At 49.5% G+C, this 257,762-nt stretch overlaps 9 protein-coding genes across 16 annotated transcripts; 4 read left to right on the top strand and 5 right to left on the bottom strand.

Annotated features, from left to right (window-relative positions):
• Positions 1 to 861: 861 nt before the first annotated feature.
• HCK (HCK proto-oncogene, Src family tyrosine kinase) lies at positions 862 to 40,280 on the bottom strand. Of its 6 annotated transcripts, none has more exons than XM_032605089.1 (14): positions 40,042 to 40,280; positions 32,159 to 32,274; positions 24,754 to 24,871; positions 22,122 to 22,164; positions 21,659 to 21,758; positions 20,743 to 20,841; positions 18,661 to 18,764; positions 15,905 to 16,054; positions 15,286 to 15,438; positions 13,450 to 13,629; positions 12,535 to 12,611; positions 7,735 to 7,888; positions 5,485 to 5,616; positions 862 to 1,384 (listed from the first exon to the last, which is right to left on the bottom strand). In XM_032605089.1, exons 2-14 carry the CDS (start codon positions 32,248 to 32,250, stop codon positions 1,182 to 1,184), a joined length of 1,605 nt encoding a protein of 534 aa, XP_032460980.1. In that variant the 5' UTR covers positions 32,251 to 32,274; positions 40,042 to 40,280; the 3' UTR covers positions 862 to 1,181. The 6 variants fall into 6 exon arrangements, 5 of the variants coding, with proteins under 5 accessions (XP_032460980.1, XP_032460979.1, XP_032460983.1 ...); XM_032605088.1 differs by having other exon boundaries at positions 21,659 to 21,761; XR_004345762.1 differs by lacking the exon at positions 862 to 1,384 and adding an exon at positions 5,847 to 5,998 and having other exon boundaries at positions 5,484 to 5,616; positions 21,659 to 21,761.
• Positions 40,281 to 57,140: 16,860 nt separating this feature from the next.
• CCM2L (CCM2 like scaffold protein) lies at positions 57,141 to 74,398 on the bottom strand. 2 transcript variants are annotated; one of them, XM_032607035.1, is made up of 10 exons: positions 74,350 to 74,398; positions 71,885 to 72,052; positions 69,654 to 69,737; positions 69,378 to 69,561; positions 68,041 to 68,510; positions 64,799 to 64,934; positions 63,079 to 63,142; positions 60,583 to 60,712; positions 59,908 to 60,046; positions 57,141 to 59,041 (listed from the first exon to the last, which is right to left on the bottom strand). In XM_032607035.1, the coding sequence occupies exons 1-10, from the start codon at positions 74,377 to 74,379 to the stop codon at positions 58,725 to 58,727; spliced, it is 1,722 nt and encodes a 573-aa protein (XP_032462926.1). In that variant the 5' UTR covers positions 74,380 to 74,398; the 3' UTR covers positions 57,141 to 58,724. The 2 variants fall into 2 exon arrangements, with proteins under 2 accessions (XP_032462926.1, XP_032462927.1); XM_032607036.1 differs by lacking the exons at positions 59,908 to 60,046; positions 60,583 to 60,712.
• Positions 74,399 to 85,884: 11,486 nt separating this feature from the next.
• On the bottom strand, positions 85,885 to 108,758 carry XKR7 (XK related 7). The gene is made up of 3 exons (XM_032606839.1): positions 108,175 to 108,758; positions 88,169 to 88,371; positions 85,885 to 86,840 (listed from the first exon to the last, which is right to left on the bottom strand). The coding sequence occupies exons 1-3, from the start codon at positions 108,756 to 108,758 to the stop codon at positions 85,885 to 85,887; spliced, it is 1,743 nt and encodes a 580-aa protein (XP_032462730.1).
• A 14,648-nt stretch (positions 108,759 to 123,406) lies between these two features.
• Positions 123,407 to 130,831, top strand: PDRG1 (p53 and DNA damage regulated 1). 2 transcript variants are annotated; one of them, XM_032607100.1, is made up of 5 exons: positions 123,411 to 123,596; positions 125,416 to 125,491; positions 126,572 to 126,646; positions 128,603 to 128,683; positions 129,309 to 129,888. In XM_032607100.1, the coding sequence occupies exons 1-5, from the start codon at positions 123,510 to 123,512 to the stop codon at positions 129,389 to 129,391; spliced, it is 402 nt and encodes a 133-aa protein (XP_032462991.1). In that variant the 5' UTR covers positions 123,411 to 123,509; the 3' UTR covers positions 129,392 to 129,888. The 2 variants fall into 2 exon arrangements, with proteins under 2 accessions (XP_032462990.1, XP_032462991.1); XM_032607099.1 differs by having other exon boundaries at positions 123,407 to 123,596; positions 128,603 to 130,831.
• Positions 130,832 to 132,292: 1,461 nt separating this feature from the next.
• Positions 132,293 to 176,980, bottom strand: TTLL9 (tubulin tyrosine ligase like 9). Its single transcript, XM_032606268.1, has 10 exons — positions 176,925 to 176,980; positions 172,789 to 172,900; positions 171,678 to 171,863; positions 154,040 to 154,130; positions 152,445 to 152,485; positions 151,452 to 151,539; positions 140,664 to 140,719; positions 139,677 to 139,873; positions 137,495 to 137,608; positions 132,293 to 132,305 (listed from the first exon to the last, which is right to left on the bottom strand). The coding sequence occupies exons 1-10, from the start codon at positions 176,978 to 176,980 to the stop codon at positions 132,293 to 132,295; spliced, it is 954 nt and encodes a 317-aa protein (XP_032462159.1).
• Positions 176,981 to 198,651: 21,671 nt separating this feature from the next.
• Positions 198,652 to 208,365, top strand: DUSP15 (dual specificity phosphatase 15). The gene is made up of 7 exons (XM_032606153.1): positions 198,652 to 198,949; positions 199,644 to 199,677; positions 201,613 to 201,695; positions 203,776 to 203,825; positions 204,808 to 204,882; positions 206,035 to 206,206; positions 207,043 to 208,365. The coding sequence occupies exons 1-7, from the start codon at positions 198,929 to 198,931 to the stop codon at positions 207,313 to 207,315; spliced, it is 708 nt and encodes a 235-aa protein (XP_032462044.1). The 5' UTR covers positions 198,652 to 198,928; the 3' UTR covers positions 207,316 to 208,365.
• A 2,689-nt stretch (positions 208,366 to 211,054) lies between these two features.
• Positions 211,055 to 221,566, top strand: LOC116740513 (interferon regulatory factor 4-like). Its single transcript, XM_032606155.1, has 8 exons — positions 211,055 to 211,359; positions 216,237 to 216,426; positions 216,737 to 216,837; positions 217,623 to 217,710; positions 217,830 to 217,895; positions 219,009 to 219,380; positions 220,000 to 220,118; positions 220,345 to 221,566. The coding sequence occupies exons 1-8, from the start codon at positions 211,186 to 211,188 to the stop codon at positions 220,453 to 220,455; spliced, it is 1,221 nt and encodes a 406-aa protein (XP_032462046.1). The 5' UTR covers positions 211,055 to 211,185; the 3' UTR covers positions 220,456 to 221,566.
• A 1,254-nt stretch (positions 221,567 to 222,820) lies between these two features.
• FOXS1 (forkhead box S1) lies at positions 222,821 to 224,507 on the top strand. Its single transcript, XM_032606152.1, has one exon. The coding sequence runs from the start codon at positions 223,252 to 223,254 to the stop codon at positions 224,242 to 224,244; it is 993 nt and encodes a 330-aa protein (XP_032462043.1). The 5' UTR covers positions 222,821 to 223,251; the 3' UTR covers positions 224,245 to 224,507.
• Positions 224,508 to 234,111: 9,604 nt separating this feature from the next.
• Positions 234,112 to 246,422, bottom strand: MYLK2 (myosin light chain kinase 2). The gene is given in 19 exon segments (XM_032606072.1): positions 234,112 to 234,218; positions 235,163 to 235,295; positions 235,491 to 235,643; positions 236,129 to 236,257; positions 236,379 to 236,449; positions 239,241 to 239,382; positions 239,464 to 239,573; positions 241,766 to 241,859; positions 242,423 to 242,528; positions 244,098 to 244,116; positions 244,118 to 244,309; positions 244,311 to 244,355; positions 244,357 to 244,403; positions 245,231 to 245,268; positions 245,416 to 245,591; positions 245,594 to 245,772; positions 245,808 to 245,891; positions 246,370 to 246,403; positions 246,405 to 246,422. Coding segments are annotated over 19 exon segments (1,851 nt in total). The 3' UTR covers positions 234,112 to 234,137.
• Positions 246,423 to 257,762: the final 11,340 nt, after the last annotated feature.

Consider the following 257,762-nt stretch of genomic DNA (forward strand, 5'->3'; position numbering starts at 1 on the left):
CAGATACCTCTCAGCAGCCATAGCTCCAGCTGCCAGGGCTCCTGCAACGGTGGATACCATCTTAACAACCATGATGGCTGCTTGGCCATGAGAAATGCAGGGGCTACAGGCAGCCCCCAACCCTGTGGGAGATCCAGACCAACCAACGTGCATAGAAAAGTGGCTTGACAGGAGAGTCAGTGTCCCAGATCGTGAAAAATCATTCCTGTCATCCTGGCCGACCCAGCTTCTGGGAGACAAAAAACCATCCACTGTGATAGGTGAATAATGCTCCCCCTCAAAAAAAAAAAAAAAAAAAAAAAAAAAAGATGTCCACGTCCTAATTCCTGGAACTTGTGAAGATGTTACCTTATGTGGCAAACGGGACTTTACAAATGTGATTAAGGAACTGAAGATGGAAAAATTAGTCTGGATTATCCAGGTGGGTCCAATGTAATTACAGGGGTTCTTACAAGTAACAGAGGGAGGCAGGAGCCTCAGAGTCAGAGAAGGAGATGTGGTAACGGAAGCAGAATTTGGAGTGATGAACAGAAGGGAACCAGGAATGTGGACAGCTTCTAGAAGCTGGAAAAGGCAAGTACACAATTGTCCCCCAGAGCCCTGCCAACCCATCTCAGACTCTGACCTATGGAACTGCAAGACAATAAATTTGTTTTGTTTTAAGCCATCAAGTTTGTGCTAATTTGTTACAGAAGCCATAGGAAACTAATACAGCCAGCAAGTATTTGGGGGCAGTTAGAAAACTGTGAGCACTGAACCCCACTTCTCTTTGCCAGTCCTTCCCCCTTTGACTTGACATCCAGCAAAAGGCAAATGTTCAGAAATTGGCAGGACAAGACAAGCCAACTTGTTAGTAAAACCTTTAGCATTCAGATCTTTTATTTAAATATTTATTTCATTATTTTTAAAGTTCTCCATCCAAACCACAGCTGTAACTGGAATCCAGCTGTCCCAGGCAATAGAAATATCAGCCAGGGGTGTCCTGAGATTGGCAAATTGTGGGTTGCTAGAGTCAAAAAGAGATTGTCCGGTCCAACCCACCCACTTGACAGATGAGGAACTGTGGCTGGAGAGAGGGTGGGTGTCTGGGAGTGGGAAAGGTGAGCGGGTGCTGGGCAGATGGTGCTGGAGCCCCTGCGCAGGCATGGCCTCAGTGCCTGGCCCTGCCTGGCCGCCCCTCGTCATGGCTGCTGTTGGTACTGGCCCTCGGTGGCTGTGTAGAAGTCATCCAGCACACTCTGGATGTATTCGAAGGTGGGCCGTTCCTCGGGGTGGTTCTTCCAGCAGCGGGTCATGATGTTGTAGAGCTCCTTGGGGCAGTGCTCTGGTCGAGGCATCCGGTACCCCCGCTCCAGTGCCCGGATCACCTCGGGGTTTGACATCCCTGAGAAGGAGCCATGGAATTGAAAAGGGAGGGATTGGGGTTGGGGTGGCAGACACCGTTGCCTCCCCAACAACCATCACTCCCCACCTCCCCACGGGAGCTGAGCTCCTCCCACTGTGAAAGCCAGGTATCCCTTCCCCAGCCACCCCTGCAGCGAGGGCAGGGGCCTGGTGCCCAGTTTGGGCCAATGGAGCTGATGGGGAGACTCCCAGGAAACTTTCAGGCAAGGTTTTTCTCCCTTATGAGAAAAGAGGCTTTGGAGGACGCACCCTTCCTCCTTCCTTTGGACGCTGACACAATGTGATCTTTGGAGCAGCAGCAGCCATCTGACCACATGGGGAAGACAGTCACAGAGGAACCAACCCAGAGTCCCGAGAGCCTTTGAGCAACTGAACTGACCAGTCACCAGTGCCAGACTCCTTGCTCTGGGGAATAATAACTTACCTATTGTTTCCACCACTCTTAGCCTGATAATTTGTTACTTGCAGCCTAATGCATCCTAATGGATACAGCATTCCATAACCCATTGCCTGGTTTTTATTGGTGTACCCTCAAGATAAAACAGTCAGATAGCTAGACTCAGTGTCACCCTATGAGTGGGAACATTTTTTTTTTTTTTAGAAGATGTTGGGGGTAGGAGTTTATTAATTAATTAATTTATTTTTGCTGTGTTGGGTCTTCGTTTCTGTGCAAGGGCTTTCTCTAGTTGTGGCAAGTGGGGGCCACTCTTTATCGCAGTGCGCGGGCCTCTCACTATCGCGGCCTCCCTTGTTGCGGAGCACAGGCTCCAGACGCGCAGGCTCAGTAGTTGTGGCTCACGGGCCTAGTTGCTCCGCGGCATGTGGGATCCTCCCAGACCAGGGCTCGAACCCGTGTCCCCTGCATTAGCAGGCAGATTCACAACCACTGCGCCACCAGGGAAGCCCCGGGAACATTTCTTTGTTCAATTAAAGTTTATGTTAGTTATCCTCAAGAACAACCCTTTAAACATCTATGATCCCCAATTTTATATTACCAGTCCTGAACACCAAACATATTCATAGATCCAAGTGCTTCCTTGAACATCTGTACTTGGGTGTCTACAAGTCACCTCAGATTTAACAGGGCTGAAACAGAATTCTTGAATGTCTATTCCCAGACCATCATGCACCCAGTTGCTCAATCAAAACAAGGAGACTCATCCTTGATTCTTCTCTCTCCCTCACCTTCCACATCAGTAAGTCACATCCTTTCTTCTTATAAAACACAGCACCAACTCAACTTATATCTGTTACGACTGTCACCATCGCCTGTGCCACTGCTGCAGCTCCCACCATCGCCCCAGCCCTGATGCACTCTCCACACTAACCAGAGCATCACTTAAATGCGGAAATCAGATGATGCCACTCCCCTGCCTAGAACCCTCCAATGGCTTCTGTACACTTAGACTAACACCTATAGGCTTCGCCATGACTATGGATCCCGCCTGACTGGGCCCCTGCCAACCCCCTCACGTACCGTCTGCTCTCATTCCTTGTCTCCAGCTACCTGGCTTCCTTGCTATTCTTCAGGCACACCGCAGGCCCTAAGAGCTGGCAGTACCTCCTACCTGGAGTCCTTTCCCCAGATCTTCACTCAGCTGGCTTTCCGCTCAAATATGACCTGCTCTGACAGTGCTCCCTGTCCGCAGGAGGCCCATGTCACCCCCTCTCCCGAGCCCCTGCTTCATTTTCTTCTCTGCAGTGATCTCCACTGAGAGTGTGTGTGTGTTTAGTGTGTGTTCCTCCAGGCTAGAACGTGAGCTCCTGCTGAGCAGGGACCTTGTCTCTTACTGTATCCTTCATGCCTAACACACAGTAGGAATTTGATAAATACTGATGAGTGAACCAAGTGTCTACACCTTTTATTTCTAATCTTCAAAACCGCTTCTGCAAGGTAGTTGACATCATTACCTATAATCTTTACAGATGAAGAACTAGGGTAGAAGTCAAGTGGATTTCCCAAAGTGTAATAGTTGATGGGGACAGGATTAAAACTCAGGACTTCCCTGGTGGCGCAGTGGTTGAGAGTCCGCCTGCCGATGCAGGGGACACGGGTTCGTGCCCCGGTCCGGGAAGATCCCACATGCCGCGGAGCGGCTGGGCCTGTGAGCCATGGCCGCCGAGCCTGCGCGTCCGGAGCCCGTGCTCCGCAACGGGAGAGGCCACAGCAGTGAGAGGCCCGCGTACCGCGAAAAAAAAAAAAAAAAAAAAGTCAGGGACTCTTTATATCCACCTTGCCTCCTCTCCCCAGTGTTCTGGCTACAGATACCCTAGGATACGTCCCAACTGAAAAGGAACAGAGAACAACTTTATTTACTGAGTCCCAGGCAATCTACATGTCGGGTATATCTTTGTATACCCTATGGTCTACGCAGTGTAGGGTGCTGCCCATAGGCATGGGGATAAGTTCACCCATTTGACGAATAGTTACTAGACACCCATTATGAGCCAAGCACAAATGTAGGCAGTGCGGATGCACCAGTGAGGAATACAGAAAAGATTTCTGGCCTCACAGAGCTCAGAGTCTGATGGAGAAAATACCAAATGAATATATAGTTATCAGCGGTGATGAATGCTGTGAATGAAACAGTATAGGGTACTGTGAATGAGAATCACAGGGACATGTATGGTACTTTAGATCAGAGGTCCCCAACCACCGGGGCGTGGACCAGTACACGAACGGTGGGTGAGCCAGCGGAGCTTCATCTGCTGCCCCCCATTGCTCCCCATCCCTCGCGTTACCACCTGAAACACCCTCCCACCTCCATCCGTGGGAGAACTGTCTTCCGTGAAGCCAGTCCCTGGTGCCAAAAAGGTTGCTGCTTCAGATGACTGGGCTGTGGGGTACAGCATGAAATGAAATGGGAGAAGTAGGCAGGGGCTGGATCATGAAGGACCTGCAGGCCACAATTAGGAGTTGGGATTCTGTCCTAATTATGCTGGGAGGCCATTAAAAAGTTAGAGGTGGAGAAGGGAAAAGATCTGGTTCACAGTTTTAGAAAAATCCCTCTGGTCTCAGGTGGAGAAAGGCCTGTTAGAGAGATGGGAGACTGATTAGGAGGCCACTGCACCAGCGAGGTGAGGGAGGACGTTGGCCTGGTGTTGGTGGAGGCTGTGGAGTTAGAAGTGGGCCGACTTGGGATGTTTTGGAGTCAAATGGCCAGAACCCTGTGACTTCTTGGATGTGGAAACGGATGAGAGAAGAGGAAGGGCCAAGCAGGCTCCCAGATTTCAGGCTTAAGAAACTGGATGGATAATGGAGGCTTTAACTGAGATGGGGCAGGCGAGGGGAAGTTGGGGGTGAGGGCCAGGAACTCAGTCTGACATAGAGAACAGACTGGTGGTTGCCAAGGGGGAAGGGGTTGGGGGAGGGATGGGGTTGGGGGAGAGATGGAGTGGGAGGTTGGGGTTAGCAGATGGACGCTTTTATATATAGAATGGATAAACAACAAGGTCCTACTGTACAGCACAGAGAACTATATTCAGTATCCTATGATAAAACATAATGGAAAAGAATATTAAAAAAGAATGTATATAACTGAATCACTTTGCTGTACAGCAGAAATTAACACATTGTAAATCAACTATACTTCAATAAAAATATTGATAAAAATCGGGACTTCCCTGGTGGTCCAGTGGTAAAGAATCTACCTTACAATGCAGGGGACGTGGGTTTGATACCTGGTCAGGGAACTAAGATCTCACATGCAGTGGGGCAACTAAGCCTGTGTGCCACAACTACTGAGCTCGTGTGCCTCAACTAGAGAGCCCCCGTGCCGCAAACTACAGAGCCCACGCGCTCTGGAGCCCGCGTGCCACAACTAGAGAGGGAAAACCCGCAAACCACAATTAGAGAGAAGCCCACGCACCACAACGAAGAGCTCGCACGCTGCAATGAATGATCCCGCGTGCCTCAAAGAAGACCCGATGCAGTCAAAAAAAAAAAAAGAAATTGATAACAATAAATAAACAAAATAACAAACAAACAAACAAAAACTCGGTCCGAATGGCCGCATTGACAAGAGAAGAGAGCCAGGCTGGGCCCTGGAAGCAGCCCCAAGCTGATGTTCCCTCTCCTACCTGGGTAAGGGATCCGGCCGTAGGTGACGATCTCCATCAGCAGGATACCAAAGGACCAGACGTCTGACTTGATGGTGAAGGAGCCAAAGTTGATGGCTTCAGGAGCTGTCCACTTGATGGGGAACTTGGCCCCTGTGGTTTGGACAGAGCAGAGTCAGGCTGAGTCTGGGGAGCAGTCAGGGCTGGGTCTCTGCTAGTGCAAGGGAACAGGACAGCGGTACAGCTGCCAACGTCTGCCCCCTGCAGAACTGTGACTTCCCTCAATCTGGCCTCCATGGAAGCAAGGAACATCCATCCTGAGGACAGATGGCTAAAGTGGGGAGGAGTGGGCCGAGGTGCCTGGGGTGTGTCTGGGAACTCACTCTCTGGGGCCACCTCATTGATTCAGCTGATGTCCTGGTGAACTGCAACTCCTGAAGAGTGGAGTCCTAGAGGTCACAGGATCTTTGGGGACAGCAGAACTTCAAGGGACTTTGAGACCAGGTCACATCTGATGCCTCCGCCCCCTAACCCCCTGCAATGGGGAAAGGGAAGATTTTGGCTCTTGGCCTCTGAGGTTTCCCCCGTCACTGGGTGTCTCCCCTTCTAGTCCTCCCCTCCTTGCCTCTGGTCTGGGATGGGTTTAGTTAACCTTTGGTGAGTGATTTCTATCATAATTCCACTGTGGTCGGGGAATGTGGTGTAAAGGATACATGTTCTTTGGAGTTTGTTGAGACCTGCTTTATGATTTAGTACATAGTCAAGTTCTGAAAATGCTCTATGTTTTTTCTTTTTTTCCCCAATCCCTTCCTTCCTTGGGATTGAGAGAGTTTTTTTTATTCCTGCTTATCCTCTCTTGGTTTAGAAATTATACACTCTATTCTTTTTTTTTTTTGCCGTATGCGGGCCTCTCACTGTTGTGGCCTCTCCCGTTGCGGAGCACAGGCTCCGGACGCGCAGGATCAGCGGCCATGGCTCACGGGCCCAGCCGCTCCGCGGCATGTGGGATCTTCCCAGACTGGGAAACGAACCCGTGTCCCCTGCATCAGCAGGCGGACTCTCAACCACTGCGCCGCCAGGGAAGCCCTACACTCTATTCTTTTAGTGGTTGCCCTAAGTTTAGATTTTTTAAATTGTGTCATAATAAACATGAAATAAAATGTACAAATCTTTCATACACAGCTTGATGCATTTTATATATGTATATCCCTTTGTAATCACCACTCAGATCAAGATATAGAACACTTTCTCAGAAGTGTTCCCTCCGGCCCCCTCTCTGTCAATAACCCCCCCAATCCAGGTAGCTATTATTCTGATCTCTAACATCGTAAATGAGTTTTGCCTGTTTTTTTTGTTTGAGATACATTCACAGACCATATAATTCACCCACCTAAAGTATACAGTACAATGGTTCTTAGTATATTCACAAAGTTGTGTTTTAAAATATTTTCATCATACCCCCCAAAACCATAGCAGTCACTACTCATTTCTTGCCAGGTCCCCACTCCAGCCCTAGGCTGGAGTTAATCTACTTTCTGTCTGTAGATTTGCTTGTTCTGGTCATTTCATGTAAATGGAATCACATAATATAGGTCTTCGTGTCTGGCTTCTTTCACTTAACATGTTTCAACGTTTATCCATGTTTAGGGTATATTAGTACTTCATGCCTTTTTTTATGGCCAAATGATATTCCATTGTATGTCTATATCCCATTTTGTGTATCAGTTGATGGACATTTGGGCTGCTTCCACTTTGGGGCTCTTAAGAATATTGCTGCTGTCAACCTTCACATATGTGTTTGCCTGTTTCTGAATTTTATATAGATGCAACTATCCAGCATCTACTTTTTTGTCTGATTTCTTTTATTTCGATATTATGCCGTGAGAGTCATCTACTTTTTTGCATGTGTCACTGGTTCGTAAGTTCTCATCGTTACATAATATTATATTCTGTGACTATACCCCAATTTAAATATCATTCTACTCTTTGTGGACATTTAGATGCTTCCCAGTTTTTGTCGACTACACATAACGATGCTCTTACCCTTAATTTCAACATGACTTGACTAACCCAATCTACAACTGATCACAGTCACTGGGGGAGACTCTGCAGACTAAGACACTATGTCCAGGAGTCCGTCCAGCTTAATAACTCACAGCTGATACTGGGACAGACCTTTGCATTTTTACCAATCACTTTCACGGGTCTTAACTCTCAACAGTCACGACCCACCCGAGTGGGCTCCACGGGGCCCTCGGCAGCATCCCCTACCTTCCCGAGCTGTGTACTCATTGTCCTCTATGATCCGTGCCAGGCCGAAGTCAGCAATCTTGCACACCAGGGACGCAGACACCAAGATGTTGGCGGCTCGGAGGTCTCGGTGGATATAGTTCCTCTGCTCGATGAAGGCCATGCCTTCTGCAATCTCCACCCAAAACAGAGACACCCTTACCCTCGGATCTGGCCCAGCCCAAGGTGGGTCTCATCCAAAAGCAGAAGAGAAATGTCCAAGTGTGAGAAGGCTGGAAAATACGTGCGCCAGCTCCCTCTTTTTATGTGGGAGGGTCCTGGGCTCAGGTTGGCATTTCTCTGTCTCCCCAGCCAGACTGGGGGGATCCTCAGGGCCTGGGCCAGTTTGGGGCTTCTCTAGAGCTGCAAGACCTCCCAAGAACGCTTTGAGGAAAAAGTGTTATTTCTCCAAGGACCTGCACACACACAAACCAGTATACTTCGACGGGCTTTCATCCCCAACTCCACTTCTGGGAACAACCTAGGCTCACATAACGTTCTGCTGTATCTCTTATGCCTCCTTCACCCCCAAGCCTGGGTAGGGAAAATTCCTTTATTCATTCAACAAATATCTACTGAGTGTCTCATGGGTGCCAGACATATTGCTTGAACAGGTGGGGAGCCAGGCAAGGTCCCTGCAGGTGGTAATAAGTACCATAAAGAAAGGACGAAGCAGGTAATAGGACACAAAGTGTAGAGGGCTGTTTTGGATTGGATGGTCAGGGAAGGCTGCTCTGATGAAGTGAAACTTTAGGAAAGATCTGAGTGATGATAAAAGTGTGTCAGATAAGAGCATCACCATGAGCAAAGGTCCGGAAGTAGGAGTGAGCTTGGGTATTCATAGAACAGGTGGCTGAGCCGAAGTTGCCAGAGGGGAAGTTGGGGGAGTTGAGGTTGTTAGGGAGGCTGCTGATTGGGAAGAACCTTGTAGGTTAGGAGAGGCAGTTGGGTTGTATTCTAAGCATGAAGGGAAGAGAGAAGTCTTAGAGCAGGAGAGTGACATGGTCTGGTATATATTTTAATGTCATCATGGCTGCTGAGTGCATAATGGACTGTGTGGAGGATTCTTTTTTTTGTTTTGAATTTTATTTATTTTTTTATACAGCAGGTTCTTATTAGTTATCCATTTTATACATATTAATGTATACATGTCAATCCCAACCTTGTGTGGAGAATTCTTATTCACAATGGGACCTTGGAAGCCTGACAGAAAGATGTGGGATTTTTCCTTAGAGACGTTTTCCACTTACAAGGGTTTGTGCATTAACCCTCAGAAACTCAGAAAATAGCATTTATAGTTCATAAACTGGCCTTCAATGTCCTTGAGGCAGGCGTTATCACCATTTCTGTTGTACAGGGGAGGGACACATTTTCTAGATCACACCACCAGGGAGATTCTGACTCAAACCTGTCTGTGGATTTCCACTCCCCATACCCCAAGCTGCCTCTAGTTACCCAGAACTCCAGTGCTCTGGAGAACTGCAGCTGGTGCAATCTGGTGAGATTATTTGGGGAGGCGGGACTTCTGGCCAGACCAAACCGAGACACAAGCCTGTTCAAAGTCTGAGGCAAGTGGATGGTGCACTTGTGGAAAGTGGCCAGCAGGGAGCACCTGTGGCCATTGGAACTGAGGTCTGAGGCTCCAGGCTTTCCAACAAAGACGTGAGACTTTCTGATTTTGTTTGTGGTAAGGCAGAGTCTTGACCTGGGGGTGTGGAAAATTTATAAGGAGTTCCTCGACCAAAGAGTTAACAACAGCTGTAACATTAACGGCGGACGTTGTAGCTTATTCATTAATCATAAGATAATACTTAACAAACTTAAATAGCATTTACTCTCTGCTTTGGGGGAGGTACTATTGATATCAGCACTATTCTACAGGTGAGAAAACTGAATCCTAGAGAAATAATTAACTGGCCCAAGCGGAGACCAGGACTGGAAATCTGACAGCCCTGCTCAGGGTCTGTGTCCATTACTCTACCTGAATGTTTGGCACAGAGCAGGCACTAATGCTGGTCGTCACCGGTTTTCAGTACCCAGGGACAGACTCTCATGTTATGAATTTGCACATCAGCTCATGAGCTCAGTGGGGCAGGTGGGACTAACCCCACTCAGGAGACAGCAGACGAGAAGGCTCAGGTGACTCCGGGGTTGGACCAGCTCAATTTGAGCCCCATATCTCTGTGATCTCCAAGCAAACTACTTTAACCCTCTGTGCCTCACTCTTCTTCTCTGTAAAATGGGGACAATAGAACCTTCTTCCAAGGGGTCGTGTGAGGATTAATACTCTAAGTCTACATCAGGGCTCAGAACAGAGTCTGGCATATAATTATTCACTTCAACAGTGGCTATAATGGTCCCTGTTGAGGAAAGTGGCCCTGAGAAAGGTTAAGCAATTTGCTCAAAGCTACACAGGCAGAGCTGGGGTCAATAGCAAAACTCTACGTGATTCCTAAGCCCATGTGTAGATAGTGGTTCTTCTCAAGGATTTGTCAACTGAACAAATAGTGGATAGGTTGACTGGGTTCAGGGTTGGTCTACAAATTGGGGGTTGATGAGGTGGTGAGATTTCATGCCCACCGAGTGGGCTGCCATGATGTCAGGCATTATTACTGGGTTTGCTTCTCAGAGTATCAGGGAATCACAGAACCAGCTGGAAGGGCCTGTAGGGATATCCCAGCTCAGGGCTCTTCAAACTGAATCCAATCGATACCTCAAGGTCATCTTGGGGTTGGAGGGACAAAATGAAGGCCACCTGCTTCAATCAGAGCAGCTCTGTTTTGATCTATTTTAAAGTATTCAGCTGCTCTACAAGATTCATTTGACTAACCGAGTTATGGCTTAAAAAAAAAAAAAGAAAAAGCTTTCAAACTTCAAAACCACAGAGATGGTCCAATTCCCTCATTTGACAAATAGAGAGACCAAGACCCAGAGTGGATCTGAGGCTCCACAGTCAGTTGGTGACAGGGCTGGGAAGCCTCCACTGACTGCACCCACCTGCCTCTCTAGACTAGAAGTGAAGATCAGGCCACCAGGTTGACTCCTTCCTGTCCCTGGGCTCTAAGTGTACCTCTGCTCCTTGATGCACAAGGGCCTAGAACCTGTTTCCCTCCTGTGGTTTCTATTTTCCTGTCTGTGCCACGAGGAGAGTGGTTCTTGCCCCAGTCCGTGAACCTCCACCCAGCAAGGTTTCTGCCAGTTTGATGGTTATAATTTAGCAACAGGCCAGACTATTGTTTCCCCGGGGCAGCGCCCACTGAAGGGAAAATGCCAGGTCTTGATTTCCATAGGCCTCTGGCATTCCAGACTCTGAAAGGTAAAGTCTTTTATTATACCTCTGCCCACGCCCCCCCATGATTTACGTACTCAAATGAACTCTGCCTCAGGCATCTCCAGAAGGCCCAGCCCTAGGCCCAGGCGCCCCGTCTCCCTTAACACCTTCCAGGCTGCGAGCCACACCCCCTTCATTTTCGCCAGGCCCAGGCTCCAACTGACCAGGCTGAGCTCTTGTTTTGCCCTTTGGGCTTTGGCACAGGCTGCTTCTTCTGCCTAGAATACCCTTCCCCCTCCTCTTCATCGGCCTAACTTGTACTCATCCTTCAGGGCTCAGCCTAGAGACCGCTTCCTCTGAGAAGCCTTCTCAGATTGCTCCTGGACTGGGCTAAGTGCTCCAGCCGTGTACTCCCATAGCAGACTTTTCCTCCCCTGTTTTCCCACAGATAGAGAGAGAATGAGAGGCTAGAAGTAAAAAGCACTCAGGCTGAGGGTGAGAAGAGCTGTAGAAAGTGAAGGGAAGATGAGATAGAAAATGGGGTTTTAAGAAGCGTTTGTGTGATTTATGGACATTTTAAATTTTGCTGGATACTGCATTCTTTTGGCACTGAGCCAGGACCCAAGTGGTCCTGGCTCTCTAAGAGATTCAGTTGTTTAGTAAGTGTAACCCCTGGGAGGACAGCAATACTTTCCATTTTGTTCACTGCTGTATCCCCTAAAAGTAACATAGTAATTTAGGCAAGCTACTCCACCTCACTGGGCCTTAGTTTCCTCATCTGTACTTCACTTCATCTCTGTGCCTCAATTTCCTGTTCTGTAAAATGGAGTGACAATTACCTATCTGTGGCCAGACTATTACATCAGTGGCTTCCAGTGAACCATGCCTCCTGGGACTCATGGTGTAAGTCCCTCCCACACTGACTGAGGGCTGGGCATGGGACTTGCTTTGGCCAAGGGGACATTAGTAAGCATGGTGCAAGCGGAGCTTGCTCATTTACGGCTTGGTCCCTTAGAAGGTTCCCTCTTGGAACCTCGCTGCCAGGATGTAAAGGAGCTCTGGTTGGCCTATTGAGTGATGTGGGGCCACTGGAGAGAGACTTGGAGGATGAGCCACCATCTCGGACATTCTAGCCCCAGGCAAGCTCTCAGCAGAATGCATCCACAAGAGGAACCTCAGTTTCACCACGTGGAGCAGAAAAACCACCCAGCCAACCCCAGTCAACCCCACAGAATCATGGGAAATAATACGTTGCTGTTTCAGACTACTAAGCTTTGGAGTGGTTGGTTACAAAGGAATAGATAACAAAAATCTCACCCTAGAAGGTTGATGTGAGGACTACATGAGTTAGTACATAGAAGGCACATAGAAAAAGCATACTTTAATCCTGAGCACTCAATAAATGTTAGCTATTATTACTGTTATTACTATAGTATGTGATCAATAAACATTTGTTGAAGAGATAATTGCCTTCCTGTCCCCCTCCCCAGACTTCCCCATTAGACTCTCACCTGGGCTGAGAAGTCGATGAGTCTTGGCAATGGCTGCTTGCTGCCTTCTTCACTTTTGAGGAAGTCCAGCAGGCTGCCTGTGTCGGGGAGGGTGGAGCAACATTTACTACTCTCAGGACTTTAGCGTGTGGTTAAGATCGTTCATAGTAATGGATTTAAATAAAAGTATTTACCGCTCCTAGCGTTTGAGAAACAGAATTTGGGCGTTTGGAAAACGACTTTGTGATTGCCAGACTGGTCCCTTGACTGAGACAGCTTTCTGAGGCTGGATGACTGGGGGCATGGTTTTATAAGGTTGGCATAATTGTGTGTTTAGAAAATGATAAAAGCTTTGAGATTTTGAATCACTCTAAATGGAGGTCATGTGAGATGTTTCTGTATATAGAGAAATGGGCAGGGATTGAAAATGATTGGGAAATGGTGGTCTAAAAGAAAAATCCCTGAGACGTCCTGGATTGTGTGTAGGCAGGGTGGGGGCAGCCTGGAACGGAGGCTTTGTCAACTCTTAAGGTTGACAAAGGTCTTAGTGCTTTGAGTCTTTTTTCTGGAGCATTGGTCCAGCTAGGGAAGGTGGCTGATGGTGGGGGGTGGTTTAGGGAGTCACCCCGGGCTCTAGGGCTCACAGTGAACCCCTAGAAGCCTCTTCTCCTATCACCCAGAGGGATTCTGGCCCCATCCGCTCTCCCAGGGGCCCATGTGCTCCCCTTCTCCTGGCATCCCCCTAACAGGATTTCACCCCCTCAAACAGGAGGGTGGGGTGGACGGATATGAAGATGATCAGTGAGCTCATGTCAGAAGAGCTCCTGGCCAGACTGGGGAAATCTTGAAGGCAAGAACCTCGACAGAGTCACCTTTGACTCTGCAATTGACCCGGAGGAGCCACAGCCTGCATCCCCAGCTCCCAGCATGTGGCACCTTTGGCCATGAACTCTGTGATGATGTAGATGGGCTCCTCCGTGACCACAGCATGCAGCTTCACCAGCTTGTCGTGCTGCAGAGTTTTCATCAGGTTGGCTTCTGCCAGGAACGCGTCCACAGACATGCTCCCGGGCTTCATGGTCTTCACGGCCACCTTGGTGTGCTTGTTGTAGGTGGCTGGAGTGGAACAGGGAGCAGGAAAGGTGGTCAGGACCCACTGCTCTTTCCCCACAGTTCTGGAAGACCTGGGTGCAGACCTGCCTCCTCCAGGACGCCTTCCCTGCCCATCTCAGCCCTTAGAGAGAGAAGGGGAAACATGGGCTTTGGCCTTAGACAGATGTGGGTTGGAGGGCCGGTTTACCACTTCCTAGCTGTGTGCCCTTGGGCAAGTCACTCAACCTCCCTGAACTGTGGTTTCCTCATCTGCAAAGGCTCTTTCAGGGATTAAAGAATAACCTTAAAACATCACTCAGATTATGTCACTCACTCACACACCTACCTTTGTTTTGTCAGACATTCATACACATACTATCTTTGCTTAAAATGGTTTATTTAATCTTAACACTGCTCTCAAAATAAATACCAGTTTCATCATGGTCCATAAGGCCCTGCATGATCTGGCCTTGCCCACCTTGCCTCATCATCCACCAACACCCCCCTTACCTTTTGTGCACCAATCAGCCTGCGTATCATTCAGCCCCCAAGCAGCCAACTCCCTTTCCCACCACGGGGACTTTGCACATGCTGTTCCCTCACCTCACCCTACTCCTTCCCTGCTTCATCTTGTTGATCTTGTAAATCTCGTTGTTGCTTGTGTTTCCATGTTTGCCTTGGCTGCCAGGAAGCTCTAATCCAGAGTTGAGGTCTTCCTATAGTAAGAGTCTAAGGCCTCATATAATATATTTTGTTTTCCAACCTCATCAGCCCAATCTGTCTTACCTTCCTCTCCATACTTTCTCTGCCACATTCTCTTATTCAGTGCCTGGCATATAGTAGGCTCTCAATAAATATAGTTAAAATACGTGGATTTTAACCTTATTTTTTTCTGGCTGAATTGTTTGCATATCTGTAAGTTGTCTTCACTCCCATTTGGAATGTGGTGGAGTATAAACACAATGGGGGGCACCAGGCACTGGGCCAGGCATCGTGTCTAACCCACAGTCCTGCAAAGCAGGCTTTGCTATTTTTAGGTTATTAGAGGCAGGACAGCAGGGGTGGAATATGACTTTTTGGTGCTCCACAATGCCCCAGCATGGCGCTGGGCACACGGCAGGTGCTCAGAACAGCTTGTTCATCAGCTGCCAACACTGAACTCACCTGGAAATCTCCAGTTATACTTACCCATTCTTTTTTTTTTTTTTTTTTTTGCCACGCTGCATGGCATGTGGGATCTTAGTTCCCCAACCGGGGATCGAAACCCGTACCCCCTGCATTGGAAGCACAGAGTCTTAACCACTGGATCACCAGGGAAGTCCTATATTCTCTCCCATTCTTAATTTTCATCATCCTAAGAGATGTTCAGGTTATCTCAACACCCAACTAATACACTGTCCCAGCTCCATGTGAGGGAGCAGATTCCTCATCTAGGACTCCTGCTTCCCAGAAGAAAGTGTTTGACCCCAACAGGACTGGCCTCAAAGGCAAATCAGTGTTTGCATGGCAGGACAATTTGGTTTGCTATCAGAGAGGAACTGAAGAATTGCTCCTTTATGGTTATTATTCAAATCTCCCCTCTGCCCTGGGTGGCATTCCCACTTTGCCTCAGGCTGTTCCTGAAAGCAAGGACCTCCCTCTCCCCTCCTTCCCCTCCCCACTCTGGCCCTGGGTCCTTACCCATCCAGACTTCCCCAAACTGCCCAGCTCCAAGTTTCTTCTCCAGCCTGAGGGACTCCCGGGGGATCTCCCAGGCATCTTTCTCCCAAGGCTTCTGGGGTTTGGAGGACATGCAGGGCACTGTCAGCTTCTGGCAGAGTCCGTCGCTCACCTCTGGAATAGAGTCCCTGATCAGCTGAGGGCAGCCAGCTCCAGGCCAGCCACAGGCTTCCCCTTGGGGGCTGCCCCACCTGGTCCACTGTATCTGGCCCATGTTCCAAAGGGTTGCGCCTATCAGGGACATCCCCAAGAGAACAGAGCATGATGAGATGCCACCTCTGCCCTTCTGCTCAAAAGGCCTTCAGGAGAATCCGAAGCAACTATTTGTCTGGGGAGGAAGCATCAGCAGGCCTCAGAGGCTGCAGTGCACACTTGACCCGGATTCCTGGGAGGCAGGCCCACCCACCTGCGCCCCCGGTTGGAAGGCAGCCCCAGTAGAACTCACTCTTTTTTTGTTTGTTTGGCTGTGTCCCACGGCATGTGGGATCTTAGTTTCCTGATCAGGGATTGAACCTGCACCCCCTGTATTAAAAGCGCGGAGTCTTAACCACTGGATCGCCAGGGAACTCCCAGGACTCACTCTTGTAGTGGGCCACCAGCTCCTGCAGGCTGCTGAAGGTGCTCCGGGGGGAGATGTAGAAGCCCCCATTGTCCAGGGTCCGGATCTTATAATGTTTCACTGTGTCCCCGTGCTGGGGGTCGTAGTCTCGCACGGACAAAGAGTAGCTCCCTGCGTGGGCCAGAGAGAAACCCCTCAGGAGTGGACTCTCGGAGGCCTGCCACCTTGTGTCAGCAACCTGACACTCTGTAAGGCCACTACTGGCACCGTCCTGGAACCTGCTCAGTGGAGTACAGGGTAGGAGTGGGCTGTGCAGTCAGGCTTCCTGGGTGCTTGTCAGGCTGCTCCATGTCCAGCTGTGAGACCTTGGACAAGTGACCGTGTCACTTCTCTGGGCCTCAGTTTCCTCATCTGTAAAATGGGATTGGTCATACCTCCTCACCCCATCACATTGCCTGATGGTTAAAAGAAGTAATGCTTGTACTCAGGATGTAAACACTCATTAAATGTTGGCTGTCATCATCTTCATTATTATCTCTTTTTCTTCCTATCATCTATCATCTATCTATCTATCTATCTATCAATCACAAAAGCCAAGATACCACACAAGTTTGGTAGAAACGCTATTTAGAAACAAACAAGCAAAAAGATAAAACAAACACAAAAATATCCAGTTCAATTATTACAGTATAAACATTGAAATGTAAGTGTAAACATTAAATGCTGTGGCAGGCTGAGTAACAGCTCCCAAGATGTCCGTGTTCTAATCCCTGACACCTGTGCATATATTACCTTACATGGTAAAAGGGGTTTTGCAGATGTGATTCAGTTAAGGATCTGGAGATAGGGAAATCATCCTGGGTTATCCGGGTAGGCCCAGTGTAATCACAAGGGTCCTTATAAGAGGAAGTAAGAAGGTCAAAGTAGGATATATGAAGATGGAAAGTTGAGGTTGGAGAGATGTGAGAAAGGGGCTATGAGGCGAGGAATGCTGGTGGCCTCTAGAAGCTGAAAAAGGCAAAGAAACAGATTCTTTTGTGAAGCCTCCAGAAGGGACCAGTCCTGCGGACACTTTAACTTGAGCCCAGTGAGACTGATTTCAGAATTCTGACCCCCAGAACTGTAACATCATAAATTTATCTCGCTTTAAGCCACTAAGCTTGTGGTAATTTGTTACAACAGCAATAGGAACCTAATACACATGGCATCACAAAGACCAGAAACACACACGTCTTTCAGTCCACGGCCACGGTTCTGCCATTAGTGAGCTGAGTGTCCTTGGGCAAGTTATTAGCCTCTCTGTCTCTCAGTTTTCTCTACCACAGTAGCACCATGTCATAGGATTTGGGGGAGGTTTAAACTGTTGCATGAATAACAGTTGATCATACATGCTAGCCACTAAGAACCTTGTCTGAATAAAAAATGAATGAAAGAAAAAATGAATGAATAGGAATAATATTCATCATAATGAATTATAGTTATATGTATTATGATAAATGATATTATTCACTATAGTGAATGAATAACCCCACAAGGTAGAGGTTCTTTATCACCACAATTTTATAGATGAGGAGACTGAGGTCCAGGGAGGTGAAGTAACTCACCCACAGTCACACAGCTTGTAAGTAGCAGAGCTGGGAGTCAAACCCAGGCAGCAGGCTCTGGGACCCCCACTCTTAGCCACTCTGCCCAGTCAAGGTGAGGCTGATTTGGCCGATGCTGGGTGGGGAGAAGCAGAATCCAAGAAGAAGCAGGATAGGATTTGGGGCACTTGTGCTGCAAGTTTTATTAACTCGGCGAACCCGCCTATGCCCCCACCTCTGAGGGCTGTGACAGTGGCCCAAGCTCACCTTCCTGCCCCGTAGGTCTGCCCCTGTGTGCAGGATGGCCCAGCGGGAGAAGAGAAGCCGAGGGCTGTGTATGGCTTTACCTTTTTGCCCATTTCTTTTCCTCTGGGGGCTGAAAAGGGGCTTGTTGGGTGGGAGGAAATAAAGCCTAAATATTCACTGACCCAAAACACTGATTTTGAGTGGTGTTCTAGCCACATTCAGGCTTCCCCAGTTCAGATACCTAGGGAGTGAGTAGAAGGTCACACAGATGCCTTCGATCGTTGGCCCCAAAACTGTTTGCCCAGGGTACTGTGAGGTCACACTTTACGTAATTTACTGATTTCTTTGAACCAAGCAGTCTTTAGACTAAACACCGTAGTAAAGGTCCACTCTGCGTGTGAAATCCGAAATCACGAGACTCCTACTTACATTCATTCCTTTCGGAAAACTGGCCTCGGTTGATGTCAGTTTGAGTTACGCACTGTTTGGGGGCACTGCTCTTGCCTCCTGTGCGATGACCCGGCACAAAGCCACCCTCACAGCACAGAAATTTCAGGAAGCAGGCCTCCAACATCAAAACTTCCAAATACCTCAAAGGAGCTATTTTAAGCAGGGTCCCAGCGAAGGGCCTCCTTTGGGAGGAGGCCACCCATTTTCGTATGGAGAGAGGGAAGAGTCAGGTCTAGGGACAAGATATATTTTGATGGATATTTAAAAGAATACAAGCAGGATTTTGTTTTTAGGGGCGGTCACTGCCTCCTACTTCCATTGGCCTAAGCCGGCAGCTCTGGGGGCTGAGAAGGCCCAAACTAGGCTTGAGCAAAGGGCAGGAGGAAGCTTGGAAGCCGCAGTGGGCTGGTGAGTTGTTCAGGCCCCCATCCCCCGGGGCATTCCCCGTGGGGTAGGGGTGGGTGGGCAGGGACACAGGGCTGGGAGGGCCTGCATCACCTTTGGTGGTCTCGCTGTCCCGCATCATGAAGGAGCCCAGCACATTGCCAGGGGCCAGGAGTTGGCGCTCTGCATCCTTCCGGCTGATGCCCTTGAAGAACCACCTGGAGGGGAGGGGGGTGCAGCGTGTGAACCCGTGGCGGACAATCCCGGCCGGCTCTCAGCGCTCTTGCCCGGCACCAGGATTCTGAGGGCCAGGCTTCCTGCGGGATCAATTTTACTCAGATTCTTTTGGGGAAAACAACCATTCTTTTAATATTTTAACATTAAAACAGACATTTTACCAAACTGGTGAATCCAGTTTGCTGAGGCTGAAACTTATGCAATTTGGGGAGCTTTCTTCAAGAAAAGTAACACAGCGTTACAAATACAAAATGCTCGTGGTCATTCCAGCACCGCCCAATGGGAGGGATAAGGTGATGAACAGAAAGATTGGGTGGAAAAATACAGCAGTCTTAACCAACTGTGGTCAAAAATCTTACTTTTTCAAATTTCACAAGAACATTTGACCATCTTTTCAGGGTCTTGGAGGCCCCTGTGAGTGAGGGCTGAGCTTTGTTACTGCCGCAGTTCATCCTCCTCTGTGGCTACAGACTGAATATAAAGTCGGCATGCATTTCTAAGATAAAAGGTGAGATTGCAAATGAGTTTATACTTGGGACCATATCCTTGGACCTTTTCTTCATACTCCCTAGATGTTTGGGATCTTGGGTGGAAAAACTCAAGCGGCAGCAAACAAACCCGTTCCCTGAGGAGTAGTTCATGTGCTGTGATGGAAAAACCTCAGACCAGAGGTCAGCTGGCCTTGACCCTGCCACAAATCTGCTGTGTGATTTTGAGCACGTCGCTTTCCCTCTCTGGACTTCTGTTTCCTCTGCTATCAACTGGGGAGACAGACAGCTGACATTCCTCGAGTTCTTGTTACCCACCCAACAACTCTGTGGAATCATTGCCTTTATTATCCCCACTTTATAGATGAGGAAACTGAGGAACAGAGAAAGCAAGTAACTTGCCTGGCGTCATATAGCTAGGAAGTGGTGGGGGCAGGATTCAAAGCCAGGCGGTCTAACTCCAGAGCCCAAGGTCTTAGTCACCATTCTACACCTCCCACTCGCCTTCTTTGCTCTCATTTGGTAAAGTAATTCATGCCATGGTAAAATGTTCAAGCAATGTTAAAGGGTACAGAGTAAGAGCTATCTCCCTGGCAATTCCATCCCTAGGAAGTTATCCCACCGCTCTTGCACAGGAGGAAGTGACATATACGCAAGGAGATTCACCGCAGCACAAGACTGGAAGCAGCTTAAGTGGCCGCTGGCAGGGGATAGTGGGGCATCTACGTGACAGACACTGCAGCTGTGAAAAGGAGGATACTGTAGGTGCTGCACGGAAGAGCTGAACAAAAGGAGTAGAACAGTGTGCGTTCAATCTGCCACTTGTGTAAAACGGAGGGAGATATATGTATTTTCTTAAACAAGTATAAAGCATTTGGGAGGACGTACAAGAAACTGGTTGCTTCTGGAAGGGAAGTAGCTGGGTGGGGATAGGGTGGGAGGAACGCTTTTCACTCTTTATCCTAGGTCCTTCTGCACCATTTGCATTTTAAAACATTTGAAAATATTGCCTATTTCAAGGCAGATGAGGAAATAAGATCTCATCCCACACTGATTCCAGTGTCCCAGCTGCCCTCCCCAGAGGCAGCCTCTGTGAGCAGTTTCTTGATGCAGACACAAGAACCCAGGAGTGTAAGACTCACATAGGTATTTAGGTCAGTGGTTCTCAAGGTGCGGGAGGCAGATGGCAAACCCGTGAACAACCAAGGAAACAAGATCATTTTTGCTAGTGAGAAGTATCTAGAAGGGAGTAAAATGGGTTTCCACGAGAGAGAGAGAATCTCAGAGGGGACCTGCTTGAGACCGGGAAGGCCTCTCTGAGACTGGAAAGATGAGAAGGAGCCAGCCAGGCAAAGAGCCCTAGGAAGAGTGTGCCAGGCAGGGGAGACAGTGAGTGCAAAGGCCCTGAGGCAGGAGCAAGGCTGGCTCTGTTCATGCTTCCTTCTGGAGGGCGGGGAAATAGAATACTCACTCTTCTGTCTCCAGAGAGTTGACTCGGGCAACGTAGTTGCTTGGGATGTAGCCCTCTTTCCAGGTAGCCAGGGATCGTGCTCTCCACCACTCCCCAGATCTGAGGGACAGGAAGAAGCAAAGGGGTCAGAGGGCAGGAGGACCACTCCTGGTCCTCTTGGGCCCCCCAGCCTTGGCCTGGAATACCCCCAACACCAGGAAGCCGGTAGGGTGAAGGGCAGGGCCACTACTGTCTCCACGCCCAGCCTTCACCCCGTTAAGGTAAATAACTTTACAACAATCCCCACTGTGCCTCTGAAGGTCCGCCCAGGGCTAGAATCAAGCCCTGTACCTGCATTCAGAGTCCTAGGTTTGTGGCCTCACTCTTATTCCCTGGATTTGTGGCCTTGGCCTTATTAGCCATATGTAAGGTGGGGCCCTATGCCCATGGCAGACTCACAGTGGCTCGTTGGGGCTGAGAGCCAGAAGGAGTGGGCTCAGGAGTCTGACCAAGCATAACCACTCCCATCCTTGGGCCCCAGGACATACTAGACACTACATCCACTGATGGTGAAGATGGTAGGAGATTGGAGGTAGCAAGCTCAGAGATCCATGGATTTCTGAATGCAAAGTCACCTCAGCAGGGTCTGGTCCATAGGTAAGGCTGCAGCTTAATCATAGGAGTCCAAGGAAGGCTTCCCTGAGAAAGCACTTTCTACTGTCCATCCTTGCCCAGATGTACCATTAGCAAGTATGCAAGCCCCTTTCCTGTGGCTGTAAGCCAGGTTAACAGCAAACTCTTCTTCCTTTATTACGATCAGGTTCTCATCAGTCATTTACATCCTAGTGTAATATCAGGTCCTTTACTGAAGCACAAGAGAGCAAAACTGAGTATTGGAGATAGGTATGTCTTAGAGGGGAGTGGAATGGGGACTCACTCTTCCAGGACCACCATCTGGTCCCCCTTCTGGAAACTGAGGTCTTCATGGTGAATGGCCTCGTAATCATACAAGGCAACCACAATGATCTCCTCAGAACCTGCTGGGAAGAGAGACATGTGGGATGGTGAGGCTTTATCTGAGCACACCCACAGTCCTGGGTGTTTCCCACCCCAACACCTGGCACCCAGCCCTGGACCCCTTGATGTGTCTGTCTCGTGATATAAGTAAGCATCTTGCCATGCCAGCTGCGATTCTTGAGTTTAAAGCTAACAGTTTTGTTCATGTTATGAAACAACATTATAGAAAAACAATAGCTTGTACTAAGTACTTTGGGGGAAATTTATGGGATTTTCAAGAGTGGTTTTGACTGTTTGGGATTTTTGCCTCAAGCTCTGACTGAGAACCTAACCTAATCCGCTACATAACATGACTCCACTACACGTGCTTGCCAGCTACTTACCCTCTGTGGACCCTGGTGGGTTGCCGTTGCTACTGTCAGGCCACTGTGGGGAAGAAATGGGAGAAGGGGATGAATCCAATAGTGTGTGTGTAGCCATGGAAGGTCTGTGTCAAAAAGGATATCCCAGCCCCGTGAGTCATGGGAGGAGGCCCAGAGAGGGCTGGGAAGTGCCCAAGGTAACACAGCACATTAGGGGCACAGCCAGCACAAGGATGCAGGTCTCTTGGGTTGTAGGCTCTGCCTTCAGCCTTGGACATACTGGGGGACGTACTTGTGCCTTCCCCTCGACATACAGTGAGGGGCTTGGTCCAGATCAGTGTTTTCCAAGCTATGTTTGAAGAAACCCTAGGTCTACCAACGTGGCCCATGAATAAAGGCTCCACTATGGATGTGAAACAACATAAGTGTCTGTCCAAAGGTGAATTGGTTCCTACGCTGTGGTGCTCTAAGCAGCCCTTATAAAAGGGAGGCCGCTTCATTCCTGACACAATGAGACCTCAAAGATATATTGTTGAGTAAACAAAGCTAGTTCTTCAGAATGGTAAATATGATACATTGGTATAAAACACATACTCAAACATCCTAAACACTTTCTGTGGACACATACTGTACACATGTGAGTGTAAATTCATGGAAAAAGGTTTGCAAGGTTCCATGCCAAACTGACAACAGCTGATACCTCTGAGGTAGGGTGTGGTATTTCTAGGGAGGGGGGCATTGGTCAGCAGAGACTGTAGCTTTCACTGAAATCTGTGATTTTTATTTTCAAGGAGAATGAATTTGTGTGTTACACACATAAGTAAATATTAATTTAAAGAAATAGGTTTGGGAAACACTAAGAAGTGTATCCTTTTTGGGGAGAGTCACAAAGCCCATTACAAAGATTTATAAAGGCTCTGAGTCCCACAGGGAAGGAGTGTTTGGCCCAGTGTTTTGCAAACTGATATGACCTGGGAACCCTTTCTCAGTTACTAACTTACTGCTGAACCAGTGCTCTGAACGAGGGGAACAGTGAATGGCTGATAATAGCGTCCCTCAAACCTGATGCCCAGAGAGAACAGCCAGAAACTGGTGGGAGAAAATCCTCTGCTTCCCACTGCTGACAAGCCAGAAGGCCTCAGAGAACCTGAGAACCTGGAGCCCTGGCCACAGAAAGGGCCCCGGGACATGCAGGCCAGGTGAGAAGCAGACCTGGGAGTGACTTAGGGTTTAGGATGTCAGCTCAGGATCTCGTGTAACCTCAGGCTGTATTAATAGATGTCAAGTGTCAGAAGGAGGGAGGTGAATATTCCAGTCTTCTCCCATTTCCATGTGTTTGGGGCAGGACTAAGGGGCAGGTATGTGATCCGGGAGTAAGGGTTATGGGGTAATATGCCTCCCTTCAATACAAAGAAGAACCTTCTAAGGGGCACCAGGAAAGAGTGTACCCCTGCCTCTGCAGGCAGCGAGCAGAGGCTGTCCTTCCTGGACAGCCTCAGGTAAGGGGATGGACGAAAGGATCCTGTAGGAGAGAGAACCTAGCCTTGAGTTTAGGAAGACCCAGCCTTGCTGCTTCCCAGCGGTATGAGCCCAGGGGAGCCATTTAACCTCTTTGAGCCTCAGTCAGCCTGGCTGTAAAGTAAAGTAACTCCAGCCTCAGTTTTTGGATTAATGAACAGAAATACCTCACTCCAGTGCCCGGAACATAGTAGGTTTTCAAAGAACAGTAATGATTATTACAACTGTTATTGCTGCTCTTAGTACCGTTGTCCCTTTACTAGTACGATTATTGTAATCTCTACTCTTGCTACTGCTACAGCTCTTCTGACTATCACAACTACCATTACTAGTGGGGCTACTTCTATGGCAACTACTGCTCCCAGGACCCCCACTATTGCCACCATGACTACTGTTCCTGTCACCAGCATTTGGCTCTGTCACTCTTGTTCCTACCCCTGCACTGCCCAAGTTTCAATCCTTACAACCAGGTGGTCTTCAGCAAGTTATTTAATCTCTCCGTGTCTCATCTGTAAAATGGGTATGATACAAATCGTGGCCTACAAGAGCACTGTTGTGAGGACTAAAGGTGTTAATAACAGTAGTGCACTTAAGGTAGGGCTTGGTTCATCGTAAGCTCTGTAGAAGTGTAAGAGAAGTAAGCAAATAACCTCTGCTAGCATTACCACTTCTCCCACTTACTCCTTCGGCTTTTCTCCCTACTGCTATCGCTGTTATATTCCCACTAGTTTGTTGTTACTGTTATTGCTACCATCGTTATTACAGTTACTGCCACGACGCTGATACTGTCATCATTCCTGTCATCACTTCAACTGCTGTTGTCACTAACCTGCTCACTCATTACTCTCAGTACTGCTTATGGTACTTCCTAGGTGTGAGGCCGGCCATGCCCCCTGGGACCTGGTCACCCAGGCTGATGGGCCAAGGCCTGGGCAGTGGGACGAGGGGCGGTGACATCCCTGCCCTGGGTGCTCGGTGCAGGTGTATCCTGGGGAGTCAGGGAGCTGCTGGCGACCGGTAAGCTCCATTTCACCCCAGACTCACCCTGCTCGCCCTTGGGAAAACAGGAAGCGGTGAGGGCAGGTTGGGGCAGCCCCCAGGCTGCCGCCGGTCTCCCCTTTCTTCCCCAACTCACCCGCTTGCCCGAGGATGTGGGATCCGGCACATACAAAGCGCTGTGTGGGCTGGTGTTGGGCTCCGTTTTTGAGACCTTGCCTCCATCCCGGAGGAACTTGGACTTCACACACCCCATCCTGTGGTAGAGAGAAGGGAGATGAGCCCAGCTTGCTCTGAGCCCCACACGGGGGAGTCTTTGATGCTGGGCTCTAGACCCCGTGTTCCCAGGCTGGCACCCTGTCACCTTCCCTGTCTCCCCTCCCCCTCTCTGCCCCCCTCACCCCACCCTGGCCACGTGGAGCTCACTCTGCCCTTGTCATCTCTGGGCTTCCCCACACCACGTCTGGCCCGCACCCACACAGAGCTGACAAGCTGTCGTAGTCATGCTAACAAGGACCCCTGCGATGGGGAGTTTATTCAGAGAATAAATCGTGATGATCATTGAAATTCAACAGGCGGAGCCTCGGAGCAGAGTTGGGGGTGGTGGTGGTGTGGGAGCTGCCAGCTCTTGGGTCAGAAAGCCTGAGCTGACGCTTGACCCCTCCCTCCCCAACTAGCAGCTCACTTACCATGCCCCCTGCTCCCCAGTCTCAGTCCCTCATCAGCAAAGTGGGCACAATAATACGACCTCCTCGCCGGGCGTTGGGAGGACGAGAAAGCACGTGGGTGGGGAAATACTCAACACAGAGTCAGGCTCAGAGCAAATGGTGAAGTAAAACTATACTCTCATTATATAACGTCAACATTTTATATAAACTGATAAGGCTCAGGTCACATAATGTGGCTCAAACAATCAAGGTCATCATATTCCTCATATCATTTTCTAGTTGCCTTCTAACAGCTTCCTTCCTTCTTCCCTCCCTCCCTCGACCCCTTTTCCTTTTTTCTTCCTTCCCTTCTTTCTCTCATGGATTTATTTGGTCATTCAACCATGCATTTACTCAGCAAACGTTTACTGAGCACTCTTCTAAACCGTGATTAAGACAAGCAAGTTCATGCCCTTACGGAGCTCGCTCTGGAGGTGGACGGGAGACACAGACGATAAACAGGTAACAAATAAATAACAAGACAAATTCAGTTAGTGAAAAGCGTGAGGATGATAAAAGAGGATGTGATCAGGAGCAACTATGCGGGGCCTCTTTACACAGGGCAGTTGGGGAAGACCTCTCTCAGGAGGTGATATTGGACCTGGGGCCTGACTGACACAAAGGAGCCAGTTACGTAACACTCTGAGGGAACAGTGTTCCAGGCAGGGGGAACAGCAAGTGCAAAGGAATGTGATTGAAGAGAATCAGGCACTGAAAGGAGGCCAGTGTGACTGGAGATCACAGGCAGCAGAGAGAGGATAGCATGTGACAAGGATGCCCCATGCTGTGAGGACTTTGGATTTGATTCTAAGGGTGATGGGAAACCATGGAAAGTTTCAAGCAGAAGGATGACGGGGTTCAGTGTGTACTTTAAATAATCCCACTGGCTGCTCGGTGGAGTATGGACTTTAGTGAGCAGGGCAGGGAGCCCTGTCCACTGCAGGAGTCCAGGCTTGAGATGATGGTGGCCTGGCCCGGGGTGGTGGCTATTGAGGAGGGGGTAAGAAGTGGACAGATTCGGGGGACATTTTGGAGGTAGAGCTGACAGACTTTGCTGGTGGATTAATCAAATTTAAAGACACTTAAAGAAAACACTTTTACCTGATCAGAGTCAAAACTTAATTGTTAAAGTGGCAGAAACTTTTTCTTTCTTTTCTCAAAATGTGCACATGTATTTGCTGAGAAGATAGGCTGTGAGCAGCCACATAAGGAAGTAACTGTCTTCCTCATCTCTACACAATCACAATTTTCTTCTAAAGCAGTTAGAACTCAGTTATACTTATCTTGTTAAAATAAACATGTGTTCGTGGCTTAAGAAATAACCCCAAATTCCTAGGTTAACGAGAGTTTTTTTTTTTTTTTTTAAGATTCTTTTTATTTACAAGGATGTTTTCTGTCTGTCCTGGTGGGAACTGGGAACAGTTTACCACATCAAGACTTGAGCGGTTTTTGCTTCATTCGCCTTTTGCGAATAAAGTAAGGAACTAATCCAGACTCCTGGAGTGCTAGATCATTATTTTGAAAAATTATTGCAATGAATCAGTGCTTTATAATGTACTTGTATGCATTGAAAACAAAAACCAATACCTCTCTGACTTGTGATAAATATGGTTTACAATTGTGGGAAATAAAACAGCATATTGTGTGGTTTTGTATGACATAAAATTATATTACGTTCCATATATTTTGATTAACTTAAGGGTGTTCTGGGAAGAGCATAGCTGTGTGAGGTACAGCCGCTCCCTCCACCTCTCTGAGTACCTATTTGGTATGCCTTACATCATCAAGTTACATATTCAGCATGGCCACAGGGTCTTGAGGGATGGGTCTCCCCAGGCATGAACATGCATGATCCATGGATGGTGGGGTTCTACCTCCCGGGGTGGCTGCAATCACAGATGAGTTGAGAAGTGTAAAGGTGTCTGCCACACAATAAGCGTGACAGAAGTGTTAACCATAACCATTTCCGTTCCCTAGCAGATGTGGCACTGCCCTGGAGCATAAAGCAAGCACTGTTTGCAAGTCCTTTGGCCTACAAGTGTAGAGATACCACAATACTCTAGAAGTTAACTTTTTAAAATAGGGAATTCCCGTTAGTTCAATTTTTGCACAATAAAGTTTTTTTTTTTTTAAAGTGATGAACTGGCAGGAGTCAAATTTGCATAAAATGTGATTTCCCCCTAAGCCAAGAGAACCATTCTACTGCCTGGTCTGGAGTGGCCTCAGAAATGCTTATTTTCATGACCACTAGACCTAGCAATGTAACGTGAGCCACGTATATAATTAAAAATTTTCTACAGCCACATTTTTTCAAGGTAAAAAGAAACAAGGGAATTAATTTTAAGATGTATTTATTTTTCCCAATATGTCAAAATTATTAACATGTAATCAATATAAAATTATCACTGAGATACTTTATATATATATATTTTTTCAAGCAGACTCTTCACAGCCCAGGGTGTGTTTTACACGTACAGCACATCTCAGCTAGGACTCGCCGTGTTTCACGTGCTCAAGACCTGTCTGTGGCTCAAGCTACTTTACTCAGCAGTGCAGATACAGAAAGTTCCCATCTCTGCAGCACAGCAGAGGCTGGTCTTGTTCACGTCTGTGTCCCTCAGCGCTTAGCTCAGTGGCTCCCTGGCACACGGTAGGAGCATAATGCACTGTTAGTGAGTAAATACATGCCCAGAGCCCACACTTTATGTGGTCAGGCCAAAGTAAAAGCATCAGGACCTGGTTCCTGCTCCAGTTGGGATGGGAAGACTGGACATACAGAACTGCCTTCCCAAGAAGCTGTTAGGGATTGGCAAGGACAGTCAGAGCCACGCAAAGACTGCTAAAATACTTACTGAGTGAGAAAAGCAAACTGCAAAACATATACAATATCAAGCCATTTTGTAAAACGAATATATATCTGGGTTCTGCCACTAACGTGTGTATGTTAGTTTGTTCATAGGAAAAACAACCTGTTTATAATAATTGAGCAGCAGGATAATGAGTTGGGTTTTGAAGAATGGGAAGGATTTCAATAAAGATTGGGGGAAACTCAAGAATGTTCCAAAGAAGCACTGACTTTCAAAAAGGATTTGAGGGCTTCCCTGGTGGCGCAGTGGTTGGGAGTCCGCCTGCCAATGCAGGGGACACGGGTTCAAGCCCTGGTCCGGGAAGATCCCACATGCCGCGGAGCAACGAAGCCCGTGCGCCACAACTACTGAAGCCTGCGTGCCTACAGCCCACGAGCCGCAGCTGGAGAAAGCCCGCACGCAGCAACGGGAATGCAATGCAGCCAAAAATAAATAAATAAAATAAATAATAAATTTAAAAAAAAAAAAAAAAAAAGGATTTGAGGGAGCTTATAATATTAAACCATATACAGAGCACTTCAAGACTCAAAAAGGGTTATGCTACACCATTTAGAAAGGAAAGATTATTGAACCAGAAGCCTAGGGTGCTACTGCTACTGCCATTGAGTACTAGATTTATCTCTGAGTTTCCTAGCAGCCAAGATAAAAATGGCAATTTGGGGCTTCCCTGGTGGCGCAGTGGTTGAGCGTCCGCCTGCCGATGCAGGGGACGCGGGTTCGTGCCCCGGTCTGGGAGGATCCCGCATGCCGCGGAGCGGCTGGGCCCGTGAGCCATGGCCGCTGAGCCTGTGCGTCCGGAGCCTGTGCTCCGCAACGGGAGAGGCCACAGCAGTGAGAGGCCCACGTACCGCAAAAAAAAAAAAAACAAAAAAACAAAAAAAAAAGGCAATTTGTACATTGTTAACATAAAATCCCAGGAAGCATGGCGATTTACTGAGAGAAACAAATATTTTTTGAGCACTAAATTCAAAAGAGAATTTATTATGTGGATCATCCTATAAAGGTCACTGGAGAACACAATGAACAGTGACTGGCAGCAAAGTCTGCTGTATGTTGACAAGCAGTCCCCAAATACATGGTGCTGATGTTTGGGTGGGTTTGGAAACCATGGGATGGGGGTGGGGAGAAGGCGAGGGAAGAGGTTTATATATCCCAGGGCTTCTCTGCAGAGTGGGGGCTGCACAGTTGCTTGAACTAAGTTAGAAATGTAAGAGTGCCTGGCTACTCTGAGTGTGACCAGCATGAAGACCAGCAGCATCTTCCTACGGGAGGCGTTAGAAATGCAATCTCAGGCCCCACCTCCCAAATCGGAATGTGTGTTTTAACAAGACTCAGGTGATTCACGTGATCATTCTAATTGAGAACCGGGCAGAGTGAACATTTTTTGCTCCTGCTTCCTCAGCACCCATCCCTTTTCTGATAACAGTGCCTGGATATTCCTCGGGCACCCAGCTTCTCCCACTCAATGGGGTTTCAGGGGGCTGCCCCACCCTTGCCTTCAGGGATTGACAACTTGATACAGGCCCAGCCCATTAGAGAATTCCATGTCCCCCGGCAACCAATGGTGCTTGGTTCAGTTATAGGTATGTATGTGATCCTAGACGAGGCAGAGTCTGCCCTGGGGTTTTGCTGGAAAAATTAGGGAAAAGGCACTCTCTTTCCATAAGCATTGATGTGGATGTGAATGTAGATGTAGGTATAGATGTGGATGTCGATGTAGATATGGATGTGGATGTCGATGTAGATATGGATGTGGATGTCGATGTAGATATGAATGTGGATGTGGATGTAGGTATAGATGTAGATATAGATATGAATGTGGATGTGGATGTAGGTATAGATGTAGATGTAGATATGAATGTGGATGTGGATGTAGGTATAGATGTGGACGTTGATGTAGATATGAATGTGGATGTGGATGTAGGTATAGATGTGGACGTCGATGTAGATATGAATGTGGATGTGGATGTAGGTGTAGATGTAGATGTAGATATGAATGTGGATGTGGATGTAGGTATAGATGTGGGTGTAGATGTAGATGTGGATGTGAATGTGGATGTAGGTATAGATGGAGATGTAGGTATAGATGGAGATGTGGATGTGGATGTAGATGTAGGTATAGATGTGGGTGTAGCTATAGATGTAGATGTAGATGTGGATGCAGGTATAGATGTGTGTATAGATGTAGATAGGGGATGTAGAAAACTGGAGCTCTTGGGAGCCGTTCTGACATCATGAAGGGAGGGACTGCCTTTGAGTGAAGCCATCACAAAGGACAGCAGAGCTGAACAATGGAGACAACGTGATTCCTGAAGACACGTTTGAACACCTGGATCCAGCTATGCCTAAAACTTTCCAACCTCAGAATTTTTCTGATTCACGAGCAAGTAAATTCTCAATTTTGCCTAAGCCAGTTTGAGTTGGATTTCTGCCACTTGTACCCAAAGAGTCCTCACTGATTCTTGCATATCCCTGGGCCACACTCTGGATTGAATGAACTAGAGTTTCTGGGGATGTAGGCCTGGAATCTGCATTTCTAACAATTCTTTAGGAGATTCTTATCACACTAAAATTTGAGACCAACCAATGTAGTGGAATGAAGGCCAAACTTGGGGTCTGAATACTTGGGTTTGGATCCCAGTTCTGCCACTGATTGGCTGTGTAACCTTGAGTAAGTCACTTCCCCTCTCTGAGCCTCATTTTCTTCCCTGTATAATAGAAGGCACTTGCTTCTCAAGCTTGTGGGACAGAGATGTGAAAGGCTTTAAAAATTTTCTGAAAACACATGTTTCTTGTCTAATCTGACTCGAAACCAGGCTCTGAGGGCAGAAGTGGCCTGCCTGGCCCCAGACTAACTTAGAACAGCTGATCCCTGACAAAGACACTTGCTCAGGTCACTGCTGAACTCCTGGGACCTGAAACCGGCTCCTCGTCCCCTCAGCTTCTGCAGGTGCTGCATGGAAGGGAAATGAGAAAGTCCAGCTTGCTTGGCCTGGCTGCTTCCCATGGTCACCGTGCTGGCTATGGAGGCCTCAGAGACGCCTCCTGAACTCTCAGAGCCAAGCCCAGGTCCTGCCTGTGCATCCTGTGCATCGGGCGGGAGATGGTTTTCCAGGAGCTTTTAGGCTCAAGCAGAAGCTTGTGAGGGCTGGGGGAGAGGAGCCCTGGAGTTTGGTCCCACCTCTGCCACAGACTCACTGTGTGACCTCAGGCAAGTCCCAGCCTCTCTCTGGGCCTCAGTTTCTCCAAATATGAAGTGAGATGTTGGATGATAAGCTCTCTGAAGGGAACAGCTATAGTTCTTTCCTGAGTAGCATCTACTCCTTCTTTTGACAACAGCTCCCCAGTTTTCTTTGGGAACCACCCTTCCCCCATTCTCAACCCATGGATTGTGGTAAAGCTGACTTCAACCTCTGGCTGTAGGGGTGGGTCTGTGACCAAGTCTGGCCAATCAGTAATAGAAGTAGAGATGGGCATGTGACTCAATCCTGGCCCGTGAGAATCATCCGTTTGGCTGGAAAAGAGGCTTGCAGTTGCAAAGCAGAGGCAAGAAATGAAGAAATACAGATTCTCCAGCCCTACCTGAAGTTGACGTGCTCGTGGACTTTCCAATAGCCCCCTTCTTCTGTTTGAGCCAGTTTGAGTTAAATTTCTGCTCCCTTAAACCTCAAAGGGTCCTGCCCAGTGCAAAGGAAATTCTTACAAGGGATTGCAATTCATACTCAAGTGTTAATGGCTTACGGGAAAGACTGCCTTGATAGGAAGTTTGATGGAAGAAAGTAAAGAGAGTACTAGACCCATTAGAGTAGGTGAGGGTGTGTGAAGTATGGACCCCATGAAGATGACGGCACTGAAGCCATGCTTAGAAAGGGCTTCCATATATATTTGTGGAATGAATATATTGTGTTCAACCTTCTCTAGGCCTGACCATACTTGGCTGAAGTCAGCAGGACCAGAATTATGAACCCACCTGTCAGATGGGGAAATGGAGGCCCACGGCAGAGAGCATCCCCAGGTGATCAGTGGCAAGTAGAACAAGAACTCAGCTCTCCTGCCTCTCATACTTCACTGGGTCAGCCTCAGAAGCTGCAGTGGGGAAAGGGGAGGGGGGATGAGTTAACACAAACAGGAAGCTTAGGAAGGCAGACCGCCAGAGGCCCAGGGCTCAAGACTGTCCAGTTAGAGGAAACTTCCCTTCTCTGAATAGCTCAGCCATGGGGGTGGGGGAGAAAGCATTTCACTATGAGGGACCAAGTCCCTGAAGAGTTTTCAGGAGTGCAGAGCCCTACAGCTCCCTCTTCTCGAGTTCCCTGACTGTCTTCTGAATGAACCAGCCAAACCTTCAAGTGATTGTTATCCATAATGGACATTTAGGGGTCACCCCTGTCTCCCCATCTCTTCCCTTTTCTGACCCTCAGCTTCTTTCTGATCAAGAGCTCAAAACTTTGACTTTGCAAACAGGAAGGGACTGGAGAGACCTTTGTTTTACAGATGGGAGCAGCAGCCCCAGAGAGGGCGGGTGTCATGCCCTGGTTTACACAAAAGCAAGTGACAGAGCAACACACTGAAGAGGAACTCGGGCCTTTGGTCATTTGCCTCACTTGGCCAGAGGGTTGGCTCTGAGATGCATGTGTTCCAACCACTTGTTCCAAACGTGTAGTAAGTTTTTAGCATGTTCAATGTTACCTCTGGGTCACCTGGTCAACTCCAGAACTCAAGGGCACTTGCGAACCTCCTTAGAATAATAATGTTATCTTCTTTAAGGTAGGCAGGGGGCAGGGAAGTTTGGAAAACATAGGATGGGATTTGAAGCCAGAAAGAGCTGGGCTTGAATCCCCATTCTGCCTCTTACAGAAGTGAGCCTTTTAAAAATATAATTCAAGTCATGTCGCTCCTCTGCTCAGAACCTCCTGGGGCTGCCGTCTCACTTGGAGTAAAAGCCCAACTCCCCTCTATGGCTGGCAAGGCTCCATGACCTGGAATCCCCTCAACCTCACAGTCCTGTCTCCTCCAGCCCTCCCTTGATTTTTCCATTTCAGCCACACTAGCTTCTTGCTACTCTTCAACTCACCAACCATGTGTCCACCTCAGGACCATTGCACATGCTGCTTTCTGGAATGTTCGTCACCCAGAAAGCCTCTTTCTCTTCATGCAGATCTCTTTGCAGATCTCACTTTCTCAGAGGGGTCTTCCCTCATCACCCTGGCTAAGATAGGAACTCCGCCCCCAACTCCCATCACTTTCTGGCCCCTTCCCAGCTCTATTCTTCATGGCTTTAACCACCACCTAACGTGGCAATTCTACTGAGAGCAGAATTGACAAATGGCCCCAGCTGCTGTGCTTTGAAGACCATCACTGTTGCCATGGGCTGCTCCCAGCCAGGGACTGAGTGTGGCGGGGATACTGAGGCAGGCCCGTGCCAGGGGGACCTCTGATAGGAGACTTTGGCTAAGGGCTCTTTGACAGCCTTGCCAACCTTCCTTAGAACTGCCCTGCAGTCTAAGACACTTCCACCTTCCCTTCCTTGCTTGTTCTCTTCCTTCCTCCCTCCTTCCTTCATTTGGAGTCAGACGTGCCTGCTATCTGATGGCTCTCCTAGCCTCTCCTAGCTTCCCCCACAGGCATTCCCTCTAATCAATTTCTTGCACATTTAATCTCTCTGAGAGTCTGCTTCTCAAAGGACCTGAACTAACACACCTATTGTTACCTGTGGATGTATCATCTGTCCTCCCATAGAAAGTAAGATACATGAGGGTAATGATTGTTTGGTACATGGCTATATACTAGTGTGCAAAACTAGGACACAGTAGGTGCTCAATAAATTCTTGACTAATTGAACAAAGTGCCCTTTAGCTACCAGGGTGCCCTAGATTTCCCCATTTAAACAATAGTTACAAATGTGTGTTTAAACTGAGAAGGACTCCTCCATGTTTGTTTATCTCTGCTTGGAGAGGAACAAAGTCTTTCCTCGATTGAAGCTGAGTGGAGGTGGCCCCCTTCAGAAAGGACATGGTGGCCAGTTCACCCCAGGGACAACTTTTCACTTCAACCTCCCAACGTGCTCCGAGGTCAGCTGCCCCCAAATCTGTCCTCAGTAAATGGAAACTTCAAAGCCAAAAAAACACATTCTCTGACCCTTTTACACTTATTCTTTTATAGTTGACAGAGCCTATTCTTTTCTGTTTTGGTGGGTATGTGTTTTTGTTTTTAAAATTACCTTGCATCACCTAGTAAAACAATACACCGTCCTTGTTAAAAATGAAAACAAGGACTTCCCTGGTGGTTCAGTGGTTAAGACTTCACACCTTCACTGCAGGAGACCCGGGTTTGATCCCTGGTCAGGGAACTGAGATCCTGCATGCCTTCGCGGGGTGGCCAAAAAATTTTTAAAAAGAAAAATCGAAAACAATACAGCAAAATCGAAGTCACCTTTGGAGTAAGGCTTGTAATGTACCCTTTACAGGCTCTCCACGGCCACCCCTCCCCCCTCCAGGTAGCCTCTGCATGTGCGTTTGCATACATGTACTATATCAGAGAAGATGCTGTCGGCGCTCTGCCCCATAGCTCAGCGCTTCACCATTTCCGAACACTCGCTGGACGTCCAACTGCTAGCACTTGCATCTCTTTGCCTAAGAGATTTCTCTGTGGCCCTTGGTGCCTGCTCTGCCCTTGAGCTTGGCAAGTGGAAGTGCTAGAGAATCACCATCCCTCAGGAGCAGCCCTCGACCAGTGGCTGACAGGAGCAGGCAGATAAATACCCCCGTTCCTTTGTTTCTCAAGCCCGGTCACCCAGTTCCTTTGCTTCTCAAGCTCCCAGTGGAAATGAGCTCCAGGTGCCCACAGCGGCACTGGCTTGATAACACACCTTGACTGGCTTCCTTCTCTCCTTGTTTTGCTTCCCCACTCTCCTACCAGGGTTTTCTGGGATCTGCTCCCAAATAAGCTAAATAGTAAATGCATTTGAAATCTTTTCTATGGTCTGCTTCTGGGGCAACTCAATCTGAGACATATATACCTATAGAAAATATGGAGTATCATTTTTTGTGCGTGTTAACATCAAAGGAATACTGTTCTGCACACATCATGAGGCAGTATTCTTATTCCCACTTTTTAGATGAGGAAATTGAGACTCAGAGAGTGAAGGAGTTTGCCTGAGGCATCACGACTTGTATGAGGCAATGTCAGCACTCAAACTCAGGTCTCCTGTGCTCTGTCTACTGTGCTTATTGCTCTGGCGGGCAACCTATTCTCTTGGTTGCACCTAAGTCTCCTGGACCAAAGGATTTCATGGTGATGGTGGGAGCTCTGGCAGGTGTCATAGGGCAGGATTAGGAATGCAAGCCCCAGTGCAGTGCCATCCAGAGGGTGCAGCATGTGTGGCCACAGCCACTGCCAAGAACAGGGCACGTTTTACATTCAAGCAAGGGTTTCTTCTGTATCATTACCCATGCCTCTGAAAGTACACTAAAACTCCCAGTCATGGGGTGGAGGAAACCGGAGAAATGGGATGGGGATCAAAATGCTGTGAGGGGGGACTTCCCTGGCGGTCCAGTGGTTAAGACTTTGCCTTCCAATGCAGGGGATGCGGGTTCGATCCCTGGTTGGGGAGCTAAGATCCCACGTGCCTTGTGGCAAAAAAACGGAAACATGAAAACAGAAGCAAAGATTCTAACAAATTCAATGAAGACTTAAACAAAAATGTGCTGTGAGGGTTTGCTTAGAAAGACAGAGGCTAAGAGAGATTGTACTACTAACTTTGTGTGTAACTTTGGGAAAGTTACTTACCCTTTCTGGGCCTGACATTTCTTTTCTATTTAAAGGGAGACCTTGTCATGATTGGAGGGCTGGGCTTGAAAACTCAAGTGGCTATAGGGGCCCACAGGGCCATCCACATGAGGAAGGTGGTCCGGGCAAGGGTGCTGCAAACCGGACAGCTCAGGGGCAGTCTACAGGGCAGCCCCATTCAGCATCACCAATGCTACCATGAGTCAATAGCAGAGGAGTACAGGAGATTGGTCTAGAACCTTGGGGTTCTAGTCCCAGGACTGTCAGCTCCTCCAGTTTTTCAAGAGAAGACAGAAATCCAGATTTATGTGATCTCTCTTGACTTTAAATGTTAGCAACTAATTTAAAAAGAATCACTTTGTGGGGTCAATTGAAATACACCTACTTGCTGAAATACCTCCTAGGCAAGGGAGGGAGGGACTGTTCAACGTCCCTCAATTCCGTATTTTTGAGACGCCCTACTATGTGCCAGGTGCCAGGTGTTAGAGATACAGTAGTTTAGGAGACAGACATGTCTGTGCCCTCATGGGACTTAACTTCTAAAATAGTTTAAAGTCCAAGCCCTGACCAGTCCTCTGAATGCAGACAACTTTCTCCTCACCCTTTGGGGTAAGGGGTCCCACAGAGCATGGGGTGAGATTAAGATTCATGCTTCCCACGCCCATTAGGATGGCTCTAATAATAATTTTTTTTTTTTTTTTTTTGCGGTACTCGGGCCTCTCACTGTTGTCGCCTCTCCCGTTGCGGAGCAACAGGCTCCGGACGCGCAGGCTCAGCGGCCATGGCTCACGGGCCCAGCCGCTCCGCGGCATGTGGGATCTTCCCGGATTGGGGCACGAACCCGTGTCCCCTGCATCGGCAGGCGGACTCCCAACCACTGCTCCACCAGGGGAGCCCTCTAATAATAATTTTTTAAAAAGGAAAATAGCAAGTGTTGGCCACAATGTGGAGAAATTGGAACTCTTGTACATTGCTGATGGGAATATAAAGTAGTGGAATACAGTCTGGTGATTCCTCAAAAGTTAAACATGGAATTACCATATGACCCAGAAATTCAACTCCTAAGTATATACCCAAGGCAATTGAAAACAGGTGCTCAAATATATGTACATGCATGCTCATAGCAGCACCATTCCCAATAGTCAAAACGTGGAAACAACCTGGATTCCCATCTACAGATGAATGGATAAACAAATTGTAACATATACATACAATGAAATACTATTCAGCCATAAAAGGAATTAAATGTGTCAGTATTTAACTGGATGAACCTTGAAAACGTTACGTTAAGTGAAAGAAGCCAGTCACAAAAGGTGTGGCTTTGTGTGATTCCGTTTACATGACATACCCAGAATAAATTAATCCAGCGATACAAAAAAGCAGGTTGGTGGCTGCCAAGGGCTGAGAGGAAGGAGGAACAGAGTAACTGCTTAACGTATGGCGTTTCCTTCTGGGATGACGAAAATGTTTTGGAACTACACAGAGGTGCTGATTGCACAACACTGTGAAGGTGCTAAATGCCACTGCATTGTTCACTTTAAAATGGTTCATTTTATAATGTTCTGTGAAGTTCATCTAAAAATAGCTTTAAAAATTACAAACTACACAAAAGTGCTTTGTTAGGATGGTTAAACAAATTATGGTGCCTCCAAACAGTGGAATGTTATTCAGCCATTCAGAATTCGAGGATGTCTCAATGACATGGAAAAATGCTTACAATGTAATACTGAGTAAACGAGTGGGATAAAAATTGCATTTGCAGCGTTTTACTAATTACGTTAAATAAAATGTGCACAAAAAAGACGATAAAAATAAGCCAAAATGTTTGTTATCCAAAATTTTTTTAAAAAGATTCATGCTTCCAGGAATTCCCTGATGGTCCAGTGGACCGTCCCTGACTCCCCGAATTCCCTGACTCAGTGCTTTCACTGCTGTGGCCGAGGTTCAATCCCTGGTCGGAGAACTGAGATACCACAAGCTGCGAAGTGCGGTCAAAAAAACAAACAAAAAACAAACAACAACAAAAGATTCATGCTTCCACTGCTTCAGCATCTACTAAGTGTCAGTCATAGTGAACGAGACAAATGAAGATTTTTGCCCTCCTGCAGCAGAGAACAGGCGACAGTGGCCCTGGGTCTAGAAAGAGCTGGAAGGTCAGCAGAGCCAGATTCTTTCTTCTCTCTTCTCTGCCCCAGACTCCCTGGGTGACCTTTTCACGCCTCAGTCCTCCTCATACGCAAAAGCTGCCCCTCGGGAGAGCCATCCAGCCTCTTGGTGTTTTCCCCTAGAAACACCTGTACATGCGCCCAAGACCACACATCCAGGCTGGCCCCAGCAGCATTGCGTGTTGTCGTGAACCCATGGAATAACCTGTATGTTCATCACCAGGGGAATGAGAAGTAAGGTAGGATGGTCCCCTGCTGGGATCCTCCACTTAGAAGGAATAAACTAGAGCTCTGTTTCTTATCCTGGCTAGACCCTGACAACTTAATGATAAGAAGGCAAGGGAAAATGAAACTGCGGAAGAATCGCACAGTTTAGATAGCATATACGTAGATCCTTAAAAGACGAAAAACAATTTTATGTATTGTTTATGTACCCACATACATGTAATACATTTTTTAAAGGCACAGACAGGAAGCACGGTAATTCATGACAGAGGTTGCCTCTGGGGAGGAAGAGAAACAGAACTGAGAGGGATACAAGGTGGGGAGGCTTCAATTTTAACTGCTACTTTTAGTAATTTTATGTTTTAAAAAACTGAAGCAAACAGGACAAAATGTGAACATTTGTTAATTCTGGGTGGTGGGTTCCTGGGATATTTAGTATATTATTCTCTTCATTTTTCTGTATTTTAACCTCACCCCCCTCAAAAAAAAGGATAGTGAAAATAAAGCAGTGAAGAGAAGCAGTATCTATTGAGGGCTTTCTCTGTGATGGCCAAAGTGGTCCTCAAAGTGTGTCCCCGGGACAGGCAGCATCAGTATCACCTGGGAATGCAAATTCTTGGGGTCCGGTGCCAGATTTACGGAGTCATGAACTCTGGGGTCAAGACCCAGAAATCTGTGTTTTAACAAGCCTTCTAGATGATTCTGTTGTTCCGCTAAAATATGAGAACCACCGGGCTAGGCTGTAATAGCTATGACAATAGTTAACCCGTATTAAGCAATTAGACCTGTCAGTTCTCTAAGAGCGTTCCTTCAGCAACTCAATCTAATCTTCAAAACAACCCTATGAAGGAGCCATATTTTAATTATCCACATTCTACAGTTGTGGAAATGGAGGCACAGAAAGGCTAAATCCGCTGCCCAAGGTCCAACAGGCAGGTTGCTCCCAGAAACCCTTTACCCAACCACTACACTAAACTGTCACTTACATGACCTCTAACATATTCTAGCTCACTGCAGCCTTGGAAGAAAGACTTAGTAGCCCTCTTTGGCAGATGAGGAAATTGGAATTTAGGGAGGGAGAGTGACTTGTCCAAGGTCTCACAAGGAAGAAAGTCAGGGGCCACACATCCTGTTGTCTGTCCAGGAGGTTTTGGGGTTTGACCTAGACCCCCTGGGGATCAGGGCCTAGCTGGGAGGAGGAGGGAGCTCAGCGAGCTGACCCAGCTGCAACCCTGCCTGGGCTCGCACCGTCACGCCTACGGCCAGATGTCCCCTTCCCCACTATGGCTGCCAACCCGCCGTGACCGTGACGGTCACCCACCCCCACCAGGAACCGTAAGGGCCTTCCCCTCCCGGGCTCCGTGAAGCCTTTTTTTTTTTTTTTTTTTTCCTTTTGCAAAAGGGGAACCTGGACTGCCCAGAGAAGTGGCGGCTCAGGCACAAAGTCACCCTACAGCTTTCTCAGGCTCGCCGCCAGGCAATTCCGCTGTTCATCTGGGCACCCTCCCCCGCGGGTCGGCCGCCGCATCCCACCTCCTGTCCGCCGCTCCCACGAAGGTCCCTTTCCCGGGCAACCCAACCTACGCGGCTCACCACCCCGGGTTCCCTCCGCAGCCCGAAGACCCTCAGGCCGAGGGTCACGGGCCGCTGTCCCCGAACCCGTGTGCGCTGCACTCACCTGGGCGCCCGCTCCTCGTCCCGTGGGCAGCCCGGATCCTCGCAGCTCGAGCGCCCCCCCAGCTCGGCAGCCCCCGGCGTCCCGGGCGCTCGTGCCCTAGGGAAAATGGACTGACTTTCGAGAAGAGGCTGGGGCTGCGCTCCGAGGGGCTTCGGGGCCGCGCGTCTTATGGGGCCCCACTCGTGTTGGACTGTCCGTGTCCCTCCCACTTGCTTCTAGTTCCCGGCGGTGCGCCCGGGTTGGAACCAGGGACGCGGTGTCGCCCACAGGCCATCTGGGCTCCTTAGCCGCGCCCGGAGTGATGCTAACCCCGCCCTCAAGTGTCTTAAACCCGCCCCCGAAGATTCTAACCCCACCCCAGGGACTCTAATCTCTGTCCCCACCTCCTAAAATCCTAATCCCGCCGCCTAAGGATTTTTTTAAACACCGCCCATCCAAGGTTTCTAACCCTGCCCCCAAGAATCCTAACCTTGTCCCTGAGGGATAATAACCCCGCCCCCAAGAATTTTAACCGGTCCTTCAAAGGTCCTAACCCCCAAATAACCTAACACCTCCCCCAATGTATTCTAACGTTGCCTCCCATCGCCCTAATCCTGCCCTAAAGGATTCTAAACCCCACCCTTCCGAGAACCCCAACACCTCATCTCCTCCTCCTGAGATCTTAATTCTGCCCCAAAGGATTTTGAATTTCACATCTGAAGGAATTTTAACCTCGCCTACCGGAGATTTCTAATTCTGCCCCCAGGATTTTAATCCTGCCAACGGAAGGATACTAACCCTTTTCATTTTTCTTTTTTTTTTCTCCCGGTACGCGGGCCTCTCACTGCTGTGGCCTCTCCCGTTGCGGAGCACAGGCTCCGGACGCGCAGGCTCAGCAGCCATGGCTCACGGGCCCAGCCGCTCCGCGGCATGTGGGATCTTCCCGGACCGGCTCATGAACCCGTGTCCCCTGCATCGGCAGGCGGACTCTCAACCACTGCGCCACCAGGGAAGCCCCTAACCCTTTTATTGAAAAGATTCTAACCCAGCCCTCAGGATTTATTACCCTAATCCTAGGGATTCTAATCTCTCTCCTGAGCGATCCCAACCTGTTCCCATAGGATTTTAATCCGCCCCCAGGATTCTAATCCGGCCCATCCAAATATTCCATCCCTGCCTTCCAGGGTTTCTGATGGCACCTATCAAAGGATTCTAAACCTTTTCAGGAGGATCCTAATCCCACCCTCATCATTCTCACAGGATTCTAAATCCACTCCTCCTCCCCCAAGCATTCCCCACCCTTCCAATCGCCACCTCCTAGCCCGGGCCCCTCCCCACACCGCGTCCCAAGCCTTCCCGGCCCTTCTGTGGTCTGCGGTTTCCGCTCCGCAGGCCCCTGGCGATTCAAACGCCAAGCAAAGTTCCTTGCCTGCAGGAACCAGACTGCCTTACTCCTTGCAGGCTTCCTGGCAGCTCAGAGGAGTTCGAAAATTGAGGGGGCGGCAAGTGGGGCTGGAGGGCACAGCTGGAGGCCGCAGATGAGTGAGATGTGCCCAGGGCCAGGCAAGGGCAGAGCACATCTCCTCCTGGAAAGAGAGGGACTGTCGCCTTAACTTCTGCTGGACACACCTGCAAAATGTACGGGAATCCTACTGTGTCTCTGTAGTCCCACTGCTACCAGCCAGTTCAGGCCACCATCATCTCTCCATTCATTCATTCATTCAGCAAGATTGTGCTGGGCGCTGGGCTACACAGGGCTGGCTTCTTGGCCTCAGCACTACTGACATCTAGGTCCTGAAGTTCTTTGTTGTGGGGTCTGTTTTGTGCATAGTAGAATGTTGAACAGCATTTCTGGATTTAATCCACTAGATGCCAGTAACAACCCCCTTCCCCATTTGTGACAGCCCAGATGTTTCCAGACATGACCAAACGTCCTGGGGGGGAGGGGGACAGACCATGGATGAGAAAGATAATGACTCTGCTCTTATGTGTTTTGTTTATGTACTTAAATACATGTATGCACTTTTAAAAAGTAGAAAACGGGGGACTTCCCTGGTGGTGCAGTGATTAAGAATCCGCCTGCCAATGCAGGGGACACAGGTTCAATCCCTGGTCTGGGAAGGTCCAACATGCCGCGGATAAGCCCCGGCACCACAACTACTAAAAGCCCGTGCGCCACAGTGAGAAGCCAGCGCACCGCAAACAAGTGTGGCCCCTGCTCACTGCAACTAGAGAAAGCCGGCGCGCAGCAATGAAGACCCAACGCAGCCAAAAAAAAAAAAAAAAGTGGATAATGGGTTTATTTATATATATATATATATATATATATATATTTATTTATTTATTTTATTTTTGGCTGTGTTGGGTCTTCTTTGCTGCGTATGGGCTGTCTCTAGTTGCAGCGAGCAGGGGCTACTTTTCACTGGGTGCACGGGCTTCTCATCTCAGTGGCTTCTCTTGTTGCGGTGCCCAGGCTCTAGGTGCACGGGCTTCAGTAGTTGTGGCTCACCGGCTGGAGAGCGCAGGCTCAGTAGTTGTGGCGCCCGGGCTTAGTTGCTCCGTGGCATGTGGGGTCTTCCCAGACCAGGGATCAAACCATTGCCCCCTGCATTGGCAGGTGGATTCTTAACCACTGTGCCACCAGGGAAGCCCCTAGATAATGTTTTAATTGTGTGTTTAAGTTACTTGGATGGTACTTATACAGTTTTGTCCTTTTTTTCCCACTCCATCACTAGATACTGTTAATATCTAGCCATGTTGCTGAAGGTCATTGTCTACATCCTCCATAGTCTATTTATCCATTCCCCTAGTCATGGACACCCAGATTGCACACAACTTCACGCTACCATAAACAATGCCACTGTGGACATCCTGATATATGTCCCCTTATGAACCCATGTGAGAATTTTATAAAGACTTGCTTTGCCAAGAATGACAGATTCTTGCAGAGTGGCTGCTGCCTGGATTCCTCTCCTGCCATTTCCCCGTATCTTGTCCCTTGGTATCCTCTGCTGGTCTTAATTTGAGTTCCCCAGAAGCAGACCCTAGACATGGATTCAAGTGAAAGTCAGTTATTTAGAAGATGCAGAAAACACTGGTAAGGGAGTGGGTGAATGAGACAGGCAAAGGAAGAAAGCCAATGAAGAGAGCATTATCGGGCTTCCCTGGTGGCGCAGTGGTTGAGAGTCCGCCTGCCGATGCAGGGGGACATGGGTTCGTGCCCCGGTCCGGGAGGATCCCACATGCCGCGGAGCGGCTGGGCTCGCGAGCCATGGCCGCTGAGCCTGCGCGTCCGGAGCCTGTGCTCCGCAACGGGAGAGACCACAACAGTGAGAGGTCCGCGTACCGCAAAAAAAAAAAAAAAGAAAGAAAAAGAGCATTATCAAGCAAGCTCCAATTGTGGGCTCCTGGAGCTCAATCCTGCTGGGAAGCGAACCCACTTCAGAGTTATCCCACCTGAGGCTTGAGGGAGCTGGGGTATTTATACACCAACATCTGCCAGACATTGGATGAGGGCTGCTCCCAGGGGGATATTAATCCTTCAGCATTTCTGGTCTGCCCCATGCATGCTCCAGTCACCAGAGAGAGCCTCTAGGAAGAGAGATGCAGGTTCCCGGGACATTTAGAGGGTCATTGTCAGCATCAGCTACATCTTCTTCCAAAAGTCTGCCATTCTGATGGCGAAGGACCACTGATAGCTGAAACATTCTCCTGCTAACAGCCAATTTCCCCAATTTTTTTGGTATTCAAGTGATGCTGTGATAAAAATGCTTGTATGTGTTCCCAAAGCCCCTATCAACTTTCTTGCGGCCTAATCTTATAAATAAAATGCACCATTTAAAATACTCAGCTTGCTGAGTTTGGGCAACTGTATACATCTGTGTAACCACCACACTAATCAAGATATAGAACATTTCTATCCCTCCCAGAAGTTCCCTTATACCCTGTTGCACTCAACTTCTCCCACTCATTTCCTAAGGTAACAACTGATTGGATTTTTGTCATTATAGATTAGCTTTGTCTTTTCTGGGATTTTACATAAATGCAGTCATACAGTATGCTTCTTTTTCATCTGTCTTTTTACTCACATATTGCTTTTAGGAGTTTCCATGTTGTTTCATATTCTAGTATTTTGTTCCTTTTCACTGCTGAGAAGTATTCCATAGTACCGATGTATCACTATTTGTTTATCCATTTACTTTTTGGTGAATATTTGGGTTCCTTTTGTTACAAGAATAAAGCTGTTACGAACATTCATGTACAAGTCTTTGTGTGGACATGTTTTCATTTCTATTGGTTAAGTACTTTGGAATTGCTGGGTCATATAGTAAGTGTATGTTTAACTTTACAATACAATGCTAAATTGGTTTTCAAAGTAACTGTACCATTTTGCATTCCTACCAGTGGTGTATGGTTTCCAGTTTTGTCACATCCTTGTTAATTTTGTATTGCCATTCTTTGTAATTAAAAAAATATTTTCCATCTAACTCATATTAGCATCAAAGAACATTGATACAATTACAAATTTTATGCTAAAGCACTGGCTTACTAGTATTTGGGGTGGCAAACATTTTGTCTACTCATGCATTCGTTCATTCATCGTCATGGGGAGTATAACTGGCCACAAGCAGTGGTGCTAAATACTGCATCTTTGGAGTCAGACTAGAGTTCAAACCCTGGCACTGCCATTTATCAACTGAGTGATCTTGCACATATCAAGTCACCTCTCTGAGCCTCAGTTTCCTTATCTCTCAAGTGGGAATAATAACAGTACTTACCTCTGAGTCATTGTGAGAGTCAACTAACATCTTATGTCTGAGGGTGATAAGGATTAAAAGGAAAATAAAGCAAAGCAAGGGGAGAGGTAGCAGCGGTGGGGGAGGGGTGATGGTGTGACTTGAGACAGAGAGGCGGGGAAGGCCTCTCTGAAGAGGGAGCATGTGAGCAGAGACCTGCTGAATTGGGGGAGTGAGTCATGGGCCAGTCTGGGGGAAGTGTGTTCCAAGCAGAAGGGATAGTAATGGCTAAGGTCCTGAGGTGCGACTGCACTTGATGTGTTGAAGGAACACAAGGAGGCCAGCGTACCTGGAACAGAGTGGGCACAGGAGAGAATGATGGAGATGATGTTGGAGAAGTTGTGGGGTCAGACTGTGAGGCCATGAACCTCCTGGTACTGATATTAAACTTTAATTGATACCAGATGGGAGCCATTGGAGGGTTCTGAGCAGAGGAGTAGGCCACAACTGGCTTGTGTTTTAAGGGGATCTCTCTGGCTGCTGGGTGGAGAATGCATTAGACGGGCCAGGGGAAGCAGGGAACCCAGTGAGCAGGCTGAGGCAGTTCCCCAAAGGCAAGATGATGGTGGCATGCGCCGGGGGGGTGGCAAATGACAATTGTAGGAGCTCAAAGAAAGGATCAGAATGCTTGAAACTTTACGGGTATTCACAAGGAGAGTCATTGCAGCACCACTTTTACTAGGGAAGAACTGGAAATAACCTAGATGCCCATCATTTGGGGACTGGAGAAAAATGATAGTACAGTAATGGAGTACCAAGCAGTTGTCAAAAGGATAATGATGTTTAAAAACGAATCATATTTCTATGCACTAGCAAAGAACAATCTGAAAATAAAGCTAAGAAAACAATTTCATTTACAATGTCAACGAAAAGAATAAAATTCTGGGAATCAATTTAACAAAAGAAATGCAAGATACTTGGAAAACTAAGAAACATTTTTAAAAATATTTATTTATTTATTTGGCTACACCCGGTCTTAGCTACAGCACGCGGGACCTTCATTGCGCATGTGGGATATTTTTTCAGTTGTGGCATGCGGGATTTAGTTCCCTGACCAGGGATCGAACCTAGGTCCCCTGCGTTGGGAGCATGGAGTCTTAATCACTGGACCACCAGGGAAGTCCCCTAAGAAACATTCTTGAAAGAAGCTTAAGAAGACCTAAGTAAAGTCATCTCAGGGATGGAAAAGACATCTCGTGGAAAAGACATCCCTCTGTGGACTGGAAGACTTGATATTGTTAAGGTGATGGTACTCCCCAAAGTGACCAACCAAATCCCTATCAAAACCCCAGATGTCTCAAAATGAGGGACTTCCCTAGTGGTCCAGTGGTTAAGACTCCGCACTTCCAATGCAGGGGGCCCGCATTAGATCCCTGGTCAGGGAACTAAGAATCCGCATGCCGCATGGCGTGGCCTGAAAAAAAAAGAAAAAGAAAAGACAACCCCCAGAGTGGGAGAAAATATTTGCAAATCATACATCTGATAAGGTACTGGTACCCTAAATATTTAACTAACACTTACAACTCAATAATAAAAAGACAACATAATTGAAAGGTGGGCAAAAGATCTGAATAGGTATTTCTCCGAAGAAGCTATACAAATAGCTAATAAGCACATAAAAAGATGCTTACTATCATTAGTCATCAGGGAAATACAAATTAAGCCCAATGAGATGCCACTTCACATCCGTTAGAATGGCTAATAACAAAAAAGATAATAGCAACTGTTGATGAGACTGTGAAGAAATTAGAACCTTCATATATTGTGGTGGGAACGTAAAATGGTGCAGCCCCTTTGGAAAACGGTGTGGCAGTTCCTCAAAACGTTAAACATGGAGTTACCATATGACCCAGCAATCCCACTCCTAGGTGTCTGCCCAAGAGAATTGAAAATATGTCTACACAAACATTTGCATGTGAAATTTTCATAGCAACACTATTCATAATAGCCAACAAGTGGAACAACTCTGATGTCCATCAATGGATAAGTAAAACGTGCTATATCCATTCAATGGAATATTATTTGGCAATAAAACAGTATGAAGTACTGATACATGCTACAACATGGGTGAACTTTGAAAATTTGTTAAATGAAAGAAGCCGATCACAAAAGTTCATATATTGTGTAATTCCATTTACATGAAGTGTCCAGAATAGGCAAATCTACAGAAACAGAAAGTAGATTAGTGGTTGTCTAGGGCTGGGGGTTGGGGAGAAATAAGGGGTGACTGCCAGTGGGTTCGGGGTTTTTGTGGGGGGTGGGTAATGAAAATGCCCTAAAATTGATTGTAGTAATGGCTGCACAATTCTTTGAACATACTAAAAATTACTAGAGTGCACATTTAAACGGATGAATAAGTGAATTATAATTCAATAAAAAATATTTTTAAATGAAGAAAGTCGTTATGTACTAATAGGGAACATGTGGGTAAGGGGAGGGGGGAGCAAGGTGCACAACAGTTTCTATTGTATTTTACTATTTGTGTAGAACAGGAGAACAAGGATACGGGAATTTACCAGCACATGCCTCGGCAGAGTCAGGAAGGGCGCACAGAGGAAACAGCCCCAGTGGTTTCTTCCAGGGAAGGGAACTGTGTAGCTGGGTGACAGAGGAGGGAGGGAGACTTATTGGTCCTAGTATACCCTTTGTACTCTTGAATTTTGAACGACCTGAATATATTAACTATTCAAAAATAAAGTCATTTAAGAAATCAGAGACTTCATGGACAAGATAGAATTGGGGCTGGGTAGGACTTTTAGAGGGTGAAGAGTCCAAAAAGGTTCTGGGTATGCACTTGACACTGGGGCCAGTGGTGTAGGAATGATGGAAGCAAAGGCATTGAGACTGGACTGACTGCCTCTCACTAGCTGTGAGTTTGGTCAAGTTACTCAACTCCTCTCTGTCCCTGCTTCCTCATCTGCAAAGTGGAATGATAAGAGTGCTTACCTCACCAGGTCATTGAATCATTGCATATCAAGCTCATTACTGTGCCCTCACTTATATCATCTCATTTAATCTCTTTGAAATGGGGATGATTATAAGTGGATGGCTCAGAGAGGTAAAGACAGTTGCCCAAGGTCACACAGCCAGCAACAAATTGGAATCCAGGTCTGTGAGCCTCCAGTGTGCCTCCAAAGGCTGTGCTTGTAACGACTACACAAACCTAGTAAGTGTGCCCCGGAGATTAAGGAGTAGAGAGAGAGAGATGCTGATGGGAGGACATGATGCAGGGCTCAGTCCTGGAGGGAGGGCAGGAGCTAGGGAACAATGCAGTCTTCACTTTACAGGGGGTCAGAGGTTAGCTCCTTCAAAAGTATATTTTCCTATTTCCAGGAGCATTTGCATTTTATTTCAAATTCTTTGGGAACTGCTGATTGTTTTACATTCAAAACAGGATGGGGGATGGAGAAGAGAGCCACAAATGATTATTTCAAAGCCCAGATATTTCCCCTTTTACTTGCAAAGTAGCCAGTGTACGCCCTCTCAGGCAGGAGGTCATTGCTGCCCTCTTTTTCCAAGAGAGGCAAACAAAAACCTGAGAAGACTAGCCCTTGAGAACCTCACAACAGCCCCCAGCAGGTCCTTGGCCACTCTTCTTAAAAAACTCCTCCAGGGGCTTCCCTGGTGGCGCAGTGGTTGAGAGTCCGCCTGCCGATGCAGGGGACACGGGTTCGTGCCCCGGTGCGGGAAGATCCCACATGCCGCGGAAAGGCTGGGCCCGTGAGCCATGGCCGCTGAGCCTGCGCGTCCGGAGCCTGCGCTCCGCAACGGGAGAGGCCACAATAGTGAGAGGCCCGCGTACCGCAAAAACAAACAAACATACAAAAAACCACACAAAACTCCTCCATCATCTCTAGCCCCCCATGCCCACCTCCACCCCTGCCCTGGCTTATTTTTCTCCGGAGAACTTGTCACCACCAGGCACTTTAATACATATTTATATGTTAAACTGTTTGTTGTCTATCTCTTCTACTTTTTTTTTTTTTTTTTGCAGGTTCACGCAGATACTATTCATGTGTATGTTTTTACAAATGGAGAAACTGAATGAATGAAGGAAACTGAATGAATGAAAGAAACTGAAGGAAGGAACCAAATGAATGAAGGTTTAGTGAATAACAGTGCCGGGATCAAAACCCTTCCTTTGATTAATTCTATTAATATTTATTAAGGGTTTACTATGTGTAGTTTCCAGACTTTTCTCTACACGTTTACATACATATATAGGTAAATACAAAACCATGTTATTTAAAAAAAATGAATGTACTCTCTGTACTACTGTACAAGCATGTCTTGGGGCTCTCTCCATGTTAATTCACCACTGAGTGTGAGTGAGGCTGGGGCCCAGGGACCTTAATCTCTCAGAATGCTGCCACGAGCTGGGAGGACAAAAATGGACAAGATAGTCTTGGCCCTCAAGCAACGTCCAATTCAATTAGGTAGACAAAAACTTACACCAATAACTTAGATACAGAAGTGGAAAATTCTGTGGTAGACAGGCACATGATATCGTAGAACCAAGTAGGAGGGACATTGGCCCAGCCTGGGGTGCATCAAGGAGGACTTCTTGAAGGAGGTGATCCATTGAGGCTTAAAGGATGATAGTGGAAGGTCATGGCAAAGGATTTTCCACACAGAAGGTACAGCCTGACAAAGACTTGAGGGAGGAAAGCCTGGCCTGTTTGAGGAACCACAAACTTCTGTTTTGTTGGTGCCTGAAGCCCGAGGCAAGAGAAGGCAGACCATGAGGCTGGAGATGACAGCAGCAGCAGCGGATAAGGAGCTGGGGCTTTCTCATGAGGGTGACCAGGGAGACTGGGCTATGCGAGTCTTGGAAGCTTACCTACCCCGGGTACCATCCTAGAGGCAGCCGACCTCTTGCTCAGGGGTGTGGCAGGGCTGAACCGGGATGGGGATGGTGCGGGGTGTCAATGAAGTTGTTTTTCTGCCCCCAGCTGCGTGGCCACCTCCAGCTGATGGGTCCCCCTGGGGCGGGGGGGTACGGGACTGTTCGGTTTCACAACCCCCCTCCCTTCCCCCAGTGTCTCCGGAGGCCAAGAAAAGAGGAAGCGCTACGCGGACTTCCTCCTGGTTCCGGGTGCTTGCGAGCCCAGGCGGGTCTTTCGGAAGGGCGGGGGGAGGGGCGGGGCACAGAAGGACCTCTCCGCCCACATGCTTTCAGCAGAATAAAAAGCCCTGGCCTAGTCCCGCCCCCTTTCCTCGGTGGCCGAGGTCCTGCAGGGTGGGCGCAGGCCTGGAGCTGGGAGAGCGAGTTCGCATCCCAGCAGTCCTAACACACTGTCTCTTTCTGTACAGGACCTTCTCTCTGAGACTCACATCTTGAATGAGAGGGCACGTCCTATCCAGCAATTTAAAACTGAGGCGATGTGTATGAATGAATATGGAGAGAGTCCCAAGATAGCTTTCAGAATAGTATAGAGTACATTCATTAAAAAACAAACAAAAACCCCAACAAACCAACCATGGTTTTGTATTTACCTATATACGTGTGTAAATGTGCAGAGAAAGGTCTGGAAACTACACAGCCGACAAGAACAGAGATTGTCATTGAAAGAAGAAAGGAACATTGGGATCAGGGAGAAAGAGATGAACTTTCTTCTATTTTTTTAAAACTAGAGTGTATTTGTTTTTATTTGTGTAATTAAAATGATAATAATAAATGAGAAGATTGGAATATATGGTTATGGAGGGTCTTTTTCCCCAAACGTTTTATTATGAAACTTCCCAAACATACAGCAAAATTGAAAGACTTTTACAACAAAGCCCCTATATTCACCACCTTCATTCTACCATTAACATTCTACTTGCTTCATCACGTCTGTCCATCTAGCTGTACATCAATTAATCTTTGAAATGTATTTCAAAGTAATTTACTTTGGCATACATATTAGTTCAATGTTTGCTTACAAAATTTAATGTAAAATTTACATACAACAAAGTGAATAAGGTTAAGTGCTCATTTGCTGAATTTTTGCAAATGGATATACATCCATGTAACTTCAACCCTGTTAAAATAGATTGCCATCAATCCTGAAAGTTTCCCTTTGTCCTACAGTATATTTTAATTGCCAACATTCTATGAGTCAGCATTCCACACAGGGCCAGGTATATAGTAAGTGCTCAATAAATGTTTGTTGAAGGATGAATGTGTACATGGCCTGCTCCCCTGAGGGCAGGACGATGTCTTTTTCTCTTGCATTTCCCACAGAATTGATACACAGTAAATGCTTAATAGAGACTTATTGATTGTATTAGTTATTCATTGCTGTGTAACAAATTATCCCTAAATTTAGCAGTTTAAAGAATTATAAGCAGTTATTATCTCACCCAGTTTCTGTGGGTCAGGAATCTGGGAGCAGCTTAGCTTAGTGGCTCTGGCTTGGGGTCTCTCATGAAGCGGGCATGGTCAGCCTGATCTGCAGTCTTCTGAAGGATAGACTGGAGCTGAGGATCCATTTCCAGGATGACTCACTCATATGACAGTTGGCAGGAGGCCCACGTCCTCATTACATGAACTTCTCCATAAGCCTGCCTGAGTGTGCTTATGTGGCTGGCTTCCCCCAGAGCGAGTGATCTGGGAGAGCAAGGTGACACATCACACTGGGTACACAGGTCATCTCTAGTCAGTGTGGGAGTGGTCCACACAAGAGCAAGAATGCCAGGAGGTGAGACTACTTGAGGACTTCTTGGGGAAGAAAGCCGTTATGAATATGGATTCAGATTTTCTGAGCACTTGCTTTGTGCTGGATGCTGTGTTGGGCTCCTGGAGGGAATGTAAGGATGAGTCACAACCAGTTCTCCCCCTTCCGCTCACAAGATCGAGATCTCTTTGTGTGTGTGTGTGTTGGGGGTGGAGATGGGGAGGTCAGACAGACGTGGAAATAGATGACAGTGTTGTAGAGTATGATAAATCTCACAATAGTGGTTTTTAAAATTGCTTTTCTGTAATTCACGTTCATGACACAACATTTGAGATAACATCATGAAAAGAGTTTCCTTTCCTCCATATTTTACATCTGTACATTCCTCTAGCTCAGAGGCAACAACTATAACCTGTTTTGTATATGCTTCCAGAACTATGTGTTCCGTGCATAGACACAAAGACATTTCCTGCCCTCTTTAAACAAAAAGACAGCACCATCCATAGTTCATTATTCTGCACCTTGTTTTTCTTTTTTCCACTTACTCTATCTTGGAAACAATTCCATATCAGTACACAGAGAGCTACTTCATTCTTACTTATGGCTGCATGGTATTCTATTGTCTGCCTGAGTCCCGGTTTATTTAACCAGTCCTCTTTATCACCGAACGTCTGGTTTCTCCCTTTCTTTCTTTCTGGCCATGACACACAGCATGCAGGATGCAGGGATCTCAGTTCCCCGACCAGGGATGGAAACTGTGTCCCCTGCATTGGGAGCGCAGAGTCTTAACCATTGAGCCACTGGGGAAGTCCCAACATTTGGTTTATTTCTAACCTCTTGTTCTTAGAAGCAAAGCTGCAACCATTTTCCTTGCATGGCCATCGTTTCCATTTTGCGCCTATGAATGCAGGAGAAATTCCTGGCAGTGAAATTGTTGCATCAAAGGGTGTGTGCATTTAAAATATTGGTAGATATTGATAAATAGGTTTTTAAAAAAAAATTTGGTTGCCCCAGGTCTTAGTTGCGGCTCACCAGCTCCTTAGTTGCAACATGTGAACTCTTAGTTGCAGCATGCATGTAGGATCTGGTTCCCTGACCAGGGGTCGAAGCTGGGCCTCCTGCATTGGGAGCGTGGAGTCTTAACCACTGCACCACCAGTGAAGTCCCCCGCTAAGTAGGCTTTATGCCAACTTGCCCTCCCACTTAAAACATGTGAGTGCTGGGCTTCCCTGGTGGCGCGGTGGTTGAGAGTCCGCCTGCCAATGCGGGGGACACGGGTTCGTGCCCTGGTCCGGGAGGATCCCACTTGCCGTGGAGCGGCTGGGCCCGTGAGCCATGGCCGCTGAGCCTGCACGTCCAGAGCCTGTGCTCCGCGATGGGAGAGGCCACAGCGGTGAGAGGCCCGCGTACCGCAAAACAAACAAAAAAAACCATGTGAGTGCCTGTTTCTTCACATTACACACACAGTAAGTAATCAAACTTTCCAAACTTTGCCAATCTAGTAACTGAAAAATGGTTTCTCAGTGTAGTTTTAACTTCTCTTATTAGAGTGAGGTTGAACATCTTGTCACATGTTTCAGAACCAATTGTATTTTCTTTTCTGTGAACTGAATAAATAATTTGCCTATTTTTCTATTGGGCTGTGGGTCCTTATTATTTATTTGAATGTTCTCTTTACACATCAAAGGCACTGTCTGCATGATAAGCTTCAAAAATAATTTTTTGAAAAAAGTTGCTTTTAGACAGAGATGAGAAGTTTCTACAGGTCACATCATTTTCTGTGCACCACTGCAGGGCTGCCTAAGGGCTAAGGGGGCAGCCGTGCCATGTAGAGTTCTAAAAGGTGATGCTAGGATCTGGTGCTGGGGTTGGGGGAGGAGGGGTGGGCAAGGAGGCGGTTGTTAGCTCTCACACTAGATGGAAGGGGCCGCCTCAGAAGACAGCAAGCTCCCCAGTGCAGGAGGTGGGCAAGACAGGCTGGCCTGGCTCTAAGACCTTTTGCCCTTCATCTGGAATGTCTGCGGATAGACAAGTCAGAAAGGGGAAGACACACAAATAGGGCTGTCAGTTTCTCATCATTTGGGCCTTGAGTGGGTGGTTACTGCATCTGGAACATTATTTGTTTATTTATTTATTTATTTTTTTAATTAAAAAATTTTTTTTGGCCTCGCGGCTTGTGGGATCTCAGTTCCCCAATCAGGGATCGAACCCAGGCTCTTGGCAGTGAAAGTGCAGTCCTAACCAATGGACCACCAGGGAATTCCCATGTAACATTATTTAATAGTAATATAAACTCCTTAGAATGTAAGCTCCATGAGGCCATTTCAAGTGCTAAATAAATAGTTGTGAGATGAAGAATGAATGAATGAATCTAATCAAAGGATGTGAGAGGTTGCTGTTTCTGAGCCCGGAGGGAGCCCTCTTCCCCTCCCTCCCTCTTTGAAACTGTCCTGTCCTCTTCCTTCCTCTTACCACACCTGAGTCAGGTCTTAGCATCTCTCCTCTGGTCCTTGTCTCCGCACCCCCCAAAGTCCCCCAGTGCCCAGGCTTCTCTTGACTCCCCTCCAAGCAGCTAGATTCACTTCAAGAAAATGCAAGCCCTTTAGTTTGCTCCCCACTGCCTATACTTCCCAGCCTGCCCCTTCAGGGCCTTCTCAGTCTGCCCACTTCTCTGGTTTCCTCTCCTACGAGTCCTGCCCCTCACCTCACACACCCCATGCTCCTCCAGAAAAAATAATGGTCACATTGACTGAGCACCTCCTAGATGTACACCCAACGAGCAGATGACAGAGTTGGGACTGAAAACCACTCAGTCTTGACCCTGGAGCCAGAGTGCTTAAGTGTCTCGGACTGTGCCATGCTCCTTCCGGCTCCCCTGCCTGTGCTCATGCTGGGCCCCCCAAAGGGCTCTCCCTGCTATTGTCAACCTGCCAAAACTCTTGCTCGTCCTTCAAGGTCTCACTCATACGTCACCTCCTCCGAGAAGCTTTTTCCAGCTTCCCCAGAAAGAGCCGGTTTCACACTCTTTGATTTTACAGTTGAGAATTTTGTGCTGTGATAATTTGGGGACCATCAGGCTAGGAACCCCCCCAGTGGGCAGGGATTATTCTGTATCTCCTTCTACTGTCTAGCACAACCCCTGGCACACAGTGGGTGATCTCTAAACTACAGTGACTGAATGGCAGTGGCCCCAGGACTCCTCCCCAACACGTGGTTGTGAAGGATTGCTAGGAGTCTCCAGGGCCCCCAAATGGGAGGGGCTTCAGTGTAAGGGGCAGCTGGAGACATTTTCACTACCCACCACTTGTCAATGGGTCGAGACTCTTCCCATGCGATCCTGCTGGTGGGGGAGTTCCATCATTATGCCACCCCTACAGGTTTTTGGGAATCAACTATTCACCCCCAGGGACATTTCCCATCTTGCAGTGCCAGGAACGGAACCACAATGGGAAGTGATCCTGGCAGGGTTTCTGAGTGCTACAGGAGGAAGTGTGGCCAGAGTCCGCAAGCTCAGAGCCCGGGTCACCCCAGTCAGGGCCCTTTGGACCTCAGAAACCAAGGGGTTGCATGGCTTTGGCAAGAGAAGGTAGTTCCGGGGTGTGTGCGGACTTCCTCAGGGTGTGCGGGAAATTGCTCCATCCTTGGAGCTGTGGGGTAAGAGCTTTCCCAGTGCCTCTCAGCAGCCCTGTCACTGTGCCCAGGCTAGGACTGTGGGCAATTTCCAAGCTTGATCCTCTTGCAAAGCCCTCAGCCCTTTGAGAGGGACCCCATCTCTTTGGCCTCTGCCCCTCATCAACAGATTTCTCCCTCATGGCTGCCTCACTCAGGAACTTACTAGGGCACCCCACAGCCTTGGGTTCAAATGCCTCAGCCTGCAGTCATTATATCCCAAAGACTGGTAGAGAGGATAGCAGAGCAGGTAGGAGCCTGGGTTCTGGGGTTAGCCAGATATGGGTCCAATTCCCAGTTCACTGTGTGACCTTGGGTCATTCACTTCACCTCCTTGAGGTCCAGTTCCTTCATCCATAAAATGAGAATAAATAAATTTGAAAACATCATAATTAAGGATTTGTCCAGTGGAAAATTTGTTCAGAGGAAGGCACCACAGACCAATGGTTCTCAACGTGTGGTCCCTGAACCATCAGCATCACCAGCGTACTTGTTAAAAACACAAGTGCTGGGACTTCCCTGGTGGCGCAGTGGTTAAGGATCCACCTGCCAATGCAGGAGACACGGGTTCGAGCCCTGGTCCGAGAAGATCCCACATGCCATGGAGCAACTAAGCCTGTGCACCACGACTACTGAGCCTGCGCTCTAGAGCCCGTGAGCCACAACTACTGAAGCCAGCGCGCCTAGAGGCCGTGCTCTGCAACAAAGACAAGCCAGCCCAATGAGAAGCCCGCGCACCACAATGAAGAGTAGCCGCTCCTCGACCCAACTAGAGAAAGCCTGTGTTCAGCAACGAGGACCCAGTGCAGCCAAAAATAAATAAATACACAAATTTATTTTAAAAAAAACCACAAGTGCTAAAAACAAACAAAACCAAAAACGCAAGCTCTTAGGTCCCACCTCTGTTCTGTTGAGTCAGAAACTCTGGAGTGGGGATCAGGAGATTCTGATAAATGCTGAAGTTGGAGAACCACTGCCATAAATAACAGATGGGCAATGCACTAGGAGAAGATCCTTGTAACAACAATATTCAAAAAGAGATTGACATCTAAAATTTATAAGCTACTCCTACAAATCAACAAGAGAAAACAGGAAATCCAGGAGATAATGGAGAAAAGATATGGACAGACAATTCACTGAAGGGGAAGCCTAAATCCCAATCCCTGACAAGTATAGGAGGTTCTGAATCTCAGGATTGACAGAGAAACGCAAGTTAAAACAACGAGATGTCATCTTACACCCAAAGTAGGCAAAAGTTACAAAGTCAGATAATGTAAAAGTTGCTGAAAATGTGGGGAGAAAACATCCCTCACACGCTACTAGTGGAGCCATCCTAGCAGATTTTAGTGACAATTAAAACAGAGATGCTCTATGATCTAGTAATTCTACTCTTGGGTATACAGCTCAAAGAAATTTTCACACAGCCCCATAAGGGTCATGCACAAAGATGTTCATCACGGTGTGGTTTATGGTAAGAGGGAACTGGAAGCAACCTGAGTGTCCATCACTGGGGGAATGGATAGATAAAACAGTGGATGCTCAGCTTGGAATATTTTGCAGTGGTTAGATGTAATAATTTAGGTTTTTACACAGCAACATGAGTAGATCTTTTTTAAAAAATAATAAATTTATTTATTTTTGGCTGCGTTGGGTCTTTGTTGCTGCGCGAGGGCTTTCTCTAGTTGCGGCGAGTGGGGGCTACTCTTCATCGTGGTGCTCGGGCCCCTCATTGCAGTGGCTTCTCTTGTTGCGGAGCACAGGCTTTAGGCACGCGGGCTTCAGTAGTTGTGGCTCGTGGGCTCTAGAGTGCAGGCTCAGTAGTTGTGGCACCCGGGCTTAGTTGCTCCATGGCTTGTGGAGTCTTCCCAGACCAAGGCTCAAACCCGTGTCCCCTGCATTGGCAGGCAGATTCTTAACCGTTGCACCACCAGGGAAGTCCCAACATAAGTAGATCTTAAAAACATATTAGGGAGTGAAAAAGGAAACAACAGAATGATAACCTTATACAATACCATTTACGTAATACAAACACACACACAGAAGACATTGTACATTTTATGTCCAGGGATATATATCAACACATAGGGGTGGGTGCCTATTGTAGGGAGGGGAAGGATTGTGGGGATGTGTGGATGGAGTTCGGGGAATATAAAACAAACTAAGACATCAGAAGGGCCTTTCATGGCTCAGTTATGATGGGACGGTCATTTGCCACGAACTGAGTATAACTCATGAAACTCTCTGGATCTGAAGCCCTAATAATAATAATGATATAATTTTAACAATGGTGATAATAGTATCTACCTCACGGTAAGTGCCCTGTGTCTGGCCATGGAAGGCCATGTAAAGTTCTACAAATAAATTTTAGCTCTTCTATGCAATTCTCTTGCCTCTTCTCAGGGCTTCTTTCTTTCAGCCTCTGAGCCTTTACTGAGGCTGTGCTGAGTCCTGTCCTTATGCTGACTTCTCCTCCCCTCCAACCCTGTCTTCAGACTTCTTTGACTACCCTAGATGTGGCGGCTTGTCTGCGGAATCTTGGGTACTTTGCATTTGGGCCTCGAGCACAGAGCCAGGCTGTAATAGAGCTGTGAGGGGCAATTCCTATTTCCTCCTCCCAAACTGTGAGCTCCCTGAGGGTCTTCTCACCTCCACCTCAGTTCCTGTCCCATTGCACACAGGTAAAGACAGGTAAACTGAGTCAGAAAGTGTTCGATGTGAAAGGGAACATTTATCATGTGCTATCATGTGCTAGACCCAGCACTGAGGTCTTGACCTTCAGTCATCCCTATGACCCCCCTGTGAGGTGGGTGGGGCCGACCTCATGGTCAGAAGAGGAAATGGAGATGCAGAGAAGCTAGAACTGCTACCAGACAGGAGACCTAGCCTGTCTGGCTCCAAATGCAAGATCTGAACAAGCAACCTGTTCAGAGCCTTAGGGCCAGGATTGGGACCCAAATCGTCCACCTCCGGGTTGACTCTCAGTAGAAAGAAACCTCTATTCCACACTAACGATCTAATTCCACCTGCGAAGGGGAGACCCTGCCTCTTAGAGCTTTAAAAATACCCTCTACACCATTTAGTATGGTCAGTTTGAGGTAATATCTAAGGGGAATCAGGAGACTCCCTCAAGTCCCTTCTCTCGAACATGTTTCTCAAACTGTAAAATAAGAGGAACCAGAGGTCTTTGGGCTCTGAGAATTATTTTCTCAACCGGCCAGCAGGTGGAGCCCACTCTTCATCCCTCCCTTGGTCTCCAGAAAGCTGCGGAGTCTCGAGGAGGAGGGAGAGTCCAGAAGCCGAACCCGCGGGGCTAGTGGGACAAAGAAGTTCGCAGTCCACCCCAGCCGGCCTAGGGGCTGCCAAGTCCCGGTTAGGATCCCGCCGCCTGCAGGACATTCTCGGTACTGCAGGGACCGGAGCCCCGGGAGTAGGGACAGAGACCCCGGGAGGGTGGAGCCCCGGTTGGGGGTTTGAGGAGGAGGTCTGGGGATGGGGTCCCACAGGCAACGGTGAGTGAGACTCAGGAGCGGGGTCTTGGGGCCACCCCCTTCACCGCCCTCCCCATGGGCGGCGGCACAGGCTACAGGTAGTTGTCCTCGGCCGCGTCGACCCCGCTCGGGGAGCCCTGGGCCTCCTCGTCAGTGCTTTCGTCGTCGTCGTCTGGGGCCAGCGCCTCGATGTCGTGCGTGATGTCGGCCAGCAGCCGGTGGAAGGCCTGCGCCTCGGGCCGCTGGGCCGCGCCGTCGTAGCTGCGCACGGCTGACGCCGACGTGGAGCTCATGCTGCGTTTGATGCGGCCGAAGCTGTCGGTGAGGATGCCGCCCTCGCGGATGCCCACGCCCTCCAGGAAGCCCTCGAAGTAGCCGATGTCCTGGTCCGGAATGAAGGGCCGCATCCCTGCAGGCCGAGGGGCACGGTGATTCCTTGGGGTCAAGCCTTCCCCTCCCACGGAGGAATCACCTTCTCTGGGGAGCGGAGTGCAAATCCCCACCCTGCCGCTCGCCGGCTGTGTGACCTTGCACAATTCCTGACTCTCTGAGCCAGAGAGTAACGGCATAATGCTCCGCACGCAATAAATGCTCACTACATGTTAGCTTATTGTTAACTATTACATTCCCATTTATGAGTTGTGTAACACTCCTCCAATAATTACTCTGAGCCTTACTTTCCTCCCCTGTAAAAGGGAGATAATTACACCTGTTCTCTCGGTAGGGCTGTGAGGATTAAATAAGGTACTTAACACACACTGAGTGCCCCATTTGGCTTCCGTTTTACTTCTGTCACTACTTATTAGCTTTGTGACTTATTTATGTACTTTGCTTCTCTAAGCCTCAGTTTTCTCATCTGCAAAATGAGGGCAAATCATAGTTTCAACTTCCCGGAACTGAGGGCGTTCAATGAGATGATCCTTGCCACTACACACGGTAACTGCCCAATACATGTTAGCTTATTAAGATTATCGTTCCTGTTGCTGTTATCTCTAGCCCTCCTTACTAGCTCTGTGACCTTGGAAGAGTTCCTTAGCCTCTCTGAGCCTCAGATTCCTCATGGAGTAAAATGGGAAGAATCATACCCTCTCCCAGCTTTGCTGTGAAGGTGAAATGGTTACACCTGTGCTCTCTCTCCCGGCTCTGACTGCAGACAAGTCTCTTCCCCTCTCTGCACTTTGGTTTCCCTGTTTGCCTCATGGATCTCATGATGTCGGCTTTATGGGAGGCCGAGGGATAAAGAGTAAACACTCCCAGCCTGGGCAGGGGGCTCACCAAGCAGGAGGAACTTGCGCCGGTCTCCGTAGAGCTTCAGCAGGCCTGCGCAATAGTCCTGGATGGGCAGCCCCAGCCGGTAGTCCCGCAGCAGCAGCGCAAACTGCTGGATCTCAGGGGGCCCCAGCTTACTCCGCAACTGTCAGGGACACCATTCGAGATTAATCCCAAGAGCAACCCCCACCCAACCCCTGCCTAAAAGACCCAGAGCCCTCGCTAAGGGTGTATCCAGCCCAGCCCTCCTGTGAAAACCCGGCCTTGGGCTGCATCTAAGAATGGGATGTGGACTCAAGCTGCCCGATTTCAAATCCTGGCCCCTTCACTGACCAGCTCTGTGATCGTGGGTAGGTGACAACCTCCTTAACCCTCGCTTTCTTCATCTGCAATGTGAGGATAATGAAGGCATTTCCTTCTTGGGTTGTTGAAAGGATGAAAAGAAATGATGCATTAAAGGTGCTCAGAACAGTGCCTGGTATAAAGTCAACACTCAATGCTAGTTGACATTACTTAAGGCCTTTCACAGCTGACTCCGTTTGCTCTCCTAACCTCATGCCCTGCCCTGACCTCTGAGGTCTTATGCTTCAGTTATGTCCAGTATTTTTCATGATGCCTGAAATACCCCATGTGTTCTCCAGGCCCTTGCTTATGCTGTTCGCACTGCCTGCCCCAGCTCACCGTGACCATGTAATCCTGCAACTGCTCGAGGCCCAGGCTGCTGTGGTCGCTGCCGCTGCAGTGGGAGCCATGGAAAGAGGGTGTGGACGTGCCGCTGTAACAGGCTTCAAATGTGTCCTGGGAGCCATTGCTGCAGAGACAGGGGGGGAAGGGGCCCTCACTCGCCTCCCTCCAGCTCTTCTCCACGTGGTAGGCTGAAGGTGGGAGGGCGCAGCCACCAGTGCTCTGGGCCTGGGGCCTCATCCTATATCCCATTTTGGCCTTCGAAGCCCCATAGGATCTGGCCACGCACCACCTCTCAAGCCTCGTCTCCCCCTTGCTGTTTGTGCTCAGGTCACCCTGCCTTCTGTCTTTTCTTCTAATACTCCAAGTACCTCCTCACCTCTGGGCCTTTGCACATGCTGTCACCTCTGCCTGGAATGCCTCTCTTTCCCTGTCTTTTGCTCAGCTAACTCTTCCTCACCATTGGATCTTAAATGTCACCTCCTCAGGAAAGTTTTCCCTGATCCCTCTAGAATGGGTTAGACCCTCTGTTAAACGTGGTCACAAAGTCTGTAAGTCTACCCATGACACGAAGGCCTTTCCGATGCCCCCACCAGATCTCCTCTCTAACCACTCTGTCCTTCACACCCTCTGCTGCAGCCGTAGTGGCCTCCTGGCTGCTCCTCAAACATGCCAAGTGGATCCCGCTTCAGCATCCTTGCACTTGCTGTTCCCTGTACCTGGAGCGCTCTTCCCCCTTTTATTTGTCATGTCTCAGTTCAAAGGTCATCACCTCGGAGAGGCCCTCCTGACTGCCCAGACGAGGTAGGGATTCCACAGCCTCTCTCTCAGCACTCTGAGCTTCTCTTGAGTGTTTATTACTGTTGATGCTTATTATTACTAAATAATGATTTCCTTGTCTCCTGCGCTACCTTGTAAACCATGCAAGAGCAGGGACCTGGTTTTCTCTGTTTGCTGAGTACCTACTATGTGCCAAGCACAGGCCTCATCCTTGTCTGGCTCCCCACTGTATCCCTAGCACAGAGCACAGTGCCTGGCACATGGTAGGTACTCAATAAATATTGCTTAAGTAAAAGTCAACCTTGGGCTCCTGCCTCCTGGTCTCTACATTGTTCCAGAACCATCTTCAATTATGACCTCCAGAGAAGCAGTGTAAGCTTAGTGTGGACTCTGGAGCCAGCCTGTCTGGGTTCAAATCGCAGGCCTACAACTTACTAGCTGCTTGACCTTGGGTCAAGTTACTTAACTTCTCTATTCTTCAGTTTCTCTATCTGTAAAATGGTGTGATAAAAATTGGTGTCATCGTAAGAAACAGGAGTTAATCTTTGTAGAGTACTTAGAGTCATGGACTAGGCAGTAAATAAACAGTAGCTACTGTAATGTTGCTATGTTGATTTTAAAAACGAAGTGCATTATAGAATAGCACTTGGCAGACAGCAAGGTCTAAAGTTAGTCATTGTCATGACCGTCATCTCTCTAGCAGATAGCAGGTGGTTTAAGGACTGGCCTAAGAGTGCACAGTCTTAAGCAAGTATATTGCCGCTGAAAAGGGGGGCGGGGGGAAGTAAGGCCTATATCATTGGCAGAGGCTGTCCCTTGTCAGCCTTAATAACAGAAAGCCAAAGGCCTTAGTAACAGAACTAAGGTGACCAACTTGTCCCAGTTTTCCTGGGACTTATTTCAGTACTGGTTACAGTACTGAAACTTCCATGTTTTGGGGAACCCCTACATCCTGGACAAACTGGGGTGGTCAGTCACCCTAAATAGAACCCTGGACAACATTCCCAAATGAGATTTTTAAAAAAAAAAAAAAACCTACATCTTCCAGACTTGCTTATAGCTAGTTATGGCCATGAGACCAAGTTCTGGCCAATGAGATGTAAGCAGAAGTCAGGTAGGAATTCTAGCACAGATCTTTCTTTAAAGAGATTCCTCGTATGCTACTGTGATGGCTGGAGCTATAGCCACTATCTGGGCCCATGAGGTGACCTTGAGGATGGAAGCAAGTGTTAGAGAGGGAGGAAAAGATAAGCCCGAGCCCTTAATGACCATAAGGCCATAGACTCCTTGTCTATTTTATGTAAGAGATGGCGGGGGGTGGGGGGGAGTTTTATCCTTTTTAAAGCTACTCTTTTTTAGGATTCTCTGTTCCATAGAGCCAAAATGACTTTTTGGCATTAGCTGTGATTTTGGCCTCTGCAGGCCACTGTGTCTGGATGACTGGGAAAGAGCCGCAGGCCCATGTGGACCTAGTTCTGAGTTCTGGCTGCCCTGTCTGTCTCTCAGGGGTTCAGATCCTATAAGCTCACCAGAGCCTGGGAAGTTCAGGTTACCCGCACCCTCAGGGCCTAGCATCTCAGCGCAAATCAAGATGGAGTCACTTTCTCCCACCCTCTCTTGCCCATAGGGGCTCAAGAATGCCTAGATGAGCAACCCTGTTTGTGCAGGGACAGAGGGGACCAGAGTGGGGTCCCTGAGAAGGACGGTACCCACAAGGAGCTGCAGCAGCTGAAGTCGGCGTCATAGGCGTAAGTCCCATCCGTGCGGCAGCTGTCACCTGGGGGCAGCAGACAGAGGGCGGTCAGAGGCGGCAAAGCAGGGACCAACATCTCTGGCTCCCTGAGGCCCCAAGCTCAGCCCCACCCTGGAGTAAGGATGGCGGCTGGAGCACGCATGGCCTTGTTAGTAACTGTACGGGTGTTAACTTTCACTCTGAGTGAAATGGGCAGCCACTGGAAGTTTCTGACCATGATTCCTGCCCCCACCGGCAACACACAGCCAACCTTGGGCAACGCACTTCTCCTCTCCCGGCACTCAACTTCCCCAAGGTTGGGACAATACCACCTTCCTGCCTACCTCAGGGGGGCCTTGGGGAGAGCAAGCCAGGGAACAGGCGAGGTAGCGCTTTGTAAACTGTATATGTTTGAGAGAGAGAAAAAAGAACTTTGAGGGCAAGGAGCTCAAAATCATGAGGAGAAAGGAGCACCAGGTACAGAGAACTTGCTCTGTACCTGCCCCTGTCATCTCAGTGAATCCAGCTACTGGCCTCCCCCTGCCCATCGTGGCTCACTTAGTGTCACTTACTCAGGACACTCCCCTGACTTTCCAGGCCCTGCTGGTTCCTCATTATACATTCTTATAACACAGTGTGTGGTTACATTTTATCTGTGCAACTATTTAATTACTGTCGGCCTACTTCAGCACTGCATGCCTCAGAGGGAGGGCCACATCTGGCTTTACTCTCCAGTACATCCTGGTGATTAGCAGGATCCCACAGACAGGTGTTCAAGAAATACTTGTTGAATGCATGAATTTGTTGAAATATCTGTTGAGTTATCTCATTTATTTGTCCATCATCCCTGGGAGAGTCAACGAACGTTCCCAAATTCTCAATAACCACAGTTCCCACAGATGTGAGCGCCTCCAGAAGGAAAGAGCTGGCTCCCCGTTGCCTGAGCTACGCAAACAGGGACCACGCTCAGGGGGCTGTGGCTGAGGAAGTTCACTTAATGGCCCTGAAGGCAGCATGGGGAGTGAGGCTGTTGCAGATGGAAGCGTTAGAATCAGATGCACCTGGGTTTGAATCCTGCCTCTGCCATTTACCAGCTGTGTGACCCTGAGATATTTATTGACTACTCCGAGCCTTAATGTCCTCATCTGTAAAAATTGTATTCATAAGGCCTCAGAGCATTCTTTCATCCATTCAGAAAATACGCCTTGAGCATCCGTCCCTGGTCCTGTGTTAGGCACAGGGGATGCAGCGGCAAACAGGACAGACAAGGTTGTTATGAGGATTAAATAAGATTCGGTACATCGGCCCTGTGCACATAGGTGGTGATCAACGAATACCTCTCTTGGTCTCATTCTCATTCCAGCCCTTGATGGCATTCAAGGACCAGTCTGGAAATCTTCGTTTTGACCTAGAGTCCTGGTGGGACTAGATGGCTCAGTAAACTGACGTTTTGGCAAAGTGGGGACACCAAAAAACAAAAGGGAGAGAGAGTTCAGCTCTGAGGGTCTCGTTCTGAAACTACGTTTGAGGTCATTATGAAATCTGACATTTTATTTTAGCGACATATCGGGGGTATGCTGTAATTGCTGTAGAGGTCAGGACCCCTAAGGGCTTTCATTGGCCCCAGTCCTGGGACATCCCCCCTCCTCTGGCCTTTCAGGACGTTTCACAGGAGGGGCCACCAGGAGTTGGAGTACTCACTGCGGCTGCAGAGCCACGGCCGTTCGGGCGTGGACGTGTAGTGGTAGCCGGCCCGGTCCACGCACTCGATGCTTTGGTCCCCGTAGATGATCTGGAAGACCTGACAGATGAGGGCGCAGGACTCCTCTGCAGCATCCTGGCCCAGAGAGGAGAACCGAGCTCAGGCCTTCTCCAGGGACCAGGATGCCCCTGCTTCCTAAAAACGCAGTGTGAGGAGGCGCACGAGGGCACACACACAACTATGGGAGCCTTTAAATTGACTTTGAGGACATTTTTCATCAAAATTATATGGCCATGCTCTGGGTGGCCTTTATAGAAATAGCCACTCACCGGCCTTTACAGAATCCAGTGACAAATGTAACTCTTCTGCCCTGAAAAATGCACACATGCACCCCAAATTTCTGGGAGAATTATGGGGCCTCCTGAAGCTTATCTAAAATAAGCCCTAATTTAGTTTAATTTACACGTAGGAAGCTGAAGCCTAGAGATATAAAGTGATTAGCCAGGACTAGAGCCCAGGTCTCCTAATGCCTCGTAAGAGGAAAGGAAGAATTAACTGTATGAAAATGTTAGGCCCAGCAGAGTTACTACTGCTCTACATAGTTACTATGCCATATTTAGATATGAGCTTCCTGGCACCCAAGGCAAAAATGGAAGCAGGATGAACACATAAACTTCAGTCCCTGATAGAAGGAAGGCATTTAAGTTCTCGGGTGCAACTTTTTTGAGATCGCAAATATGAAGAGGAATTTGCCTCTTTGATTTACCTCTTTAAGTCTTTAAGCAAGAGACACGGAAAGACAACAACTAATGAAGAGACCAACTTCATGAAGCCACTTCTTATATTGTACTTCTAAAAAAGCCAGTCCAGGGAGTAAATTAAAATGTAACCCAGGACAGGCATTTTGGGATGAGGGAGTGAAATTATCATTAAACCAGGATTGACCCTTATAATAGCTCTACCAAATGGACAGGGAAGAAGGCATCCTTATTTTATAATGAAAGACATGGAGACTTAGAGTGGTTAAGTGACTTGCCCAGGCTCACACAGCAGGCTCATGGCTTTGGTTAATATTGGCACCCAGGTTTTTTGACTCTAACTCCTGTACCCTCCTTGGGACCATGATGCCTCAGATTGGAGGCCAGAGGCTCAGTTACTCCTAGAAAACAACCCTTATTTATTTACTCATTCCACAAATTATTATTTAGTCCCACTGTGTGGCAAGCACTGGGCCAGTCTGTGGAGTCTCAGAGGTGAATTCGATGAGGCCTAAAGCCCTCACAGCCCAGTGGGATAAACAGGGTACACTGTTCCCTCTGCCTGGAATTTGCTTTCTTGACTCTTTGCCCTGCTGCTTCCTTCTCTCTTACACGTTTCAGTTTAAAAGGCACAAACTCACTTTCCCTCTGGAAAATGGATCTCGTCCCTCATTATCACTGCAACCTGCTTTTCTACTTGGTCCCCATCACAAGGTATAGTAACATAGTACCCACTAAACCATCTATTCAGTATATTTATGGAGCACCTATCATGTGCCAGACACTGTCCTGGGGGCCGGGGATACCACAGTGCACCATCCGGAATGCACAGATGTCTTGAGATGAGGCTAGAGAGGAAATGAGGATGGTGGCTAGGCCACCATTGTAAGGTAGATGGCCTTATAAACAGTTGTAAGGACATTAGATTTTACTCTGAGTGAACTGGGGAGCCACTGAAAGGTTTTGAGCAGGGACACGATGTGACTTTCGTGTTAACAGGACTGCTCTGACCGTGTGGGGGAACAGATTCTGAGCAATGGCCAAACCAGTGAGGGGTAAGTGAATGACCCAGATGAGGGAAGATGGAGCATGGACCTGGGAGGGGGGGACAATGGAGCGTGGGGAGAAGTAGATGCACTTTGGTTATATTTTAGAAATAGGGCCAACAGGATTTGTTGACAGAGTGGATATGGGTTGTGTGAGAGACAGGAGCCAAGGAGTGCTGCAGGGTTTTGGTCTCAGCAATGGAAGGACAGAGCTGCCATTCATCAAGCCAGGGAGAGCAAGGGAGGAGCAGGTCTGGGGAGAAGACTGGGTGCTCAGCTCTGGTCGTTAGACCTTTGAACGGACAGGCTGAGTGGAGACACAGCCGTGGAGATTTGGTGGGAGGTAACATTTGGGGGAGTTCTCACTAGAGAAGGCCACGTAGAAATGAGTGTAGATAAAGGAGAAAGAGAATCAAGGACTAAGCCTGGGACAGTCCAACCTCAAGAGACTGGTGAGAAGAGGAGGCGCCAGCTCTTGCGAAGGAGCAGCCAGGGAGGTAGGAAAACCAGGAGCATGTGCAGAGCTGCACACCAAGTGAGAAAACGTTTCAAGTCAGCACCAGAGCCTGAGTTTACTGGTTACTATCCACCTCTCTTAGAGAGGCACCGTGTCTGTTTTGTTCACCATGTGGGGTTTATATATAGAGGGAGTTCAGGGCCCTGGGCCAGAGAAACAGCTTACAAGGCTCAGGGTTTGGAGGTGTCTGCTAGATGGTGAGCTCCCTAAGGGAGGGCACTAAATATGTCTTTGTTCATGTCTGTATCCATGGCACCTAGCCCAATGCCTAGCACAAGCTGGCGCTCAATGAACATGGTCAAATGAATAAAAGCAAGGGTGAATGTGGAGGATGGGGGGGGGCAAAAATGGCCAGAAGTCTTCTGCCTTGGGTGCTGGCCATTGTTACCAAGAGTACAGGCTCTGAACTTCTGGGTCCCGATGCTGAAATCACCACCTGCTTCCTGTGTGATCTTGCACAAGTTGCTTAGCCTCTGGGTCTGTTTCCTTCTCTACAGAATGGGAATGGTGGTAATATTTGCCTCTAGGGGTTACTGTGAGAATGAAATGACAATGCTGGTTTCCTGTCTGGCACAGGTCAGCACTGAATTCGTGCTGGTGATTACTGTCCTCATTGTTACTGTGGTAGTGTGGACATTGACGACTTCGGAGAAGGAGCAGGGCTGGATGAGGGGTTGGATCAAGTCTGGGCCATTTTGAGCTTTCATCCCGTTGGGACAGCAAGGCGGAGGTGTCCTGGGGCTGGAGTAAAAGCCTTTTGGCGTCAATGGGCACACAGTTCTGAAGTTCTGGGCAGTAGGGCCGAAGGAGGGAAAAGAAAAGGGGCTGGGGTAGACTCCAGGAACTTGGTGTGTGTGTGGGGAGGGTGAAGACGCGCCGGGGAGGCAGGGCGCAGGGGCGCGGGATGCCCTCGGGCTCACCCTGTTGGCCACAGCCAGGATGACCAGGTTGCAGTAGGCGTCGGGGCTGGGGTCCTGCGGGTCGAGCGGGTTGGGGCCCGGGTGGCGCCGCTCCCAGCTGCCGCCGCCTCCCGCCTGCCTCCGCTCCCAGCTGCCGCCCGGCTTGCCCGCGGCGCCGCCGCCGCCGCCGCCGCCGCCGCCTTGTCGCCGCTCCCAGCTGCCACTGAACGTCTGCCGCCGCTCCCAGCTGCCCGACGCCCGCGCCCCGGCGCGCTGGCGCTCCAGGCTGCCGCCGCCGCCGCCCCCGGCCCGGGCCTCGGCGCCCGCGCTCCCGCCCCACGCCATCCGCCAGTCAAGGCTGCAGATGGTGTGGCGCCGCTCCGTGGCGCCCACCCGCCGCTTCTCGGGCACCGCCCCGGGCGGGCCCGGGTCGCGCCCCGCGCCGCCGGGGCTGGCGTCTACTCCGGCTGGCACCGGGTCCACGCCCAGACCTAGGAAAGGCCGGGTGGCCGTCAGGAGCAGGAGATCCGGGCTGAGAGCCCTCTCCCGAAGCCATCCGGGTGTCCTGACCCCGCCGCTGCGGTGGTGGTTGGGGGGAGAAGGGGTCCAGCCGTGTCTGGCCCCGCCCCCACCCTCAGGCTCCACCCCTGGCTTCAAAGTCGGGAGGCCGGACCCCGCCCCACTACGGGTCCTTACTTTTGGGTCCCGCCCCCACCCTCAGGCTCCACCCCTGGGTTTGGCAGTTCCCACCCGCCCTACCCCATTCCGACGCCCCTTGCCTCCCAGACGCTGCCGTCTGGTCTGAGAGTAGTGGTCAGGCTGTCCCCTCCTTCTTTACCCTTAACTCGGACCCTGTCCCGGGTTTCAGGAACACCTCCTTGGCTTCCGGCTTCCCTTCAACCCCTCCCCTAGCCTCAGGCCCCGCCCCTAGTATGGCAGGGTCTGACATCTCCCACCAAGATACCCCAGCCGCAAGCTCCGCCTCCCCAGTGTATGGCCCCTCCACTAGTTGAGACTCCGCCTCTGCCGCAGGTTCCCTCCTAGCCTCAGAGCCTTGCTACCCTTCATCACGCCCTTTAACTTCAGGCCTCAGGATTCTGGCTTCTCCACCGTTTCGAAGATGGTGGGTCAGGCCGCCCCTCCTTCAAGCCTCAACCTTGGGCTTCCTCTTCTCGCAAACAGCCATGTCCTGTCCCTAGTCTCAGGGTAGTTTGGTCAGGTCTTTCCATCACCCAATTATCCAGCCTTAGGCCCCGCCCCTGCCCCAGGTCACGCCCATGCCCAAGACTAGGTGTTGGGCCCTTTCTCCACTCCTTCACCTCCCCCGCCCCGCCCCTGCCAGGCCCCGCCTGCCGTACCGGTCTTAAGCACCAGCAGGTGCAGCGCGTCGTCCTGCAGGTAGGAGGCAGCGGCGATCTCGTGCGTGGGGATACGCAAGATGAGCTCCTCGTTGTCGCGCCAGGTGAGCAGCAGGCAGCGGGCCGACAGGCTCAGGATGCTGTCCTGCTCCGCCGTGGTCTTCAGCGGCAGCTCCTTCAGCTGCTGCGGGGTGGGTCGGATCTCCTGAGTCCCGGGGGCCTCGGGTGGGAGAGGTAGGGGACCAGACCCTGCCCTCCCCTCTCCTGGAGCCTCACCCTGGCCGTGTCCAGCAGCTGCAGGAGCTCGTCGCGGCTGGAGGGGTTCAGTGAGGAGGTGACCCAGGTGAGGTGGCCCAGGAACTGGATGGAAATGGGGCGGGGGCGGGGGTGGTGGGAAAAGGGCAGAGAGAGTTCTTCCTGAAGCCTTGGAGGACCCTGACCTCCTCACTGACACAGTGCGGGTAGACTGAGATAAAAATATCTGAATTAATAATAATAGCCTGATAATAACTTATTAAAGCCATCGTAGGAGCCAGGCATAGTCCTGAGAGTTTTATGCACTCATTCGTCATCGCTTTAAGGATGAGAAAACTAAGGCACAGCAAAGCCAAACAACCTGCCCAATATTATAGAGCTAAAAAGGGCAGAACTGGACTCCACACACCAGAGTCCATACTCTCACTGCTAGCTTATTTTTGCTAAAATAAGCTTATTTTATGAGCACATAGTTATTTAGCTATGGCAGAAACAAAAGTCATTAGAATAGCTTGAATTTCCTGCTTGGCCTGAGTGGCTCTGTGCACCCCAAGCACCAGTGTCAACTGACTGTGCAGGTCACTGGCCCTCTTCATGATCTTGTTGCAGAAGTCAAATGGAAAGGGAAGAATGTTGTATCCAATTAGTATATAATTTTGTCAGAAAAATGATGCCCTAAATTAAATTAATAGTAAATTAATTCTTCATTCATTCTTAGTTATAACTTAATGTTATCACACTTAAATGTTATTTAATATAAGAATTAACTTTTTAAAATATTTTTAGTTTTATTCTTCTAGGTGATTCTACCAATCATACCATTTCTTTTCTTTTTATTCTCTATGAAATTTCAGTTCCCAGTTTTTTAAGTGGATTTGTTTGCTAGCTTTTCCCTTCATATAGGGCTGCCAGGTAAAATACAAGATGCCAGTTAAACTTGGTTTTCACATAAACAACTAATATCAAAACTAAAAAAGTACTCATCGCCTATCGAAATTCAAATTAAAAAAATTTTTTTTGTTGAAATATAATTGATTTACAGTGTTAGTTTCAGGTATATAGCAAAGTGATTCAAATACATATTCTTTTTCAGATTCTTTTCCATTATAGGTTATTATAAGATATTGAATATAGTTCCCTGTGTTATACAATAGGTCCTTGTTGTTTATCTATTTTGTATATAGTAGTGTGTATCTGTTAATCCCAAACTCTAATTTATCCCTGCCCCCACCAAAATTCAAACTTAACTGGGTGCCTGTTTTTACTAAATCTGACACTCCTACCCCCATATCAGTCTTTATTGGGTAGTGAGGATTCTCCACTGCTCCTTCATGGTGTTCATAAAATAGAAGTAAAGCCCCTGAGTTGGCCTAAGTCCATGTGGCCTGCAGAACTGGCTTCCTTTAAGCTGGACACTGTCCAAGTAGCAGCAACATCACTGCAGTAAAATCTCACAGGACGGTCCGGCTTTTTGGTGCACAGAGCACCTTCCCATCTGCTCTCCCCTTGGGGTAGGCTTTGAACCCCATGTTGAGATGGCAACACTGAGGCTGAACAGGTGGAGGTCACTTGTTGAGGGTCCCCAGCATAATTCAGGGGCAAGGCTGCCTTGAACCCAGGCCTCTTTCCCCTGAGCCTCCCCTGTGTGGTCAGGGGTTGGTGTGGGGGAGAGGTAAGGTCTTTCCTGATGGGATCCAGAACATGCCTCCCTAAAATATGGCATCTTGGCACGTTGAATATCTTAAACTGAAGGAGTATGAGAAAACGGCAGAAGCAGGAAGGTCACTCTAACTTCCCCCACCTCACCCATCTTCCCTGAAAGCAGGCGATAAATCTCCCTGGTGAAGGGTACCCTCCTTTCAGGGTACCAGTAGGAAGGGAGACATCCTTATCACCAGGGACAGGGAATTGAGGGCCGAGAAGTCTGTATAAACAAACCTTGTTCCTCTTTCACCATTTACCAACCCCCTCCAAACCCCTCTGCCTTGTCCATTCTTCACAGATTTATTGTTTCTTTGTCAAAAAGTATAAAAGCTTCCTGCTCTGGTCACTTCTCAGGGTCTTCCATTCTCTTCTGAAGGCTCTCATGTCCATGTGAAAATTTAATAAAATGTGTGTGCTTTTCTCCTGTTAATCTTTGTTCAGTTTAATTTTCAGATCCAGCCAGGTAACCTAAGAGGGCTGAGGAAAACTTTCCCCCCAGCCCCTTATCTCAAGATTCTTCCCACCCCTCCTGCTCATCCCGAAAGTACCTTGACCTCTTTCTCCAGATAGTCACACAGCAGAATCTGGGGGTCGATGAGGTAGTCGGGGGGATAAAGGGGCATCGAATGCAGGGGCCGGCGGCTCACACTACTTCGAAAGGCTGCCCGGCGCCCAGCCTTCGGGAACACCAGCCTCCGGATGGGGGACACGAAGCCCTGGGGGAGGCGGGGGCGTGGGGGGAAGAACAGTAATAACAGCCATTGACTTGATCATATTCAGCACTTACATGTTCAGCCTTTTACTTACATTACCTAATTTAATTCTTACAAAAACTCTGCAGAGGGGGTAGCTCTATGATTCCCATTTTATAGGTGGAGAAACAGCCTCAGAGAGGGAGCTAGCTAATAAGGTCACCAGCTAGTAGCGGTAGAACCAATAGTTCACCTTGGGCAGTCTGGCTCCAAACCTTCCATTCTAAACACGCAGGTGAGGGTAGAAGCCCTGTGCAGGCCCAGGCTGAGGCTTAAGGAACCCCCACCCAGGCTGGGGCAAGTACAGAAAAATATTAACATTCAGTGTGGCTGAGTGGTGGGTGCATAGGTATTTAAGCTATTTTCTGTGCTTTCCTAAATATTAGAAATGGTTAACAGGTACCTTGAAGTTTAATCCAGTGGGCACCTGCATAAAAACGGCCTGGATCAAGGTTAAAGGAGCAAATTTCAGGGCCCCAGCCCATCCCAACAGAATTTAAACTCCCAGGAAAGTGTGAGCACTGCTCTAGAGCAGTGGTTCTCAGTGCATGGTTCTTGGGTCTCCACCAGCAGTAGCAGCAGCATCGCCTGTGAACTGAAGAGAAATCTACACTCTTGCGCTCCATCCCAAACCTATTGGATCAGAACCTGGGATGAGACCCAACGATCTGTGTATTAACAAGCGCTCCAGGTGATTCTGCTGCAGGCCCAGCTCAAGTTTTAAAATCAGTATCATGGAGCCTGGATGAAGTACGTGGAAGCTCTGAGAAATGAGAACAAGCGGTGTGGGAACGAGCATCCCAAGCAGAGGGCACAGCATGTGCAAAACACTGGGGGCTGCAAGGGCGAGCACGAGCCTGGAGAAGGTGTGTTGTAGCTGTGGCTGAATGACGGGATGAACAAGTCATAGAGGGCTCGAATGCCGGCTACGGAGCCAGGACTTTATCCTGTATATGGGAGTATGTGTGTATATGTGAGTGGAGTGGGGAGGTAAATGCTTTGTCTGTGGTCCTCAGTGGTCCACCCCTGCCCACTTCTCCAGCCTCATCTCACCCCACACTGCCCCTAATTCCTGCCCTCCAGCTATAGGGCCATCTTTCAGTTCTTCCTACTTGCTACATTCCTTCCTACCATGGGGCTTTGCACATGCTGTTCCTCTGCTGGAAACACTCTTCCCTGTCCTCTTTCCTTCCACCCATCAGATCTCAGCTCAAACTGACCAGTCTAGGGCTGGGTCCCTTAATATTCTGTCCCCCAGCACTGTGTACGGAGACTTCTGTACAGTTTTACATTAATTGTTTTTTTTTTTAATTAATAGTTGTCTCCCTCACTAGACTGTGAGCTTCAGGGAGGGAGCAGGGTCCTTGTCTGACGTTGCTCACCAAGTGCATCATCACCAGCACCAGGCACAGTGCCTGGCACATAATAGGTGCTGAATAAATAAATATCTATAGAAGGAATGAACCAAGAGAGGACAAGCACCTATGTCTTGTCTCCCTTCGGAGCCCTCACAGTTCATGTGGGAGTCTTTCCAAACAGCTGGATCTAGGTTTCCTGGGGGAAGAGGGCTCAGTGGGGATGGAGGTAGGAGTTGGAATCCCAGAGGCTCCCTGGACCACAAAGACAAACAGGTGTGATGCCCAGAGAACCAGACTAGAAAATATCTGAGAGTCAGGAAGGGGTAAAGGTCTAGGGGTGGGGGGAATGACCCCCAGGCTGAGGCCTTTGGGGCAGAACTGGGCCCTGTATAAAGATAGGGAGGGGGCAGGCTCAGTTGGAACCCAGCGGGGGGGAGCAGGCAGGTGTCTCGAGCCTGGATAGGCAGCCTCATAGCACAGAATTGCCCTGGCTGAGGTCCTTCTGTCTGGGGAGGCAGGGAGCAGGGGAATGGGTTTGTTGGGTGGCTGTCTATCTGTCCCTCGGTCTGAGAAGCTGCAGGAGGGAACCCCCAGGAACACCAGGGAAGCAGGTTGAGAATATCTCCCAAACTCATCTGACTGGCTGGATTTTCCTGAAAGGTGCCTGTCCGTCTGTCCATTCCTGGGATGGCACAGGCCACTGAGAGCAGGGAGACGGGTTAGGGAATTTTGAGTCCAAATGTCCGGCTGCCCAAGGGTGGGGAGGAAGGTCTTTCCCAATAAGAAGAAAGGCTCTCCTGATGCCACTCACTGCCTATCACCCCCCTCCTCCCCCCAGGCTTCCCACTTCTCTGACTCTGGGGACATCGCTCTACCCCGCACCCCTTCCAACCTCCCACCTACCTTTTTCCCTTTCTTGACTTCATATTCCATGGTGAAGTGTCCCCTCCACTCCTGCCACCCTCCTGGCCACCCCCCTCCACCTTCTCCCCCCATGCAGTTCCTTTGTTCTTTTTCCTGCCTGGTCGGAAACTCCACCAGTCCCAGAGTTCCTGCCCCTCCCATCTGATAGTGAGCGGTGGGGTGTGGGGTGGGTGGAGGATGCGGCCTTTGGACCCTCCAGCTGAACAGTGGAAGCCCAGCCAGAGCAACTGGCCTGGGGAGAAAGCCCCCAAGGCCTCCAGCCAGCAGGCTTGCTATTTAGGGGGCTTGGGAGTTGAGTAAGGCTGGGAATGGTCCCCTGAATTTGGAGTCAGAAAGTCCCAAATACCACCCCCTCTTCTGCCACCGACCTTGCTGTGTGACCTTGGTAAGACAGGTTAGTTCCCCCTTTCACAGCCTCAGTTTCCCCCTCCCCTTTATAAATTAGGAGTAAACATTGCCTTCCTCTCTGGGCTGGTGTGGTGAGAAATAAATGGAAGTGGGTAGGAAAATACATCATAAACTATGGAATATTGTGTCTGAGCAAGTAATGATTTTAAAAATTAATCATTACTATTAAGGGAGGTGGTATGCATGGGCTTTAGAGACAGGCTGTTTGAGTTTGAATCCTGGCTTTGTCACTTACTAGGGTTATGACCTTGGGTCTGTAACCTCTTGTGCCTCCATTTCCCCATCTGTAAAATGGGCATAATACCAGCCTTGTGACCTTGTAAGAATTAAATGCACTTAGAAAGGCTCTTGGCACATGTGAGGTACTCAATAAATATTAACTATTTACCTGTGTGTCTGTGTGTCCTGGGCTGTTTTACTGTCTCTTGAGAGAATAATATTAGAGAGGCAAGGTTCCCTTTGTGGTTCTGGACTGAGCACTTTACATATTTCGTCTCACTTATTCTTCACAATATTGGGGTACCATTGTTATACAGATTTTTAAAACAGGCTCAGTTGCAGAGGCTGACCCAAGGAGGGGACACAGTGAATGAGAGGAGGACCTGGGATATCTGCTGGGTCTGGCTCTGATCTGAAGCCTGGTTCCTTTCCTCTAGGGCCTATGCCGTCTGTGTGGCCCACCCAGGACAGCTGGAAAGGTTCTGACTGACCCCTTCTTACCTTGCCATGACCCCTGGGTTCTGGAGACCTAAGTCCCGGAACTGACTTGCTGTATGATCCAGGGAGGTTGCTTATTGTAAGCTGCCTGGGCCTCAGTTTCCTCATCTTTCCAACGGGAACAATAATCCCCCAAACCCTGTCCTGCAGTCAGAGACGTGGCAGGAAAGACATCAGGCCGTGCATAAGAAGGCAGTTGGAAATTATGAAGTGCAGGGGCCAATGCATAGGATTGTTTTGAGTTTTTTCTAAAAGCCTGGGTGTTCCAGGTTAGTGCCGGTGGGAGCGAGGGTCAGAGCTCCCCACTGCCTCTGGGTGTGAGAGCTGACAGAGACTCCCAGACACCAGCCTTCCCTCTTCCCCTCCCTCCCTCTTTTGGGGGTGGGGAAATGGCCCAGGCTGCTTAGTGCTAGCTCATACAGCCACCCCCACCTGCTCCCCTACATCTTGCCAGTCACCTCCCAACAGCAGGAAGTGAGATCTCCCTCAGCCCTCTGGGCCAACAGGAAGAGGCCAGGATGTGCTACCCAATCCCTGACTGTCCCAGACATCAAACTCCCAGTTAACCCCTGAGCAGGTCCTGAATTCCCACCCTCAGAGTGGCAGCAGGGAATGAAAGGTGGTCTCTTGCTTTGGCACCTCCAAGACTGACTTTTTTTTTTTTTTTTTAAAGATTTTCCTGACATGGACCATTTTAAAAGTCTTTTTGAATTTGTTACAATATCGCTTCTGTTTTATGTTTTTTTGATTTTTTGGCCACGAGGCATGTGGGATTTTAGCTCTGTGACCAAGGATTGAACCTGCACCCACTGCATTGGAAGGTGAAGTCTTAACCACTGGACCTCCAAGGGAAGTCCCCCATGACTGACTTTTGCAAGCCTTTTCTTCTCTCTGAGCCTCAGTTTCCCTATCTGTAAAATGGGGATGTCCATTATTCCTGGAATAACTCCAAACATCACCGAACTGCTGGGAATCTCAAACAGGACAAGAAGTGTTCTGAATGCCACTAGGAAGAGCAAACTATCCCTGTGTTCCCTGCAGTGCACACCCCAGGGCCATGAACAGATCAAGTGGTTAGTATGCGTCAGTGGAAATGGGCGGAGACAGGTGGACCTAGGTTCAAATGTGTATGACCTTGAACCAGTAGTTTCTCTTGGAGTCCCAGAGTCTCGTGTGTCAAAAGCAGGATAATGATGGTGCTTGCCTCTGAAGGCTGCTGCAGGGATTAAATGGGATCAGAAGCATACAGTGGTAACGCTTATTAATAAAGTTGCTTGTGAATCAAAAAAGAGGTGAGTAAAACAAAGTCCATGCCCTCAAGACTTCACAGTTGTGGCAAACAGGATTCACCTCTTCTGAGCCACCTTCCAGTTGATTGGCAGGGGCTGCCCTGGAGTGCTGATTAGAAAAACCAGATCTACTCCCGATGAAAAAGGGATTGCCATGGGATGGTGGCTGGGTGGGGAATGTGACGGCTGCTGTACAGTGCATACGCTGACCCCTAAACTGGTGAGAGAGAAAGACACACAGGCAAAGAACTCTGATACAAGGCAAGCGACTTGTTTGGGGAAGGTAGAATCAGGAGCCATTCACCAAGTCTGTGGCATTCAAGCCAGGCTTTGAAGGGCGTATGGACAGGAAGGTCGCTCCAGGCAGAGGGAACAGCGTGAATGCTCATTGCACGAGATGCGACACTTTTGGCTACCAAGAATAGACTATCCGATCAAAAGTGACTTAGACATAAGGGAAATTTATTATCTCTCAAGACAAAGCCCAAAGGTAAGTGATTTTAGGGCTGGTTAATTGAGCAGCTCAAAAATGGCATCAAGTTCCTTACATCTTCTGCTTTGCTGGTGTTATAGGCTGAATTGTGTCCCCCCCCACCCCCCAAAATTTATATGTTGAAGCCCGCACACCCAGTACCTCAGAATGTGGCTGTTGGGGAGAGAAGAAGACCTTTAAAGAGGTGATTAAGTTAAAATGAGGCCATAGTGTGGGTTCTAATCTAACTTGATCGGTGTCCTTATAAGAAGAGGAAATTTGAATACACAGACTCCAGGGGCGCACACACACAGAGGAAAGACCATGTAAGGACACAGTGAGAATGCTGCCATCGGCAAGCCAAGGAGAGAGCCTCAGAAGAAACCAGTCCTGCTGACACCTTGGTCTTGGACTTCTAGCCTCCGGAACTGTGAAAAAATAGATTTCTGTTAAGTCACCCAGTCTGTGGTATTTTGTTATGGGAGCCCTAGCAAACTAACACAGCTGGCAAGAGGGCTGTAGCAGTTGTAGGACCAATACAGACCTGATACTACTCATCATTATTCTGGTTTTGATGCTATCAACCCTTGATAAGGCCAAGGGTTTCCCCTTCTTGTGTATCTTTTTATGGAGAAGGAAAACCTTTCCCAGAGATTCTTCAAAAGACTTCCCTTAGGGATCTAGGGGTCAGAGGTATTAGCCAGGATATATTTCAGCTCTAACAAAGATCCAAATAACAGTGGCTTAAACGTGATAGAAGTTGATCACTTCGTTCACATAAGCAAGTCCAGGGCAGGTACAGCAGCTCCATGTGTCCAGGACCTAGGGGCTTCCTGTCTCACTGCTCCACCAGGCTAGGGTTTTGCTTTCAACTTCAAGTTGGCTCTCGACACAGCTGCAGTCAAGCCAGCAGGAAGGGTAAACTGAGCCAGAGGAGAGCACAGCTCCTCCCTCTAAAGGGATGGCCTGGAAGCAGCACAAAGTTCTACTGCTCATATCCCATTGGCCGGAACTTGTTTCCATGGAAACGCCTAATTTCAAAGAAGGCTGGGAAATAGTCTTCTATTCTAAGTGGCCATGTGCCCAGCTAATAATTCCTTTATAGAAAAAGGGGGGGCATAGATACTGGGGGACATATAGCAGTCTCTGCCTCACAGAATTGGGTCACATGGCCCTGCCCCCACCAATCCTCAGTCAGGGGAATTATCTTGGACCAATGGTTCTCAAACTTGGGTGTGCCTCCAAATCCGCGTGAAGGCTTATAAAAACATGGTGCTCCCCACCCACACAATGGCTGATTCAGTAGGTCTGGGGTGGGCTCTGAGAATCAGCATTTCTAACAAATTTCCTGGTGATGCTGCTCTGGGGACCACACTTTGAGAACTATTGTCTTGTCTCCTAAGGCCAGGTAGGGGCTACATTCCCTGAGCACTTGGGCTGGGGGCTCCTAGGAAATGGGGCTCTACCTGCATGAGAGAATGGAGAGAAAGGGCATTGGGTGGCAACCAGGAAGATGGTGGTTTGGAGAAGCTATGAGGTCTAGGTGGGGTGATGTTGGAGGTGAGAATTAAGAGGTATTTTGGGTCCAGGTTGTGAAAAGTCAGCATCTTGCCTACTAAAGAATGTCACCAGCCATCTGGCTCTACAAGAATTGAGTCATTAGCCACTGCAGTCACTGACCTTTAACACACCCTGAAGGGAGATCAGGAATGAGGCACTCTGTGCTCTGGGAAAACTGGCAGAACAGACCTTCAGATAGTTATATATTTTCAGGAGAAATGTTTTATGCACCTGGATTCTTGCATCTTCCCATACTTCGAAAAGCACTAAAACCATGAACTAAGATATCTGTTCCTTGAGACTAGCAGCAAAGTTGACAATCTTTATTCTGAAGGCCCTGGGAAGCCATGGGAGATTGTAAAGCCAGGAAATGTCATGGTCGCATTTGGGGGAGGAGGCATTAAAGCAATGGTCCTCAAAGTGAGGTTCTTAAACCCCCTTGTACTAGATCCTCTGGAGAGCCTTTAAAATTCATATTCCCAGGCATGCTCTATTACCCCCCCTCCAGTTATGGAGACAGAAATCTGCATTTTAAATAACCCCCCTCCACCCCAGGTAATTCTGATGCATTTTGAAGTTTGAGAACCACTGGCTTAGAGGGTGGAAACCCTGGAGGTAGGGAGATCTCTTAGGGGCAATGCCCTCTAGCATGTAAGCTCCAGGAGGGCAGCGATCATGACTTTTATATCTTTCTTATTCACTGTGTCTTAGAAGAGTGCCTGGCACGTAGTAGTTATTCAATAAACATTTGTTTTAGCGGCATCAGGAACTTCGGTCTAGGTCCTGACTTTGCCACTGACTCATTCTTTGACCTCTAGAAAGTCTGTCCCCAGTCCCTTTTTTCCCTTACCTGTAAAACGAGGAGTTTGGAGAAAATCCCTAAATTTTTGGCCCCACCCATCATTCTGGTTGAGTGACTGAGGTTCTGTCCAATCAACAGGGAGCTTTGTAGGCTGCTGTCCTCTTCCAGCCAAATGCCTGTGTCTCTTAAGGGAGCCACAGGAGCCGCAGGGGTTGTGGCAGAGGGTATCCTTTCTCCCCGCACCCTCCTTCCTCATCTTCTGTCTCTGGCGCAGAATAGCCAAAACAATAAGACGCAAACAGCACGTACTGAAATGACTTTTAATATCTCATGTTGCAGCAAAATTAAAAATATACAAAAAGTTTGTGGCGTACAAAAGAGTCTCAGTACAGAAGTCCCAGCTTGGGGTCCCCTCCCCGTCCTGGGGGAAGGACAGAGGGGTGAGTGGGGTCTCGGGACTGAGGATGGCACAGATGCAGTAAATACCAGGAGGTGGGATCGGGATTGGAGACACAATTGGGCAGGGGTGGGGGTCGACTAGGGAGGGAAGAAAGAATCTGGATGGGAGAATCACCCGGAATTGTGCTGAGGGAGGGAAATTAGCCCCTCGGGCATGGCTAGTGGTTCCTGGAGTTGGAGAAAAAGTGGAAGAGGGGGCATCAGGGCTGGGGGTGTTCTGGTGGGACCCCGAAGAGCCTGGGCTCTGATCCCACCCTCCCAACTCACTGTGTGACTTTCTGCTGGCCACCCCTTCTGGGCCTTCCCCTTCAGAAGGGGAAGGATGATTCAACAGACGCCAGATGGTTAAACCACTGATCCCTAACTTGGGGTCCCAGAGGCAAGAATGGGGCCCACAGGTGCTCTTGAGAACTATGTATTAAATGCCAACAGAATACAGATATTCCCCCCACCTTTAAGCCCTAGAAGCTAACTCAAGGCCTTGGAAGCATTTCTCTGCGATCAGAAGCTCAGTTTGAGTTAATTTAATGTGGGAAAATTAACTATCCTTCAAGAAGTGAGGCTAGTTTGGGAGAAAAATCTCCCAAACTGTAGGATCCTCAGGGGTGAAAATAATAAGGGGGAATCTGGGAATCATTCAGGTCCCTTCCAGCTAGTTTATGACTGGTTCACAAAAGACAGTGGGTTTGGGGGGCTGTTCAGATGGGGTCCCTCCAAGTGGGGTTGTTTAGCCAAACAAATGGAGACAGGCCTGGTTTGGAGTCTGGGATTTGGGTGAGAGGGAGATGGAAGAATATCATTTTTCTACCTAGTGCCTTTCTCACCCCCTTTGCCTCAAGCTACCCTCCACTCTGGGATTACTGCAGGTGCCCCAGGGCCCACCCCCCTTCAGCCTGGCCTGGGGGTGCCCTTAACGATGACTGTGCATAGAATAAAGGCCAGGATTGCTAGGGAGAAGGCAGCCCCCTTCTTGCTGGGAGAAGGGGAGGGTAGAGGAGGCCTGGCACACCAGGTCCACACCCCACACAGACACATACCGGGGAGTTTTCTGCTTCCAGGAACCAGGGCATCCCTAGATCAGGCCTTCCTCTCCCACTTCCACAATTTCCTGCTGTTCCTCCCCTCGCCAAGAACCCGGGAATGTCCTAGCCCCTCCCCAACCAGAACGGCACTTGAGAGTCTTTTTCCCCAGCCCCAGGGTCTCAGAAGACCCTCTGGTTGGGAAGGGGGACCGCAGACCACATCCCCACTGCTGCCCATGTGGCTTGGCACTCACTCCATCTCTTTCACTGAGACGTTACAAAGAACGGAAGTACAGAAATTGATAGCTTCTCCCCCTGTGGGCCATAACTGGGAGGGAGCCATCCTCAGGGTGCCAAAGGGTGGCATGGCCCAGCACAGGATGGGGCAGTTGGGTTCTGGCTTTCAGTCCTCTGCCTGTACCCGAACTCTCCCCCGACCCAGTGCAGGTTCCCCCTACCTGGGGGCCCCCAAACTGGAGAAGACCCCAGTCCTTACGCTGACCCTGTCAGTCACTGGAGGGGCCTGCAGCCCTTATCGGATGATGGTTCCCAAGCCAGGGACCACGTGGATGCCCAGACCTCCCTGGCCTTTTCAGTCGAGAGGGCGTGGGGCCAGTTCTCAGGTGGCCAGGCCATGGGGGTTTAGGGTTGGACTAGAAAAGTCTCAAAGGAGTTTCCAGACTCTTCAAGGTTTTCCAGAACCTTATTAACATTTTGAACCAGAGGTTTCAAACTGGTGGCCCACGGTCAAATATGAGTGTTTAGTTTGGCCCGCACTGGATTTTTCAAAAATTTGAACTTTAGTGGCTATAGGCAGGGCACATACTCTCCAGTTTGTCAGAGTCCCCACCACTTTATTTTCTAGCACCTCTACCGCTCTTATTTTCATTAACTGGAGGCATTTGAATTTGCAACCCATGCACTCAGATACCTTCTCCCCACTGCCTGAGGTTTCAGTGAATTCCCAGCCCAGGTGATCTCCAAGGGACCTGTGGGACTTTAGCCCTTAGGAGGGCACTGGGTCTGCCAGGCAAGACCTTCCCTCCCTGGATACTCCTAGCCCTGTTGGCCCTGACCCTGAGACCTGGACCAGGCCTTGCCCTCCCTGCCCTCTGCTTTCTTCAACTCTGCAGGACACAGGTGTAGCAGGGAACTGGCTTGGGGTAAGGCAGATTTGGGGGAGATACGAGGATAAGGCAGATGAAAGGAGAGGACCAAGAAAGGCTTCCTTGTTGGGGAGCCCCCTGCTGGGGAGGGGTAGAGGTCTGTGCTGTCCAACCAGGTGATAGTTACAAGGCACGTGGAACATCAGTGCATGGGGGTATGATGAGGGGTGTGTGCTGCCTGGAGAGGTTTGGGGAGCGCAGTCAGCAGCCTGGGGCATCAGCTCCAAAAAACTGGGAGACAGAAGTCTGCCCTGGGAATGGGGACATGGTCTCCTAGGAGTTGAGATACTGACAGCATGGCAGGGCCTGACATATTTGGTACCTAGCGCATCCTGTTCTCTTCTCTCCCTGGCAAAATGAAGATGGACCCAGCTACCTCTCATCCCCAGGAAAAGCCTAACTCTGCCACGACTTCCTGTGTGATCTTGGGCAAGTCCCTGGCCCTCTCTGTGCCTCCATTTCTTCTTTATAGTGGATGTGGAGGGTAGGTGGCTTAAGAGACACTAAGGGCCCCTCTGGGCTGTGAACCTTCTCTCACTGCAAGGACGCTGTAAGGATTCTGGGAAGGGCTGAGCAGCCAGGCTAGGGGGGAAGACAGGGAATGCGCAGTAGGAGGCAGGGACCCAGGGTGTCCAGTTCTGGCAGGGAAGAGAGACTGGCTGAGGTAGATTGTGTCACAGAAAGGAAAACAAAACCGCTTGAATGAGATGGTGCCCCTTCCCTACTCTGACGCCTCCATCCCAGTGAAACAAGGGGACCAGCAGGGACAAGATGAAGTAAGGGACAGGCCAGCAGAGAGAGGGACCTCAGGCCTGGGAGGGATGGGGTCCTGAGCTCCTAGGTGTGGAGGGAGGGGGCAGTCCTTAAGGGGCTGAGCTCTTTCCAGAGGGTGAGACGCAGAAGGTGCCTGTAGCCCTCTCCTCGGGCCCTTTGACTATGACCGTTTCTGGTGTTCAGGTGTCCTTGCAGGCAGAGGCCTTTAGGGAAGGTTTTGTGGGATTGAGAAGATGTGGCGTGGAGGTGGAGTAAAGTCCAAAACTGAGCCTCAAGCCACGCCTCAGCACTTGCCTGCTCGTCCCTACTCTCTGGTTCTCTGGGCAGCTCCTGGAGCTGTCAGGACTCCCAACTCCCAGGGAGGAGATTTTTAACTTTTCTTTCAAGGATGCTGGGGAATGGAGCAGCCATTCTAGGGCACTGGGAGTAAAATAACTCGCCAAGGCTGACCCTCATGTCCCCTCTCTGAGCCTGTTTCCTCCTCTGTAAGACGGATTGATAACACCTCTGTTGTAGGTAGGGGAGAGTTTAAGTGAAACAGTCCAGAGTGAAAACTGCTGGCAGTCAACCCAGGAGAAACAGTCGGTTGGATCTGGGTCCACATCCTCAATGCTCCCATCTCACAAAGGGCCATGGAATTTGGTCTCTGAAAACAGATGGACAGAGGATAAAGAGGATGGGGGAACGCACCAGAGGGAATCTGGGTCAGCCTTGGGCTTCTCCTACCCCCACCACCTTGAGGCCTGGTTCCTGAGACATCTTAGGGATCAGGGAAGTGGAAGAAAGAAAGAAGGAAAAACACTCTCTGTGAGTTGACAGGAGGGATGCACACACCATTTCGGCCTGGGTGGGTGTCTGTGCAGTGACCTGTGGTGCTGGGGGGTGTGTGTGAGGTGACTTGTGTCACGGGGGTGATGTGTGCTTTTGTGTGTGTGTATGTGCAGTCCTGCCTTCTCTGCCTTTGGAGCCACCCTGCACCCTGAGTGTGGCCCTCTCCCAGCATCCTTAGCAAAGCCACTATCACCTTTCACATTCTGATGGAAAAGCCAGGAATCTAGGACCTTGTGAGACTCGCTGCCACTCTGGGCCTCAGTTCCTATCTGTAACCCAAGGGAGGCTGAACCAGAAAGGGCTAAGTGCCCCTCTAATTTGCATAGTTTGCCCCTCTAATTCTCATGTCCACTTCACCCCAGCCCAGGTCTGCATCTGTCCTTAATATCGCCCGCTGAGCTCTTGCAGTGAACGAACCTTAGTAGGCATGCGGGAGGGAGGAATTTGTGGGGAGGGGTTCCAAGCTGCGCTCTGTCCCCTCACCCCACAGAACTGCCTACTTCTCAGCTCCCATACCCCTCATGCTATCCAGGACTTGTTGTCCCAGGTGGAGAGAAAGGGCACTGGGTGAGTGGTCCCAAGGATGCCCTGGGATGTTTGGACCATGAGAATGAACCACGGGTCCTGGAGGGTTGTCAGATCTGAGGCCAAACAAGTCAGTTTTACAGCTGCAGCCCCAGGGAGCTGCATCTGCAAGGTGGCTAAGAGCCAAGATTCATGTCATGTCCCCAGAGCTAATTTTCTCCAGCTGGAAACCAGTTGGCAGTTGAAATGTCTCAGGAGTTCTGAGGACAGTTTCTCCTCGGGAAGGTGGCTGTGGACTGAAGTGGACAGGGGCACAGAACTCTTGTAAACCCTAGAAGTCTAGAAGTGGAGTACCCTTTCCTAGAATATTGCACTCACTCAGGGTTCTGATGCCTTCTTCCGCACCACCATGGCAGGAGCTAGAATCCCCCACAGCAGAGCAGCAGGGTGCCAGCATCTGCACCTCGTTATAACAGAATCCAGGTCACAGTGACTCCCGAGAATGTTTTATCAGCTGTGTGTCCTGGAACTCAATCCAGAACAAAGAATGTCTCTCTAGAACAGTCTCCCTGCTAAACGTGCCGGAACCTCATCCACAGTCAAACCCAGACAGAGTATCTTCCTAGGCAGTTCATCTATTGTGGTCAAGACCTTCATCTAGAAGAAATGTTCTAGATGCTCACCTAGAACAAAGAATGGCTCCTTGAAACATTTCACCTGAGGTGTTTGGAGCCTCATCCATAAAAGAGCCCACAACAAAGGTTGTCTCCTGAGGAACATTCTCTATGCTCCGGACCGAGGTTGCCCTCCCCCAGATCTGCCACCCCTTCATGCTTCTGCCAGCCTGTACCTCTCCAATGTCTCAGCGTCCTCCCTCCTGTCCACCTCCAGCACTGTCAGCCCCCCACCCCAACTTCCCACCCCACCCCAACTCCCTCCTTTAACTCCCCTCTTGCCCAGGCTCCAGACCTCAACCCACAGGAGCTGTACCAACCTCGTTCACCAGATGCTCCCGCCTCACCCCACATCTCCCGCGGCCTCCTCCATCCTTCCCAGAGGCAGCCCACCCCCACGCCCCCTGAGGAGCACAGGGCCTAGGTCATGGACCCCCTTCTCTGGCGGGCCCACCAGAGTTGACAGGTGGGCAACTCCAGGCAGGGGAGAGGGTGTGGGGTCCTCAGCACCAGCCCTGATATGGAGGCCTCCATGAAAGTGGGGCAGCTCACGAGGAGCGTAGCACCAGTTGGTTCCCTGGGCCCCGGTTCAGGGGAGTTTAGGAAGTGGGCCACAGGGCTGAAAACAGGGCCAAGGCCTGGGGCCTCCACAAGGCTGTCCGCTCCCATGAAATAACCCAATGGTGGGCACCACTCTACCCTTGGACCAACAGATCCACTCCCCCTCAGCCTGGTGGCCCTGAAATTTTGGGGTCAACACTGTGCTCGATGTGGGATCGGCCAAAGTTCATCCCTTTTTGCAGGGAGACTGTGACCTACACCGAGGTCTCATACTCCAGCAGCTCCTGGGGGATCCCGATGCTCCGGTACTGCAAGCGGGGTGTCGTAGGCGAGGAGTATTCCAGCGCCAGAATGGTCTTCCGGAGCCGGCGGTCGATAAAATGAGCGTCCCAGGCAGGGTACTTCTTACGAGGCAGGTCAATCCGAATGACAGGCCCCTCTGTCCGCAAGGTGCGGGGCACAGGCGTGGGAGGCAAGCCAGGTCGCACCTGGAAGACAGGAGGTGTGGGGGTCCCCGCACGCTCACCTCCCACGGAGGCCCCATCCCGCTCAGCGCCTGTAGTCCTGGGCAGGGACCTCGGGGGACTTGTGACAGCATCAGCTGGTGGGCCACAGGGCCCCGGGGCCTCAGGGCAGATGCAGCCAGGCATCTGGGGACCCAGCAGGGGCCCGTTAGGGTGCAGGAGGCAGTAGTAGACACACATGAAGAATATGCCCAGTGCGAAGCTGGAGGCCACGACGCAGACCAGAATGAGTGAGTGGAAGTCAGTGGAGAAGTTGCGGCTGGAGTACCAGAAGCCGGTGAGCACGGCGTTCTCGAGCAGGACGATGCAGTAGTAGAGGGTCATGCGGCGGCGGCTGCGGCCCCCCTTGACATTGAACCAGCAGAAGATGTAGATGATGCCCACCACCATGTTGTAGATGATCTCTTCCCACTTGGACATGCAGAAGTCCGTCTCGCCCTGGATGACCCAGAAGGTCATGACGCACCAGTGGGCCACAATGAAAATGCCAAAGTAGAGCTTGTAGACGCTGGCGAAGAGCGCGAAGGCCAGACTGCGGGCCGCGATGGCAAACAGGTGCCACAGCACCTGGGCCACGGCGCCCTTGTAGGACAGCGGCCGCTTGTCATCCCGTGAGTCCCGCAGCACCTTCTGGTAGGAGGCCAGGGTCCAGGCCAGGGACACGAGTGAGGCGGAGGTGGAGAGGGCTGCGGAGACAGGGTGGGGGCAGGGTGGGCTGGGTTAGGGATGGGTCTGGGTTGCGGTCTGAGGAAAGGGGGAGGGGTCTGGGTCAGGAGCTGGGTTCTGAGGAGGTGTGAGGGAAGGGTCTACAAATCAAGAGTGGTGTGGAGGGGGTCTGGGTGGGTGGTCTTCAAGAACACTGAGGCAGGGGTGAGAGTGGACAGGGTTGGGTACTTCTATAGGGGTGGGAGCATAAAGGGAGAGGGGAAGTGGGTGATTTTGGTCTCCCTAAGGGTCAGGTTGGGGTCTCTAGTATGGGGCTGTTGGGGTTCAGGGGTCTTGGTGGGAGGCTGGGAAAATAGGGTCCAGGACTCTGGGAGTGAAAAAGGAGGTGAAGAGGGGGGTCATGATTAGGGAATGGAGGAGCCAGAAGGGACTGTTAGAAGCTACAGGCCACCAGGATGAGGCTGGGGCGTGGAAAGGAATATCCAAGCTGAGCACAGCTGAGGGCATGGGAGGAAAATCCCGGTGGGAAGTTTCTACTGGGGCCCAGGACCCTGGGCGAGGCATGCCCAGGGAACCTGAGAGATGGTGATAGAGTCTTCTGAAACACTGAGGGTGTGTCGGGCAGTGTCGGGCGGGGAGGGGCACCGGGAGCCCCAGGGAGACTAGGAACGTGGCTTTTCTCTGACACTGAAGGGGTTGGCCTGGTCTGTTAGGGTTCGAGAAGCGGCAAGGTGGGTGGGCGGGGTGAGCTCATGGGGACCAGGACAAAGCCTGGGAGGAGTCCACAAGGGGCTGAAGAGCAGTGAGGGGTGGACGGAAGGGCTCTCTGGAAACTGGTGGTGATTCAGAGAGTCTGTGAGGCAGAGGGGTCCCCAGGAGATGCAGGCTGGGATTGGCACAGTCTGGGGAAAGCAGGGGCAGGGGACTTCCCTGAGGGTCTGAGGTGTGGTGATGGGGTCAAGGGCCTCTTTGGACTTGGCAGAAGTGAGGTCTGGTCTGCCCTGGCAATGGGGAAGGGAGGAGGGTGGGAGGGGGTAGTGCGCAGGGAGCCTGAGAAGAGCAAGGGGGTGGGGTGTCTCCTAACACTGAGGGTAAGGGGGCCATTGGAGGGAACCTGGGGGTCTCCAGAGGCCTGGAGAATGCAGAGAGTAGACGGGGCGGGGCCTCCCAAACCCCGACAGTGAGTGCGCCAAGGTGGGGGGAGTGGACAGGGCCTCCCCAGGGGGCCTTAAGCGTGGGGCTGGTGGGGATGGGGGTGGGGGACAGGTGGGGCCGTCAGAATACTGCAGACGAGCGAGCCCTGGGGGCAGGGGCGCCCGGGGCGGGCAGGCGGAGGGGCGGGGCTCACCGGGCAGCAGGTCCGGCGCGCCGCCGCGGTGCACCAGGAGGCTGAGCTGCAGCACGAGCTGCGGCGCGCTGCGCAGGAAGGTCTCCAGCAGGCGTAGCATGCTCACGTCGGCGCTCTCGAATAGCATCCTCCAGTAGAAGTGGCGCCGCAGCCGCTCCCCGCGCCAGCGGCTCTGCAGCCCTAGGTACATGGCGCGCAGGTACCTGCGGGAGGACGTGGTGCTCAGGCTGTTGCGCGCGCTCATGCCCCTCGCCCCCTCCCAACCAGACCCTCGCCACCCAGCAAGTGCAGAGGGCCAGGGCGCGGTGTTGCCCTGGGCAAGTCACTTACTGCGCTTGTTTCCTCAGCTGTGAAACGGCCTCATTGAAAGGATCACCTCACGGGGCTGTTGTTGGGCTGCTCCCAATGGGCTCACTAGCTTAAAGCACTGGCACAAATTAAGCCTTTAATACAGCATCATAAGGATCATTATTGCTATGGCAAGTTAGGGCCTGCTTTCTTTGCAGGATTCTGGACACCTTACCTGGAGCTTGCAATAACCCTATTATTATCCCCATTTTATAGATGAGAAAACTGAAGCTCAGAGAGGTATGTCATTTGTCCAAGGTCACACAGCTAGGAAGCAGTGGAACCAGGATTCAAACCCAGATGGGCTGGTCTCAGACCCACACTCTAACCAATAGGCGACACTGCCTCTCACTGTAAGCCATAAAGACTTGCCCATACACAGGTTCCTTCAGGGACAATCCTGGTGCCAGCCCCCAGTTCTGTTGCCAGCTTCCTGGCCTTTTCCCCAACCCCACGTCTGAGTGCCCCGTTCTCCACTTAGGGAAGCTGCTCAGAGACCCGCTGGCGTTTGCGACTTAGCTGCTTCCTCTGGTGCCACTTCTCCCAACAAACTTCACAGCTCCAGCTGCTTTGTACACGTCACAGATTTGCTCGCCCTCACTGCTAAGCTTTTGCACTTTCTGTTCCCTCTGCCTGGAACACCTTGCCCTGTCCGCCAACCCCACCCCAGCCCCAAACCTGGATAACTCTTGCTTTTCATCCAAGGCTCAGCTTTTAGATATGACTTCTTCTGGGTAGCCTCTACTGATCACCCGCCACCTGAGGTAGGGGCCTCTCCCCGGCTTCCCTCTAACCCAGCACTCGTCACAGTGGGTTGTAACTGTCTGGTTATGCATCCATCTCCCCCAGGCTGTGAACTCCATGAGTATGACTAGGTCATAACTGACTGCTCTACCCTCAGTTCTTAGCACACGGTAGGTGCCAATCCTATTGGCTGCATGACTGAGTGCATGATTCCAAGTTTGTTTAACTGAATGGAACTCTGGTAGCCCCATAGGAGGTATGGAAGGGATCTGGAAGTCCTGAGTTCAATTCCTGACTTTGCTTCTAATTTGTGTGTGATTTTGAACAAGACCCTCTCTGAGCCCTAGTTGATCCCATCTAAAGTGGTTGTGAGGATTAAATGGATGAGGTACTTTGCAACTATAAAGTGCAGTGCCCATTAGGGTGACAAAGGACCTGTCCACACAGATCTCTGCCCTGGTTCCTTGCCCAGCAGCTCCACTCCTGGCTGTTGCAGGTACAACAGCCCCAACCCCCAAATTCTCTGATACACAGGACAGGCAAGCCCTTTTCATAAAACCAGAGAGGGCTCCTCTAGGAGTCATATCCCCCAAAACTGGGGGAGAAAATCCCACTAGATTCAATGACCCTATTGCCTGAATCCACAATCAGGGAACCAGGGATCTGGGGGTCTATTCCCTGATGTGAAGTGCTGGCATTTCCAGGATGTTCCGTATTCAGCTGTGTGTGACCAGCCCAAGGGAGGAACCACAGTGCTCCCTGGAATTTGTGCTCAGCTAATTCCCAGAGTTTTCCCAAATGAGTATCCTGGTCTTAGCAATGGTGTGGCCCTCTCTGGGCCTCAGCTTGTCTATCTGCCAACAAGAGGGATGGGCTTGGAGACTTTGGAGATCCCTTCAGAGCTAATGCTCTGGGACCCAAACTTTCCCCCCAAAACATGGCCAGAAACATCCCGTTTAGGCCTCTCCTTCCCATCTCTGGGTCTTCTGAGGACCAATCGGTGGTGTAGACATACCCTCAGTGTGAAACGGTACGGGATTGGCACCCAGGATGGGGAGGAGGGCTGTTCCCTCAGAAGCTGACTCAAGATGCAAACTCTCCTGTCCAGTGCTGGAATCCCTTCAGCAGTTCCCAGGCCCGTGCATTTACCCCTCTGCTCACACACTTCTCAGAACAGGGAGACGCTACCTCCTGAGGCAGAGCCTTTGGCTTCCGAGCAGCTCCAGGGCCAAACTGTGTTTCTCCTGAGGAGCAGAAATTTGTCTCCCTGTGACTTCTATTCTCTAGGCCCCTGCCTACCCCCCAGATAAGGATGTCTGCAGCTAGAATCATTCATTCACATAGCAAGCATATCTTGACCACTTGCTATGTTCCAGGCCCTGTGACCTTAAGTACCTCACAGTCCCACGGGAGAACAGACAAGCTAAGAGCTGAAATAGATGCTCTAAGATGCTGTGGAACCCAGAGAAGGATCAGTAACTTTGGCTGGGGAAGACTTCCTGGAGTCTTCCAGGGAAGACTTCCTGGAGGAAGAAACATTTGATCTCCGTTTTAAAGCATGGGTAGGCATTTGAAGGCACACGGGAAGCAGAAAGGCATTTTAGGTGGAAGCCCAACTAAGGCAAAGGTGTAGAGGCGTGAGAGAACGTGGCTTTTCAGGGGAACTGCCAGTGTTTTGCCAGGCCTGGTGGGGAGGGTTGTCCTAGGGAGAAGCATTAGAAGACTAGAATTGTGAAGGGCATCAAATTTTGGACTGAACAGTTCATATTTTATTCTAAATCTGAATTCTATCCCAGAATCAGGGGTGATGTGATCAGCTCGGTGGCTTAGAAAGCTCACTCTGCTGGCTGCCTTGGAGGAAGGCCAGGTGAGTCCCCAGTTTGGTTCAGGCCTGAAATGACAGGGCTGAGTTAAGGCAGGGCACAGAGGAGGAGTCGAGCGCAGAGCTGGAGATGCCAGAAGTGGGGGCGACTTGGGGAGAGACCAGGCTGGCCCCCAGAGCTTCTCAGGGCCCAAAACGCAGACCACCTGTCCCAGCCTCCATCTCCCCCTTCCCATTCCCTTTCCCAGTCCTGTGGCTCCGGCTTTGAACAGGAAGGAGAGACCAGCTGGTCCAGTGTGAAGGGGCCTGGGGAGCTGGGGGAGGGCAACACCCTGGAAGTTTCCCTCAGGCTGGAAGACCATCTGTTTCCCGGCCTGGGTCAGCATGAGAAAGGCCCCAGCCCGGCCAGCATCCATCACCACCTGACAGGCTGCTTGCCCAACTCCCCACCCACTCCTGTCCCCTCCTGTGCCAGCTCCCAACACCCCACACCCCACACCCCAGCTAACAGCAGACAAAGGGCTTACCCAGCCGAGGGCGCTGTTGGGCCAGAGCAAGGAAGGGGGAGGGGAAGAAAGAAGGCTTCTGAGACCCAAGAACATGGGGTCAGCAGGGAGGGTGGAGAGACCATGCTGCAGTCTGAGGGTGAAGGGGCCTCGGTTCAGCCTCATTTTGCCCCTTGCCCCTTTTGGCAACAGGTCCAAAAATCGTGGCTGTCCTTTCCAGCCGGTGGTAAATGCTCGTTGCCAAGGGCCTGTGAGGTTTTCATGGGCCTAGCAAAACGTTTGAAGCCTGGAAAAAAAATTGGCTCTAAAACACAGGGAAAAACTGCAGAATCAAAATTAATAAATGTTTAATTAAATGTCTGCAAAACAGGGCATGATATCAGCCAGTCGACTGCAATTTGGCTTGTATCTGGGTATATATAATTTACATTCGATGTTTGATATGGCTGCATTTTAATATACTTGACAGATGTGGGGCCCACAAAAGTCTTAAAACAGCTCTGCCCAGGACATACAACCTAATTTCCCTGGGCCTCAGTTTTACCTTCTCTAGAAAGGAGCACAGCACTTGCCCTCCTGCCTACATCACAGCCGCTGGGGTGAGGATCAGGAGACAAGATGGCAATATGCTGGGCTTGTGGGTTTGCCAGTGCCCTGGATGCTGTGTGGCCTTGGGTAATCTCTCTGCCTCTCTGAGCCTCATTTTCCCCCTTGTTGTGGGCATTTGTAAACTGTAGAGGGATGTGCACATAGAGAGGGTGAGCATATGCTAGGTGGAGGCCTCTGGCTCCTTCTGATCATCAAGCAGCCTCTCTCTTTTAATTGAAAGTTGACGTACTAGCAGGTGCCCGTGAAACCTCCTCCAGGAAGCCCCACTGATTCCACTCTACTTGAAAGGAAGTTGGAAGAAGTTGATTTTCACCACAAATGGGACCGATGCCACCTACAGAGAACACCTCATCTCAGGGAAAGGAATCCAACTTCAGGGGCAGTGCCTCTACTCTCCTCCGAAACACATCCCCAGTCTGTCCATTCACTGACACCACCCTGGTCCAGGCCATCATCATCTTCTGCTTTCTCGGTCCTGCATCCACTCCCGTGCCCCACGACCATAGGCCATTCTCCACATGGCAACCAGTGGGATATTTTAAAAACTAATCATGTCAGATCACGTTATCCCCTGTCTCAAAATCTTCGAAGGGCCTCCCATCCCACTTGGATTAAAAGCCAAGCATCTCCCCTTGGCTTACAGGCCCTAAACCATCTGGCCCTTTCTGTTTCTCTCAACTCGTCGCAAACCACTGTTTCATTCGTGCCCTGGAGGTTTCTGGAAGCCAGCCAAACTTGTGTCTGACTCTGGACCTTTGCACTTGCTACTTGCTCTTCCTGAAACACCCCCTTCCCCAGATCCTCCTGTGGCTGATTCCTCAGCTCCCACGTCACCTTCTCAGAGAGGCGCCCCCAGGCCACTCATCCTATGTCAGCCCCCCCACTCTCGCTAAATCACTCTCTCTCATCTCGCTCTGTCTTATTTTCTTCTTAACATAGACTATGAAACAATCTTATTTATGAATTTACACATCTATTTTCTGTTTTACCACTGCGGTTTGCTGAGGGTCGGGACCTCACCTTTCTTGGTCACCACTGTGTCCCCAGCATCAGTACGTGTAGTAGGCACTCGATAAATATTTGTTGACTATTTGTGCGTGAGTGTTTGCACGTGTCTCCCTCCTGACCTTGGAGGCCCTGGGGCTTCTCTGCCTGAGTTTGCATAGAGCCAGAACATCTGTCCTTCCTCCTCCAGGAAGCTTCCCCTGATGCTCCACAGCCTGGTTGGGCCTCCCTACCTCTGACACCCTCCAGCCTTAAATTGCCTGAGGCCAGTGTGAGCCAGAACCTAACAGACAGCTCTACCGCCCCCATTTTACCGGTGAGAAAACAGAGGTGCTCAGAAGTCTGTTCTGGATCTAACTTGCTGACTCCCAATCTTTGGCTCGGAGAAGAAGCCTGTCTGGGAGGAAATTGGAAATTGAAGTGGGAAGCGTGTATCGTTGAGGATGGGGTGGGGAGCAAAATGACGAAGCCTAGAGAAGAGAGAAGCCAGCAGTGAGCGTGTGAAATCCCTCCACTCAAGGATCTGAAAGGCTGTCTCCTCTGGATCCCCCGGCCCTGCGAGCAGGCAGCCGGGCAGGAGATGAACAGAGCTCATTCCCTTCTCCCCAGGCCCAGGGACTTCCCAGCGTTGAGGGTTCCTTTCTAACAGGCAGAAGAGAGAAGGATGAGGGGATCCCACATCCCTAAGAAGCCAGAAAGTTTCTGGGTCACCCTGTCTCTCTCCTGTCCTCTGTTTCTGGGTTGCCCTCAGTCTCTGGTACCAGTCAGGGTTGCTGGCCTTGGCCTCAGTCTCCGTGCAGAAGGTCATCCTGGACCCGTCTTTTGTGTGTCCTCAGATCCTCGGTCATTGTCTGTCTCTGGCTCTGGCTCAGATCAGCTTGTTGTTGTGTCTGTCCCTTGAATGCAGGGTCAGCCTATTTATTTATCTGTTCCTCCGTTACTGTCAGTCAGTCAGGGTCACCCTGGGACCCTGGGTCAGTCCTCCTGTCTGTCCTTGGACTATAGGTCACATCGTCTCTCAGATACTATGTCCATCTGTTAGCTTGACCCTGGAGTTCCAAGTCAGCCTGTGTGTCTGCTCTTAGAGGCCAGGAACGTCAGTCTGTCTGTCCCTTGGATGTCAGGATAGCCTGTCTGTCCCCTCGGATACCAGGTCTGCTTTTCTGTCTGTCTTTCTGGCTGTCTCCTGGATACTGCCTGTTGGTCTGTCCGTCTTTCAGTCTCTTGGCGGCTTGGTCCATCTGCTGGTCTGTTGCTCAGCTCGTGGCTCGCGTGACTCTGCCAGTTTTCCGGCCGCCCTCCCCTGCCTGCTCCCCGTCTCCCGACTCTGGGGCTCTCTCTGTCTGTCTGCGTCTCTCACATCCTCGGCTCTTCCATCTGTCGATCTCAGCGTTTCCGAGTGTGTGTTCTCGTCCCTCTCCACTCCCCCTCACAGGTCTGGGCCAAAAACACAGCAGCTTCCAGCGGCTCCCCCGCTCCCACCCCATCCAGAAACGGCACCACGGCCAGCTCTCTTGTCTCCATTGTGGGCCAGGCTTGCAGGCTCTGGAGGGTGACCAGCCTGGGCTGATGGAAAGCAGCAGGAACGCTGTACCAACCGGGCCCACAACTGCTCCGTAAGTCTGTAGGGGGATAGTGTGCAGGCAAAAAGAATGAGAATAGCTCACGCTTACTGAGCACCAACTGTATGATAGGCTGTGCTAAGCCTTTCCACACATACTGTACATTCGCTACAGCAAACCTTTGAGGTGGGTACTATTATTATCCCTATTTTACAGATGAGGAAACTGAGACCCAGAAGGGGACTGGCACTTGTACAAAGTCACACAGCAAGTTACTGCCAGACCTAGGACTCAGACTTGGCTCTCCACGGGCCCCTGCATCAGAGAAGGTGCTTCAGTTGCCTGGACGGTATTCAGAGGGCTGCCCGGGAGTACCCATGTCGGACAGGGCTGGACCTAAAAGCTTTGCTTGGAATTACGTGGGTTTAGAGAAAACTGGGGAAGGGGTGACAATAGTAGTTGTCAAGTACAGAAGTACAGAAGGCTGTCAAGTACAGAGGGAAAGAATCAGCCTTGAGAGTCAGGGAGACCCAGGTTCAGATCCTGATGCCATCATTTACCGTCTGTATAGTTTTAGGCAAGTTGCTTCCCTCTCTGAACCCTTCGGCTCAATGCCCACCTTATGGGATAGCTATAAAATCAGAAAGTGGTGATTTGTATAAAATGCCCAGCCCAGTGCAGGGTATTCAACCAATACAAGGTTTTAAGAAGCTGAGAGACTCAGAGGCTCCAGCAGGGAGAGGAGGTCTTGTAGTTTCCAGTTTAGTTTCTAGCGGGGCTGAGACCTACTCCTCGCCTGACTTTCCCTGGTGCTCACTGAATCCATCCTCAGGAGATAGAGTGTCAGAGAAGTCCCTTCAGGACAAGTTCACAGGGCAGGGCCTTATTTGGGGTCTTCGCCCTCTTCCAGAAAATAACTGCCACTCATCAAAGACCTTCTGTGGGTACTTTGCTAAAATCCTCACTGCAGCCCTGTGAGGTTTCGTGGGCATGACCCCCACTTTCCAGATGAGGAAACTGAGTCTCAGAAAAGAGGAGGTTCACTTGACGTTTATTCACCCAGCAGTTTTTTTTTTTTTTCGCGGTACGGGGGCCTCTCACTGTTGCGGCCCCTCCCGTCGCGGAGCACAAGCTCTGGACGCGCAGGCTCAGCGGCCATGGCTCACGGGCCCAGCCACTCCGCGGCATGTGGGATCCTCCCGGACCGGGGCACGAACCCGTGTCCCCCACATCGGCAGGAAGACTCTCAACCACTGCGCCACCAGGGAAGCCCCACCCAGCATTTTTGAGTACCTACTGTGTGCCAGGAGCTGTGCTAAAATGCTGGTGGACACGATGGTGAGCAAGACAGACCCAGTCCATCTGGCACTGTCTAGCGGGGAACCTGGACATTAGTGAAATCATCCTGTAGACTTGAAACGACAGCCATTCTGTGGGCTGCAGACATGTTCCAACAGGCTTCTGTGCTCCAGTGCTTAGGAAGGCAATTCTATGGGAGAAGCGCCCAGCTTGGGAAGGGCGTGGCAGTCAGGGAAGGCTTTCTGAAGGAGGTGGCTACTGAGGCATGATCTGAAGCAGGCACAGGAGTTAACCAGGTGAAGGGAGGGAAGGGAGTTTCTGGCAGAGGAAGTCCTGAGTTAGGCGGGAACAGTAAGTGGTCAGAATGGCTATAGCTCCAGAAAAGGAGGTGAGAAAGCAAGGGATGAGGGGGACCATGGTGAAGCATTTGGTCTTTATCTGAAGAGTGAAGATTGTGTTGGATAGCACTTCTGCATTTTAGAGGGAGTACCCTGGCTGTAAGGAACAGATTGGACGGAGGCAAGGGTGGAGGTTGGGAGACCAGTTACCAGGTGAGAGGTGAGGAGGGCCCAGACAGAAGGGATGGACCCCAGAGACATTTAGCAGGCATTTGGAGAAGTGACTTGCCCAAGGTCAGTAGCCAGAAGCATTGGAATTTCATCTCAGCTTAGGAATGGTGGACTCCTTCATTTCACCACAGGCATGGATCAAGCTGAGGACCTAGATGCAGTCTGTGAGTTCCCTGCAAAACATTGGGCCTCCAATTATACAGATTCCTCACCTGAAATGTGGCCAAGGAAGCTCCTGGGGGGAACGGCCTCGAGGCCCCCTCCCCATCTGTCCACTCCTCAATGCTGAGCACTCCTGCAAGGATGCAAAATGGGACCTTCCTGGAATTGGCAGCCTAATGAGTCATAAATGTCAGTAAAGGATGCGATTTTACACGTTTGGCTACCATTTCATATGGTGCTGGGAGCTGGGCTGTCTCCTTCCTCCTCAGCAGCCCCCTCCAGAGTCATAGCACTTTTTTTTGCTGGGCTAAGGCCAAACATCTCCCTGCCACTAATTTTAGGCTCTGGCTGTAAAGCTGAGACCCTCTCCCAACCCGCCCACTTCAGTCAGCTCCCAGACAGTGCGCCTCTCTTTGCCCAACAGGGAAGCAGGCAGCTCCTCTCCAGCAAAGCGTTTGGGACCATGTTCCTGCCTCTTATGTTCTTCACTGTATGAGTGCAGCCAGATCTCCTTCCCTCTCTGGGCTTCACTTGCCGCATCTGTGAAATGGGTGCAGAGAAGAGACTCAAAGCCAGGACTCCATACTCTAGCCCAAGGCTCTTTGATCCCCCCTTTCCTCTTTTCCTGATATCCCTGTGCGACATTGGGATGGCTTAAGCCTTTGAGGGAGAAGGAGTTAGATCCTGGTCTCCTGGTGGCATCTGAAGGTACTTGAAGATCGAGGCAGGGAGAAAGCACCACTTCTCTTTGTCTCTGATCTATGAGATCCTAGATGGTAGAGGAGCTGAGCTGATATTATGAGGGATTCTGGGGAATGAAAGAGGCGTGTCTAGAAAGGTAGCTGTCCCTCAGCTCCAGCTGATTGCTGCCATGGGAGAACGTGAACCCAGTATGGCTGGAATTTCAATTTTTCAAGAAGAGCTGGAGGGCTTCCCTGGTGGCGCAGTGGTTGAGAGTCCGCCTGCCGATGCAGGGGACACGGTTCGTGCCCCGGTCCGGGAAGATCCCACATGCCGCGGAGCGGCTGGGCCCGTGAGCCGTGGCTGCTGAGCCTGCGGGTCCGGAGCCTGTGCTCCGCAATGGGAGAGGCCACAACAGTGAGAGGCCCGCGTCCCGCAAAAAAAAGGAAAAAGAGCTGGAAATTAGGATATTTATGCAAAAAACAAAACAAAACAAAACCCAAAAACGTCAATTTGGAAATGTTGGCAACTAATGTTAAAAATACCATATGAATTTAAAAGAAATTATTATTCTTTTTTTAGGTTTGATAACCGTATTACATACTTCAGTTATATTTTCTAAAAGTCTGTCTTTTTAGAGATGTACCGAAATATTTATGGGTGCATTGATATGACATCTGAGACTTGCTTCAAAATAACATGGAAGGGCAAGAAATGGGGTGGGGTCCAGACCTATACTCTCCAACACCTACATGTCCTACACTAGCCACATATGGTTCTTTAAATTTAAATTAGTTAAAATTAAATAAAATTTAAAATTCAGTTGCTCAGTTATACATTTCCAATGCTTAATAGTCATGTGTGGCTAGTAGCTACTGTATTGGACAGTGCATTTCCTATACACATATATATTTCCATCACTGCAGAAAGTTCTTTCGGATGGTGCTGGCCTAAATAAAACAAGGCTGGCCAGGAGATGATCATTCTTGGAGCAGGATGGTGGTACACGGAGCAATCATTATCCTGTTCCCTCTGCTTTTATATATTTAAATTTTTTCCATAATAAAAAGTTTCATTAAATAGTAGGGGAAAAAAATACTGTGTGGGACAAACGAACGCATCCTCAGGCTAGATTTGCCCTTGGACCACTGATTTGCAACCTGTGGTCCAGCAGATAAGCATCACAAAGCACCCAGGTTAGATCCACAGACTCTTAAGACTGTGAGGGGCTTTAGAGATGACTGGTTTATCCTCCAAACTGAAGGCAGGAGGCTCTGCTACTGCTTCCCTGCCAAAGTCAGTCACTTTTGTCTGCATGCATGTCTGGTGATGTGGAGTTCACACCCTCGGGGCAACCCAGGGAGATCTTTCTTCTTGTCACACAGTTTCTGCCTCCCTTTAACTTTGGGTTGTCACCTATCCTCACACTGTCTCTGGAGTCACAGAATAAGTCTCCTTCCTCGAAGGGGGGATCTGTGGGTGAGGGGTAGTGAGCGTTAGGACCCTTGATGTCCTTCTCCCACCCCCTATCTTGTTATCAAGCAAGTAGGATGGGCTACTACTTGGGCCAATAATAATTGGTAGTAAATATTTTCTGAGCATGTAATATGTGAAGACCCTATTCATTTACATTATCTCAAGACATCTTTACAAGAACCTTAAGGGGTGAATACTATCACCCCATTTCACAATGCAACTAGAGCTCCAGCTGGTGGAGCAACTTGCCCAAGGTCACACAGTGAGGAAGCCATGGCGCCATGGGCTGTACCAGTGTCCCAAGCTCTCAGCTACTCTGCTGTCTTGTCCAAGTCCTGGGAAAACTCATTCAGGATTCCCAAGCCCCCAACTGGACTTTACAGCTGGGATAACCGAATCCCAGGCAGAGAAATGTCTTGCTCAATATTCTGATTTCAGAAACAGACTCACAGACTTAGAAACAGACTTACGGTTACCAGGGGGCAAGGGGGCAAGGGTGGGAGCAGGGATAGATTGGGAGTTTGGGTTTGACAGGTACACACTGCTATATTTAAAATAGATAACCAACAAGGACCTACTGTATAGCACCGAGAACTCTGCTCAGTATTCTGTAATAACCTAAATGGGAAAAGAATTTGAAAAAGAATAGATACATGTATATGTATAACTGAATCACTTTGCTGTACACCTGAAACTAACACAACATTGTTAATCAACTATACTCCAATATAAAATAAAAAATTTAAATAAAGTTACGTTACTAACAGTGGGGGGGAAAAGGTTCTGATTTTAAAGATTCTATTCAGTTCACGTGAACGTTTATTGAGCACTTACTGCATACGAGGAACTTCATCTCCTGCCAGACACATGTGCATCCTCCTGGGAACTCAGCCCCAGGGTTGCTTCTACTACATCTTGTACAAATACATATGTATTGCCCTTAGCCTGCATTTGTTCATTGACGGTTTGGAAGGTTGCGGATGAAGGCCTAAGCAGACCTCAGCGCTGTGTCCACACAGCAAGGGGCTCCCACACTGCCTTAGCGCCCCCCACATCAGCCACAGATGCAAACCCTGCTTCAACAGAATTTGTGTTCTAAGACCCTACTATGGACCTCACCAAAGCTCGCTGGGTACAAGGCCACCAATAGCAACAGAGTGTCAGCTCGGAGCCAGTCATGGTGGGGGACAGAAAGAAAGACGAACAAGGCCTCAACTCCCCAGGTGCTTTTAATCTGGTAGGAAAACCAGCCAGGTGGGCAAGGATCACAACAGAATCTGATCAGGACTGTGGGGCTGAGGAGGAATGAGTAATTGTGCATGGGGGGAAAGTCGGAGAGGAAGAACCCAGAATGTCAACAGTGGGTACTTTATATTAAAATAAAATTTAAAAAATACTTTTCTGACTTTTTCCCTCTTCCCAAAGCAATACATGATTGTTTGTTTTGTAAGAATACACTTAACTAGCAAAAGGTATTATCTCTTGGTAGTTACACGTGTGGACTTGGGAGCCTGACTGCATGGCTTCAAACACTGGCTTTGCTACTTATGTATTAGGAGGCTGTTACCTCTCTGTGTGTCAATTTCCACATCTGAAACATGGGCCAATAATGCTAGCTAACACTACTTGAGGACTTATGATGTGTTGAATACTGTGCAAACCATGTTCCATATATTAATTCAATAAGCCTTCATAATGGCCATTTGTATAGGGGTGTTATCCCATTTCACAGATGAGGAAACTGAGGCCCAGAGAGGTTAAGTGACTTGCCCAAAGTCACATAGCTCCTAAGTGGCAGAGTCAGAGTTTGGGCTCCACAGTCCTTGTTATTATTCATTATTACACTCCCTACCTGACAGGATTGAAGAGGAATGACCTAATCTATGTCTCTATAAATGGTGACTATAATTTTTAGTAGTATCTGACTCTTTGAAAGCAGGTATACATGTTTTTAAAATGTATGCAGGTAAAATGTATTTCTTGGTTAATTAAAAATCAGAGTAAAATCATCAAGTGATATAAGAAATACCTAATTAGTAAAGGAAAATCTCCCCTAACCCCACCTCTGCACCCCCAGAGATAATAAGTGAAGGGGAGTCTTCTTTGCACCTTTCCTGCGCTGCCTGAGGTTTCAACAAGAGCATACAGCTCCTTTTCAAACAGACAAAAGAACCCAGCAGTTTACATTTTAGACGAAAATGACAACAGCTAGGCTGACTGAGGAAATGGGAGGCGGAGTCTGAGGGGCAGAGGGTGACATGTTGAGTTTGTTCGGGGCAAGTGTCTCAGAAGGGGTGGCATTTGAGCTTGGTCTTGAGGGATGTACAGAGTTTCACCGGGGCGGGGGGTGGGGGGGAGGATGGGGCGGGGTGTTGCTGAAGGAAGGACTGCAGGCAGCTGCTTAGAGGCATTAAGAAAAGGAGCATGTGACTTATTTCGGGGGGGGGGGGGGGAGCGTAGAGCAGTGAGGAGATGAAAGGGTGGGAGGATGGGGCTTGACACCAGGCTATAGCATTAAGACTCGCTCAAGGGGCAGAGGGGAGCCAGGGCTGGCCCTCTGGCTACAGAGTGGCAGGGTCAGCTCTGAGCTTTAGAACTACCGTTCCGGCCGCAGGTGGAGACAGGATATGGGGAGGAGTGGGCTGGGGGGAGACCGGAGGCTGATAGGATTTCCCAGAGGAGGAATTCCGAGGCCCTAACAAAGGCAGAGTGGTGCATGGAGAGGCCAGAGAAGATCCCAACCCATCTTCCTTCTTCTCCCCGGGGACCTTCGCCCCAGCTGCCAGGGGTTCAAAGCCATTTCCTGGCAGCCCTCCCTCCTCCCCCAGCGTTTCTCCTGTGTGGTCTTTATAGATCAAACAGGGGACGCTGGGCCCAACTGCCGCCGCTGTGTCTGTTAGGAGCTGCTCTAATGGCCTGTTGCTGCCAGCTGGGCAGGGAGAGGAGGGCGGCCGGGTGGAGAGCGTCCTAGAGAGGGGTCTCCCAGGAGGTGGGTGGTGAGGCTAGACTGGAACAAGCCTGCAAGGTCAGAGCAGGGAGGGACCTTGTGGATAGTCACCGAGTTCAGGGGGTTGTAAACATGTTTCAGCTGTAGGACTGTCAAAACAAAATCTTAGGCACGTGACCATCATATCAAGAAAGAGAAACTTTGAGATACTAAGGTTGAAATGATGGTAAGAGGTGAAACACAGTTTGAAAACCACTATGGAATCCAACTCCTGACCTGTTTTATGTATTACTTACATACTTGTATTATTACTGTACAACTAGTAATGGTTACTGAGAATTGAGCACTTCCTGTGTTCCAGGCACTGTGCTAAACACTACACATACATTCTTTAATCTACTACTCCTCCAAGCCACATGTGATACATACTATCAGTAAGAATGTCCAGTTTGCAGATGAGAAAATTAAGGCACAGACAAGTTATGCCATTTGCCCCAAATCACAGAAAGTGGCAGACACAGGGTAAGGCTGATTCCAGAGTATGAGCTCTTAACCATTGACTGTCTGGCCCCAGTGGGGAAACTGACCAAAGAAGGAAGGCTATCCTGCCTGCCATGCCTAAAACAGACCCCCGCCCCCTCTGCTACTGCCCTGGTCCAGCCCCCATCTTCTCTCACCTGGATCATCGAGGGTGGATCTCTTCGTGGGTCTCCAGGCTTACCCTGGCTTCCCTCCAGTCCATTTTTCATCCAGCAGCCAGGGTGCGCATTGTAAAGCATAAGTCTAGACCCTGTTCCTATTCTGCTCAAATCCTCTTGGGCTCCCCACTTCATGCAGAGTGAAAGCCCCAATCCTCCCCCCCGGCCTTTGGGGCCCTACGTCATCCACCCCCAGCCACCCTGTCCACCATCGTCTCCTACAATCTCCCCCCAGCTCTCTGCTTTGACACAGGGCCTTCTCCCTGCTCTGCTCCTTCCCTGTGCCTGGAACGCCCTTCCCAAGACATCCACACAGCTTGCCCGCACCCTGTTCAGCCCTCTGCCCACATGCCCACCCGTCACAGAGGCTGCCCTGACCACCTTATCTTGAAGGGCCACACCCTCCTCCTTTTCACTTTTTCCATAGTTCTTACCACTATCTAACCCATTATATTTTATATTATGTATTATATTTATATTTTATATTAGGTAATATATATTTTATTTTGTTTGTTTATTGGTTTCCCCCGCTAGACTCTTTTTTTCTTTTTTTTTTGCGGTACGCGGGCCTCTCACTGTTGTGGCCTCTCCCATGGCGGAGCACAGGCTCCGGATGCACAGGCTCAGTGGCCATGGCTCACGGGCCCAGCCACTCCGCAGCATGTGGGATCTTCCCAGACCGGGGCATGAACCTGTGTCCCCTGCATCGGCAGGCGGACTCTCAACCACTGCGCCACCAGGGAAGCCCCCCACTAGACTGTTGAGCTCCAAGAGGGCCGGGACTTTGTCTTGTTCACCACTGTATTTCCAGCACTTAGCACAGTGCCTGGTAGACCGCAGGTGCTCCATATATTTGTGGAATGAATGACTACAGATTAAATGCACAGCTGCCGTGTCCCTATGGCTTCAGGGTCCTTCAAGGCCCTCTTGCCCTCCTGCCCACTCACAGGCCACCCGCTCAGTGAACAAACCTCTTTCTACAGGGAACAAAGCCCAGGCTGATGGTCCTAACCATTGCCAGGGGTTCTGAGTACTTAACGATGGCCAGCCCTTTGCTAAAACCTTGGTATATTATCTCTTGAAACCTTGAAACAAACCAAGAGGTGATACCGTATGGTCTCTAGTTTATAAAGGATGAGACTCAGGCACAGAGAGATTATGTGACCTGTCAGGATCACACATATAAAGTGGTATGGTCAGGATTTGAACTGAGGACATTTGAATCCAGAGTTCATGTTCTTAACCATCACGCAAAGAACAGAGCTTCCCAGAGAGGAGCCCCAGAGACTGACTTTCATACCAGGTAGGTCACTAATTCATTTCTGAACTTCTCTGGAGTGCAGGGCTTGTGAGGAGGCAGAGGGAGCTGTGCTGGGGCCTAGACATAGAGAGCGTGGTAGAGGGAGGGCCTTCAAAGTCCAGTTTGCCTCTTTCCTTCCCCTCCCTCCCATTTTGGGGTCCCCAGATCCTGACAGCCTGGGAGGAATCCCATGGCAGATTAATTCCACTAACTGGCTTAACAAACCACGCTTATCGGGGCAAAGCTGGGGCCCAGTGAGTTTAAGATTAGGGAAAGCAGGATTCATGGCTTACTGCTCTCCTGCCCACAGGGTCAGAGTGGACAGGGTTAGGACTTTAATTGGCTTAACAGCGCTGAGTGGCTTAACAGCTCAGAGGGATGGGGGTGGGAGCTGGGCAGAAGGCATGAAAACACAGGTTGGTGTCCAGCCCCCAGCCAGCTTCATGTCTGACCAGAGGATCTGTGTGTTCTCTCAGGGATCAATCTGTCTCTGTACCGGGCCATTGCTCTGGGATCCTCTAATGCAGCCAGTGTGGTGGTATCAGGGATAGAGCCTGGGCTTGGGAATTAGGCAAAGGTGGGTTGACACCTCACCTCTCCCCCACTTGCTCAGTGGGTGACCTTCAGCAAGTTACTTGACTTTTCCAAGCCTCACTTTCTTGTCTGATAAATGGGTATATCAACTGTCACCAGAGGGAAGGTTTTGGGGCAAAACAAGATCACATGCCTAGAGCACCTCACATGGGGCCTGCTGGGACATGGAGGGTGCATAGTGTCTGTGAATTCCTTCCCTTGCTCTCCCTCCTCAGAGCCCCATTTTGTGATTAAAATAATAACATGCATCTTGCAGGCTTGTTTGGGAACAGAAGAAGAAAGGACCTGAATCAATTGTAAGGAGCTGGCCAGAGGTTACAAAGAGGATGGGCCCCCATATGTTTCCTGTGGTTGACACTATTTTTAAAAACCTTAATTAGTAGTTGAATACTGGCAGAATTCACCAAAAAAAAAAAAAAAAAAAAATCCCAATTTCCCATTTCTCTTGAGAAATCAAGACTTGACAACACCTGGTCCATGATTTCTTGTGGCACCATCAGCTGGAGCTAGGTGGTAGCTTCAGCTTCTCTAGGACACTGCTTGTCCCATACTGTCCCCTTGTCTGACACCCATGTACTGACACAGTCTGTGTTACTAGCTCCTCAAAGTATTCAAGGTTTTGATTCAACATTGTGCAAGCATAAGGAGTTGAAAGATATCTTTATGATTCAAATTAATTTATTCAGATTTGGGGGCGTGGGATCAGCATGGGAGTGAATGGCCAGTCCCTCAGCTTTGATCACGCAGGTCTCACACACACATCTCCTTCCTCATTACCCTGGGGTCCAGCCCTCAGAACATCTGCAGCAAGTCCCGCTGGACAGTGAACCTGTTCTTTGTGGGAACCTCATGTTTGCTTACCACATTGCTTAGTTTCTAGGAATACCAACTCTGGTGGCTTCTTGTCTGGATCTCTCTCCATTTAGCCAGACTCTCAGCCATTTATGAATCCAAAGCTTTTGGGACGGGGGCCCAGAGGTTTAGCTCTGATATAGACCCAGAGTCAGACTTCCAGAAAAGGGAAGGCTCTTAAGGTCATCAAATCTATTATTCTCATTTTACATGCAGGGAAACTGAGGCCCAGAGGTGGGAAGAGCCTTGCCCAAAGTCACCTAGCCAGCTAGTTACAAACCTGGATGAAGTCTCCTGATCCCGCCCTACCCCCAATCCAGCACTTTCCTGACAATATACACAGTCTCCCCATCCTTATCCACATAGTTCAACTCCCTCCCCCTCCTTTCCCATTCTTATCTCAGTCCAGCAGAAGCCCTGACTTTCTATCATCCTGGAATCTTGGTATCTCAGACTCATAATTCTTTGAGCTTGGAGGACACTTTAGTGGCAGAATTGCAGGGGAGATAAATTGAACTTGGGCTTTGAAGGCAGAGAGTCTTGAGTCCCAGTGCTTTTACTCCCTAGCCATGTGACCTTGGGCAAGGAAGTCCCTTTTCTGAGCCTCCATTCCCTCATCTGTTAAGCAGGAATGATAATACAACCACATTGCAGGATTATTAGGAGGGATACAGGAGATGAAGCAGGTAAAAAGGCAGTCAGTAGTCTGGCACAAAGTGAATGCTTAATGAAACAATTGTTACAGAACTGTAAATTAGGGCTCTCATGCCCCTAAGGCCTAAGTGAAAGAGTCCAGATGTGATCAAAGAGAATGGAACCGGACAAACTGAAGCACATATACCCTGTCTAAATTGTTCCAGGCCTGATATGGCTAGATGCATTTTTTTTTCAAGAGGAGCTAGGATTTTGGATTTTTGAAATACTATGCAAGCCAGACAAAACACTTCTATAGGCCAAGTTCAACCTAAGAGCCATTAATTTGTCATCCCTGCAAAATCATCTCATCCCAAGCCCCTCATTTTACGAATAGGGTAGAGTAGAGATCGCTAGCCCTTTTATCTAAGAAACCATGGAGTTCAATGGACCCTCAGCCATCTGCAGCCACTCCCCTGAGACCCCCACCTCCACCCCATGGTCATTTTTTGCTCTGTTTGAGGGAAATTCAGTTTATGTTCAAGAAAGGAGTATGCATTTCTTGTAAGTAGATTCTGAAAATGGGAGAAGGGGGTTTTGAGGTAGCCAGTGAGTCAAGGGGCAGCTGGCCCATTTTAGGCTGAAGGGAAAGGGGGATGAAGATTTGGTTACCAAGAATAGGAAGTTACCATTTCAGAATCTAAAAATATCTTTCACCATCTGTCCACTCGGGCACAGAATGATAAATGCAGATTAGTTCCTGGATGTAGACATGAATATTTTTTGTGTCAAGCTAATAATAATAACACCACCTTGTGTGGATAGAGCTCCTCCCACCTTTTCCCCCAGGGTAAGCTAAATGGAATATATACATCATCTAGGCAAGGCACATATGGGGAAAGCAAGTCAGAGAGAGATTTGGCAACACAACAAGGGTGACACAGCAAGTGAGCAGCTGGGATAAACCCTGGGAGTCCTCTTTCCAACCCTCAGCTCAGAACTGCATCTTCGGAGTTAAGCAGAATGTGTTAACAAGTAGCAGAATAAATATAACAACAGCAATAATCACCCTTTACTCCACAGTGACTTTGACTTTTTCCATGTTTTCCCCACAGGTGTGATAATCATGATAATCTATTGCATTCCTAAAATATGTTACAGTCTGCAGGGCCTTTACATAGACCTTTTCTCACCTGACCATCCCAAGAGGTAAGAAAATGTAATGTAAATCAATGAGATGAGAAGAGTAGGGAATCGCCCTCTCTTCACAGGTGAGGAAACTGAGGCTTGGAGGGAGGAGGGGTTTGTGTAAGATCAAATAGCAGACAAGCTCATTCTGTCAGTGCACAGTAGAACCTAAGCTACTAGAGCAATACAGACTCAAGGGGAACCCTAGGTTCAGAATTCCTCGTCTCCAGTTAACTCAGCTCAGCAGCCAGAGTCCTGGCAGAGGAAGAAGCCTAGAATTGGGCGGCTTGTACAAAGCTTCAGTTTTATCTTACTGTCCTGAGATGAAAGGACCGATAGTGGCTATCTAATCTCAGATTCAAGATCCCATATCCCCACGGCTCTGTTTCGGGGCGGGGGGGGGGGGCGCTGCAGAGACACTGGGGAAGTCCTAGGAGGCAGAGGAGCTAGACACCTTCTCAGCTAGGTCCACCACAACCTTTCCTAAAAGTCCAAAAAGTTTGGCGAGATATTCATTTAGCTGCCTCGAATTCTGTTTCTCCTGGGAGGTTGGGAATGGACTGCAATTCCGAACTGAGAATCTTTGAGAGCAGAGAGGGACTTCTGAGATCTTTCCTAAGCCCAGGCTCAGGCTCAGCACTCAGGCGGAGAGGAGTGGGACAGGGCTGGATGGAGCCCTGGGGCCCTGTTCCAACCTTCACATTCATCTCCATCGGCTCTGGGCCCTCCTCATTCACACACCCCTGAGGATCTCTTTCTCTTTCTTCTTGCCCCATTCCCTCTTCCCTCAATAGCCAGATCATAGAGGATGGTAGAGAGGTTGATCAGAGTTAGAGGGCAGAGGTCAGGGAGGAGCTGGCAGAGGAGGAATCAGAGCTGCAATAGGGTGGGGCGGGGCGGAGGTCAGGACAGGAGCGGGCGTGGAGGGTCAGAGAAAGGCTGGGGCGGCAGGCAGCCCCTTACCACCTCCCATTCCTCCAACTCAGTTCTCTCCACCTGAGCTTCTCCTACCTCCAGACCTGGCCGAGCTGCAGGAGGTGGACGAGGGTCTGCAGTAGCCAGACGCAGAGGCGGCGGCAGCGGCGGCGGTAGGCGCTGGCCGAGGAGGGCTCAGGTCGGGGGCCCAGATCGGGGCTGCCTTCTTTGGTACGGAAGGTGACGGCGCTGTCCTTGGTGCTGATGACCGGTCCGCCGGTGCCGCTGTCCTTGGTGCTGATTGCGGGTCCCGGGGCCCCAGCGGTCTCCGTGTAGTCGTAGACGAACCAGCGGAAGCTGAGCAGTTGTACGACAAGCGAGGGCAGGATCACAAACAGCAACGTGAGGCCGAAGTAGGTGCGGTGACCCTGCAGGTAGTAGGAGGCCGCCAGCCACAGGTCCGTGGCGCCGTCGGAGAAGAACACGAGCAGCGCGCACAGCACCCAGCAGCAGTCCCGCAGCTCGTAGCGCGGCCCCGGGCCTCCCGCCCCGGTTACCCCGGGGTCCCCGGCTGCCGCCGCCGCCTCCCCGCGCCCACCCGCACCGCCCCGAGCTCCTCCGGCCGCCCCCTCCGGCCCCGGGCCGGCCGCGGCCACCGCTCCATCCGACTTCGCGGCCATGTTGGCGGAGCAGGAGGCGGGGAGCGACTTCCGGGCGGCGGAGGGGGGTGGGGTGCGGAGTGGGAAGGACCCTGTGCGGGCGGCTCCCGCCTCCTCCTCTTCCTCCTCTTCTTCTTTCTCCTCCCCTACACTTCAATTATTCATTCCCCTCGGCGCCGCCCCCGCCCCCGCCCTTCCCCCACCCCTCCTGGGCTGTGACCGGATGCGGGCAGCCCTCCAGGGAATGGAGAGGGGGAGGGGAGGGGAGAGCATCCCAGGTCACCCTCCTCTTCCTTCCTCAGAGGCGTGGGGCTCCAGCCACATGCTTTCTGCCTCCAAGCCCCCCACCTCACTCCACTTCCTTCTTTCCTCTTTTCTTCACCATCCCTCTCTCCATCCTCTCCTCTTCCATTTATCTCCTCTGTTTGCCTTCAGTGGTCTGGGTCTGAGGAGAGTAGGGGACCAGGGACTTGAAAGTAAGGGGCTTCTTAGGCAGGCACCCCAGTAGTCCATCACTCCATGCTAACACCCCACTTCCTAGTTTCCATCCCTTTCTTTGATCTTGAGAGGTCTCTTTCCTTATTGTGTTTTTCTTATTTAGGCTGAGTAAACTGCAGCTCTGAGAGTTGCTGTCTCTTCCCACTCTCCCCTTCCCCTCCCTCAGGGAGGGGGCTTCATCAGGCCACAGCCCTAGTCGAACAGAGGCTGGGAAGGGGGCAACATCGGAGGGAAAAGGATGAGAGGAAACACCAAGTGGAGGAAAGAGCAAGTGCAAAGGCCTGGAGGCCTGAGACTGGAGGGCATGTTTTCAAGGAAGTCTGGATCACAGATCCAAGGAGGTGGAAAGCTAGGAAAGCTGGGGCTGGAGAGTTCCAAGGGATGCGATCCTAAAGAGCCCGAAGCAATGGGAAAACACTTAGAATTTGATCAGGGAAGTAATGTGATCAAATCAGGATTTGGAAAAAAGACCCTGCAGCCAGAGGAGAGAAGTGCTTACAGGGAAGCAGTGTGGAGATGGAGAGACCAGAGAGAGAGAGAGTGATAACAGTAATCCATGAGAGGGGTAGGGTCCCTCATATGTCCTGGATATCCCTAGTTAACCACCCCACTTCACCCTGCTTTGCTCAGATTGGATGTACCAGGGCATTTATGATACAAGCACTCATGTAGCACTTTCTCTTTGCTCAGAATCATTCTAAGCACTGTACATTTACTAACTCTTTATCCTTACAATTTGTGAGGTAGTTTATGTTTCCCTCCCATTTTACAGATGAAGAAACTGAGTCACAGAGAAGTTTATTTATGTGTTTGGAATCACATAGTAAGTGCTAGAGTCAAATTCAAACCCATCATCTGGTTCCAGAGTAAGCTTTTCTACCTTCCAAAGGGAGGATGGGAATTAGGTGAGAAAGGGAGGAGAGAAGAGGGGAGGAAGGGAGGTTTGAGGACCACCCTGCTTCAGAGTGGCAAGGAAGGGAAGATGAAGGGAGACAACTGCCGTGGGTCAGGAAGGAGCAGCCATTTGCAGTCCTTCAGCCCAACATCCCTTTCATGTCCAGGGACTGTTTTGGTCCCAGCAATGCTCAGGAGTTGGAGTGCCAGCTGTTGTCCAAGGCTGAAAATGGAGGACGAAGAGTTAGGGATTAAGGGAGTTTTCCAAGCTGGCTACAAAGCTGGCAGTCTTTATCCGCAGGCATGTGTAGACTGGTGGGAGTTTTTGTGGGTTGGGCAGGAGGGGAGTCCGAATCCCAATGTGATTAAGCAGGAGAAGTGTCTCTTCCTTTCTTTCTCCTCTACAACCCTAGGCAGGGAGACTCATGTAGTGCATGGAGCCCTGAGCAGAGGGAAGATCTGACCTCAGATCCCCTTATGGCCCTGGGCCAGTTCTGCATGTGTATGGATAGGGCCTGACAGAGTTAGGTTCTCACCTCCCGGGCCCCACCCAACGGAGGCAGCCCCTCTACCTCCCATGCCTCTCCACATCCCAGGATCAGCCTGTTCAAACAGGCAGTAGAAGTCACACTTTTATGTATGAGACTCTAGAGCCAGGAAACCTGGGTTCAAAACCTACTCACTCCTTCCTGGCTCTATGACCTTAGGCAAGTCACTCAATTTCTCTTAGCTTCAGAAAAGAAAGTAAAATGGTGGGCTTGGGGGATAGCCAGTGCCTTCCTCCTAGGGTTGTGGTGAAAATTAATGCTAATCATTAGCTGGGGTGATGCCTCCCTCAGAAAGCCCTCTTGGATCTCCTACCCAGCTGTGCCCTGCTCCCTATCCCTCAGAGAAATCTCCCTGACCCTCCCCTATTATGAGCTTCCATGACACTTTAGTCTTTTCCTTCTTAACACCAATACACTGGCAATTTATCTTTTACGTTTGCCTGTTTGGAATTGTCTGGGAGCTCCATTAGAGTCGAGACAATTCATCCATTTTCTTCACTGACAAATCGCCGAGTGCCCAGTGCTGTGCCTGGCACTCAATAGATATTCTATAAAAATCACTGAATGAATGAATGAATGAATGAACAAGTGATCAGCCCTATGAAATAGGTTCTGCTACTCTCCTCATTTTATAAACAAAGTAACTTATTCGGAAAAGGGCAGCGACTTGTGTAACTATGAAGCCCTTCTGTGTGTCAGGAGCTGTGCTAAGAAATTTACTGATATTACCACGTTATCCTCAAACTAGCCTTTTTTTTTGGGGGGGGTGAGGAAACTGGGACTCAGGGAGGTGCTGTCATTTACCCGAGACCATTAGTTAGGAAGTAGCAGAGTTGGCATTCGAGAGCTCTAGTTCAGGCAACTGGAGGAGTGACACTGAGGAAGGAACTGATGGGGTGCCTGAGTGGGTCAGGTGGGAGGGACCCACTTGTCACTGGTGCTGTAGAGGGGACTCTGCCCTGAGCAAGTTTGGACCAGTGTGTTCTGAGTGGTCTGAGATCAGAGATCAGGGATTCAGACTAAGACCAAAGAGGAAGTACAGGGGTGGTGTTCCACCGGGGCCGGGGGCAGAATAACTTGGGCAAAGGCTCTGCAGTGGGACTGAGCCAGGCTCATTCAAGGGCTAAGATGAGGCTGGGTCTGGCTGATGTGGAGGCAGAAGGTGAACCACAGCTGGTCAGAAGTGGGTAGGTCCTTTGAGATCTCATCTAGTTCCCTGAGCTCTTCTTTCATTTTACAAACAGGGACACTGAGGTCCAGAGAGAAGTATATCTAGCAAGTAGCAGAAGCAAATCTGGGAGCTTTTCCTTAGTGCCCAAGGACATGGCCTCTGGGCTTTGTTGGGAATCACTCTTGGGAACAGCCTTCATCACATTTCCTCAATTAGCTAAGAGCTTAATCCATGCCTACCACAGCTTCTGCTTGGACCAGTTTCTGATACACAGGACCAGTTTCCCTCTGCTTGGACCAGTTTCTAATACACAGGACTAATTCCTTTAGTACTGTGCAAACTGTGCACAAGATAATTGACACTGCATTGTTTATAACAAGAAAAATTGGGAACGACCCACATGCCCATCAGTAGGGGACTGGCTAAATAAATCATGGGCTTCCTGACAATGGAATGGCATGTAGCAGTAAAGGAGGTGACGAAGCACTCTGTCTCCTAATACAGAGAGGCAGCCGTATGGAGAAGCAAGGGACAGAACAGGTGAGAAGTGGGACTAATAATCTATATGTGTATTTGTTTGCATATGCATAAAGAAACTTTGGAAGTCTACATAAGGAAATGAGATTACTGGGGAGCACTGGGCAGAAGGGAAACAGGTTGGGAGGGAGACTTTATAATATGCCTATTTATAATTTTTTGAATCATGTGAATGTATTTACCTATTAATAAATTGAAATAATAATGGGGACAGCTGCTACTCGGCTACTGCTGAGTGTTGTCCTATGGGAATAGGCAGTCAGTATGGTCAGATTTTCCAATTACTCAAGAGAAGCCAGAAATCCAGATTTTATTGTAAAATCTCTTGATTTTTAAACCTTGGCTCCATTTTCTCTCAAATACTTTTCAGGCCAAATAAATAGGTCAGTGGGTCAGATGTGGCCTGAGGGCCACCAGGTTTCAGCCTCGGCTCTAACGGCCTTCTGCTTCCAGGCTGGAGTTCTCAGCAGCCCGGGTCTCTGCCCCACTGTGGGCAGCTGGAGACAGAAGCAGAAAAGTGTCTTGTCTTGCCCCTTTCCTGGCACCCTCCAACCCTTGCCCCTTGGGGCTGTGGTATTTGGGGCTTTTAACTCAAGACCTGCAAGGCGGAGAGAGGTTATGAACGCTCAGATAAATCCTTCCCCCGGGGCCCTGCAGGCATCAAGGCACAGCTGTCTCCTGCTGCCCACCCATCTGTCCCTGGGAAGTGGGGACAGAAGTGGGGGTGGGCAGGAGTCTCCACTCTGAGCTTCAGATCACTGGGCTCTGTCCAGACTCAGCATCCAGGAGATTGTGAGGAAAGAAAAACAGGGGCTTGGACGCACCTAGTTGGTGTGTGCTGAGGTAATTCAAGCAAATTACAAAATGCCAGAGCTGGAAAGGCCCTAAGGGACCATCTCATCAAACCCCTCGTTGTGCAGCTGGGAAGACTGACCTCTGCTCCCCAGCACCCCGCCCCAGACCATAGCTTTGTCGCTGCTCTCCTGGACAACTGGACTGCGCCAGCCTCTTCACTGGGCGCCCTGCAGCCTTTCTTCCCCTCCTATTGTTCAGTCTCCACCATTAGCCAGAGGGGCTTTTTTGGAAGAGAAATCTGGGGCTTCCCTGGTGGCGCAGTGGTTGAGAGTCCGCCTGCCGACGCAGGGGACACGGGTTCGTGCACTGGTCTGGGAAGATCCCACATGCTGCGGAGCGGCTAGGCCTGTGAGCCGTGGCCACTGAGCCTGCGCATCCGGAGCCTGTGCTCCACAAGGCGAGAGGCCACAACAGTGAAAGGCCCGCGTATCGCAAAAAAAAAAGAAAAAAAAAAAGAGGTATCTGATCAGATCCCATTCTGCTCAGAATCTTCTGATTACTTCCTATCCACTTTGAGCCTGACTCCTCAGCCCTGCCTACAGTCTCTCTCCTGCTCTCCTCTCCAACCTCTCATCCTTCGGTCTTGCCCTCGCACATTCTGTTCCAGCCACACTCTTTGCTATTCCTTTAACATGCCAGCCTTCTCCCTCTCACCCAGCTTTTGTTCCTTCTGCTCCCCCAGGTGTTCACAAGGCTCCATCTCTCTCTTCTCTAAAATGTTGCTTCTTCAGAGGGGTTTTCCTCATCATTTCTCCCCTATGCTCTGTCGCCTCACCTGCCTTATTTTTCATCCACAGCATTTATCACTACATGATGTTATAATACGTATGTTTTGTTTCTTGTCTAGAGTACAAGATCTGTGGAGGCAGCAGTCTTGCCTACATTGTTCACCACTGTGTCCTCAGCACTTAGCAGATTTTGGCACATAGATGCTTAGTGATCCTGAACCAGCTGTGATGTGAAAGGGCACAGTCTACAATTCAGGTGACAGCCAGTCCTCATTCTGCCATTACCTGCTTAGGTGACCTTAAGCAAGTCACGTCGCCTCTCTGGGCCTCAGTTTCCTCATTTGTAAAACAAGGGAATCACAGAGACACCTTCAATTCAACAATCCTGGGATGTCTTCTCTATTCCAACGTCACTTTCTCCTCCATGGAATCTGAAAGTCCTTTAAACAAACGTCATTGTGTTTATTTATTGAATAGTTAATACATTCACAGTATTCAAAATTCAAAGGTACAAAGGCAACACATATGTCTTTCCTATCTCGTTCTCCAAGGTTCTCCTTCACTTAGGTACACAAGTTTCCCCTCCCTCCCTTCCTCCCTTCCTTCTTCATTTCTCCCCTGCCCCCCACTGCTTATCTTTATACTGTCCTTTACCATTCTGAAACAAATCATAGCTTAATTATACACAGTTCTGTGTTTTGCTTTTTTTTCACATAACAGCATTTCTGGAGGTTGCTTTATATCAGTGCATAGAGAGCACTCCTGTTCTTTTTTGTGGCATCCCAGTGTTCCATTGCATCGATGTACCATAATCTACTTCACCAAGCCCCTAGGTGGTGGGCAATTAGCTTGTCACCAGCCTGTAGCAATACTTCAGTGAATGACTTTGTGGACACACCATTTTGGATACCTGTATAATAAATGGACTTGCTGGTTCAATGGTAGGTGTGTTTATAATTTGGATAGATGCCCCCTACAGGGACTATACCAATTTATCCCACACATATCAGCATTGAGTAAAAGTGCTCAAAATAGGCCTTTTTAAATGGACTGCAATAAGTCCTCAAGACTCCTTGTATAATAGATGAATAAATTGTTCAACCTTGCTAAGCCTGTTTCCTCGTCAATAAAGTGAGTATCCTACTTCATAGAGTGGTGGTAAGGATCAAAGGAGATAGTGCATGGGAAGTCCTCAGCCTAGTTCTTGGCACATAGTAGGGCCTCTATGAAGGTTCGCATTCCTCCTCTGCTTGATGTTATCATCTGCCCCCAGACTGCAAGCTCTGTGGGAACAAGGGCCTTGTCTGTCTTGTTCGGTGCTATAGCACAGCCCTGGCTAATGGAAGGTGTCCAGTAATTATTTAGTAAGTGAATGAGCCCACTTTCCAACTTCACTTCGCCCACTAGGCCCTGCATTATGACCTAGCTCCTGCCTGTCCATTCAGCTCATCTCCTACCTCTTTCTCCCCTTCTCCTTGGGATCCAGCTACACTGCCTCCTCCAGGTTCCCTCCTGCCACAGTGCCTTTGCACTTGCTGTTTCCCCTGCCTGAAACAATTTCTTCACACCTCTCCATTTGCTTAGTTTATTTCTACTCATCCGTAGGTCTCAGGTCAAATGTCACTTTCTAAAGAAAGCTACCTCTATTCCCTGATTTACGTTGGGACACCCCTCTATACAATCTCATTGGACTCTGAGCTTTTCATTTGAGCCTTATCACAATAGGAGTGGTGCCTGCATGAATGTCAATCATATCCTTGTGACCAAAAGCCCGTGAGGCTCAGGACTAGGCCCGTCCTGTTTACCATTGAATCTGCAGAGCCTGGCACAGTGTAGGCACTCAATAACCATGGCCTTGAGTGAATAACTGAGTGCCAACACCCATTTTACAGAGAGATTGAGCCACGCATCCCCACCCAACACTGTGGAAGTCTGGACTCCATGTTCCACTCTCTTTCCAGTGGAAAGAGCAACTTCCGTAATGTTTTGGTTGGTAAAGAAGAAGAGAGAGAGAGATTGAACTCTTAATTCCCTCCAAGGCATGATTATGTCACGGCCTCACTCATTCATTCAGCAGACCTCTCCGGGGACATCATCTGAGGGTCCTGGGTACTTGAGGGGAAGCCCACAGAGCTCCTAGCCTCAGTGGGCTCCCATGTCAGTGAGAAAGCCAAAACCATGGCAAAAATAGGTTTAGTCCAAAACAAGAAAGTGATCGATGCCAGAAGAAAAGGAGGACGACAGTCCTTCTGGAAGACCTGAGGGAGAGCCACCCTCCTGGGGGACCAAGTCGGGGATGGGATGGGGTCTTCTAGCAGGAGGGGCCTTAAGAGAAGAGTAAGCCTCAACAAGTAGAGAAAGAAAGCAAAGGGTACTCCAGGTAGAGGGCACAGCCCAAGCAAAGGCAGAGAGGTGGGCAAGTCAGGGAGTGTTTAGGAACTAGGGTTCAAGGAGAGTAGAAGAAGATGAGGTGGAGAAGAACTCACAGACAGGTATCAGGAGATGTGTCCTCGAAGGATCATTGCAACTCTTCTTATAATCCCCAAAGATGGAAAACAACTTAAGTGTCCATCCACAAAAGAATGGGTCAGTAAGCATGATACACACAACCACCACACTGGCAAGCCGCAGAAAGGTGGGTAATACCTGATGTTTGGGAGGATGTGCATCAGTGGTAGGGCATAAATGAGTACAGCCGTTCTGGAGGGCAGTGTGGCATTGTTCAGGGAAAAAAAGTGTGTGCATACCCTTCATCAAGGCAACAGCACACTAGGGTGTTCATTGTGGCACTGTGTATGTCAGTGAGGAGAAGAAGGGAACTCAAGCACCCACAACCAAGGAGGAGGACGTATGAAATGTGGTGGAAGCGGTTACGGGTTCTCTGGAGCTTCCAGGAGCAAGGAACTAGAGGTACACGGAGGATGTGGATAGATCCAAGGAACATCGAGATGAGAAAAAAAAAAAGTGGGACATTAACACAACTTACAGCACAATAATATTATGTGGATTATCCGTCTCTACTATCTACTAAAACCACTCCTCGGTATTCACGCCACAGAAATGATACATATGTGTGTGTACCCAAAGACATACACACACGACTGTTCATATCCGCGCTCTTTGTAACAGCCCCAAGCTGGGAACCACCACAGCTCCACCAGCAGCAGAATGGCTTAACTGCTGTGAGTCCTCTGATGGAGTACGCTTCAGCATCGAGAGTCAGTGATCTACAGCCACACCCAGCGATAGAGATAGATCCATGAACAAAATGTTGAGCGAAAGAAGTCAGACATAAAAGAGCACACTCTGTGTGATTCCATTTGTATAAAGTTCAAAAACAAGCAAAATCGATGTATGGTGTTAGAAGTCAGAGTGGTGGTTACCTTGGGGTGGTGGACAGGAGGGCTTGGAGGGCTCTTCTGGGGAGGGGGCTGCTTGATCTGTGTGCTGGGTACTTGGGTGTGTGCAGTTTTTGAACGTTCATAAACTATAGTATACTTAAGACTTGTGCACTCCTGTGTGTGTTATACCTTAATAAGAATTTTTTTTTTTTTTTTTTTTTTTTTTTTGCAGTACGCGGGCCTCTAACCGTTGTGGCCTCTCCCTTGCGGAGCACAGGCTCCGGACACGCAGGCTCAGCGGCCATGGCTCACGGGCCCAGCTGCTCCGCGGCATGTGGGATCTTCCCGGACCGGGGCACGAACCCGTGTCCCCTGCATCGGCAGGCGGACTCTCAACCACCGCGCCACCAGGGAAGCCCAATAAGAAATTTAAAAATACATAAACACATAACACAACTACTATGCATTTTTCAAGAAATCACAAATATTTAAGGACATATATCAAACACAGTAGAGAGGGTTTCGGTGAGCTCAGAATTGAGTGGGGGTGGGGGGAAAAGGAGAAAATAATATAAACAAGAGAGGGTCTTTGAAGACTAACTCATGATCACGTGCTAAGAGCTGAGAGGTGGGATTAATTCAACCACCTGTACTTTACTGCATGAAAAATAAATGTAAAACTTAATTTAGGAAACTAGATAAACAAATGAACTCTGGTGCTTATAGACTATAGAATACTCTGCAGCAGTCAGGGAATAGGACAGAGATCTAAATATACACATCAAAGATGTCCAAGAGCAAACAGGCTGCAGAGTGATCATTTGTGTGCAATGCCTTCCATCCCACCTCCCTACCCTGCCACGCACATAATAGTCTTACATATGTTCTCTGGGTTCCTAACTACATCTTTAAATGAACATCATCACACACCCAAACTGGGACTGTGGAGAGAACTGAGATGGGGGAGGGGTGTCAAAACGGAACTTTAGTCTTCTCTGTAATGTTTTCATTTTCAATAAGAAGAATCTATTCATGGAATTTTACATGAATGGATTTAGTATTAAAGGTAGTAGTAAAGACCAGCTCACGGGCTTCCCTGGTGGCGCAGTGGTTGAGAGCCCGCCTGCCGATGCAGGGGACACGGGTTCGTGCCCTGGTCCGGGAAGATCCCACATGCCGCGGAGCAGCTGGGCCCGTGAGCCATGGCCGCTGAGCCTATGCGTCCAGAGCCTGTGCTCCGCAACGGGAGAGGCCACAACAGTGAGAGGCCTGCGTACCGCAAAAAAAAAAAAAAAAAGACCAGCTCAGGGAGGCCGGGAATGTTCTGGGCTTGTATTATCTTTGAGGTCACTTTTAAGATTTTTCAAGTCAAGCCTTGGGACCATCTGTTGCCTGATGAAATTGAGGTGCAGGGAGTTAGGACACAGGTCCCCACCTGGCATCCCCATCTGGCTTCATGACCTCGGGAGGATCCCATGCCCTTTTTGGGCCTCAGTGTCCTCATCTGCCCAATGGGAATCAGATTTCTTCGTTCCCTGGGGACGTGGGAGGATGAAGTGAGGGCATGAGGAGAATCACATGAATATAAGGGATTATTCTCTGGGTCAGGGGAGGAGAGGGAGTGGAAGCCTCCCCTCCACCTGCCAAGCCCACAAGGCACAAAGGAAGCAGAGGGAGGCGCTGGGGACCACCCAGGAGAGCAAACAGCCCATGTGTGGGACAAGGGCACGTTGTCAGCAGCTGGGAGGCCTGGCCAGGACCCCTCGCAGGCCAGAGCCCCTGGGGCAGCCACCCAGGCTGCCTGGAAAATTGGGATATTGAGCCAGCTTCCTGTTACTCCCAACTCCAGTGCAGTCACAGCCCTGTCACCTCTCCAAGCCCCCATCATCACCCTCCCACCCCCAACACACACACACACACACACACACACACACACACACACACACACACACAGGTCCGCACCATACTTGCCCTTTTTAGCCCATCCTATCCCCACAGCCAGAGAGGTTTCACAAGGTAAAACCCACTCACGTCCCATGCTTGCTCAAGGCCCCCTAGTAGCTTTGTATTGATCTGGGAACAAAATCCAATCCCCTTACCTTAACAAGGCCTGACATGACCTGCTGCTTCCACCTCCACCTCCAGCACAGGGGTTAAGAGCCTGGCCTCAGAGAGATCTGCCTTGGTTAGAATTCTGGCTCTTTTCCTCATTCATTCATTCAAAAATGTTTATTGAGCACCTACTGTGGGCCAGGTAGTGTTCTAGGTATTGAAGATACACCAGAAACAAATGAGACAAAGATTCCTGCCCTCATGGAACTTCCTTTCTAACAGAGGGAGATTAACAATAAATATAAGTAGATTAAATAGCATGCTGGAAAGTGACAAAAACTGTAAAAAAAAAAAAAAAAGTAGAGCAGAGGAAGTTGATCAGGAGTACTGGGGGGTGTTTATTTTTAAATAGAATGGTCAGGGTAGACCTCACTGAGAAGGTGAAATTTAAGCAAAGACTTTTAGGAGCTGAGGGAGGGAGATAAGAGGACATCAAGGGAAAGTACAGGCAGAGGGAGCAGCCAGTGCAAAGGCCCTGAGGTGGAACTGCGCCTGTCTGGTTTGAGGAGCAGCAAGGTGATGGGGAGAGAGGTGGGAGATGCTCAGAGAGGTAGGGCAGGTCATGTAGGGCCTTGCAGGCCTCGGTGAGGAGTTTGGCTTTTACTGAGTGAGATGGGAGCGTTGGAGGGTTCTGACCATAAGGGAGTGGGGGAGGCAGGACAGGGAAGGAGAGGAAGCCAAGTAGCACTTGCGGATGTCGTGTGGGTGGCTGCTTCAGCCTGACTCCATGGGGGAACTCTGGAGCATAAGTCACACCTCAGAGTTATCCACCCACACCCCTGCCAGCATCCTACGCAAAGAAGGTGGGCTTTCATAACCCTGAAATGATGAGCTACAGCTTGGAGGAAGGGTGGGTCCCCCCAGAAGGCTCCAGCAGCCTGAGAGCAGTCCTCCCGAAGGAGAGAAGTGGGTGCTGGTCACTGAACACTTACCCAAGGGTGGGGCACACAGAAACGGTCAAAAGAGGTCCAAGGGGAAGGGGTGCAACATCGTTTTTATTGCCTCCAGTCCCCAAACACCAAAGCCCCAGTAGTTACAGCCCTTTTGGCCTGGGGCAGTGGGTGGCTAAAGATGGGACATACCCTAGTGTGACTAGGTAGAATTTTCTGGTTAGGAGAGACCGCGGATCCACCTCCACCTGAGTTGCTGAGGGTCCCGTGCTCTGCAATGTCCCGATAACGTGGCAGTCCAGCCTCATACACCTTATGGGATGGGGAGCTAGCTACCCTTGGGTTAGATCTGTTCACTTTTGGATACTTTGCGTTTTAGAAAGTTCTGCTTCATTTTGAGCCCATGGCTGAGCACCGACTGTATGCCAGGCACCATCCTAGGTCCTGGAGACACAGCAGCAAGCATGACAGACAAGGTCCCTACCCTGAGGAACTCTCAACTGGAGAGGGAGATGATTAGAGAAAAAGATGATGTGGTAAGTGCAGAGGTGTGGGTAGCCCAGGAAGCTGTGGGGGCCCCGAGAGGACTCTTGACCTTTGGGAGGAGGTGACACCAAGCTGATAAGGGGGGGACATGTAGTAGTTATACAGGTACAAAGTTTGGGAGAAAACGAATCCAGGCTGATGGAAGAGTGTGTGCAAAAGGCCCGGAGAATCCCACCAGTGTTCACTCTCTCCATTGCTACCCTCTGTCCAGCAACTGTCCTCTCCTGCCTGGATGATTGTAACAGACTCCTCGTGGGTCTCCCACAGAGAGGCAAAGAAGCTGGGGTAGGCAGCCACTAGCTCCTTCCTCTTCTTTGTTGAGGGCCACTCCTGTGGATGTTAACTCACCTGCATTCCCCACTCAACCTGCATCTATGAGCAGGGAGAAACAGGAAGCCACAGGCCTGTGCTGCAGTACTTGCAGCCGCCCCCAAGGAGGGCCTGGCCATGTGGGCGGGGCACCTATAGGCCCATCTATAGGCCCACAGGCTCCATGCCTCCTTCCCCTTTCTGACATCACTTCCTACTCTGCCCGCCCCCCCTTCCCCCCACATTCTGTTCCACCTACACTGGCTTTGCTGTCCTTCCAACTTGCCAAACGAAGGCTCATCTCAGGGCCTTTGTATTTGCTGTTCCCCCTGCCTGGAATGCTCATCCCCCAGATGCCCACGTGGTTCACCCGCTCACCTCCTCCATATCTCTGCACAAATGCCACCTCTTCAGAGAAGCCCTCCCTGACCACCTTATCTCAAGTCGCCCCTGGTTCATTCCCTCTCCACCTTGCCCTGCAGTGTGCTCCATAGCACTTATCACCCACCACCTGACATATGATATAGTTGCTTGTTCACGTGTTTTTTGCCTGTCTCTCCCACCAGACTGAAAGCTTTCTGAGGGCAAGGACCATGTCTGGTTTTGCTCACGGTGGAATGCCTATAACAGGGCCAGGGCAGTCAATAAATATTTGTGAGATAGATGATTCTGAAACATAAGTGATTCTGAAACAGGAGCCCTTCCAGGTCTGACTATCCCAAAGTCTTAGATATGACCTCCCTCCCCAACATTGCCAGTGGCCAGGGGTGCCCTCTGAGGGCCAGTCACAGCCAAGAAGCTGCCAATTTGGGAGACTTCCTCAACCCTTCCCCACCCGGGCCAATCTGCCAGGGGTCAGGGGTCAGCCTGGTCCAGCCCTCTTTGAGCCCCAAGATGGAGGAGACCCAGTCCTGGGGTCCAGGCCCCACAGATGCCTGGTGAGGCCCGTTTCTCCTTTGGCAAATGTTCCCCCTTCCTTCACAGGGCCTGCGTCTGCGTTTCTGAACCAGAAGGTGTTTACACAAAACATCCTGGGTTTGGCGACAAATTCACCCTCAATGAGGAATCCTTAATGAATCTCCTTCTTTCCCCATGCCAGGTGGCTGCAGGGAAAACTAGCTCTGCCTCTAGCAGTTGAAGGAAGCCAACGGCCAGGCAAAGACGGGGTGCTACTGCGACTCCTGGGGCCACGATTTAGGGGAGGGCCTTTTTTCAGGGTCCAGAGACAGCTGCGGTCTGGCTTGCTGTGTGACAGGGCATTGCCCTTTTCCCTGCCTTAGTCTGCAACTGTGAAGTGTGTAATAACCCATCCCCACAAAGGTTGCTGTGAAATTCAAGTAAGGCAAGGGGTGTGAAAGGTTACAGTGGCCAAAAGGAGAGAAATAAAAAGCTGGACTCAGGGAAACAAGAGGTCAGAGCTCTAGTACTGGGTCTGCTCTTGACTTTTTAAAGTCCTCACCACTCTCTCAACCTTGGTTTTTGCAGCTGTACAATGAGGTATTGGGCTTGAAGATCTCTAGGGAACCCTCTGGCTCTGAAGGGCCGCCACTTTCCACCTGCCTGCCTCGTCTTGGAGGTCTTCCCAGATCCCACAGCCCACACCAATTCACTTTCCAGCACTTACACAACTTTCTTCTGAGCTGGCACCTCATCGCTCACTGCCCATGGTTTTCCAGCCCCTTCCTTGGGTCTAGGTCAGCTATTCCGGACATTGGGCCTAACACAGGGGCTCAATGAACATGGGGGTCAAACTGAATTTAAAAAGATTCCTGCTTCCTTCCAACCCTGAGGAAAGACAATGAGGGGGAGTTTTATTCACTCTCATTTTATAAACTGGAACCTGAAGGTTAATATAAGTCACGCTGCCACATGGGCCTCCTTGGTGTTCCTCAGGCAGGGAGGGGAAGAATGATTTGATTTCTCCAAAGCACTATCACTGCCCGCCATAGTATATAATTATTTGTTTTGTCATTAATTGTCGATGTTTCCCGCTAGATGAAGTTGCACGAGGGCAGGGACATTGTTTTGTTCACTGCTGCACCCTCAGCCCCTAAAACTGCCTGGCACAGAGGAGGGGCTCAAGAACTGTACGAAAGGGAGAGGTTGAAAGGTTTGTGCCTGCAGGGGGCGCTTCAGCCCCGCCCCCAAAGCTAGGCCCCGCCTCTCGCGTCCGCCCGCCGCGCGTGCATAGGAGCCTGCGCGCCACCGTTCTTTTTTCAATTGCGCATGCGCGCCGGAAGCCCTGTCAGATCGGCGAGTGCGCGGACCGAGCCGCAGCGGAGGTAGAGGGGAGGTGGGTACGGATCGCGGCCGAGCCGAGTCGAGTCGGAGCAGGTGAACACCATGCTGTCGCCCGAGGCGGAGCGGGTGCTTCGGTACCTCGTGGAGGTGGAGGAGCTCGCCGAGGAGGTGCTGGCGGACAAACGGCAGGTAGGAGGCCCGTCCGCGGGGCTGGGGCCCGGGTTTGGCCTGACGGCGAGCGCCTGGAGAAACGCGCGTGGTTCGGAACTGGCTGCAGCTCGGGCTCGCCGTGAGTTGACCTAGGCTTGTGGGCCAAGGGCTGTGACGACAGACTGGGCGGTTGTGAGATCACGTGGGTCAAATGCGTGGCACGGCACGGAGTGGGGACGTGGTAGGAGCGTGGGGCCCTGGCCATGGAGGGCCACGTAGACCTGCACAGGGAGTTCGGGTCTGGTTCTAATGGAAATGCCGAGGGTTTTAAGGGAGTTCGTGGTGGGAAAAGATGCTCAACATCACTAATTATTAGGGAAACGCAAATCAAAACTACAGTGAGGTATCACCTCACACCAGTTGGAATGGCCATCATCAAAAAATCCACAAAAAATAAATGCTGGAGAGGGTGTGGAGAAAAGGGAACCCTCTTACACTGTTGGTGGGAATGTAAACTGATACAGCCACTATGGAGAACAGTATGGAGGTCCCTTAAAAAACTAAAAATAGAACTACCGTACGACCCAGCAATCCCACTACTGGGCATATACCCTGAGAAAACCATAATTCAGAAAGTCACATGCACCCCAGTGTTCATTGCAGCACTATTTGCAATAGCCAGGACATGGAAACAACCTAAATGTGTCTGTCGACAGATGACTGGATAAAGAAGATGTGAGATACATCCACATGTATAATGGAATATTACTCGGCCATAAAAAGGAATGAAATTGGGTCATTTGTAGAGATGTGGATGGACCTAGAGTCTGTCATACTGGGTGGAGTAAGTCAGAAAGAGAAAAACAAATATCGTATATTAACACATATTTGTGGAATACAGAAAAATGGTACAGATGTACCTATTTGCAGGGCAGGAATAGAGACACAGATGTAGAGAATGGATGTGTGGACACGGGGGTGAAGGGGAGGGTGGGATGAATTGGGAGATTAGGTTTGACATAAATACACTATCACGTGTAAAATAAATAGCTAGTGGGAGCCTGCTGTATAGCACAGGGAGCTCAGCTCGGTGCTCTGTGATGACCTAGATGGGTGGGATCGGGGATTGGGGACGGAGGTCCAAGAGGGAGGGGATATATGTATACATAATAGCTGATTCATCGTACAGCAGAAACTAACACAGCATTATAAAGCAATTATACTCCAAATAAATAAATAACAAAAAGTTTAAAAAAGCAGTAACCTATGTGGTGGGCCCTGTTCCTGTGTACATTTTTCAGAGAGGTGAAATCACATAGCTCCTAGTGGACAGCAGGATTCACACCTGGGTATTCAGCTTCAGAGCCAGTGCTGTCAGGCAGTATGCTGTACTGCCTGCTCACTCCCTTTTTAGCTGTTGAGCTGTTACACCATCTCAGTGCCAACACCTCTGCTGTTCTGATCTAACATTGTTGGGTTTTTCATGATACTGGGTCAGAATCAGCTGGAGGAGCTTGTCCAGAGAGCGGTTTGCGCTCTCCTAGTGATTCTGAAATGCCCTGAAGCTTGAGAACTAGTGCTTCAGTGGACAATAAAAAAAAATTACCTATTTAGTCATTAAACGTTTCCCCAGCACCTCCTCTTGGGGGAAGACACCTGGACAAAGCATTGTTTTTAGGGAGCTGGAAGCTGAGTGGGGGAAGGAATACCTTCACACGTCAGTCCATTTCAGGCAGGACATTGGAAGTAACCTAGGAATGATGGCTTATCTCTGTTAGGTTTTAATAACCCTGGTCTGTTAGGAGTACAGGCTGGGGTAAGAAGTAGCTGAGTTCCTTCCTGCCCCTGTGCTTTTCAGATGGTGGACCTGGATACCAAAAGGAATCGGAACCGGGAGGGCCTAAGGGCCCTGCAGAAGGATCTCAGCCTCTCTGGTAAGCCTAGACCTCCTCGCTGCAGCCCAGGAGGCCTGTTCCGTTTTCCTTCTAAGGCCTTTGACTTGTCCCTGATAGAGACTGGACCGGAGGCCACAGGCACGTAGCACAGCCCGTGGAGATGGGGGAGACGGTATTGCAGGTCTGACATAGGCTGTGGCTCAGGGTTTCAGCAGCTGCTCTGCTTTAGTTTTCTCTATGATACTTCCTCAGTAACAGGTCGTTAGCGGCCAGCTTATCAGTGATGGCACTGGGGAAGTGCGGGGGGGGTATAAAAACCCCCAGCACGCGAAAATTGTGAATTGAAAATTCACAATGTGAAAATTGTGAGAAAGCTGAAGGAGGAATTGGACATGGGGTGGGTTTTGGAGAAGGGGATAGTGGCTCTTTAGATGAGGCCAAGTGGTTGTGACAGAGTAAGGAGCAGGGGAGGGGTGTGTGATGAGGCTGAAGAGGTGGGCCGAGGCCAGGCCATAATGAAGGGCCTTGGGGGCCAAGGGTTTAAAGTGCACCAGGAAGCCTAAAACCTTCCAGTTTCTTCTCGTCTCACCCGGATAAACTCCGGAGTCCTGCAAGACCCCGTGGAATTCAGACTTCCTTGAACTCTCCCACATCATCTCCTCTGCTCTTCTCCTTACTCATTGGCTCCACCCTCGCTGGTCTCCTTGCTGTTCCTAACGCCCCAGCACATTACTCATCTTTGCTGTTCCTGGTTCCTCTGCCTGGCTTGCTCTTTCCCCAGGTGTCTGCAGGGCTTACACCCTCACTTTCTTTGGGTCTCTGCCCAAATGGCACATAATCAGTGAGGCCTTAGCCGACTGCCTGGTATAAATGACAAACTCCTCCCCTACTTTGGCATTCTCCATCTCTCTTACCCTGCGTTAGTTTTCTCTACGATACTCTTCAGGGTCTGACAAATCATATCTTTGTTTATTATCTTTTTTTTGTTTATTCCCTCTCCTCCACTATAATGTAAGCTATGAGGGCAGGAACTTTGTCCTATTCTGCTGTGTTCTCAGCATCTAAAACAATGCCTGGCATAAAAATATTTGTTGAAGGAATGACTGTTTGCCATTTCAGAAGACGTGATGGTTTGCTTTGGGAACATGTTTATCAGGATGCCTCACCGTGAGACGAAGGAAATGATTGAGAAAGGTAAGGCCTCCTGGGCAGGGGTCAGGAACAGGTTCCCCCGCACCCCCGAGCCTTGGTCTTAACCGAGAACCGAGAGTCAGGCTTTCTTCGGGCAGCCGCTTGATGAGAGGCGGCCGTGTGCATGTTAATCCGTGCTCTGCCACTGAGTTATTTCCTCATCTCTAAAAGGGGGACACTTCTACGTAGCACAGTTGTTGTGAAGTTGAGATAAAACAGGACGCGTGCCTAGCGCGGTGCTTGTTTATCAGTGAGGAATGAGTTAGACTGCAAATAACAGGAATCCAACAAATTGAGGGTTAAGGAAATAGAGTTCTGTTTTTCTTATGTAAGAAGTTGTCCAGAGATGGGCAGTACAGGACTGGCACAGCTGTTCAGCAGTGTCACCTTAACATGTTCTCATGGTATTGTGTCATCATTGAAGGTCTCATGTTTGAGTGCCAGGCTGGAGAAAAGGCAGAGGGTTTTCTCCATATATGTATGGCCTTGCCTTCTATTTTGAAAATAAGACCGTCCGCCTCAGGGACTTCTGCTGATCCCTCATTTGCCAGATTTAAGGCACATGCCCACACATAGCTGCCAGGGAGCCTGGCAGAGGAGCTCTTATTTTTCACATCCCCTGCGGTAGCAAGTGGGTTGAAATGGACGTTTGGGAAGAGTGAACCTCTAGGGTCTGCCACAGCCTGGATACACAACATATGTTACTCAAATCTCACAACTACGTTCCTGGAGGCTCTTTGGAGGAGCATCATAAAGGCAAAAGGTCAGGCTACAAATGGGTCCTTGGCTGGGAAAAGGTCAAGTTATGCATGTTTTCTCTTCTGTACCCCTGAAAACATGTGGGCCAGGAGGACCAACAAGGTTGCCTCTGTCCCTGAAAACAGGGTATCTCTGTCCCTATTGAAACCGAACTTCTAGCAAAGGAAACTAGGTCAGCTTGGAGGAGAAGCTTCCGGCTGTCTTGTTGAAAAACATACACTAATATCCTGGTTATAAAATTAAGAATTGTCATTGCACTTGGGTGGAGGCTGGAGGCCACTCAGACTAAGCTTCCGCGGGGCATCGCCTGCCTGGGTTCAGGATCCTCAGCTCTCTTAGCCCACAGGTGTGGTCTTGTCACCGACATAGAGAAGTTCTGTGACATCATCACCTCTGGTTCTCAGGGATGGACACAGGCTAAACAAGCTCATGTGAGACTGTGGTTCCTCATTTACAGTGAGAACCAGAACCACTGCCCAGGCCAGAGGCTCGGCTCGTTAGGGCGTTCACCCATCAGAAAGAATGGAAGTCTGTGAGGAAGACAGGAATGTCACTCACGAGTGGATGAAAACAGAGCTGGGGGAGTTGGTTGGGTGGCACCAGTCAGTTGCAGTACTCACGGCGCACCTGCCTTTGGCTGCAGCCCGTCCTGTAAGACACCGTCCTGTAAGACAGCCTTCTCTTCACAGCCGTGAATTAGGTCAGGCGTGAGCACTAGGCTGCATGTTGACTGTTCACGTATCAGTTACCACAATCCTGCCTTTGTGAAAACCCCTGACCTTGATGAATGCGGGTTTGTGAAATTCCTCAGCCACTTATTTTCCATCCATCTTAGGGTAGGCTGGGTCTAGGTTCTTTTTGTCCTTACATTTGAATTTTCCATAATTTCACTGTGGGAGGGTGACCTAAAATCCTGGCGTTGCCTTCCCCATCCACTGGCCAGGGTACTTTGCATAATGAAAACAGTTCGGTGAACTGTGAGTCAGGGGACTGGTGTGCTCAGCCCTGTTTTGGGCTCACTCAGGGGTCGGGGCAGGTCATGTCCCTTCTCTAGCCTTTAGTTTCTTCCTCAGCTGGGCTCCGAAGTCTTCTCTTCTTTCCCACATGCTGAGACCCCTTGCTCTCAAGGGGGCTGGGGAGAGGCTGGCATCCTCAGATCTGTAGTATAACCTCATCTTGTTTGCCCATCTCATTTTTCAGATCAGGAACATCTGGATAAAGAAATAGAGAGGCTCCGGAAACAACTTAAAGTGAAGGTCAATCGCCTGTTTGAGGCCCAAGGTATTGGCCTGGGGGCTAGGGGTGGGGCTGGAAACCAGAAGGGGAGACAACCATCGACACGGACTTTGAAGGCAGGGGTGGGAAGCCCCTCCAGGTGGGCGGTGACCCGGGCAGCGGGTGAGTGGCACTGAAGCTGTGGGCAGTGGGCAGGGTTGTCTCGAGCCACCCAGAGATGGAATGGATGGGAAGTTTGTGGGATCTTATTCCTGTCACAAGTTGTTTTCAGGTACCAGGAATGGCCTGGGATATCTCACATTCATGCCAGGGTATGGTGTCGGGACTGGGATAGCTCTGACTAAGGGTCAGAAGGCCTCAGTCAGGTGGTCCAGGTTAGAGCTGAATTTCTAGGTAAACCAAACCACTCCAGATTGGTCACAGTCTGGTGCAAATCTGGAGGTTTCTAGACAGCAGTCATGACTCTGCAGGTTCTTGGTGACTCAGGAGCAGGTGTCGATGCGCATTGTTCAGTGCATTGCAGAATTTGAGGTCCATTTCTGTCAGACCTCAAGGCCAAGTGTTTGGCAGCATGAGTGCGGTGTAAGCCCCTTTCCCAGGCCTGACTCCAGGGCCAGCAGGTTGGACAGCAGGACCCCCGACTCGCTGATGAATTGTCTTCTCTTCCTAGGCAAACCGGAGCTGAAGGGTTTTAACCTGAACCCCCTCAACGAGGATGAGCTTAAAGCTCTCAAGGTCATCTTGAAAGGATGAAATTTAAGAACCAAAGTGGGGGACCTAAGACCAGCATCCCCCCTGGGATCATGGAGGACCTAGAACTCTCCAGCCTTGACACCTGCAAGGACAGGATCTACTCTGCAAGGGGACAGTTGTGAGGAATCTGGCCATAGCCCTTGTACGAAGCTTCTTTGTCTGTAGCACTTGGCTATTTTGTGACGGCAGGAGGGAACCCTCAGCCTGCCAGTATCTGCCGGGCCTGACCACTGGGGCTGGGTGGACACAAGGCCCATTGACAGGCCCTGGCAGCCACCAGGAGGTGGGAGGGGGCAGCGCTTGTGGGGGTGTGAGAATGACTGCAACAGGCACTTCTCAACAATGGCCTGCTATTGAAAGGGGCCCCGGCCAGGGGGAAGAGTGGGAGCTTCATTCCAGCATTCCTCTCAGAAGGAGAGAGAGGCATTTTCAAGCAGTGTGTGTAACGGAATTGGAATAAAGCAGGAGGCCCAGAGGAGGCTCCTGTCCTGAATGAAGGACAGAATCTTGGTGCTTCATGGTCCGCCATAGGCAGACACACAGTCCCCCTGCACTGCCTCCATTTGGGCCCATCTTCCTGCTTGCCCCCAGGACAGAGCCCAGAGCAGGTGCTGCTTATCAGCCTGCTGCGGCTGCTCTGGAGTCAGGAAGGCCTTGCAGAGTCCTGCACCAGAGGTGGGTGAGGGGCCGCGTCTCACTGTGCAGCACTTGTGCAGGGTGCGCCTCCACCGGCTCTGAAAGCAGGGCCTGGGCCAGTGCTGCTCGGAGTTCCCATCTGCCCTCAGGGTCTGCGATCCTGATGGGAATGTGCCGTGAGGGGTGTCTTTCGTGTGCCTCGAGGGCTCAGTAAATGTTACCTACGTGAATGAATAGCAGCTTCTAGTCTTCACCTCATTCAGTCCTTAATTGCCACTCCTTGAGGATACCATCTATGAAGGGGCAGTGGTTCCTCCTTGAATTGATGTCAGGATTAGATAGGCAGTAACAGCAGAAGGTGGCAGGATGGAGAGGGCACTCCATTTGGTTCCAACCAAGTTATATGGGGAATCAAGCTGGCATGGCCAGATCCTGTGTTTTCTTCAAGATAATCTAGAAATTTAGATTTTTAGGTTGAATCCTCTGTTTTTTAAATCCTGCTAATTCAGAAAATTTTTTACAACTTGGGTGTCGGCCAACGAAACACTTTACATAGGTCGAATTTGGCCCAGACCTATGATTTTGCATCCTCTTGAGTTTTCTTAGTAGAATTTGCTGGGTTTTCCCCATAATGGCCCTAAGAAGTAGGGAGGTGGAATTGGAAACTAAATGTCTGTCCACAGTAGATTAAAGAAATTGATAACTCCAAATAGTGCAATACTATACAGCTGTAATCAAGAATGAAGAAGCTCTGAGCACTGATTTGAAACAAGCTCCAAGATACATTAAAGTGAGAAGTAAGGACAGGTGTCTAATCTCATAATTTGTGTGCAAACAATTATGTGGTTCCTTTGGAATAGAAACTGCATGGTGGGGCACAGGGTGCAAGGGAAGGACATGTTGCTGTTGTATATTTGAAAATGGGGAGTTGTGGCGTTCACTTTGGTTGATGCTGTCTCGTATGACTGCCTGGCTCACAGTTGGTCTGTCTGAACATTGCCACTGCCTGTCTAGCTGAGGGTGGATGTTAGGCCAAAGAAGAGCCAATCAGATTCTTTCTCCTGGAAAGATGTGGAATCCATGCCTGGGGTTGTCTGGGCTTGCCCCAGTCCCAGGGATGAGGGAAGTCCCCACACTCTGGAGGCAGGAGGCCCGGAATGGCCTGGCTTCAGGGGCTTCCCAAGGCAGGCTGATTCACTTAGATTTCCCAGTATTTTCCTTTCAAAAGCCCTCCCCACTTCTCCCCTTTCCTTCCACAGTCAGATTCTTGCAGCCGAAAGAACTGTTCTGAAGAGGGGAGAGTGATAGAGGGAGCTGACTAGGGTCCTTGGTAGGTTGCCCTGGAGCAATTAGCCACCAGCCCACTCTTGCTGCAACTTCTCTTCAACCTAGAGGAGGCGTAGGCATGTGGAAAATGCAGACATTCTTACTTGTGCCCAACTCCCCAAGCCATCGCTGCCTGCCAGCCCAAGGCTTTCTGGTCTAAAAAGCTTAGCTCCCAACCTCAAACAGGAAGGCTCAGAGAAGCACCTAGGTCACCCATCTGACTTCGATAAGTGCACCTTTGCAGAGACTGTCTCTAAGTAGCTCTGCCTTCCTGATCCTTACCTTGTCCGTGGGTTCCCCGACACGCAGTCAGGGTATTGTAAGGACGGCAAGATGTATATAAGGCTCAGGCCTTCCCCAGACCCCCAGTAAACACACAATCTAGTAACTGCTTGCTTTGCAAACACAGCTTAAGTTCCATAAACCCTGAACCCTTGATCCTGGAGGATCTTTTCAACACTGATCCCCACCCCCCCCCCCCCTCCGTGGAGACATCAAAGGGTCAAAGCCAGGAAGATTTGGTTGCAGCCAACAGCATCCCCTGAGCCAAGCCTGGAGCCCGAATAAAGACTGTGATCCTTTATTAGATGTGATCTCTGGGGTAGCAGAACTTGCTGCATTTGTCCTCTTCGGGCCTGACCGCCAAGCCAGCTGATCCGTCAAGGTTAAAGTCTATCCAGTCCTGGGGATTGGCTCTCTCCTGGTGCAGAGATGCCCAGGGTAGGGTGGGGGTGCCAGGCTAGCAAAGCAGCTGCCAGGCCGCAGGGAGGGGAGGGAGGGAGGTGAGTTCTCTGAGGTGCTGCTGTGCTGGAAACTGGGAGCAGGGAGAGAACTGGTGTGGCACCTCCCCTGGTCGCTCTCCTCTGTGCTGGGGATTAGTTGGGAGTTTTCTTCTGGCCTTGAAGGGAGCGGAACAGCTGCCTCAGCTGTTTTTTCCGATCATTGACGCAGCCTGGAAGGGAAGTGGAGTGTTGCCTGGGATGGGCTGTCCCAAGTAGAGGGGGATTTAGGGGGAGTGGAGGGGCCTGTGCTCCCACTACCTGCGGGAAGAGGGGACAGCAGGAGCCATGCAACCACGGATGGCCTGTGGTTTGCATCCTGGCTCCCCTCCTGCCTGTCATGGCCCTTAGGCAGGTCATTTACCTCTTTGAGCATCCGCTTCCTCATCTGTAAACCAGGATACCTGCTTTATGGGGTGAATGTAAGGATCATCAAAAGAAGGCAATATTCACTGGGGGCTTACCTCAAACCAGGGGCTGCTTCAGGTCCAGAATGTGGACTGACTTGTTGAACTTTCACGGGAATAACGTGTACAAGAGAAAACTGAGGCTCGGAGAGGTTAAGTAGTTTACTCCAAATCACACAATAAGTAGCAGGACTGAGGGCTGAACCCAGGCTATCAAGCTCCAGAGGCCCAGCCCTTAACCACCACCCCACATTGCCTTACCTTCTGGCTTTGCTCTGAAAATGCACTTAAAGCTAGCACAGTGCCTGGTACCTAATTGGTTAAATGTTAGTTTCTTCCCTTATCCAACCCCATGTGTCAGGCACTTTCATCTAAGAGATGGCTCTTCCCCGCAGGTGGCCCCTACTCTCATGAAAATCTGTCCCAGGCAGTCCTGACATGACCTCCCTTCTCTGAGCATGTTCACAGTGTTCCCTCCCTTTTGCGCTCAGAGCTGATCCTTGAGGCAACTCCGTGGTCATTTGATCTTGGGCCAGGCACACTGATGGCACTCACGAATGGTGGCTGACTGACTGAATCCCCATGGGGACAACTACTGACCTGGAGGTGTCTGCCATCTTCTCAGCACCCCAGAGCCCCATCCCTGCCTCCTAGGCACTCACCAGCCATCAAGGCTTCACTGAGCCGAGAGTCCACTAAATGCATCCTCAGGGTTTTCCAAAGTGAGTTCCATGGAACCTTAGCTTTAACTGTAATTGACTTATTCATAATTCTCAAACCTTTGTGTCCAGTGCAAATCTCTTCTTGGAGTTCTAGACTCATCTCTGAGTTATCTGTTTATCTTTTCACCAGTCTCAACACATCCCTAACTCATTTCATCAGTACTCTTCCACCCCCAGCCAGCTCCTCCTGTATTCAAAACCACCCACCCGGACACTCAACTGGAGACTTCTGAAGCACTGGCTCTCAACCTAAGCTGTGCTTTAGACTTATCTGGGAGCTTTGAAAAATACTGACGTCCAAAGATACTTATCTCCAACCGGCATCAGTATTTTTTAATTCTCTCGCATGATTCCGATGTTCAGCCAAGGTGGAGAACCACTGTTCTGAATCTTTGCTACTCAAACAGGGTCCAGGAACCAGCAGCATTGATATCTGAGGTGGATTGTTAGCAAAGGCGGCTGCAATGATCCTCCCAGGCCTATATGCACCTCTCTGCAAAGTGTGCTGCTCCTCCCAACAAGAAGTTGAGTCTATCTCCTTGTCCCCAGAATCTGGGCTGGACTGGCTTTGGCTAATGGATTGTGGTGGAATGACATTGTGGGATTTCTGAGCCTAGGCCTCAAAAGGTTTCGCTACATCTTCTCTCGCCCTCTTGGAGCCCTGAGACTACCATCTGAAGAACCTGGGGCAGGGCTGCTGGAGGATGAGTGGCCACCTGGAAAGAGAGGCTGCCGACAGTCAGTCTCAAGCACCACGCATGTGAATGAGGCTATCCTAGACCATCACGTCTCAGCAAATCTGCTAGGTGCCTGCAGCCCTGTGAGAGACCCCGGGCGACACCTGAAGAATCATAAGCAAATAAGATAGTTGTTTTAAGCTGCGAGGTTTTAGGAGGGTTTGTTACACAACAGTAGCTTGTTAGGTATGCAGGCTCTTAGCCCCCTGCTCCAGACCTACTGAGTCATAACTGCATTCTTAACAAGATTCCCAGGTGATTGCACAACTTGAAAGCATTGTATAGTCATCCTCCAACAACACCATGGGCAGGTACTAGCGGTCTGCTGTGGGAAGACCATTCACAAACCTTCTCTCCCTTGCTTTCCTGAAGGCAAACTACTTGACTTCCCAGGCTTCCTTGCTGCTGAGGTGCCATGTGACCCAGCTCTAGTGGGTGGGAAGTCAGCAGAGGTTGCTGGGAGGGCTTCCCTTTTGGAATAAAGAGTCAAAGCTTGAAAGAAAGGCTTTGGCCCTTGGGCCTTCCTGTCTCTTCCTGCCTGAGACAAGGACACGGTGTCTGGAGTTGGAGCAGCCGTTCTGTAGCCGTGAGGCAACAAGCATGAGCATCAAGGCAACATGCTGAGAGTGGCAAAGCAGAAAGAAGAAAGAGCTGGGTCCTTGTGCAGCTGTTGTGTACGGCCTACCCCATGACTTCCTGTGGCTTAAGATAAATCAGTTCCTATCTGTATAACTATTAGTTGGCTTGTTAGTGTTTGCAGCCGAACCCAATCTAAAAGATACTTAAAACTTCTTTTCATCAAAAAAGAGAGAAAAAATGCCACAAACAAAATTTAAAAAGCAAAATGACAAACTCAGGAAAATGTTTACAATGAGTTTGACAGAGGGATGATATCCTCAATATATTAATATCCAAGGCCTTTACAAATTTAGAAAAATGTAAGCCCATTGAAAAATAGAGTATGGACAGCTTACAAAAGAAGAAATGCAAATTTTAACTCTGAAACCCCACCCATAATCAATGGAATGCACAGAAAACAAGTCAATATTTTTACCTATGAAGTTGGCAAAGGTTTTTTGTTGTTTTAAATTCAGAACTGGCAAATTTGTGTAATATTTCTAAGAAAGCAATTTGACTGTAATAAGTGCATCCTTTTGACCCAGTAATTCTATTCCTAGGAATCTGTCCTAACGAAACAGCCAGAGTTTCAGCTGAGCTTTATGTGAGAGGATGTTCTCACAGGATTATTTATAAAAGTGAGAAACTGGAATCATGCCAAATGCTCGATTATATGAAATTGATTTCATAAATTTGGGGATGTTTTACAGCCATATGGTAATTTTGGTTTTAATTGTGCTAAGGGACAAGCACTAGCAGCAAGCATTCGGGTTTTGGAGTCACAGACAGATCGGGGTTCAGGTCCCCGCTCACCACTTACAACCAAGCCCATCAGCAAATGATGTAACATCTGGAGGCCATTTCCTCATCTGTAAAAGAATAAAAGCTGCCTAAAAATTAAATGAGATAACGTATGTAAAATAGGTAGTCTGGACCTGGCCATACAATGTTTCCAAAAGAGAGGCTCTTATTATTGAATGAGATGAAAAACGCTACATGGGAAATTAGACTCAAAGCTCCAGCCCAATGCCAATTTTGTAAAAGAAAAAGCATGAATATATGCATTTTTGAAAAACTGGATGGAAATACACCAGACTGTTAAAGATGGTTACGTCTGGATGGGTTCTTTTTTCATTTTCTTCTTTAATTTTCAAATATTCTACAATGAGTATGAATAATTTTTATAGTCAGGGAAATTTTTCACTTTTGAAAAACAAAATTTAAAGTCAAGCCCCGAAGTCCTTAATTTGTCTTAACAACATATCATGCTTTTTGTTTGGGTGCCACTTAGGCCTTTTGAAATCCACCTCGTGACAGATTAATAATATCTCTCACTACGACATATATTAAGACAGAAACGATTTAATCTCTGTTTTACAGATGAGGAACAGAGAGGTAAGTCCCTTGCCCAAGGTCACACAGCTGGTAAATTGTAGATCAAATTCAAACAGTCTAACCACTGTGGCAAGCTGCCTCTTAGACTACTTGGCACCTCCCATGACTCATCCCTGGTGCCCACTCCCCACCTGGCCCCACATACCAAGGTGCGTGTTGGTCACAAAGTTCCCCAGCCCTGACAGGTCATGAGCCCCGTCTTCTCTGCTGACAGGGCCATCGTTCCACATGAGGTCGAAACCTCCCACTCGCTTCTCCCTTCCCGTGAGTCTGGACAGGCAGGAGACAAGAGGGGTTAATGAAGGTGCACCTGGTAGGGCCCTAAGACTCAAGCTAGGTCCCTGACTGTTCCCTGCACCCGACTGGTGCCCACCCTGTCAGAGTACCTTCTTTTGTCCATCCATTCACTGGCCATTTCCCAGGCGCCCACACAGGCCTCAGAGGGGTCATCCCCCATTTGTCCCCAGGCTTCCACACTTGACCCCAGTAACATGCGCCTATTCGTGCTTTCTGGTTTAAAGTCTGCTGTTCTTCCCAGACCACAGACTCCTTGAAGTCAGGGACTAGGCCTGTCGTGTCCTTTATTGTGTCCCCAGTGTGTGGCACAAGGCCTAGCATATAGTAGGGGCTCAAATGTTTGTTGAATGAATAAGTGATGGTGGATATAGGGACACCTGAGGTTCTGCCTGCTCAGCACACATTTCACCATTTTTTAGCCTGTGGGTACCTGGGTTTTTCTTCGGAAAACCATGCCTCCCTCTCTCACTCTCATGGCTCAGGTGGGGTTAACCGCACCCCCTGGGAGGTGGGCACAATACCTAGGTCAATCAGAGTCACAGTGATTGGTTCCGGGAGGGGCATGCGACTCAATCCCCACCAATGAGCAATGAGAGTCAGCCCTCAAACTTTTGCCAGAATAATTGGGGAAAAGTTAATACGGAGGAAAGAGATGAGAGAGAGGGAAGTGAGAGCAGACAAACCAGCCAACACTGCCTGAGCCATTCCTAAAGTCAAACCCTGGATCTTTCTATTATATACACATCATTATATCAATAAATAGCCTCTTACTGAGTACTTTCTGTGAGTTACACACTTTATAATAAATTATCTTGGTAAATTAATCTAACAAAACTGAGAGGTAGACAGATATGAAATCTCCCATTTTACAGATGAGAAAACTGAGGCTCAGAGAGGTGAAGTGAGTGGTTCAGGGTCACACAGTCAGGAAATATTGAGGAAATCCTGCTGGACCAAATCTCAGAAAGCTGTCGTTGGCCTGCTCTGCTGGGACAGGGCTGAGTCCCTGGGCCAGGATCTGACCCTGTGTGGACATTGCAGTCTCTCCATCTGTAGAATGCTGGGGCGGGGTGGACAGAGCCATCTCTGAGGGCCTCTCAAGTCCCAAGGTTCTGAGTTCTCTATCCTCGGTGGGAACCCTGATGGTCAGGTACAGGGATGCATGAGCAAGGTTGCTCTCTCTCACCTGGCCTCCATGTCCACGATGTGCAGGGTGTCTTCCAGGAGGCAGGTCTTGAGCTCATAGTCCTCCTGGCTGCTGGCTGTCAGTGATGGGGATGCATTGACCTCCAGGAGCCACCTGCGGAGGGAAGGGAGTAGAGAATCTTAAGTGTACCTGGTCCCTGAGGCCCCTGGAATTTCACTGAGAGGCTAGATAGGGTGCCTGGGTCTCACCCTCAATTCAACCAGGGATGCTCTCTCCACATTTCCATTTGAAGAAAGCGTTCAGGGGCTAAAACTTTCTTTTATTAATTTAATTAATTAATTAATCGATTGATTTTTGGCTGCATTGGGTCTTCGTTGCTGCGCGCAGGCTTTCTCTAGTTGCGGCGAGCGGGAGCTACTCTTCGTTGCGGTGCGCAGGCTTCTCATTGCGGTGGCCTCTCTTGTTGCGGAGCACGGGCTCTAGGCGCGCGAGCTTCAGTAGTTGTGGCACACGGGCTCAGTAGTTGTGGCTCGCGGGCTCTAGAGCGCAGGCCCAGTAGTTGTGGCGCACGGGCTTAGCTGCTCCGCGGCATGTGGGATCTTCCCGTACCAGGGCTCAAACCTGTGTCCCCTGCATTGGCAGGCGGATTCTTAACCACTGCGCCACCAGGGAAGCACAAAACTTTTGAAAACAACTGTCACAAACTTGGGCAGTTCCCACAGGGTCCAGCTGGTGACTTATATGAAGCAAGTTGGTGGGGGTAAGAATGATTTTGCTGCCCTCACGCTTGTTATCGCTTTTCCTTCTTTCAAAAGAGCTGTGAGTACAAGAAAAACTCTTTCCTAGTGAAACTTTGCCCATAAATGGTAACCAGCCTGACACGTCAGGGGGTGGGGAGTAGCAGGGAGGGGTAGGGACTGTGGTGAGCCAGAAAGAGCATTCCATGTCTAAAGGGGTGGCTATGGAGGCTCTAGGAGAGCATTGCCCTGTGAAAATGTGAACCCAGAATTGCAAGATCCTCTGACTCTTCCAGAAAAGCCAAAAAATCCAGGTTTTTGTGTAAACGTCTTCCAGTTATTGGAGACTGTCAATGAAAATCAACCAAATGCAAAAACGTCGGGAAGGCCAAACTCAAAGTGTGCGCAGGCCAGAAGCAGCCCAAGGGCCGCCAGCCTGCAACCGCTTGTTTTGTGCAACCCTGTCATTTTACAGACAGGAATCTGGGGCACAGAGAGGGCAGGGCTCACCCAGCAGGTCAGTGGGAGACTAGGGCCCCCTTTCCACTATCTCCTGCCTCCTGCCAAGCTTTTTTCCCCTTTCAGTGTCCACTTTAATGCCCATAGCACATCTTGCATCCCCGGGGGCAAGGGAGAGAGACCTGCTGGTGCCCGGCCCCTGTTTCTCTTGAACTTGGGCCTGACTTAGGTCTTGCTCTAGGGCTCCTACTCCTAGCTCAGAAAGCCCCTCAACAGCTATACAGTGACCCTGGGGAGGGGGTTGGGTCCAGGAACCTCAGTGCTGTGGGAGCAGCTCAGCCCAGGAACGTGGACCCTGGGCCTGGCTCAGCCCTTGACTTACTGCATGACCTCAAGCTGCCTCAACAACCCCACTGGGCTTCTGTGCCCTGTTGTATCACGTAAGGGCCATCACTGTGTTCCCTGATAGTTCAGGTTTGTTCTACTCATCAGCTCAACCTCCTCGTGGGCACTGGGAGGGCACAAAATTCTTGGCAGGGATCGACATGGTAACAGTACTTCCTTACATGGCACTTTGCATCCTCAAAGCACCAGGGCTAACAGAGGGGAAGCATCTTGCCTGATAGGAGGGGAGGATCGCTGACTCAGCAGATGCTCAGGAAAGGCCTCAGTGCCAGGCATGGGGCTCAGTACCTCACTTCTTCCTCATAACAATCTTACAGGCAGAGTGACCGTTTTATTTTATTTTTTAATCTTTTTTGGCCGCACCGCGCGGCATGCAGGATCTTAGCTCCCCGACCAGAGATCGAACCCGTGCCCCCTGCAGTGGAAGCGCAGAGTCTTAACTGCTGGACCGCCAGGGAAGTCCCACAGTGACCATTTTATAGACAGGCAAGCTGAGGCACAGAAAAAGAAAGTGTGCCCCACTGGGAAGTGGCAGAGCTGAGCTCAAACCCGGGCAGTCTGGGTGCAGAGTGTGTAAAACATCCCTCCAGGCTCTCCGGGCCGCGAGCCCGTCCACTTACGGCTTGAGGTCCTGGTCTATGAGGATGTCATAGCCGTACAGCTCGAAGCAGTGCTTGTCGCTGATGATCGCCTTCTGCACGCTCTGCAGGCTTCTGATGAAGATGTTGTCCATGTCACTGAAGAGCGTCTCCACTGCCTTGGGCCCATGCTTGGATGCCAGATACTGCCGGAAGCGCTGCAGCATCCACTTGCAGCCCTGGGACCCCGCCGCCGGGTTGGGAGAGGGAGCCTCGGTCAACCCGGACCTGGCCCGTCCAGACCATCATTTACCATCAGCACAGCCCCTAGGCTTGGACGAGAGGGGCCCAGCCCTGAGCCCTGTGATTAGGAGAACCCCAAGTGTGTCCCTCCTTGAGGGGCGAAGATTCTACACGCCCAAGAGCCTGTGCCTCTCTTTCTAGAGCACAGCCTGCTATCCACCACCCCAGAAGTCCCTGACCAAATGCCCTGCGCCAGCTTCCTCCCTGGGCCTGCCCTTATGCAGACAGACTGCCCCGACCATGTGTGCACCCCAAGGCCCAGGGAGTCACCAACAGCTTGCTGTTTTGGGTGTGTGTGTGTGTGTGTATGTGTGTGTGTGTGTTTGAAGGAAACCCCTCGGGGTGATGGGGAGCTGGGGACCATCTCTTCCTGGGCTCTTCTGTTCTGGCTTTTAACTCTGAGAAGTCTGAGTGTTCTAAATATGAACCTGGCCTTGCAGGTTATTAGATACATAGATGATAGATGATAGATAGATAGATAGATGATAGGAGTATATCTGTCAAGGTAGGAGGATACAGCACATTTTTTTAAAGGGTGTGTTCATTTGATTTGTAACTCTTAAATATTTGGATACATGATGTGTGGGCCTCCATTTGTACTCTTGCCCTGGGCCCTGCAAACGGGAAGGGTGATCTGAACTCTCTTGGGCTCCTTGGCATCCCTCCTCCTCCCCCCAGCGCAGTCCCAGAGGCCATACCCGGAGGGCAGAAGCCCAGGTTCCTCACCTTTGGGTGGTAGTCGGGAGACGTCTTTTGCACGGCGACATTGGTGAGGTGAACATCTGGTAGAGATTAGTGGTCAAGGGCCAGTGCGGACAAGAAGGCGCTGAGCCCTACACCAAGTAGCCCCCAGGGACCAAACTGAGACCCTTGCTTGGGAAGTGATGGGGGAAGGCTACCAAACAAGCCCAGAGGTCACGTGCGGGGGCTTTGGAGTCAGATGGGCTCGCGCCCCTGAGCAAGTCACTTAACCTCTCTGATCCTGTTTCCCCACCTATTAAATGGGGGCGTGTAGTAGTATATTGACCTCACAGGGTTATCTGAAAAATCAGATAAGATGCTGTGTAGAAGAGCCTCTTACAGTGCCTGGCGTGGCTGATATTAGATTAGGGTTGTTCCACTCAAGAGGAGAGAACACTTTCTAACACGTAGAAAGACCAAGCACAGAACAGCCATCTCAGGACATTCTGAGCTCTCTGTCACTAGAGGGGTTCAGGCTGGGTGGCCACTTTGCAGGAATATCAGAGAAGTGACCCAGCATTGGGATGGGGTCAAGTTGGCCGCCTTTGAAGTCCCAGCCCTGAGAGTCTGCCTTTCGGTATCATTACCATCGTCACCACCAGTGACATCGGCAACACTTTGAAGCTTACAGAGCATGTTCACACACTTCAGCTCATGTATTCCCCAAATCATTCCCATCTCACAGAAGAGAGCTTCGAGGCTCAGAGAGGATGACACCCGCTCAGAATACCCCTTCTTAACATTCTCCTCCACATAGCTAAGTAGGATGGATCCCCAAAACCTTGTGTAGTGACAAGACATAACTTTCACTTGGACTTGTTGGTAAGACAGGCTGAGACCTTTTGCTGCAGTGCTTGCACCTGGATACACAGAATCTATAAGGGACTAAAAATAACTGCATGCCTGCGCAGTTGGGGCAAGTTATGGGCAACAAGATACAAAGAGACCAAAAAGCCCAACTGCCACTTCTGAAGAGCCAGGAGCAAAAGCAGAGGGTCGGGAGCAAAAGCAGCGTACTGCACATGCCCCCTACACACCACCACCACCAAAGCGTTGGGCAAACCACCTAAGCCACCCTTCTGGCCCGACCCCTGGACACACCCCTACCCTCATCCCATATAAGGAACCAGCTCCCCCCACCTTGGTGAGTAAGGGAACTTGTTACTTGTTCTTGCCCCCCACTGCTGCAGCAGGGGCCCCAATAAAGCCTTGGCTGACTTTCTTCTCTGGCCTCTGATCAATTTCTATTGATTGAGGAGGCCAAGAACCCTGGTTGGTAACATTGGGACATTTCACAGATGCGGAGGTAGAAGCTCTAGGTCACTGACCCAAGTCTAATTCCCCTGACACGTATGTTTCTCCATATTTGTGGCATATTGGACAGGGCTTCAGCCTCTCCAGAGAAGGTGGGTATTCTCTGTAGCACCATTTTCCTAGAATGTCTTCTTTAGGGCTTTTCAAAGACTTTTTTTTTTCACATTTGTCTGAGAGATTTTCTGCCTTAATTTCAAAAGAATAAACACATAACAAACCACTAAAAGGAAGGGAGCCCTTACATTTTTGGTCAATTGATTTTCGAAAAGGGTGCCAAGACAACTAAGTGGTGGGAAGCAAAGTATTTCCAACAAATGGGGTGGGGATGCCTGAATATCCATGTGTGAAAGAATAAAGTTAGACCCCTTTCTCATACCATAGACAAAAATTAACTCCAAATGGACCACAGACCTAAATATAAGAGCAAAAACTATAAAGCTCTTAGAATAACATTTAGGAATAAGTCATTGCAACCTTGGGTTAGGCAGAGCTTCTTAGCTGTGACAACAAAAACACAGGTGAAATACATGCAGAAAAATCTTTTGACAAAATTCAACACTGATCTATGATTTAAAAATTCTCCAGAAAGCGGGCATAGAGGGAACCTACTTCAACATAATAAAAGCCATATGTGACAAACCCACAGCCAACATCATTCTCAACGGTGAAAAACTGAAAGCATTTCCTCTAAGATCAGGAACAAGACTCTCACCACTATTCAACATCATTTTGGAAGTTTTAGCCACAGCAATCAGAGAAGAAAAAGAAATGAAAGGAATCCAAATTGGAAAAGAAGAAGTAAAACTGTCACTGTTTGCAGATGACATGATACTATACATAGAAAATCCTAAAGATGCCACCAGAAAACTACTAGAGCTAATCAATGAATTTGATAAAGTAGCAGGATACAAAATGAATGCATAGAAATCTCTTGCGTTCCTATACACTAAAAATGAAAAATCAGAAAGAGAAATTAAGGAAATACTCCCATTTACCATTGCAACAAAGAGAATAAAATACCTAAGAATAAACCTACCTAAGGAGGCAAAAGACCTGAATGCAGAAAACTATAAGACACTGATGAAAGGAATGAAAGATGATACAAACAGATAGAGAGATATACCATGTTCTTGGATTGGAAGAATCAACATTGTGAAAATGACTATACTACCCAAAGCAATCCCTATCAAATTACCAATGGCATTTTTTACAGAACTAGAACAAGAAATTTTACAATTTGTATGGAAACACAAAAGACCATGAATAGCAAGAACAATCTTGAGAAAGAAAAACGGAGCTGGAGGAATCAGGCTCCCTGACTTCAGACTATACTACAAAGCTACAGTAATCAAGACAATATGGTACTGGCACAAAAGCAGAAATATAGATCAATGGAACAGGATAGAAAGCCCAGAGATAAACCCATGCACCTATGGTCACCTTATCTTTGACGAAGGAGGCAAGAATATACAATGGAGAAAAGACTGCCTCTTCAGTAAGTGGTGCTGGGAAAACTGGACAGTTACATGTAAAAGAATGAAATTAGAACACCTCCTAACACCGTACAAAAAAATAAACTGAAAATGGATTAAACTTACCTAAATGTAAGGCCAGACACTACAAAACACTACTCTTTGTAGTTTGTACAGAACTACAAAACTCATAAGGCAGAACACTCTATGACATAAATCACAGCAAGATCCTTTTTGACCTACCTCCTAGAGTAATGGAAATAAAAACAAAACTAGGGCTTCCCTGGTGGCGCAGCGGTTGAGAGTCCGCCTGCCGATGCAGGGGACACGGGTTCGTGCCCTGGTCCGGGAAGATCCCACACGCCACGGAGCAGCTAGGCCCGTGAGCCATGGCTGCTGAGCCTGCACATCTGGAGCCTGTGCTCTGCAAAGGGAGAGGCCACAACAGTGAGAGGCCCATGTACCGCAAAAACAAAACAAAAACAAAAACAGAAATAAACAAATGGGACCTAATGACACTTAAAAGCTTTTGCACAGCAAAGGAAACCATAAACAAGACAAAAAGACAACCCTCAGAATGGGAGAAAATATTTGCAACCGAAGCAACTGACAAAGGATTAATCTCCAAAATATACAAGCAGCTCATGCAGCTCAATATCAAAAGAACAAACAACCCAATCCAAAAATGGGCAGAAGACCTAAATAGACATTTCGACAAAGAAGATATACAGACTGCCAACAAACACATGAAAGAATGCTCAACATCATTAATCATTAGAGAAATGCAAATCAAAACCACGATGAGGTATCGCCTCACACCCGTCAGAATGGCCATCATCAAAAAATCTACAAACAATAAATGCTGGAGAGGGTGTAGGGAACCCTCCTGCACTGTTGATGGGAATGTAAACTGATACAGCCACTATGAAGAACAGTATGGAGGTTCCTTAAGAAACTAGAAACAGAACTACCATATGACCCAGCAATCTTACTACTGGGCATATACCCTGAGAAAAACCATAAGTCAAAAAGATACATGTACCACAATATTCATTGCAGCGCTATTTATACAATAGCTGGGACATGGAAGCAACCTAAGTATCCATCAACAGATGAATGAATGGTTAAAGAAGATGTGGCACATATATACAAGGGAATAGTACTCAGCCATAAAAAGGAACGAAATTGAGTTATTTGTAATGAGGTAGATGGACCTAGAGTCTGTCATAGAGTGAAGTAAGTCAGAAAGAGAAAAACAAATACCGTATGCTAATGCACATATGGAATCTAAAAAAAAAATGGTACTGATGAACCTAGTGGCAGGGCAGGAATAAAGATGCAGATGTAGAGAATGGACTTGAGGACATGGGGGGAGAAGGGGAAGCTGGGATGAAGTGAGCCGGTAACATTGACAAATATACACTACTAAATGCAAAATGGATGGCTAGTGGGAAGCTGCTCCATAGCACAGAGAGATCAGCTCAATGCTTTGTGACAACCTAGAGGGGTGGGGTAGGGAGGGTGGGAGGGAGGCTCAAGAGGGAGGGGATATGGAGATATAAGTATACATATAGCTGATTCGCTTTGTTGTACAGCAGAAACTAACACAGCATTGTAAAGCAATTATACTCCAATAAAGATGTAAAAAAAATTATATTGAGATTAAAAAGAAGCACAGGTGGCAATAAAAAAGTAGATAAATTGGACTTCATCAAAATTAGAAACTTCTGTGTTTCAAAGGACTTTATGAAGAAAATGAAAAGGCAGTGCGCAGAGGATTTTTAGGGCAGTGAAATCACTCTGTATGATACAATATGATGGATACATATCATTATACGTTTGTCCAAACCCATAGAATGTACAACCTTAATGTAAACTATGGACTTTGGGTGATTATGATGTGTCAACATAGGTTCATCAATTGTAGCAAATGTACCACTCTGGTGAGTGGTGTTGATAGTGGGGGAGGCTATGCACACATGGGGGAAGGGGTATATGGGAAATCTCTGTACCCTCCTCTCAATTTTGCTATGAACCTAAAACTGCTCTAAAAAATAGTCCTAAAAAAAAAGGACAACCAGGGACTTCCCTGGAAGTCCAGTGGTTAAGAATCTGCCTTCCAATGCAGGTGATGCAGGTTTGATCCCTGGTTGGGCAACTAAGCCTGCACGCCACAACTAGAGAGAAGCCTGCGCACTGCAACGAAGAGCCCGCGCTGCAACAAAAAGATTCTGTGTGCCTGCAACTAAGACCCGACCCAAAAATAAATAAATAAATAAATAAATAAACATTTAAAAAAGAGAAAACAAACAATGGAACAGTATATATTAAAAAATATAAAGGATAACCCACAGAATGGAAGAAAATATTTGTAAATCGTGTATCTGATAAGGGAGCAGTATTAAAAATACATTTAGAAACTTACAGCTCAACAATAAAAAAGACAACCTAATGAGAAAATGGGCAAAGACTTTGAGTAGAGATTTCTCCAAAGATTTACAAATGGCCAGGAAGCACACAAAAAGATGCTTAACATCATTAGTCATCAAGGAAATGCAAATCAAAACCACTTCACATCAACTAGTGTGGCTATAATAAAAAAGGATAGATAATAACAAATGTTGGCAAGGATGTGGAGCAACTGGAACTCTCCTACCATGCTGGTGGGAATGTAAAATGGTGCAGTGCTTTGGAAAATAGTTTAGTGGTTCTTCAAAAGGTTAAACATAAAATTACCATGTGACCAGCAACTCCACTCCTAGTATATACCCAAGAGAAATAAAAACATATGTCCACACAAAAACTTGTACATAAATGTCCATAGCAGCATTATTAATAATAGCTCAAAAGTAGAAACAACCCAAATGTCCATCAACAAATGAATGGATAAATAAAATGTGCTATATCCATACAATGGAACATTGTTTGCAATAAAAAGGAATGAAGTACTGATACAAGTTATGACCTGGGTGAACTTTGAAAACATTATGCTTAATAAAAGAAGATACGAAAGACCACATATTATATGAATCCATTTATATGAAATGTCCAGAATAAGCAACATATAGAGTAAAAAGTGGTTGCATAGGGCTGGGAAGTGGGGTTGGAAGGAAATGGGAAACGACAACTAATGAATATGGATTTTCTTTTGGGGGATGGTGAAAATGTTCTAAAACTGAATGTGGTGATGGTTGTGTGAAGATGATAAGAACCCAATGAGTTGGGACTTTACTGGTGGCGCAGTGGTTAAGAATTCGCCTGCCAATGCAGGGGACACGGGTTTGAGCCCTGGTCCAGAGGATCCCACATTCCGCAGGGCAAGCCCATGTGCCACAACTACTAAGCCTATGCTCTAGAGCCCAGGAACCACACTACTGAGCCCATGTGTCACAACTACTGAAGCCCATGCGCCTAGAGCCCATGCTCTGAAACAAGAGAAGCCACCAAAATGAGAAGTCTGCACACCGCAACGACCCCACTCGCCACAACTAGAGAAAGCCCGTGTGCAGCAACGAAGACCCGACACACCATAAATAAATAAATTAATTAATTAATTTTTTTAAAAAAAGAACCATTGAGTTGTATGATTTAACTGAGTGAACTGTGTAGTATGTGAATATATCACAATACAATTGTTATTTTTTTTTTTTTTTCAATTGTTATTTAAAAAATGGAAAAAGAGGATGTTCAGGCAAAGTGAGTTACTGGCTTTAAGAGGGGAAATCGCTCCCTTGTGATGGAGGAAACACTCACATTTCTCCGCACACTGCTCCGGCCTGCGGGGAGGAGAAGTCAGGGACTTCCCTAGTTTCCAGGGAGAAGCAGAGGCTAAAAGAGGAGAGTGGGTGACTGGTCAGCTGACCTCAGAGCCTCCCCTCTCCACAGATGGACCTGAAACCAGGTTCCAATGGACCAACAAGCTAAGTGGCAAAAAGTAAGCAAACAAATGGTCCAATTCACAGAGAAGTGGAACTGATTAGCTGTGAGATCTTCAGGGGGAAAAGGATTTTCTTATCTTAGAAATAACAATAGAAATCACAGAGGAAATCAGTGGATATAGTCAACTATGTGAAAAGGAAATTAATCAGATGTCAAGGCAAAAATGAAAGGCAAACATGACTAGAGAAAAGATTTGTAACAAATATGACAGGCTAATGTTTTGTCACGTGAAAACCACGCATAAATTGTTAACAGTAAAAATGTATGACCCTAATAGATAAATAGATAAAGGATATGAAAACATAAAAGAGAAAATATAACTGGTAAAAGTGCCCAAAGTTTCTAGTAATAAAAGATACACAATTTTAAAGGGATGTAAATGGGGGGAAAATGCAAATTGGAAGAGATGCAAACTCTAAGGCAAAAAATCTGCTTCCCCATCAAGTCAGTTACATTTTTTTTAAACCTTTTTATTGGGAAAAAATGTAAAACCCACAGAATACTTGAAAGAATAGGACAATGAATTCCCATATATGCTTCACCTATATATGCCAATTGTTTTGGAAATGTGTTTTTTTTTAATAAATTTATTTATTTTATTTATTTTTGGCTGTGTGACGTCTTCGTTGCTGCGCACGGGCTTTCTCTAGTTGTGGCGAATGGGAGCTACTCTTCATTGCGGTGCGCGGGCTTATTGTGGTGGCTTCTCTTGTTGTGGAGCACAGGCTCTAGGTACGCGGGCTTAAGTAGTTGCAGTGCACGGGCTTAGTTGCTCTGCAGCATGTGGGATCTTTCAGGACCAGGGCTTGAACCCGTGTCACCTGCACTGGCAGGCAGATTCTTAACCACTGTGCCCCAGGGAAGCCCTGGAAATGTGTTTTTTAATTGATCGTCCCCAGTACTGGGGAGCTGGGATGAAATGTCAGTGGGAGGGTAAAAATATGAGGAAATCTTCTGGAAAACAATCTGGCCGATGCCCTTGACCCAGTATTTATACCCCTGTGGCATCATACAAAGGAAAACATTTTAATATAGTAAAAGATTTATGAAAAAAATATGTTTCTTTGCAGCATTGTTTGTCATAACAGGAAGAAATTGACTATTTCCCAAATGCCTGCAGCAAGTAGGATCAGTAAACCGGTAAATCTATTCAGTGGAATACTTTGTAACTAATAAAAAATGTCTATAAGGAAAATACTTAAATAATGTTCAGTGAAAAAAAGGTTATACTTATACAGTGGGATCGCTCATATATAAAAGGCCAAACAACAACAAAAAAACCTGGGAGGAAAGACATCAAAAAGGTAAGTAGTTATTTCTAGAAAATGTGACTAGACAAGGTTTCTTTTCCTCCCTCCCCCCTTTTTGTACATTTCTGTATTTTCTGATTTGTCTTTAAAGAGCTATACTTTTATTATGAAGGCTATATCCTTTAGATGTTTTATTCTCTTTACTATTAAAGTAATTCATAGCAGTTATAAAGAACAGTTCATAATATAGAGAAATGTGTAAAGTTGCAAGTAAACGTTTCCTGACCTGATTCTAATCCTCTGAATTTTTCAAAGTTAATAGATTCATGAGTATCCTTTCATACTTTCTTCTAAACAGAAACGTACTTCCCTAAAAGCAAAAATGGCATTGTAAGCACATCCCAGTTCTACACCGCACATGTTTCCACCTCATGGTCTGTGATAGATACGTTGGGGGTTTTTTTTGTTTGTTTTTCTTGGCAGAGCTTTGCAGCTTGTGGGATCTTAGTGTTCCCAAACAGGGATGGAACCCGGGCCCTCAGCAGTGAAAGCGCAGAATCCTAACCACTGGACCGCTAGGGAATTCCTGTAGGTACTTTTCCATGACATTTCAATCACCTCATTGTATTCAACAGCTACACAGGATCCTGGAAATGCTTTATCATTCATTTCACCATCCCTCTAGGGTGGGTTAAGCTGTTTCTGCTTGTTTACTCCTACAGTGTTGAGGTGAACATTTTTGGATTTGGGGTGTGTGTATATGCGTATATGTATCTGAATAATTGTGTGGAAACTATATATGTTATATATATTTATTTAAAGTCGGGTTAATAATATTATATATTATTATTTTGTGATCCCAAGTTGCTTTATTATTTTAAAAGTTGCTGTGTTTCTAAAGCAAATATGGCAAAATATTAATATCTGCTAAATCTGGATGGTAGATGCATAGATTTCTGTTACAGCCTTTCCTGCAGTTTTTGTAGAATTTAAATATTTCAGTATTTAAAAATTAAGAACAATTAAAAGAAGGGATGGAAAATTACGTGTATTCACTCAATGTGAAAACAGCAAAGGCTCATTAAACAGAAACTAGCCCTGGGAGAGGCCTCAGTTTAATAAGGCCCCGTGATGCCTGGAGATAAGCAAGCACTTTTAAATGGGGGTCGGGAGACCACTAAGGTGTACTGAGTAGTCATTCTGGGTTAGGCATTATCTAAGTGCTTTACATGTATCATTTAACTTTAATAAGAAATGAGGTGGCAAAAAATGAAAGTAAAATAAATTTGATGAGTTGCATATGGTAAAGGCTTGTTAGAATCACAAAATAAAACAAACATACTGGAAAGGCTGAAGTTGGCTAAATAGAAAGAAACAAATTGTAGAAAATTCTCAGGAAGGCCTGAGCCCTTCTATCATGCAGGGAATGTATTACCTTGGACAGACACTTAATTGAATAATGAAATTAAGGCACAGTGATGTGAACTGACTAAAAGCATCAGCTGGATTGCCCAAGCCAGAAGCTTGGCAACATCACTTGTCATTTCCACCTCTCCCATATGCAGGTAATCTAGTCATGCTGATTTATCTCCTAAGTATTTCTGATCATCTACCCCTTTTCCTCTGATGCTCATGTCTGAAAATCTTAAAAACAATCTTTGATGTTTATATCTGAACCAGATAATACATTCACATAGTTCAAAAGTCAAAAGGTATAAAAATGTATATAAGGAGTATCTCCTTCCCACCCCAGTCCCCACCTATCCATTTCTCCTCCCAAAGGCAAATTCTGTTTCCTGTTTCTTCTACATCCTTCCAGAGATATCTAGGCACAGATAAAAACATATACAGATATATATATATATATATATATATATATATTTTTTTTTTTTTTTTTTTTGGCGGTACGTGGGCCTCTCACTGTTGTGGCCTCTCCCGTTGCGGAGCACAGGCTCCAGACGCGCAGGCTCAGCGGCCATGGCTCACGGGCCCAGCCGTTCCGCGGCATGTGGGATCTTCCCGGACCGGGGCAAGAACCCGTGTCCCCTGCATCGGCAGGCGGTCTCTCAACCACTGCGCTACCAGGGAAGCCCCCCATTCCTTTTTAACAGCTGTATAGTACTCCACTGTATAAATGAGTAATTCATTTAGTTATCTTCTTTTTTAAAAAGTCTCACAACAAGGCTGTGCAGTGAATAACATTGAACCCCCTCTTTTACTATATTGTTAGTGTACCTGCAGGATAAACTCCAGAAGGGAATTGCTTGGTCAGAGGGTCTGTGCATTTGTCTTTTGATAATTTGCCAGATTGCCTCCTAAGCGGTTGTACCAGTTCACATTCCACCAGCAATGTATGTACTCCCCTAGCCTCGCCAATATAGCATGTTATCAAATTTTTCATATCTGTCAGTTTGATGGGTGAAAAGGACATTGTATTCAAGTGAATGAGTGAGCCGATGACTAGGCATGTAAAAGGATGAAAACATTCTCCAAAGGGACTCAAACATTCCTATCCTATGAACATGAATCAGTGTGAAATGATTGGCAAGCAGAGAAGCCTGGGGTGAGACTGCTCTCCTCAGATCACTGGAGGATCCCCCATCTCCACAAGATTGTAAGCTCCGGAAGGGAAGTGAGCAGGGCTATCTTGTTCACTGCTGTATCTCCTTGCCCAGACCAGAGCCTGGCACTCAGCAAACATCTGTGGAATGAATGAGTTATCTCAGGACCAGCCAGAGGACAGGCAGAGCAGGGTATGTGGAGAACGCTTAGGGGTGGGGGGTGGGATGCCAGGATACACTGGTCATCGATGCTGTTCAGCGTGAAGCGGGTGTTGGAGAATCGGGCGAAGCCGTCCCGGTACAGCCAGGCTCGCAGCGGCATGTACTGTGGGGGAGGTGGAAATGGAGAGAGAGAAAAGGGAAGGGGAATCAATACCAGCACTTTCACACTCCTAGCTTTTGCACCTGCTGTTTCCTCCGCCTGGCATGCCCTGCCTTCTCTCCCACATCATCCTTCATGAATGTGCTCAAACATCAGCCTCCTTTGATTCGATCCCCCTCCTTCCCTGGAGGTAGAAGTAAGGGTAGGGAGATGCAGAAGGGAACAAAATTAATGGGTGTCTTCTCTGCTCTACCACCACATGTGACACCCACCAGCTCACGGTGTGTCCATATTCCCCACCAGACTGTAAGCTCCAGGAGGACAGGGGCGGAGCCTGTCTTGGACACATTTATATCCTGTTCCCAGCAGAGAATGTTGCACCATGAAGGTTTAAGTGTTCGTCGAATGCATGGGTGGAGGGAGTATAGCACCTCCTTTGTTAAGAGAGTAGGATGCCTGGATCCCAGTCCCAGCCCTGCCACTCACCATCTGTGTGACCTCAAGCAAGTCACTCAGTCCCTCTGATCTGTTTCCTTATCTGTAAAATGAGGCCAATAAAAGATCCTACCTCCCTGGTTATTAGGAGGACTGAATGAGATAAAACCTGCTAAATACTGGGCCTGGTGCTCAATAAATGCTAGCTGTGGTTACCATGGACGGTTGAATGAATAAAGAAGGAAGGCAGAGTGACAACCAGTTGCTGGGGTCTCTGAGACGGCAATGACAACCAGTTGCTGGGGTCTCTGAGACGGCAAAGCTTGGGTCTGTTTACCCACCCCCTGGGCTCTCCCAGGCAGATTAAACCAGACAGCTCACACGGGTGCCCCCAGAATGGCTTCTGCCCCTGTCCCCCAGTCCAACTGTCCCTTCCCCGCCACTGGAGGAAGGCACCTGTACTGGTCACTCACCGACATCACCAGCACGTAGACACGCAGGTCAAACTTGCGGCCTGTCGGGCAAGGAAAGAATTAATCAGTGTAACGAATATTGATTGTGTACCATGCTAGGTTTGGGGGATACAACAGTTGACAGGCAGATGTGAATCCCAGTGAGCCACAGGAGGTACCGGGTGCCTGCCTAGCCCCGAGGGGGCGGGGCCTTCGCGCAGGAGGAGCTGCCTGGGTAGAGGCCCAGAGGCACAAAGAGCTTGGTCCAAGGGCAGAGTGGAAGGATATGTCAGTGAGGTCAGCAGAGGCCAGGTCATGTGCAGTTTTTGGATTTTGTTCCACCAACCATGGGAAGCTACTGAAGGGTGTCCGATCCCTCTGGCAACTGTGTTTGGAGTGGAGTGAAGGGGGCCAGAGCAGTGGGCATCAGTGCGGAGGCTGGCGTGTTGCCCGGGAGGGAGAGGACAGTGTCCGGAACTGGGATGGAGGTGGCCAGCAGGTTCAAAAGCTGCATGGGAGCTTGATGAAGAACCGGATGTGGGAGGGAAGAGAGGGATGCTCCCAGAATTGTCTCCACCTTCTGGCTTGGGGGTGCGAGGGCTGTGTCCCCGGGGGGAGGCTGGTGGGTGAGCCAGATGGTGGGGGGAGGACAAGGGCTGGATTTTAGTCCTGTTGGATTCGAGTTGCTGAGAGATGCTTGCGAGGGGATGATACAGGCTGCAGGGTCTGGGGTGCGGGGCAAGGTATCGGCTGCAGACAGAAAGCTGGGAGTCACTGGATCTGGGTGGTGGTTAAAGCCACGAGAGAGGATGGGGTCACTGGGAAAGGGAGGGGTGGAGAAGACACCACGGACTGACCCGGCGCAAGGACATTGCCTGAGGAAGTGAGAGGAGGTAAGTGATGTTGTCCCCTTCGGAGCACTGGCTCCTCTCAGACCAGACCCTCCCAAGACGCCCCTCCTCACATACTGCCTGACGTGTCTGTACTTCACGGCCCCTGTGTGGGAAAAGCAGAGGTGGAGACGGCCTGGGGAAATCCGAGAAGGTTTCATGCGCCATAGCCTGGTTCCGCCTCAGGCCCTTGGCCCTTACAGCTCCCCGGGGCCTCCAAATCTACCCACGGGTGACTCCTAGCTGTCATTCCGGGTTCAGCTCCCGTCACCTCCGCAGAGAGGCCCTCCCTCACTCTGCACTTGATTTACTTCCTAACACTCACCGTTGTGTGGAACTATCTTACTTCTTTGTTTCTGGTTTATTGCTGTCTGCTCATTGGAGTGTAAGCTCCAAGAGAGCAGGGTGGGCAGCCAGCACCCTGGACAATGGTTGGCACTGACTAGGCACTTTGTAAATATTTGTTGGATAAACGCATGAAGGAGCTGGTTCTTGAAGAATGAAGAGGATTTTAGTGAGCCAGGAAGGGAGAGGGAAGGGCATGCCAGGCAGGGGGAACCTTAGGGGCAACGGCTGGGAGGTTGGGAGCACGCAGGGTGGGATTCTGTCTTTGCATCCCATCATGCCTGGTGTCAGGCTGAGCCCACGTTGGGCTGCTAATCAAGGCTTGTTGACTGACTGACCGACCATTCCATGGAAGGGCAGGAGCAGAGACAGCCATCTTACCTCCTATCAGGTAGGGATTTTCGATGTAATGCTGAGCTACATAGTTCTCCACGGGAATATCATCTTTCTGGTCATCAGAACTTCTTGTGTCCTAGTTGTAATAATAATTGCTATTAACATTTTTTTTTAGCATTTCCTGTATACGAGGCTTTGTGATAGGCACTCTACTTGGGGGTATATGATCTGATCCTTAAATCAACCCTGTCGGGAAAGTACTAATGTTATTCCCGTTTTACAGATGAGAAACTGAAGCACAGAGAAGGGGGGTGACTTGCCCATGGTAACACAGCCAACTGGTGGTACAGCTGGGAAGTGGACCCACACAGGTGGGCCCAGAGCCTGGGTATTTAGCCTCTAGATCTGTGCTTCCCAGTAGGGCAGCTACTAGCCACATGTGGCTATGTACATTTATATTTAAATTGATTAAAAGGAAATGATGTTACATGCTACAATATGGAGGAACCTTAAAGGCTTCATGCTAAGTGAAATAAGCCAGACATAAAGGGACAAATATTGTATGATTCCACTTATATGAGGTACCTAGAGTAGTGGAATTCATAGAGACAGAAAGTAGAAGGGTGGTTGCCAGGGGCTGGGGGCAGGGGGGCAGGAGGGGATTAGTGTTTAATGGCTATAAGTTTCAGCTGGAGAAGATGAAAAAGTTCTAGAAATGGATGGTGGTGACTGTTGCACAAAACTATGAATGTACTTAATGCCATTGAACTGTACACAAATAGAGTTAATTTTATGTATATTTTACCGCAGTAAAAGAGGAAATAAATTAAAAATCCAGTCCTTCAGTCGCACTAGCCTCATTTCCAGTGTTCAGTATATCAACATGTCGCTAGTGGTCAGGGCATTGGAGAGCACAGGTGTGCACCGTTCCCACCACTGTAGAAAGTTCCATTGGTCAGTGCTGCCTGGAGTACCACCCAGGCCTCCAGGGATGTTCCTCTCCCTTCTCTACCTGCTGATTCTTTGCAGGCCAGCCCAGCTCAGGAGGATAGCATGCTCCTTTTCACCTCACCATCTGCAAAGCCCTTTCCCACCCACTGTCCCTTTCACAGTAACCTTGTGAGAAAACCGAGGCCCAAAGGCAAATGTCACACACCTGGTAAGGTCACACAACAGCCAGTGGCAGTGAGCGCTGGAACTCAGGGCTTCTGGGCCCAAGGGCCAGAATTTTCTACACCTACCATCACCCCCACCCCCAAGCTGCTTCAATATCGAGGCAGCCAGGTCTTCTCTTTCTGGGACCCAGGGCTACCCCCACCTATACTCGTGTGGCTGCCAGAGGGGTTGACAGTGCTTGGAGCCGGCTGAGCCTCCAAGCTGGTGAGCTTCTTCGCGGCGGTGCCCCGACAGTTTCATGGGAGGAATCAGGACACACGGTGGGGAGGAAAAATTCATTTATTGAGCACCTGCTGTGAGCCTGCTGACAGGGTAGGTGCCCGTTGTGGAGTTCTGTCATCCTGCCCCTCACACCCACCCTGCACATTATCATCCCTAAGGGGTTCAGCAGTTTCCCCAGGACCACACAGCTGCTGAGGCAGGATTGGGACCAGGATTTCTGCTGTGACAAGGACGGGGTTGGGGGAGGGAGGGACCTGCCTCAGGCTCAGTCCAGGACCTGGAGGAAGAGTTAGCCAAACTCTCCGCAACCAAGTGAGCAGGAGGCCCGGGAAAAGGATGCATCGTTCTCTTAGACATATTAACTCACCGATTCACAAGGGCACAGAGAGGTGAAATGACTTGCCCAAGGTCACACAGCTATTAAGTGACAAGGTGAGGATTTGAACCCAGGCAATTTGGCTCCAGAGACCCTGCACCCATAGGCAGGCCTGTGGGCACAGCTTCTTGGCCAGCCCTCCAAGCTTTGAGGGCAAGGAGGAGGGGCCCCTCATCCATGCAAGGGCAAAGGAGGGATGGGGAGGAAGGGGGAGGGGCAAGCTCACCTTCTTCCAGTCCATGATGTCCTTCAGCCTCCGGAAGAGGAAGATGCCCTTCCCCTGCGACCGGGCTACCTGGGTTGGGGGTGAGGGCAGAAAGGTTGGCTCTCAGCTCTGTGTAGTTCCCTGTTGGCCCGTGGGCTTGGGGGCCTGGGGGGGCCTGGGGCCCCTCCCCAGGGGCCCCTCCCCAGCATTTTTCTGTTTCCATCTTCCCCGAGGGCCCCCCAGCTGTCCCTGAGGAATGGCCCAGCCCAGCCTTGAAGGGGTTGGGACAGAGAAGGTGCTAAGCATGGTGGGAGGGAGAGAGGGAAGTGGGAAGGAAAGTGAGAGACGACTGAGCTCACAAAGGCACACAATCGCATGAATAATACAAAGGAGCAGACAATTAAAAAGCCATTTCTAACAGTCCTGGGGACACATCATCCACTTCTTTTTTTGGAAATCAATTTGCCTTCCTAATTAGATTTTACTTCAGCTAATACTGCAATCAGCCTGCCTTTATTGAATCCCAGCATGGATAATTCAAAGCTTCACAGAGTCTAGGGGTTGGGAGAATCTTTCATACCATGCAGGGCAGCAGGCACCAAAGGCATTGCTCCCTCTGTGACATCCCTCCACAATGGTCACCTGCCTGACCTTTCACATTCACAGTGCCAGGGAGCTCACTACCTTCCCCCACCCCTTGACAGCCCATTCCATGGCAGGATAGCTCTATTAAGCAGTCATTTCATCCAGAAGGTACATATTAGGTGCCTACTGTGTGCTTGGCTTTATGCCACAGCAGTAACCCAGACCTCATGGAACTTTCACAGCCTAACCTGTGTTGAGTTAAAATTCGCCTGCCTGGTTCTGGCCTCTAGGCCTCCTACAACAAATCTGGTTCCTGGGCCCCAGAACAGCCCTTTGGTTATTTGCAGCCACTGAGCAAGTGCCCCAGAGCCATTTTTTCTCCAGCATAAATGCACCCAGCCTGAGCAAACTCTCATTTCGTTCTCATCTCCTCTGAGCATGGCCCAGCTGGTCAAAGCAAGGCCACTGGTACAATGTGAGGCGGGCAGGGCCATCAGGCATGGCCGCGGGTTGTCGCGAGAAGGGCTCCCAGCGGTGGGGGCAGTGGGAGCTAAAAACCCAGCCCTGCTCTGCCTGCCACGCTGTGCACCCTGGTTCAGGGTTGTGTGTGCCCAGAAGATGGGTTGCCCAAAATACTGGAGCACTGGCAGTGGCGCAGGGGCAGCCACACATGCACATATCTTTTGGAAAACAGTTACTCGGTGTGCATCCAGGGCTTCCAATGGTTCACAGCTGTGCAAAGACTTGACCGGGCACTTCGCAAGAGATGACCCAGAGTAAGCAATGAAAAGGCACTGACACATAGTCTTCACGGAAACACAAATGAAAACCCCAATATGATAGCACTACACACTCCCCAGGAATGGCTAAAAGTAAAGGCAGACACTACCAAGTGTTGGTGAGGATGTGGAGAAACTGGACCGCTCACACACTGCACTGCTGGGAAACTGTTGGGCAGCATCCACTAAAACTGAAGGCAGGCACCCCTGTGACCCAGCGATTCCTCTCCTAGGTAACTCCGTGACAGAAACGTGTGCACGTGGGCATCCGTGGACATGCACGGCAATGTCCAAGCAGCACAATTCATAATAACTCCAACCTCGAAACTCTCAAATGAATAAATATTCTCTCAATGGAACAGTATACAACAATGCTTAACAATTTACAGTTACCCACATCAGTATGGATGAATCGCACGGACATAATGTTGAAGGAGAGAAACCAGACACAATGTAGCTGTACTGCATGATTCCAATTATATAAAGTCCCAAAACGGACAAAAGGAACCTATGCTGTCGGTGACTGGGGTTGGTGGGTGGAAAGGGGTCTGGGGGAGCTGCTGAGGGGCTGGCAATGCTCTGTGTATAATCTGGGTACTAGTGTTCACCTTGTGAAAATTCATCAAGCTATATCCTTAATAATTTGGGCGCTTTCTGTTTTATTAAATTTCAAATAAAAAAAATTTTTTAACAGTTCATACCTTTTGATCTAGTAACCGCCACCCCCACCCCTGTTGGTTGACTTCCCTAAAGCCACTCCACTTCCTCTTGTTCCTGGCTGACAAAACCCACCTCTCAGGATGGAGGCTAGAAAGACCAGATACTTGTTTTCCCAGCCTCCCTTGCAGCTAATGGAAACCATGTGACCCGTTTTGGCCAAAGAGACCTAAGGAGATATCTGCTTGGGGCTTTGAGGAAAGAATTTCATCCTTGTTAAAAATATTAGGGTTGGGGAGAGATTGGGGGTGGGGGAGAGAGAGAGAGAGAGAGAGAGAGAGAAAGTGCCTGCCCCTTGTTTGAATGCTACATCTGAGGAGGTGATGCCTGCAACTACAACAGCCATCTCACATCCATAAGGTGACAAGTTTGATGACAGAAACCCAACACACTGAGGAGGCAGAGTGGACAAAGAGAAGAAGCCTGGGCTTTTAATGGCAACTTTGAGCACATCCCTAAACCTGGAACTGCCTACCTCCAGCTTTCTTCTTATATAAGATAATGAAAAGCCTTTATTGTTTAAAGCCTTGTTAGTCACTGACATGGCCTATTCCAGGAGATGTCCTCCTAAGGGAATAATCCTAAAAAGTGGAAAATAAACTTCCTGCATGGTGATATACCAGGGTTGTTGAGACTGGAAATCACCTAATATCTAGCCCCACCAGACTGTCGTTTCCAAAAGCAATCACAACGATATTCCCAGTCCCACATGTCTTCCACAACCTTGCTACCCACCACCTTCCAACAAGAGGAAAGTCAATGTCCGTCCCCCTTGAATCTGCGTGAGCCTTCAGGACTGTCTCAACTAATTGTGTACAGCAGAAGTGATGCTGTGGGAATTCCAGTGCTGGGTCATAAAAGGCAACACAGCTTCCACACAGCTTTCTCTTTGGAGATGGTCACCCTTGGAACCCAGCCACCATGCTGTGAGGAAGCTCAGGTCACGTGGAGAAGCCCACACTGGGGGCAACTGAGTCTTCCAGCCCCCAACCCTGGCTGAACTCCCAGCCAGCAGTCAGCAGCCAGCACCAACTTGCTGGCGGAGCGAGTGAGTCAGCTTGGCAGTGAATCCTCCAGCCCTCAGTAAATCCGCCCAGGTAGATGCTGGAGCAGCCCTGAGCCTTCCCTGTCAAGTGCTGCCCAAGCCGGAGGCTCATGAGCTAAATAAGAGATGATTGTTGTTTCAAGCCACCGAGTTTTGGGACGCAGCAACAGAAACAAAACTTTAGGGGAATAGTTCCTAAACAGTGGTAATATTAGAAGCTAATACTTCTCAACAATGAACCAGGCACAAGGATTTTATACACATTTCCTCATTAAAGCTTTATTTTTTTCATCTTGCATTTTCTATTTACTATTTTTTTTTTTTTTTTTTTTTTTGCGGTACACGGGCCTCTCACTGTTGTGGCCTTTCCCGTTGTGGAGCACAGGCTCCGGACACGCAGGCTCAGCGGCCATTGCTCACGGGCCCAGCCGCTCCGCGGCACGTGGGATCCTCCCGGACCGGGGCATGAACCCGCGTCCCCTGCATCGGCAGGCGGACTCTCAACCACTGCGCCACCAAGGAAGCCCTCTATTTACTATTTTACATTAAAATTTTCTGACATATCAAAAGCAGAGAATAGTACATACTCCCAATACACAAATTCAAAATTATCAAACTTTCATTTGAAAACAAATCCCAGATGTCATGTTACTTCACCCTTACAGACTTCAGTGTGCATCTTGTTTTCAAAAAATTGACACTCTGCTATATAACCATAATACCATTATCATACAATGCTCTCTCACTTCGTCCCAGCTTACCCTTCCCCCCTCCCCGTGTCCTCAAGTCCATTCTCTACGTCTGTGTCTTTATTCCTGTCCTGCCCCTAGGTTCATCATTTGTTTATTTTTAGATTCCATACATATGTGTTAGCATACGGTATTGGTTTTTCTCTTTCTGACTTACTTCACTCTGTATGACAGACTCTATGTCCGTCCACCTCACTCAATTTCGTTTCTTTTTATGGCTGAGTAATATTCCATTGTATATATGTGCCACATCTTTATCCATTCATCTGTCAATGGACACTTTGGTTGCTTCCATGTCCTGGCTATTGTAAATAGTGCTGCAATGAACATTGTGGTACATGACTCTTCTTGAATTATGGTTTTCTCAGGGTATATGCCCAGGAGTGGGATTGCTGGATCATATGGTAATTCTATTTTTAGTTTTTTAAGGAACCTCCATACCGTTCTCCATAGTGGCTGTATCAATTTACATTCCCACCAGCAGTGCAAGAGGGTTTCCTTTTCTCCACACCCTCTCCAGCATTTGTTGTTTGTAGATTTTTTGATGATGGCCATTCTGACTGGTGTGAGGTGATGCCTCATTGTAGTTTTGACTTGCATTTCTCTGGTGATTAGTGATGTTGAGCAGCTTTTCATGTGCTTCTTGGCCATCTGTATGTCTTCTTTGGAGAAATGTCTATTTAGGTCTTCTGGCCACTTTTGGATTGGGCTGTTTGTCTTTTTAATATTGAGGTGCATGAGGTGTTTATATATTTTGGAGATTAATCCTTTGTCCATTGTTTGGAGGCTATCTTTAAGGAGTCTGAGATTTTCTGTTCCTTTTCCTGTTGACAGAGGGAGAAAAGCAAAACAATTTCTATAGTAGTATCATATGCAGTAGTTTTCTTGTAGTTATCCCTCCACATAATTATAGCTGGAATTATGTGTCCATTGATTCGTTTGCAAATATTTTCTCTCATTCTGAGGGTTGTCTTTTCATCTTTCGTAGTTTCCTTTGCTTTGCAAAAGATTTTAGGTTTCATTAGGTCCCATTTGTTTATTTTTGTTTTTATTTCCATTACTCTAGGAGGTGGATCAAAAAAGATCTTGCTGTCGTTTATGTCAAAGAGTGTTCTTCCTATGTTTTCCTCTAAGAGTTTTATAGTGTTCGGTCTTACATTTAGGTCTTGAATCCATTTTGAGTTTATTTTTGTGTATGGTGTTAGGGAGGGTTCTAATTTCATTCTTTTACATGTAGCTGTCCAGTTTTCCTGACACCACTTATTGAAGAGACTGTCTTTTCTCCATTGTATATCCTTGCCTTCTTTGTCATAGGTTAGTTGACCATAGGTGCATGGGTTTATCTCTGGGCTTTCTATCTTGTTCCATTGATCTATATTTCTGTTTTTGTGCCAGTACCATATTGTCTTGATTATGTAGCTTTGCAGTGTAGTCTGAAGTCAGGGAGTCTGATTCCTCCAGCTCCGTTTTTTTCCCTCAAGACTGCTTTGGGGGCTTCCCTGGTGGCGCAGTGGTTGAGAGTCCGCCTGCCGATGCAGGGGACATGGGTTCGTGCCCCGGTCCAGGAAGATCCCACATGCCGTGGAGCGGCTGGGCCCGTGAGCCATGGCCGCTGAGCCTGCGCGTCCAGAGCCTGTGCTCCGCAACGGGAGAGGCCACAACAGTGAGAGGCCCGCATACCGCAAAAAAAAAAAAAAAAAAAAAAAAAAAAAAAAAAAGACTGCTTTGGCTACTGGGAGTCTTTTGTGTCTCCATACAAATTTTAAGATTTTTTGTTTTAGTTCTGTAAAAAATGCCATTGGTAATTTGATAGGGATTGCGTTGAATCTGTAGATTGCTTTGGGTAGTATAGTCATTTTCACAATATTCATCCTTCCAATCCAAGAACATGGTATATCTCTCCATCTGTTTGTATCATCTTTAATTTATTTCATCAGTGTCTTCTAGTTTTCTGCATACAGGTTTTTTGTCTCCCTAGGTAGGTTTATTCCTAGGTATTTTATTCTTTTTGTTGCAATGGTAAATGGGAGTATTTCCTTAATTTCTCTTTCAGATTTTTCATCATTAGTGTATAGGAATGCAAGAGATTTCTGTGCATTAATTTTGTATCCTGCAACTTTACCAAATTCATTGATTAGCTCTAGTAGTTTTCTGGTGGCATCTTTAGGATTCTCTATGTATAGTATCACGTCATCTGCAAACAGTGACAGTTTTACTTCTTCTTTTCCAATTTGTATTCCTTTTATTTCTTTTTCTTCTCTGACTGCCGTGGTTAGGACTTCCAAAACTATGTGGAATAATAGTAGTGAGAGTGGACGTCCTTGTCTCGTTCCTGATCTTAGAGGAAATGCTTTCAGTTTTTCACCATTGAGAATGATGTTTGCTGTGGGTTTGTTGTATATGGCCTTTATTATGTTGAGGTAGGTTCCCTCTATGCTCCACTTTCTGGAGAGTTTTTATCATAAATGGGTGTTGAATTTTGTCAAAAGTTTTTTCTGCATCTATTGAGATTATCATATGGTTTTTATTCTTCAGTTTGTTAATATGGTGTATCACATTGATTGATTTGCATGTATTGAAGAATCCTTGCATCCCTGGGATAAATCCCACTTGATCATGGTATATGATCCTTTTAACGTGTTGCTGGATTCTGTTTGCTAGTATTTTGTTGAGGATTTTTGCATCTATATTCTTCAGTGATATTGGCCTGTAATTTTCTTTTTTTGTAGTAGCTTTTCTGGTTTTGGTATCAGGGTGATGGTGGCCTCATAGAATGAGTTTGGGAGTGTTCCTTCCTCCACAATGTTTTGGAAGAGTTTCAGAAGGATGGGTGTTAGCTCTTCTCTAAATGTTTGATAGAATTCACCTGTGAAGCCATCTGGTCCTAGACTTTTGTTAGTTGGAAGATTTTTAATCACAGTTTCAATTTCATTACTTGTGACTGGTCTGTTCATAGTTTCTGTTTCTTCCTGGTTCAGTCTTGGAAGGTTATACCTTTCTAAGAATTTGTCCATTTCTTCCAGGTTGTCCATTTTATTGGCATAGAGTTGCTTGCAGTAGTCTCTTAGGATACTTTGTATTTCTGCAGTGTCTATTGTAACTTCTCCTTTTTCATTTCTAATTTTATTGATTTCAGTCCTCTCCCTCTTTTTCTTGATGAGTCAGGCTAATGGTTTATCAATTTTGTTTTTCTTCTCAAAGAACCAGCTTTTAGTTTTATTGATCTTTGCTCTTGTGTTCTTTGTTTCTATTTCATTTATTTCTGCTCTGATCTTTATGATTTCTTTCCTTCTGCTAACTTTGGGTTTTGTTTGTTCTTCTTTCTCTAGTTCCTTTAGGTGTAAGGTTAGATTGTTTATTTGAGATTTTTCTTGTTTCTTGAGGTAGGCTTGTATTGCTATAAAATTCCCTCTTAGAACTCCTTTTGCTGCATCCCATAGGTATGTATCACCATGTTTTCATTGTCATTTGTCTCTAGGTACTTTTTGATTTCCTCTTTGATTTCTTCAGTGATCTCTTGGTTATTTAGTAACGTATTGTTTAGCCTCCATGTGTGTTTGTGTTTTTTACGTCTTTTTCCCTGTAATTGATTTCTAATCTCATAGCGTTGTGGTCAGAAAAGATGCTGGGTATGATTTCAATTTTCTTATATTTACTGAGGCTTGATTTGTGACCCAAGATGTGATGTATCCTGGAGAATGTTCTGTGCGCACTTGAGAAGAAAGTGTAATCTGCTGTTTTTGGATGGAATGTCCTATAAATATCAATTAAATCTATCTGGTCTATTGTGTCATTTAAATCTTGTGTTTCCTTATTAATTTTCTGTTTGGATGATCTGTCCATTGGTGTAAGTGAGGTGTTAAAGTCCCCCACTATTATTGTATTACTGTCAATTTCCTCTTTTATAGCTATTAGCAGTTGCCTTATGTATTGAGGTGCTCCTATGTTGGGTGCATATATATTTATAATTGTTATATCTTCTTCTTGGATTGATCCCTTGATCGTTATGTAGTGTCCTTCCTTGTCTCTTGTAACATTCTTTATTTTAAAGTCTATTTTATCTGATACAAGTATTGCTACTCCAGCTTTCTTTTGATTTCCCTTTGCATGGAATATCTTTTTCCATCCCCTCACTTTTTGTCTGTACGTGTCCCTAGGTCTGAAGTGGGTCTCTTGTAGACAGCATATATATGAGTGTTGTTTTTGTATCCATTCAGCAAGCCTGTGTCTTTTGGTTGGGGCATTTAATCCATTCACCTTTAAGGTAATTATCGATATGTATGTTCCTATTACCATTTTCTTAATTGTTTTGGGTTTGTTTTTGTAGGTCCTTTCCTTCTCTTGTGTTTCCCACTTAGAGAAGTTCCTTTAGCATTTGTTGTAGAGGTGGTTTGGTGGTGCTGAATTCTCTTAGCTTTTGCTTGTCTTAAAGCTTTTGATTTCTCCATCAAGTCTGGATGAGATCCTTGCTGGGTAGAGTAATCTTGGTTGTAGGTTCTTCCCTTTCATTACTTTAAGTATATCATGCCACTCCCTTCTGGCTTATAGAGTTTCTGCTGAGAAATCAGCTGTGAACCTTATGGGTGTTCCCTTGTATGTTATTTGTCGTTTTTCCCTTGCTGCTTTCAATAATTTTTCTGTGTCTTTAATTTTTGCCAGTTTGATTGCTATGTGTCTTGGCGTGTTTCTCCTTGGGTTTATCCTGTATGGGACTCTCTGCACTTCCTGAACTTGGGTGGCTATTTCCTTTCCCATGTTAGGGAAGTTGTCGACTATAATCTCTTCAAATATTTTCTCGAGTCCTTTCTCTCTCTCTTCTCCTTCTGGGACCCCTATAATGCGAATGTTGTTGCGTTTAATGTTGTCCCAGAGGTCTCTTACGCTGTCTTCATTTCTTTTCATTCTGTTTTCTTTATTCTGTTCCGCAGCAGTGAATTCCACCATTCTGTCTTCCGGGTCACTTATCCGTTCTTCTGCCTCAGTTATTCTGCTATTGATTCCTTCCAGTGTAGTTTTCATTTCAGTTATTGAATTGTCCATCTCTGTTTGTTTGTTCTTTAATTCTTCTAGATCTTTGTTAAACATTTCTTGCATCTTCTCGATCTTTGCCTCCATTCTTTATTTGAGGTCCTGGATCATCTTCACTATCATTATTCTGAATTCTTTTTCTGGAAGGTTGCCTATCTCTACTTCATTTAGTTGTTTTTCTGGGGATTTATCTTGTTCCTTCATCTGGTACGTAGCTCTCTGCCTTTTCATCTCGTCTGTCTTTCTGTGAATGTGGTTTTTGTTCCACAGGCTGCAGGATTGTAGTTCTTCTTGCTTCTGCTGTCTGCCCTTTGGTGGATGAGGCTATCTAAGAGACTTGTGCAAGTTTCCTGATGGGAGGTACTCTTAAGCAACTTTGAGCTCAATCTTGACCTACAAATTACAGCTAGCCATGTGACTACCCTTTAAGAGTGCTTGTAACCTTGTGTGTCTGTACAGTACTTGAAAACTTTTAAAATTATTATTATACAAGCCATAGTCACCGTAGAAAATTCTCAGCCCCGGGTTTACACTGGTAGCTGCCTTTGCCACCACAGCCGAAAACCAACTTCCGATCCTCATTAAAGCTTTTTAAAACACTTGTATGTAGGCATTAATATTATCCCCATTTTGCAGCCAAGGAAACCAAGGAAGAGAGAGGCCAAGCACTCTGCTCAAAGTTACCCAGCCAGTAGGTGACAAATCCGGCCTGGTTAAATCTGTCTTTCACAAGCCTGGGGCTCATTCAGCTCCTGCAAAGTGTGAGGGAGTAAAAACAGAATCACGTGATAAACACGGTGCTACATCTGGGAGCATCAGTCTTACTTGATGATTTGGGAGGAAAATACTTTTATTAAAAGATATGTTATTGATTGGGAAACAATATTAGTGGATTATTTAAATGAACCATACTTTGATTTTGTGCCACCTGTGGCCACTCATGGCCCTTCACCTCCTGCCTCCCGCTGCCTGGCCCCTGGGGCCCGTTCATCACGGGGCATTCAGCGGGTGTTGCACATGCGGTTGGTGGTCTCCCCAGCAACGATTCTCTTTTTTCCCTGCCAACAGAGCCCCATTTGGATCTCCTCTTTCCAGTAGCCCCACCCTCTGGGGGTGTCTGAGCCCTCACGGTGGTCCCATGTCCCTGCCATGTGATCAGTTCAGGCATGAGCCAGCAGGATGCCAGGGGAAGTCTGTTGCAGGAACTTCTGGGAATTTGTGTCTTCCTCAAAAGGGCCACAAGACCAGGGTATTCCCTTATTCTTGCGGCAGGTGGAGATGTGAGGAGGTGAGTTAGAGCTGCAGCAGCCTTGTTGTGACTGAGAGGAGCAGTCAGCCCACTGAGCTGGGAATTGGTGACAGTGTTGAACTGCCCACTGAACCAGCCCTGGAGTTGACCTTTCATCATTAAAGGAAATTCCTGGGGTCTGTAAGCTTGAATGAGAAAAAATTTTTCATCTTTATTTTCATTAATCCCTGACCAGATTTTCACATTTCCTTCCATTATGAAAGCAGGCAAGAAATCCTAGTAGTATTAGCCAGGCCTGTGACTTTGTGCTCAAAAAAAAAAAAACCAGTTATTTTCATATCACATTACAACTGTTGTCGGTATCTATCTCCAAATACTGGTTATATTCATTATGACCTTGAAATTACGGTAACGGTTGGGCCTGCTGTTAGACTCTCTTTAATTGTTAATGAAAAGAACATATATTCCTACAGCATAAAGAATGTGTTCATATTTGTGGTGGCCCCGTGAGAAGTACCCGCAGGCCTCTGACTGCAGGAGAGTAGCTGACAGAGCACCAGCTGCTGTGGCAGAAATCCAGCCCGGCTTGCCAGGCCATCGATGGGGAGGCAAGGACCCGAAGACTGGCCCACTCCTGGGAGACAGGGGACTCCTGACAGCGACTTGGGCTTGAGGCCTCTGCAGGCCTCGTTGAACTTCCGTCAGGCCACAGGGCATTAGGAGACTTCGCCCACCCTTCCTTCCCTCTCTCCCTCACTGGGATTGGCCTTGGTGGGGTGACAGCTCCCTCAGCCTCCACAGGGTCACTCCCCCTCGTCTCACAGGCCAAACTCTGGCCTGTTAAATCTTGTCTTGGCATCTGTTTCTCAGAGGAGCCAGACAAACACAGCTTGTAACTGTTTTTCAATACAGTTGCTTTCTTTTATAATCAAACATACTTTATGTTATGCTTTTAAAAACACTCTTCTGTGATGGGGTCCACACATTACACCAGATGCCAAAGAGAACAGTTCAGAACCCCTGCCTTCTTGTTCGAGCTACTGTGAACTGGGTTTTCTGTTATCTGCATCCAAAACATCTCAACTCTTAGGAGATTTCAGTGAAAAGGTGTGAGAAGCTCTGGTTGGGGTAAACCCGTGTAAGAGAATGTTAAAACTAGGCTCTTACCATCCTGCACTTTGGACAGAGGCCCCCCAAAGCCCAGAACAACACAGTGGTTGCCCAGGATGCTCACAGCCCTGAGTGAAGTGTTAGACCAGCTCTGTGGACACACAGAGAGACGGACAGACAGGGTCCTGAGAGCCTAGCACCTGCTTCCTAGCCACACAAGGGAGGCTAGAGGAGCAAGCATGGTTCCTAGGATCTGGGTCCTGTCCGTTTCCCTGACAAACCAGAGGGCCTGGGCTGGTGGGAGGGGAGAACACTTAGATGGGAAAAAAAAAGTTTGGATTGAGATGGGCTTTACACTAGACTGATGGGGTGGCATGAAGGGGGTGATGCTGCCTGCTCCCTTCTGAGTCCAACTCAAACCCCGCTTTCTAGGACTGGTCTGCCGTCACTGGGGAGGAAGATGGAGGCTTGCAGGCCCTGGAGAACAGGGCAGAGGAGACATCTGAGGGAAAAGGCAGGCGGGTGGCTGCCCCCACTGGCTCGGCCACTGCAACTATGTGAACATGTTTTCTTTTTTAACATTTCCCCACACCAAAGGAATCCAAACAACAGGATCCCAGAGCTAATGATCTAGCCCAGTGGTTCTCAGAGTGTGGTACCCAGACCAGTAGCGTCCTCATAACCTGGTATGATGGTTAATTGCATGTGTCAACCTGGCTGGGCAATGGTGCCCACTTGTTTGGTCAAATGCTCGTCTAGATGTTGCTGTTAAGGTATTTTATAGAGGTGATTAACATCTAAAATCAGCAGGCTTTAAATAAAAGATATCAGTCTGGATGATGTGGGCGAGCTTCATCCAATCAGGTGAGGGCTTAAGAGCAAAACTTGAGGCTTCTGGAAAAAGAAAGCAATTCTGCCTCAAGACTATAACAGAGAAATCCTGCCTGAGTTTTCTGCCCTCACAGATTTCAGACTTAACCAGCCCCCGCAATATCACACAGCCAATTCCTTATACACACACTAATGGTTCCATTTCCATGGAGATCCCTGACTGCTGCACCTGGGAATTTGTTAGAAATGCATATTCTCAGGCCCCACACCAGGCCTACTGAATCCAACACTCTGGGGGTGTGTACTTTAATAAGCTTTCCAGAAAATTCTCAAGTTTGAGAACTGCCCCTCTATATTCTCACTACTCAAAGTGTTGTCTGTGGACCAGCCCCAGTGGCATCACTGGGAAGTGGTTAGCAATGCAGACTCTCAGGCCCCACCCAGACCTGCTGAAAGGGGCTCTGCATTTTAGCCAGATCCCTGATGATTTGTGAGCACGTTAAAATTTGGGAAGCACTGACCCAGTGGTCCCCAGGGGCAGGGGGAAGAGGCAGTGTTGTCTGGACTCTCGGTGATAACAATAAAAACGGTTAATTATTGGGCACCTAAGTGCCAAGCCCTTTATACAGCTTGTATAATTCGTGTATACAACCCGTGTAACTTCACTGAACCCTCTCACAACCCTGTAAGGCAGGTGTATACCCATTAAGGCCGTTTTACAGACGAGGAAATGGACTGAGAGGGGTTTAGTAACCTGCTCAGGATCACACAGCTCATAAGGGGCAGATCAGAATCAGAACCAGGCTTCTAACTAGAAGCACCCACCCTCCACGCCAGACAGGGCGCCTCAGCGATTCAGGAGCGAGGACACACACACACACACACACACGCACGCACGCACGCACGCGCGCGCGGAGCCAAGGTTCCTCCTCGTAATTACAGCCGGCTCCGCTGCTGACAAAGGCGGGGCTGGGAAAGGAATCAGCGTATTATGAAATTGCTTGCTCCCAATTTGCACAAATGACCATTTGTCTGAGGAGATAATGGTGGGAATTGGGATCCGCCCGGTGGGTTGCAGTGTTCATCCGCCTGACGCCCTTCTGAGCCCTCCTCGCTGGCCTTCCCGCCTTCCTGGGAAGGGGGCCGAGCCTTCCAGTGAGACTTCAGGAGGCCTGGGTAAATCCTGGCTCTGTCCTCTTTGGGAGCACTCGGTGTTTTTTGCCAGTTTCCCCCTCCACTCACCTGTGCTATTGGCTAAATCTGCATCAGCCAACACTAGCCCATCTCCAGCTCCACAAGGGGGGCTGCCCCCTCCTACCTTACCCTCCAACTCCCTTCCTGGGGCCAAGCACATTTCCAATCCCAGAAAATACTAGGGGGGCTTTGATGATGCCATTCAAGGCTATGGTGGCATTGTGGTGAGAGCCAGTCCTGGCACGAGGAAGGGCTGAGGGGCCGGCAGGTGCTCTGGTACCCTTGCCCGCCACTCAGTTTCTTGATTTAGGGCTTCCTCCAGATGCAAGGCCTTTGGTCATGCAGTTCCCTCTTCCTGGAATGCTCTTCCCTACCTCTGCCCTTCTCCAGGCTGACTCCTCTGCATCCTTCAGGTTGAAGCTCAATACTAATTCTTTTTTAAAAATTTATTTGTTGGGGCTTCCCTGGTGGCGCAGTGGTTGAGAGTCCGCCTGCTGATGCAGGGGATGCGGGTTCGTGCCCTGGTCCGGGAAGATCCCACATGCCACGGAGCGGCTGGGCCCATGAGCCATGGCCGCTGAGCCTGCGCATCCGGAGCCTGTGCTCCGCCACAACCGTGAGAGGCCCGCGTACCGCAAAAAAAAAAAAAAAAAAAAAAAAAAAAAAAAAATTTATTTTTTTTTTTTTGTTTGTTTGTTTTTCATACTAATTCTTATAACAACAACAACTATCATTCATTGAGGACCTAATATGTGCTCTACCTGTGTTAACCCATTTAGTCACACAACATTATGTGATAGGTGCTATAGTTATTCTCACTTTGCAGATGGGGAAACCGGGACACAGAGTAGTTAAGTAATCTGCCTGAGGTCACACAGTAGGTGGTACAGCTAATATTTGAACCAAGGGGTTTGGTCTCAGAGCCCAATCTCTCACTTCTTCCAAGAAGCCTGCTGAAGGGCTGGGGGAAATCCTCCTGCTGTTTCCTCTGCTGGCACCATTCTCCTTATTGACACTTAGCACAGCTATAATCACACGTGTATCCTCTGCATATTGTCTGCCCTCAAGGAGGGCAGAGACCCACGTCTGACTTGCTGAGAGCTGTATCCCCACCATCTAGTTCTGTACCTGGCACATGGCAAGTGCTCAATAAGCATTTGTGGGATGCTTGAATAAATAGGTCTCAGGCTCCTCATCTTTAAAATGGGGCTGGTAATACCTCCTCCCAAGGACCATTACAAGAAGTGGGGCAATGCAAGTAAAGCACTTCTCACAGCCTGGCCATTGTTTTCATTCATATCAGGAAGAGAGACTCTGGATTCCCTGCCTTGGTGTCCTGAGGATCACTTGTTTATCTAGTGAACATTTATTGAGCATCTACTGTGTACCAGCAGTCATAGGTGCTGAGTCCACACACTGCAGAGAGGAGGAGATGTAGTCAGTCCTTTAGGGCAGTGGTCCCCAACCTTTTTGGCACCAGGGACCAGTTTTGTGGAAGACAATTTTTCCCACGGACAGGGGTGAGGGTGGGGGTGGTTCAGGCAGTAATGTGAGCGATGGGGAGCAAAGAGTAGCGGCAGATGGAGTGATGGGGAGTGATGGGGAGTGATGGGGAGCAGTGGGGAGCGATGGGGAGAGATGGGGAGTGGGAGATGGAGCAATGGGCAGCGATGGGGAGAGATGGGAAGCAATGGGGAGTGATGGGGAGTGATGGGGAGTGATGGGGAGCGATGGGGAGCGATGGGGAGCGGCAGATGGAGCAATGGGGAGAGGTGGGGAGTGATGGGGAGAGATGGGGAGAGATGGGAAGAGATGGGGAGCGGGAGATGGAGCAATGGGCAGCGATGGGGCGAGATGGGAAGCGATGGGGAGTGATGGGGAGTGATGGGGAGCGATGGGGAGCGATGGGGAGCGATGGGGAGCGGCAGATGGAGCAATGGGGAGAGGTGGGGAGTGATGGGGAGAGATGGGGAGAGATGGGGAGCAATGGAGAGTGAGGGGGAGTGGCAGATGGAGCAATGGGGAGAGGTGGGGAGTGATGGGGAGAGATGGGGAGAGATGGGGAGCAATGGGGAGCGATGGGGAGCGATGGGGAGAGATGGGGAGCGATGGGGAGTGATGGGGAGAGATAGGGAGTGATGGGGAGCGATGGGGAGCGATGGGGAGAGATGGGGAGCAGCAGATGAAGCTTTGCTCCCTCGCCCTCCGCTCACTTCCTGCTGTGCGCCTGCTTCCTAACAGGTTCCGGACCGGGAGTTGGGGACCCCTGCTTTAGGGAAAGGCAGATGGTGCATCTAAGGCTGAATTCCCAGGCAGAGTCCTGTCCTTCTCCATTGGCAGACTCCTGTGTCAATGGAGGATCCCTGCTCTGGTCCCTGGGACACCCCTGTCCCCAGTCCCCAGCACTGGGCACTCACAGGCTTCATGATCCAGGTGATTCCTGGGTTTTTGCGAAACTCCTCCACAAACAGATGGTACTCGCAGGGCATCTCAAAGGTTTTGGGGAAGAAGTCGCACTTGGCTGCCTCCAGCTTTCCCGCCTCGCGCTCCAGCTGTTTCCTGAAGCGCTTCAGGTTCTTCACCATGTAGTTCTTGCGGGTCAGCTGAGCAGCACGATGGACAGGAAGGCCATTGGCGCTCATGCCCACTGCCCTGCACCAACTGTCCCACCAACTGCCCCTCTCCAACCACCCCACCAACTGCCCCCCACAACCCCCATTCTGTGTACGGTAAAAGTAACAATAAGAGGGACTCCCCTGGTGGTCCAGTGGGAAGGACTCTGTGCTCCCAATGCAGGGTGCCTGGGTTCAGTCCCTGGCCAGGGAACTAGATGCTGCATGCTGCAACTAAGAAGCCCGCATGCTGCAACTAAAAGATCCCACACGCCACAACGAAGATCCCACGTGCCTCAACTAAGACCAGGCCCAGCCAAAATAAATAAATAAAAATAAATCTTAAAAAAAAAAAGAGTAACAATAAGGGTAACTTTGACTGAGAGCCTGCTATTCTATAATTATCCCCACTTTACAGGTGAGGAAACTGAGGCTCAGAAAGGTTGTCAGTTGCCCAGAGCTATCCAGCTAACAGGCAGCACAGCCAGGGTTTGAGCCAGCCTGTCTGATGCCAAAATTCTTTTTCTAACTGCTAAGCTGCACTAAACTTTTTAAATCTCCCACCACTGGCCCCTCGAGTCCCATCTTTGTGGTATGGTTCTTCCCAGAGCTCCCTCCCATCTCCAGACTCCAAACAGCTCAACTTGCCTCACCCTGAAATCACATAATCCCTCAAGCATCCTGCTTCTTTAGGCTTCGCACCTGAAGTCAGACGGCCCATGACCTCAGTCCCCTCCCCAAGGTGGGCTGTTCCTCAGGTTTGAGATCCCTATTCCCTCAATCATGAATCTAGGGCACATATCTCTCACCTGGCATGTACCCCAAATTCCCTTGTACTTTTCCATTCTGGTCCTTGTACCCCCAAGCCAGCTCCTGCTCATTGCCACACCCAGTCCCCTGGGCCCACCCGGCTCACCTCGTAGTGGTTTCGGAAGTGACTGATCCGCACGTGCTCATCCATGTAGGTGTGGTCGAAATTCTCCCGGAGCCAGCTGACGTCGCACCAGTAGAAATCCCACTCCCCTTCACTGGGGGTGGGGGTGGGACAAAAGTCAGGACCTGAGGACCTCAGCACTGCTGGGGATCTGGGGCCCAGGGAGGTGCAGCTGAGGGGTAAGCAGCGGTGTGTCCATCAGGTAAGTCTCAAGGAGGTGGCCTCGGGCTGTCGCTGCCCACCATGTACTTTGTGAGGCCAGAGTGAAAACTACAGAAATGTCCCTGCAACAATCCAGGCTACTGGTTTCCTTCGAACAATCAGCCGATCTGGCCACGTTGAGCCCAGATGCCCCCTGGCACCCACCACCTTAGACAGGGCACACCCTCTCCAGATCACAGTCCCCACCGTGCCCTATGGCCCATGACAACGGGCCAACCTTACCTGGTCATGTTACCTGCCTGGGCTCTGGAAGCATCCAAGTAGCCACCCCCGAGCCCACACTACCAGGCAACATTTATAAGCTCTTCCCAGTTCAGAAAGCCCTCCTCTCACTGAATCCTTAGAGCAGCCCCAAAAGTGACTACGATCATGCCTGGATCCCTTAGAGAGGGACAGCCTTGCTCAGTGAGGACACGGCAGCCTAAGGATTCACACCCAAGCCTGCCCGACTCCAAATTCTGACCCTGTTCTTCACCACCTTGCCAGAGAGGGGGACAGGAAACCAGACTGATCTACCAAGTCCAGATACCAGAGCTGGAGTACACAGAGGAGGTGCTTCAAAAAGACTTGACAGGAAATGAAATGCACAACCATGATTACTTCCAAATTTTTTAGTAAAAAATTACAGATATAAAAAAAAAAAAAAAATTACAGATATAACTGAAGCCCCGCGTAGATTCCTGACTGATTCTATCTCCTACTCTCCTGTCCAAAAGGAAGCCATTAGACTGAATTTGGAATCATTTCTATGAGTGTCTTTATAGTTTTACTGTGTATATATGTGCGTACCCATATGTGGCACATGGCATCGTTTGGCATGTTCTTAAAACTTTCTAATGGCTAATACTTACTTCCGCTTCCCATGTGCCAGACACTGTTCTAAGTACTTTACAAATATTAACTCATTAATCCTCACAGTAACTGTTAAGCGTTAGGTTCTTTTATTATGCCCATTTTAAAGATGAGTGAAGTGAGGCACAGAGAGGTTAAGGAACTCACCTAAGTTCATAAGCTAGTACGTGGCAGAGCAGGACTGGAACTCAGGCCATCGGGCTCCAGATTCCAAGCTCCGTGGTTAGAGCTACTCTTGTCTATTTCCTTTCACAATTTGCTTTTTTTTTTTAACCCCCCTTTGTTTTAGTTGAATGAATAATGGATGAATGAGTGAATAATGAAGTATTCATTCATTCATACAACACATAGGTGTTGAGGCTGTCTTGGTGTCAGAGACAATGTCGGATGCAAGGATATAGGGGGAACAAAAACACCTGGCTAGGTGGTACATACAGTCCTGTGGGGAAGATAAAAAATAAACAAGGAAACAAATACACAACTCTCTAATGAGGAATTGCGAAATGTTATAACCCAGTTGGAATAACCCAGTTGGAGGCCATGGGGCAGGGCAGCTGAGGAACCTGTTTAGGTGGAGGCTACCCTGTGGAGCTGGCCTTTCAGCTTAGATCTGAATGGTAAGGAGGGACAGCCAGATCAAGGGCAGTGGGGAGAGGGTTCCAGGAGTGGGAAGGGCAGGAACTGAGGCCCTGAGGTTGGAAAGGGCTCATTCAAGGATATGAAAAAAAAGCCAGAGTGGAGGGAGAAACGTAAGGGATGACACTGAAACTGGGGTAGGGCCCAACAAACAGCGCCTTGTAGACCGTGATGTGGATTTTGGATTCTTTTCTAATTCCACAAGTTTGTTCATTTTGTACACCATCTTCGTGATTATCACAGTCAAGTTGCTCTTAAATCACCCAGGAAGACCTTAAACTGCTCAACAAGGCCAACAGGAAATCCAAGTTCTTTCTACCTCCTCATCCTGCCATCCTTAACACGTTGTCTTCATGCTCATCACCTCAAGGTCACAAGATGGTTGCTGCAGTTCCAGACATCAAGGACAGCTTTCTTTGTGGGAAGCAAGGGAGGGGACAGCTCTGGCCACATCTGTTCCAAACTCTGACCTAACAGGCTGATGGTCTGAATTGGGACCTCGTTCTATCTGGAAATACCAGACCCCAGCTTAGGTCCTAAGGAAAAGGCCTCACATTCACAGAGCCATGTCTGGTGTAAAGGCCCTGGCCTCCAGCCTTTCCTGACTTGAGGACTCTCGAGGCAATGTGGGATCAGCCAGGAAACAACCTGCTTCATGGACTCCCACACCATCAGCACCAGACAAACCCTCAGACCTTCTTCCACTTGACCATGGAGCAAGGCTGAGGAGAAACAGGGGGCAGCCTCAGATCACGTGGCAGGTCAGGACAGTGCCTTCTCCCATATACCTGCCGGTCACCTCCCCTGCCTCATCCTCCACTACATCCAGTTCTTCTGGATCCAGGGAAGGAAAACTCATTCTGATATTCGTGTGATACATGAGAGAACCAAGAAGGAAAATCCACAGTAGCTGCCATCATCACCACCATCACCATCATCACCATCATCACCATCATCACCATCACTGTAATTAATACTCCCCAAAGTGCCGGAGAGAGGACTCTGCCGTCTTGGATTCCCCATACCACGCTTGCCACCGTCAGCCAACTCCTAATTTTTTTGTGGGATGATTTAGTAAGTGTCTGTCTCCTCTGCTAGACTCCAGCACCAGGCAGCAGGGAGCATGGATTCACCTATTCACTCATTTGTTCCTTCAATTACTGAGAGGCTGCTAGAACAGGGAGGATGAACCTGGGACTCTGCAGACAGCCAGACTAGGTGAAAACCCTAGCTCAAGCCCTGACAAGATGGTATATTTTTCCACTTTCCAACATGGTATATTTTTCCTTTTTGCCCAGTTTTTTCACCAGGAAAATGGGGATGATGATAGCACCTACTGGAAGGTTTACTGGGATGATTCAAAGAGGTCATACGTGTAAAGTATGGAAGAGTGTCTAGAAGGCTTAGTTGTTGTTATGCAACAAATATTTATTGAGGACCCTGGCAGGGTAGCTGGTTGCCCTCACCCCTCATATCTATTCTCTCCTTTTCCTACAGTCATAGAATTTCCAACGTTTACCTGGAAAATGTAGTCTACATTTTTCAGATTCCCTTGCAGCTAGGTGTGTCCCCATGGCTAAGTTCTGGCCAGTGAAATGTGAGGGACTTCTGGGTTGTGTCCTTCAAGGGTAGGACATGACTTTTCTTGTCTCCTTCCTACCTCCTGCTGCTTGGAATGTACAGGAACTCCACCTCAGACCGTGAGGATGAGGGCCTCACTCAAAGGATAGCAGAGTGGAAAGATGGAAGCAGATGGGTCCCACATTTCCATACCATCTTTGAACCTCCTATATCTGGACTTCAATGGGAGGGGTAAATAAACTTCTAGTCTGTCAAAGCCTCTTTTATCTTGTGTCTCTGTTACATGCATCCAAACCTTAACCTTCACTAATATTAACACCTACTACGTGCCAGGGATTGTTTGCTTTTTCATCTCAGTATCCCCAGGGCCCAGCATAGAAGAAGAAATGTAGGCTTAGGGGTCAAAAAACTTGTCCAAGGTCACAGAACTAGTAAGTGGCCAGGACCTGCCATCACCGGAGGATTCACCCCACAGGTCTGTGATGGTTGCATAGAGAGCTATAGGACACTGGCTGTGGAATAGTCAAACTGAACTGGGTTTGAATCCCACTCTGACACTTACATGCTGTGTAACCTTAAACAATTGGCTTAATATTTCTGAACATAATCACATCTTTCTGGATGGTTATAAGGCTTAAACAAGACAGAGATGGCATCAGTAATGCACCTAACACATTGTGAATGTTAAATAAATGTCGGCCCCTGTCACAGCCAAATTGGGACAAGTCCCAGTGGCCACCCAAGGGAGCTGGGACAAAAACGAAGGGAGACAAGGACCTGTGAGACAAAGGGAAGGAGAGACAAGGCTGGGGGTGAGGGCTTCTTACTCCTTTACTTCCACCCATCCTGGCCTGTGGTGAAGGACATCCATGAGGGTATTCATAAGAGTGGCCTTGAACCGGATTGATGCTCTCTGCTCTCTGCAAGACATGGCAATGGAACACTTGCTCAGAATCAACTATTTCCCTAGGACAGTCCAGGGATAGGAAAAAAGGGAAAGGAAGAAAGGTCAAGTTCCATACATGGAAATGCCAAAACACAGAATTACTGAATTTTAGAGTTTAGCATCATAGCGTGAAACAAAATAATCAAATTGAGAATGATAGAATCTTTGGATCATTGAAAAATAATAGCAATCATTGTCTTCAGTGCCTTTCATGGTCTGGTTGCTTTACATATGCCATGGCTAATCCTTATACTAAATGATACGTTTTTGCAAATCCCCGTTTCTGTCACTCATCTGAGAAGATGGAATGGATATACTCTTCCCTCTTCCTCCTACCAGGACAACTGAAACCCCAGGGCATAAGATATAAAACAAGTATAAGAAGACCTTGAAAGGTGGACAGAAGAAGGCAGATCGGCTGAGGACCTCAGGGCCCATGGAACAGCACGTGGTAAATTCCCTGGGTTATGTCTTTGCCTCATAGATCCCAGATGTGGAGATGAAGAAGCTAGCAAGTCTGAAACACCGATGGGCACAGACAAAAAAAAAAACCCCAGCAAAAGCCTGCTCTCTCCAGCTGACAAAACCAGGAAAGGAACACTTAAGACAATAACTTCTCTACTCTGGCCAACCCCAGCAGAAACAAATCTGTGGCCCACCCTCACTTATGCTAGCAAAGGCTGAGTGGGGAATCTAGACTTCCCACCAGGTTGTAACAAGGTACCCAATATCCCCCAAGACCCCTGGCTAGGCTGGTGTCAGAGAAGGTCAAAGATGTAGCCGGGCCTTTCATCCCTAGCAGGTGGTAGTGAGGTGCCCACCCCTGCTGTGTCAGTGGAGATCATGTGCCTGGGCTTCCACCCCCACCTGGAAGTAAGGAGGCACCCCTCTCCCTTGGGCTGATGTCAACGGAGGCCTAGTGGAGAGTCGGGACTTTCAATACCACCCAGTGGTAATGAGGCTGCACTTCCTGTGGTGTTCATGTGAGTCAGGTAGGGAGCGGTAGCAAGGAACTCCTAACCCTCCTGGCCAGGGCGGTATCAGCAGAGGCCTAGTGGAACCAGAACTCCCATTCTACCCAGCAGTAAGAAGGAACCTCCTTTACCCTCAAGTGTCAATGGAGGTCAAGTGGGGAACCTGGACTTCTACACTCTATGGTAGTAATGAGGTGGTACCATGCCCCCTTCCCTGGCTGGAGTGATGTCAGAAAATGTCACCTAGAAGAGGTTTAAACAAGATCCAGAGTTCTATGGCATAATACCCCAAATGTTCAGGTTTCAACTGAAAATCACTTGTCATACCAAGAATCAGGAAAATCTCAATGTGACTAAGAAAAATCAATAGATACCCAAGAGGGAAGAGATATGGGAACATACGTATATGTATAACTGATTCACTTTGTTATAAAGCAGAAACCAACACACCATTGTAAAGCAATTATACTCCAATAAAAATGTTAAAAAAAATCAATAGATACCAATGTCAAAATGGCACATGTGTTAGAATGATCTGACCAATATTTTAAAGCAGCCATCATAAAAATGTTTCAATGAGTAATTAAGAACACATTTGAAGAATATGTGAAGAACACTGGAAGGAAGCAAGGGTGTCCGCTCTTACAACTCTTATTCAACATAGCACTAGAAGTTCTAACCAGTGCAATAAGTCAATAAAAGGGACATAGATCAGAAAGGAAGAAAGAAAACTGTCCCTTTTTGCAGATGACTGTGTAAAAATTCCCACGGAATCTAAAAAACAATTCATGAACTAATAGGTAAGTACAGTGAGATCACAGGATATAAGATGAACATACAAATCAGTTATATTTCTATATACTATCAACGAACACATGAACTCTGAAATTAAAAATACAATTTACAACTATTACTTTTAAAAAAAGGAATATTTAGGTGCAAATCTAACAAAACATGTGCAGGAATTAGGTACTAAAAACTACGAAATGCTGATGCAAAAATTCAGAGAAGGTCTAGATAAATTGAGAACCCTACCATGTTCATGGATTGGAAGACTCAGCAGTGTAGAGATGTCAATTCTTCCCAAACTGGTGTGCAGACTTAATGCGATTCCTGGGATCAAAATCCCAGTAAGATTTTTTTGTAGATATAGATAATTCTAAAATGTATGTGGAAAGGCAAAGATATTAGAACTAGAATATCTAAAACAATTTTGAAAAGAAGAATAAAGTGGGGTAAATCAGTCTAACCAATTTCAAAACATTATGTAGCTACAATAGTCAAGACTGTGTGGTATTCACAGAGAAAGAGATACAAAGACCAAGAGAACAACCAACCAACCAACAACAAACAAACAACCAAGAGATGGACCCGCACAAATATGCCCAACTGGATTTTTAAAAATTATTTATTTGGCTGTGTGCGGGCCCTTGGTTGCAGCATGCGGGATCTAGTTCCCTGACCAGGGATCAAACCTGGGTCCCCTGCACTGGGAGCGTGGAGTCTTAACCGCTGGACCACCAGGGAAGTCCCTGCCCAACTGAATTTTGACAAATGAACAAAAGCAATTCAATGGAGGAAGAATAGCCTTTTCAATAAATGGTGCTGGAGAATTGGATATGCACATGCAAAAAATGACCCTAGGCTTAAACCTCATACTTTATATAAAGTATAAAGTACTTTATACTTTAACTCAAAATGGATCACAAACTTAAGTGTAAAATGTAAAATTATAAAACATAGAGGAAAATCTCTGGGATCTAAGAGCTAGGCAAAGGATTTTGAGACTTGACACTACAAGCATGGTCCATAAAAGGGAAAACTGATAAATTGGACACCTTCAAAATTAACGATTTCTGCTCTTTAAAGGACTCTGTTAAGTCAATGAAAAGGCAAGGTACAGCCTAGGAGAAAATATTTACAACCACATATTTGACGAAGGACTACTATCTAGAATACATAAAGAATTCTCAAAACTCAACATTAAAAAGAAAACCCAATTAGAAAATGGGCAAAAGACATGAACAGATATTTCACCAAAGAGGATATACAGATGACAAGTGAGCACATGGAAAGATGTTCAACATCGTTTACCATTAGGGAAGTACAAATTAAAACCACAATGATATAGCAATACACAAGTATCAGAATGGCTAAAATAAAAATCTCTGACAACATCAGCTGCTGGAAAAGACACAGAGAAACCAAATCACTCATGCGTTGCTGATGGGAATATAAAGTGGTTCAGCCACCTTGGAAAATAATTTGGCGGTTTCTTCAAAAACTAAGCATGCAACTACCGTATAACCCAGCAATTGTACTCCTGGGCATTTACCCCAGTGAAATGAAAACTAACACACAAACCTGTACTTGAATGTTCATAACAGCTTTATTCATCATAGCCCCAGACTGGAAGAAAACCCAGATGTCTTTCAATAGGTAAGTGGTTAAACGCATGGTGGTATATCCGTTCCCTGGAATACTAGTCAGCAATAAAAAGGAATGAACTGTTAATGCACTCAACAACCTGAATATAACTCTGGCGAAGATGCTGAGTGAAAAAGGCCAGTCCCAAAAGGTTAGTATATAATGTGTGATTCCATTATAAAATCTCTTTGGGGCTTCCCTGATGGCACAGTGGTTGAGAGTCCACCTGCCGATGCAGGGGACACGGGTTCATGCCCCGGTCCAGGAAGATCCCACATGCCGCGGGGTGGCTGGGCCCGTGAGCCATGGCTGCTAAGCCTGCACGTCCGAAGCCTGGGCTCCGCAACGGGAGAGGCCACAACAGTGAGAGGCCCGCGTACCGCAAAAAAACAAACAAACAAACAAAAAAAATCTCTTTGAAAGGACAAAATTATTGAAAAGAGAACAGAACAACAGTTGCTGGGGGTTAAAGATAGGGTACGTTGGGATGGGGAGGAAGAGGGGGAGGGAGGGGAAGTGGATGTGGTTATAAAAGGCACTATGAGGGATCCTTGTGGTGATGGAAATATTCCCTATCTCGACTGTATCAATGTCAATATCCTAGTTGGATGCTGTGCTATAGTTTTACTCTGTTACCACTGGGGGGACCTGGGTAAAGGGCACATAAGATCTCTCTGTATTATTTCTTACAACTGCATATGAATCCACAATTAAAATATTCAATTTTAAAAATTAAGTTTTTTTTTTTTTTTGGCTGCATAACTTGCAGGATCTTATTTCCCTGAGCAGGCATTGAACCAGGCCCTTGGCAGTGAAAGTGCGGAGTCCTAACTGGACTGCCAGGGAATTCCCAACACATCTTTAGATGTCTGGATAATGGCTACCTTTATCGAGCAATGATTAGAAGAGGGCATGCTGGTGATGTTCTGTCTCCTGATGTGGGTATATTAAGTTTATGAAAATTCACTGAACTGTAAAATTATGATATACTCAACTTTCTGTATATATAACAGAACTCTATAACAAAATATACTAAAGTTAAAGGACTACCTATAGATTAAGGAAAAATATTTGCGGTGCTTATAATCCATAAGAGATTTGGACCAAGTACATAAAGAACTACTACAAATCATTAAGAAAAAGACAAACTTGATAGAAAAATGTCTAGAAGCTATGAACAGGCAATTAATAGCATAGGAAATTTAAATGACCAACAAGCAAGTTAAAAGATACTCAACCTTACCAATAATTAAGAAATGCAAATTAAAATACCAAGGAGAGGACTTCCGCTTTGGGTTATGATGTAAAAGAATGTAAAAGATTTTCAATCCTATAGTAACAATGAGAAAAAAATGTACAAAATAAATATACTTGTCCATGGGGCTAGTGGAGAGCAATAGACAAAAGAAAACTTGATGAACTGATTCCAGAGAGAAACAAGGCCTTCATGGTGGGGAGCAGAGAGATGCAGCCGTTTCCAGATCTGGGCTGGCTGCCTGGCCTGGAGTGGGCAAGTGGAGGAACAAGCCAGCCGTGGAAGAGAGAGTCTGTGGCACCAGGAGAAATCAGCTGAGCTTATACGATATGTAGGATGGCAAAACACATCAAAATCTGGAAGGGCCCATTCCAAAACCAGACCAAACAAAACCGGATTCTGGCAAATTTGCTTAAGAAAGGAACAGTAGAGAAAACAGTACAGCTGAGAGAAAACCCAGACTCCTGCATGTTTACATGGTCTTTGCATTCCGGCAGCCCTGCCAGAGTTGAATTCAAAAATGAACAACAATGGGCTTCCCTGGTGGCGCAGTGGTTGAGAGTCCACCTGCCGACCCAGGGGACACGGGTTCGTGCCCCGGTCCGCGAAGATCCCACATGCCGCGGAGCAGCTGGGCCCATGAGCCATGGCCGCTGAGCCTGCGCGTCTGGAGCCTCTACTCCACAATGGGAGAGACCACGGCAGTGAGAGGCCCGCGTACCGCAAAAAAACAACAACAACAACAACAAAAATGAACAACAACAAAAATCAAACAAACAAAAAAACTGAACTGCAGTCCAATCTCCTCCCAGGTCAAATACTAACAAGCTCAAAATGGTAGTACAGGAGGCTGGGCTTGGGATGAACTCAGTGTAATTAAAGCTTTGGTCCAACCCATGTTCCCAGTGCATATAAAAGTTATGTTTACACTATACTGTAGTCTATTAAGTGTGCAATAGCATCGTGTCTTTTTAAAAATGTACATATCTTAATTAAAAAATACTTCATTGCTAAAAAAAGCTAACCATCATCTGAGCCTTCAGTGAGTTGTAGTAGTAACATCAAAGATTGCTGATCACAGATCATCATAACAAATATAATAATCATGAAACAGTTTGAAATATTGTGAGAATTACCAAAGCATGACACAGACACGAAGGGAGCAAATTCTGTTGCAAAAATGGCACCAATAGGCTTTGTTGATGCAGGGTTGCCACAAACCTTCAATTTGTAAAAGACATAATATCTGTAAACTGCAATAACGCAAAACACAATAAAATGATGTATGCCTGTATACACACGCACACATACACATATGTGGGTGTGGGTGTGGGTGTGTGTAATTTTTTGGTCTTCACTGCTTTTTATACACAATGACCAGAATGGAATATAAAAAATAGAAGACATGCAATAATAAAGCAGAAAAATTTTAATGCGTGATCAAGAGGAAAAACTCTATATTTTGTTATAGAGTTCTGTTATATATACATAACTCATAAATGACCCAATTATTGGAATTATTAAAGACTTTAAACAGATATTATAAATGTGTTAAAGAATTTACATGCAAAGTGAGAGAGTGGCATGGACATATATCCACTACCAAACGCAAAATAGATAGCTAGTGGGAAGCAGGCGCATAGCACAGGGAGAACAGCTCCGTGCTTTGTGACCACCTAGAGGGGTGGGATAGGGAGGGTGGGAGGGAGGGATACACAAGAGGGAAGAGATATGGGAACATATGTATATGTATAACTGATTCACTTTGTTATAATGCAGAAACTAACACACCATTGTAAAGCAATTATACTCCAATAAAGATGAAAAAAAAAAGAATTTACATGAAAAGGTGGATATAATGAGTAAATATATTTAATTATTTAAATATATTTAATCAGTATAATGAGTTATTGCAGAAAAGACACTGAAAGTCTAAAACAGAACCAAAATAGAAAAATGTAGAGCTGAAAATTATAGTACCTGAAATTAAAAATTCATAGGATGAGCTCAACAGGGGATTGGACATTGTAGAAATAAGGATAGTAATGTTAGTCAAAGGGTACAAATTTCCAGTTATAAGAGGAATGAGTTTTGAGGATCTAATGTACACCAGGGTGACTATACTGTATGATAGGCTTGAAAGTTGCTCAGAGTAGATCTTAAGTGTTCTTAAGTAGACCTTAAGTGTTCTCAAGTAGATCTTAAGTGTTCTCACCATAACAACAACAAAATGGTAGTTATGTGAGGTGAAGGATGTGTTAGCTAACCTTATTGTGGTAAACATTTTACAATATATATATGTGTATCAAATCATCACATTGTCCACCTTAAATCATACAATGTTTTATGCCAATTATATCTCAATAAAGCTGGAAAAAAATTTAAGATAATAAATTTGAAGACAGGTCAGTAGAAATTATTCAATCTGAATTAGAGAAGAAAAAATTTAGAAGAACAGAATCTCAGTGCCCTATGGGATAATATCAAGCAACCTAACATACATGTAACTGGAATCCCAGAAGGAGATGGGAGCCATTAGGACAGAAAATAGTTTTCAAAAAAATGATGGCTGAAAAATTTCCAAATTTGACTAAATTATCAAGTCACAGATCCAAGAAGCTCAATTAATTCCAAGCAGAATAAATACAAAACACACACACACACACACACACACACACACACACACACACACACACACAAAGGCAAACAAACTATAGTCAAATTTCTGAAAACCAGAGGAGTCTTAAAAACAGACAAGGGAAAAAGACACATACGGGTGTGTGCGTGTATGTGTATGTGTAACTGCCGGGGTGGTGGTGGGGAGACAGTGTAAAGGACAGCTGACTTCTCATCAGAGACAATGCAAGCCTAAAGACAAAGGGACATCATCTTTTAAGAATTTTAAAGGAAAGTTCTTCAGGTAGAAGGAAACTTATACCAGAAGGAGATTCAGACCCATAAGAAGGGATAAAGAGTGGAGTAAATTTGAAATACTTTCTTCCATATCTTAATTTTAAAAAACAAACAGTTAACTATGTAAAGTGAACATAATGGGAATGTATTGTAGGGCTGGGACTTCCCTGGAGGTCCAGTGGCTAAGACTCCACGCTTCCACTGCAGGGGGTGAGGGTTCGATCACTGGTCAGGGAGCTAAGATCCCATGTGCCAGGTGGTGTGGCCAAAAAGTAAAAAAACAAAAACAACAACAAAAAAAACCTACATTGTAAAAAAAATAACCGAACGTATTGTAGGGTTTATAATATATTTTCAAGTAAAATATACGACAAAAATAGCAGCACGAAAGATGGGAGGGGAGTAAACAGAGCATGCTGTTCTAGGGCTCTTATGTTGTACACAAAGTGGTATAATATTGAGTCAAGGTAGATGGTGATAAGTTAAGGATGCATATTGTAATTCCCTAGAGCAGTGGTTCTTTTTTTTTTTTAATAAATTTATTTATTTATTTTTTGGCTGCGTTGGGTCTTCGTTGCTTTCCCTAGTTGTGGCGAGCCGGGGCTACACTTTGATGGCATGCGCAGGCTTCTCTTGTTGTGGAGCACCTGCTCTAGGCATGGGCTTCAGTATTTGTGGCACGTGGGCTCAGTAGTTGTGGCTCACGGGGTCTAGAGCGCAGGCTCAGTAGTTGTGGCACTCGGGCTTAGTTGCTCCAAAGCATGTGGAATCTTCCTGGACCAGAGATGGAAACCGTGTCCCCTGCATTGGCAGGCAGATTTTTAACCACTGCACCACCAGGGAAGTCCCAAAGCAGTGGTTCTTGATGTGTGGTCCAAGTATTCCTCAAGGTCCCCAACTCTCAGGGGTACACAAAGTCCTCCCCTTTCAACAACATATCTTTGTGAGGCTAGATTTTCTTCCTACTCTGCAGGCAAAACAACGTATCACAACAGATTGAATACAGAAAATTTGAGAAGCTGAATGTTTTCTATTAAGCCAGACATTGAAGAGCCTCACAAAAAATGTAAAACAACCACCACTCATCTCAGTAAATTTGGGGGAGGGAGAAAATAGTTATAGTTCATAAAAATATGTTATTTATGCTTCCATGTAATGAGTACATGATTGCTTTTTAAATGAATTAATAAATAAGTATTTTTTAAATTTATCATTTAAAATTTCTAATGTGGTAAATATTGATAAGCCGCATAAACAAAAGTTATTACAGTCCACAATGATTTTTAAGTTGTAAAGGGATCCTGAGGTCAAATTTTGAAAACTACTGTTCTAAAGTAGTGAAATATTTAAAGCTAATCCAAAACAATAAAGAAATACAAGTTCAAATCCATCAGATTGGAGAAAATATTTAAAATCAGGCAAATACCAAGTGTTTGCGAGAATGTGGAGAAATGATAGTGGTGCTGATGGGAGTGTAAATTGGATAAACTTTTGGAGAGAAATTTGGCATATTAAAACCATCGATTACTGTTTCATACACATTAGACTGGCAAAAATCTAAAAGTCCAAGTTTTAGCAACAATGTGCTAAAATGGAAACTCCTCCTCTGCCAGTAGAAGGCACTTTGAAGAACCACCTGGCAGTATTTAGTAAGTTGAATGTGCATATACCCTACACCCAGCAATTCTATCCTAGATCTACACCCTAGGTAGATACCCTACATATGTACTCGGCAATATACATACAAGGATGTTCATCTGTAACTGTTAATATTTTTATGGAAGTAATCCGCAGCACACACTGTTGGTGGTCCATCCTTATCCCTTGGGCATTTGCCATTCCTGTGCGTGCAAATCACAGGGCTTTCCTCTGCCAGCACCTGCAGTTCTTTACCTGAAGTCTTCTTCTAGCCCTTGGTGTGCTCAGCCAGTGCTTGGAGTAGATCTGAAGTACCAGGGAGTTAACTGCCCTCCCCCCAACAGCATAAAACCAATGATGACTGAAGTTTATGGATAAATCCTCCAGCTCTTTCATCACTCAGTTGGAGTAAGTCTGCGGTATGTTCTACACTGTCTCATAGGAATCCCCGGTGGGATGGAGCCCCACCTGCTCACAGCAATAACCTGTCAATAATGCACTTTTTATTGGTTTCTCTCCCTTAGCTGTCTCACTTCCCCACTTCCCGGCCGATGCTTACTGGAATCACCTTCCAGATAAACGATCTGCTCTCACATCCTTATCTCAGTGTCTGCTTCTGGAGGAAACCAATATAAGACACAACCTAAGTGCCTTTCACAAGGCAGATAGATAAATAACTTGTGGTATATAATGGAACTCATACAGTAGTTAAAATGTATCCAGAGCTACATGCACCAACATGGATAAATACTGAAAGTATAATTTTGTGAGATAAAAGCAGGGTGCAGAATATAACAGTATAATGCCACTTATGTAACTTTTATTCCTAGCCACTCGGGCAGCTAGGGGTGTCCATGTGACACAATTTGGGTCGATAAGATAAAAGCATAAAACCGCTAAGGAGGGTAGGTTCCTGGGAAGTGTTTATTCTTTTGATTTGAGAGAGAGATGGCTTGAGTCTGCCCTCCCCCCTGTTTCCCATCTTGATCATGACATGAAGGCTGAAGATGTAGCAGCCACTTGGTGTCCATCAGGAGAATGTGAAGGCAATCACAGAGACACTAGCTCTGACATTGTTGAACCGCTGCACCAGCCCCACAGAAGCTTTGTTACATGAGGAAAAGAAATACAATTTTTTAAAGGTACTATTAGTTGGGTTTCCTGTTACTTGTAGCTAAATGCATTTCTAATCAATATCTGCCTTGATAAAACAGATGGATGGGTCCTGTTAACTGAAGTGCTCTTTGTTTTGTTGAGGTGGGAGTGGGTGTGTAAGTTTAGGGCCAGGAGCTGGAACACAGTGGAACACTGTACATGCAAGAGTGAAAGGTTTGAAATTGGTGGAAAGGAGTCAGTACAGAGACAAAGAAGGCAAAGAAGATGGGTGCTGCATGAGAGGAAGGTCAGAGGCCATGCATGCCTGCCCCAGAGGTGGTGTAGCCAGGAAGGGCATTAGAAGGAACAGAAATATATAATGAAATAGGGAATAGAAAATTCTAAAATATTTGCCATGGCGTGTGCAATGTAAGCTACCTCCCCTAATTCCCACAAAAAGCTTCGGTAAAGTCTGCATTGCTCACTCCTGCTTTGTGCAAGTGGAAATCCAAAGAGGTGCTGAGTTCTATAACCAGGTTATTGGTGCAGAGAGATGCAGAAGTTCAGAGTGCAGTTGACATTTGCATTATCAAGTCAACTTCACGTGGTTGTTGAAGGAGGCAAGGAAACACAGTTAGACACAACATGGGCCATGGAGTCCAACAAGCTCTGCCCCTAACAGATGCTATGGTCTTGAGCAAGTAACAGCCTCCCTGAGCTTCAGTTTCCCCATCGGTAAAGTGGACATAAGAGTAGTATCTATTTCAAAGAATTGTGGTAAGGATTCGATGAGATATACAAGTAAAGTAACAAGCCCAGGGCCTGGCACATGGTAAGTGCTCACTGATTGTTTATTATCATTATCATTATTTAAGTAAAGAAGTGGGGAGGGAGGGATGGACAAAGGGAAGGAAGGAAGGCAGCAAGCAAGCAGGAAGTTAGTTCTGGGTTTATTGGATTGGGTGGGACCACTCACCGCTCTCTTCCCTTTGGCAGTCCATGCCCCTTGTAATTTTGATTCTGCAATGAGAAAAGGAAAGTGATGTAATTTTATGCATATCTACCTGCTTCCCAAATCAACTTAATGTAGATATTAAAATGCTCAAACTCTCAGACTCAATACTGCCCAGATGCTATGACATGAAGGTTCAGCCTGGCCAATTTCTTATTAGTCAACATGTGCCTAGTAACTTGGTCCTTGAAATGAACCTCCAAGAATCCAAGGGTCCACCTCACTGTAGGCTTACTCCACAGGCATGACCAGTATAGTGAACGTCCGGTTTTCAATGCTCTAAAAGTCCAACCATGAACCCCAGTTTGAGGGCTGAACTCAGCAGGCTCTGTGAGAAGGATGTGGACCTACTCTAACCTTGAATGTTTGATTAGACCCATGATCCAGGAGGAGCTGGGTCAAAGACTCAGAGCAATGTTAATTCCTTCTACCCAAAATGGACCTTCCAAATCCTCAAAGGGTGGTAGGTATTATTCTCCTCCAACTATGTCCAAAACAGTTTCGACCTCAGTCCTGATAAGACTAATCCCTAAGGCAGATATGAAAAAAGAACTAGAAATTGGTCCGATGCAGGATGACCTTTGCACCTTGGACAGAGGTGCCATCTGTATTAGTTTTCTACTGCTGCACTGCATAACAAATTACCACAAACTTAGTGGCTTAAAACAGTGCAAATCTATATCTCACAGTTTCCTTGGACCAGGGATCTGGGCACATCTTAGCTGGATCCTCTGCTCAGGTCTTGCAGGCTGCAATCAAGGTGATGGCTGGAGTTGTGTTTCTCCTCTGGGGCTTGGGGTTCTCTTCCAAGATCATCCAGATTGTTGGCAGAATTGTTACTTGGGGTTGTAGGACTGAGGTCCCTGTTTACTTGCTACTCATTGGCTGGGACTGCTCTCAGCTCCTAGAGGCCACTTGCAGTTCCTTTTGAAGTGGCCCCCATAGGCAGTTCACAACATAGATGTTGCTTTTCTTCCAGGCCAACAGGAGCATGTCCTTCTGATTTCCAACCCTCCCCCCACTCCAAGTCAGCTATGGCAGAGTCTTACATAATGTATTGTAATCATGGTAATAACTATCCCATCAAATTCAGAGGCCCCACTGACACTCAAGGGAGGGCATTATACAAGGTGTGTACACTGAGGATGGGAATCTTGGGGGCCACCTTAGAATTCTGCCTACCACACAATCCTACCCCTCAAAACGCCAGTGGAAGGGGATAGAGCCCCTCTAATTCCTCCAGAACTAGTCAAGTGTCCTAATCTTTTTTCATAATATCTTTTCTATTCTCATATGTTTATGTATGTTTATTCAGTTGCTCCAGAGTCTTTGCTTGAAAAACCTTCCCTTTCCTCACTGAATTGCCTTGCCTCTTCTGTCAAAATTCAATTGACTATGTATATGTAGGTCTATCTCTAGACTTTATTTTGTTCTGTTGACTTATTTGTTTACCCTTATGTCACTACCACACTGTCTTAATTACCATAGCTTTCTAGTAAATCTTTGAAATCAGGGAGCATAAGTCAAACTTATTTTTTTTCAAGATCGTCTTCGCAATTTGAGGTCCTTTGGACTTCAGTATAAATGTTAGGATCAGACTTCCCTGGTGGTGCAGTGGTTAAGAATCTGCCTGCCAATGCAGGGGGCATGGGTTCAAGCCCTGGTCCAGGAAGATCCCACATGCCGCGGAGCGGCTGGGCCCAAGTGCCACAACTACTGAAACCCGTGCGCCTAGAGCCCATGCTCTGCAACAAGAGAAGCCACCGCAGTGAGAAGCCCTCACACCACAATGAAGAGTAGCCCCCGCTCTCTACAAACTAGAGAAAGCCCCCGTGCAGCAATGAAGACCCAACGCAGCCCAAAATTAATTAATTAATTTTAAAAAATGTTAGGATCAGTTTGCTATTCTATCAAAAAAAGTATGTTGGGTTTTTTATTGGGATTGTATTGAATGTACAGATCATTTTGGGAAGAAGTGACACCATAAACTATTGAGTTCATCATTCCATGAATATGGTCTATCTCTATTAATTTAAGTCTTCAATTTCTTTCCACAATGTCTTCTAGTTTTCAGTATAGAAGTCTTGAACGTTTTTAATTAGATTTATTCATAGGTATTTGATTTTGTGATGCTATTGTAAATTTTTAATTTTCCAATTATTTGATAATAGTATATTGTGGTAAACAAAACGATGCTCCCTCAAAATGTGTCCATGTCCTCAGGCTTCCCTGGTGGCGCAGTGGTTAAGAATTCGCCTGCCAATGCAGGGGACACAGGTTCAAGCCCTGGTCCAGGAAGATCCCACGTGCCGCAGAGCAGAGCAACTAAGCCCGTGCGCCACTACTACTGAAGCCGACACGCCTAGAGCCCATGCTCTGCAACAAGAAAAGCCACGGCAATGAGAAACCCGCGCACCGCAACGAAGAGTAGACCCCGCTTGCAAAAGCTCGCGCGCAGCAACGAAGATCCAGCGCAGCCAAGAATAAATAAATTAATTAATTTAATTAAAAAAAAATTTTTTTTAATGTGTCCATGTTCTAATCCCTAGAACCTGTGAATGTGTTACATTACATGGCAAAGGGAAATTAAGGTTGCAGATGGAATTAAGGTTTGGAATCAACTGACTTTAAAACAAAGAGATTATCCTGAAGTACACAGGTGGGCCCAATGTAATCACTCATTTTAATGCTCTGGGAGGGAAAAAAAGAAATTTATTTCTTTAGGTACCATTCATCAGAGGTGCAACACGGGATAAGAAGCAGGTTGGGGTGGGAGAGCTGGATTCTAGAGTAATTCATTCCTCTCTCTGGGTCTATTCCTCTCTCTGGGTCTAATCTTTCCCACTTCTGAAATGGGGGAGTTGGCCTGTGCACTCCTAGAGGGCAGGGGCTTGTCAGATTCACCTCTGTGCCCCCATTGGCCAGCACTGGGGTCGCCTGGGAAAAAAACACATTAGCGTTTCGGGGGTGGATGGATGGAGGGATGGATGAGCGAGTCACAAGAGGGCGCGGGGTGAAAAGATCTCTAAGAGCTTTTCCAGGTCAGGAAATCCGAAATTCTGAGCTTTCCCGGGGGTCACAGAAATCGCTGAGTACAGTTTAGAATCCTAGAGTTTCATAAATTTCCCGCCAGCAAACTGGGTGTCTTGGACTCTCGCAGGAACTCCGGCGTTGCGCGGCATGCCGGGACTTGTAGTTTTTTCTCTGAACTCGTCATTTTCTTCCCATTCTAACCGGAATCCCTCCACGAGGACCCCACAACTTCTGAATCCCTCCGCGATTTCCCTCCCTCTCTGGGATGATGGAACATCTGGATCAAGGGGCACCCCTACCTTCTGTCGCGACATGATACGATTCCCCAGGGCCCGACCCAAACCGTCACCGCGTCGCGCTCGAGCGTTTGCGTCCCGTTGCCAAGGCGACGGAGGGAAGGATCTGCAGCTCTGATTGGTTGAGGCAAGGACACGCCGTTTGGCGCAGCTCGCAGTCTCCAGCTGATTGAAGCCCTTGCGTGTCATTGCGGCCCGGACCCCTCTACTCCCCTCTACTTTCTCTCCCAGCCCCACGCCTCCGCGACCCTGGGGCACACCGGGCCAGAGACCGGCTGCTAGCCGCGGGCACTCACTGCCTAGCGTCTCCTCCGGCTGCACTTCGGCTGAACTAAATAGCGCTGCGTCTGAAAAGTTGTCAGTTTTTGGTCAATGCGATGGTTCTAAGTTTCCTTACTCGGTCCCTCACTGAGTTACCTGGTCAGTTGGTCACCTGGCCAATCGGTCACTTCTGATCTCTCCCAGTCACTCTAATTCTTAGGCACCAACTATGCTAGGACTCGCCTCAATGCCTGCAGTAGCCTCCTGTCTAGTTGTGCCCACTTTGCCCTATCCATTCCAATTCATTCTCTGCACTGCAGGGCAAAGAGCCCTTTAAAACACAAATCTGATCTTGTCTCTCCCCTGCGTATAACCTGAAGTGGCAATTTATTCGTCATTGCACCCTGTATTGGCTCCCTGTCCTTCCACTGCCCTGGAATCTCTATACCTATATCTATATAGCTGACTAGAAACTATTAAAAAAATTTTGTTGTTGTTGTTGTTTTATACCAACAAAACGTAAGTTATGTAGGAATGTATTTAACAAAACATATGCAAGACATTCATTAAACAACAAATTATTATTAAGCATCTACTCTATGTCTTGCCCCATTCTTGACTCTGAGGATACAGCAGTGAACAAAACTAGTAAGGATTGTGGAGTTAATATTCTCATAGAGAAAATTACAAAACATTATTGAAGGACATTAAAGAAGGCCTGAATAAGTGGAGGGATATACCATGCACGTGGATGGGAAGACTCAATATCATAAAGACATGTATTTTCCCAAATCCAATCAGGATTTTTGAGAGCAAAAACAACCAAAACAACAAAGTGTATTTGTTGGAGAAAGGAGATATTTCTCTGCCTATTAAGTCACATTATGGTGCAGGGAGAGGCAAATATTAATGGAGATCCTAGAAACAGACACAGGTGTGTGTGTGTGTGTGTGTGTGTGTGTGTATGTGTGTGTGTGTGTGAACTTGATGTACCATAGAGGTGGCATCATAAATCAGAAGGGAAAGGATGGAGAACTCAGTAAATGGCACTGAGAAACTGGCATTCCATAGGAATAAAAAATAAGATACCTAATTCAAATGGATTAAAGAATAAATATGGCAAACAAATATTTCGGACTACAGCTGACCCTTGAACAATGCGGAAGTTAGGGGTGCCAACCCCAAGAAGTTGAAAAACCACCTATAGCTTTACAGCTGGCCTTCCCTATAGACGGTTCCGCATCCTTGGGTTCAACCAACCTCCGATTGTATAGTACTGTAGTACATATTTATTGAAAAAAATCTGCATATACGTGGACCTGCTTAGTTCAAAATCATGTTGTTCAAGGGTCAACTGTATATACATACATACATATATATATAATTTTATGACTTAATGGTGAAGAAGGATTTCTTAATAAAGCATAACTCATAAGGGAAAAGTTGATCTGTGACTCTCTCAAAACTTAAACTGCCATGTAACAGAAGACGTTGCAAATTGGATTAAAAGACAAGCAATAGACTAGGAGTAAAAATCTGCAACCTATATAACAAAGGGCAAGCATTCAAAGAACTCCTGAAAACCATTAAGAAAGACTCTCCCCCACAATCTGCAAAAGAAAAGTGAACAAAATATATAAATAGGGAATTTTCAGCGGAAAAAAACTTGAATTGCCAATAGGCAACTGAGATACATAAATCAAAATAATTATAAGAGATGATTTTAAATACATCAACTAGACAAAATTAAAACACATATGCATGCCAAGTGTCTGTGAGCATGTTGGGGAACAGGAATCTTTATATGATTACATTCACACTTTGGAAGGCAATTTGGCAATGTCTCATAAAGTTGAAAAGGCACACACCTTACAACTCGTCGATTCAACTACTGGATATACAGCCCATAGGCTCTCTGAATACAGCTGCACAACCCATGGACTACCTTTTGTTTTACAGCTAATGTGCAAGATGACAACCTTCCCTAAAGAAATTTGAACACTTGTGCATAGGTTGTATGTATAAGGATGTTCTTTGCGTATAATATAAAGCATTCTTTTATTTTATTTTATTTTATTTTTTTTTTTAATTTTTTGTGGTACACGGGCCTCTCACTGTTGTGGCCTCTCCCGTTGCGGAGCACAGGCTCCGGACGCGCAGGCTCAGCGGCCATGGCTCACGGGCCCAGCCGCTCCGCGGCACGTGGGATCCTCCCGGTCCGGGGCACGAACCCGCGTCCCCTGCATCGGCAGGCGGACTCTCAACCACTGCGCCACCAGGGAAGCCCAAGCATTCTTTATATTAGTGGAAAATATTAGAAATGATTTAAATGTCCATTGGTAGGGTGATGGATGAATAAAAGGGGATATACCCTAATAAAAAAATACTATACAGTGATTAAAATGAATGATCCAGCTCTATATCAACATGGAGATATCCCCCAAACCTATTGTTGGATCAATAAAAGAAAGTTGTAGAATGATAAATATTTTTAAAGGTTACATTTGTGTTAATTATAAACACACATACAAAAGCATATTCTATATATTTATGGGCATATAGGTATTACAAGTTTAAAAACACAGACTGGAAAGATGCACACCCAATTCATGATAGCGTTGCCGGTGGGGAGAGAATTAAGGAGGAGGAGAGAGGAGAGGAAACTTCAACTATGTCAAGTTTATTTGAAATGGTTTTTTTTTAAAGAACCCAGTTGAAGCAAATAGGTCAAAATATTCTTATCTGGATTTGTTTTTCTTTTTTTTCTAAATGAAAAACAAGCCATAGTAATAAAAGAAAATCACTACTATGATAGAGGAAGTTTAGGATGTTTTGGGAATGCATAACAGTGAGGTCTAACCAATTCTAATTGGGGTCAGCAGAGACTTCCAGGAGGAAATAGGAGTTCATCTGGTAAAGGGGATGGGAAGGGCATGCCAGGCAGAGGGAACAGCATGTACAAAATTGGAAGACAGAGTGAAGCATGTTTGAGGAAGTGAATGCAGATCAGTGACCAGGAAAGAGTGAAGAGAGGAAAGATGAGACGGCCAAACCTGTATGTTTTTGTTTGTTTCCTTTTTTACAGATGCAGAAACAGAGTCCTAGCGAGGGGAGTAGAACCCAGGCCTCCTAACTCCCTGTCAATTGCTCCGTGATAATAATAATGACAACAAAAATGATGATGATGATGATGTGCTGTGTGCAGTCTCTCTAGTAGGTACTTTAAATATGTCCTTGCATTTAATCTCACTACAGACCTAGAGGGGTTTTTTTCCTCCCCATTTTACAGATGGTAAAACTGAGGCCCATAGAAGTTAAGAAATTTGCTCAGAGTCACAGTGGCAGAAGCCCAGTCCCACAAGGCTTTGTGTGCCGTACTTAGCAGGCTGGACTTTTCCCCAAGGGCACTGGTGAGTGTATTAGGTTCCTATTGCTGCTGTAATTACTGTAAACTGAATGACTTAAAACAGTACAAATGTATTAGCATATAGTTCCTGATGTCAGGAGTCTGAATCGGGTCTCACTAAGCTAAAATGAAAGTGTTGGCAGGGCCGAGTTCCTTCTGGAAGCTCTATGAGAGAGTCTGTTTCTTTGTTTTGCCTTCCTCATGGCCTCCTTCCATCCTCGAAGCCAGAAATCATAGCACTGTGACCTCTGCTGCTGTCATCACATCCCCTCTGACTCTTATACTCCTGCTTTCCTCTTTCACTTATAAGGATTCTTGTGATTACACTGGACCTTCCCAAACAATCCAGGATAATCTCCCCAACTCACGGTCAGCTGATTAGCAACTTCAATTCCATCTGCGGCCTTAATTTCCTCTTGCCATGTAACATAACACGATCCCAATTTCCAAGAATTAGAGAATGGACATCTTCGGGGAGACCATTAATTTGCCTACTATGGTGAACCACTGAATGGTTTTAAGCAAGGAAACCCAAGGTGAGAACTGCATCTTAGCATCTTCATATTACTGGTTTTAAAAAACTGTCACTTCCCGTGACTCATTTAAGGCTTGGGCTTTGTAACAACTAACACTTTCAAAGGCTGAACAGTATATAGATATTAAATGTGTTAAATCTAATAACTACATTTTTTTCCAGGGTTTTTAACCTGATAGAGTTCTTTCCTACCTGTGCTTTGATTATTCCCCCAAAAATCAAGTAGAGGTACATAGGGCTATGTGGTAATTGCCCCCAGATGGATGAGGAAACAGACCCGGGGCATTTGGTCACCTGCCCAGGTTCACGGAGCTGCAAAGGCCAGGGTCATGATGAGGAACTGGTCTTCAGGCCGCCTTCTCGGCATTTCTTTATGCCATCCATAGGGTGGGGCCTTCTGGAAAACTCAAGTCAGACAGTACATCTTTGGTGCAATATTTCATGTATAACCTGGGGCCCAATAATTATTTGTTGAATGGATTACTAACCCTGATTTTATCTCTGAGGCACAGATAGCGATTTTCAAGGCAGGAAAACTGGGAGTCATCCTAGAATTCCTTCCTTTTCCCCACATATAATCTATCTACAAGTCGGTTATGCTGCCAAAATACTAATATATGCTGCATCTCTCCCCTTCTTTCCAGCCTCTCCACTCCCTCTTTGTCCCAGGGCGCCTCATCTCTTGCCATCTCTCACCATCTCTCCTCAAAGCCTCCCTTCTTTGCCTCTCTAATCTATACTCCAGTTAGGGGCCAATATGATCCATGTAAATCAGATGACATGGCCACTCTGTTTAAATTTTCCTACTGGCTTTCCATCATACTGAGAAGGAAACTCTAAACCCCCAATCATGGCCATACATGGTCCTTCATGCTTGGCCTCTTCTCCTCTTTAGCCTCAATCTTACCACCTCCCCTTGGCCTCCTCCCCTCCACTCCTACTGGCTCTTCCCAAAGACCAAGCTTTCCCACCGCAGGGCCTTTGCTTGTGCTGTTCCTTCTGCTGGAAATCTCTCCACTCTTTAAACAGCTGTGTCCTTCTTACATGTCAGGTCTTATCCAAATGTCTCCTATTTACAGAGGTTCTTCCTGTCCCCCAGTTTGTTTCCTCCATAGAAAATTGCGACTGTTTGTAAATGCTTTGTCTATTTTGTTTGCCTTCCCTCCTAGCCCTGATGTCCAGTATGGAGCTACCAGCCACATATGGCGATTAAGCATTTGACATGTGGCTAAACTGAATTGAGATGTGCTCTAAGTATAAAATACACACTGGATTTTAAAGACTTAATACAATTAAAAGAATGTAAAATGTGTCATTAATAATGTTTAAATATTGACTACACATTGAAATGATAATATTTTGGCTATACTGGGTCAAATAAAACCATTAATAACAACCTGCTTCTTTCTACTTTTTTAATGTGTCTACTAGAGAATTTATGATTACCCATGTGGCTCACATTGTATTCCTACTGGGCAATGCTGGTCTAGACCGTTAGCCAACAAAGGTAGGAACCACTGCCACCTTATCTGTTAGGGACACCCCTAATGCCTACTATATAGTGGGTACTCAGTAAGTATTTGTTGAATAATTTGGTTTATATGAGAACCTTGGACACAGAGCTGAGACAGGCAGCCCCATGTACACTGTGAATTTGAGGAAGAAAGACATACCAAAGAAACAGTTTTATTTTCCTGCAGTCACTGCATTTCAAACAGGTTCCTCCGACCCTGTCCTTCTCTGTACCCACATTCCTCCCACAGTCACTTACCACTACAGATGGAGGGGGGCAGGTGACGGCTAGAGGAGTAAAGCTGGTTCAGCTGCTTCTATTTCAGTCCCACAGGAGGTGTGTGCTCTCAGTTATTTCACATTCTCCATCTTCGGTCCTAGTAGCAGCACACTAGACATACCGTTTGGGTAGCTGGGAGCCCAAATGGATTTGCCCAAGGTCACTGAGCAGGTCAGAGGTGAATGAATAGGGCCTGGAACCCTGGTCTCCAGACTCACCTTCTGAGACTCTTGCCTCTAACTACATCCTGTCGTAGTCTCCTTTACTCCAAGGAACCCAGGTGACTGTAACCCTCACTTATCTCCCTCTCCTCACATGCACCTCTGATTTACTGGGGCCCCTAAGCAGAGTTATGCCTGGTCCCAGCAGAGCTGACCCAGATGGCACTACCCTCAGAGGCCAAAGTATATGTGGGAGGAAGAGATGGGAGGATGGCTGGATGAGTGACCAGACAGACGGAACAGTGAATGGATGGAGTGGAGGATGGGAGGACAGACTGGCTGCAAGAGTGGGGGAGGAGGATGGTTGGCTGGTAAGATGCCTGCATGGGGGGCGGAGCAGCGAGATGTACAAAGGGAAGGAATTACCCACTTTTCTCGTCTCAAACAGAATCTGAAGATCCAAGTCCAGCCCCCATCACGTTTCCGCTAGAAAACCGAGGCCGAAGGAGCTAGGCGTTTCGCCCCAGGGCCCGCAGGGAGGGCCGGGCAGAGCTGGAGCTGGGATCCGGAGTCTCTGAGCCCGCGGCTGGGGGCTCTCTCCTCCCCCGCCCCGCCCGCGCCTGACGGTGCCAGGGTGGGGGGAGCGCCCCGCCCCCACCTCCGGAGGTGGACGCCCCTCGCGGCCCCAACAAGCTGCCGTTGTCCCGCGGGCCCCGGGCCCGGCACACTGGGGCTTTGTCCAGCCCCCCGCCGCGACCCACGGGTGGGGGGGCGGCCCACATGACCAAGGGGGTAGGAGGAGCCTGCAGCGGCGGTGGCGGCGGCGGCGGCAGCGGCGGCTCCAGCATTTCCCTCCCTGGCCGGGGGTCGGCGGGCGGTGGCGGCGGCAGCGGCGGCGGCGGCAGCTGGGCAGGGCTGGGCCGAGCTGCGGACGCCAGGCCCCCCGATCCCCGCCAGGCTGCGGACACCAGGCCCCCCGATCCCCGCCAGGCTGCAGGCGCCGGGCCCGGGCCGTCAGGGCAGCTGTGACCCTTGCGCTCAGCGGGTGGCGAGCTGGGGGTGCGCCCGGATCCCCGCCCCCGGGATCATGGGGAATGGCATGACCAAGGTAGGGGGCCGGGATGGCGCAGCCCGCACCTGGCCGGCCCCAGCGCCGGCCGGGCGCCCGCCTCTGACCTTCTGGCTCTGGCGGTCTGTGTGTCTATTTCTCTGTCTCCCTGGGACCCTGAGATCGTACGTCTCTGTCTGTCTCTCTGGGGCGGTATCTCTCTCTGACTCTGCCTCTCTGTGTCTCTGTCTCTGACAGCTTCTGTGACTCTGTATTTCTTGCTGTGTCTTTCTGTGGCACTCTTGTCACCCCCAGACTATCTCTTCCTGAGTCTCTTTCTCTGTCTCCATGTGTCTCTGTCTCCCTGGACTCTCTCTAATGCTGTTTCTCTATCCTTCCCCATTCCCCACCCCAAGGCACGACCCCCATCTGTCCCTGCCTTCCCACCTCCTTCTCAGAATTCCCCATTACCCACCTTAGCAAGTCCACCTCTCCCTTTGCCACCCCCCCTGTGCTCCTCCCACCCTCTTTCCCTAGGTCTTTGTGCCCCTCTTTCCTCTTTCCTCTCCCCCTACCCAGGCTGGCCTCCCTTGATGCCCCCCTGCTGCCCTCCCCAGACATCATTCATAGAGCATCCAGGCCCACAAGACGGGGGTGATCGCTCCCTGAGTCCTGAGGGCCAGACGCCCTTCATGGGACTGAGAGGGGCTGCATGCACCCCTACCCGGCTGACCCCAGCCTGTCTCTCCTGTAGGTACTTCCTGGACTCTACCTCGGAAACTTCATTGGTGAGCACCGCCCACTCTGTCCCAAGGCCATGGCACACTCCCTGTCCCAGGCCTGTGTCCACCATTCATGCTCTGGCCCACACACCCTGGACATGCTCAGGAATGGGGCCGGGGGCAGGGAAGCGATGCCAGGCTGGGAGGAGGAAAGAACTCATGAAGACTAAGGGGGACGTGGGTGGAGGAGCGTCCCCAGTACAGAGGGCTCAGAACACTGGACACTGGGCAAGGCTGTACCTGCTCTGAGCCTCAGCCTCTCGCACAGCACAAGGCCCACCCCCGCCTCTAAGGATTTTGCCAGCCCTGAGGTTCTGGGTTGAGGTCTGTTTGGAGGTGTTGCTTCTAGCTGGGAAGCTGGGAAGGCTTCCTGGCACAACCTCCTCCTCAGAGGAGAGGTCTCTAGAGACTGGACTCTACATCAGAAACTTCACGGGTGAGCACTGCCCGCTCCGTCCCAAGGCCACAGCACTCCGCCTGTCCCAGGCCTGGGCTAAGAGAAAGGCCGGTCCGGAGCTTGGGAGACCCAAGGCAGGAAAAGTCACTTCCATCTGTGGAGTCAGAGAAAGCTTTAGGGAGGGAGGGGCATCGGCACTGGGGCAGAGCTTTCCCCATCCACTCCTGTCTCACTCTGGGCTTAGGGGCCCCACTTTCCTAAACCCTGGTGCCTTCCTCCCCGGGAGCTCCCTCAGCAGCTCACACCACACCGACTTCTGAATATTTGGTAAGTAAGGTCTGAATCCCCTTTAAGTGTGTAGGCCCATGAGGGCAGGAGCCATGAACTTGACCCCACAATGCCATGCCCAGCCAAGGCTGCACATGGTAAACACTCAGTAAATGTGGTGAACGAGGAAGTGGGCATGTGGAGATCGAATGTTATTTACTTCGATTATAAAAGGTCTGCATGCACTGGAAATCCAGCCCCTAGAGATGGCTACTGATAGCTGTGGGAGGTATATCCCTGGGTTGTTTTCATGTATCTTTGTACATATAGATATAATATTTAAAACAAAAATGGGGGCCTATTCTGCATGCTGTTCTGTAACCTGTGTTTCCCATTTAATAATATATTGTGGGCTTCCTTGCATATCAGCACACAGAGATCTTGTTAGTGGCTGCACAGTATTCAAGTATGAATATACCATTATTTATCCAGTCCCCTTGTGGTTTGTTCCTTTTTTTTTTTTTTTTGGCTGCATTGGGTCTTCGTTGCTACACGCAGGCTTTTCTCTAGTTGCGGCGAGCGGGAGCCACTCTTCATTGTGGTGCGCAGGCTTCTCATGGCCGTGGCTCCTCTTGTTGTGGAGCACGGGCTCTAGGCGCACGGGCTTCAGTAGTTGTAGCACGCGAGCTCAGTAGTTGTGGCTCGCAGGCTCTAGAGCGCAGCCTCAGTAGTTGTGGCACACGGGCTTAGTTGCTCCATGGCATGCGGAATCTTCCCGGACTAGGGCTCGAACCCGTGTCCCCTGCATTGGCAGGCGGATCCTTAACCACTGCACCACCAGGGAAGCCCAGTTCCCATTTTTAACTGTTTCTGATGTGTTGACAGTCATAAGCAGCAGTGCAGAGAACCATCTTCTACACACAGCTTTCTGTGTGAGTTAACCCTTCTGTAGTCAAGATTCCTAGAAGAATTGCCTGGTGAAGGATATGCCACAGAAGGGTGTTTGCAATGGAAAGAACAGCAGGGGCAAGGCTGGGGAGGTGCTGGGCTGTTACCTGTGGGTGCCCCAGTGGAGAGACTGAAGCTTAGGGGTGTGACAGGACCTGTCATGCTGGGAGCAAGAGGTGGTGAAGGAGCAGGGAGCCGGCAGAGGGTGGGCCAAGGTGGAGAGGGCGGGCTGAGTAGGAGAGTGGGGCAGTGAGCTCCCGCCTCACTTGGCCATCGGAATATATAGGTCACACCTGCCATATTGGCTCAAGCATCCTTGTTTCTTTCAGACGCCAAAGACACGGATCAGCTAGGCCGGAATAAGATCACACACATCATCTCCATCCACGAGTCACCCCAGCCTCTGCTGCAGGTAAGCCTTACCCGCATCCCAGAGCTGCACATGGGTGGGAAGGGGGGTTTCAGACCCCCACAGCACCCATTTATCAAGTACCTACAATGTGCCAGATCCTCTACTGGCACACAGGCCTTCCTGACCCATATGCTAACTCATTTGCTTAAAAACTGGCCTGTTTTACATTAGCATCCCTATTTGCTCCCTCTTTGGCAACTGAGGACCAGAGAGGTAAAGTAACCTGCCTGAGGTCACACATCCAGGAAGCTAAGGAGCTGGAATTTGAACACAGGCCATCTGGCTCCAGAGGCCTCACACTAAACCTTAAAAAGTCTCCCACAGGGGCTTCCCGTTGTCCAACTGAATAGATGACTCCACATAGATGTTTCTGGGCTCTGTGTCTCGCTTGTGACCTGGGGCTATGATTTCACCTGTCTGGGCCTCTGATCCCTCAGCCCTATCTGCCCCCAGGGGACTGTGATATGGTAAAGATGCTTTGCACACTGTACAGCTGGCCCCCACGGGGAGGGTTGGAGCTGGTATTATCGAATCCTGGAAAAGACGGGGTGAGGCTGTTATGACCTAGAGTAGGGAAGTAGGAAATCCAGACCACATGTGCTGGAGTCAGGAGCTCTGAGTTCACATCTTCACATCTTCACATTCTGTCTGTAACCTTGGGCACAGGACTTCACTTCTCTAGACCTCAGTTGCCTGATCCGTAAAAGGGGAATTTTATAACAGTACCTACCTCACTGGGTTGTTGAGAGCCACAAAATAGGCGCTCAACAAATTATAGCTGACATAATAACAAAGTTAATCATATTCTCAATCGATAAACAGAGCCCCTTCCTCTTTATCTGTTAGAGTCTGGCTCACCCATCGACGGGAGAGAACTGTGGGTGGGAAGGGACTCTGGAGATCTGAGATCCAGACCGGGTTCTGTCACAGCTTTGCTGTGTGCCCTTGGGCAGGGTCCTCGCCCTCTCTGGGCCTTAGTTTCCCCTTGTGTCGGATTTGATGGTCTCTAAGAGCTACCTCCAACAATCTGTGGTTCTCAGTGTCACAGAGACACTAGAAGAAATTTCCAGGTCAATGGAGTCTGATTTTGCTTTATAGAGCAGGCTTGTTTTGGAGTATTTGGAGTATGCAAGTCACTAGAGTGCCTGGGGAAGGTTGTCTAGGCATGACTATATTTACTAATGAAATGACTACTGGCAAAATGAGTCACTGCTCCGGCAGCCCTGCCCTCTTCTGCCTCCCCATCCATCAGTGAATTTACCAGTCAGGGTTTGATAATGCCCTGCAAATCCAAGGCCAAATGTGTTGCAAAGCGAATTTGCGAACCTTGCAAAAGATGCAGGCTTGCAAAAGATGCAGGCTCATGTGACCTTGGGGAGAGTGAGTTACAGAGAAGGGCTGGAATCTCACACAAAGCCACTAACAGATGAGGACCTAGCCAGGCGGTCACTTAGTCACTGGCTGGAGGTGCGCCAGTCCCTTGAAAAGAGCCATTTGAATATCAAAGGACTGAGAGAGGTCCCTGAGAAAAGTGATTCTTGGAATGTGGGCAGGACTCATCTTTAAGATCTTGTGTGAAGGTTAGGCGTGGAGTGAAAGCTGTGGTAGCAAGTTTGTTGGAGAAATTCCTGACAATTCATTCCTTGATTATTTTAATAATTAGCACAGAGTTTTATAACCACAATTCATGAACTAAAACTAATCTTCATATTTCTTGTTTCTTTTCAAGAGAATAAAATCTGCTTTACCCTTCTTACTGTGTAATTTTGTAATCCTTTTATGGAGGGGAGTCAAGTTAAGTGGCCCTTTCCCAGCTCTTAAATAAAAGGTCCCTGAATCCTTTTTGGCAAGTCTTTGTGCCCAAGTCAGCTATGGGGTTAGGATACCATCTTCTCAGGAGGTTCTGGAACCACAGATGGTCAGACCTGGGAGGCCCTCAGAGGAGGTGTCTACCCTCTTTGGACAGAGACAATAACAGTGGCCCAGAGAGGGGCAGGAACTGGCCTAAGGTTGCGAGGTGCTTGGGAGGCCCAGGCTGGGGTTGGGGTGCAGGCTGCCCATGTGTGTTTTGTACTTGCAGGACATAACCTACCTTCGCATCTCAGTGGCCGACGCCCCTGAGGTACCCATGTAAGTTCCTCTGGATGGGCTGACAGATGGACAGACAGCTGCTTCATGTGGTGGGAAGAGGGAGGGTGGGAGGTGGTCTGAGGGAGGACAGAGAGGACTCAGGCCACAAAGCTGTCCTGGAGACCCCAGCACAGGTGTTCTCCCAGACCACCTGGACTCTGTCTCAGCCACACCCTTGCCTATGCCGCTGGCCAAGCCCTAACCTCCCAGAGCTCAGTCTCTTTGGCTATGAAATGGAGAAAACACCCTGTCCCTCAGGCTCAGACGCCCCAGTGGATTTGAAAGGGTCAGGCTCAGCCTGTTCCTGGCCTTGGAGTTAAGGCATCTGGGTTCAGGCCAGGCTCTGCCATTTACTTGCTGTTTGACCTTGGACAAATCACTTCCCCTCTCTGAGAGAGAAAATGGGTGTGTGAGGGGTTGGGGCCATCAGCACCAAGGAGGCTGTCAAAGATCAGATAGCACAGGTTGAGGATCTAGGACAGGGCCTGGCGTGTAATGAGGGCTCAGAAAGCAGGATTTTGGTTTATGTTATTAGCAGTAGCACACCCCAGCCTGGGAGGGACCCAGCCAGACACTCCTGCCCCTTGGGACTCTTGCTCCCAACCCTGTTGTTGACCATTATTGTCCCCAGGTGCTCTGTTTGCAGACCCCAGAGGGGTGGGACTCCTCACACCCATTTCCTTGAAAGGTCAAGATAAACCCTCCATGAAAATAGGATCCACAGGACCCATTGAAGAGGTGCTCCTGCCTCTGTGGTGGGATTTGCCATCATTGGCCTCTCTCACCTCCTGAAACGCCACCATTATTGCTTCACACACACCTCCACCAGTACTACAGTATCAGCCCCTAGTCACTGCACGTGCTGGCTGACCTGAGGATCCAGGGCTCTGTTTCTTGCCATCCCAGAAGTGGGGAGGGGGACAACTCCTAGAAGACCTGTCCCCCCCGCCAGTGCTCTGTACCTTATTGCTTTCTTCTCTAGCAAAAAGCACTTCAAAGAATGTATCAACTTCATCCACTGTTGCCGCCTCAATGGGGGAAACTGCCTTGTGCACTGGTGAGTTAAGAGGGGAGTGGGGGGAGGGGAAGTGAGTGGCCTTCCTCCATCCTGAACATGCCCTCATCCTGTGGGGAATGCAGAGCCTGCGATGGATCTTCTCCAGCCTGTCACAATGCCTGACAGTCCACCATTCGTCTGACAGGCTGATGGAGGACTCAGATCAAGGCTCTGTCTATTACCAGCTGTATGGCCATGGCCAGATAGCTATTTCTCCCTGAGACTCAATTTTCTCATCTGTAAAATGGGAAAAAAGAATGTTGACCTGGCGAGCTATTGGGAGGAATAGGTGAGGTCAGGCAGGTAGCCCAGCATCCTTCAGTAGTTCCAGCTCCTTCTCCTCCCCTCTAGCCTTTGAGGCAGTAGTACAGGGCAGTGAGGAGCCCCAGGCGGGGAGATGGGACCCCTGAGTTTTCCCAGGGGCCCCTGGTCCTGTTGATTTCATTCATTCCATAACTTCTCACTACGCCTGGCTCAGGGTAGCTCTGCCTGAGCCCCAGCCATAGGGACGGCTCCTCCAGCCTGCCTCTCCCCTTCTCTTCCTCCTTTCCTTGCTCCAGCTGTGCTGGCCATCTCCCCATTCTTCAAGTCCACCAGGATCCCACCCACATGGTCTTTGTACACTGCCCAGAACATTCTTGACAATCCTTACCCGTCTTTCAGGATTCAGCTTGACGTCACTTCCTTGCGAACCCCTTCCCTAATCCTCCGCGTCCCTTCCACTAGGTTAATACCTCTTCTTATACAATCTCCTAGCCACTGGGCTCATCTTCGAAGCAGTTACCACCACCTGAAATTGTTTCCCTTGTTAGTGTCTGTCTCTCCCAACCACATTGTAAGCCCCAGGACGGCAGAGACCACGTCTGTTTTATTCGCCACTATATCCCCAGTACCTGAAAAATCACAGATGATCAGGAAACGTGTACTGAATGATTGAGTGAAGTGATGTTTCACTCAGGCCTTTGATGTGGGTGAATGCCAGGCAGAGGGAACAGCATAGACAAAGGCCTGATGTGGGAAGACAGGTCCTGGCAGTTTCCTTGTGGTTGGAGCTCAGGAGGCAAGGGTGGGAGAGCTGAAGTGGGGATGGGGTGCCTGGAGGACACGGAGGAGATTGGGCCTTACCTGAAGCCTTGGGGTGGGATGTCCCAGCTTTGCAGGCGTCTCCCGAAGCACCACCATCGTGACGGCATATGTGATGACTGTGACAGGACTGAGCTGGCGGGACGTGCTTGAAGCCATCAAGGCCACGCGGCCCATCGCCAACCCCAACCCAGGCTTTAGGCAGCAGCTTGAAGAGTTTGGCTGGGGCAGTTCCCTGAAGGTAGGGGCAGGGGCAGGGGTGGGAAACTCTTCTTACTTGAGCTGAGCACTGATTGGAAAGAATTTAGCCTGTGCTTCAGACCTGGCAGAAGATTTTTCTGGGGTCTTGAACTCGTGGCTCTTGAGCTAACCTAGCCCCTAGGTTGGACGGCCAGGTGTTTTCTTTTCCTTTTTAACTTAGGATTTGAATGCCCGTGGGCCTGATTATGGACCCTTCAATCTGGCTAGGTTCCAGCATTGCCTGCTCTGCCTACCTGGAGCCTGAAGGCATTTGAACATTTGGCTCCCCTGGGGAGACATGTCCAGTCCTTATTCCACCCCTGGGTCCTTGATGAGGCCAAAGCAGTTCCTTCTCTTATGCCCACTGGGCAGATGGCACATGGAGATGTCGGGGACTGAGCCGCACCCTCCCCCACCCGCAAACAAGAGATGAGAGAGAGAAGCAGTCAGTGCAGGAAGGCAGGCTGCTGCCCAGAGACTTGTCTGCAAGGCTGCATTAGGAAAGAGGCAGGCAGGCAAGAGGGCCTGCTTGAGTAGAGTTGTTGGGCAGTGTGGGGAGGGGTTAATGTGGTCCCCACTGTGCAGGTGGGGGGCTCACTTTAGTAGGTCTGGAAGATGGAGTGTCAAAGGGGAAGGGGATTCAGGGAGAGGGGAGGGATTCGGAGGGAGAGGGGCTCAGTTAGGGGGATGGGGACGCAAAAGGGACGCTAAGAGGATGGTCAGGACGGGAGGGGCTTAGCGAGGTGTGGGAAACTCGAAGAAGAGCGGAAGCTCTGAGGATTGGGGAGGGGACCGAGCCGGCGGCCCGGCACCGACCCCGACTCCACCCCACCCCAGCTTCGCCGGCAGCTGGAGGAGCGCTTCGGGGAGAGCCCTTTCCGCGACGAGGAGGAGGTGCGCGCGCTGCTGCCGATGTGCGCGCGCTGCCGGCAGGGCTCTGCGAGCGCGGCCTCTTCCCCCGCGCCCAGCTCCTCGGCCTCGGAGGGGACCTTGCAGCGCCTGGTGCCGCGGTCGCCCCGGGAAGCCCACCGGCCGCTGCCGCTGCTGGCGCGCGTCAAGCAGACTTTCTCTTGCCTCCCGCGGTGTCTGTCCCGCAAAGGCAGCAAGTGAGGATCCTGCCCCAACGTGGCGCCCCTCGGCCTCTCGACCGGTCCCGTTCGGGGATTGTCTGCGCCTCCCACGGCCTTCAGGACGGGCCCAGAGCCTGTGGGAGCCCCGCGGCGGCCTGATCCCCGCCCCTGCCCCTCTTCGCGCCTTGCTTGTCTGCGTCCGCGGTCAGTGTGTCCTCCATCTGTGTGTGTGGCTCTGTGTCTGGGCCGGCCTGCTGCAGCTACCTGGTGCCTTAGTTTTTGGGCTGGGGGAGGGTGCCCCCGGCCCCCCGCTCCCATTAAAGGCGGTGGGAGTGGGAGTGGGTGGGTGGGGTAGTTGGATGGGCCCGGAGGATATTAAAGAGCCACAGAAGCTGCCTGTCTGATCGCCTCCCAGTCGTTCCTTCATTGAGAAAAGGCAGGGCTGCAGGACTCTGCCAGGGGCTGGAGCCTGCCGGAAAAAAGAATGGGAGGGGGTTTGCATCCCCTAGAGCCTGAGGAGCCTGCCACCCTCCGTGAACTGCAGTCTTCAGGGCTGAGTTCCACTTCCCTGACCCTCACCCCTATCTCTCCCTGGAACCCTGGTCTCCTGAAAAGGCCGCCAGCTCCTCCTCTCTGAACCTCTTTCCCCCTGGCTGAGCTCCTGTCCTCCCTGAGCACTGCCCGCCCCCACCCCCGCCTCCTCCCCAGCTCCTTTCCTTTCCCTATCCACAAATCTTAGCTAGTAAATGTATAGTAGTAGTACCTGCATCATGCCTGACTTTTGACTTGAATGAGTTCACTTACTCCTCGGGGAGGAAACTGAGGCTCAGAGTGGTCATGCAGCTTGCCCAAGGACACACAGCTAGAGTAGGGGAGGCTGGGTTTGAAGCTAGACACTCCGTGTCCCATGATGGTTGTTAAGAAGCAGCTCCTTCTGGTCTTGAAGGTTATTGGCAAGGAGGATCCACCCCCAGCTAGTGGGAATGGCCCTCCCCACCTAGAGTTTAAAGGCCAGGGGAGCCACTGTGGAGGGAGGGTCTCAGGGCAGCCCATAAAGCAGCAAACTGACCCTGAGGATGAACAGGGGTCACCCGAGCTGATTTTTCCTAAACTAAAATTAACTTAGAGTTAAGAGAGATCCGAAATCTCTGTAATCTAATAAACACCTGTATGGGGGTTCTTATTATGCACCAAGCACTGTGTCCAGGGCTGTGGGGGAGGCCCAGATTCCAGTATTCGGGGTGGGAGGGTGGATGAAATAACCTTCACCTGCTACCCAACCTCCTCCTCTGCATTCATGCAACATGAGTTCATTGAGTACCTACTGTGGGAAAGTAGGTAGATTCTGGTGGGAAAGACACTAGATAAACAGATAAACAAAAGAAAAAATATGTCCGGGGGACTTCCCTGGTGGCGCAGTAGTTAAGACTCTGCGCTCCCAATGCAAGGGGCCCGGGTTCCATCCCTGGTCGGGGAACTAGATCCCACATGCATGCCGCAACTAAGAGTTCTAATGCCTCAACTAAGGAGCCAGCCTGCCGCAACTAAGACCCAGTGAAACCAAATAAATAAATATTTTTTTAAAAAATGGGGGGCTTCCCTGGTGGCACAGTGGTTAAGAATCCACCTGCCAGTGGACACGGGTTTGATCCCTGGTCTGGGAAGATCCCACATGCCACGGAGCAGCTAAGCCGCACGCCAAAACTACTGAAGCCCCCACGCGTACAGTCCGTGCTCTGCAACAAGAGAATCCACCTCAGTGAGAAGCCCGCACACCGTAACGAAGAGTAGCCCCCGCTCGCAGCAACTAGAGAAAGCCCATGTGCGGCAACGAAGACCCAACTCAGCCAAAAAAAAAAACACTCCATTCCTATCATCTCTAGGACAAACAAAACCCCTTGATCTGATGTTCCAGGTCCTTCATATGCTCCCCGCCCCCTTCCATTGCTGCTTTTACCACACTCTGGCTCAACAACAGCAATAATACCACTCATTTACTGAGCACTCACTATGGGCCAGGCAATGTGCCAAACACTTTACCTGCATCTCATTGAATCCCCAAGCAGCCCTGTGAAGTGGCTGGTCAGCTAGCAAGTGGTGGGGCTGGGATTTGAATCCAGGCAGTCTGGCTGTGGACCCCATCCTTGTCATTACTATGACTCTGCCCACCCCCCACCAGAAAAAAATGAAGAGATTGCCTGACACAATCAATACTCCTGCTTAGATGTAATTATTACTCTTGTATTTATTTTTTAATTTTATTTTTAAATTTTTTATTTTATTTTTGGTTGCGCTCGATCTTCGCTGCTACACTCAGGGTTTCTCTAGCTGTGGCAAGAGGAGGCTACTCTTCGTTGTGGTGCGCGGGTTTCTCATTGCAGTGGCTTCTCTTGTTGCGGAGCACAGGCTCTAAGCGCATGGGCTTCAGTAGTTGTGGCATGTGGGCTCAGTAGTTGTGGCACATGGGCTTAGTTGCTCCGTGACATGTGGGATCTTCCTGGACCAGGGATCGAACCCGTGTCCCCTGCATTGGCAGGTGGATCCTTAACCATTGCACCATCAGGGAAGTCCCATACTCGTGTATTTAATCATATGAAATTTTTTGTGCTCCGTCAGAGTCCTACAGCTCTGATTTTGAATCCTGGCTGTGCCTGTAGAAATGTCAGAACTGGGTGGCTGCTGCCATATGAGGACAGAAGGTGGGGATCATGGAGCAAGGCCCCTGACAGGTACACATGAGGGACAGTGCTCCCAGCCTCTGGGCAACACTGGCTGGCCATCTAGCTCGGTGCTCCCTGCAGTGAGGGGTGGTTTCTCCCTCTCAGAGCCTCAGTTTCCCCAGGTACACAGCCAGGGTGGAGCAGTCTGAGCTACTTGACCACTTTCATATCACAACCCCCCTTTGACAATTTAATGAAAGATACAAACCCTAGAAGAATGCGTAGAGATGAAAAACTTGCATAAACTTTGGGCGGGTCACAGACCCCACCCAGAATCCATAAACTCCAGGTGCAGCTGTCGGGAGGCAGTGTGGGGCACTGTTCAGGCCCCTGGGCTCTGGGGGCAGAGAGTCCTGGGTTCAGATTCTGACTCCCCCAGGCACTAGCTCTGTGACCTCAGTCCTCTTAACAAAGTAGGTAATTACACTCATCTCACGTGCTGTTGTGAGAACCAACTGAGACACTGCAGAAAAGGCTTCAGCCAGGCCCAGCACCATGGTGAGCAATCAGAAAGGGACTCCCAATATTTAAGGAAATATTTCTCCAAGGGTGACCCATGGACCACCTGGATCAGAATCCCATGGTGAGACTTGTTTAAAATGCACGTTCCTGGACTTCTTGCCCAGAAAATCTGATTCTTCAGGTCTGGGATGGCGGCTAGGAGTATGCATTTTAAACCAGTCTCTGCCTCCCAATTCTACTGGGAGTTAGTCTGAGAAGCACTATGCTTTTCCCACCTCTACAGTCCAGGTCCTGAAAAGAGACTAAGTTTCCGGTAGGCTGGGAAGAGCAGAAAACAGGTGCAGGGATGGTGCAAGGGACGCCTCTGAGCGCCCTTCGGGGGCCCCCCTCCAGGGATGAGCAGAACCCGGGCTACCCCACCCCGTACCCTTCAGTGGGTCTTGGTGGTGCCTCTAGCTGCCCCCGACGTGAGGACCGACGCCCTCCAGGCCAGGCGACACGGGGAGGGGCGACAGGGCCTCTGGGGAGCAGAAAGGAAAGTGAAACCTCCTGCCCAGCCTTTCGCTTTCGCCGCCTCCACTCGCCGTCCAGGTGGCCCCCGCGATCCCCTGTCGCGCTGGGGTCTGGCCGCCGCGCTCCCCAGACCCGGTCCCCGGAGCACTGTGTCCCCGATGGCCGGCGACCAATAGCGGAGGGACGAAGGGAGGGTCCCCGACAGCAGGCGACTCATGGCGGGGGCCGGGGGTCCCCTGCGTCTCCGCGACTGGCTGGTGGCGCAGATCGAGAGCGGGCGCTACGCTGGGCTGCGCTGGGAGGACGCGGGCAAGACCCTCTTCCGCATCCCCTGGAAGCACGCAGCCAAGCAGGGCTACCAGGCGCAGCAGGACGCGGCGCTCTTCAGGGTAAGGATGCGCCGGCCGGGGGTCGCCAGCCCGGCCCGGGAGGGCTCTGCGCTCACACGGTCGCAGAGTCCGGAACCGACCCGACACGCTGTCACCTCGGGCCACAGGTTCACCCCTTAACCTCAGTTGTCTCTAGGTTGAGGGTAGTGTTCTCTGTACGTGGGAAACCCTCCCACACCCTCTTAAAAGAGAATCAGACAAGGGCTGCATAACCTGCACCATCCCCACGCCTCAGGGGACCTCTCCTCCCTCTCCTTGAGGAAATTAGATGCCACCGCCACCATGGAAATTCCCTCCGCTTCCCACCCGTAAACTGTTAACCCCAGCAGCTTCGGGGACATTTTCTGTGCTTTCCAACACCAGCCCTTCTCAGGGACCTCCTCCAGGGATGCCCTCCCTTTCCTTAGACACCATTAACTTCCTCCAAACTGGCTCTTTCCCACCAAGACTGAAACTGGAATCTCTCCCATGAGCAAAAAGCAACCAACCGCATCCCAGGCCACCGCCACCATCCCAAACACCACGTCTCCAGCTCCTGCTTCTCTGGCCTCCCCTCTCCTTTCACAGGTGAAGCACCTAGAAAGGGTCTTCTGGACATCAACGCCCTCACTCATAACCCCCCTCCCCAACCCCCACCCACAGTGTGGTTCCTCTCCCTCCTGCTAACGTCTCTAATTTTGCCAAATCCAAGGATGCCATTACTATCATCTTCTTGGACCCCTGGGTGGGTTTGTGTCTAGTGGACCCTCCCTTCTTGAAACAGTCTCACTTGGTTTCCAGGATCTGTGTCCCCTCCCCACTCCAACCCTGACCTGTTTTCCTCCTACCTTCCTGGACCCCGCTTCTCAGCCTCCATCCCTTCTTCTCTTTTGGGGCTCTCAGCACTCTCTCCTGGACCTCCCTCCTCACGTCACACTCTCCCCTTCCACAGCCTCAGTGTGGAGCCCAGCGTTTCCCAGCCTCCCAGCCAAGCCCCAAGCCTGCTGGTCTGACAGCCCAGACCTCTCAGACTCAGCACCTCCTTAATAGCACGGTCATCAGCTCCCTCCTACAAACGTCTGTGTTTCCCAAAATGGAAGATGGCACCGATCGCCACCTAGACCCCGGAGCTGGGCACCTGAACCCTGGCCGCTCCCCTCTCCTGCAATCTCATTCTAATCCATTTCCAAGGCCTTCGGCTCTCACTGCAGAACTGCTCTTTCATCCGTCTACGTGGACCCGTTCCCACCATCTCTCACCAGGATAACTGAATGCCCTGCTTTCCCATCCCTCAGCTCTCCCCTCAGTCCTCCAGAGGGATATTTCTAAATGTAAATCTTGCCTTGGCACTCCCCTACTCAGAGTCCTTCCATGGCTCCCCATTGCTCTTGTGATAAAGTCCCAACTCCTTACCAAGACCTCAAAGCCCTGCATGAACTGCTCCTCCCTGGCCTCTGTCCGTCTCTCTCCACTCCTTCCCCAACTTTAGACCCAGCCAGACAGTTCTTTCAGTCTCCAAATGCTTCCTGTCTCTCTCACCGTGAGAACTTTGTACATTCTGTTCCCCCTGCCTGGAACACCCTTTCTTCTTCACCTTCACTGGCCAACTCCCATCATGCTCAGCTTAAACATCTCTTACTAAAGACAGGCCTTCCCTGATGCATTCATTTGCTTAATGCATTTATGAAGCTCTCAGTGCTTCTCCCAAGTCGTCCCTGATTCCTTCTGCTTCCTCCATGGAACAGCTTTCCCTATGAATTATAAGTGCCTTGTATGGGTCTGCCTCCTCCAGCTGCCCGTGGGTGGTGACCTTGAGCACAGTGCCTGGCCCACAGAGGACTGGTTCAGTAAGTGTTGAACAGGTGGTTACCTGGCCTGCCCCTTAAGGCTATGTGCCGTTCAGAAGTGGGAGATTCTGGGGACTGGCCCTCCCTGTCCCTCTTTGGCACTGCTTTAACCCACCCCTCAACCCACCACTGATACACACATGTGACTCCCTGGCTTCAGGCCCTCTTGGTGCCTCAAAGTCCAAGGGATAAAGCTTGGCCTTCGAGGACATTCATGATCCAGCTTCAACCTGTCTTCTTCCTTAATTCCTCTTCCCCTTCCCCCCACCACATACAGTTGATCCTCATTATTCACAGATTCCATATTTACAAATTCTCTTACTCGCTAAAATTATATGTAATCTCAAAATTGATATTCAAGGCACTTTTGCAGCCATTCACAGACATGCACAGGATGGCAAAAAAAAATTGTCACCAACATGCATGTTCCCAGCTGAGGTCGAGCAAGGTGACAACTCTAGTTTCAGCTCTTCTACTGTAAACAGGTGTCCTTTCGCAGACAATATTTAGTCCATGTTTTTAATATTTTTGTGCTTTTTGTTGGTGATTTCACTGTTTAAAATGACCCCCAAGCTTACACAGTGTTGAAGCACTGTCAGTATTCCTGAGCACAGGAAGGCTGTGACGTCCGTAAGCTTCTTTCAGACGTGAGTTACAGTGTTGTTGGCTGTGAGTTCACTGTTAATGAATGAACAGCTTCTATTAAATAAGGTGTCCTTCAACAGAAACACTCACAGAACAAGGTTATGTATTGACCAGTTGATGAAAATGGGGTGACCAGAGGCGCGCAGGAACCTAGCCTTGTGTTTCCCTTAGGAGTGATGGTTCAGTGTTTGCTAACTCAGTGGTTGTGTAAATTTTATAGAACACAGCTACCATGAATAACAAGAATCAACAGTACACATACCCTCAGACACGCACATCAGCTCCAGTCACACCAGGCTGCCCACTGTCCCCTGCGGGCATCACGTGCTTCCATGCCTTTGCGCGAGCTGTTCCCCCTGCCGGAACGTCACTCCACCTGGCAACTTCCTATTGATCCTTCGAGGCCCAATTTGATTCATTCAACAAATATTTATTGAGCATCTCCTGTGTGCCAGGCACCACTTTAAATGCTTAGGGGCACGGCAGTGTCCCCAGAGATCCCCCTCTCATCATGGTGATAACTCCCTGTGCCTTGAGCCCAGGTTACCTTTGAGTTAGAGCATCCTTAACATAATGAATAAGTACTGCGATAAATAAGCAGCGTGTGCCAGGTGCTGCGCTAAGCACATTACATAGACCGCTCATCTTACACGTGCCACAACCAGGTGAGGTGAGGTATTATTGGCACAGTTTACAGACAGCAGAATCAAGCCTTAAAGGTCTCACCACTGGCAAGAGACACCAACAAAGGAACTGTGGCTTTTCAGTCTGGTGTCCCACTAAGCCTGGGATCTCCAAGAGCAATGACTGAGTGTGATTTATCAGTTAAATCCCCCGCCCCCCATCCCTGAAAGTGAGCAATGCGAACAAGACATCTCCTACTGTCCTCCCCTTTGACTACTGTGCTCCAGCCTCACTGGCCTTCCTTGAATCTCTCCTACCCCAGGACCTCTGCACTCACTGTTCCTTCTACCTAGTACAGCCTTCCCCCAGATCTTTGTCCGACTCCATCCTTCTTTTCAATCAGGCTTCAGCCCAAATACTGCTTCCTCCACGAGGCCTTTTCTGATCACCCTCTCTAAAGCAGTCCCTCATATTTATTTAGTCCCTCTACCACAACAGTCATTCTAATGTGTTTAATGAGTATCTTTGGTTTGTGTGTTTTCTTGCAAAGTGGGCATTGCTGTTTCGTGTGTATTCTTACCTTATATACATCATAATTGTGTCATAGATCTAATTCTGTGTCTTACTTTTATTTCACTCAAGGTCACGCTCTGAAGATCTATTCTTGTTCTCTGTCCATCTAATTTGTTTCTAGATGCCGCATAGAACTCTACAGTGGGCATCTATTACACGCACTCCCCCACCTACTTTCCCAGGGATGGACACAAGTTTGCTTTCCAGACCACAAATAACGCTGCAGTGGATCTGCTTGCCCTGGTCCCCTCTTGAGCCTATGTGAGAATTCCTTTGGAATTGGAATTTCTGCTCACAGGGTATGCTTATACTTAATTGGACTAGGCATGCCTGATTGCCCTCCAGAGACTCTGCTCCCATTCCATGCCCACCAACTGTGTCCACATCCCAACCAACTACTGGCTTATCCAACTGGCTAAATTCTGTAAGCTTACAGGTGATATCTCATACTTTTATTTGCATTTCTCTGGAACTAATGAGTTTCAGTACCTTCTATGCTCATGGGATTCTGGTTTCCTCTTCTGTAAACCACCCATCCTTGTCCTTTGATAAGAATGCTTCTTTAGGGGATGCTTTCTGTTTCTTACTGATTTGCAGAAGTTCCTGTATGTTCTAGATCTTAGCCCCCTGCTGATTTCAGACATTGCAATGTTTTTGCCTTATGGTTCATGCCTTTACAATTTTGGTTAAGAAGGATTCTCTGCCCCAGAAGATTTTCTTCTACATTCTTTCCTATTAAGTTTATAGTCTTACCTCTTACTTTTGGTTTTTTAATCATCTGAAGTCCACTTTGTTTGTGGCAATAGGTAAGGATTCAGTTTTATGGCTCTCCAGATAGCAAGTCACTGCCAGCATTTTATATCCCATCGTATTATTTTTTTGTTTATCACAATCCATAATTTGGAATATAGTTATTTCCTTTCAGCTGTTTGCGGCTGCTTCTCCCATTAGACTTGAGTTCCTTAAGAACAGGGACCATGTATGTCTTGTTGTTCCCCATTTAGTCCTTAACTTGGGCCTGGCACACAGCAGGAGCTCAAGGAATATATGTTGGATGGAGGGAGGGAGGAAGAGGAGGAAGGAGGGAGGGGCCGAGGGACAGAGGGAGAGAGAGAGAAGGGTGGGAGGCAAGGCAGCCCTCATCCCTTTACATGGCACCAACCCCATCTCCCACGCTATTCCTCCCCCAATGCCCCTGCTCACCCCCAGGCCTGGGCCATATACAAGGGCAAGCACCTAGAGGGCGTTGACAAGGAGGACCCCTCCACCTGGAAGACGCGGCTCCGCTGTGCCCTCAACAAGAGCGCTGACTTCTGTGAGGTGCGCTCGCTCAACCAGCTGGACATCTCCAACCCCTATAAAGTCTACCAGCTCCTGTCTGACGGTGCCCACAACCCAGGTACCATCCTGTCCCTGGAGGTAGCAGCTGAGGATGGCTCTCTGGGCAATAAGGACCTCACATTGCCCATCTGTAAAATGGGAAATGGTGGGCTTATTGAGCTTAAATAAGCTCATGGGCTGGTAAACCTAGAAGGACCTTACAGTTTATCTCCCCATTCGAAAAGGAGGAAACTGAGCCCAGAGAGAGGTGGGCCTTGCCTGAGACCATGCAGTGAGCTGGGTTACTCTGGTCTGGGCTCACCTCAGACAGGGTTGGGGGGTTCCCCTTGGGGCCCAGGAAACCACAGACTATTTCTTCCTTCATCCAGTTACCAGGGCTTGTGCCCCCTGTAAAGAGGAGGGCATTCTTCATAGCCAGCAGGTGCCCCCTGGAGAAGTGACAGAGCCGGCCTGCAAGACAGAAGAGCAGGTCAGTGAGTCCTTCCAGCCCCTATAGCCTTGCTAGCCCAGGCACCTCGCACCCATACCACCCCCTATATAATCTCCAGCGCATTCATCTCATCCTCTCCATCAGCTCCTGCCCATCTCTGTTCCCATCCATCAGCTCTACTTCCTGCCTCTACTCCATCTCTGCCATCATTTTCATCTCCTTCATTCTATTCTCCTTGACTCCATCATTTCTGTCCCATCGTCTCCACCATCTTCACCTCCATCTCTCTGTCTGCGCCAGCCCTATTTTCTCCCATTTCAGCCCCTCTTCCCTGTCATCATGGGATCAATCACTCTGTCCCCACTCATCCCATCAGATCCAGTTCCATCACTGTATTCCCTTCACCTGCATCACCTCTAGCTCTCATTGTTGCCATCACCCCTGTCATCTCTATCTCCATCACTGTCTGTATCACTCTTACTCCACCCCATCACCTCTCCCCCGTCATCTGCGGTTCGTTCCTCTGTTCCCATCTCCCCATTGTCCCAAGTGCCCCCACTCCATTGCTCTATCACCCCATTTCTATCACCCCATCTCCTCATTCACTGCTAGCACTTTTCTCTCCCTATCACAATGAGCTTCACCTCCAAAAACCCCATCAACTCTCTCTTTAACTCTACGGGGTAAACTTCCAAGTCCCTATCAAGCCCGGCTGGCTTTCAGTCTGTCCAGACCTCCCCCTGCCCCAGTTTAGACTGTCTGGGAGCTCCTGTGGCCCACAGGTCTCCTCTTCCACCCTCACGACCCTTTCTCCCGATGCTCAGGTTGGCTCCAGATTAGCCACAGAGGATAAAGACAAGAAGCGGCCCCCCAGGCTGGCCTCCCTGCCCCCAGGCCCTTTGGCTGGCCACAGTAAGGACTGGGTCTCCTCACCCACCCCTGCCTCCTCCCCGGCCTCTTCCAGGACCTTGATCTAGGGGTCGAGGGACCTAGGGTGAGGCGATGCCTTACTGCTTCCCCTCCTTCTCCAGGGTACCAGGCTCAGGATCCTGCGCGCCCCTGGGGCCCCTCGCCTTCTGAGGACTTCGGCAACCCCGGTAAGGAATCCGAAGGCCCTCTCCCCTGACCGCTGTGCAGAACTGGGGGGGACCTAGGGTTGGTGCCGAATAGCCTCTGTCTCCCACCCAAAGCACCCAGCCCAGACTCCAGATAACAACAGCTAACATTTGTTGAGGGCTTAGCTTATACCAGGCATCCTTCTAAGTCTCCCCACAGTCCTGTGAGATAGATAATGCCATTCTCCCCATTTTACAGATGCAGAAACCAGACACAGAGGTTAAGAACCCTGCCCAAGGTCACACAGTTAGTAACCCTGGGAAAGTTACTATCAGATCACAGCTCCTAAGGGGCAGTGAGAGATTAGAACCCAAGGGCCTGGCTGCAGAGCCCACGGCCCTAACCACTGAGCATACCGCTAGCTCTTCATATGGGAGGCTGCTGTTTTGTTGTTGTTGTTGCTATTATTATTATGATTATTATTTCTACCGGCATTAAAAATATTTGCCGGGAAGAAACTCCTAGAATCCCAGAAATTCGGGCTGGGAGGGCGTCAGTGTCATGCCCCCATTGTACTGATGGCCCCAGACCCTATGCTTTTTTTTTTTTTTTTTTTTTTAAACATCTTTATTGGGGTATAATTGCTTTACAATGGTGTGTTAGTTTCTGCTTTATAACAAAGTGAATCAGCTATACATATACATATGTTCCCATATGTCTTCCCTCTTGCGTCTCCCTCCCTCCCACTCTCCCCATCCCACCCTTCCAGGCTGTTACAAAGCACCGAGCTAATATCCCTGTGCCTTGCGGCTGCTTCCCCCCAGCTATCTACCTTACTACGTTTGTTAGTGTGTGTATGTCCATGACTCTCTCTCGCCCTGTCAAAACTCACCCCTCCCCCTCCCCATACCCTCAAGTCCGTTCTCCAGTAGGTCTGACCCTATGCTTTTGAAGCTCAACTACCAGTTTGTTTATACTGGAAGCTGCTATTATTTACTACCACCACTACTACTAGAATCACTATTATTATCGGGAGGGAGTGTCAAAAATTCCCGAGGTGGCGGCCGGGTGACCTCTGGGTTCCCTGCCCTGTTGTGAGGGGAGGGGGAGCCGGCGCCGCCAACGCCGGGCGCGCGTCCCTCCCTTTCCCGCAGAGTTTTGGCTGCACGTGCGACTCTTCTATGGCGCGGAGCTGGTGCGCGAAGCCACAGCGCGCGCGGCCGAGGGCTGCAGCCTGAGTCCGCGCGCAGACGCCGCTGCCGCCGAGCTCCTGCTGGGGTCGCCGCCGCGCGTCGCGCAGTTTCGTTTCCCGGAGCCGCCGCCCGGCGCCCGCGTCCTGCGGCGCCTGCTGCCCCACCTGGAGCGCGGAGTGCTGCTCTGGGTGGCGCCCGAGGGCGTCTTCGCCAAGCGCCTGTGCCAGGGCCGTGTGTACTGGCGCGGCCCGCTCGCCCCGCACCGCGCGCGGCCCAACAAACTGGAGCGAGAGCTCACCTGCCAGCTCCTCGACACGCGCAGCTTCCTCGCGGGTAAGAGCGCGACAGCGGGGCCGCTGGCGGCGCGGGGCGGAGTGGCCGGGCACTGGGGTCGGCAAAGGAACTCGGACAGAGGAGAGTGGGCACACGAGATGTGGGCGCGGGGCGATGGACTTGACGATGCTGGGCTAGAGTGGGAATGGAAACAAAGGACATGACGCAGAAGCACCGGGGGTGGGAACGAATATGGGCATCGGGAGGGCTGGGCACAGATTAGACATAGGCGTATGGGAGGTGTAGGCACGAGGCAGGCTGGGGCACTGGGTGTGGGACATAAGCATAGGACTTGGGCACGTGTTGTCATAGGGCGTTATGCACAGGGTGGGCATCGGGGGCACTGGGCACAAGATAGGCATAGGTGAGTGGCAGTGGGCATGGGGTGGGCATAAAGGCATGATAGTGAGCATAGGGCACGAGGCACGGGGCATGAAACCTAGAAGTGGGAGCAGATGTGGGACATGAGGCAGGTGTGGGGACGTGGAAGTGGGCATAGGGCATGGGCACACAATGGGGATGTGGGCTTACGGGACGTGTGCATAGGATGTGAGCACAAGGTGGGCACCAGGTGGGACGCCCCATCTTGGCCCAGACCCCACAGTCTCGGTGCCCGTAGAACTGAGAGCCCACCTGCATCATGGTCGCCAGGAGCCCGAGTACCAGATCCGGCTGTGCTTTGGCGAGGAGTACCCGGGGCCCCCGGACCAGCCTGAGGAGCGTCTCATTATGGCCCATGTGAGTCACCTCCCACACCAGCGGAAAACCACACCCTCCAGCCTCCCCGAACGGCCTCTCACTGCTCCTTCCAGTCCCAGCTCCGCCCCGAACCTGCCTTATCTGATCTGGAAGACCTTGCGTGTAAAATGCATGTGGAGAGGAGCTGTCACTCCCGCCCCCCCACCCCAACAGAGGGTGTGGGTAAAGGGGAAGGTTGGCTCATTGCCCCACCCCCACCCCGCAGGTGGAGCCAGTCTTCGCGCGGGAGCTCGTCCTACACTCGAAGCTCCACGGCCAGGTGCCTCGGTGGCGCGTTCCCAGCCCCGCATCCCCGACAGCCTCACTCACCTGTTGACACAGCTGAGTCAGCCCTGAGCGGTTGTTTCCCCCTCCCGTACCCTCTAAAGCAGTCCCCACAGGGTGCAGATCCCACCCCAGCCCTGCCCCAGCTGAGCCTGGGGACTTTAGGTCTCGCCTCACTCATCGCCCAGGTAGGTTGAGACAGCGGAAGCCAGTCACGGCCTTCAACCTCTCAGCCAATGAGATGGAGCCCCGGGAACCCAGGAAGGAGGCGCGTAAGCGGACAGCCGGGCAGCTGGGCCTGAGGCGTCAGGCTTGGGAACTAAACTCGACCTTGAGGTTCCAGAAATAGCAATTAGGTCAGAAACAAGACTTCATCTTTTTGTGAAGAGCCGGACATGCCCATAGCGGTTTACCTAAAGCAGACCTTACCTGCAATTGATCCATTATAAGGTTTGCTTAAAGCTGAGTTTACTGGGAGTTCCCTGGTGGTTAGGACTCTGTGCTTCCACTGCTGGGGGCCCAGGTTCGAGGGATCCCTCGTGGGGGAACTAAGATCCCACAAGCCCCCAGGTGCAGCCAAAAAGAAAAGGGGCTGAGTTTACCAATAATAAGATCCTCCGCATAGATTAGACTGAAGCCCAACCAGTAACAGAATTGCCCCACCTCTGAGGGGCTGTGAGTTTCCAGACCCTCCTTTCACCTGCCACAAGTCTCTCTTCTTTGGGGATTGTGAGGGGAGGGGGTCCCAAAACAGAGGACTTAGCCTGAACCTGGGGCTTTAAATGCTAACCACTGGACCACCGCCAGTAGATACTGTCTTTGGAGAAACTGAGGCAGGCCTAGGACAGAAGCCAAAGTGGGAGCCAGGAGTCCAGCCCCTGCCCAAGCCCCCCCAATCTTTGCAAACTGTAAGTTGCAGGGAGTCCTTGAGAATTGGGAGGGAGCCCTCTCCACCATGAAAGTGGTGACCCTGCCTTGTCAGTAAAGTCACTGTTTTCTACCCCAGATATCAGACCTTTTACCTTTTCTGATTTCTGACTTTATTTATAGGAATTCTCTTACAGATGGCAACATAATAAATCTTTTAGTGATACATTAATAAGCCACTTTTATGGGGGGAACCTGTATGATTCAATAAAGGGCAGAATCAGTCTTAAAATTCATTCAATGACTGTTTATTGAGCACCTACTCTGTTCCAGGCAGATACTGGACACTTGGGATAGAGCAAAGCATGGTTCCCTATTCCCTTGGGGGTCACAGCCAGTTTTCCAGTGGGGGCCCAGTGACAGTCCTCTACCCCTGCCCCTCACGGAAGGAGTAGTGTTAAGGAGTTACGGAATTCTGGGTTGAAATCACAGCTTTGTCACTGACTAGCTGTGCCACCTCAGGCAAGTCACTTAACTTCTCTGAACCTCGCATTCCTCATCTACTCAAGAGAAGCTGTTAAGGCCTCCGGAGCAGAGTTGGTCTGAGAAGTAAATGTCGAGAGGGGAGGGGAGCTGGCCTGGCATGGAGAGTGGCACACAGTAGGGGCCCGATGACTTGGTGACTTGTGGGTGGGAGAGTGTGGAGGAGGTTGCCCCATCCTTCAGAAGGCTTGACTGTTCTGGGCTTCGCTGTACCCTCGGCCCAAGGCTGCAGCTATCGGGGAGCCTCAGCTCAGGGTGACAGTCCTCGTCATGCCCAAGCCCCTACTCTGTACCAGGCTCTCAAAGGGCACTGGATTCAGTGTAAGGGAGCCCGTTGCCTCTCCACCACAGCCCGGACAGCTGCAGAGTCTTCAGTCCATTTTAGAGATGGGAAATGAAGGCTCAGCCAGGGTCTTGGTTGAGAGCCTCTTGGGAGGGTGGATGGCTCTGTCCAGATGTCTGTCCTCCCCACACTAGTCACTAGAGGGCGCCAGGGCTCAGCAAACAGGGTTGGGCCGGCCCTCGTCCCCACCCTAGGCGCCCCACCCCTCGTAGACCCCAGAGCTAGGAGGGCAGGGAATAGTGTGACCTCGAGTGCTCTGCACTGTGGGGAGAAGAAAGTAGACCCCAGGCCTGGGAGGAGGAAGAGAAAAGAAAGGGGGAACCAGAGGTGGGGACTCGAGAGGCCCCAGAGGCTTTTCTCACAGGAACTCCCTGTTCTCCAGTTCAGACACAGATGCTACCTCTCTCCTCTCTCATTAATGTGTGTGTGTGTGTGTGTGTGTGTGTGTGTGTGTGTGTGTGTGTGTGTATCCCTCTTCCTCTCTATCTTTGTGGATTCCTTTCTTTCTCTCATTCAGTGATTCTTTTTCTGTACTGTGTGCACGTGTGCACGTGCGTGGGGCTGGCTCTCTGTGTGTCTCCCTGTTTTCTGTCTCTTTCTGCTCTTTGTCTCTCTTTAAGTCTCTGCCTCTGTCTTCTCTGTATGTTCCTGTCTCCCTCTTATTATGCCCTTACCTCTCTTTGTCTCTGTCTCTCTGTCTCTTTTCACTCTCTCTTTCCATCTCGGCCTCGATCTCTCTTTGTTTCGTCTCAGTCTCGCTCAGTTTCACATCCTGTCCCTCCTCAGCCACCACCAGCCAGCACATGTGGGCTAAGGGTCTCAGTCCCTTCCCTCCTGTCTCCTCACCCCTGGCAGCTGCTCACGGCTTCCCAATCCTGGCCTCTCCTGCCCGCCCCTCTTGGGCCTTGTGGGAGCGGGGCGAGGGAAGAAGGGAGGGCAGCCTGGCGGGCCCACCCCTTTTTGCCTTTCCAGGCTGGGAGGCTGGGCCAGTGGGCCTTTTAACCAGCCTGGGCAGGCTGTGCCGGACACCAGCCCTGGACACCGTGCCTGGCCCCCGTGGTTCCGGCAGCCGCCAGCCTGGCCAGCCCAGTCAGCATGCAGCAGCAGCCCCCACCCGGGCCCCTGGCCCCTGCGGCCGAGCCGACCAAGCCCCCCTACAGCTACATCGCCCTGATTGCCATGGCCATCCAGAGCTCACCGGGGCAGCGGGCCACGCTCAGTGGCATCTACCGCTACATCATGGGCCGCTTCGCCTTCTACCGCCACAACCGGCCCGGCTGGCAGAACAGCATCCGCCACAACCTGTCCCTCAACGAGTGCTTTGTCAAGGTGCCCCGTGATGATCGCAAACCGGGCAAGGGCAGCTACTGGACGCTGGACCCCGACTGCCATGACATGTTCGAGCACGGCAGCTTCCTGCGCCGACGCCGGCGCTTCACCCGACGGGCAGGTGCTGAGGGAGCCAAGGGCCCCGCCAAGGTGCGCCGCAGACCCCTCCGAGCCACCAGCCAGGACCTAGGAGCCCCCGACGCTGCGACCAGCATGCAATGCCCTTTCCCACTGGAGCCGCCAGAGCCCAAGGGCCTAAGCTTTGGGGGTCTGGTGGGGGCCTTGCCAGCCAGTGTGTGCCCGGCCACCACCAATGCCAGGCCTCGGCCACCCTCGGAGCCCAAGGAGATGCCCACGCCCAAGCCTGCAGGTCCAGGGGAGCTCCCCGTGGCCACCTCATCTTCCCCGAGCCCCGCATTTGGCTTTCCTGCCAGCTTCTCTGAGGCTGAGGGGTTTAGCAAGGCCCCTGCCCCCATCTTGACCTCCGAGGCCACCATCGGGGGCAGCTACCAGTGCCGGCTGCAGGCGCTGAATTTCTGCATGGGGACTGATCCTGGCCTTGAGCACCTCTTGGCCTCAGCAGCCCCCTCCCCTGCACCACCCACCCCTCCAGCCTCTCTCCGGGCCCCGCTGCCCCTGCCAGCAGACCCCAAGGAACCCTGGGTTGCAGGCAGCTTCCCTGTCCAGGGAAGCTCCGGCTACCCACTGGGGCTGACCTCCTGCCTATACCGGACGCCAGGAATGTTCTTCTTTGAGTGAAGCCAGCCGGCCCTCAGGCAGTCCCTGCAGAGACTCTGCCAGCTACGCCCTCCAGGTTGAGCCTGACTCTAGGATCTGGGGAGCTCTCAAAGGACGCAGGCCTGGCAAGCCCACAACAGCCGGGACAGGAAGCCAAGATTGGCGTGGTGAACGCTCAGCCAGCGCCCAGGGTCTCTGGACAGACTTGGGGGTGAGGGGAAGCAGGGCTCCCTTGGGATTTACTCTATGGCTCTCAGGGCCAATAAAGCCAGTGTGACGATGAGGGTCAGTTTGCTGGATGGTTGGGGACTGAGGGCCAGGACACCTGGCTCCGTGGGGGCATATGGTTGTGGGGTGGTATGGCAGGGACGGGGGACCCCAGATAGGAATGTCCCACATGAGGCTTTCTTCTGCTGGGGACCTTCTCAAGGAGTTTCCCAGGAAGGCCGAGGAAGTGGGAGCAGGGAGTGGGAGAGAGAGAGGAGGGATGCAACCAGGAGAGACACCAGGCGGGAGTGAGGCTGGGCTGGACCAAGGGGCTGATTCTCCAGCCCCAGACTCTGTGACTCAGCACCTCACGTTACGAGCAGCCACAATACCTGTGACCATTTGTGGCAGTTATCCTGTCCTGGACTCGTGTATATCCTTTCACCGAATCCTGGGTGGTACGGAATGTTATCTCCATTTAACAGTGGTGGAAACTGAGACTCAAAGAAGTTGGGGCTCACTAGCTCCGGCTCCAAATGACCAATGAGTGGCAGAGAGGAAATCAAAACCAGGTCTGTGTGGCTCTACCCCCCTGCCCCTACCTGCAGTTTGCGTGAGGATGCAGCGGGCCCACAGGGTGACCCCCACCCCAGAGGGAGGCGGGCTTTTTTTGAATCCTGGCATGCCAGGGTTAAAAGCCACCCCTCACCCCTTGCACAGACAGGGAACCCAAGGTTCAAAAGGCAGGCCACGCTTCCCTTGTCTGGATTTCCGGCCGTGACTGGGAGAACTCCCCGAGCCCCCCAGCTCTCTGAGGTCCTCCTGGTGACTCTGAGAAAGCATTTCCCTCCTGGGGGGAGGCGGTGGCTACCCTGGGTACAGATTAGAAGAGACTGAGCCTTGACCTTTGGCCTTCTGTTAGCTGCCCCCTTGGGTAGAAGCAGGAGAAGTGGGTATAGTCGGTGGCCCCCATCAGAGGAACAACTTAGGGACCTGAAACCTCACTGTCCCCATACCTCCAACACCAGACTCTGCTAAGGCAGATGGTCTTTCTTCCGGAACTTCAGTCCCCCCACCTGGATCATGGGTATAGGGAGAGAAGAGGGGCCAAGGATACTTTCTGGTCTTTGCTGGGGGTCTTATTCCCATGAGGTGATGCTCAGGAGGCTGGGAGACCCCTTTGCTGGGCAGGCAGCACCTGTCCCCTCCAAAACACCCCCCTTGGGCAGGCGGGCCACGCTGGCTTCAGTCTCCTGTGGCTCCCTCCTCCCTCCGCAGGTCCCCTGGGGCCTGGGAGGAAGTGAGCCCGGCTGGACAGCCCCAACTGTCTGGTTCCCACAGACTCCAGAGCCGGGGTGGAGGGGGCACCTGCAGGGTGCGGGCTCAGTGCGGCCAGAAGGGGGTGGAAGAATGCCCAGCCAGCTGTGCGGACCCTCCCTAGCGTGTGTGCCGGACCCCAGCCTGGAACTCATGGAGCAATGGGGGGAGGGAAAGAGGGTCTGTCCTGTCGCATTCAGGCAGCCTCGTGGCTGAAAGGGGAGGGGACAGAGGCCTGCGCGTGCGGGGCACGGGTGAGGAGAGGTTCGCACCACCGTGTGTGCCTGAGTGGGTCAGTACCTCTCCGTGTGTACGTGAGTGTGTGTGTGTGAGATGCGCAGAGACAGTTACGGAGACAAGGACAGATTCGCGGGGGCGGGGGTTCTTTCTCAGCTGGATCAGGAAAGAGGCCTGCGCCGGGCACTGTTCCCTGTGGGTGCATTCCTGTGGAGACCTGGTGACCCCAGTCCCTTCCCAGCCTGTGTCCTGAGCTCGTAGGAGGATGGGGAGGCTGGCCCGACTCGGGGATCCCAGGCTTCTGCATCCTGCCCCGCCCACCACCCCCCCATGAGGTTGAGCATCTAACTGGGGTGGGAGCCTTGGGGGAAGAAAACTGCCCATGCTCTGAGGTGGGGGAACATGTAGAGGGGTCAAGTGCACACAGAGGCACAGACTTAGCTCTGGGCATGAGCCCCCTCCATGTCCCTCTCTGGTCCCTCCAGAGAGTCAAGAAGTGAAGACAGTCCCCTCAGCCCCAGTCCCTAAGCAGGGCCCTGGGCTCAGAGCCTGCCTTGGACTTGCTGTGTGAGCCTGGACCAGTGCCCATCTCTCTGGGCCCTGATTTCACTCCCTTTGGTCCAGTGAGGGGGTTGCAGGGTGAGGGAAAAGGGCAGCCTGACTCTTTGAAATCCGGATCCCAGGGAGGGTCTCACCTGGGGGACAGCCTGGAAGGGATCCCATCCCCAGAAATACTGGACCAGGAGGCCCAGACACCATGATCTCATGTTGCCCTCTGCTTGCTGCCCAGCCTGGGGACACCACCCACTGGGCCTCCTGCCCTCACATTCTTTCCATGACCCACAGACACCCCCTGCCTCTGGCCTGGCCACCCAGGGGTGGACAGTGCTTAGCAGAGATTCAGAATGCCTAAGCTGGGCCGACCCAGAGAAAGCTCCTTGGCACAGATGGAGAGACCAAGGCCAGAGAAGGTAAGTGACATGCCCAAGGTCACACAGCAGGGCAGGAGTACCCCTCTGCTGCCTTAAATGTAGAGCTCTAGGGGACAGGGGCCACCCATCTGACTCTCCTCACTGGAGGCTGGTCTGTCTCCAGGAGGGGATCCCAGCCCCCACTCCTCCTCAGCAGGTCGGAGCGAAAGAGGGTGCAGAGGGGCCTTGTAGAGTTAGGCTAAATCGAAATCTAAAATTGTAGAATCAGTGGTATTTCAGAATATTCCAGAGTTTTTAATCACAGCAGCTCAGATTCTGGAATATCAGAATTAAAAGGGCGTCTCCTGCCTGATTTCTGAACCCCCTCTACACCAAGCAGTTCATATCAGGTGGGAGGGGCAGGTTCCAGGAAAGGGGAGCCTGCTGCTTTCAGAGCCGGCCCCTTCCCGACCAAGTTTGGCAGCTCTGAAGGGCAGTCAGGAAGTTCTTCACCTGCTGGTCCTTTGGTCTCTGCTCTCTCTGCCTCCAGGGAGGCTACCCCCACCCACAGGGCTGGGCCTTCCTCAGCCTCTTCTCCACCCTCCACATCTTATCTCCCTGCGCCTCTCCGCCCACCAGCTTCCTTCCCTGGTTTATGGCATTCCACTGCCCTGAGTTCCAAGCTCCTTCCCACACCCCAGACAGCGCCTGGGCCAGGGTGGGGAGACGCTCTCCCTTGGCGGGGCGGGCACTCTGAGGCCACCACAGAAATGAGGAAGACGGTGGGGGGAGGTTGTGTCGGCCAGCCTGGCATGTCTGCCTACTGGGAGTGTACAAACCCAGGAATCCAGGCCTCAGCCGAAATGTCTCCTCCCATCACCCCTGAAAGGCCAGGCTCCCAGAGGCAGTAGGTACAGCAGCTAAGAGCAGGGGCTCTAGACTCCAACTGACTGGCTTCAGATCCCAGCTGTCACTTCCTAGCTGTGTGACCTTGAGCAAGTTGCTTCCCCTCTCTGGGTTTCCCTCATCTAAAAAAATGTGGACACTAACAGTACTATATCCATGGGATTGTTGTCAGGATTACATGAATTAATACTTGCAAAGTGCTTCGAACAGGGTCTGACACATGGAAACAGCAATTTAAGTGTTAAGTAAAATAAATATTTCGGCCCTGGGGGCTTGTCTTCTTAACCTGATTTACCCACCAGGAAGGTCTAGCTGCTGTAGAGGTGGGAAGATGCAGGGAGAGGGAAGGTTGTTATATACACAAAGCTTTGGATTCAATTCCTGGCATCTTTACTTCCTTGCTGTGTGACCTCGAGCAGGTAGATTCACTTCTCTGAGTACTAGTTTCTTCATCTGTAAAATGGGGCAATGAATTCAGCCCCCAGCACTGGCATGCGGGAAACCTCACCTTGCACAATATGTGTACAATTCAGTCAACACGAATGAAATGGGACATCTGAAATTAATATGATAATGTACATCAACTACTGGAACGTGAAACAGCCCCACTGGAGGGCCTTGTACCCTCAGCCCAGTCCTCTCTGACCCCAGGTGTCTAATCCCCTGTTCCTGCCCTGCTGGTAATTGGGTGGTGACTCAGGGAGGCAGCTGGTGGGGCTGAAGGAAGTGGTTCCAGGCTAAAAACAGACCAGAGTCCCATTTAGTCCCACAGTCCGCCAGCACCCTGCCTGTGGCCCCTGGAAAGGCCAGGGCTGCCTCCGCCAGACCACAGTCCTCCGGTGCCCTGATCTCTCCGGGAGACAAACAGGAGGTCCACCCTCGTGAGCTGAGTTAAGGCAGCTGGCTCCTCTGTGAGTGTTTCCACCTCTAGGCCTTTGCACTGGCTGTTCCCTCGGCCTGGAATGCTCACTCCCCACTAGCTGACTTCTCAGCCTCCAGAGCCCAAGTTAAACATCACCTCCTCCGAGAAGCCACCCCTCACCTCCTTATCTGATTGGATGCCTCTAGATTTTTCTCCACCTCTGCATCCTATTTGTTTCCTCCACCTGGCACCTGTTGCAATGTGGAATTCTGCATCTCTGTGTGCATTCCCTTCTGCTTGTCTCTGCCTTTGTGTCATAAGCCTCTGGGGGCAGGGGCTGGGTCTGCCTTACTCACTTTATCCACTTCCCTAACCCACTGGCTGGCATATAGCAGGCCCTCAATAAAGATTTGCTGAGTGGATAAATGGATAAATCCATTTGCCATGGATTAAATCTCAGAGAACCCCCCCAGGGGCTTCCTGGCTCACTCAGAGCCAAAGGCCAAGTCCTTACAGGCCTGTGTGATCTGGTTTCAGCTGCTCTTGCCCTCCCCGCCCCCACTCCAAGCAGCCTTTGCATTTGCTAGTCCTTCTGCCTGGACTGATCTTCACTCCCTCATGCCTTTCAGTCTCTGTTCTGAGACTCGCTGACCACCGCATCCCCCATCCACCCCACCAACACGCTCTAAGTTCATTATTGCTGTCCAGGGTCTGTCTCCCAACAGAAGGAAGCTCCACCGGGCCAGGGGTTTTTTGTCTATTGGTTGCTTGTCCCAGCACTTAGAACAGTGTCTGGAACAAAGTAGAGGCTGGAGAAATAGTTGTGGAACAAGCATAAGCTCAGCAGCCTGGCCAGGTGCTAGATCTGCACATCTCATGTCACTTTTGCATTGACCCTGGGAGGCAAGTACTATTATCCCATTTTACAGACAGGAAACTGAGGCTCAGAGAGGGCAAATAAGTAGATGTGAACCCCATTCTGCCTGACCTGCACCCAGTCTCTCTGTCATCAGCCTGTCTCCCTGGCGGTGTATGAGGTCTGCAGCTCCCACCTCCTGTCCCCACAATCCTCACAGCCCCTCAGGCAGACACGGCCCAACCTCCCTCTGGCCTCCCTGCCTCCAGTCTCTCCCTCACTGACATCCCTGGCTGCAGGGATCCTTCTAAACCACAGATCTGATCATGTCCCTCCTTCGTTCAGAACCCTTCCACGGCCCCCTATGGCCCCAATTCAGCCTGGCATTTGAGACTCCCACCAAATTCTCCAGACTTACTTCTTGCTTCCTCATGTGCAAAAGCCCCCTGGGATGCTCCAAGACAAGGTTGTTCTCAGCTCCAAGTCTTTGGAGCTGCCTGGAACACCCCCTCCCCCCAGCACACACTCTATTTGGAAGAGGCCTTCTCCTTCTTTGCTCTCAGCTTGACTGTCACTCCCACTGGAGAGGAGAGAATAGAAGCTAGTGTCTTCTTCCACACCCTTCCAGCTTCACCATGATCCCCAACCTCCCAACCCTGGGGTTCCAGATGCTGTGAACTCCCTGAAGACCGAGACCATGACTAATTCATCTCCAGGCTCTGGGTTAGGGCCAGGCCCAGAAAAGGGGCTCAAGAAATAGCTGTGAAGTAATTGGATGAGTCTGAAGTCCGGCCACCTGCTTTGCATCCTGACCCCACTATTTACTAGCTTGGACCCCATGGACTTGTCCATCACCTCCCTGTGCCTCGGTTTCCTCATCTGTGAACTGCTGATAAGGAAATACCCACTCATGGGGGGAAACGAAATGACTGCGTACATGGGAATCACTTGGCACTGTGCCTGGTGCTCAGTAAATAACACCCATTAGAGTGAAGGCAGGAACAGGTGTGTGGGCAGCTGCATGAGCGGGCGCTTGGTCCAGGTGGGCACATCCTTCAGGACAGCCCTGGCTGCTTCACACCCTCGGGGCAGCCCTGTCACTGGCTGAATCTTTTCCCACAGCTGCCCTGCTGGGTCCAAGGTGGCCAGTGGAATTCGAGGCCACTGGACGCCGACAGGAAAAGGCAACGTCACCAGCCCTGGTGTAATCCAAACCAGATGCGGCCTCAGACCCATGGGGGTGGTCACTGTGGGCCTGGCCAAGGCCCAGAGGCAGGAAATAGTCTTGGAGGAACGCTTTCTGGGCTGGGACCCGTCGGGAGGAGCTGTCCTGTTGAGGGTGTTAACCCTTCTGAGCCCACAAGGGGAGCCCAGGACAGTGTGCAGGAGCAGCTCGTGGTCCTGGCCCCAGGGGGCACAGAGCCCCCTGCAGGGAAGGTTACAGCATCGGCATTGTGATGGGCGCTGGTCAAGGGGAGCCCACAACACAGGCATGGGGTGGGCAGGGCACACCAAGGAAGGGGAATGGGATTCTTGCTGCTGGCTGCCCGGGACTGGCAGAACCCCAGACACAGACCTGGAGCTTTGGTCCTGGCTCTGGCTCCAGTTGGCAGGCCCAAACGAGCATGGATCCACTCCCTCTCTTGGGTGGCTCAGAGGCTGCTGGGAATGGAAGTGCTAGTGCAGGTCATGGGGCTGGGCCCCAGCCTACAGAAAGACTGAGACTCAGTCCCACCCCAGGGGCTGCCACACCAGCTTTCTCCTGGGTGTGCTCTGTGGCCCTGGGGGAGCAAATTCTCTCTGAATTCCCATCATTTCCCATCCATATTGTTGAGTTCATATCCTTTACTTCCAGGGACTAGGGGAGGCCCAAAGGAGGCACCTGATGAATCAAAAAGAGCTTTCTAAGATGTGCTCCCAGGACCAGATAGGGATAGAGGCAGTGGTCAGCCCTGTTCCATGGTTCTGGGTGGGCTTCCTTCCCAGGACATGTTAATTTGCTGTGTGGCCTTGGGCAGCTCACTTTCCCTCTCTGAACCTGTTTCCTCACCTGTGAAATAGGGTGAATGAGCACCCTATCCCATCTCTGGATTGTTACAATGGCCCTCAGAGTGGCAGAGGACAGTGGAGCTGAGGCTGTCATTTGCATTTTATAGAGGAGGAAATTGAGGCCTGCGCTGGGAGTCAGGAGTCCTGGGTTCTAGTCCTAGCTGTTGCTGTCTCTGCTGAGGAGCCTTCTCATTTTGGCCTCGGTTTCCCTAGCTGGATCAAGGCCCTGGATCTCTGTGCTGGCTGGACTTCATTTCCTTACCCCTCCACTATGGCGGTGACTCATCCCTCATCATCACGCTGTGTGGCCGAGGCTCAGCCTGGGCGGGGGCCAGCAAGGCTGAGAGAACTCAGAGGAAACCACAGGCCTGGCCCAGCTAGCAGGTGGCGGGCGGACAGGCAGGCACGGATCAACAGCCCTAGAGGCCTTGCCCATAAGCACGTCTCCCACCAAGAGACTAAGCCAGGCTCCCCAGGCCCCCCAAGCCCCAAGTGCAAGCCCCAGCAGGCTCAGATTCCAAAGTCCCCCATACCCTGCCCCATGTGGCACCTGCTGTAGGGGGACTCCGCAGCCATCTGCTGGAACAGGGCAGGGGTAGGGGTGAGGACCTGGCCAATATTGGCCCTCCAGGCCAATATTCATGGAAACAGGGGGTGGAAGGATGAACGGTCAAGGTCTCCGTCCAAGATTTCTCAGAGGCAGATAGTGTGGTGGTTAAGAGCAGGGGCTCTGGGCCCAGACTGTCTGGGTACAAATCCTGGCTCTGCCATTGACTAGCTGTGTGACCCTGAGCAAATGGCTTAGCCTCCCTGAGGCTTGGCTGCCCCGTCGGAGAAATGGACATAACATTGCCCACCATGCAGGATCACTGGAAGCAGTCACGTGAACATGCAGAGCTGGGCCAGGGCTGCACCCTGCAAGCACTCAGTGCACGTGAGCTGTTGTTACTGCCATTCCTGCTGGAACCAATAAGCCCCCAGCAGGCAGACCAGCTGCCCCACTTAAGCCAGTCCCACTTCTGAGTCAGCTGTCCTCACAGCCAGAAAGGCTGTACCCTATTGGGGTTAAACTCTCTTGCCCTCTGAGCTGCCCCCTCCAGCAGATGGAGCCCCTCCCCTGCCTTGCAGGCCTGGGGTGAGGCGGGCTGGGGCCCATAGGAGGGACCGGAGAACAGCCGTCTCCCCCAGGCCTCCTGGAGGACCCCCACCACTGCAGGCCCAAACCTCTGGCTCCACCTGGAGACTCTGCTTTCTGCTTACACCTTGTTCGGTGAGAAGCGGAGTGGGCTTGCGGGCAGAGCCTTGCTATGGGAGGTAGAAGAGTCCAGTTCAAGCCCCAGCTTCTGACTTGTTGAAAGGCCTTCAAGCTCCTTCCCCTCTCTAAGCCTCAGTTTCCCCCTCTGTAAAAGAGGAATAATAATAATATCTACCTCATGACCTCATAAATGAGTTAATAGACATACAAGCACTTAAACAGAGCCTGACACACAGTAATGTCACCCCTAAATGTTGGCTGGTGCTGTGCCCTCCCTCTCACAGATGAGCAGACTGAGGCACAAAGCGGGCTGCCACTTGCCTAGATCACACACTGGGTAGTCTCGCTCCTGAGGCTGCTAAAGTGCCTGGCCCGCAGCAGTGCTCCGTGAACGGTGGCCAGCTGAGACCTCACCCGGGTGCACACACACTGTGAAAGGAGGCCACTTCCAACCTGTACATTTATTTACAAGGCACGAGCTGAGAGCAGGATGGGGGCTGCCGACGGCCTTCCCACGCCTCCTGGGCCTGCTGACGCCATCATCCGAGGCCGTGGGTGACCCTTGGAATGGGGGCCGGAGTGGCTGGGTTGGGCCGGCTTGGCCTTCAGGAAAGCTCGGGGGTGGTCTCCCCTGTCCTCCAGGCCTCTCCCCTCCCCCTCCACCAGGCCCGGGCTGGGTGTCCTCTCTCTCACACAGAGTTCCTGTGTGTTGGTGGTCGCAAGGAAGGTGGGTGGGGGCCGGGCCAGACCAGATGGTGTGTCAGGCCTTATCTGCTGGGAGTGGGGAGGCGGGTGGGGGCATGGAGGTCCTCCTTCACAAAGCCTGCTCTGTCTCCCCTGGCAGCTGCGCCTTAGGAATCGCCGTCTGCCTTCCTGCCCCACCAAGGACCTCCCACCCCCAACTGCGGAAACCCATATGCCAGGAGCCCCAGCCCTCCTGCTCTAGCTAGGAGCAAGCCCAGGCCAGGGATGCCCCAGGTGAGGCCAAGCAGGGGTCACCAGAGCAGCAGTTCCAAGAAGGTGAGCCGGGCGGCGTCTCAGCAGGGCCCGTGGCATCTGGGCTGTGGCTGATGGGCTGGAGCCCTGTCTGGGTAGGCATTAGCAGGATGGAGTCAGGCCATATCCGAGGCAGCTCACGTCGGGGAAGCAGTCACTGCGCGGGGGCATGGGAGCCCCGAGCCTCCCAGCCTGGTGCAGCCTTGTCCTGGCCAGTCAGCCCCGGCAATCTGGCCCGTCTGCTCCAGCCTTCTGGGCTGTGTGGCCTCAGCCCCGGCCACTGTGCGGCTGCGTCCAGGCCTCAGCTGCTCCTGGGGCTCAGACCCCCAGAGCCATCAGTGACCCTGAGCTGCTGATCTTCTTGAAGCGGTTGGCAGCACTGACAGCAATGAAGTTTTTCTGAGAGATGAGGGAGACGGGTCCCAGTCAGCAGCAGAGCAGGGGGAAAGTTGTAGGACAGCTGAGTGTCTCCCAAGGTCACCTTCATTCCAGGAGGGCTCCATGCCAGGGAGGGCGCAGTGCCCAAAATGGCCGCAGGGGGCGCCATGACACTGCAGCCTCCAGGACTCCCTCCCTCATTCAACCTGAGTACCCCTCTGCTCAAGGCAGTACAGTGGTTCCTATTTCACTCCAAGTAAAAACCCCTCATCATGGCCGAGTCCCTCCACGCCCTGCCTCCCGATCCTCTTGGACATCTCCCTTACCCCTTGCTTCTTCCACTCCAGCTGTGCTGGCTTCCTACCTGTTCCTCACACTTGACCACCATGCTTCTGCCTCAGGGCCTTTGCACCAGCTGTTCCCTCTGCCTGGCACACTCCTCCTCCCATACCAGCCTGGCTCAGCCCTCACCTCCTTCAGGTTTTTGTTCACATGTTCCTTCTCAGTGTGCCCTCCCTGGCCACCCTACTAAGAAGTGCAGCCTCTCCCCAGAACTCCTGACCATCCTTATTTTTTTCTAGAGCCCTTCCTTAACTCCTTTTAGCAACTCTCCATCTTCTACCAAAAGCAAGTCCACAAAGCCTGAAATCCTTGTCTCTTTGTCCACTGCTGTATCCCCAGTGCCTAGAGGTAGTGTACGCTCAAGAAATATTTGTGAAATGAGGGGAGGAAGCCTGTGATGGGTTCAGAGACCTTTTCCTGAGCCCGAGCCACAAATGGACACCCCTCCCTACAGTGGAGATGGGTGGGTGGAGGGCCACTACCCAGGGCAGTAGCCAGCCCAGGACAAGAAGAGAAAAGCCAATTCTGTTTTCCAGACCGAACCGGCTGACACAGGGCTAGTGGGGCCAGGACTCTTCCTGCCCTGTATCCCCCGCTCCGCCCCACCCTCAGTTCTGTGGTACCTTCCAGCGCCTCTTCATGAGGTATTTCTTAAGCAAGATCTGGGACTTGAGGCGTCGGTTACAGCGCTTGGCTTTCTCTGCCAGATTGTTGAGCCAGGGGTGGGCGAGGCACTGGGCAGCGTTCATCCGGGCTCTGTGGGGGGGGGGGCAGTGCGGTGAGGGTGGGTGGCAGGCCAGGGAGGCACCACCCCACTGGCCTCCTGGCCCAGTTCCCGCCCAGCTGGCACACACACACACATACACACACACACACACACACACACACACACACACACACACACACACTGGGCTTGCACACACGGGGTTCGTGTCCTGGGGTGAGCCTCACCTCTGGTCCTTGACGATGAGGTTGGAGACAAAGTCTTTGGCCTCGTCTGACACGGCCTCAAAGGTCTCCTCATCAAAGTACCAGTTGCCCGATAGAACGTTGTTCAGGGTCTCGGTGTCGTCGTCTCCCAGGAAGGGGGAGAGGCCACTCAGCCTAGAGGGAGGGGTTGGCAGGGAACAGGGAGGTGAGATTGGGTCAGTGATGGGGACAGAGCCTAGGAAGCAGCACCGTGCACTGAAAAGACCCCCAGCCTCTCATATGGGACAGACCTGGGTTTGAATCTGGCTGGGTGACCTTGGGCAAGTCACTTCCCCTCCTCTGAGCCTCACTCTTCTCATCTGTAAAATGGGCATAATCATCCCAGCTTCCCAGGGTTAGAGTGAAGAAGAGGAATGATGAGTGCACTGGGTCATCAAAGCTCTGCTGCCCAGAGCCCTGGGCTGGGACACTATGCCTTTGGGGGCCTTGGTTTCTCCATCTATAAAATGGGTACAGAGTTCCCTTTCCTGGTTCACCCTAGCACGCCCAATGCCCCACAAACCCCTGACTGAGGAAGTGGGGAGGTGGAAGAAATCTAGGCCTCAGCTGCCCACCCATGTGCCCCAACCCCATAAACAACAGGCACCCTCAGGACTCACAGCATGTAGGTGATGACCCCCAGGCTCCACATGTCTGTCTTATCAGAGATTTGGTCATAATTCACCACTTCAGGTGACAGGAATTCTGGGGTCCCAAAATTCACTTTCAGCTTCTCGTTGGGGTTATACCTGGAGGTGAGGCCAAGAGCTCAGAGCACAACTCCCAGGCCATTCCCAGACACCCTCCAACCTTCCCCCAGCCCTGCCCACCTCGAGGCTGGCCCTGTCATGCCACCCACCCAGGTGGTACCTCCGTGCCAGGCCGAAGTCAATGATCTTCACCAAATGGCCCGTGGTGTTGACACACAGGATGTTCTCTGGCTGAGGAGAAGGGGGTGGCCTGGATTGACCTCTGACCTGGCTCACCCTCCCTCCCCGCCCAGGTCCATCCAAGTCCCAGGCTCCCGGGACTAGAGGCCCAGGCTGCCAGAGTGGACAGCCCATCAGAGACCCTCAGACCTGCCTGCTCCAGGCAAAGAGGAGGATCCTGACGCCCGAGAGGGGCTCTTCCAGGGCAGGAACCACCTTCTCCAGGCCTCCTTGCTCCCCACCCTCAGCGTCTAACAAAGCGCCCAGCAGACACTCAACCAAGGCTCCCAGAAATCCTGTGCCCCAAGCACAGGTGAATATGTGAGTCACATGCAAGGCTAGTCCCTCCCACTCTGGGCCTCCATTTCCTCTTCATGTAACACAAGGACAGAGGACTAACCTGAGGTTGCAGGGCAGAAACATTGTAAGTAGTTAACAGTGGTTAAAAGGCAGATTTTGCGCAAAAACCCTGATTTCCAGCACCTCCTGAAACACTGGAAGCCCCAGCCGCATGGCTACACACGGCTGGGGGGGAGTTGCCCCTGAGCCCTGTGATGGGCAGAAGTCCTCCACTCCCCCGGGGCCTCCACCTCGTTTAATGGGGTTCTGTTCTTCGTCTGGGCTTCGTGTGCACCTGACTTGAGGCCCCAAATGATAGGTTTTCTGAAGGTCCTTTCACACTGCTGCACTCATCCAGAGCCGGATGCTAGTGACTTCAGCAGCCCAACCCAGTGCTCCCCGAAACAGGGAAAGGAAAGAAAGGCCCCAGGACACAATTGGTAGAGGAAATGAGACAGATTCAGACCTCCTTTTGGAGGACAGGGGACTTCCTGAAAAGCCCTGCAGCCAGAGCCCTGGGAAGTGCCTTCAGGCTATGGTTCACCCAAGTTACTTAACGTGAAACCCTTTATTGATGAAAACCTTACTGCTTTCCTGAAAAAAACACACTTTAGGATACAGAGACTTAAGGTTGACCTTCTTCCCAGGACACTGCATTTTAATTGGAGACCCTGCCCTACCCCAAAGAAAATGGCTTTCACGGGAGAAGGGCAGGCTCCGATGCCACCACGCAGGCACCCACTCTGTCCAGAAACTCAGGAGTCACCCACACTCCTTCCTTTCCCTCTGTCCTCCCCCATCCAAACCATCAGAAACCCGGCTGGCTCTATTTTCAGAATGCATCCATCATCTGACCACTTCCCATCCCTCCCCCACTGCCACTGGTTCCAGCCCCATCGTCTCTCTCCTGGCTTATTATGACCGCCTCCTAAATGCCCTGCTGCCACGGTGGCCCCACTGAAACTCATCTCTTTACCCTCCTCGCTTCCTCGCTTGTCAGTGGGGATGATAACAGCACACCTGACCCAACGGGCTGTCACACACTCTGAACACACCCTGAGCAGCTCTGACCCCTAGTAAGCACGGTGCAGGTGTTAGCCCACAGCAGCGGGAGCATCTCCTGCTTTGGACCTCGAATGCTCCAGCCCTTGCCTGCTTCTCCAGTTACGCCTTGTATGTTTCCCCATTACTCTCACATACTTTTTCATAACGCTTTTAAAGGTTTAAAATGATCTCTTCATTGGGTTATTACTGTATGAGTGTCTGTTTCCCCCACTGACCTGTAGGCTCCGTGGGACAGGGGCGTGTCCTCACCATCTTGATGGCGATGCCCATGCTCCACACTGTACACAGTAGCACAGGAGCAGGTACTTGGCACGTATCTACCAAGTGAATGAACGAAAGGACCATCCACTTTGCTAACCCACATCAGTGTTCAGAATTCATCTTCTCCACTAGCCTTGCCACTGATCCCACGAACATTAACACCTGCCATAAGGATGGGGCTACCCACTACTCATGGGGCTCCTGCCCACTCCACGCCACGGCCATGTCTCTCAGCTCCAGACAGCCACTGCCAGCTGATCAGAGGTGGTGGGACGCGTAAAATCTATTTGCTCTCCCTGAACTGCTACATGCAGGGTACTAATGAGCAAGGTCAGAAGAGAGATCTAATCTTTCACTACACATTTCGTTAGCACCTGCCACGTGTGTATTGCTGCACTGACACTACACTTACTGATGTGTTTTTCTGACTCCCCTTCTAGAATGTAAGCTCCATGAGGGCAGGCGTTTTTATCTATTTTGTTCACCACTGGATCTCCACCACCTAGAACACTGCCTGGCATCTAGTAGGCCCTCAACAGATATTTTTGTAATAAATGAACAAACATTCGCAGTGCCTGTCAGAGGCCTGCACTGAGGCAGGCGCTTTTGCAACGCTTATCAGCAAGTTTCACGTGTGAGACACTGAGTGTGGGGCAAGAGACCCCTTCAGCAAGTACTTAGTACCAGACTAGGAGCTCCTGAGAGCTGGGACCAAGTTTTTTTTGCTCTCTGATGTGTCCCCTGGCTCCTGGTACTTACTAAATGCTCGATAAACCCTTTTTTTTTTTTTTTTTTTTTTTTTGCGATACGCAGGCCTCTCACTGCTGTGGCCTCTCCCGTTGCGGAGCACAGGCTCCGGACGCGCAGGCTCAGCGGCCATGGCTCACGGGCCCCACCGCTCCGCGGCATGTGGGATCTTCCCGAACCGGGGCACGAACCCGCGTCCCCTGCATCGGCAGGTAGACTCTCAACCACTGCGCCACCAGGGAAGCCCTCAATACACCCTTTTTGTATCTACAGATGGAAGGCTGGATGTAGGAGGAGGAGGGGCTGGGGGATGGAGGGATGGCTGGCTGCGACGCTGGTCTCAGGTGGTTGGGGGCCGCTCCCGACCCCTCCCGGGAGCCCCCCCCAGTACCTTGAGGTCCAGGTGCAGAACCCTCATCTTGTGCATAAAGAGGATCCCGTCGCAGATCTGCCGGACAAACACCATGGTGTCCACCTCAGTCAGCTGGTAGTCCTCGTCCACAATCCTCTCGAAGAGCTCGCCGCCCTCGATGCTGTGTGCACAGACCCCTCTGCAGGCTTGCTTCAGGGCCCACTGCCCCCTCCCCAGGCCCCACCCCACTGACGGCACTCACTACTCCATGAAGAGGACGATCTCGTGCGAGGTCTCAATGGCTGCATAGAGCTGGATCAGGTTGCGGTGGTTCAGCTGGTTCATAACCTCGATCTCAAGCATCACCATTTCCTGGGGACCAGGGAAGTCAGGGGTACCATCCGAGCATCATTACTCCCTACCCTCCACCCGCCACACCTTCGCCCTTGACCAGACCTGTTGGGCCTTGCCTGGACCACTGCCCACCTCCTCCTCGCTGGTCTCCTCGCCTCCCACCTCTCCCCACCCTCAAGCCTGTGTCCTCACCACACAGTCACTCCTGCTGGGACACCTTTCCTTTGCTGGTTCTTCTCTTCCCCCTGGCTGAATAGTGGGCTCCATCCTCCCTGCTCAGCACCACCCGCTCTATACTCTCCACCCAGGCGTTCTCCTCAAGTACCAGGACTTGAAATTCCATCCAAATGTGATTGATTTCCAAATCCAGATCTCCACCCCCGAGTGCTCCTTTAAACTCCAGACACCAATCTCTCCAACTGCCTACCTTCCCTCCCCTTTAATGTCTGACTAACAGGTATCTCAAATCTCTCATGTCCGAAATTAAACTCTTGATACCACCCCTTCCCCACAATTGAGTTGCCCCCAGCTTGCCCATCAGCAAAAGACCATCACTCTTCACCTGGGTGTGCAGGACAAAAAGTTAGGAGCTTTCCCAGATTCCTGTCTTATTCTCACTTCCTCACACCCTTCATCCAACCCATCAGTAAATCCTTTGACTCTACCCTTAAGCTAGATTACAAATCCAATAACTTCTCACCTCCCCCATCACTGCCTTCCTAGTCTCAGCTGCCATTATTTGTCACTTTCAGAAAGTTTGCAAACCAGTGGTCACATCTGTGAAATCAACAATAGTAGGAATATTTACACCAGGGAAATTGGCAAATGCTACAGATCAGGTCTCTTCCTGGAACTATGCCCCCAGAGCATTGGATCACTACCTGGACTGCTCCGTTTTCCCCGTTATTCCATTCCTTGGTTGATATCTCACCTTCCGTGCCACTTCCTCAGAGAGGCCTAACCTCACTTGACCCTATCTGAACAGCCCCCATCGACCCTGTTCCTACTTGGCTTTACTTTTCTTCCTAACACTTCTCAGTTCCTGACACCATGCTTTTTGTTTTACTTTGGTTTTAGCCATCTGTCCCTGCTCTCTAGCACGTCAGGACTTGTTTACTACCATTTTCCTAGCACCTGGCAAATTGAACAGCACAGAAAAAGTGCCCAATAATTAATTAATCAACAGCTGACTCCAATTAATTTACACAGTACCTATGTCTTGAGCATCTATGCTGAGTCAGGTCCATGATAGAGGCCTTGGACCCAGCAGTCAATAACATGGATCCAGGCCCCGTCAAGTGGAAGTGACAGAGAAAGACAGAGTCACATAGAAAATCCATGCTGTTCATATGTGCTCAGAGCCACGGTGAGGAATTCAGGGCTGCAGCACTTCCTCCGGAGCTGCTTCTCCTGCTTCTCCAGGCTTCTGCTGTCTGCTCCCCTGGCCTTGACCTTGACTCAAGCGTTCCCAGCAGGTACCTGCCGTTTCTGGCCCTCAGGCCTTTCTTTCCACAGTCGTCTCTGTTTGAAACTCTCTCCCCTGCCTTCCCCACTGGAAAACAGCTCCTCCTTCTTCAAAGTCTTCATTCAGGAGAAGCTTCCCTGAACCCACAGGTGAGTCAGGAGCCTCCTTTGTGACCCCCCCACCCCCACCCCCCACCCTAGCTTTCCTGAATTACAGCTCCCACCATGCCAGCCTGCTAGGTCACCATCACCTCCTCACACACCCGACTCCCTCACTCCACATGAGCCTCTGCCTCATTCATTCAGCCATTCATTCACTCCTTGAACAAACACTGCTCTGAAGCGGGCCTGGGCTGGGTGTTAGAGGCAGAGCCCTTGAGGCCTGTTTACCCTGGTGCTCTCTGAGGGCAGGGATCAACTGACTTCCCTCTGAGACCTCCAGCACCAGCACAGGGCCTGGCCCAGAGCCTGTGCTTATTGGCAGTTATTGACTTGAACCGAACAGAGGGCATGAAGGGGCTAAGTCCCCAGGATAAATTCACTAACCGCGGGGTCAAGTTTATGGTCAGGGGCATCAGGCCCCTGTGGCAGGGCTACCTGTCTGTCTGTCTGTCTATCTCTGTGATATCTTCAGTGCATTAAGCTTCGTACACCAGGCCCCTGGTGCAGATGGGTGGGTGGAGGGAGGTGAGAGGCACCCACTCCAAGGATCCCCTCCCCCTCCCACACAGCCAGACCCCCACTACCTTGTCTTTGGGTGTCTGTTTCTTGATGACCTTGGCTGCTAACTTGAGGCCTGTGGCTTTCTCTGTGCAGGTACAGACTGCTCCAAACTTGCCACTGGAGAGAGAAGAGGCTGGGAATGAGGGAGTTCTAAGGGCCATGGGGTGAGGGGCTGTGCTCTGTTCCCTGTGAGATGGGGGCGCACATCCCAGCCAGCTCCGATTCCCTCCAGAAACTGTGAGCTCTACTGCAGGGACAATGGCTGAACCACATAGACCTCAGGCCCAGGAAGGGTAGGCTCATCAGAGGATGGCCGCTGATGTGCAGCTCGCAGACTGTGGCAGGGAGGGGCCCTGGGCCCTGGGGGAGGGCACCTTCAGGACTTTTAACAAAGCAGGAATCGCCTTGAGCGGGTCAGTGTGGTGCCTGCAACTGAGACACACAGGAAAATAGTATATGCTTCCTATGGGAGACACTGAATGACCAGTGGTGTGTTTGTGTGACAGTGACACACCAGCCATGTGACAGGCTGCACACAAGTGTGACCATGTGGAACGAATTTTGTCCACATGGCTCATGTCCAGTCGGAGTGTCTGGGCCTCTCATGGGGAAGATGTAAGGCCTTGGGGGCTCGATGCTTTCCTGCTGGTGGGCTAGGGGCTTGAGGCCCCAGCTCTCACCCGCCCAGTGCCTCCTTGGAGTTCAGGCTGAACTGACTGCTGATGTTCCCAGTCCTCAGCTCCACGATGCGGTGGGGGAACGGGGCCGGGGGTGGCGGGCAATCATCTGTAGAGCAGAGCAAAGCCATCACAGTCAGTGCCGGGGCTGCTGAGGACCCACCCTGGCACCACACCCTCCTGCCTGGCCTGAGCCCCATCCTGGGAAGTTCAGCGAGTGATACCTGGGGGACAGCTGGCTCCAGGATAGGGGCTAGGGGCCTAGTTTCCAATTTCAGCTCTGCTACCAACACACACCCTCCTTGGGAGGCCTCTGCCTCTGTCAGAGGGGGCCTCAGCTTCTCCCGGCACAACAGTGGGGACAGCTGATTGGACTTCTCGGACCCTCCCACATTATAAGGTATGAAGACTCCATCCCAAGCTATCTGCATTTCCATTAAAGAAAAAAAAAAAAGGCATCTATAATGGTGGAGTGCTTGATAGGGGTTACTATGTCTGTTGCGGTAGGGGATGGGACCTGCTTACCATCCCCTCTAATAACACTGCAAGCTCTCACCAGTTGTGGAATGGGTGTCCTACCTGGACCTGGCCCAGAGGCAGAGTTGGGGGTGGGGTGGGGTGGGGGTGGGCCAGGGATGGAGATGTTGGTAGGGAGAGGCTGCCACCTAGTGACATCATGGGGAACAGCACGGGGAACAGCATGTGGACAGACAGGCTGAGTCATGGGGAATGGAAACCTCTTTATAAATAGCAAGAGGCCGCAGGGAAGCCGGTGATAAATCAGGCGGCCCTTGGAGGTTGTTCAGGTCCGTCACTCGAGGATGTGATTGCAGGGTGGAGTGGGCCCGGAGGTCTGGGCCGCTGCTCAGGGGAGGAGGCAGGGCTCCTGGCTGCCGCCCAGCCGCCTAGGCCCTCCCACCCTGTCTGGGTGGCACTGTGCCGCTCACCAGGCAGGTTGGCGGGTCTCCCAGGGCACCTCAGCCTGGAGAAGGGGGGTTGTCAGGACACTCTGGGCTCTCCTGACCCCATCTCAACCCACCCCCAGCCCTGCCACACTCCTGCCCAGGCCCTTTTCCTATTCACCTGCTCGCCAAGCTCACTCTGCTCAGTGGCTCCCTGCTGCCCCGCTGAATAACCGTCATCACTTAAGGCCATCCACAGTCCTGCCCCATCTCACGTGCCCAGCTACCTTGGTCACCCTCCCCCCACCACACACACACCTGTGCTCTTCAGCTCAAGAACCCTCTATGGCTCCCAGGAGCCTCCCCACCCGCCCAGGATGCAGTTTAACTACCAAAGCCCGGCACTTGAGCCCTTTCTACGGATTGACTTCAATCCACTGTCCAGAGAATTGGTGTTGCTCCAATAACGTGCCTGATTTTTTTTTTAAAGCCCCATTTTAGTCAAAGTAGAAGAAAGTAAAAAGTGAGCTCTGGAGTCAGGCTGTCCTGACAGGTTCATATCCTGTTCTAGCTATGGGTTTGGGGTGCCCCACTTCCCTTTTTTTAGCCCTCGTTTCCCCTCATCTCTCAAAGGGGACCAGGAACTCGTACTTCCTGGGTTGGGTGACAGATGGATCAGGCTGGATGAGGCAGCTCAGAGGGGTTGAGTCCTCTAAGTGGGGAGACATGGGGAGCCTGCTCCCTCTTACCTCAGCCCCAGGGCAGCCCCGGCCTACCCAAAATCTGGAAGCAGTCCCTCCTCCCTGGCTGTGGGACTGAGGGCCTGTCCCACCTCCGATCTCTCCGAGGGAACAGCCTGGAACTCGATCCCCCTCGAGGTGTCCCCTTGCACTTCAGCCTGGTCAGCCTGGCCTGGAACCTTCTCTTCTGCTTCCTTCTGGCTGCCTTCCGGGAGGTTCTTCTCTCCTTCTGCTGCCTTGGCTGGCTTCAGGATCCGTGGGGCCTGGGGTCACGGGCACCCCTTCAAAGATGAGTTTCTGATGCCTCATCTGGGGGCTTCTCAGCCAGCGGCTTTCTCAGGGCTAGAAGTGAGAACACAGAGGTGACGCCCTCAGCAGCCACAGCCCCGCCAGCAGGCAGGTCTCCCAGAGCCCCATCTGCAATCTGGAGCTAATACGACCCCACCCCCACCCCACACGCGTGGGGTGATGCATCTGAATTCACTTCATACAAAATCAAGGGATGTTAATAATACCCTAATGTCTATGGGTTTTTTTTTTTTCCTGGCCCGCCACATGGCATGCGGAGATCTTAGTTCCCCGACCAGGGATTAACCTATGCCCCCTGCAGTGGACGCGCGGAGCCCTAACCACTGGACCAACAGGGAATTCCCATGTCTGTGGTTGTTATCTTGAGTATCAATGCACTAATAGATCATTAATAACTGTTAACAGGATTGTTGATTTGGTTAGTCATTATGTGGCAACAATTAGGAAGGTTAGGTAGCTCTTGATGTCATAAACTGTGGTGATGCAATTGATAATGTATTAATGATATTAATTTATATTACCACATAATTCAAACTGATATGGTAAGTGTTATTATTGTGGCTTACGATAAATACATCATTAATAACCTCATTAATACGACTGGCATTCAGGTAAGGATAACGGATTGCACCATGAGACTGGTGCTATAGTATGGTTCTCAGAGTATTGGTAATGATCTATCGGTCTGGTTATTAGTCATCTTTCCATATCTATACCAATAATTCTATTAAGCAGACGGGTTATCTTTTCCTCCTGACATCCTCAGTCCTGCCCTTGGTGAGACCAAGTTCATGGGGTAAGGGAACTCTGGACTCCAGATGCCTGGAGAAGAGGTCTTTGAGGCCCTCTCCTTGCCTGACATTCCAGGCTTCTGTGAACTATCACAAAATCCTGGTTTCTGCAGGGAGACAAAGTGGTCAGGCCGATGCCCAGGACAGAGGGAGGTGAACATCAGAACTACCCCATCTAGCACTGAGTGTGATGACGGTGCCCAAGACAGAGGAACTGCAGGGCCCCTCCCCGCTCCCGGCCAGGGGCCATTCACCTCGAGATGGCGGCAGGGCAGCTGGGGCTGTGCAGAAAGGCGGGTGAGCCCCTCCTGGCTGCTGCTTGGCCCTCTGCTGCCTTCTTGTGCAGCTTGGGTTCTCCGAGGTCCTGGCTGCCTGGGGTCCCCTGCTTGGCCTCGGGCTTCTTGACACTGACCTCGGCTGTCGCGGTCCTCCCTGGGGCAGGGCGGCCGGCTGCCCAGCACTGCCCTCCGCAGGCCCCCCACCCAGGTGTCCTTCTCCCTTGGGGTCCTGGCTGCTGGTTGAGGGTTGGGCCAAGGCACTACCCCCTTTCTCTGGGGCTGGGGGCTTCAGCATCTTCTTCATGGTGGGTGGATGAGGTTCTTCCTTTGGGTCTTGGGGACCAATTCTTTCTCTGGGTCTAGGGGACCAAGTTCTTTCTCTGGGTTTGGGGGATCAGGGTCTTTCTCTGCAGCTGGGGGTCCTTCACCTGCTGCACCTTTAGGTGCCTTGTCTGCAAAGGAGGTGAAACACCAGTCAGGATCCACCCTCCTACACCTTCCTTCCCCAGCTAGGCTGGCTGGAGACCAGCTCCAGGCCCAGGTCCCCCACCCAGGCCACAATTTGCAAGGGCTTGTCCCACTGAGCCTCTGGGGCCACTCCATGGGCTCTAGAGATGGGCTGCCAAGACCTCGGCGGCCCTGTGTAGGAGGCTCTGGTCTCCTGGTGGGCCTTGATGCCCCTGCCATCCCTCGCCCTGAGTGTTCAGGCGCCAACAATGGGGACTTCATGGTTTCCCAGTCTCTCTGGGAAGGCTTCATGTTGGCCCTTGATCCAGCCCCACTGTACCAGAGATAACCCTGATTTCTCGGTCCTCCATGCACCATAAAGGAGGCCTCAGGCACAGAATTCCCCCTGAGGAACAGGCCCAAACTCTGGATTCAAACACCCCTTCCAAGCTCCTCCCTCCATCTCCTGCCCCAGCTTGGCACCTGTTGATGGGCTCTGGACTCCCAGTTCCACTGCTTCCGTTTTCTGTCGCCATGAGGTAGGAGGCGTGTGCTTCTGCTTGTCTACTCAAGTCTTTCTAGCTGCAGAAAGAAGAGAAAGGTGTGTCGGACTGCAGGATTCCTCCTCCTGTCTGGCTGAGAGGAGGCCAGGGCCAGCTGACTGAGGGGAGAGAGGCACCTGGAGTAGAGAGAGGCAATCTGGTGTGTCTGTCTGTCTCGCAGCGGCTGCCCAGGAGCAGTCCTGGGGCAGTTGTAAGGGATTGGGCCGGGTGGGCAGAGGCGGAGGCAGGGGCACAGGCAGGCAGGCGGGGGCGGAGGAGAGGATCTCTTACACCAGGGGCCATGCAGCTCAGACTGCCACCACCTGTCACTCTTGGCCCCCATTCAGAGGACACGGCATTCTTCCCATGAACTGACTGGGGGGAGAGTGGTGTTGGAACAAGCAGGAAGAGAAAGAGGGAGGGGGCACCTGGGGCCCTGGGGGAGCAGGCTTCTCCCAGGCTTTGCCTGGTATCTCTGGCTTAGACAAGATGTGGGGGGGCTTGAAGAAGAGGGGCTCTCAGGCAGGGCTGAAGGGCAAGACTATGCCCAGACCAGGCTCTGGCTCTGCCTGCATCTCCTGGGGTTCCCCAGAGCCTGGTTAGAACCACACAGGCCCACAGGTAATCACCCTGACCCCAGCGCCCAGCTCGGTGTCCACAAGCCCTGCTCCTGGCCTCTGGATCTGCTTGGAGCATCTTTGGGTAAAAAATGGTCTCGGGGCACTTGCTCAACATGCCCATGGGCCTGAAAGCGCTTTCTTTTGAAAATGTCTTCTTCCTGGGCCCCTGGGGAGACGGAGGCTGCCCCAACAGCTGCCCCAAGATGGTCAGTGCTCTCACGCCCCTCCCCTGAGCTGATCCAAGTCTTTTCAATGGCCCACCTGGAAGGATCCTAGGAGGATCCTAGGATCCTCCACCACAATGGTGACCCAGGGGCCACTCCAGCCCGAGGTGTTCCAAGTGGAGATAGGATGCAGAGAGGTATGATCCAAAGGGCCTTCCATTACCCAGGGGCTATCTGCCCAGAGCCTTTCTCTGTGGGGTGCTTGAGAACTAGCCCCAAGCTGAGTGCATTGGAAATAGATCTGGAGTGGATGTCTGGGTTCAGGTCCTGACTGTGGTGACCCATCCAGTCACTCCAACCCCACTCCACGGTCCAGCTCCTTTAATTATCAAATGGAGAGATCAACTCCTGCCCCCTGTTGAGAGGAGTGGGGAAATGGCTTGAGAATGTAGCACATCTGAATAGTGCGAAATTGTGTAACTGTAAAAAATATGGAGGAAGCTGTGAATGAACTGACATGAAGCAACCTACAAAGTGGGAGCAGAAAAAGCAAGGTGCAGAATAGCATGTAGATGATGCTATCATTTGTGCAAAAGGGGTTAAGATTTATAATAGAGAACATAATATATCTAATATATAAAATTTCCCTTTACACACATAAGGGTTTCTTTGGCAGAATAAGAAACTGGGGACCAGAGGTGGGAGAAAGATATCGCTGCATACATTTTTACTTTTTTATTTGAACCCAAAACTATGTGAACAGATTACTGTTCAAAATGAGTGATGTTTTCTTAAGTGAGCAAATGCTCGGGTTGTCTGTCCAAGGCTAGCAAAAACCAGAGTGGGAGCCCCTTCCACAGTCTTGCTGCCTTGTGTCTGCCTGTCCTCCTCTTCTGACCTGGCCCTCCTCTCTTCCATTTCTCTCCTTCAGCATCTAGTTGACAGCCTGCCTCTTATAGGAAGCAAAAATACTAATGCCTATACAGTACTCATCACACGTGCAGGGCCTCTAAGTGCTCCTGTGTAGGTTCACTCACGTGATCTTCAGAACAACCGGATGAGGTAGATACGATTACAGATGGGGAAACTGAAGCTCAGAGAGGTTAAGTAACTGACCCAGGGCCATCGGGCTTGTAAGGGACTGAGCGGGGATCTGAACCCAGGCTCTCTGAAAGGAGGGGAGCTCCCATTTTTTGAGTGCCTCCTATTATTAGCTTTATCCATATTGTCTTAAAACATCATCTTGATAATAACTCTGTGAGGAGATTTCATCCCATTTTCTAGATGAAGACAGGAGGATCAAAAGAGTAACTTGCCAAAAGTCACTCCACAAGGAAGAGAGTTGGGCCAGAAATGTGCTTCTTTACAGCCCCAAAGTCTTCTTTCTTGCCTAAAATTTCCCAGCCTGTGTCTCACCCCATCTCCCTGCTGGGTACTGGCTTTATGGGTCTCATAGCATTCTGAGGTTGAAATGCTTCCTGCCTGTGCCTATGATCTGGAACCCCAGTCTTCTATTTGGTTGTCCCCACAGGACATTCTGGTTTAGCTTGAAATGTTGGACCCCCTCTTCTGAGCTCCTTCAGCTCCAGGCTGATCTCACCGTTACCACTGTCCGGGAGCCCTTCGAGGGCAGGGGCTGTTATGATGCTCACGTGTCCCCAGCACAAAGTGTCCTTGCCAATCAGTGTCCGATGAATATCCAACTGACTAGCAAGGCTCTGGACCGGGTTCTACCGTGATGGCCCTTGCTGATGTCCTCTCGCTGACAGTGGTTATCAGTACTGATCATTTATTGAGTGAGTGCCCATGAAGGGCCACTAAGGGCTCTGCCAAGGGTTTTGCCCAGCTCATTGGATCTTCACAAAGGACTCTAGGGGCCAAGTTCTAGATCATGTTAAAGATTCGGAAAAGCTCGATGCTGAGAGAGGGTAAGAGGCTTGTCCCTAGAGTCACACAGCTATTGAATAACTTCAAACTACCCAGATTCATATCCAGAGCCACCTCCCAATGAGACCAAAATCCAGGCTGGGACAATATAAGGGGTTTTAATTGCTGCACTTGTTACTGTTATGATTCCCAAATAATAACTAGCATTTCTTGAACTCTCATTAAATGGACAAGGCCCCGTCCTCACACTCCATACTTACCACAGTCCTGCTGAGCAGTGGTTGAGGAACTCTGACAGTGAAACTCTCAGACTAATGACCGTGAGGCTTGGGCAAATGCTTTCCCTAGTCTCCTCATCTGTAGGACGAGCACCTTCTTCACAGGGGGAGATATGTAAAGCATTTAGAACAGTGCATTGGTACCCAGTGAGTGCTGTATAAATGTAAGCTATATCATCCCCATTTCACAGATATGAAGGGAAAACTGAGTCACAGGGCAAAGTCACAGAGTTGGGTTTGAACCATCTGACACAATGCTCAGCTCATAACTGCTCTGCCCCACTGCTCTCTCCCGGAATGGCTGGGAGCATTTAGTGAGAACATGTATGTAGAGTGCTTGGCACGGTACCTGCAGCACTGTGTGTGAGGTCTCCATAATGTGGACACCCAGAGGGCTCAGCTGTCCCTGCAGGCTACTCCACAGTCCCTCACGCTGAGATGAGAGCCTGGCCTGGTTCCGGATCCACAGGATTACCTGCAGCTTACTCGCCCGCCCGCTGGGGCTGAGCTTAGCTCAGCCAGCTGCTCCCTGGGAGTCCCCAAGCTTCTTCTCAGAGCTCCCTTGGAGGTGCGGGGTGGGGGGAGGGGGGCACAGGGAAACCTCCCCCACCCAGCTGGGGGCTGCCAGAGCCCCTGCCCACCCTTAAGAAGGGGCTTTCCCGCCCTGCACCAGCTGTGCAGCCACCCTCCTTGCCTCTACAGGGGCAGGGCAGGAAGTGGGACAGTGCCAGGACCAATTAAACCCGCCAGGGGAATTAAGGTCAGCAGGATGCAGTTATGCCTGCTGGGTTTAACAAGGCAAGAGGGGAGGTTTCTCCAGCCAGAGTTCACGGCTCCTTAGGCCTCTTGCCCTGGAAGGCTCTGCATTCCAGAAGCCTGGGCTCCCAGGCTCACCCATCCCTGGGAGAATTCCTGGGGCGTGGAGGGGTTAACTCCACTCGGGCACTGCTTCCCTGGCTCCTGGAGGAAATAGACCCAGCCAAGAGGCTTTAAAAGGACCGGCTCAGAGGAGACATTTCCTGGCCTGACCCTCTCCCTGCTCGGCTGTGATGGAAAATCCAAGGAGTTGAGCAATGACCTATCTGACTCCAAAGAAAGCAGCCAACTCCCCTCACGACTTTCCCTCCAGTCCTGATATGGGAGCCACTCAGGGCTGCTTTCTCCTGCTCTCTCCCACCTTGGGCCCCTGAGCCTGGGGCTTTGGCAGTACCAGCCCCCGGGGAAGCCCTGGTAAGGCTGCTGTCCTTACTGCGTACCCTGTCCTTCCCTCCAAGGCTGGTAAGCAGAGATGTATGGACATTCTGTGTGGCCAATTGGATGTAGATTTCTCTGGAAGTTCGAATGACACTGTTCCAGCCCAGGATTTGTAGTTTTATCGCTAAGATTATTACTCAGTGCTCTACTCTGTGGCAAGGAATAAACTGGTCACTTTGGGGACACAGAGATGAAACTGGGGAAAAGCTATAGAATCACCATGCAGTGCATTTTAGGTGAAAAAAGACTGTAAAATCATTCATGAAGTGGGTCCTTTTTTGTTGCTAAAAATATTTGTAGAGAAAATATCTGGAGACATATATATGTATACACACACACACACACACACATACAGGTGTGGGAGTAGAGATGATTTTGATGCTTTGTCTGGATTTTGCAAATTTTTTTTTAATGACTATTTGTAACTGTTAGGAGATAAATATTAATTCAAGACATAGTAATATGGATAGATTTCTACAATTCAAGACAGAAAATAAGAGCTACATATGAGATATGAAACACTGTAGGGTCTCATAGGCAGTCTTTGGGACTGATGATCAGGGGTGACTTCTCAGCTGAAGGCATGGCTGCAGCAGGCTTTCTCAGTGCCTAGGCCCCAGAGTTTAAAATGAAGCCTCCTGCAAGTAGGGCCCCAGGAATCTGTCCTTATAACCAGAATTTCAGGTGGTTTTCATGCACACCCCAAATCTGAGAACCCACAAGTCAGAGGGCCAGCTTTGAGGCAGTCCTGAGGCAGCTGGCAGGGTACTTCCAGGACACATATCCTTCTAGTCTGGGCTGTGTTCTCAACCCTGATGCACGTGGGAAATGTCTAGAGAGTTTTCACAACTTCTGAAGTCTGAGCCGCTCCTGGGCTCAGATCATTAAATCAGCGCATTTGGAGTGGGGTCCAGAAAGTTATTTTTCAAACCTGCCCAGAAGATTCTGATGTGCAGTCAGCGTTGAGAGCCACTGCTCTGAGGTTCTCCCAGGGCAGGAACTTCACCTGTTTCCCTGGAATGCACCTGCAAGTTAAGGTAAAGTGGTGCACATGGCAGGTATCCCCTTCTGACTTGTATTGACTGTGTGTATTGTCCCAGTACCTGGGGCCCTGGGGATCAGGTGCCGGCTCAGAACAGACAGGGACCAAGTCAGTAGACCTCATATCCCAAGGACCTGGTACAAAAAGTGGTGCTTCTGATGTTAATAATAACAGCTGCTAGTATTTACTGTGCGTTTACCATGCGCCAGGCAAAGATATTAACTCCTTTAATCTTTATAGCAACATTATGAGGCAGACACTATTATCAGTCCCGTTTCCAAAAGGAAAGTGAGGCACAGAGGAGTAACTTGCCCAAGGTTTCAAAGGTAGGATTCCAGTGGGACCAGAATTTACACCCAAGCTCAGAGCCCTAACTCTTGATTACTATTCCATACCAAAGTAAATGCCTGCTGAAAAATGAATTCATGGGTGAGTGAAGAACACTTAGATTATGTCACAACTTGGTAGCCCCAGGGCCTGACATTCAGTAGGTGCTCTGTAAATGTTGAAGAATAAACGTTCCTACTTTGGTAGGGTACTGGGACAATGAGAAACCAAGACCGGCCCCTCCTTCACTCTTTCTCCCTCTCCCCCATCGCAGCCCAACTTCTCTGCAGCATAAACAGCGAAGCCAAAAATAGCTATCTAATGACGTCAGAGGAACAAGGTCATCTGAAAATTGCCCATGGCCACTGGACACCTCCCTATAGGATCAAGTAGCAGGAGGGTACCCCAGGATGGTGCAGCTGTTCCAAGAACAGGAAACGTCCCAGGAGCAGACTTGAAAGCACCACCTCATGAAGGCAGGGCCCGTGGGGGCAGGGGACAAACGCAAACACAGAAAGAAGCAAAACCCAAGTGCAGAGTGCAGACCCTGGAGAGGAGAGTAACTGGAGTTTATCTGCACTAGAAGTCACTCCCAGCACACGATCCTAGGAAATGGCTCAAAAAGGGGGGAATGCATGTTCTATCCTGGTAGGCTTCCTGGCCTCCATTGTGCTATTTATAACACTTCAGGCTCGTCTGCAGAACTGGGTTACCATATAAGCCAGGGGGTGTATGGCAAGCTCTGAGAGCCTGCTGGGAGAAGAGGGCCCTGTCTGGGATGGTGAGGGGGGTCCAAACAAAGGATGAGGAATGGGCCGGGGCAAAGCACTTCTGGCTGCAGTCACGTGGCACTGTGACCACCTCGGCTATCATTCAGGCCTGCCGAGGCTCGTGACTTAATAATTGACTGACAGCTGCCACATCCCTGATAGGAACGCAAGCATCCAGCAAGGACCCAGACGGCTGCTGGGTGAAACTGAGGAGAGAGAACCTGCTCCCAGCCTCTGGGAAGCGTAGCTGGAGGTTCCCACAGAAATGTCAAGAGTTCAATGAGGGCTACAGCCCAAACTTGCTCCAAAGTCCTGAGTTGTTGGCCCTGGTGGGTGACGGAAACAATCTCTTCTTCACCCATGGGGCTCTTTGATCAAGTGTCACTCAATTCCCAAAAGAGCTAGGCCCTATCCTCCAGGAGCTCCTAAGAATGTCCATCCATCCTCTCAAGGGATGCAACTGGCGTGGTGGAAAGGGCACTTGAGGGCACAGACTTGGGTCCAAATTCTGACTCTGCCACTTACCAGCAGTGTGACTTTGGGAAAGTAACTTAAACTCTGAGCCTCAGTTTCCTCATCTGTCATATGACTTGTTGGAAGGACATATGGAAAAGCATTCTTCCTTCCATCTTTATTTTGGTAATAGAGTCTTGGCTGAGGAGATAAACACTTACTCAACAAATTCAGCAGCTCTCCTGGGTAACACGAACAGGCTGCATAAATGTGACTCCCCAGGGAGCTCAGAGGAGAGGTATGCTCTTGCCCTCCACAGGGCTCTAGTTTGGCCTGCGTGCTGAGGCTCACAGGAGAGAACAGCTGCAGGCTCCCTGGTCCATACATAGGGACCTTTGAGTTGAGAGACCTGCTCTCCACCAGGACATCTCCTGACACAGTGGTCCTCACACTTGGGGGTGCATCACAGACCCCTGCAGGGCTTGTTAAAACACATTGCTGGGCCCCAGGTCCATGGTGTCTGATTCAAGAGGTCTGGAGAATTTGCATTTCTAGTCCCAGTGATGCTGATCTTCTGGTCTGCAGGACACTCTGAGGACCACCGCCCTAGAGAAAAGTCCCCCAGCCCAAGTTGCTGAGCTTCCTAGCCTGCCAATTCCTACCCATTTTCCTGGGTCCTCTGGGTAGGAGGAGTGTTTTGGTATGTATGTGAGGAAAACACAAACACTCAGACCCAGTAGTGGTCAGTACAGCTAATGTTTCAAGGAGAGGGAGAGGCTCAAAAAGTTGTTTAGTGAAGGTGGGCAGATACTGACAGCCCCTCCCAACTCCTACCTGCCTGCCGTGTTGCTTCGCATATTAGTTTTCTATTATGCGAAGTGGTAACAAATTACCACAAGAGAGAGAAAACGGCTAATGGGCAAATAAGAATCAGGGAGGCTACAGTGTAGACATCAACCTCCAGCCCAGTAAGAATGAGATTTCTAAAAGCTCAACTCAAATCCCTCGCCTCTCTTGCTTGCACCAACTCCCACGAGCCTCCTTCCTGAGGAGCGTCCCTGCTCCTCTCGCTGATGGCTGACTAGCAGCTGCTGGCCCTGTCTTGTCAGTTTGTTAGCTTTGGATAAACAGCAGGGGCTTCTGGCAACCCCTGATGACACATACCCACTGACAATTAATATAGTGAATATACAACTCAAGCAGGATCACACTGAGTCACGCTGGCCAACAAGGATGAATAACTGCCCAATGTGACAGTCACCGTGGCTGTCAAGACTTGCTTTTGGGTCATTTTAAAGCTAGGAGCAAATTCTCATCCATGGAGCCAGAGGAAAGATCCTTTCTAGAAACATCATTTTAAACTTCTAAGATAAAGAAATTGAGACTCACGAAATGCAAATGACATGCTCAAGCTACTCTCCCAATCCCCAATCTAGGGTTCATTCCACTAAATAATTTTGTGCCCCTCAGAACCCTGTGACAATTATCTCAAATCAACCCAAGTCCTTTTGACCACAAACATTATAAAAACTGAACTGCAGCAGAGAGAAACAGAAGAGCTGCAAGGTAAGGTGACATCCTGAAAATGCCAACAATTAAAGAACGGATACTAGCAACCTTACATCTTGGAAAAGCCAAGGATGGGAGGGACTTCCTTGCTGTAGTCTGTTAGAATTCACTGAGCATTCTGTGCCGCTTTTAAGTTCCAAGGTCAAGAGAAACATCAGAAAGTATGTGCGTGTGTCAGAGGACATTATTCAGAGGTTAGTCCCCTGGAGTGATCTGGGCTAGATTTCTGCTTCCAGAACAACCCTTGGAAAGTCCTCCTCAACGAGCTAGTACACTGGCCTCCAACATACTTCACTGACGTTCAAATGGAAATCTAGGGGCAGGGAGCTTGCTAGAGGTACCCTCTTGCAGTGACTGAGCAGCTGACTATAGAAAAATATAACTGTTAAAGTAGGGCTAATGTGGTTAGAACAAATTGCCTAGAAAAAGAATCTGAAAATATTCAAGCTGGAAAGAGCCTTATTTATCTTTCTAATTCAATCTCCTCTTTGACGATGTGGAAACTGAGGTCCAGAAAAGGGGAGTGCCTTGCTAAAGGTCACCCCGTGTGCCAGTGCCAGGAAGGAGATTATATTTCCTGCCTCTACTCTTCCCAAAAGACACATCACAGCTCAGCTAGAGTTAAGAAAGACAAAGGGCATTCCCTTTCAAATGTGGTCTGAAGGCTTTGAGACATCTACTGTGTAAGTCTGTCTTAAGATGTAGAATTCTAAGACTTTAACATAACTAGAATTCTCTCCAGAAAGGCTTTGCTAAATGCCAATAAACTTTTCGCTGGGCACCAATCCTAGTAACATTAGCATTATGTCAGCCAAAAGGAGGTTCCCAATTTGCAAATGCGTATGCCAGGATGATGTCATTAACTACGCTTTTGGGAGGGAATTACATTTTCTTTTAATACTTTAATTACAAATATTGACTAAGTGGTTTGAAACAACCATTTAAAGTTTAGAGACAGACATAATACATTAGGGGGACAAAGAAAACTGTCTTATAAATAGCCTAGGAAAATCCTTTGCAAAACAAACATTTTCAATGGGGAGAAACAAACTCTGGACGATGGAACAGTATGCTGCTATTAAAATTGGTATTTACAGAGTATGCAGTAATATAAGAAAAATATTTGAGCTACTACTCTAAGTTTAAAAAAAAGCAGAATACAAAAAACATATATACATAAACAGAAAACCCCTACAATGTAGAAAAACAGACTAAAGTTCTATATAAGAAAATATTATACAGAGAAACACCAGTGTTCAAGGTGGGTGATGGGACCACAGATTTTTTTCTCCTTCCTCCTATTACCAGGTATTTTCTGAATTGTATATAATTAACAATAAATCCCAATTTTATAAACAAAAACATTGCAAAACCCTGTTGAGATTTTCATATAGAGCAAATTCAAAGTCACTTTCTAGTCCCTTAGTCTGTGTAAGAGAGTGTGCCTGTACGCCGTGAGTAGAGGATGTCAGTGCCAGGCCAGAGATTTTTTCATCGTTCCTTACCACCAAGCTTGACAATGCTGCCCTAAACTGCTTTTCAAATTACAATTTACAACCACTGACTATTTAGTATTTGACCCACTGAAAAATACCTCTCCCACCCTTGCTCCTGAAAGAAGCCCTGAGAATACCATCAGTGCCGAAATAAGCTAGGCAACAATTCTTAACCCGTTCACACACCTGCCTGTGAGGTTCTGGGATACCAGTCCCATGGGTTTTGGCAGATCATGCAGGCCAGGTTTTTACTTCCCTTCTGTTTAATAACATTTTAAGAAAAAGAGAGAAGGCAGTTGACGCCTTCAGGTTAGGCTTAGTCTGGTGAAATAATTCCTGATAAAACCTAGTATTTCCCTAAGCCCCTCCAACTATGGTTTCTCCAAGTACAATGTTAGCATTTGTGAAGCCCTTTCAGGAAGCTGATACCTTCAGCACATAAGAGCCACGCTTTGACCGCAGCCCAGCCTCATATTCTCTTGCAAGGAGGAGAAGAGCAAACACCATCAGACATTTCTGTTAGGTCAGTAACCTTCACTACAGCACTAGAAAATAGAGTGGGTATGCAGGAAGACAAAAACAAGGAAAAAGCATGTTTTTGTCCCCAGGCTTTTCTGTAGCAACTACAATGGCTTAAGCTGGATAACAAATTGTCCTCGAATTCTTGGCATTGGAGCAAACATGTCAGCTCCCTGGTTATGCCTTCGTCACTGCTCAAAGTACCACACACTTTAACCTTCCTGCTCTTTCCATAGGCCTCGGTTTGTTCCGTATCCAGGAAACTTTATATGTTGTCTAAACTGAGCACCCCAGCAGGCTGCAAGGCAGATGGTAGCTCAGGATTCAGAATGTTGACCAATTCCTACCTGGATCCACACCACCAAGCTGTACTCAGCCTGCCTGTGCAGAAATAGGAGCTCAGCCTCGTGGCTGACAGCTTTTTTAACTGCTACTCTCAGCAATGAGGAACTTCCCCAGCAGACAAGATTCAGAAGGGAACTGAAAAGGAAGCATATCAAGAGTGACCTAAGGGGATACACAGGTTTAACCAGATACTCAAGCCAATGAACCCCCAAGGCTCAGCTAAGCCAGGAGGAATTAAAAGAGCAGGCTTTGCTGACCTGACCTCGAGCCTTTGGGACCTGAGGTCACTAGGCCAGGACATCTAGACCCCACACCAGGTCTGCCTCCATGTCACTAGATTCTCATAAGAGGCTTCATACTTCAGCCAGGGAGAAAGCTAGTACATGCCTAAGGTAGTGCCTGAACCACATTATTCAATGCAGAACACATATGAAAAGAACAAGCTACAGAGTGTAAATTATGACACTATTTGTTGAAAAATAAGAGGGAGCAGGTACGAATACATATAGGCTGATGCCATCTCTGCAAGGGAACACACCTGGCAGCACCAACTATCTCTAAACCCCTTTGTAGCTTTTGAATTTTGAAAGACATGATATATAACCTTCAA

Source organism: Phocoena sinus, chromosome 15 (assembly GCF_008692025.1).
Source record: "Phocoena sinus isolate mPhoSin1 chromosome 15, mPhoSin1.pri, whole genome shotgun sequence".
NCBI lineage: Eukaryota > Metazoa > Chordata > Mammalia > Artiodactyla > Phocoenidae > Phocoena > Phocoena sinus.

Bases quoted from the DNA above. Each gene is read 5' to 3' on its own strand.
- HCK (XM_032605088.1), bottom strand. From the start codon at position 32,250: ATGAGAGGCAGGAGAGCTGAGTTCTTGTTCTACTTGCCACTGATCACC. The intron at 16,055-18,660 runs GTGATGCAGGCC...TGGCCCACGCAG, and splicing joins GGACAGCGAGACCACCAAAG to GGAGCTACTCTTTGTCCGTG. The intron at 1,385-5,484 runs GTAGGAGAGGGA...GCTCCTTCTCAG, and splicing joins CGGCCGGATCCCTTACCCAG to GGATGTCAAACCCCGAGGTG.
- CCM2L (XM_032607035.1), bottom strand. From the start codon at position 74,379: ATGGAATATGAAGTCAAGAAAGGGAAAAAG. The intron at 68,511-69,377 runs GTACGGCAGGCG...GGCCTTTCCTAG, and splicing joins CCTGCTGGTGCTTAAGACCG to GTCTGGGCGTGGACCCGGTG. The intron at 63,143-64,798 runs GTGAGTACTCCA...TGCTGCCCCCAG, and splicing joins GCCGTGGCTCTGCAGCCGCA to GTGACAGCTGCCGCACGGAT.
- XKR7 (XM_032606839.1), bottom strand. From the start codon at position 108,758: ATGGCCGCGAAGTCGGATGGAGCGGTGGCCGCGGCCGGCCCGGGGCCG. The intron at 88,372-108,174 runs GTAGGAGAAGCT...GTCCTCCCGCAG, and splicing joins CAGCTCGGCCAGGTCTGGAG to GTACCTGCGCGCCATGTACC. The intron at 86,841-88,168 runs GTGAGCCCCGCC...CTGTCTCCGCAG, and splicing joins CGCGCCGGACCTGCTGCCCG to CCCTCTCCACCTCCGCCTCA.
- PDRG1 (XM_032607099.1), top strand. From the start codon at position 123,510: ATGCTGTCGCCCGAGGCGGAGCGGGTGCTTCGGTACCTCGTGGAGGTG. The intron at 123,597-125,415 runs GTAGGAGGCCCG...TGTGCTTTTCAG, and splicing joins TGCTGGCGGACAAACGGCAG to ATGGTGGACCTGGATACCAA. The intron at 125,492-126,571 runs GTAAGCCTAGAC...TTGCCATTTCAG, and splicing joins GAAGGATCTCAGCCTCTCTG to AAGACGTGATGGTTTGCTTT.
- TTLL9 (XM_032606268.1), bottom strand. From the start codon at position 176,980: ATGAATACCCTCATGGATGTCCTTCACCACAGGCCAGGATGGGTGGAA. The intron at 152,486-154,039 runs GTAAGATGGCTG...CTTGCCCGACAG, and splicing joins AAATCCCTACCTGATAGGAG to GCCGCAAGTTTGACCTGCGT. The intron at 140,720-151,451 runs GTATCCTGGCAT...AATCTCTACCAG, and splicing joins GAACAGCATCGATGACCAGT to ATGTTCACCTCACCAATGTC.
- DUSP15 (XM_032606153.1), top strand. From the start codon at position 198,929: ATGGGGAATGGCATGACCAAG. The intron at 204,883-206,034 runs GTGAGTTAAGAG...GGGATGTCCCAG, and splicing joins GGAAACTGCCTTGTGCACTG to CTTTGCAGGCGTCTCCCGAA. The intron at 206,207-207,042 runs GTAGGGGCAGGG...ACCCCACCCCAG, and splicing joins GCTGGGGCAGTTCCCTGAAG to CTTCGCCGGCAGCTGGAGGA.
- LOC116740513 (XM_032606155.1), top strand. From the start codon at position 211,186: ATGGCGGGGGCCGGGGGTCCCCTGCGTCTCCGCGACTGGCTGGTGGCG. The intron at 217,896-219,008 runs GTAAGGAATCCG...CCTTTCCCGCAG, and splicing joins TGAGGACTTCGGCAACCCCG to AGTTTTGGCTGCACGTGCGA. The intron at 219,381-219,999 runs GTAAGAGCGCGA...CGGTGCCCGTAG, and splicing joins CACGCGCAGCTTCCTCGCGG to AACTGAGAGCCCACCTGCAT.
- FOXS1 (XM_032606152.1), top strand. From the start codon at position 223,252: ATGCAGCAGCAGCCCCCACCCGGGCCCCTGGCCCCTGCGGCCGAGCCG.